General features: G+C 44.0%; 7 protein-coding genes and 2 pseudogenes across 11 annotated transcripts; 4 read left to right on the top strand and 5 right to left on the bottom strand.

The window, feature by feature from the left end:
• Nucleotides 1-23,239: 23,239 nt before the first annotated feature.
• On the bottom strand, nt 23,240-74,527 carry SPINT1 (serine peptidase inhibitor, Kunitz type 1). The gene is made up of 12 exons (XM_066636241.1): nt 74,168-74,527; nt 72,544-72,552; nt 53,156-53,174; nt 51,663-51,814; nt 46,218-46,353; nt 43,886-44,056; nt 42,914-42,940; nt 42,006-42,131; nt 38,652-38,702; nt 38,037-38,207; nt 36,662-36,712; nt 23,240-23,448 (listed from the first exon to the last, which is right to left on the bottom strand). Exons 1-12 carry the CDS (start codon nt 74,525-74,527, stop codon nt 23,240-23,242), a joined length of 1,482 nt encoding a protein of 493 aa, XP_066492338.1.
• Nucleotides 74,528-78,251: 3,724 nt separating this feature from the next.
• Nucleotides 78,252-78,368, top strand: LOC136637102 (5S ribosomal RNA; annotated as a pseudogene).
• Nucleotides 78,369-90,766: 12,398 nt separating this feature from the next.
• Nucleotides 90,767-97,072, top strand: PPP1R14D (protein phosphatase 1 regulatory inhibitor subunit 14D). The gene is made up of 4 exons (XM_066611699.1): nt 90,767-91,024; nt 92,895-92,987; nt 94,760-94,792; nt 97,004-97,072. Exons 1-4 carry the CDS (start codon nt 90,767-90,769, stop codon nt 97,070-97,072), a joined length of 453 nt encoding a protein of 150 aa, XP_066467796.1.
• Nucleotides 97,073-114,611: 17,539 nt separating this feature from the next.
• Nucleotides 114,612-134,420, bottom strand: ZFYVE19 (zinc finger FYVE-type containing 19). Of its 2 annotated transcripts, none has more exons than XM_066638346.1 (12): nt 134,399-134,420; nt 130,035-130,226; nt 128,967-129,088; nt 128,036-128,089; nt 126,785-126,945; nt 125,054-125,199; nt 123,148-123,262; nt 122,626-122,832; nt 120,320-120,399; nt 118,156-118,263; nt 116,024-116,178; nt 114,612-115,025 (listed from the first exon to the last, which is right to left on the bottom strand). In XM_066638346.1, the coding sequence occupies exons 2-12, from the start codon at nt 130,086-130,088 to the stop codon at nt 114,953-114,955; spliced, it is 1,275 nt and encodes a 424-aa protein (XP_066494443.1). In that variant the 5' UTR covers nt 130,089-130,226; nt 134,399-134,420; the 3' UTR covers nt 114,612-114,952. The 2 variants fall into 2 exon arrangements, with proteins under 2 accessions (XP_066494443.1, XP_066494433.1); XM_066638336.1 differs by lacking the exon at nt 134,399-134,420 and adding an exon at nt 134,358-134,395.
• A 285-nt stretch (nt 134,421-134,705) lies between these two features.
• DNAJC17 (DnaJ heat shock protein family (Hsp40) member C17) lies at nt 134,706-161,021 on the top strand. 4 transcript variants are annotated; one of them, XM_066638377.1, is made up of 12 exons: nt 134,706-134,830; nt 138,928-138,997; nt 140,539-140,597; nt 141,566-141,653; nt 142,318-142,400; nt 142,662-142,755; nt 143,315-143,364; nt 143,840-143,917; nt 145,024-145,104; nt 146,831-146,959; nt 157,660-157,713; nt 160,831-161,021. In XM_066638377.1, exons 1-11 carry the CDS (start codon nt 134,753-134,755, stop codon nt 157,675-157,677), a joined length of 828 nt encoding a protein of 275 aa, XP_066494474.1. In that variant the 5' UTR covers nt 134,706-134,752; the 3' UTR covers nt 157,678-157,713; nt 160,831-161,021. The 4 variants fall into 4 exon arrangements, with proteins under 4 accessions (XP_066494474.1, XP_066494464.1, XP_066494454.1 ...); XM_066638367.1 differs by lacking the exon at nt 157,660-157,713 and having other exon boundaries at nt 143,324-143,364; XM_066638357.1 differs by lacking the exon at nt 157,660-157,713.
• Nucleotides 153,975-154,508, bottom strand: C1H15orf62 (chromosome 1 C15orf62 homolog). Its single transcript, XM_066611941.1, has one exon. The coding sequence runs from the start codon at nt 154,506-154,508 to the stop codon at nt 153,975-153,977; it is 534 nt and encodes a 177-aa protein (XP_066468038.1).
• Nucleotides 161,022-161,992: 971 nt separating the features above from the next.
• Nucleotides 161,993-178,508, bottom strand: GCHFR (GTP cyclohydrolase I feedback regulator). The gene is made up of 3 exons (XM_066639391.1): nt 178,410-178,508; nt 169,896-169,990; nt 161,993-162,838 (listed from the first exon to the last, which is right to left on the bottom strand). The coding sequence occupies exons 1-3, from the start codon at nt 178,443-178,445 to the stop codon at nt 162,682-162,684; spliced, it is 288 nt and encodes a 95-aa protein (XP_066495488.1). The 5' UTR covers nt 178,446-178,508; the 3' UTR covers nt 161,993-162,681.
• A 16,766-nt stretch (nt 178,509-195,274) lies between these two features.
• RMDN3 (regulator of microtubule dynamics 3) lies at nt 195,275-254,967 on the top strand. The gene is made up of 13 exons (XM_066631259.1): nt 195,275-195,412; nt 198,768-198,976; nt 201,268-201,463; nt 202,361-202,507; nt 213,690-213,957; nt 217,470-217,572; nt 218,619-218,679; nt 233,968-234,043; nt 235,753-235,830; nt 239,868-239,966; nt 241,828-241,881; nt 246,139-246,219; nt 248,721-254,967. The coding sequence occupies exons 2-13, from the start codon at nt 198,775-198,777 to the stop codon at nt 248,772-248,774; spliced, it is 1,419 nt and encodes a 472-aa protein (XP_066487356.1). The 5' UTR covers nt 195,275-195,412; nt 198,768-198,774; the 3' UTR covers nt 248,775-254,967.
• A 10,230-nt stretch (nt 254,968-265,197) lies between these two features.
• LOC136636575 (cytochrome P450 1B1 pseudogene) lies at nt 265,198-266,775 on the bottom strand (annotated as a pseudogene).
• Nucleotides 266,776-288,358: the final 21,583 nt, after the last annotated feature.

The raw sequence follows: 288,358 nt of genomic DNA, 5'->3' as shown, positions 1-288,358 counted from the left end.
CCCTTCTGCTTCATTTCCTTGTTCACTGGCAAGGAAAATGACTGATTTTCCACTCCATAAGAAGGTGAGGTGAATGAATAGGACAGTGAAAAACACCATTTACGGTTGGGTGCACCACAGAACTGATGAAGGGGAAGAAGAGCAAATGATGGGTGGGCTAGAGATGGAGACAGTGCTAGTGACAGGAAAAGACCAGCCATTCAGAGATTTCGGGAAAAGGCACCAAAGGCCTTGTCCAGTGAGATGAAGAATGTGGGTCACCCAGAGGAAGGAGGCTAAAGATCGGGCTGAAGTTGGGGTGGGTGACAGGAGCTGATGCTGCAACTCCGTGGCTGAACAGGGACTGCAGCTCTGCGCATCATTATTATTATGCCACCGGACCACACAAATCCAGACCATGAAGTGCAGACTGCTTAGTCCGACTTTGTGAAAGTCCCAGAGTCAACATGCTTGTTCTGTACAATTTGTAGCATGGCTCTGATCCCAACAAGGATAAGGTGTGGATGTAAACAGCCACCTAGTCCTTCTTTCCTGGCCTCCTGAAAACTGCTTACTCATGTAAACTGCAGGTCCTTCTGTACTAGAGACAAAAGTTCCCAACAGGATGATAAGTGCTGTATTGTTCTGTTCCTGTGAAGGTCTATTGTGCAAGCTGGTGAAGAAAGGGGTGGGGGGTGGGGAAGAGGGAAATGGTTCAACTCAACAGGTATCATCTGCTGCATCATGTGATGTCAGTTCCCAGGCTGACATGATGCCCTTTACACGGTGAGAGCTGCAGTTCCCCGTGTCTAAACTGGTCTAACCAGCTCTGGATCAGCTGCGGGGCCCTGTCTTCCTTGCTTCCACCACCGCCTCCCCCTGAGACTGGGTTGTGAACCTGAAGCACTGCGTGTATTTTCGCTTCTGACTGAGGTGCATCGGGTGTGTGAAATTTGGCTCTCAAACGAGTTTCACTACATGTCACTGAGCCAGGATTTTCGTTCCCATGAGATAATCCTGGGCGGGGCAGACAATCTATTAAAATCGAAACACAATGAAAATGGATGGCTTCCCAGGGGTTAGCATAAATCTCACTTGCCTGGTTTTCTCAAGAAGAAGGCACAGGTGTATGAAACAGTTACCAGGTTTTTAGCAAAGTAGAAGATAGTATTTTATACAGTAAGTGAATTTAAATAAGAGCTGCTAAGAGTTCATTGATCTGGGGAGGGCTTGCTTCTCTTAAAAGAACACTTTTAATTTTGGAACTCTCCAGGTTAATGGCACATTGGGTAGAAACACCACTTCTGACACTGTGCAAGATGTTATTTATCAAAATATTGATGTAACCACTGGGTAATCTTAGCATTTGCAGCTAGGTAGCTTTTTTATCACTCATTTACTGTATCTACTGTGCCACCACCAGCGGAGGTGAGGGGGATGGCAGCAAGAAAGAGGGCCTTCTTGGTGGTGGCTCCCCATCTGTGGAACTGCCTCTCCCTGGAACTGAGAACAGCTCCCTCTTTAGAGTCCTTTTGGCAGGGAATCTTTTTATTCAGGGAAGCCTTTTTATGCTGACACCAGGGGGCATGGCACTTTTTGAACGCATTTTAATTCAGGATCCAAGTTTTATTGTTTATAAATGTCCTATTTTTATGTGTGTGTGTGTGTGTGTGTGTGTGTGTGTGTGTGTGTGTGTGTGTGTATGTATGTATGTATGTATGTATGTTTTTACTATGGATTTATCTGTGAGCCGCCTTGAGTGCCCTTTATTGGGATAGAAAGACAGCATATATACTACTACTACTACTACTACTATTCCTGACAATTAAGCAGTTGGAGCAGGAGTGCACGCACGGCAGCTGGCAGGGTGATTTCACCTGACCAGCTCCCAAGGGGGCGCATACCCTGTTGGGGAAGCAGTTGGAGTGTGAGCATGCACTCAGCAGCCAGTCGGGCAATTTCACCTGACCAGCTGCCAACAGGGCGCTTGCACTGCAACTGCTACCAGAAGGGAAAGCAATTAGCGCATGCTCTGGCGCCCCCTCGATGGCTCCCATGGCATGTACCATGTTACGCTGCAGGGTGGTATACCTCTGGCCCATACACAGAAGTCAGCCAGAACAGCATAGTCTCACACCTGTAAATTTGGTGAGTGTTTTATAAACTGAGAAAAAAGTGACTTCAGTGAACATCATCCACGTAATTGCAGATATTTAAAGTGCCTGGTTAAACTCTGGGTTACTTACTCCAGGTTCACATCATCTGCAGAAGGAGCCAGAGTTCAAGGACCTAGCGCATACTCTGCAAGTAGTAGGTCCAAGGTTCCATCGCTGCTATCCCCAGCTACTGCATCTCCAAAAGCCTGTCTGAGACCCAGAAGTGCTTGGGCCAATCAGTGTAGACAGTTGGGATGGGGAATTGCGCCACAAGTTGGAGGGGTTTGCCTGTGCTCCTTCATGCTCACCCAACACCACATTTGCCTGACTGTCTGTGTCCCACACTGAGAAAGGTTACAGAAATGTGTTGCAATTTGAAACTGCAGAAATACAAGCCTCATATGGTCAGGACTGCCTTCTCAATGGTGCTTTCACCTTCCCTTCCAGTGAGTCCATCGGTGCCTCAGGCACTGAAATGACGCACCACACACCTTAGATCATTGCTTTCATGGGAATATACTCATGAGAGAAGAGAAGAGAAAGAGTCAGTGAGACTCTCCCAGGACTTCAGTCACTGTCAGCACTCACAGAGCAGATTTCACAAGATAATCCACAAGCCTTTAATAACCACAAGGGATCTACCTTTAAACTCCTGCTAGCACAATGCCAGGAAATGCAGTCAATTCAGGGTCAAAAATCTCAGGTACTTGTGCAAGGTACTTGATTGCATTCAGAAATAAAAGTCGTCCTGAGTTATAAACCAAACCATTCCAGAGATTTATTGAAATCTAATAGTGTTTGGGTAAAGTGTTTGCTGCTGTACAATATAGGAACCATTGTAGAGATGGGGTTTAATTGTTATGCTAGGAATATTCTAGTTTCTCAACTTTGTCAATGTGTGTTCATACAGCAATTCTGATGGGGGGAAATGAACAACTAGAGCACACCCAACAGTCTTCATGCAGCTCTGCCTCCATTTTATGCTTCATAAGAACATAAGAACAGCCCCACTGGATCAGGCCATAGGCCCATCTAGTCCAGCTTCCTATATCTCACAGCGGCCCACAAAATGCTCCAGGAAGCACACCAGATAACAAGAGACCTCATTCTGGTGCCCTCCCTTGCATCTGGCATTCTGACATAGCCCATTTCTAAAATCAGGAAGTTGCACATACACATCATGGCTTGTAACCCATAATGGATTTTTCCTCCAGAAACTTGTCCAATCCCCTTTTAAAGGCATCCAGGCCAGATGCCATCACCACATCCTGTGGCAAGGAGTTCCACAGACCAACCACACGCTGAGTAAAGAAATATTTTCTTTTGTCTGTCCTAACTCTCCCAACACTCAATTTTAATGGATGTCCCCTGGTTCTGGTGTTATGTGAGAGTGTAAAGAGCATCTCCCTAACCACTCTGTCCATCCCCTGCATAATTTTGTATGTCTCAATCATGTCCCCCCTCAGGCGTCTCTTTTCTAGGCTGAAGAGGCCCAAACGCCGTAGCCTTTCCTCATAAGGAAGGTGCCCCAGCCCCGTAATTATCTTAGTCGCTCTCTTTTGCACCTTTTCCATTTCCACTATGTCTTTTTTGAGACGCGGCGACCAGAACTGGACACAATACTCTAGGTGTGGCCTTAGCATCGATTTGTACAACAGCATTATAATATTAGCTGTTTTGTTCTCAATACCTTTTCTAAAGATCCCAAGCATAAAACTGGCCTTCTTTATTGCCGCCGCACATTGAATCGACACTTTCATCGACCTGTCCACCACCACCCCAAGATCTCTCTCCTGATCTGTCACAGACAGCTCAGAACCCATCAGCCTATATGTGAAGTTTTGATTTTTTGCCCCAGTGTGCATGACTTTACACTTACTGACACTGAAGCGCATCTGCCATTTTGCTGCCCATTCTGCCAGTCTGGAGAGATCCTTCTGGAGCTCCTCACAATCACTTCACTTCACATGGCTCTGCATGATGGCCATTAGCTCTGATATCCAGCAGAAAGCTAATTCCGACAATTTGGGGGGGGGGGAAGGATTCTGTTATAAACATTTTTTCCAAAGCAAATTTGCTTGATCCTTCTTGTTTAGGACAGGTAACAATTTCTACTCATTATCCACTCAGAGACTCAGTCAGGAAGAAAGATGGTAATCCTAATTGTTGTGCTTCTTTTCATACTATTCCTTCTTTCCCGGTAAATATTTTGCATTTGTATTTTCACGTAAATTATTCAGGATGTAACTGCTCAGTTTTCACCAGTTTCACCCCTCCTGTACTCCAGAATGGCTGACCAACACTCCCTTGCAGACAGTAAGTGGAGATCCTGGCAATATTGGAAGTCCAGAGAAGTATGGGAAAGACAAACGGGTTATATATCTGTGTTATAGGGGGCAGCCACAGAGAAGGAATAAAGGCTGGTGGAAATATGAATGCCCTGAGCAGTAATTTACTAATGGCATTCTGAAATGGGTGACAACCTCAACCAGGAGGAAGAAGGAAGATCTAACAGAGCTTGGATCATACTGGATTTAAATGGGTAGATAGGGTCATGATAGAACCAGCTAGGATTTCAGATCATAAGTCCCTAAGTGGAAGGCAATAGGACTGGCTCATATCTGTTTGCCTGCATCAAGGATTTCACAGGGTTGTATGACACATCAAAGTTCTTTCTTTGCTGGCAAAGATGCATGCAAAGGGAAAGTGAGATATATGGAAAACAGAGTCCAGGGAAGGTGAAAAGTAGTAGCACAAAGTGCTGTGCTTTGAACAAGTACAGACATGTCTTTTCCTGAATATGTGGCTACTGCTCAATCTCCCCAGAAACTGCAATAAGAACTGGAGTGACCCAGGATTAGAACAAGGCTAGTTTGCTGAGCTATGCCATTGCAAGCTGAACTGGCTAACACAATGGTGTGATGAATGCATTAATCACCTAGCAAAGAAGTCCTGCCCTGGCAACAGACACAGTTGAATAAAGAACTGTTGACACTTGACTTTTATGTCACACAGTAGATGAGAATTTGAAATTACTGATCATGGGAAGGTGAGAAAGATAAATTCAGGATAGCTGCCTACAATTGATTGAAACTGTCCATCACAAGCACAGCCCTAAAACCACAGCAATGGATTTGTATACATGATGGGCAAATGCTACTCCAGGACTTGGGTTAAGTAAGTTTTACTGACTTTCTGTGTTAGTAACAAAAGCTGCCAGATCAAACTATCAAGAAATACAGATTTTATTATAGCTACTGTAATGGGGCTGCAGAGTTGTGGGTGGGGTGGGGAGTAGACTGTCAGGTACACTATGCTAAGACCTACTGACCTGCCCAAGGCCACCAAGAGGAACTTCAGGATTTTGAACCCAGGTCTCCCAGTCAGTCCATCTGCTACACACAGTGGTTCTAAAACTTTTAGCAGCGGGACCCATTTTTTAGAACGACAATCTGTCAGGACCCACCGGAAGTGATGTCATTAACCTGAAAGTGATGTCACGGCTGGAAGTTACATCATTAAGCCCAAAATTTTTTAACACCCTCCCATATGACAAAATCAAAGTGATTAAGTAAGCAAATTAAAAGTTAACCTGGAAGTGATGTCATGGCCAGAAGTCACATCAGCAAGTAAGAAAACTTCTAACACCCTCCCATATGACAAAATCAAAACAAATCAAGTAAGTAAGTAAATTAAAAGTTTACAATAAGTTTAAAGATTTATTTAAAATAAGGAAGAACCCTTCTAAACAGATGCTGATCTGCTTTAAAAAAATTCCCCAAACATCCCAAAGGCTGCAATCCCATCCACACTTACCCAGGAGTAAGCCCCATTGATTATCACTGTCACCATGGTATGTGACTGCATTTGGGGAAATGATACAGATCAGTACTTTTAACAGGCTACTATGTATATGTTGTTAAAAGCATATAAGTACTGATCTGTATCATTTCCCCAAATGCAGTCATATATCATGTCCAATATATTAAAAAATAAAATACACATTGAAATGAATGGGGACCCACCTGAAACTGGCTTGCAGTCCACCTGGTGGGTCCCAACCCACAGTTTAAGAAACACTGCACTACAGCAAATTTGCAGCACACTGAATTGACCAATCAAGGGTGACTGCAGTCCATTGAAACATAAAGGGTGGTGGGTTTATATACTGTATAACATTTTAGAATGTCTGAATATATGTAACAATCTTGCTCATTTTTTGCTTTTCATTTGGGGGCAAAATAAAGAACAGTATTCTGCTTATCAGTAACTGCTTATCGTAACTGTTTTCTGTATTACTGAATATGCTTACATTTACTTCACCCTTGCTTTGTATTGGGCCCTTGCTTCCAGGAGTTCAGGAAGTTAAACATGTATTTTCCCATTATGTCTTCATAACATCTTTATGAGGCTATCATTCCCCCAACCCCCATCAATGCAGCCAGGCCTAAAAGACACCAAGAAGCTGTATCTAGCGGGGGGGGGGGGGGGTGGAGGGGGTGGATCAGAAGACTTCCAGAGGAGAAAGGAAAATTATTTCCCTTTATCCAGGTATACACCTCTCACTGCACAATGGGTCTCCTCAGACCCACGCCAGCTCTGTAATTGGTTCAGGTTCAGGTCTGAGAAGAAAAGGGTGGGAAGGCTATTAAGAAGGGGATAGGATCTAGTACGCAACATCACTTCTAGATTCACCTTCTCCCCACAGACTCCCATCCCGTTCTTCCCCCTTTCCCACCCAGTTTTGATCTCTCTCCCTGCCACTACTGCTGCCTTACCTTGTCCAACAGGTGCAGCAAGGTCTGTGGCAGGGTTGGAGTGCTGCCATCTTTTGCAGCTCTTGTAGAGGTGGATCCATCTGTTGCACCTCTTGTGGAGTGCTGCCAAAAGACGTGGAGTGCTGAACCCTCTTTGCGGCAGTGCTTGGTCACTAATAAACACTAATATGGCCACTGTAAGACTCTCATGCTGTCATAAAGCCCTGTCCCGAACAGCCCAATCCTGGGTAGGTCTGGGATGTAAGAAACAGAGCATGGCTCGGGGTCATCCAGTGAACTTCATAGCTAAGTGAATTTTTGATCCCATATCTTCTTTGATCAAATCCAACACACTATCTAGTATGTCACACTAGCAGCACAATCATATGGTATCCCCCACCAATGCAACAATGCAAACATGGTTGTCACAGCTTCTGGGGGGGTTAGTCAGGGAGGTCTCCTCTGGGTAAGAAGCTTTCATTTCTTATAGCCCTGTAAAATGTCTTCAGTATAAGAAAGATGGAACTCCTGAACAGATGGATTTAACTCTTGGTTGTTAGGTAAATAGTCTGGGCAGGAGGTCTGATCTAGAGGGTAGAGCCTCCGTTTGCCTGAAGATAACATCCGAAGGTTGCCAGTTCGAGGCCACCAGCACCATGAACGGCGAGACCTTGAAGCAGCTGACAAGCCTAGCAGAGTTATGCTGAGTTATTCCACCTGCTCTTTGGCCGCTGTCAGCCTGTGTGGGAGGAAAATGGAGGCCAGAATGCGATACCAGATCATAAAAGATCCATCTGAAATGTTGTGGTTCTTGAAAGACAGAACCTTCTTCAATTGTAAAAATCCCTATTGGGATTTAGTATTGCCTGCCTATGCAAACCGCCTTGAATTAAAGTCTGAGGAGAAATCTGATGACCAAGAAAGGTGGTATATAAGTACCTGTATTATTTTTATTATTAGATGTTGTTGGGAAAAGGGCCATACACTTAGGCTGTAATCCTATATACACGTACCTGGCTATAAACCCCATTAAACTCAGAGTACACATTCATAGGATTGCACTGATAGAGAGGCAAATGAAATATAAGGAGTACATAGTTCAAGGACCTATAGACAAGTATTAGAAAGTAGGAAATGTTCTCTGGTACATCTCCAAAGATTGCCAAATGAAGAAAGTGGGATGGGGACTGATACTAAATAAAGAAATTGCAACCCCAAAAAACTTTGTGTTATACCCCAAAAAACTTTGTGTTATCAGTATACAAAGTTATACTGATAATATTCAAAAGAAGAACACTATGTAGCTAATGTCGCCCTGCAGTTGTGAAAGCGATTGTTAAATCTCAGTATCCAGGACGTTCTTTAGCCAATACCAGGTAACATTACGTTATGATCGCCTATGATCATAATTGAATTAGTGAGGTATTTCTCTGCTTTGAAGATGGTCAAGGCATTCTAAAGGAGAAACAGAGCATGTTGGCAACACTGTTGATCAGAGGAAATGCTTATTCAGAGCATTCTAACTGAAATAAAATTAAAGAAAAATATTGTATCTTTACAGGGGTACAGACATATACTCAAGTAAGAGCAAGAAAAAACTGAACAAAGAGATCCTTTAGAGTATGTGCCTGATAGAGAATGCCAACAGAAATCCTGAAGAAATATACAGTGTACAATTCCAGCTATCATAATATTATTATCTTGAATTTTTTGTGTTGTTTTAACAGGTTTTATTTTTATTGTTTAAAATAGTTTTTACTTTGCATAGCCTGCTTTGAGCATTGGAAAAGTGGGTTAGAAATGTACTAAATAAATAAGACTATCAAGTTTTTTGCAGTGCCACAAGTGAAACAGGTCAATCTTTTTCCCTAGCTATTTCCACACTCACATATCTTAACCCATTTTTGCCTGGCCCACAGGTGTACACATTTGGTCCCTGTTGCGTATATGCAACGTTGGGCAGAAATGGTCTTTAATAACAGGTTCCCACACAAGTTGCCTGTGTCATTCCACATATTAAAATACTATCAGACTGCATATGGGAAAAGGAAGCTCTGGGAATTCCCCATTTAGCCCAGATTTCATTAAAAGCTCAGGAGGATGTGAAGAAATGTATATTTACACAAGACTACTAGCTGGCCTAAACAGGAAGAATATTTAAAATAAATCAAACAGTGTTGCCAGCAATTTTCAGCTCCACTGCTCAATATCTTCCTTTGGATATCCTTTTGGATATAGTCCAACAAATGTATTTGCTGTGGTATGAGGAGAAGACCTGAAATGAATTTGCATTTGCAAATTCACAAAACAAATTATGGATATTTGGTCAAACAAATCAATTCCTGGATTCACATTTGCATGGTTTGAGAAGCTTGTCTCTTTAGTTATTTTGACAAGTTGTGTTTTACTGTTGAGATACAACCTAATTGGTAAGTGTATATTTTGAAAATATGATTTCCCCTTAGCAACCAGACATTAATAAACCATTGAATTAAAAAAAAATTATTATCAATATCAAAGCATGGCACATATTTTTTGATTTTCAGTTTGAAAACAGCAATTTCAGTGAGAGTGCAATATTTCCTGAAAAAACATTTTGACTAGGCAAATACAGTATTCACCTTTTTTCATCCTGGTGCCATTGTTACCCTTTCTCAGGCTTCTGTAACAGTATCATCATCCCCTTTGCTGTTGCTACATTTTCCTTACTGGATTAATAACATGGGTTATTTCATCCAATTACAGATTGTGTAAGGAATAGCATGACATCATTGCAGTACTTAACCAAACAGTTTTGCCACATGTAGTGTCACTAATGGCAAACAAGGGCAATTGAGAGTGAGGGTAACACTCCTGAATTAGTCATGCAAGTTTACACCATAAAAGTGTGACATTGCAGTGTTTCATTGCTAATGAATTTTGGCTATGTAATTATTGCAGGCAAGTGATGTCGGTTGAGAGAACAATGTTAATGAACAAGAAGGCATTTTTGCAAAGAGTGCCAAAAACAATAAAAAAGGAATTTTCCACACTGCCAAAAGTAATAGTGAGCAGTTAAAGAAAAAGCAGTAAGTATAAAACCTCAATCAAACTGTCATTCACTTATTTATTTTAAAGTAATTATGTGAAAATTCCGTCTAATCAAATTTCCTACTGTCTGATAATTATAGCAGAGTGCAATTTTGGTTTATTAAAATTTGATATTTTTCAACATAAATTATAGTCCTTAAACTTTTAAAAGAGGGGCTCCACCATTGCACGTGTTCGGAAGGAAACATGGATGTATATTTGCATGTGTAAGTGTGCATGAAGAAAATATACTAGGGCTAATCATGAGTTGATTGGTCTGAGAAACAAATTAAGAATGTGGAAAAACTATGTGAATGATGTGTATATGACAAGAGATTCTTAAATTTGTATTAGTTTATAAGGTCACAGCTTAGATTATTGTGTTAGATTTCACAAAGTGGTGAAAGGCAGAAGTTGGAGTAGCCAGAGTGGATTGAATGTGGGTTAACCACTCACATATCAAGAAATTAATCCTCCGGGGTTCAGGTGTAGGAGACAGAATGCTTCATATGTCTACCCCCTATCCTGCATCATCTCATTTGTGACTAGACTTGGATGCAATCCCATCATGGTGTGGTTGGTGAGAGTCTCACATTCTTTGTGCTTTGCCTAGCCAATCACCATTTCCTTGATCTTATGAAACTGACAAGATAGTGGGAAAGGCTTATCAATTTCACCAATGTATGAGTCTTGTTGGCATCCTTTAGTCTCGGAAGACTATGGTATCGCGCTCTGAATAGTGTTCTGGAACAGAGTGTCCTCTCCAGTGCGCGAAGCCTGGGTAAAGTAGATATGGAGGATAGACTGTTTCCCATGCAGTAAATCCCCCCTCGCCACGTCGCTGAAATGGTCCAATGGAAAGGCAGAGGCCAATACGGTTGGTTCCAGCGGCGTCGCAATAAATTATGCAATAAATTATGCATAACATAGTTTTAAATTTGATATTAAGGCACATAGTGTTTAAATTAACCACATTTTATACACCCACACATGCTTATACATGTGTATGCGTGAGTGTGGCTTAAATTAACCCTGTTTAGGCTGCAATCCCAACCTCACTTTCCTGGGAGTAAGTTATATTGAACACAATAGGACTTACTTCTGAGTAGATCTGGTTAGGATTGCGCCCTTACACACAACTTCAACTTCAGAAATATATGTATACATATACATACAAAAGTATATATACTTCTGTATGTGTATGTATATGTGTGGTTTAAATTAACCACATTTATGTGTGTGTGTGTGTGTGTGCGCGCACACACACACACACAGGGTGACCCAAAAGTAGGTGGACAGAAGGTGGAATAAATGTCATCATTCACCGTCCACCCACCCCTGGGTCACCGTGGCATGGACCACCATGGCCAGGTCTGCACGATCCAAGTACAGCCGCAGCTGGCACACCAGCCGAAGCTGAGCATAACAGCAGTAGCTGTTATGCTACTGATTGGATTCTGGATCATACAATTCCTGGAAGTGCTCTCAGCTCTGGTTATTCTTTTCTTTGTTATCATTCCTTCCACATGTATTCTGCTCATATGATGCCAAACCTGGTATCTGTGGTTCAAAAGGTGATGAGATAGTAATTTTCCATGATTAACCCATCTTTTTGCCACTAGAGCCACTCTTACTTTTAATATAATCCTACACATTTAAGACTGACATCATATGAGCTTCCTTCCTCCTTGCTTTCAGAACACAAGTGCAGGGTTGCAACATTTTAGAGCAGTGTTGGTTCCCAAATGTTTTTGCACTGGGACCCACTTTTTAAGAAGGCACTCTGTTGGGACTCAAACTAGCTTTACAAGATTTAAAAAAAAGATGTTTCACTTGACCAGCTAATTCAAGCCTCTATTTGTATCTTTTTCTTTTTTTTCTTTTTTTTATTGTGATGGGAAGAGGGGAACCACCTTCTGGAGTATTTGTTGAGCTCAAAGTTCATCAGATTGGGACCATTCTGGTGGCCTTCTGTTCACCTTCACCTGGCTTTCCATAAGAACTGAAGCATGGTACCTACTTGTGAGTAAATGTACACATGTGGTTCAGTTTCAGTTTCCATAGCGTTCAATACATTTATCTTATCTTGGGGGGGACGGGACTTCCTTCTCAAGAGTTTGTTGGGGCCTACATTCATCTGATTGGGACCATTGTGATTGGTGTTGCATTCACCTCGGCCTGCCCTTAAAGTGGATGAAGGCATGTTTGCCTACTCATGTGTAAATGCACATGTGCTGCATCTGCTTCATTTCCGTTTCCATAGAACTGAATAATTTTCCTTGTCAGCCATCAGCTTGTCAGTTTTGCGACCCACCAAAAATCAGGTCATGTTCCACTGGTGGGTCTCAACCCACTGTTTGGGAACCACTGTTTCAGAGGGATTTACTGGCAGCTCCTCTAGCCCAGGGGTGCCCAAACCCTGGCCCGGGGGCCACTTGCGGCCCTCAAGGCCTCTCAATGCGGCCCTCAGGGAGCCCCCAGTCTCCAATGAGCCTCTGGCCCTCCTGAGATTTGTTGAAGCCCACACTGGCCCAGCGCAACTTCTCTCAGCGTGAGGGCGACTGTTTGACCTCTTGTGTGAGCTGTGGGATGAGAGCTCCCTCCACTGCTTGCTGTTTCGCATCTGTGATGCAGCAGCGGCAGCAAAGGAAAGGCCAGCCTTGCTTTGTGCAAGGCCTTTTATAGGCCTTGAGCTATTGCAAGACCTTCATTCATTCATATAAGTTCATCTTTAATATATTCATTTATGTAAACTTATGTAAATTTATTCAAATTTTAAATGTAAAGTGATTCTTTTTTTGCCCCGGCCCCCGACACAGTGTCAGAGAGCTGATGTGGCCCTCCTGCCAAAAACTTTGGACACCCCTGCTCTAGCCTGAAGTTGCTGCAATTTAATGCTGGAGCAGTCAATAATAAAAACCATTATCATTCAGGATTTAATCCTGGATGAAAAGGCTGATCAGGATTGCATCACAGAAACTTGGTTGGATGTGGCAGGAGGGGTAAGTTTTGTCCTCCAGGTTTCAGAGTGTTGCAGCAACCAAAGCTTTAGAGGCAGGAAGAACAGGCTGCAGTAATAGATTATGATTCTATCCCCACGTCCAGATGTTCTGTCCAACAGTTGCCAAGTTTTGAGTGTCTATTTCTGACATACAAGACAGGACAGTGCTTCTTTTGGTATACTGTAAGCTTTGCTGTGGGTGACTGCATTGCCCCTCTGGTGCTCTCTCTGCGGGCAGAGGCAGTGCACAGTGATCCTGCCCCATATCTCCCTTTCTACTCTGTTTCCTTACTTGTCTTCTGTACAGATATTATTTAAAATGAACAGCAGTATGCTGAGTTCTTCCTCCTCCCTCTCATATCATCCCTTCCCTCTCCTTGGGGTTCAGTGAGGGGCAAGGTGGCTGGCAGCAGCAGAGGGTAACTGTAGCATTTACACCCCACCTCAAATGGCACTTGGGCTTGGGCCAGGCCTGCAGGTAGTGATGTGTATATGATAATGGAATTAATCTCCACTAATAAAGCACCAATAACCTGTCTAGAAATAAAAAGGGCCGCCTTGGGTGCCCTTTGGGGAGAAAGGCAGAATACAAATCTAATAAATAGAAATAAAAACCATTTAGGAGAGGTGGCAAAAACCTGTTTGTTTCATCAAACTTCCTATTAATTCCCTCGGTTTCTGCACTAGGATTATTGTATTGCCTCTTGGTTGGTTAAGAACATAAGAACAGCCCCACTGGATCAGGCCATAGGCCCATCTAGTCCAGCTTCCTGTATCTCACAGCGGCCCACCAAACGCCCCAGGGAGCACACCAGATAAAAAGAGACCTCATCCTGGTGCCCTCCCTTGCATCTGACATAGCCCATTTCTAAAATCAGGAGGTTGCACATACACATCGTGGCTTGTAACCCATAATGGATTTTTCCTCCAGAAACTTGTCCAATCCCCTTTTAAAGGCACCCAGGCCAGATGCCGTCACCACATCCTGTGGCAAGGAGTTCCACAGACCAACTACATGCTGAGTAAAGAAATATTTCTTTTGTCTGTCATAACTCTTCCAACACTCAATTTTAGTGGATGTCCCCTGGTTCTGGTGTTATGTGAGAGGGTAAAGAGCATCTCCCTATCCACTCTGTCCATCCCCTGCATAATTTTGTATGTCTCAATCATGTTCCTCCTCAGGCGTCTCTTTTCTAGGCTGAAGAGGCCTAAACGCCGTAGCCTTTCCTCATAAGGAAGGTGCCCCAGCACAGTAATCATCTTAGTTGCCCTCTTTTGCACCTTTTCCATTTCCACTATATCCTTTTTGAGATGCGGCGACCAGAACTGGACACAAAACTCCAGGTGTGGCCTTACCATCGATTTGTACAATGGCAATATAATATTAGCTGTTTTGTTCTCAATACCTTTTCTAATGATCCCAAGCATAGAATTGGCCTTCTTTACTGCCGCCGCACATTGGGTTGACACTTTCATCGACCTGTCCACCACCACCTCAAGATCTCTCTCCTGATCTGTCACAGACAGCTCAAAACCCATCAGCCTATATGTGAAGTTTTGATATTTTGCCCCAGTGTGCATGACTTTACACTTACTTACATTGAAACGCATCTGCCATTTTGCTGCCCATTCTGCCAGTTTGGAGAGATCCTTCTGAAGCTCCTCACAATCACTTCTGGTCTTCTCCACTCGGAAAAGTTTGGTGTCATCTGCAAACTTAGCCACCTCACTGCTCACCACTGCCTCCAGGTCATTTATGAAGAGGTTGAAGAGCATCGGTCCCAGGACAGATCCTTGGGGCACACCACTTTTCACCTTTCTCCATTGTGAAAATTGCCCATTGACACCCACTCTCTGTTTCCTGGTCTTCAACCAGGTCTCAATCCAGGAGAGGACCTGCCCTCTAATTCCCTGACTGTGGAGTTTTTTCAGTAGCTTTTGGTGAGGGACCGTGTCGAACGCCTTCTGAAAGTACAGATATATAATGTCCATGGGTTCTCCCGCATCTACATGCCTGTTGACCTTTTCAAATAATTCTATAAGATTCGTGAGGCAAGACTTACCCTTACAGAGGCCATGCTGATTCTCCCTCAACAAGGCCTGTTCATCTATGTCTTTTGAGATTCTTTGATGAGGCATTCCACCATTTAACCCGGTATAGATGTTAGGCTGACCAGCCTATAGTTTCCCTGGTCTCCCCTCTTTCCCTTTTTAAAGATCAGCGTGACATTTGCTATCCTCGTCTTCCGGCACCGTGGCCGTTTTAAGGGACAAGTTGCATATTTTAGTCAAGAGATCAGCAGCTTCATTCTTTAATTCCTTAATAACTCTTGGATGGATGCCATCAGGGCCCGGTGACTTATTGATCTTTAATTTATCAATGAGGTCTGAAACATCTTCTCTTTTAACCTCTATCTGACTTAATTCCTTGGTCAGGAGGGGCTGTTCAGGTGTTTCATCTTGAATTGATTTTTTATATTTTATGAGTTGCCTTTCAACTATATGAAAATCATTCGCCTACACCCAGTCCAAGTCTGCGACCAAGAGAATTGTGTAAACCATAATAGTACCATTTTGGGGGCTTACACATTTTCACCTTGTGGCTAACACCAATCTGGTGGAGGTGAATTGGTTCAGGAGTGAGGTCTAGAGGTAAAGGTTTAGACCTGCCCCCCTCCCCCCAACATGATGGCCAGTATCTAAACTGGGGGCCTCCTTTAACTGCTTTTCAAAAAAAAGTAGGAGTTTCAATCTTCCTAAATATTTTCCAAAATTCAGAATTCAGTGTTGTCAGTAGCTTTTAAACAAGAGTTATAAGTTAAAACCTGAAAAATTCAGTTTAGGAGAGAAAATCCTGTCTGGCATCATTAGAATATCATTGTTCAGCAGTACATGGTTCTTATAAGAATGGAACAATGATATAATGTCAGAGTTGCCACTGAGGTCTAAGTTGCCACTCTTTGCCCTTTATTTTTGATAGTTTTGATGTTGCGTATCAGGTCCAACAATCTTGTCAGAGCTTTAAGGTCATCAAGTTGCAGCTTTGTTGAATAATTAGGAGGAGGATAGGGCTCTGCTCCTCCAACCACTATGACTGTCCTGCTCAATCTGCTGTTTCAGTCTGTTGTTAATATGCAGTCCTGAAAAATCTTGTCTTCACATGAAAGGCCTTTTGAGGACAAGCAGTGCTTCTTATTTGTGTGCAAATTGGGGGGAAAGGACAGCTTTGGTCTTGCCCTTCCCACACCTGTGAGCTCCAGGGTTGGTGGATATGTGGACTGGGAGAGAACAGCATCCAGGGAGGGGAACTGAAAGGAAAAGCTATAGAAACTGTGTGTAATCTGATGTCCTGATATTCGCCTATGCTGAAGAAGGAAAAACCCTGGGGTGGGGGCAAAGGAAATGAGAGCAGATCAGGAATACTGTCTTTAAATTGTGGGGAAGGGGAGAGTGAGTGGATTGAAACTTCTTTCACTTACTGCCTTCATCCTGGTTGGGGAGGCAATTGTTATTTTAGAGCAATTAGAGTCCAAAAAAAGTATCAGAGAGACATGGGGTTGTGCATAAAGTTAGGTGGTGATTCCCCCCACCCCACCCCACCCAAAGGATTCCTGCATGTTATGAAACGTGGTCCTTGGAAAACTGAGGTAAGAAATCACATAGGATTTCACACAAAAAATGAGCAACAATTGCACATTTCTGCACTGTAAACTGATTGACTACTAGAGAGCATCCAAGAAATCCCTGAATCTCTCTCTTTTTTTCCCCCTCTGTGAACTAAGTGAGATCTATGAGGACATACATGAAGCAGAGAAAATGGCCAGCAGATCTTGGAGATACAAATTCTGTTAGGTAAACCAGAAATCTCGGGGTGGTGAAGTAAATAATAACCTACATGGGTACAACTGGTTCAGTTGGAAATTAGTGTGTCCAAGTGGTAGAACATTTTTTAAACAAGAGTTGGTGTCTTGGTTAAACAAATGTTTCCATCACACACACACACACACACACACACACACACACACACAATGTTATGAGTGCAGGTGCTCTTTAAAAATATAAAAACAAAGGACCTTGGTGTGCCAGAGTTGAAATTTTAACTGAAAAGTTCCCAGAGTTACTTCTATAGGGGGACCAAGAACAAAAATAATGCATAAACCTTCCAAGGATTATTGCATATAGGGCGACTGGAGGAAAAAAAAAATAAGTGGAAGGAATTACACTCTGTTGCAGTTGACATGTTTGCAGCCAAAGCCAACTAGTGACATCGTCTGGTTAATTTGGGAACTTCATCTCTTTGACACAGGCTGATGAATGTCAGGCCTGTCTGTTGCTGTAATCTCCTGATAAGGGTTTTTCACACCAGTTAAGCCTCATTTCAATCCAAACATTTTATGGCACTTTCAGCATGGACTCAGTCCTGTTTGTTTATTAACCTGTCAAAGGAAGACTGAAAAGGAGAGGGGCCTTGTGCATTTTGACACCTGAAGTAAGAAGGTAAAATGACTCTCTCATTTGTTTATCTTTGTTTAAAGTAAGGCTTAAAAAAAAATCACAGACAGCAGTAGAAAACTCGTGCCCTGTCTGTTCCATTAAGCAATTGCTTCCTGTCACTACCATAAGGCCAACCCATGAATGAGGGCAGGCTGTTTGGCCAGGTAGAAAATAACTGTACTTCCTTCATCAGTCATTGGCAGGAATGCATAACTAATCAGTACTCTGCATTATAATACCATCATCTTGTTGATGGAGCAGTCTCTTCTGCTGCACCAGCTGTTGCTGTTGTGGTGACTTTGTAATTGGCACAGAGTTATGACCATATGGTGATAAAGGACATAACCCACACATAATAGCTGCTTGAACAGCATGGAATGAGGGAAACCATAATGAACTTTGAACCCACACCAGATGCTCTTTCTGCTCTTCAATCGCTGTCTCAGTGAACTAGGGTCACAGGAAGAGGATTTAAAGCACATCAGGAAAAGTCAGAAGAGACACAAATGCTGAAAGTCCAGTTAGGAGGATGCTAAATGAAAGGCTCAAGTCGCAAAACAGTACCTTTATGATCACATAGATGTCAAAGACTCACAGAGGCCAATTCCCTCTCTTCATCTCTTCCGCCCCCCTGCCTATGGGCAAGTGGTTTTTCTCAACTGACACTTTCCATATGCCATGCCTGCTCCTCATTAGGCTGGTTGAATTTACAAGTTTATCCTGCATACCTAGGGAGTTCTCCTTTTGGGATCACCTCATTTTACATGACGAGCATTCAACCACCATTGGAGAACTGCTGCTCAGGTTCTTGGCCATGGAGTTCAACAACATTCTATTTTGGCCTGCATTTGACATCGACATGAAAATTCTGGAAGAGGTCATCCACAGTTTTGGAGCATGGTACTATCTGTATGCTCTGTCATCAACCAGGCCCAGAGAAGGCAAGCAGAGTGATTTACTCTGTAGTAAAACCCAGAATGTGGCGCTCCCTTCCCAGGGAGATTGGCTTATGGTAGAATTTGCCTAATTTTTGTGGTCTTCTGGAGACTTGGCCATTTCAGTAGGCTTTGAGTTGATTGCTACAGTTTTAATTGCTCTGTTTTGTATAACTTTTAATAATTTGTTTCAGAGGTAGACAATAGGGATTAAATGAGTACACTTGTGGGCTGGGCAGAAATGGGTCGACTTTTACATAAGCAGGAAGATGGAAAAGTAATTCCTTAATAAATCAACCAACCTTGTTAAAATCCGGAGATTCCTGCATTTTTTTTAAAGTACATGCTTCTAAAGAAAAATACATTAAATCGTTAGAAGCCAGCTATAGTTTAAGCATAGCTCCAGATAGGAAGAAGGCATTTTATGGAAGACTTTGAAAGATGAAGATTGTTATTTGGACATCTGAAGTTTATTTTCCTGGGTGACTCAGAATTACCACCTGCGTTTGCAGTGGCATTAACATTTGCATGTACCTCGCATGTTTTCAACTGTTCTGGGAAAGTCTCAGACTAGTCCAGCAAGAGCTGATCTGGAGGACATCTCATTCCAAGAATGTCCATAAGAACAGCCCCACTGGATCAGGCCATAGGCCCATCTAGTCCAGCTTCCTGTATCTCACAGCGGCCCACCAAATGCCCCAGGGAGCACACCAGATAACAAGAGACCTCATCCTGGTGCCCTCCCTTGCATCTGGCATTGTGACATAACCCATTTCTAAAATCAGGAGGTTTTCCTGATGAGGTTCTAATTCCCTTTAAAAGGAGAACCTCATTTTGCTGCAAAGTTCCCCACAATGACTAGGCACAATCTCTTAAGGAAATTTTTCTCTGTAAATCTCCTTAGATTGTGTAAAAAATGTGTAAAAATCTTATCTGTTATTGACTATATTTGCCACAAGGGATAAGGAAGGCAAAAAGGGGGGGAATGTTAGAGAAATAGTTGGATGATTCCTTTTTGTTTGTTTCTGATGAAATGTCTGATTGAGTTACCTCAGGAAAGCACTGGACAGAGGGATAGGCAGTTGGGAAAGGGTTGAACAGTTTCCCACCTTTTCTAACTTCCTCTGACCTGAGTGAAAACTGCAGTTCTGAGGTACATGCAGCATACATGGTAACAAGCTGCTAGAAACTTCCACAATCATGCTATAAAAAGAGGCAAGAGAATCTCATTTGGGACTCAGTTCTTTGGACTGATGCTGTTAAGGTGACAAGAGTCTGTTCTGGGCAGAGACGTGTAGTGGGTGGGGAGGTAAGTGAGGCACAGCCTCCCCACTGGAGTCCTTTGAAAAGCGCTGCCATGGGAGGTGTGCAAGCACTCCCAACCCACCTACAAAGCCCATGGGTTGGAAGTGCTTGCACACCTCCCACGGCCGTGTTTTTCGAAGGACTCCAGCAGGGAGGCTGTGCCTCACCTACCTCCCCACCCACCACACGTCCCTGGTTATGGGAGCAATCCAAAGGATTGCTACCCAGTCCTAAGTTATTGTGTTTATATCTAGTATGTTTATTCCATTGAAAGCTGGAACCACTTCTTTGCTCTTAATAAATCATTATATTACCTCCTATATCTGCCAGCTTTCTGTGTGGTGCATACCACACTGGCATCTGTGATCAAAGGGCCTCCAATTTTTGCAACAGCAGGTTGGGGCTTAGTTGTAGATGGGTTCCTTCATGAACAAGCACTTCAGCTGTCCTTCCACATGGCAGACCGGAGTTCTTCTTATGATGTTATGGACAGTCTAACAATTGTGCAAGATGAATCCTTCAGCTACTCAGATACTTCCAACTGTTGTTCCCACAGCATTAAATAGAAAAGTGCTTTTGTACGAGGACCCATTCATGAGTCTCCTTCATATTATGCTGCTCATCACCTTCACTATTTTTTCTTTGGAGCTTTAACTGCTTTGGGCCCTCTATGAGGTAAAAGGTGGCACAAAAACTTGAAATACAATTACTTGCATCATTCCACTTTTGTGCCTTCCTCATATTCTCACCACCTCTTTTATTTATCTCTATTGTCCCTTTTTCCCCCCTTTAAGAAAATCCATTCTCTAACCCTGTACCCAAAAGTCATCCTTAACCCTCACAGAGAACTACTTCAATGAAAAATAAAAACCCACCAATGTGCATTACTGAGGTAACTTAGCCTGGCTTTTGTTCAAATCCTGCACTGATCAGCATGATTTACATTACATTTGCCCACAGCATAAATGGCAGGTGAAATTTGCACAATAAATAACTTTGGAGGTTTCCTCTCCTACCAAAGCAGTCTGACTAGCCAGAGCTTGGTTTCAAGGCCCTTCTTTTGTTCATCATTGTGCATAGGAAGTGATCTCACAACCAATTTCAGTACACCCTAATTGTTACCTATTTAGGTTTAATCCTCCATTAGAAGTCAGCATATTAGGGGAGGTTCAGCCTCCTTTCCCTGAAGCACAACAGCAACACACTCTTTCCTCCTCTAGCCTCTTTCCAGTCAGCCAAACAGGCTGGAGAAACCAGAGAAATCAGGAGACACATTCTGGGACAGTAACAGAAGCAAGTAATTTAAAAACAAAAATACTTTATTATTAAAATCTACATTTACTGAGAGAGGGGAACAAACCAAACAGAATTTAAGGGCTCAGAAGGCACCAAATGTTTTCAGGAAGAAACAGAGGGTGGAACCAGCCAAAGTAGATGTGTAAGAACAAAGTGGAGTAATCTGACAACTGGAGGCAATGAGTTGTCTCCAGTTCTCTTCCTTAAAGGCACAATTAAGACTTGACATTATCTGCTCTATTTTGCCTTTCTCCAAGGAAATGGAACTGTTTTATGCCTAAGAAACCTGCCCCTTGGAACAGCTGCCACCTTCACTCTGTTCCAGAACCAACACTCTCCCACTCATTCTGCTGATGACTCCTGCCCCCAGCCAGCTGTGCATTGCATTTTTTTTTTTTAAAAAAAGTCCTTATATACATAACATACTTACACATACCACAGAATATCTAACAAAGGAAAGACTCATATATTCTCTGCTCCCTCAACTTCATAGGAAGCGTCATTCCCAAAGCAGCAGGCAGAATTACACACAACATGGTATTTTAGAGGACAGTTTCCCAGGAACCTATTGTCCTACAGTCTGAGAGACATGGCATTTGGATTGGTTCCAAAAGTCATACTGAGTTATGCTGCCCACTCTTTGGACAGTCAAAATAAGAGTTTGCTAGAATGAAAGCAACCAAGGGCCGGCCATTCTATAAACTACACTTGGCAGCGGACTGCTGAAAGCAGCTAGTGGCAGGGAATCACCCTGGATGGATGGGCAGTTTCCACACCACCAACAGGAATGTCAAGTAGTTACATGCAATCCCTCCACATGATGGGGATGATCTACATGGTGAGCCTGAAGCAGTGACCACAGTGTTTCAAGAAATCTCCAGCTGGTAGCTGTATAGAGCATCTCAAATCCTGGCAGTCGCATGGCGCTTCAAATTCCAGGGGGGGGGGGAAGCAGGAAAGATCCTAGTAATGACTAGCAGCAGAAAGGTTATGGCTTGACATGCAATCAGCCCCTTCAGAATATTAAGACTTAGTCCTATCTGATGTCCTGTCAGACACAGGATACATATAATTCTAGTTTGATATTCATCTCTCCCACTTCATCTCTGTCCATTTTAGGTGGAATGGACCTAAATTTCCCCCTATTTACCCCTTTGTGCCCTTCAAAACCAGTCTTCTTCAAGATGCATCTCTTTCCTGAAACTTTTGTGAAAAGTAGCAATGAAGAGTCAATAAGGGGAGGTAGCTTAGCAAAAGACAGCTTGTATTCTCATACTTGGGAAGCAGCAAAACGTTTCCTGCCATAGGATTCAAACACAAGCTAGAAAAGCAGGAACAGTATCCTTCAAGTCACATTTTGGCTCTAAAAATAAATAGCGTACATTAAAGTGATAGTCAAAACCTAGCTATTTAACATAAAAAGTAAAATGGCAACTCTGGAGGTAGGAATAGAGAAGGGAAAGACTGAGATTTTCAGCCAAGTTGGAATGTATTTCAGTTGCATTTTTTCTTGTTTTAAAACTAAATTTAAAACCAGTGGCCATAAAAATCAAACTATCATGTCTAATCCATGATGACATATGTTTTAGTATGTATGATGCATTGGTATGTGCTGACCACACTGTAGAGTGCAACACATCTGGAAAGATAAGGCCAGTTTCACTCCAGTGATCTGTCTTCTATTCTGTGTGGTGTCGACTGCCATGTGCATTCCTAAATTCACATTGATAACTCAGAGGTGTCATTGTGTTTGAACTATTTAGACCCTTGCTTCAGAATGGGTGGCTTTAAAGTGGCATGGTTTACAATGCAAATGGGGAGTTAATAGGCAAAACTTCTACAACACCAAAAGGTTTCAGGTTTCAGAATGTATGTTGATGAATGCCATACCATATCATATCATAGTTCCTTCAAAACACAGCATGTCCTTCAACTTAAAAAGGAAATCCCCTTAAAGAACTAAGTGAATCAGCAATACAATACAGCCATCGGTGTATTGCAAGGAAGCAGGGGGAAGAGAGGCAAAAGAGACACCAGTCTCCTTGTCATTCACCCTCCTCAGGAGCTGCCACTTATTCAGGACCACTACTAGGGGTAATAATTGTGAGATGGCTAGATATTTGACAGGCCCTTAGAAGGGAATGTGAAGGAGGGAGGATAATCCTTCAGCCTTAGGCCTTTGTTTCAAAAGCATCAACAGTAAGTAAAATGGTCCCACTCCCAGAAATGGAGTGCTGCTCTTCAAGTTCAAATGGGCTTTGTCGTACTGTTGTAAACTAGGTGCTCGGTGTCTTCAGTTGTGGAGAGAACAGAGGAGAGAGTAGAGTTGGCTGCAGTAGTTGGTTGGCGCCGACGGCGATAAGTCTTCCTGTTCTTCAAGAAGAAGTAGCCAAGGATTGCGAGTACTATCACTATGCAGATACAGAGGAGCACTGCAATAGCTGCTTCAAAAGAGCCTATAATAGATGGAGAAAACAGTTTACAAAAGCTGTTCCTTTTATCTCAAAGAAACATCGTAAAGAAGAAGGTGCTGTAAAAATAATGTGTTAATATACATATAGCATATATAATGTATTAATATACGTTAATATTAGTTAATATAAGGCACTGCCTTGGGTGCTCTTTGGGAGAAAGGCAGAGTATAAATCAAATAAATAAATAAATTCAGAAATAAACTACATCTAAAACTTGGAGGATGTACGTACATCATGGCTTATATAATCTGTGAGGGACTTTTCCTCCATAAACCTGTCCAACCCCCTTTCAGAGGCATCTAGGCCAGGTACCATCACAATATTCTGTGGCAAAGAGCACCACTGGATAAATGTTTCCTCTTGCCTGTTCTAACTCTCCCACCAGTCAATTTTCGTGGATTTTCCAATTCTGATGTACGAGAGAGGAAAGCACTTCCTTCTATCCACTCTGTCCATCCCTTCCATGCTTGTGATTTTATGTTTCAATCATGTATCCACTCAGACGCCTAGACCAAAGAGCCCCAAATGCGGTAGCCCTTCCTCATAAGGGAGGTGTCTCAGCCCTTTATAATGTTGGTCACTGCTTCTGCATCTTTTACTTATCAATGTTGCTTCTATCTCAATACTGAATGCATTCTTGATTTAGTAACTAATGAAAAGGTCTCTAGTCAAAGTTAACACAATAATCATTTTCTCCAAGTCTCTTTTCCTCAAAATGAAAGAGACCATATCAGCCTGATGACATAGCTAAAGCTGTTGCCTTTTCAGGCCTAGCCCAAGGAAGCAACACCTAAAGCAGTGCCCAACCTTTCAGCAGGCACATGCCCCAATCCACCTCCACCATCTTGCCTGCCCAGTCTGTTTTGCAGAAGTAGTCAGACAGGCAAAGAAAGTAAGAAGAAATGATCCCAGAGCACCCAGCTCCCTTTACCATCATTCCCCTGTCTACCTTTTCCACCCAGCCTCTTTTCCTGCTCCCAGTATGCTCCCATCCTGCCTGTTTTCAGGAAGGAGTGGTGGTGAGGGCAATCAGAGCTGGAACACAGTATCTGCCTGCTTTTCCCTCCAGCCGCATAGCTGCAACTACTTGCTCATAGCAGCAGCACTAGAGGAAGCAGTGAGTTGCTACTCCTGCTGCTGATGCAGGCTAACAGAAACCAGCCATTCATGTTACAACAGATCATTTAAACAGAGCAAGGGCTTAAATGTTCAATTAAACAAAGTAATAGTTTAAAACTCCATGTTCATATGCTTGGCAGCTATAGGGAGAATAAAATGGATTTCATTTTGTCTCTCTGTCTGCTACAAGCAGATCTGCAAATTGTAAGCTGGCTGTTATCTGAAGGAATGTGATAGCCTGCTTGAGAGATGTTTCCTCTGAAGGAATTAGGGAGAAAATACATTCCCTCCTGCTCTTTAAAAAGACAAAATTGCAGAAGAGCACCCAAGTCATTTATAAGTGAATTAGTTTAATTAACCAAATTATTAGAAATAGGGAAAATGTTTGTGGCTAGATATTCACAAACAAACAAAGGCAAAGAAATTACAGAGACGCATTCTTTGTAACTCCAAAACTTCAAGTGGGCAGCTTTTGCTAAGATTACAGGCAAGCTATAAATCAGGAAGGGCAAGCCTGCTGGAGAAGTCCCTTTGAAGACACCCTCTGCTGATAAGAGATTTATGGATTAACACACTCTCCCTCCTGCTGGCCCCAGTCTGCATATAAAGAAGTTCTCTTGATTCTTTTAGAACCTATAGCAAGAAAAGGCTTATAAATAATATACATTTTGGTTTCTTCTAGAGTCAAGATACACCAAAGCTCCATGTTAGATTAGTTAGGCTTATATGAATTAAGAAATAAGGTAAAATCATACGAACTCTACTTCACCCCTCTAAACAGAAGGCTGAAGGCAAAGTCATAAATTTGAGACCTAGTTGTCACAACATTAGATAAGAGAAGGCTAGAATTAGTATCCGTCAAGCCTAATTAATGGGACTATGCTGTAGCTTCAAAGAAGTTAGGAATGCACACCAAACCTGCATTTAAGCAAAAGGAAACACACAAAAGAAGGATTTTTTTGAACAAGGAATATGCTGAATTTTAAAGGAAGTTTCCTTTAGAGTCCCAAAATGTGCAAAGGTTTCATGTCTTATGTATGCAACACCATGGTGTGTGACTGCTACTGACAGGCTAATGATGCCTGATGAGTAGAGTCTTTAAAGGTGAGAATTAACACAAGACTGCTGTCATGCCAATTAGTAGAATGATGGATTAAAGTAGGCAAAACAGAAGCAGGATCTTCTAAAAGGACACTTTAAATTCCTGAATGAAGAACAATTTAGATTTAAACAGGCTTTCCAAAATAAAGACTGAGAAGAGTTATTACACCAGGGCATCACAGAAATGTCAAAGGAATACTAAGTTAGCATGCAAGTCAGATATTTTTAATGCTTAATAGTTACTGCTTAGAACTATAATCAAATTATATAAAGGCACAGTAAAGAGTTTAGCTGTTTGAAAGTGAGATTACAGAAATACACAGAAATAATTATTAAAAGATGCTTAAGCCTTGTAGTTCAGAATTGCAGGTCTAAGCAAAAGCAATTAAATTAGACCATTAAGGCTGCTTCCAGCCATAAATTAAGAGAATCTAACAGACACTCTACAGTCACTCCTCACAAGACAAAAACTCTGTATATCTCTGTAAGACTTCAAAGTGACAGACTCAGATATTTTAATTGGAACTTCTAAGTTGGGAATAAGGGAGTAAACTAGAAAATTTATATCTCTTTCTGTTGGCGCCAGGAGCAAGAGCATTATAATGAGAGAATAGTTAATCTTGGTTGACAGGACAGATATGAAGCTTGGTAAGAGACAAATCTTAGTTGACAAGAACCGATTAGCAAGGGCATCTGGAAAGCATCATCAGAGGCCCAGGTTGACAAAACATTCCAGAGACTCTGCCTGCATTCTGAAAATTAACAGAGAAAGCAGGGATTTTACAGAGAAAGAAATCATCTAAAAACCCTTGTTTTTAAGCAGAATTTGGATTGTTTAGTATCAAATTAAGGTTATATATATACTGAGGATCATAAAGAACTAAAGATTTAATTTATAGGAGGCTTATATTAATTAATAAGAGAGGAATATAAAATCAGCTTTGAATAAATGGGTAAAGAGTGCCATCTATTGATGATTGGAAAACCATGCTGTAACCTGAGACAAACCAATCAGATGTCTAAAGCCTGTGGCCAATCATAGGAAAAGCCCCATTTCTGACATCACCCACCCCTTAGCCAATGGCAGAGAGATTTTTCAGACAAAGGAACCAGAACTATTTAAGCAAGAGACACCCATTGAAACATTGCTATTCTCTGGAGGCACTGAGAGTTAACACAGCTCTCTGTGCTCCCCATTTTGAACAGAAGTTCTTGAGAGGCCATTGCTGGCAATGAATAAAGCTTGCAGATTATCGCCATTCTTGCTTACCAAGTCCAGTTTGAGGGTGTTTCCAACTTTAAGATTGCTGCAAACTTTGCATTTCACCTTGCAACATTTTGGTGCCGGGACGTCGGATCCAGGACCTGTCTTCGCTGATCGCCTGTTGCCAGGCTCCCGCTCCCTACTGAAGGCGCCACAAGGAAGGTGCAGCGTGGGACCTCATTTGCAGAAAAGGCAATTGTTGAAGCAGAAGCTCCAACAAGCTGGTGATTGTGTTCCAAGCAGAGAAGCTGTGCACAGGAGAGGTGGAACCCGGGAAGAAATACATCCTTTCGTAAAGTATAAATAGGATTGTCACCCCTCTGGTTTCTGAGGAAAGGGGGGGTTTGACCAACCTCCCAGAGGAGACTATGGGTGCCAGGTACAGCACCATATCATAGTTCTCTCTCAAGGCAGTAGGTAGTGCTGGGAGTTAGACTTGGGAGCGCAAATTGCATACCCAGAGCACCAGAAGTGTGCAGAACTCTACTCCTTCAGCCAGGCAAGAGATGGCAAGCTTGGGTTCTAACCCCTGTCTCTCTAGCCTAAGGTAGGATGTTTGTGTTGGTGTGAATGTGTGAGTGAAAGTTGTCTGTCCCGTTTGTCACAAGTTTACGTTGAATGATTGAATGACCCTTTGGTGCACTTCAGTTCCTGCATCTTCGCGAGAAGCCAGGTCGCCAAAGGGGAGGCAATTGTGTTGTATCACTTATCTGTTTTGCTTATCTGCTTGATCACTATGGGAGGGAACCAGTCTAGTAGAAGGCGTGGCAATAATCCATTGGATTGTATGCTTCATAACTTTAAAAAAGAGTTTAGCTTAGATTTTGGTTACAAGTTATCCCCAAAAGCTTTAAAAAGATTGTCAAATGCATTGGCCCATGATAGTAAAAGATTGCCCCCCCCAAGGTACCTTTCAGGTACAAATTGTTCAGAAAGTGTATGAAGAGGTCACAGGTGACCCCAGATTTCCTGAGGAAATTCCTTACATCTTAAGCTGGCTAGAAGCATGTCAGAAAAGACCATCTTGGCTACAGAAGTGTGACCCAAAACCCCAGAGCACTGTGGTGGCTCCTTTGAAGGCAGAAACAAAGAAAGAATGCAAGAAATGTGAGAGCCTCTACAGAGGTGTTCTACAGGGGGCAGAAGAAAGATTAATGCACCTTCCTCCCTATGTACCTGTAGCACCCCCTCAGGGTCTGCTACCCCAAGGAAACCCTCAAGCCCCAGAGAACCAACAAAGGGCTCAAGCGGTAGTCCAACCTTTGACAAACCCCACTGAAGGAGAAGAAGGGGAGGAGAGGATTGAATCAATGAGATCCCAGCACAGCCCCACTTCAGCTATCAAGTCTGAAATAAGTCCCCCAGTTACCAGAAGCCAAAGTGCCAGTCTTTTGAAGACCACAATAGTAGCCCCACTTCGGGTGGTACAAGCACCATCCCAAGAAGTTAATGAGAATCAACTGCCAGGGCCAGTAACATATTGCTATGTGCCCTTTACTTCAATTGATTTGATGAACTGGAAGGTTCAAACTACACCCTTTTCTGAGGATCCTGAACCAATGACTGAAGTAATAGGATCCACTCTAAGAGCCCACCTTCCCACTTGGACAGATATGAAACAGCTATTAAGAACTTTGTTAACAAGGGAAGAAAGAAGTAGGGTGTTTAAAGAAGCCAGGAAGTGGCTAATGACAGAAGCAAAGCAAAATTACAAGATGAACAAACTGAAACCAACACATTTTGCCCCAGTGTCGACCCCAATTGGGACGCACACAACGCAGAACACATGATAGCCCTACAAAGAATGAGGGATGCAATCATAGAAGGCATGAAGAGGGCAAGACAAAAGTCCACCAATTTAGCCAAGATCCCTCAAGTTCCCCTGGGAGAAAATGAAAGTTCAGGACAGTTTCTAGAGAGAATTGACTCAGCCTACAGAGACCCAGAAGCCCTGGAGAATGCAAGAACAATTAACCAGACATTCATCCAGCAGTCAACAAAAGACATTAGATGCAAGTTGCAGAAGCAGGAAGAATGTCTAGCCCAAAGCATTGATCTTATTGTAGTGACAGCAACCACATTCTATACAAATAGACCAAAAGAAAAGAAAAAGCGAGATGAAAAGAAGAAGGTTCAGAGAAAGGCCTTATTGTTGGCAGCAGCCATAACAGGAAGACCAATAGAAAACCTGAGTCGAGGCGAAGAAAGAGGAAGTGGAAGTAGTCAAGATGGCAAAGAAAGAGGTAGTGGAAGTAGACAAGATGGGAGAGAAAGAGGAAGAAAAAGAAAAAGACTAAAAGGTTTCCCAAGAGAAAAAAAGTTAGAAGCTCATGGCAGCCCTTATGAGCAAAGATTCACAGCCACAATGTGATCTTCCAGAAGATCTAAAAGCTCCATCCGGAGCATGGGCAAAAACCAACCCCCCCAGGGCTAGTAAAGAACCATCCACCCTTGGTAATAGCCCTGAAGGCTCAAGCCCAACCAGTAGCCATCAAGCAATACATGTTGCCCCAAGAAGTCCAGAAGGGAAAACAGGAACATGTAGCAAGGCTTTCAGAATATGGCATCTTGAAAGAATGTCACTCTCCTTGGAATACTCCATTTTTTCCAGTCCCTAAACCAGAGAATACAGGCCAGTACAGGACCTTATGGCAGTCAACCAAGCCACAGAGACAATTCATCCAGTAGTGGCCAAACCCTATGTGATCCTGAGCCTGCACCTTTCCCCAAAAAGTCAGCCTTTGTTTGCTTTCTCCTGGGAAGATCCTGACACGGGTGTCAAGCGTCAGTACACATGGACATGCCTAGGTCAAGGATTCAAGAACTCCCCTACACTCTTTGGAGAAGCCCTAGCCCAAGATCTCAAGGCCCTTCCATCTTGGGAAGGCACTGTGGTGTTGCAATACGTGGATGATATCCTCGTAGCCTCCCACACAGGGGAAGAATGTCTCCAAGCAACCCAAGTGTCTCCGCAGATACCCTGTGAAGCTGGTTACAAGGTGTCCCGAAAGAAGGCCCAGATCTGCAGACAATAGGTTACCTACTTGGGCTACATCATCTCCCATGGAACAAGAAGATTGGGTCCAGAAAGAACAGAAGCAGTATGTGGGATACCCCCTCCTAGGAACAGGAAAAAACTAAGAGGTTCCTTAAGAATGGCAAGCTTTTGCAAAGTGTGGATCGTCAACTTTTCCGATCTAGCAAAGCCTCTCTACCTTGCCACACAAGGGAAGGAAGCTGACCCCTTCCAGTGGGAAAAGGAACAGCAAGAAGCCTTTAACCAGGTGAGGAAGGCCCTCATGGAATCTCCAGCCTTGGGTTTGCCAGACCTAACAAAACCCTTTCAGTTGTATGTGTAAGAGAGCGATGGAACAGCAGCTGGAGTCCTAACCCAAGAGATTGGTACATGGAAGAGACCAGTAGCCTATCTGTCAAAGCAGTTGGACAAACCATCAAAGGAATGGCCCCCATGTTTGAGAGCAGTGGTAGCCACAGCTATGATTTTGGAAGAAGCTCAGAAATTAGCTCTCAGGCACCACATCATCACCTATGGACCCCACTGTATTGTTCCTGTCTTGAACGCTAAAGGCCATCAATGGATGAGCAATGCCAGGTTGGAAAGATACCAAACCCTTTTGTGTAAAAACCCTGAGGTAGAAATTGGCACCGCAACCACCTTGAACCCAGCCACTCTATTGCCAGCATCCACAGATCCCATCGAGCATGATTGCTTACAGGTGATGGAAGAGGTCTATGCATCCAGACCAGACCTGAGGGATAAACTCCTCCGAAATGCTGACCTCATCCTCTTCACAGAAGGCAGTTCTACTGTAGAAGAAGGAGTGAAAAGAGCTGGATATGCAGTGGTAACAGAACATGAAATAGTGGACTCACGTCCTTTGCCTGTGAGAACATCAGCCCAAAAGGCAGAACTGGTAGCCCTGATCAAAGCCTTGGAGCTCAACAAGGATCAGTCTGTTACGATCTATACAGACTTAAAATTTGCATTCCTCACGTTACATGTGCATGGAGTACTGCACAAGGAGAGAGGATTATTAGATGCCCAAGGAAAAGAGATCAAGCATATCCCAGAGATCATCAGGCTACTAGAAGTGTTGAACTTACCCAGAGAGGTAGCAGTTGTCCACTGCAGAGCTCACCAAAGGGGGGACTCCATGGTACACAAAGGCAACTGAAGGGCAGATCAGGAAGCGAAGAAAGCAGCCCGAATCCCTCTAGTTAGACCCCTTATCCCAGCTCTGGATATGGCAAATTGAAAGCTCAGCTATACAGTAGAAGATGAAAAATTTGCAGAAACAATAGGAGCTAAGCTACAAGGTAACTGGTACACCTTGCATGATGAGAGGCTCCTGATTCCCCAACAGATGGCACAGTCTCTATTGGAGAGAATACATGAAAGAACTCACATGAGAGGAGCAGCATTAGAAACCCTAGACAGAAGACATTTGTATGTCAAGAACTTGACTCCTCTAGTCAAAGAAATATCAGAGAAATGTGTAACCTGTGTAAAAACAAACCCCAGATATGTAGGAACAAGAACTCCTGGGAAATTGAAAGTAGGCTTCCACCCAATGGACGTCCTGCAAGTAGACTTCACTGAACTACCCTGAGTCCAAGGTTACAAGTACATGCTTGTGTATGTGGACACCTTAACAGGATGGCCCGAAGCCTGCCCTACTAAGACTGAAAAAGCCACAGAGGTTGTGAAGATGCTCCTGAAAGAAATCATACCATGCTATAGCCTCCCGAGTGAAACCAACTCAGATATTGAACCTGCATTTGTGAACAAAATAGTGGAAGCAGTGGCTAAAACACTGGGACTGCAGTGGAAATTACATGCAGCTTTCCATCCACAGAGTTCTGGAAAAAGTGGAAAGGAAAGATCAAACTCTGAAAGCCAGTCTTACTAAGATGGAGCAGGAAACCAGGTTATCCTGGATCACATTGTCGCCTATAGCCCTTTTCAAAGTATGTAACTCCCCCACACATAGTACTAAACTGACTCCTTTGAAATGCTGTATGGGAGACCACCTCCCATATGGAAAGCGATGGGTAAGAACACAATCCTTGGGAAAAGTCAAACAGAGATAGCATAGGGTACCATAGAAATAGGGAAACTCCTTAATGCCATCCACGGACACATAGAGAGAATAGACCCTATTCCCCTTGAAGAGCCTGTGCACAGCTTCCAGCCAAAAGATCAAGTTCGAGTCAAAGATTGGAGAGAAGAAGTCCTGAAACCTCAATGAACTGGACTCCACACTGTCTTGTTAACTTCTCTAACTGCACTGAAATGCTCAGGTATTTGCCCTGAGTACACCATACGCGAGCAAAACCAGCTGCAGCTGTAAGCACCTAAACTGTCTGTCGAGACAAAGACAACCCCCTCTGTCTGATGCTGAAAAGACATTAAAGACTCTGGCACACTTACAGCTGCTGACCAGCCCTGAACTGTCGCCTAGAAAAGACAATTTGTTCCACTTGATCTTGAAAGAGAGACTCAGAAGCAGAGATCATCAGTACCCTGCTCTGACCTCACCGGAAGCAGGTCAGTCTATGCACGGTAGAAGCTTGAGGATCGTCTGGAGACAACACCCTATGCTTCAGTCACACTCGGAAGCTGACTGATCTACACACGGGCAACATATGACATCCTTCGAGAGACTTTATCAACGACATTGGTCGCCCTACCTTTGCTTTCAGAACTTCGCGATTCCTTTATAGGCAAGAAGAAGCCAGGTTTTGTAAACACCAATAATTGTATAAAGTTTGTTTAGTATTCTTTTGTACTTTCTGTACCACAAATTGATGAGATATAAAAGGTTATAATGACTCTTGAACACCAACAATTGTATAAGAAAGTTGCAGCCCCACTATTTGATATATAGATAAAGCATTGTTCCTTTGAACTTCGTTGAAAAGACTACATTTGCCCTTTTGTCAAAGTGTATGCATATATCAAGGGAGTTATTTGGTTTGTGAACAATTAGGAAACAAAATGGGTAAAGAAAATACTCATAGCTGCACAAGGTACAAAAGTCAAAGTTTACACAGTCTGTTCCCCTTGTCTCAAAAAGAGAAGACAAGGAGCTTTAATTTCAGCTGACATTAGTCCTCTTGTCATAATAAGAGAAATTCTTGAAAAGGAGGACACTCTTAATCCACTCCTTAGTGTGCAGCAGGTGTAAAAATGAGTGATGAAGCAAATAGTGATAAGAACAAGGTAATGAAGTTTTTACCTAGGAAGCTGAACATTCTTAATTGGCTATTATATTGAATGTTGTACAACCAAGCAGAAGTAAAAGAAGCAATGACACTTAGAATTAAGTAACATCATAACTCCCAAACATAAGATAGTTGAAACAAGTCTTTGTTATAATGTTTTGCTTTATAGTTATAAGTATAATATATTGTTGAAGTAGTCAATGCATGCCTAATTGTATTCAAGTTTATGCTCACGCTCAAACTGTAGTTTCACAGTGAATGTATGAACTGTTTAGATAAGATAGACATGTAAGTCAGACTAGATTTCTCAGAATCTTCGAATTCAATCTGAAAGGGGGGAATGATGCAGGCTAACAGAAGCCAGCCATTCATGTTACAACAGATCATTTAAACAGAGCAAGGGCTTAAATGTTCAATTAAAGTAATAGTTTAAAACTCCATGTTCATATGCTTGGCAGCTACAGGGAGAATAAAATGGATTTCATTTTGTCTCACTGTCTGCTTCAAGCAGATCTGCAAATTGTAAGCTGGCTGTTATTTGAAGGAATGTGATAGCCTGCTTGAGAGATGTTTCCTCTGAAGGAATTAGGGAGAAAATACATTCCCTCCTGCTCTTTAAAAAGACAAAATTGCAGAAGAGCACCCAAGTCATTTATAAGTGAATTAGTTTAATTAACCAAATTATTAGAAATAGGGAAAATGTTTGTGGCTAGATATTCACAAACAAACAAAGGCAAAGAAAATTACAGAGACGCATTCTTTGTAACTCCAAAACTTCAAGTGGGCAACTTTTACTATGATTAAAGGCAAGCAATAAATCAGGAAGGACAAGCCTGCTGGAGAAGTCCCTTTGAAGACACCCTCTGCTGATAAGAGATTTATGGATTAACACACTCTCCCTCCTGCTGGCCCCAGTCTGCATATAAAGAAGTCCTCTTGATTCTTTACGAACCTATAGCAAAAAAAGGCTTATAAATAATATACATTTTGGTTTCTTCTAGAGTCAAGATACACCAAAGCTCCATGTTAGATTAGTTAGGCTTATATGAATTAAGAAATAAGGTAAAATCATACGAACTCTACTTCACCCCTCTAAACAGAAGGCTGAAGGCAAAAGTCATAAATTTGAGACCTAGTTGCCACAACATTAGATAAGAGAAGGCTAGAATTAGTATCCGTCAAGCCTAATTAATGGGACTATGCTGTAGCTTCAAAGAAGTTAGGAATGCACACCAAACCTGCATTTAAGCAAAAGGAAACACACAAAAGAAGGATTTTTTTGAACAAGGAATATGCTGAATTTTAAAGGAAGTTTTCTTTAGAGTCCCAAAATGTGCAAAGGTTTCATGTCTTATGTATGCAACACCATGGTGTGTGACTGCTACTGACAGGCTAATGATGCCTGATGAGAAGAGTCTTTAAAGGTGAGAATTAACACAAGACTGCTGTCATGCCAATTAGTAGAATGATGGATTAAGGTAGGCAAAACAGAAGCAGGATCTTCTAAAAGGACACTTTAAATTCCTGAATGAAGAACAATTTAGATTTAAACAGGCTTTCCAAAATAAAGACTGAGAAGAGTTATTACACCAGGGCATCACAGAAATGTCAAAGGAATACTAAGTTAGCATGCAAGTCAGATATTTTTAATGCTTAATAGTTATTGCTTAGAACTATAATCAAAATATATAAAGGCACAGTAAAGAGTTTAGCTGTTTGAAAGTGAGATTACAGAAATACACAGAAATAATTATTAAAAGATGCTTAAGCCTTGTAGTTCAGAATTGCAGGTCTAAGCAAAAGCAATTAAATTAGACCATTAAGGCTGCTTCCAGCCATAAATTAAGAGAATCTAACAGACACTCTACAGTCACTCCTCACAAGACAAAAACTCTGTATATCTCTGTAAGACTTCAAAGTGACAGACTTAGATATTTTAATTGGAACTTCTAAGATAGGCAATAAGGGAGTAAACAGAAAACTTATATCTCTTTCTGTTGGCGCCAGGAGCAAGAGCATTATAATGAGAGAATAGTTAATCTTGGTTGACAGGACAGATATGAAGCTTGGTAAGAGACAAATCTTAGTTGACAAGAACCGATTAGCAAGGGCATCTGGAAAGCATCATCAGAGGCCCAGGTTGACAAAACATTCCAGAGACTCTGCCTGCATTCTGAAAATTAACAGAGAAAGCAGGGATTTTACAGAGAAAGAAATCATCTAAAAACCCTTGTTTTTAAGCAGAATTTGGATTGTTTAGTATCAAATTAAGGTTATATATATACTGAGGATCATAAAGAACTAAAGATTTAATTTATAGGAGGCTTATATTAATTAATAAGAGAGGAATATAAAATCAGCTTTGAATAAATGGGTAAAGAGTGCCATCTATTGATGATTGGAAAACCATGCTGTAACCTGAGACAAACCAATCAGATGTCTAAAGCCTGTGGCCAATCATAGGAAAAGCCCCATTTCTGACATCACCCACCCCTTAGCCAATGGCAGAGAGATTTTTCAGACAAAGGAACCAGAACTATTTAAGCAAGAGACACCCATTGAAACATTGCTATTCTCTGGAGGCACTGAGAGTTAACACAGCTCTCTGTGCTCCCCATTTTGAACAGAAGTACTTGAGAGGCCGTTTCTGGCAATGAATAAAGCTTGCAGATTATCGCCATTCTTGCTTACCGAGTCCATTTTGAGTTTGTTTCCAACTTTAAGTTTGCTGCGAACTTTGCATTTCACCTCGCAACACTGCTCTGATACTCTCAGGCTCAGCATGGTGAAGCAGTTGGGTAGGTGGCAGGCTGGGAGAGATAGTGGTGTGGGGGGCAGGGCACCCCCACCAATTCATCACTTCCCTCAACCCACTGCTTGAAGTAGCCAGTTCCACAGCTTCATTGGTGGGCCAACGCTGGCCCTCTTTCACATTTTGGTACACGTTTCTGTCCCAAAACACTTTAGAGATAATAGCTTAATATTAGAAGAGTAAGCAAGTGAGTGGAATTTCGCTTTTAAAGCATCAAAGATCACAGTTGTAGTCATACCACTGTTAGGATCAACCAAAGCAAAATCTTAAGCAAGTTTGGAGTTTCCCAGAACTTTCCCCAGATTTTAAAAGTCAACGAGGCAGGAGGAGAAGTAGGGCACAGAGTAACAACCCTGAAAGCCTCCAATTTATTACAGACTTAAAGTGGAAAACAGTAAAGTTAAATAGACTTGGGTTGATTAGCCTAACTTGATGCTAGACATGGATTTTTATTTTAAAAAAAGTTTCTCATAGTAATTTATGACACAGCAAAGCATTTTCTGATATAGCATTTCATTTAGGCAGGATCCTAAGTGCAGGATCCCTCCTCCAGCCCCTTTTTCCTAGTGCGCAAGTCAAAATTGTAGGAGGTTGGAGAGAGAGAAGATAAAAAAAACAGACAGAGAAAAGGTGCAAGGGGCTTGGTTACATACTTAATCCTGCCTGTTGAGCATCATATCCTCTCTGGCCAATCACATCTGCCTCTGCAGAGAAATGAAAAGCAATTTCATATATTAGTTCTTGGAAATAACAGTAAAAACCCTTCAGAGGCACCATTTCACACACTGTTAGAATTAAGTGTTTATTGGTTTTAAGTTACACAATTTAAAATTAGTTCAGTGGTTATCTTTTTTTAAAAAAAATCTCACGTTATCTCATATTGCCTCCCCCCTCAATTGAATCAGAGAATTATAACCTCTCTCATTGCCCTTTCCTCCAACACAAATTACCTTTGTGTTGCCTTAACAGGCAAAACAGCTGTCTTTGGAATTGTGCCTCTAATTGGCAAAACTCCACTTGTGTGTTACTGCTTTTAAGTGCTTAGAATTGAGCACATTATAAAGCAGCTTTGATGTCCAATACTGGCTACCTTGCACAAATGCTGGAATCTACAAGTACAGAATAAGTAAACACTAGAATCCTCCTAGCAGTGTACCACTTTGGTACGTAGATGGGAGTATCATCTGAAAGAATGACTCATCTCCAGGCTAAAACTGTCTTGCCCACAAAAAGCTAACCCATTTGGGAGAAGGTTTCTAGCTTATATTTCTCCAAAGGATTTCTAGTTTTCGATGGAGAGTTGTTGTTTTTTTTAGTGTAAAAGGAACACACCAACATGCAATATCCAGCATAGATTCTAAAATATTCAGTCTCAGAAGAATATTACTGTACAATTGCTGAAAAGATAGATTGGTTCAGCTCTAACTCTCCCCATAATCACAGCTCATCTCATCACAGCTCAGTAGCAGAGGGCATATTTTGCATGTCTGGGCATCAGGTACAATTCCTATCATTTCTAATTATGGAATCCAAGTTAATACAGCTGGGAAAGATTTCCTTCAGAGACTCCAACTGAGCATTTCCTGTCAGCCAATGGTCAACAGTACTGAGCTAAACGGGTTATTGGTCTGACAAGTGCAAGGTAGCATCCCATAATGTTTAGATCAAATCCTAGGTCAATGCTTAGGTCCTGGGTCAAATCAAAAGCACATCTACCATAATAGTTTAAGCTAAGCGTTTCCTAATAGTGGCCAGATGGACACAACAGAGAAGTTCAGAAGCAAAGCTACAATAAGCACCATCATTTATTTGTTCTAAATGTCTGGTAATCTGAGGTACACTCTGTCCACACCAAACAAAGAGCCTGCACTTTTGGCTGTGATAGCTTCTGAACACTATTAAAAAATTTTAAAGACCTTTTGCCTTAGTAGAGACTCCACAGGATTCTGCAATAGTGCCAAGAAGTTATACTGAAGGGATTTTACTGGAGATGCCATATTTCTTCGACTCCCAATTTCTTCTACTTACTTGTGATACCTTCACATGATTTCATACATTCTTTCTCCTCCTCAAAATTATTCTTGTTGCCATGACAACCTCCATAAGTGAACCGATCACATCGCTCAGTGAACGGGTCATAGAACCAGCGAGGTATGCTTTCTTTACAGTCTCCAGTGTCTGGTGTATCCAGACAGTGGCCTGCCAAAGGAGAAAAGGGATGCCAATTAAGCCTACTCACAGATTGCCAAAGGCCTGCACTCTCCCTTCCCCACAACTTATCAGTAGTGGAGGATCCCTCCTAATCAGGAAAATCTTTCACGGCTAAGCAGCATTAATGGGGAGGGGGTCAATTTTCTCATGAATGTGGAAACTTAGAGAGTGCCTGACATGGCCTTCCCTTCTACAATCTACACAGTATAGCACTCAACCAAGATTTATTTTCAGGAAACTTTGTATATGGCTTATTTCTTAGCAAAACACCACAACTGCAACCCAATTCCAGTTTTGCTAGAATTCAGCCACCTTCTTCAGTTCCAGTAACATTTGTAGAGATGCAAAGGCAGTTAAACTGAAATAGTCCTAAGCATTAGTAACTCTGTCCCAAGATACAGCCTACTTCACATGCTTTCATGATCTACCTACTTTGGCTGAATGTAGCATTGATCTTCTGCAGTTTATTGAATCCTTTAATATCTGCAAGAGACAACAAAGGGGAGAAACTGTTCAAAGAATTGTTTTCATTTCACAGTTCACTGTGAGAGTGGGAAAATCTCCATCTGACAAACAAGTAGTTGTTTAGATCAGTGTTTTTCAAACTGAGGGTCACTAGGTGGGTCACAAGCCAATTTCAGGTGGGTCCCATTCATTTCAACATTTGATTTTTATATATTGATGCTATCATGGTATGCAACTGCATTTGAGGAAATGACATCTGTATTTTTAACAAGCTGCTATGTCTATGCTTTAAACAATGATAGTTAATGGGGCTTACTTCCAGGTAAGGGTGGATAGGACTGTAGTCTTTGGGGAATTAAAAAAAAATAGATCAGCAACTGCTTGGGAGGGTTATGGGGGGGTTCATTATTTTAAATAATTTTATTAACATACTTATTGTGAACTTTTTAATTTACTTAATTGATTTGATTTTGTTGTAAGGGGAATATAAAAAAATTTTCCTGCTTGATGATGTCACTTCTAGCCATGACATCACTCCCAAGTTAAATTTCGGGTGGGTCCCAACAGATTGTCATTCTAAAAAGTGTTAAAAAGTCTGAGAACCACTGGTTTAGGTCATTTGTTTCTGTGTTAGTTCCGCCTTTACCTCACTCACTCCCCCACCTGTTCCATTTTAGCTACATATTAGACAGCTGTAGTTGGGGCCAAAAGGAAAACGCTTATAATTTTGCACCCAAGCAAATCCAAATTCTGTACAAAGAAAAGAGATGGACATAAATTACGCAAAATCTACGTGTTTCTTATTTTTCAAGATGTATTCTGCAAATTACACTGTTTCACATAATTTTTTTTTATTTGCTAATCACGGGAAAGAGCTAAACAACGCACTGAAGCTCTACTACTAGAAATCTTGCTGGCCACATCCTTGGTTTCTAAAATTTCATCAGGCATCACCCGCACACATGCAGGCAGACTTTCACAGTCATAAGGACTAGAAGTCACTGGTGCTCTGGGAGGGTCAAGGGGGGGGGGGCAAATGCCTTAGGGTGCCATGACAGCAGCGCTGCCATCCACAGTCTCCTGCATCTCCCTCCAGAGGTGTTATGATGGCCAGAGAGGCCGCATGCAGCCTCCCTGACTCTCAGAAGGCCTCGCAAGGGCTCTGGAGGGCCTTAAAACATCTCTTCTGGTTTCTTGGGGAAACCGGAAATGATGCCAAGACCTTCCGGAGGGCTCAGAAGTTCTCAAGACGCAACCAGGAGGTGCAGCATTTTACAAAAGGGGGGTTGGCATCTTATGGTCCTGCCTTGGGCAGCAGAAGGGCCAAGACTGCCACTGCTTGAAGGCTAAATTCAAAATAAATGAATAAAAGCAGAGCTTTCCCAGGAAATGGAACTTGGCACCAATAGCACATTTTGTTCTCCTGTGGAATTGTATCATACCCACAGCAGCAGCTATAGCAAAGATTCTTCAATGTTAGATTGTAGAAAAATCTCATTAAAAAAACACTAAAGGTTCATAGAAACAGCCATACGCAAATATAAACTAGAACAGAAGGAAATTAGTAAAGAAAAATATTGAACTGTGTCAGTTCAAGGCCAGTGCATGCATTCGCACCTTCCTTGAAATGCCTCCAAACTCTATTCAAATAAGGCTCATGTACTGGTGTCCATGTACTGGAGAAATACTGGTGTCAGCCAAGCAGTGGCCTACAATGATTCCAGTAAAGAGAACAGCTAGAGACATATGGCTATTCCTGACTGCATCTATACTCATCCCTGTTTACAATGACATTCTTCACAGGAGATTCTGTATCCAGGATCAGATGGGAAGGATTGTATGGTGTGAAAGAAAGGGAGAACACTATATTTGGCATGCACATGCAAGCCAGTTTTCAGTGTCAAGTAGGCTTTGAAAGCTGTACAGGACAACTAAAAGAAAATTAAATATGGTTGGGAACAGTCCAGCAATAAGTGAGAAATAGTTATACAAAGCTAGCCCTAATTTTATGACTGGTGAAAATGGCCATTAGAAGAAAGATGCCCATTTGTTAGAGTGGCATTGATGGTCAGTCTGAAGGATGTGCAGGAAAAAGACTATGATCAGGTGTCCAAGCAGAATGCAAAAATAGCTTTCATAAGGATTTTCTTCCCATTTCAAAGGCTTCGATAGTATAAAACTTGATTTAAGAACGATTTGTGAGCTACTAACGAAGTACAGGCAGTTGATGCAATGAGATTGGCAAGTAGAACTCAAACATGGGAGAAGATCCTAGTGTTGCAATGCAAGGAACCAAGATATCAAAGCTCGAAAGATCAGGTCATTAGTCCATCTAGCCCACTCTCATCCATTCTAAGCAGTGGCACTTCAGAGTCTCAGGCAGAGGTTTCGCTTAGAACCTGTCAACTGAGATCGATTTTACTGATGATGCCAGACAGGGCTGGTCTAGCCATAAGGCTGACTGAAGCAACCACTTTGAGTGGGAAGTTGAGGAGAGATATAAATTGATAAAAAGGTGCCCAACTGCCTGCATCTGCCCACTGGCCCCCTCTGACCTACCACCCTTGAGTCATTTCAATTAGCTCTCTGATCCTATTCACGCTCACTGAGAGTGAATGGGAAGAGGATCAGGGAAGTGGCAGCCCCCCCAATGAGTGGAGCTGCAAAAAGCAGCAGAGTGAGCCCGTTTTGACGGCTCATTTTCACAAGCAATCAGAACAGGTCACTCAGTTCTGCATTCTTCTCTTTCTTGCCCACCAAGCGAGAAGGCCAGGAAGGCACAGTGGAGCTCTCTCACCTTCCACCCCAGCCTCCTTCCTTTTATCTGCAGCTTCGGTGTCAGCTCCGGCCAGCCCTGTTTGAAAGACATGCTCCCACCAGGCTCCTGTTTGTTTCAAACAGGGTCACAGCAGGAGGAAGAAGGATGAGGCGAAGCTGAACATAAGAGGAAGGGAGGCGTCACATCAGCCTCTTTGCCTCTCTCTCTCTCTCTCTTTGATCACCCAGCTTCTTTAAGCAGCTGGGCAGTGAGAAGGCGGCATCAACAGCAGTGGTAGGGTGTGAGTGTGCTAGACATTGGTGAGATTTTGTTTAAGTCTTTTACTAACTGGAGCAGCTGATTCATCCAATTCAAGCAGCAGATCTGGTTAGGCTGCTCCAGATGCCAGGGTTTGAACCTGGGATTTTCTGCACGCAAATCAAGTGCTTGGCCACTCATCTATGGCTTCTTGAGATAAAACTGGGCAAGAAATTTGTGGTACAAACACAAGACACTTTAAAAAAAAAAAAAAAGATATCCAAGTTTTAAGTTCATCCACTTACATATATCACAGAACTTCTCATCAGACCCATCTAAGCAATCCGAAGTTTCATCACATTCCAGGAAGCTATCAATACAGCAGCCATCTCCACATTTGAAATAGAATGGCAGACATTCTCCATTGCACACTGTATGAGAAATACAAATTAGTCCTTTTGGAATTTAGCAGAACGCATCTTCCTAGCATCCAAATGCTTCATGAGAGGATTTTCTTCTGATCAGTCTTCCTTAGGTAGAAGGCAACAGGACAAAATCCCAGGACAGTGGACTAACGACCGTTCTAAGGGAAGAAGGTAAGTGCTCCCTTGTGCCAGGAACACCACATCTTCCTGGCATCGAAATGCCTCATGAGAAGATTTTCTTCTGATCAGTCTTCCTTAGGTAGAAGGCAACAGGACAAAATCCCGGGACAGTGGACTAATGACCGTTCTAAGGGAAGAAGGCAAGTGCTCCCTTGTGCCAGGAACACCACATCTTCCTAGCATCCAAATGCTTCATGAGAGGATTTTCTTCAATCTTTCTTGGGTAGAACAGGACAAAATCCCAGGACAGTGGACTAGTGACTGTTCTAAGGGAAGAAGGCAAGCGCCTCCTGATGCTAGGAACATTACCTCTTTATAATGTTGCAAGAACAGGATAAGAGACTTACAACCCAATCCTATCCAGTTTTCCAGTGCTGGTGCTGCTGTACCCATGGGGTATGCACTGCTTCCTGTGTTGGGGGTGCAGTCACAGAGGCCTCCTTAAATTTTGGGAACATTTGTTCCTTTACCCAGGGCTGCATTGTGGTTGCACCAGTGCTGGAAAGTTGGATAGGATTGGGCTGTTATAGAGAGGTTTCCTATTCAGTCACACAAGAAAGGAAGGGAAAGGTAGGGTAGAATAACAAAAAGCAAGCAGAACTGAATACCTGGCACTTGCCGTTTTTCAACAGAACCTGAAAAAAGAGAAATGGGAAAAGTCAGGACTTTCTTGCCAACTACAGTAGTTGACAGTTTTTCAGTAATCATTGGGTTTAAATATCAGAATAGATCCAACCAATTTGCTATGTCAAGATTGTGTGTTTAAACACACACAGGAACATAAAACGTATCTATTTACAGATTTCAAAGAGCAAAGACAGTTGGTAGGGATGGCTGGGTTGTGGCTTTAGAATTTAGTTTATTTCTCATGTGTAAGCATCCTTGGGCATTTCTATTTAGAGAGGAAAGGTAGGATAAACATGTTTTAAAATAAATAAAAGAGACAGACATTTAGTGATATGAAGCTTGCCTACACATCTTCCTGGAATTTGTAAACAATTGCTAATAACCCACCATGGTGCCAGGTTTTTGATGTAGTGTAAGCTTAGTTACACATGAAGAGATTCGTGGAATGGATTGGATTTAAAACTTAAAACAGACTAGGCTGTGTTAATCCCACAGGATAGAAGTAAGGAAGAGAACACTTAATTTGTGTATTACAAGACCCAGCGTTTTGTGGTTACATCTTGAAAGGATTGTAGCAAGTTGGCTACAAAATTGGACTTAGCACCTTGTTCAGCTTTGCACTGAATGCACCCTTTGCATTTCATGATGAGCTATCACTAGGAAGGCAGAAAAAGCCACACACAATAGCAAGTTCTCATCAGAGTTTGTATGTTGCATAAAAATCTTCAAATTTGGGCTGACTTTATGATAAAAGATTTTTGAATCACACATTCCCTTAACAAATGGAAGACAGGAAAAAAAAGCAGCTCAAGAACTGCATTTCAAGGTCATGACACCTACATCACTTTGTAGACTGATCAAACCCCCTCAAAATCATAATCCCATCTACAAAGTCTCTTCATTTGAATCTCCAAAATCAAGCAATAGGGGATTGTCTGAAGCAACACACAAACCTTGGACATTCTTGCACGCAAGTTTACATTCCTCTTGTCGTAAATAATTGTTCTTGTTGGGATTGCAGCCGCCAAAGATGAAGAACTCACACTGCTCACTCACTGGATTGTAGTACCAGCGAGGGAAAGATCCCCGACACCGTCCCACTTTAGCAGGAGCCAAGCAGTGCTCTAGAACAAACAAGAAAAAGCTATGTGACCACATGCAATGTGGTAAACACAACACAGATTAGGAGCCCAATCCTAACCTTCCCCCCCCCCCCATACACACACCAATGCCAAAAAGGCTACTGCTGCATCCTGCAGGAGGGGAAGCTGTGGAAATATCCTCTGGGCAAGCAACCATGGCACAGGGAGGTATACCTGGACCTGCACAAGCAAAATAGCTGGTACAAGTCCAGATGGGCCCATACTATAGAATCAGGCTCAGAAAAGAGATTAGAATTCAGTGGATGTTGCTGCCACAAAACCCACACCCTTTCTGGACCCAATTTGGCCATCCCCTGCACCCGTCACCTTCCTGTTCTGGAAAAGCACAAGGAGGAGGAATTTGGAAAAGCTGTGCCTTAGGCATTGCCCATGTTTGGTTATAGCTATCTTTCACCATTTGATTTGTTTTTTTGCTACTGATTGTTATTGTTTGTGATTTAAAAAAATATAAGATTTATAAGTTTTGTGATTCAAAAAATAAAAACAGGTGTATATAATATAAGCTGCCCCAAGTCTGATGAGGATGGAGTATAACTTTCAAAATAAATGTTTGCTCTATCCTGTGAAGACTCTTAAACCAAGCACCATTCACCCTTCATTTTAAAACTGAGATACCCATGTGAGGGCATCTCAGTGGCCTATACAGAGTGGGAAGGAGAGGGAGGAGAGTATCAACAATCAATCCCACACCTCTATCCGGGGCACTGTTATACAGTCACCTCAAAGAGAGCCTCTAGGCATTTATCAGAGCCAGAACTGACAAATTGGCTTCACCCTGTAGATCGGGGGTGTCAAAGGTATGGCCCACGGGCTGAATCCAGTCCGCAGAGCCATTTGGGGCGGCCCCCGTGATCTGGGGGAGTTTTGGGGCTGCCCCACAACTGCTTGCTCCGACTATGACCAGAGCTCTGCTCTGGTCATGGCCGGAGGAAAATTCTGAGGGCTGGGAACGCCGCACGCAGCATCCCCAACCCTCAGAATGATGTTGGCGCCGTGTGCAGCGTCCCGGGCCCTGCAACTCCCTCTGGCCACGGCCAGAACTCTCCCAGGCTCCGGCCGCAGCCAGAGGGGGTCCAAGGGGAGGAGGCACCGTGGCGGCTTCCCCAGCCCTGCAACTCCCCCCCCCCCCGGTTGTGGCCAGAGCTCTCCTGGGCTCTGGCCACGGCCAGAGGGGGTTCGAGGGCAGGAGGCGCCGTGCACGGCATCACCTGCCCTGCAACTCCCTCTGACCACAACTGGAGCTCTCCCGAGCTCTGGCCGCGGCCAGAGGGGGTCTGAGGGTCGGAGGTGCCATGGAGTGGGGGGGAGGCAGGGGATGCTTTGTGGCAGAATGGGGTCTGGGGTGGGGGGAGGCAGGAAAGCGAGGGGGAAGCCTCAACTTTTTAAAGAAACAGGAAGTGATGTCACAAGTGACATCACTTCCTGTGATCAGGTCACTTGTAGTTGCCACATTTGGAATTCAGCCCTCAGCAGGTGCCATAAATCCAATGTGGCCCCCAGGATGAAATGAGTTTGACGCCCCTGCTGTAGATGGTAGCATTAGTTCTTGCCTGCGTATGGCTATCAAAGCATCAGACCCATGTGGCTTCCTTTTCAGTACCATTTAATGTTTAATAAGACACGATATGAAATGAGATGTCACTGCATTGTATGTTTCTCCACTCTTGCTCCAATTCACTGTATGATGTTTGCAAAGCAATAGCATCACATCACACATTTTACCTTTCTAAATTCTGCAAGGAATGTAAGAGTCTGAATTTTAACCTATAAAACTATTGAAAATGTGTGTTCAGACTACAGGCGTGTATCGCTTAACCACCTTCTGCTTAACAGACTGCATATACAATGGAGGTCAAAGCACAACAAAGAGGCTCTTAATGAGGCAGTCAGGACTCCCATAGCCTGCAGTAGAGTGTCTGTTCAACAACAAAGACACTCTTAAGGCAAAGAAGAGGCAATCTATTTCTAGCAGCCTGTGCGCAGCCAGATAGTTTCTGGCAAGGAGTGTCTGTTTACACAAAGGCACTAGATTGGGTTGAATGTTCACTTAACCTCATTGTTAAGTGATGCTCACCTTCTTGCCTTCACTGTAGTTGAAAAGGTGTATTTTGGAATGACTCACCTGCAGTCTGCTCAGCATTAAGTACAGTGACTGTGATGTTGGTCGAGTCCTGCTGTCCAGCAGCATCCGTCACAGTCAGTTGGAATATATAAATTCCTTCTTGCAGGTTGGTGAGCACTACATGATCCTCCTCTTTCTGAAAATGCAGAGTGGAAAGGAAAAGTGAAATGAAGACACAAACTACCAGAACTGCAGCATTCCCCCATCATATGAATCACTTCTCTTGAACAGAGTTACCGAAGAACTATGCCCAGAGTAATGTTTCAAGGCGAAGTTGGAGGTGTTTCTTCTGGCAAGTCATATGAATTCTGAAGAAAGAAGTTTCATTGGCAACATTTCTCAGTAGAGTTATATACATCCTTAGTTCTTTTATGCTATTCTGCTTGCTGCCAGTTCCAGCAAAAAGTGTCTTATCAAACCAGTTCTGACCACACTATGTCAGGAAAGTGCAGGTTAGATAGGAGAACACACCACTGGGAGTCACAGCCAAACAGAGTTCCTCACAGCACGTACTTGTGTTGCATACATACTATGCAATGCAAATTATAGAAGACAAGAGTCACATGTTTAGTTTGTATTATACAGTTACGTGTTAAAAGTTTTAGCATATGAAGCAACCCTGAAAGAGCTTTACAAAACTTACTGTTTTATACCACCCAGTGCTTACACTGCATCTAAAGCAGTACTTGAGTTTATTAGTTTTAAAAGCCATACATTTGTGCCAGGTTGCCCAAAGGCTCACACTGGCTTTGGAAAAGACACTCAGAGGCTGAAACACTAATTAGCACAATCAATGACCTGAACACTAGGATGGCACAACATCTGCCCAACATTCATTCTGTGTCATGAAATGGAGGTTGTAGCCCCTTCTGGAGCAAGTGGATGGCACTATACAACAATTTAGGATGGGAAAAAAACAAAATTGAACATAATAAGGTTGCCAGACTAGTCCCACAAGTTGGAATTTGCTCAGACATTGATGGCCATGTCAGCTCTGGCCTCACATGACCACAAGAGGAATTTGCCATCTTCTAGTCAGGTCAAAAGACCAACAATGGCATTTTGTTTTTCTGTCTACTGAGCCAATGATACAAGAAGTCTCATTTGATAGAGAGCTTGCTACCCAACAAGAGTTAAGAGAAACAATAATTCTCTAACAACCAATTTAGTAAAGGAATTTAGAAAATGCACTAACATGTCCATAGCTCAGTGTCCAACTGTGACACCAGGGCCAGCATCAAAAGTTATTCAGTGTGGGCACTGACCAAGGGTCTTGGGGACCTCAACCAGTTGACCCCCCCACACACACATTAGTGGCATCAGCCAGGGTTCAAGTCAGGAAAGGAGAACAGAGTGCTCTTGGACAGTGCTCCTTCCTCACTGCCAAAGAGGTGATGATGGAGTACTGTCTAATAGCTCTAGAGTAATCCTGTCCAGAGTAATCTTGGAGAACGCTGCTCCCACAGTACTACCAGGATGCTGAGAGAAGTCCCATCCAATTAGAGCACACACACATGAACTCCAAGCCCCCCCAGAACCTGACACCAGTACTGCCTGAAACAAAGTTAAATTTGCCTCTTCTCAATAACACAATTTACATAGCAGTACCATTAACATATGTTGTCTTTGTACATGATAATAATGTTCTTTCAGTATCAGAAGGGCATTTTGCACGAACGCAAATTGATATCTCAGCTTGTAGCAGTGGTAGTATGAAAACAATAGTAAACATAAAGTGGCAAAAATTATTAGTTTTCCATGAAAGGAAAGGGAAATTGTTAATACGATATTGTAAAATTTGATGTGAGAAAGGGGATCATTTCTTGACTCATTAGTCAATTCTGATTATTTTATAAAATAAAGACAATGAAAAAATACAAGTTAGAAACAGACTGAAATCTGCACTATGGTTTAAAGCAAAAGGTCAATCAAACATAAAGTTTGTTAATTCAGCACTGCATAAGAGCCCTGCAGGATCAGACCCAGGGCCCATCTAGTCCAGCTTCCAGTATCTCACACAGCCCACCAGTGCCTCAGGGAGCACACAAGACCACAAGATACTTGCATCTCGCTGCCACTCCCCTGCATCTGGTATTCTGTTTACCCTCACACCCCCCAATGAAGACACCAGAATACATCTGAGTTTAACTTGGGCCACTTTATTAAACACAAGTGACCAATTTTTAATACATGAAATCTACTGAACACATCTTCCCTCCTTTGCCAGTCTGGGGCAGGCAAAAAAAAACAACCTCCTAAATACTATTTAAAAGCATAGGACAGAGTTAAATAAGGTATTAGCTCAAGTCTTTCTCCACTAAAAGTTATGCATATATGGAATGCAAACATTTAAGTACTAATATAGCAGCGGTCATCCAAGAAGGCTTAGAGAACACAGATGGTTGAACACCAAACACTACCACACAGCTACTTAAAAGAATAAGGAAACTATTCAGTGCCCAGAAAAGACTTAACTTAAAAGACTGGGCACAGAAAAGTGCCCAGTTAAGCCATTTCTGTCAAATGTTGCATATACACAACAAAAATTAAATGGGTACACCTTTGGGCTGGGCAGAAATGGGTTAAGCTCACTAGGAAGGTGCGGGGTGGGGGTCTGATCCCTCAATAATTCCCACCCTTACCACCAGAAAAAGGCAGCTGAATATTAATATGCTGTGCTCAAATTATGATGTCTGACCTCTTTGTCCTTGATGAAATAGTGAATTTGTCCCTACAATTGCTGTCCATACTGTCTCTATCACATGCACACAGGAAAGCAACTGACGCAATCACACCCTCAATCTACCAAGCTGTTAATGTGCCTCAGTGTCCAGGACAGGCAAGTGCTCTGATTCTTCAGTGAGAAAGGCAGGATATAAATAACTTAAGATATACTATTAATTTTAACAGGTCACTGTGTCTTTCTCAAGGAAGGTAGGGCAGATAAGATCCTTGACCAAACACTGTGTGGCCTGAACGTCACTTACACTACAATCAGTATGAGGGTATCCATCCAGGCTGTTTCACAGTCAGGGACCAGCAATGGAGTCCCAGGACAGATCTTTTTGCTCTCCTTTTTCCTGGTTATTGTGAGAAAATGGTCTATTCAGGGCAATGACAGTGGACAGCAGATTTACAGATCATAACACTGGAGCCTCTACCTCTTGTTTTCAAAAGTGTTGCAAGTTGTTTAAAATCAGAATATTAAACAATGTTAAGCTCAGGCTCTCTTTGTATTGCTTTGCAGCCATTCTTGGAATCTGCCTAAACTGGATTTACCTAAGTGAGAGATTCCACTCAACAAATATGCAGAAATTCAAGTCAACCACCTTCAAATATGCAAATGAAGGAAGGTCAATTTTTAATTTGGCCAGGCTTTACATAATCCAACATGCATACAATGATTACTCCACTGAAATTTTCCTTGTCTTAAGAACAGCTTACATGAGAACTACCTGTGGTATCTTTATGCAGGCAGCAATGAGGTAAAGGCTTTCTTAGCTCTAACACTGCAACAGCATCATATGCCCTAAGACCATCCTCTATGTTGGGGTGGGGAACCTGCACTGAAGGCCTTATTCTGCGTTTTGGGATACCAGTTGTGACCTTGTATTTACAAATACTAAAACCACCTTTTATTTCATGACACAGTGGTAAATTCAAGTATTTTTTCAGTAACCTTTATGTAATCTTTCCTGTCACTTGCAACTCTGGTGACCTGTGACTACCCAGTGACTCACAACAGAGGCCTGAGAGCTTCTGAGGGATAGAACTGTAATGTGTTTATAGTGTATGTCTTTTATAGTCTGTCATATAATCCTTCCCACACTCTCAGGTCATGAGATGGGGCCCTTCTGACTGTGCCACCGCTAGCAGAGGGGAGGGGGATGGCAGCTAGAAATAGGGCCTTCTCTGTGGTGGCTCCTTGTCTGTGGAATTCCCTCCCTTTGGAATTAAGAACCATTCCCTCTCTGGAAACATTTCAGTGAGGCTGTAAGATTTTTTTTTTTTTAATTCAAAAAAGGATTTAACTACTGACATGATAGTCTGGCACTTTTTAACTGAATAATAAAGTGTGATCCATTGTTTTTCATTTTGTATGTTTTAATCTTTTCCTTTGTATTGTGCTTTTAAGTTGTAAGCCACCTTGGGTGCCCTAATATGCGGTAGAAAGGTGGAATAGACAGTCTTCAAATAAATAAAGAGTTAAGGAAAATAATAATGTATTGTATATAAAAGTAAAATAAATAAAATGTGGCCTTCCAATATAAAAACACTACTATTTCCTTCCCAAATGTACTCACCAATTGTACCTCTTTTCACTAAGTGTAAGGGAAAACCCCATCTGAATCACTCTGTGGCTATCAGACTGTCTAGAATGATCAAGCACAATGTTTCGCAACCAGTGGTACTTGAGGTGGTGTCTGGTGGTACTTGCAGGACTCCTGGACCCCTGCCAGCAAGACCAGGAACGCAACACAACAAACAGCTATAGGAGGCACAGCTTGGTGAGCAGAGCTCAAAAATGCCCTCCTGTGCACCCTGACCCTCTTACTGGTATTGATCATGTCACACCTGGTCTCCTAATCCAGAAATAGCTAGCAATGATGTAATCACCAGTTACTTCCAGTGGTACTTCAAATAGGTGGACCTTATGAAGTGGTACAGTAGAGGACAAATGTTGAGAAACACTGAAGTATATCTAAAACACCTCACTGACATCCTTCCTCCAAATCCAATAAAATATTTCTTCTACCCATCTACAAGCCCCTTTCACTGCATGGCCCACAACTTACCCTTCAACTTTTTAATTCCCACCTCTGCTACAGCCTTCCCTGAGAAACTGATTACTTTCATTCACAGCAAGAATGAATCTTCAACCAACTCTATTATCATTATCCATTACCACCTTTATACCCCAAACTCCTCAAAACAGTGTCCTTTCTATCAAATAACAATACCATGTCCTTTCCACATAGCCTCCTCCCATTTCCCTCCAAACCACATGTTACTGCATTTATTCATCATCTTGATGTTCAACCTTGGTCTTCCTTTGTTCAACATTGGATGGTAAGCACCTCAGGTCAAGGATCCATACCTTAACTCCATCTACTTTGTCATCATTTATTAAGAATACAAATAAACACCTCATAAAATAATAAGGAATGCACATTTTTCAAAAGTCTATTTCAGTGAGGAGATCAGAGGAACAAAATAATGTCAGATGCAAAGCTCTTAGTTCTTCTCATAGAGCTCTTTCCCTTGTATATCACTGCCAGTAAATTGCTTAAAGAAGGAAGAACATGCAGATCACCAACTTAACTGAAACTATATTGGACACAACATGACAAAATTATTTACTACAAGGTATTATAAGCTTATAATTCTCCTACACTAAGGCATCACAGGCAAGAAAATGGTGCTCTCAGTTTTGTTCAGTCTCACCTCCATCACCACTGAAGGATCACCATGGAGAAGTATCCATTCATAACTGACAATTCCATTGTCATCAGAACTTTCGGAACCCCTCAACGTCACTGGCTCATTAGGCTGCACTTTCATATCCATCCAAGCACGGGCAACAGGTGGACGATCACCTGGTGGGGGGAAAAGGCAAAAGATTAAGACAGAATATTTACTTCCAACTCTGAAAGACCAGTGCTTTTCAACCAGTGGTACCAATCACTGGTGGTACTGAGCCATGTAGATTGTTCTACACTGTGTGGGAAGTGCCATCACTGTCCAAGAGGAAGCACAGCCTGACCTGGACTGAAAGGGGATACAGTTGGGGTAGCAGTGTGGCAAAGTGTGGCACTCTGAACCCTGCCCTTCAGAAGAGGGCAGGTTGAGTAAGGATGACAAAGTGGTGGGGAAACCAAGAGGCGGCAGCAAATGGAGAAGCCTTGCCCTTGCTACAGGAATGACTGTGTGCTGAGCGACCCACTCACAAACATAAGAGAAGTAGCACTTGAACTAGACCACAAAGATACTTTGCTATTTTCAACATGATATTTGTAGCTGCAGTTAGAAGTAGCATCAATTACACTGTACCCAAGATACAATGATCTCAGGATACAACTCCTCATTGCTGACAGTGGGAGGCAAAAGTAACCATTGGACTTAACTGTGGATAGCCAAGGTGCCAATTCCTAGTCACACAGTTTTCTCATACAATCATCACTGGAGAGGCTTTCAGTGACGAATGTAACCAACTGGGAGGATAGCTAAAGATGACCTAATGTTCACTGAAGTTAGTTATATCCAAATCAGTGCTCAAATTATGAGGAGGAGGAGGCAGCCCTCTAGAATTCTGCAAGAGTCCCCTTAATTTCCATTTCTGAAAACGTAGAGCGGCCCATAATATGGCTAAAATCAGAGAAAACAGGGTGTGGGGCTTGTGGCTTTCATTGACCTTTCCCCCCCACATTTCCTTCCCAATTATCTGAGAATGGACCCAATGGAACACAAGTTCAAAGTCAGGGAATTAACTATAGTTCATATATACATAGGCTTCTTGAATCTTTTCTAGCCATTCCAATGTAGAATTATTTTCATGAGACGGTAGTTTGCTGTGGCTTGTGACACCTGCAAGAATACCACAGCGAAGTCATACAATGTGGATGTCTCCTTGGAGATCCAATATTTCTTGAATGGCTGTCATCATTCTTTTTGCAGACATTATCAATGGCCAAGATTGTTCACTGATTGGACAGTTGGTGTCACTTTCCACATATTCCAAATGCCCAGTCTTCTGTTCTCCAAATGTTACATCCTTGCCACACTTAATTACAGAAGGCAAAAATATTGGATTTCCCTTATCTGCAGGGACTTTCAGTTGTAAGGATTAGTCACTGTGTTTTCAGCAGTTGTGAAGGTTCAGTAGTCCAGCCAGGAAATACAAACATTTTATGAAGCATTTCCCCAACACAACTCAATACTGGAGTTTCCCAAGTTGACCTCATACAGTGTCAGACATTATAGGAATACCAGAATACCTTGTCAGTTACACTGCAGAATTTTACAGTGGGGAATTCATTTAGCAAGTTAGGAACTCCAAGTGTTATTCCACTTCCTCTATAGTTGAACTTTTGTAGAATCAAGTGTCAGCGTGCCTATATTTCTAACAGAAAAACTAAAGTCTAGTGACAACACTTATCCTGAACAGTAACACTTCTAGGTATATGTGTGGGATACACTTTGAATATACTGCCTAAACAACAAAAGCTTATCAGGTAAGACTAGGCTGAGCACACAGTGGACTCACCCAAAGCTGGTAGCAGGACACAGCAGCCACTCAGGATGCCAAATAAGTCAAGGGCAGTCACACAAAGAAAAATCCTATGTCTCACAACAGCTCCCACGAGCACCTACGATGATCCCAGTGTTCCTCCTTCACCTCTCCTGCTCCTATTTGGGTATCAAGAACTCACCTTGAAGCCCTGGGTCCCATAAAGGGAATACTACTACTACTACTACTACTACTACTAATAATAATAATAATAATAATAATAATAATAATACAGGAATTTATATACCGCCTTTCTTGGTCATCAGATTTCTCCTCAGACTTTAATTCAAGGTGGTTTACATAGGCAGGCTGTTCTAAATCCCTGTAGGGACTTTTACAATTGAAAGGTTCTATCTTTCAAGAACCGCACAACATTTCAGATGGATCTTTTATGGTCTGTTATCACTTTCTGGCCTCCAGATTCCTCCCACGCAGGCTGACAAGCAGCTCCTTCATCTCTTCAAGAGCAGGTGGAATAACTCAACTGGGCTTGTCAGCTGCTTCAAGGTCTCGGCATTCACAGTGCCGGTGGCCTTGAACTGGCGACCTTCGGATGTTATCTCCAGGCAAACGGAGGCTCAACCCTCTAGACCAGACCTCCTGCCCATATATTTTTAATGGAGGTGCACTGAAGTACTCATTCCCTTATCTATAGCCAGAATGGTACAGTCCAGAAGTAGCATTACCACTTGATTCTGATACAGTTGCTGACAAAGCTATGATACATTTGAAAGTTCATTGGAGGCTCTTCTGCTCAATACTTGAACTCTAAAAAGCACAAGTCTTTGGTCATGTGACAATGTGAAGTTTCGGGGAGGGGGAATCTAGCAGACTCAGTAGCAGGCAGCAGCAAAAGCGTTTGCCAACAACTTGAAAAAGGAAGTTTTTAAGTAACTTAAACCTGACTGCTTTTCTGCCAATTATTTCACCATAGCTTTTGTTATTCTACTGGAGCCTCAATACTGCGGTCAAATGAATGAGGCTGATCATGACAAGCCCAGGAAAGACAACATTATGTGCTACTGCTATAAACATGCACACCCACATACAGGATATCAACACAAAAATTACTTTTCATCATTTCCATAAGATTCTTGCATCATAGGAAATGCCAGTCCTTCTATTTGGTAGTGCATTAATGGCAATTTTTAGTTATGCCATGGCGTGGAATTTACTTCCCTTGGCTATGTAGCTCAGCTGTATGTGATAAAGGAACCACACAGATGGGGCAGTTCTCAGGTTTCTTACCATACCAGCTTGCATGGAAAGAATCATGTAGCTTGCCCTACACGCATGGTCCTTTTGTCAGAGTGTTAACAGGGCTATGTCAGAAGAGGCCAAAGAACACACTCATCCCCTTCAGTATCTGGAAGTGGCGTAGTTCAGAACATTTCATTAGTGCACAAATTAATTGCATGTGGCCTGTGTTTGTCTTAAAAATCACATCCATTGGGATAGGTAGATTTGGAGCAACTGGCCTGTACCTTGAGAAGCTTAGCCATTGTTTCCCCCTCATTTTCCTCCCTATCACCTCTGCCATTAAATATTTATTCATTCATTCATTCAATTATTTATTCTCCGCCTTTCTCCCCAAAGGGCACCCAAGGCTGCTAACAATCAATACATTAAAATACAATATAAAATTCAGATTAAAACATTATAAAAATAAAAAACATACAATATAAAATACACAGTAGTCAGCAATAAAACGCACAGTTAAAAAACATTGATTTGTAAAAGCAGCCATTATAAGGTCTCTAAGGCTTTCCTAAATAAAAAAATTAAGTGCACCCTCTTGACTTTTCTTTGTGCCTCAACATGGATAGGGACAGAGTGGATAGGGAGATGCTCTTTACACTCTCACATAATACCAGAACCAGGGGACATCCACTAAAATTGAGTGTTGGGCGGGTTAGGACAGACAAAAGAAAATATTTCTTTACTCAGCGTGTGGTCGGTCTGTGGAACTCCTTGCCACAGGATGTGGTGCTGGCGTCTAGCCTAGACGCCTTTAAAAGGGGATTGGACAAGTTTCTGGAGGAAAAATCCATTATGGGGTACAAGCCATGATGTGTATGCGCAACCTCCTGATTTTAGAAATGGGTTAAATCAGAATGCCAGATGTAGGGGAGGGCACCAGGATGAGGTCTCTTGTTATCTGGGTGCTCCCTGGGGCATTTGGTGGGCCGCTGTGAGATACAGGAAGCTGGACTAGATGGGCCTATGGCCTGATCCAGTGGGGCTGTTCTTATGTAACATGAGGAGCCTTTTAGTTCAGAAATAACTTTTTAAAACCTGTACTGTAAGCATTGTCATCCTGCCTCTTTTTTTGCATTAAGAAAAACTAAACCAAAGGATTAAGCCACAACACCCTTTCTTTGCATTCAGTGGGAGTGGATAATGTTTGGTTTCTCAGTGGACAGAACTTCAGTACAGTACTGTACATCCAAACAGCACTAGGCAGCAAATTGGGAAAAGGGGAGGGGTTGTAAGTTATTGTCACATGGCTGCTGAACAAATGGACTTACAGGTGCCTAATACTACTTATATGAGACCAATGAAAGATGCACCAGTTGTGAAATGGGCTCCAACAGTGCAATGCTCTGAGCAAACACAACTGTAGAAACAAATAGCTCCCTAGGTGCATTTACACCACTTCTCCCTGAAGCTCATTAGATCAGTTTCTCCATAGCAACAGACTGTGTTTGTGTCACAAAGAGAGAAATCTGAACACACAAAGCTGCTTTATATCAAAGCCCAAACCACATACCACACTGGGAGATCTGTGATCAGTCTCCCAGAATTCCTTTCCCCACAGGCATCTGGTATTTTCTCTCGCAGGAGGGAAGTAGTTCACAGAGGGGAAGGGTTTGATCATAAAAGTGGCGCATTAGGAGAGGTTTAACCACCTCCTCTCTCACTGGTGCAGCTGTTATTTCACAGGGGGTGGGATGAGGGAAATACGTCATGGCTCTTCTAGCACTGTGTGCAGTTTGAACCGGGGTACTGTCTTTTTCTGAGCCATCTAGCCCCGTTTGACCAGCAGCAAATCTCCAAAGTCTCAAAGAAAGGTTTCTTCCAGCCAGGAACTGACTCAGGGACCGTCTGTAGGCAAAGCATATGCTGCTGAGTGATTCTTAACTCCAGTTCCTCTGGAGCCAAACTTTGTACATAAGAAGAGCCCAAAAGGCTCAAGAAGGAGCTGATGTGAACATAAGAGCAGCCCTAATGAATCAAGCCAAAGGTCCATCTAATCCAGCTTCCTGTATCTCACAGTGGCCCACCAGATGCCTTGGGGAGCACTCACAACAGCATGATGCCTGTATTCTGTTGCCACTTCCTTGCATCTGGCATTCTGAGGTAGCCCACTTCAAAAACCAGGAGGTTGCATATAGTCATGAGCTGCAACCTGCAATTGATTGTACAGTCCTGTACAGACCTCCTTAAAAAGCATTTAGGCCAGGTGTCACTACCTGTCATCTAGGGCAAAGCATTCTACAGATAAATTATGTGCTGGGTAAAAAAAATTCTTTTGTCAGTTCTGACTCTCCCACCATCAATTTTAATGGATGTCCTCTGGTTTTGGTGTTGTGAGATAGGGAAAAGAACTTCCCTCTATTACATGCATAATTTTATGTGCCTCAATCAAGCCCCCCTCATCCACCTTAATTCTAGACTGAAGAGCCCAAACATTGTAGCCTTTTCTCATAAGGGGGGTGTTCCCGTCCACTAATTATTTCAGCCACTCTCTTCTGCGCCTTTTTCAGTTCCACTTTCCAGTTCCAGTTCCACTATCCTTTAAAATGGAGAAATCACAACTAGACACAATACCCCATTCATTAACACGCAATACTTAAAACATTCATTTGTACACTGGCATAATATCGGCAGTTTTATTTTCAATCCTTTTAAATTATTGCAAGCATGAAATTGGTCTTCTTCCCAGCTGCCATGCACTGAGTCAACACTTTCATCGAGCTGCCCATCACCACCCCAGCTTCACAGACAGCTCAGAACCCATCAGAGTCTCCTTCATGTACCCTGATCAGCAGTGAAGGTTAATGGAAAGTCCCATATCCATGATACTCTGCACTGAAAGCCTCAAAAATGCAATACCAAGCCGGTGTCTAAACACTGGGCACATTAAAACAGAAACACCTTTTTATGTATACATAAAACTGCTAATCACTTTAGTTGCAGACTAACCACAATAGGCTGTTTCTTGCTGGACTAAATACTGTGCAGATACTGAAAGAACCTGCAAAGAAAAAAAGTGTACAGGCAAGTTCTTTATCCAACCCATGATAATTAGAGGTCCAACTATAACCCCATAACAGTCCAATCACTACACAATGACATATAGTGAGGCAGGTCACTAGGCAAAACACCTGGCTCTACCAGTCCAGTAAAAGAACCAGGAAGAATTATTACTGTCACAGCATTCCGAAACCCTGGCAAGGATCCAGAAATGGATTCATCACAATGAAAACTTCAGTGGCTACCCCCCCCCCCATACCCCTAACCAGTTCTGTAAGATTATGGAAGGGGGTATTTTTCTTAATAAAATAGATCTGCCTGATGTGTGTAAAGTTCTCTCACTAGGCCATTATCTGCAACTTAAAAATTGGCACCAATAGAATTTCAAAGCACAGCCATAACCTGGATCCTAGCTATACCAGTTATTTTGGTGTAGTTAGAGCAGCCCTTATTCAACAAGAGTGTTTGTCATAGGTATTTCAGTATTACATATGTGCAAACCCACACCAGTGCACATTTATTAAAGAACTTCAGCCCAATCAGGGCTCCCAGGTAAACATACACCAGCATTATAACTGAAAAAACAAAACATGGAGCCAAGCTTATCAAATATGGATTTCAACAAGTAATCTTGGCCCTAATGGTAGTTTCTCAATCCTACTTATAAGAGTGTCTCATAATATAATAGTCCCCCAGGAACTTCCAAGAACAGCTTCAAATACTCCAAGGAGTACTTTGCTGTAAAACATACACATAAATCCTTCCAACAGCAACATCCTCATCTAAGACGAAATCATCCTACCATCATTCAAACCTTGAAGCTAAACTATTCCATTGTACTCTATACAATGCTGACCAAGATGGTTGTTGGAAGATTCACAGCCCAATCATATGCATGTCTACTGAGAAGTAATTCCATTCTAGCCAATGGTGCTTGCTCCCAAGTAGATGCACATAGGATAGCCTTAGCAGAAAATTTCATTTCATTCAGGGTGCTCACAATAGCCCCAAATCGTCTGGGGCCAGGATATATAAAACACTGCCTTATGTGCCTTTGCTTCTCCCATACACATCCGCCAGCCCAGTGCATTGATCATCAGAGGCCCTGATCCAATTCCCATTGCCAGAGGTCCAATATTTGGACTCGAGATAATTTCAGCTGTGGAGTCCAGACTGCAAAACTCTCTGCCACGTGAAGCCCACTTAGCCCTCTCCTTCACTAGCTTTCAGACATCTTTTCTGACCAGCCTGGAGTCGAGTAGTACTCTTGTTTGCGGCTGTGATTTGTTGGCCTTTTCTATTGTATTAGTTCCCTCCATTGATCTTCTTGTTTTATTGCTTATCTTAAGATGTATTGTTGCTAGCTGCCTAGAGCTGCCCTTGTACTGCCAAAAGGTGGGATACAAGTGCTTTCACTTAACATTTTACTCTTGCTCAGTATGCAATGTATGAGAGATCATCAGTCCAAGAGTGACAGGCGCCCTCTTTTTCCAGGTCATGTCCTCTTTTTTAAGCTCATATACTGGAAAAGAACTTAAATGTCCTCCTTTTCCCTGTGAACAGGCCCCTGCAGGCAGCGCATAACCTTCTGGTAATTAATAAATTACAAGTAAGAAATTATATATAATATAGTTTTAAATTTAATAAAAAGTAATATAGTGATTAAATTAACCATGGGAAATCAATATATGAGTCTTTAGCTTTTATTTTATCATGTCCTACATTTTTGGATGTCCTACATTTTGGAGTGCCTTGTCCTCTTTTATGGTTATGACATCTGGTCACCCTGATCAGTCCGCACAGCAGTCAGGACAAGCAGCATCATAGCATTGCCAGAACAGATCCATTGTTTGTTTGTCACCACCACCACACTGGGCCTGCTATGTTGTCTTTGCCTAGGGCAGGGGTGTCCAAAGTTTTTGGCAGGAGGGCCACATCATCTCTCTGACACTGTGTCTGGGGCCGGTGGAAAAAATAATTAACATGTAAATTTATTCAAATTTTAAATAAGTTTATATAAAAGAACATATTAAAGATGAACATATATGAATGAATGAAGGTCTTGCAATACTCAAGGCCTATAAAAGGCCTTGCACAAAGCAAGGCCGGCCTTTCCTTTGCTGCCACTGCTGCATCACAGACGTGAAACAGCAAGCAGTGGAGGGAGCCTTCATCCCACAGCTCACACGAGAGGTCAAGCAGTCACCCTCACACTGAGAGCAGTTGCATCGGGCCAGTGTGGGCTCCAACAAATCTCCAGAGGGCCAGAGGCTCATTGGAGACTGGGCCTCCCTGAGGGTCGCATTGAGAGACCTCAAGGGCCACAAGTGACCTCAGGACCAGGGTTTGGGCACCCCTGGCCTAGGACCAGGGCAGTGGCCAAAACAAGAGAATCTCTTTTTTTCAAACCATTCTTGCAACACTTCACTCTTCAAACTGTCAAACTCTGAAAGCCCAGCCTCTCATTATATTGGTTGGTGTAACAGTGCAAAGGGAAGAAACAATAATTAACAGTTTCATGAAAGTGAACTTTGATCTGAGCTTATGGTATGCAGACAGTGAAGTATCATCACCACTTGCAAAGGCCAGCAGCTGGTCCAGAACTGTGTATTATGGAATAATTTGTGTAGTTTAGGAGACTGTGGGTCAGAACCAAGCCAAACTGTGGTTGTGAGCCAATTTCAAGTGGGTTCCCAATTCATTTGAATTGAGAACAGCTTCCTCATTATTAACATTGAGGCGGGGCCTGAAGACTTTTTTTATTCAGGAAAGCCTTCTAGGCGCTATAAAGGTTGTTTTTATAAATTTATAAATTATGACTTCTACTGTGTGCTTTTAATCTGCTGCTATATGTTTTATCTTGTTTTAATTGTTTTTAAGTGTTTTGTATTTTTAATGTTTATTTTTATCTTTGTTTGTATTTTAACTTGATTGGTAGCCGCCTTGGGTGCCCTTTGGGCAGAAAGGCGGAATACAAATCTAATAAATAAATAAAATAAATAAATTTCAATATTTTATTTTTGATATATTAGATGATGCTACCATGATATGGACTGCATTTGGGGAACTGTTACAGTCCTGTACTTTTAACAAGCTACTATGTATATTCTTTTAACAATGATGGTCAATGGGATTTACTCCTGGGTAAGAGTGGGTAGGATTGCAGCCTAGGATTGTAAAAATTTTTCCAGCTTGATGATGTCACTTCCGGTCATGACATCACTTCTGGTGGGTCCTGACAGAGTCTCATTCTAAAAAGGGGGTCCTGGTACTAAGTGTGTGAGAACCACTGGTGTAGGCTACAGTAAATAGAAAACTATGCCCCTTGGTGAGAAGGGGTATTTCTCAATAGTACAGCACATGCTCATATATTAGGGCCTAGAGTTCAGTCCCTGTCACATCCAGAAGAATATCTGATAGCAGAACCAGGAAAGTGTCCAATATCTTCAAGGGTCACTACCAGTCAGCATAGATAACACTAGGCTAGAACCTGGGCTTAAGAAAGTTTATTTGCAACACCTTAGCAAAACTAATTGCACTGCATTTTAGACTCTAGCTGTTCCTAACACTGACTATTTTACAGACTGTTATTTTCCCCTTGGAGAGGCTGAAGAGCTTTCCATATGATCTGGTCTGAGATAGATGCCTTCTGTTGCGGTTCCAAAGGCCTGCTTCAGCAGAACAGCAAAGAAAATCCCAAACAAGGTTGGTGCAAGAACACAGCCCTGCTTCACGCCGCTTTGGATGTCAAAGGGGTCTGATGTGGAGCCATCGAAGACAACAGTGCCCTTCATGTCCTTGTGGAAGAATCTGATGATGCTGAGGAGCCTGGGTGGACATCCAGTCTTGGGGAGAATCTTGAAGAGGCCATCCCTGCTGACCAGGTCGAAGGCCTTCATGAGATCTATGAAGGCTATAAAGAGTGGCATCTATCTCCGGATCAGATCCGATGGAAAGCTCTTCAACCTCTCCAGACTGAGAGCAAATTCCAAGGTCCAGCTGAAATGTCTGCGTGACTTCCTCTTTGCCAACGATGCAGCTGTCACTACCCACTCTGCCAAAGATCTCCAGCAGCTCATGGATCGTTTCAGCAAGGCCTGCCAAGATTTTGGACTGACGATCAGCCTGAAGAAAACACAGGTCATGCTTCAGGATGTGGACTCACCTCCCTACACTACAATCTCTGCACATGAACTGGAGGTTGTCCATGACTTTGTGTACCTTGGCTCAACAATCTCCGACACTCTTTCTCTCGATACTGAGCTAAACAAGCATATCAGTAAAGCAGCTACCACGTTTTCCAGACTCACAAAGAGAGTCTGGTCCAACAAGAAGCTGATGGAACATACCAAGATCCAGGTCTACAGAGCTTGCATCCTGAGTACACTTCTGTACTGCAACGAGTCATGGACTCTTCACTCACAACAGGAGAGGAAACTGAATGCTTTCCACATGCGCTGCCTCTGATGCATTCTTGGCATCACCTGGCAGGACAAAGTTCCAAACAACACAGTCCTGGAACGTGCTGGAATCCCTAGCATGTATGCACTGCTGAAACAGAGACGCCTGCGTTGGCTCGGTCATGTCGTGAGAATGGATGATGGCCGGATCCCAAAGGATCTCCTCTATGGAGAACTCGTGCAAGGAAAGCGTCCTACAGGTAGACCACAGCTGCAATACAACGACATCTGCAAGAGGGATCTGAAGGCCTTAGGGATGGACCTCAACAAGTGGGAAACCCTGGCCTCTGAGCGGTCCGCTTGGAGGCAGGCTGTGCAGCATGGCCTTTTCCAGTTTGAAGAGAACTTGGCCAACAGTCTGAGGCAAAGAGGCAAAGAAGGAAGGCCCATAGCCAGGGAGACAGACCAGGGACAGACTGCACTTGCTCCCAGTGTGGAAGGGATTGTCACTCCTGAATTGGCCTTTTCAGCCACACTAGATGCTGTTCCAGAACCACCTTTCAGAGCGCGATACCAGAGTCTTTCGAGACTGAAGGATGCCAACATAATTTTCCCCTTCTAGACAAGCACCACAACCAAGATTTTGAGTTATATTCAGGGCTTTTTTTCTAATGGAACGCGGGGGGACGGAGTTCCGGCACCTTTTTGCAGGGGCCCCTCCCCTTCTGAGGCATTCTAGGAGGGGGGGAGCAAAACAGAGGCATTCGCTGGGTGGGTGCTGGGGGGTGCAGGGTGGGCAGGCGCCTGGCCCCTGCCTGACCACACAATGACCCCCTCCTGCCCCATCCCCAAGCTCTCGCCTGAGCCCAGCCTGCCTCCCCTCCCCCTGCGTTCTGCTTCCCTGCGCAGCTTCCAAGCCGGTGGAGGGCGCGTGGGACACGCGCCGAGGAGGAGGACAGCCAGCCAGCCAGCAAGCCAGCCAAGGAGACGGGCTGCGGCACCCACGGAATGCCCAGGTACTGGCCTGGCGGAGGAGGAGGGGAAGGAAGCTGGCTAGTGCAGCCCCCATGCCAATCTGCAGCATGAGCCTAGGCGTTTCTACTCAGAAGTAAGTCTTATTGTGCTCAATGGGGCTTGCTCCTGGGAAAGGGTGCATAGCCTTGCAGCCTGAGAGCCCAAGCCTAGGCATGTCTACTCAGAAGTAAGTTCCATTGTGCTCAATGGGGCTTACTCCCGGGAAAGTGTCATAGCCTTGCAGCCTGAGTAGACAGGCAGAGGAAGGGCTCTGAGGCTGCAGTCCTCTCCATACCTTCCTGGGAGGAAGCCCCACTGCCTCTAGTGGGACTGACTTCTGAGTAGACAGCCATAGGCTTTGGCTCTGAGGCTGCAGTCCTCTCCACACCTTCCTGGGAGGAAGCCCCATTGACTCTAATGGAACTGACTTCTGAGTAGACATGCATAGGATTAGGCTCTTAGGCTGTAATCCTAGGCACTTTCCTGGGAGTAAGCTCCATTGACTAGAATGAGACTTACTTCAGAGTAGACATACCTAGGATTGGGCTCTTAATCCTGCCAGAGATATGTATCTGCACACATTTTCACATGCTAAGGGCAGGTGAAAAGGGATTCTACATGTGTACAACGTGCTGTCCAGCCTTGCCAGAGATCCTCCTCATCCTTCCCCCACAAGCATGCCCTCCACCAGCCAGCGTTTGCAGCTCCTCTCCAGCAATGCACAGCAGCTGCTCAGGGCAGTAGAGAACATACATTTGCATGCCAAGTGCCTTCCCAAAGACAAAGAGTATTCTGATACCTGAATTAAACCATATTTAATCACTTGTTTGCAAAAGTAGCTGTTTCTATGTGCACCTAAGGACCCCTCTCGTGTAAGAATTCCTTTTTTGTTCTTACTCCCACAGTTGCTTAGTGTAATTTTACTACATAGAACTCATGTAAGCCATTTTTCGGAATCCATTCACTGCTTCTTCTCCTCGAAGTAGGCCACACCACATACTACATGCTACAAGTGCACCTGTACAGTATTTTTCCCCATGTGTAGAAAAAGTAGCTAGGGGGAAGGGGATGTGGAGATTGACAGCCCAATCCTATGCATGTCTACTCAGAAGTAAGTTCATCTTTAGGGGGAAGCACATAAAAAAAATATTTTATTTCTCCAATAAAAAATGGTTTAAATATAAATAAATAAATAAAAAGATTAACAAGTTGTAAGTTCCTGCACCTTTTCTTTTACAAAAAAAGCACTGGTTATATTTATAGCATTCGTATGCTCTTTGGTTCTTTTAATTCCTATATCACAAATAAATGCTCCTTATGGAGTCAAGCCTCAAGGTTAAAAAAAAAAGTTACAGTACTATATGTTCTTTCTTCCAATAAAGGCAAACGAACAAGGATAATGCATTTAAGTTCAGCGACATCCTATGTGAATTTATTTCTGTTAGGGTTAAATGTGTCCATTTTCAAAGACTAAATTTAAAGGCTTGAGTTGTGCTTGATTTTTTCCCCCTGGTATCTTGAATCTATCACTTGGAATAGAGGATATAAATAAAGTTTAGGCCGATTCCAAGAATAAAAAAGACCGATGAAGCAACAGGAAAAACAAAAGGTAGATCCAGCAGCTTCTAACACTGAACAGATGGCAAAATCATCCAGTTAGGTATGTGCATCTTGGTTCAAGTAAAAAGAGTGACTCTTAGTGCCCTTTCCATCTTAATTGCAGGCCCATCCCAATGCCAATCTCCAAAGCAGCAATCATTAAAATTAAATTAAAACAACATTTAAGAAGTTAATAGCACAGACACACAAAATAACAATTCAGGAAACAATATCTGTCTTAAGCAGCTTTTCTCATTCTTGAAGGGACGCTAATTTTCTGAGATTGTGAGATATCCACAATTCTTCAGGCATAACAGCAGAGGGAAAAAACCTAGCAGGATATGCTGAAATCATCCCCCCTTCCTTTTTTGCGACAAAGTGAGAGGGAGTCCTATTGTCAGAATAAAAATTGGCTATATTTATTCTGAAATCCAAAGCTCTTGATGCTGACTTTGCAGTCAGTTTTTAAAAAGTTTCCTTAACCTCAGATATGGTGCATACTTTCAAACCTAGGTTCTTACTAGGAAGCAAGTCCCACTGAATAAATTGTTATTCACAGAATGTTATGGAGATGAAGAGACAAAAACTGCAAACAAAGTATCCCAATGCTAAAACATTTATGTGGAAGTAAGTCCCATTGATTCCAAGTGTAAGTTCTTGGGTTCTTAGCCCAAAGTCCTCAACGGTTGCTTACAGGGTGGTGCCAGATTAGGGCACTTCTTCCCATGGCATGAACTCAGAACTAGAAATGAACTGCGCTCCCAAGAATTTCTCAATATTAAAAGAAGGTGTAGCCTAAAAACAGACAAAAGTTCAAAGAGGTTATTATTCTACTCCCACTGAACTGGTTTGTCTAGGTCTAGAATAAACCCATGAAATCATGATTTTAAAACAGCAGGCTGTACTATTGCCATTGAAATCCTTTGGGAGCTGCCCTTCAGCATAACCCTGACACAATTTTTCCATTTTATGGTGAAAACAACAGGTTGCCGTTTCCAATGTGCCAAACTATCACTAAAGATTTAAGATAGCAGTCCAATCAACACAAGAGATTGTGGTGAATGAATTTGTCAGCAGTATTCAAAAGGATGCTGGAGTTCATGGGCTCAGGAAAGAACCAAGAGAGAAGAGAGAACGCAGGTAATCAAAATATTTAGAAATTGTTATTAAAACTGTTAGGCGAGACACTTTTCAAGTACGCCTCGCTCTCTCCTGGACTCATTTCTACTTTAGAGTGTAGCAAAGCAATGCTTGTGCTTCTATTCTTACTTACAACACAACTTGCACCTCATTTAATTGAAAAATTGAAATAGCACAAACTGATAGTCTTTCAGGCACACGGGTTTCCCTACTGAGCAAAAGTGTTCTCTGCCCCCAGTAGTACATATGAGCACCTATTTTCACCTTTTATAGTTCTGTCTATTATATATAAATATTTTATATGTTCTTCCCATGTCATGAACTCAGAACTAGTAATGAACTGGTTGGCAACCTTCAGTCTCGAACTGCGCTCCCAAGAATTCCTAAGAACCATCATAGATATTTTGCTTGCATATGAAAGGCATTCATTTCAGTGAAGGAAGGAAGATCTACACCAGGGTGCTCAATAGGTGGATCGCGATCTACCGGTAGATCGCGAGGCAAAATGAGTAGATCACGGAGTGCCAACCCCCCCCTTCAGGTGCCTCTGGGAGGAAACGCCGGGAGTAAGGCCCATTGTACTCAATGGGGCTTACTCCCAGGTAAGTGTGGCTAGGATTGCAGCCTCACAGCCTAATCCTAGGCATGTCTACTCAGGAGTAAGTCCTGTTATACTCAGTGGGGCTCAAGGTACACCAACATACATTGTACACATAAATGTTATATGTTATGATAGCGCTAACATTGTAAAAAAAACTCTGGCAGATCTCCAGGCCTTGCTGGGTTTCAAAGTAGCTCTCGAGCCAAAAAAGTGTGAGCACCCCTGATCTACACAATGCATTTGAGACAATGGATTCCTTCACTGAAAATCACAGGTAGCCTTTATGGGCAAAACTATACCCCCCCCCCCCCAATCTGCCATATCTGGACCTGTTAGCTAGACCAAGACCACTGCAACCTGGATCATATGTGTGTTAAAGAGCAAAACCTAAATACAATGGATATGGAAATGTTGCAGTGCTTCACATATGATGCCACCCAAAGAAGACAGGACTCTGCAGTAGCCATAGTGGGCATAGCAGTTGGGGCAGTTGGTCCTTGGAAAAGGAAGTAACATCCCCACCCTCCCTTACAGGCCGTTTTGCCCATCCCCGTCCTGACATTACAAATGTGTCTGTTGCCAATACAGTTACAGCTTACACTAGATGTACAAGTGTAATGTTTTACTAGCCCAAACTTATCTGCCAGGTTTGCCCTCTTTCCCAAGTGACAAATACATACCCTCTGCCACAGCATTCCATTATTATCAATTCTCTGTAAAGGGCTGCTTAGTGCACTTTTACAGTCTAATCTGTTTATCTCAACACCAACCCTAGGAGTAGTCACAAAGGTTCTCATTTTACAGATGGGGAACCAAAGACAAAAGAAGTTTATTAGCAGAGTTCTGAACCCACTCTCCCAGGTTTGACTGTCCCACAATTATCCATGAAGTGCATAGTACCTTCTGGACAAATTCATGAAAGATAGCCATCATGGCTAGGAGATACTGATAGACCTACGTGCTATACACACATACCCCCAGCTCAGTGGCTGTCTGCCAGTTGTAGGGGAACAATAGCAGAAGAGAAGCATGCCTCTGTCTCCTGCTTGTTGGTTTTTCCCCAGAGGCAGTTTTGGGATCACTATGGAAAAAAAGAATGCTGGACTAGAAGGGTCTTTGTTCTGACCCAGCGGGGCTTTCCTGATGTTAACCTACCTCTTCTATACACAAACACATTCTTGCTTTGCATCTCATACCCATGTGCCTACTTGTCCTCTCCTGCAAGTCTTACAGACTTATTGCTCTTAGCATCTTTATACACAGAACAGATTTAGCATGTACCCACAGTACTCCCTAATGAGAGCATCCAGCATAATATGCTGATTTCCTCACGTACATACTGCAAAAGTCATATGGCAAAGAGCAGCAACTGGCAAATTGGCTCCACAACTTGTTTTTTGCCAAACCTTCCCTGCATATGTACCAATGGTGCTGCTGTATACCAAGTCAGATCACTGGTCCACGTATCTGTGAGAGAGCAAAACTTCTTTTACTGCTTCTACATGTTCCTTCTCACTGAGAACAAGCTAAACACACCTCCCTCCTTGCAAAGGAGAAGCATGATGGAACACAACAGGCACAGTCAATGTGGCTGTGTCAGAGCTTGTCCACTGGCTGAAGGTCATGCCCATCAGAGAACCCACTCAGCCTGGCCAACCCCCAGTATCAAGAGAACAGATCCGGGGGTTAAGAACATAAGAACAGCCCCACTGGATCAGGCCATAGGCCCATCTAGTCCAGCTTCCTGTATCTCACAGTGGCCCACCAAATGCCCCAGAAAGCACACAAGACAGCAAGAGACCTGCATCCTGGTGCCCTCCCTTGCATCTGGGTTGTGGGAAAGGAACAACTTGCCATTACTTTTGCCATGCAAATCACTTTGAGAATGTTTTTATTTTTGAAAAGTAGAATATAAATGTATTTTCCTCCTCCATTTGCTGACAAGGGGAATGGGAGGGGCTGTTAATCATTGCCAGTAAACTGCCAGAGAGGTTGGGCTTTGCCCCAGGATCTCCTGCAACCTGGTGCTGATGCTGGTGGCTGTTGTTTTTCCTAGTAACTTTGCCATCTAGTGCCGCTCTCAACATAATGTTACAATGAGCCCCATCACCAGTCCATAGTCCTCAGGAAGGCAATAAACTTGTGCCTGAGCTGAACCACATCTGGCTTCAACTAGGGACTCTCATGACTGCATGTTCCTCCACACAAAACAATTCCATGCACACAGAACACTAGTTATTGACAGAAAGGTATCCTAGAATATCTTTTCCAACATGCTAGTTTTCCATGTGCAGGGATTTTAACATGTGGATTCACATCCAGTCATTATTTGCAGTCTGCAGATCCAGGTTTGGCACCTCAGTGTGAGCAAGGCTGCCTGTTTTTCCATGAACCAGGGTTGTTGGCAAGCATCATCTGATGATTTTTTTGCAAGTGCTGGTCCGTAAAGATGGAGACAGGTGATATCTAGGCCATATCAGAGTGTAACACATTCTCAGCCATACTCAAATTTGCCAATAGCTAGAATTCTACTGTGCTAAGGAGGGGAAGGAACGCAGATCAATCAACTATGGTATACAAATCTTCAGTGGTTAAGTCACAACATTCAAATTAAGAGCCGATAGAGTCAATCATCTGCTCTTGCTACAACATTCAGCTGCCTTTACACATTGGGCACAGCCAACTTTTTGCCTTTGACTTCAAGCTCTTCCATACAGTTGCTTTGACTCTACCCCTCCCACCCCAGCACTTCACTTCCCTTTCGCAACCTCACAGATAGATTGGGGAACCAGCTTTTTAATGTACTTTGGGTCACTGGAACGTCCCTTGCAGCCTCTTTCAGCCACTGCAACTGAACCAGCAAAATATTAAAGCACACATTTCTAATGTGGTTCCCCTCCAAAGGTAGCAACTAATACAAAACGCACACAAATTCTTAGCATCCATTTGCTGGGTTTGTATACGCTGGACAGGAAAGGCCCAACCTACTGCATTGCACAAGACAACCATATCACCTTGCCCATCAAAACGAAGTTTTAACATAAGTGCAGACAGGAGGCAAATGTCTTAGCTTTGCCTCTTGCAGGCCTCACAAGTACTGCAGTGAACAAAGGTCCCAGAAAGGTCATGAAGAGAAAATGATGTAAACATCAAGCTATCTGCCTTCACAGGTGAAGTCATCACATCGCCCAGAGGCCTTATTAATCAGATCTCCTAAAAACACACCTAAGGAACCTCACTCTTTTGTGCCACTCATCGGAAATGATGCACTCACCTTTCCTGTTCAAACAAGGCCTGCTTTTTCTACAAAAACCTCCACCCCCTGAGCCAGTTTGCATGTCACAGTCATGGAATTAATTTATTGTCTGGCTCTGATCCAACTCTAATTCTCTTCTAAGTGTATTTAAGGTATTTCAATCCTGCCTTCCCACAATTCAGCCCCCAAGGCAGCCAACATAAAAATGCCAGTCAGCCTTAAAACACATTAACAACAAGAATTAAACCAGCAGATCAAGACAGCAGCAGGAACAAACAACTATGTTACTTATCTCTAAAAACCTGAGGCTGCAATCTTATACCATACACACTCTCCTGGGAGTAAACCCCACTGAACACAGGGTAGACATGCATAGCATCACACTGTAAGTAAATTAAATGCTTTATCTGGTACAAAAAAATTGACACCAAACACATATTTCAGGGACAGGCATTCCATAGTCAAGAAGGTTCCAGCTCCCAACAGCCAGACAGAGCTCAACATACAAGGAAAAGACAATTTAGATACCCTGATCCAAGCCCAAAAAGGTGTTATTGTGTAACATTATTGACCTATATACATTATGTGATCCAATTTCTTTATTTACCACTCTTCTCATTACTCAGCTGCACCATTTCATCAGTTTTAAAGAAAAATTCTAGAAATGGGTGCGGAGAGAATTCTTCAGAAATACCAGGCTTCATATTCAAAGAAGGTGAAAGTCATGCATTTTTCACTTCAATAGTCACATGGATGTACACAAGCACCTTTTCTGTTTCATTCATGGCCCAATCCTATCCAACTTTCCAGCACCAAGGCAGCCATGCCAGTGGGGCATGTGCCACTTCCTACGACGGGGGGCAGTCACAGAGGCCTCCTCAAGGTAAAGGAGCACTCCATCCTTTACCTTGGGGGCGCATAGGTGCTGAAATGTTGGATACGTTTGGGCACTAAAAGTATCTTGGGATAGTTCAGGTTTCCTCCTAAATTAGGTAATAAACTTGGTTTGGTTACCACTGAGAAATGCCACAGTAATTTTAGACACCCCAGGAAAATGTGTAAAGAGGACAGGACAAATTGCTCCAACATCCTTATGAAGTCATCTCTCCTTACCCACATCCCATTTCCTGCATGAAATGCAGGAAGGGGAAAACTGGTATTTTTAAAAACGGGGAAATAATAATTGAGGGTAATTATAGCATCCTCATACAATCAAGAAGCTAAAGGTGCTTCCACGAAAGTACACAAATACAATAACTTTGTAATAAAGGAAAGTGTGGACCCATTATTTTTGTGGGCACAGCAAAGAAAAAGAAGGCAGACTCTTTCTGATATCCCCCAATCATTCTCAGGGCACTCAGTAGGTTTCCAGGCTGTGACATCTTCCAGGCAGGCAAGCTAATCTCTAAAGAACTTCCCAATTTGTTTTTATCTCCAGCCGCACCGAAAGTCTTCCTGGCTCAAATGCAGATACTGCAATGCATTCCAGAATGGTTCAAAAGTGAGCCTCGAGACATTTCTGTTTAGATTTCTTCAAAGATTCTGGAATGAACTGTTGTCAAGCAAAGCATAGGGGCAAGTAGTTAGGAGCAGATGAGGATAAGATGGAGATATTGCCACGCAATGCTTGAAAAATGCGCTTTTAGAACTAAAAGTTCAATTATTTTGTACAGTGATACACAGAGAGATTTGATCCTTAGACTCTTATGGATAACGAGATCTGAAGAGATTACTTCTCTCCCACCACTAAAATGTTCAAATACATTTATAAAAAAAAAAGACTGAGTTTGAGTAACTTCATTACCAGATCCCGTTGAGATTCTTCAGCATGCTATCTGCTGATCACATTGTTTGATTTGGACCTGAAGCTTAGAACACTTGCTCCTCTGTTTCCAGAGACATCTACAAAAAGTTCCATGTCATTTGGCCAACCCACCTGGTTCCTTGTGACCAGAGGCATGTTGTATGGAACCTTAGGAAGAACCTTGCATGGAATTTCTAGTATAGGAACATGCTATCCTCACATTGTGGAATTCAAGGCATCCCATAGGACTATCACAGTTTATCATCACAACAAAGCAACCCAGTAAGTCACATGACTGAGCTGTGCCTGGAACCCAAGTCTCTCTAGTCCAGCTCTTTACTATAGTACATCATGCTATTTCTCTGGTCCCACAGTCACAAGGGAAAAGCTCTATCACATTTGCAGCATTCCTGTAAACCCCACCCAGCGAAAGATGGACAATATTCCATTAGAGGGGAAAGCCCTTGTTGAGCAACAGCCAGTTAGGCCATTTCCTTTTTTAGAAAAGGGGGGAATACACAGCCAACACATTTAACAAAGTGAGATTAGTTGTATAAATTGCTACTAAATTTACCACAAATATGTAGTTGCTCAAGATTCCTCTATAACACACAGTATTCACAATATATCATGAATGCATGGGGCAAGGGAGAGGTGTTTTCCTAAATACAAAACTGAGTTGCCAGAGACTTACTCCCACAACATAAGGCATACAGTATAGGACTGTAGTCCTTAGTGCCTGGAAGATGTTTCTTCCAAGGGAACACACTAGTGCAGTGGTTTCCAAACTTTTCAGCCCCTGGGCCCACTTTTTAAAATGACACTTATTGGGGCCCACTTTACCAGCCGCTCAAGCCTGTTTTTATCCTTTTTACGATAGTGGGGGGACTCTATCTTCTGGAGTGTTTTTTGAGCTCCATGTTCAGCAGATTGGGACCATTCTCGTGACACTGTGCTCCCATTAGACCAAGGTTGCCTGCTTTATTAATGCTAAGGGATGTGAAAATATTGGTGATAGGGCAGCAGTGTTCCCCTACCCCAAGTAGCAGCTTGTTTAACCATTTATGCACATAGCCTAATCTGCCTTGTGAGTTTCACGACCCATCCACTGGTGGGTCCCAACCCATAGTTTGGGAGCCACTGCACTAGTGCATTTGTTGGGTCAAGGGCTGGGTAACGCAGAAAACCCTTTACAGCACAGAAGGTGTAACTTGAGCATCTGTTTTGCACTCCATACACCTAAAGCAAAATTGGGTCACACTTGTATTGCTCCTTGTCAGCGAGAGTCCAGAGAACTATTAACTAATGACTATTAGTCATTCTGCCAGCCACTCCTCATCCTGGTTCAAGTCAGAATCGGTTTTACATATTTCCATGATCTTTGGGTAGGGGCAATGTACTGGCTGCTGGTTGTTGCATAGCAACAGAGTCACACACACACACACACACACACAAACACACACTTACTCTCTCTCTCTCTCTCTCTCTTTATGAGTTGGCAAACTAGGATCCCAAAGACGACATGTTGAAGGCACCTGTTCTTAGGCTCTCACCCTGGTAGACAGCAGGACCCTAGGCATCTTTACTAAGAAGTAAGTTCACTTATTCAGTGGGATTTACTCAGTGATAGGCATACACAAGATTTCTGCCTTTATGATCTAGTTGTCTCTAAACCTACTGCCATTGTAGAAGTTACAGATTTTAGATTTAAATTAAAAATATAGTTTGTAAATGCCCAAGTCTCACACAACTACATGCACCGGAACACAACTTACAAATTGTTGTGCCAGAACGGACCAAAGTCCAGCCAGCTACCATTTGGTTTCCCAGAGCAGCCAGATGGATGCCTCTAAGCCAGTGGTTCTCACACTTTTAGCACCAGGACTCACTTGTTTAGAATGAGAATCTGTCAGGACCCACGAGAAGTTATGTCAGGACCAGAAGTGACATCATCAAGCAGGGAAATTTTTAACAATCCTAGGCTGCAATCCTACCCATATTGAAATGAATGGGGACCCACCTGAAATTGGCTCACAACCCACCTTGTGGGTCCCAACCCACAGTTTGAGAAACACTGTTCTAAGCGCTTCTGAGCAAGGTGCAAAAGTGAAGCTCTTTCTCTGCCATTTGTCCCCAGTACCTGCTTGCTATTCAGTGGTATTCTGCTTCGGTACATGGAGGTCCTATTTAGCCATCAAAACCAATAGTTTTTGATGAACCAATCCCCCATTAATTCATCTTTTAAAAACCTGTCTCAGCTCCTGAAGTGTTTACTTTGCACCCACTGCCAGTTTGCTACACCAAACAAGTGCACACTGAACTAGCTGCCTTACACCAAGTCAGCCCACTGGTCCATCTAGGTCAGTATTATCAACACTGACTGGCAATGGCTCTCCAGGGTGTCAGCCCTAGTTGGAGGGGCCAGGGGTTTGTCCCTTGATATGCAAAGCATGCGCTCCCTACCACAGAGTGATGGGGGGAACATGTTCTCTCTTCCCACTCCACGCATCATTGCGCAAACTTTTGCACATCCCCAGAGAGCCCTACTTTCCTGTTTCCTTACCCTCATTGCGGCGTTCCCGCCCAGCCACATAGGCACCATAGGCCTCCCTCTCGACATAGTTGAGAAAGCCGGTCTTCTTGGCAAACTTGCAGACAAAGCTCTGGTCGTAGAGGCAGTTGAGGAGGAAGCAGTTCTGGATGCTGTCCTCTCCCCCTCCGGGGTCCTTCTCCACCAGAGCCAGGTTGCAGTCAGGTTGCTTGCAGCAAGCACGTACACAGTCCTTGCCTCTGTACAGGTGGGGCGAGGACAGGTAGGTGGCCCCATTGGCCACAGAGGCATCTGTGTCCAGCACAAACTCAGGCAGCCCCGTGGTGAACTGGGTCAGGCAGGTCTCTCCAAACTGGGCTCCTTCCTGCTTCTCTTCTTGCCCAAGCACCAGCATGGCCATCAGGAGCTGGATCAGCAGGGTCTGGTGGCTTCTTCTTGTGGCCATCTTGGCTGGGCAGGGGCCTCTGTGTCCAAGCAGGGCTTCTTCCCAGCTGCTGCTGCAACTACTTGAAAGCGGAATGATCTGAAAGAGAGCAGCAGGAGAGTGCAGGAGATGGAAAGGGCCAGCTGCTGAGCAGGATGCTGGCCAAGAGCCGCTTGGATTGCCTCTACAGCGTCCCTTTAACTCCAGCCCTCTGCTGGCGCAGTCTGTCCAGGCTGGGCCTGCCCGGGTGGCTCCTCCCCAAGAGGTACCCTGCGTAAGGGAAGTTCACGTCCCCAGGGGGAAGAGAAAAGTCTGGAGGGGCTCTGGATCCTCTGCCCAGAAGCTCCTCACCACATCGCCTCCAGCTGCCCCTTCCCCGCGAGCGACGGCTTTGCTGGCTGCGCTGCCTTCGCTACCTGGAAAGTTTCAGGTGAAACTGACTCACTCTGCAGCCGCGGAGGGCGCGGCCCTTCCTGCGAGCGGCTCTTCCTTTAACTCCTTCCTCGCCGCCTGATCTCTAGCCAGGTGTGCCCTGAACCGGCTCTCAGGAAGAGGCAAGAGCATCCAGGTGGCAGGAAGTGAAAGCCAAGCCTTGGCTATAGGCCTGCCTGCTCCCATTGACTTTACGAGGCCGGAGCAAGTTTGCCTGCGCAGGGGAGAAGGCAACGTCCCCATCTGAACACGCATGAAGACCTTTTGGGAATGGGAGCTCATAGAGCACCTCCTTTTTGACCCTATCCTATGGCAATCAGACCTGTGCTGGACTTCTCTTACTGGTTATGGTACAATCCTAACCAGGTCTACTCAGAAGTAAGTCCTATTTTGTTCAGTGGGGCTTACCCCATAACAGCAACTGTTACCCTGCGCATGCCCAATCTTGTCTGATCTCGGAAGCTAAGCAGGGTCAGGCCTGGTTAGTACTTGGATGGGAGACCACCTAGGAATATCAGGTGCTGTAGGCTTATACCATAGTCTTTCGAGACTGAAGGTTGCCAACCCCCAACCACCACTCTCAGGAAAGTGTGGTTAGGATTGCAGCCCTAGAGATTTTCTGTTGAAAGGCAATAGCCTTGGCCAGTGGCCATGAGTAGCTAGAGGGGGCACTAAATTTTGCAGGGAGCCTCACTGCAGGGTGCAAGCACCCCCCAGCTATTCTGAGCAGGGGGAGCAAAACGGAGGCAAATGCTTGCACCCTGCTAAGCTTAGTGCCTTGCCCCCCTTCTAGCTATGCCACTGGCCATGGCAAGGGAAGACCTGCAACAAAATGCTGCATCTCATGAATCCCAACTGACCAGTCTGCTCAAGCAAGACAATTCGCAATCTCTATTCCCCTCTAGCGGCTCCCCCCCCCCATTCTGTAGATCCTCAGGGCCACAGAGCATGTTCAGCCCACATCAGGCTGTTTGGGCCGGTGTGTGTTGTTTGTAAATTAGAAGAAAAAGTACTTCAATTTCTACATACAGCTTCTAACTTCTACATACAAAGGTACTGTATGTAGTTCTGCATACCCAGAGAGTTGCATACCCAACTATAAAGAAAATGCTAACTTGTCTGTGGGTGACCTTGTTTCACATGCAACTGATAGATGCTCAGCCACCTCGGATTGCTCTTGGTATATAGATAGATGCAGAAGCCAAGTAGTGAGGGCACCCACTTGCTCCCACTGCTGCTCCTCCTCCTGGCCCCCTTCCCCAATTGCAAAAGGAGGGGGTGGAGTGGAAGAGGGAGTGTGGAGAATAGGATAGTGGTGGGCTTAGCACTAGATGATCAGAGATATCCCTCCACGCTTCCTCTTCCACTCTGCCACCTCTTCCTTTTGCAATCCAGGGAGTGATTGGAACATCACCAGTAAGAGAAGGCAGCATTTGGCACATTGCTGAGGCCCTAGGAAGTGCTGGGCAGCTCTGTATAAGTGGCTATGTGGAACCTTGTCTAGGTTTAAGAAGCAATATGGTGGAAAGTAACAATGGGAGTATCTTCATGTTTGGCTTGTGGGCTTTATGGAAGGCTACTGTGGGAACCCAGATGCTGGATTAAATGGACACTTAGTTTTATGTTCTTGGGTAGATATACAGGTCCAGCCTATTTATACACAGATTTTTTATACACAGATTTGACTCAACATGAATGGCCACTGCAAATGAGAAGGAATGTGCTGATCCCTGGAGAAGGGGGAAAATGCATCCCTTTAAAATCAGTTTTAAAAACTGAAAAGTCCTTTAACAATAGCTTCCTTAATTGGGGGGGGGGGTGACTGGCTGACAATCCATCAATCCTTCTCTCCAGGTGACCCCTCCCTTCCCCCTGAGCATGTGAAAGAAGGTGATCACTTTGCATTGGTGAAGGGAGGGACTGAGTGAAGAGCCTTTTTAAGCTCTTGGAGCAGGACCGATTGATGGATTGTCTTCTTAATGACTCTTATCTTACATCACAAAGGTCAGCAAAGCTGTTTTTAAATCACTGGAGCAAAGAAACTTTGTAAATTGATTTGCTATAGTTTGGTTTTTTGCCATCCACTTGAGTGCTTGGAATGGAACCCAAGCGAATAATGAGGCTCAACCTGTATAACTGTTTTTTACATGAAAATCTTCACATCCTCCCAATTGTGAAATGTTTCATTTTTAGCAAGTGTATAATTAAAGTTGCTTAATTAAGAAATATATTTCTTGGGAAAGGCCCACAGCCATCATGTCTTGCATGCAGAAGGTCCTAAATACTTTCAGGCAGGAAGCACTTACTCAGAAGTAAGTCTAATTGTGTTTCAATGTAGCTTCCTTCCAGGATTGCAGCATCAATGGGACTTCCTATTGAAGGATACAGGCTTAATGTCAGTTCTTCTCACATGAAAGTGATTAAAAAAAAAGGCTTCTTCATATTTTTGCTGCTGAGGTGAAGGCTTAACAAACTACAGTTAATCTCACTTTCCTTCCATATAGTGCTTTCTGAGTCACTGCTAGCCAGCCATAGTGTCAAACGAGAAGGGGGACGCGCACAGCAGCCAGCACATGAGTACTACATACTGTAACAGTAAACATTACAGTATTTGAAAGACAAGGAGACGAAGAGAATCTCACTTTTATCGGTCATTAAACTATTTCAGAAAATGGGTGGTTAAAAGACAGGTACCTAATTTGTGTTACATCTAATAAGTGCCATTGATCTCTCTCTTACAAAAACCTGAAGAAAAGGAAAAGATAAACTGTAATCTGAAAACACATGCTTATGATAAAACAAAGTGAAGTATCATTTTTCCTTGGATATTTGTCAAGCTCTAGGAATTGAAGAGCTGTGTCATTCTTAGTTCTTTGCAATCCAATCCCGTGCATATCTACTCAGTTGTAAGCCCGACTGAGTTCAATGAGATGTACTTGCAATTCAGTGTGTTTAGGATTTCAGCGTAATCTGCTAGCTGAGAGTGACTCTCCAAAGCTTTAGGCTTTACAACTGCAATACATGAATTTTTTAACAGGTGATGCCAAGATGGAACAAGATGGAAGCATGCAATATACTACTGAGCTATGACCTGCATTAAACCCTATTTCAAACATTGTCAACATTGTCTGAAAATGTTGCCAACATGAGTTGCCAACATTGTCTGAAAATGTTCCTATACTTTAACTGCTACATGTCAGGTGAAATTTTACAGGTGTAGCTTCTCCTCAGCATTAAGATACAGCAATGGGGGAACTAAATATCTTCATTGTGCAGTTGTTACCCTGCACATGCCCGATCTTGTCTGATCTCGGAAGCTAAGCAGGGTCAGGCCTGGTTAGTACTTGGATGGGAGGCCGCCTGGGAATACCGGGTACTGTAGGCTTATACCATAGTCTTGCGAGATTGAAGGTTGCCAACCATAAAGGCAAAAGAGCTTTGTCAGGAAAAAAGCAGTCTGACTGTACGAGTGAGAGTGTGTAAACAGGCATGGCCATGCTTCTTCTTTTCCAAAGCACAGTTTGGACAACAGGATAAGGAGAGGAGATGCATTTTATTAACATGCTTCAGGAAAAATGCCATCTGGAATTCACCAGCTAAGTAGCATCCTTCTAGGTAAGCACAATCTAAGAGTTATATAGATATTTGATTTTCTGAAGTGTAGCAATCATTATTTCAGTCCCAGATAGGGAGAAGACTTCCTCAGTTTGACATGCTTCCTTTGAAAGACAGAATTCTGAATTGAGATATATCTAACATGCCTCCCAGATCCAAATGTGAGGGGAGGGGGGCCCTGCAGATACTATTTGGCAAAAAACAAAACACTCAGAGTGAAAAAATGTTTTTTAAAATCACAACTGGTTTGGCCCTGAGTTCATGGTAGATGCTGAAGTGGGACAGGAATCTCAGCTGATACTTTTAAACAACAAAACTACATTAGAGCTCCCCCCCCCCCCACATTTGATTAAGTTTTATGGGGCATTTTAAGTATCTTTAAAAAGACCCCTATTATAATAAATAATAACCAGGATTGGTCTTATCATTGGGTACTTCAGTTTGATGTGTTATTTTAACTATTGCAAAAGCAGCTGCATCCAGAACATAGCTTTTCAGAGGCATTATTGTGGTTTTCTGTGTTTTGCCATGGTCTCCTAATCAGGTCAGCAGGTTTTCCATAGTCTCTTCAGGCAGCATTCTGGAAAAACTGAAACTAGTCTCCAAAAGTAGGACCAGCACTTTCCCTTGCAGACAGATGGTTATTGTGGTGTGATTGTCCTTCCCTTAATTTGTGGTTTTGAAACTTGCTTTCAAAGTTTTAAAGTGATTCTTGTTTTAAAGTAGTTAAAGTATGCCTGCAAATATACATAAGCAATGATATAAAAAGAAAAATCAGTGCAACACTATCTCTTCCTTTCAGCAACAGCCTGCCATTCAAAAACACTTTATTTTCATCTTTTTTGAAGTTTCACTTAGAGGTGAAATCCACTAGTTCAAAAGCAGCTTGTGATTTGGCTATTACCTCTTTGGTTGATATGAGAACAGGGGAAACAGTCACATCAGTGGCATCGCTAGGAGAATGCGGTGCCTCACCAGGTGATGTGCACGGGGTGGGGGGTGACGCCACTACTGGCCAAAATTTTTAAAAACTTGGTATTTTCAAATAATACCATCATCTATATATATATTGCTGAATGCAATGAAACAAACTGCATTGAAATATCTCTGGGGTAGGGCGATGGTGCATCACCCTTCCCACTCTCCAGGCCATTGCCCCACCCACTGCATGGGAGGAGGTCCATCATGGTGGTGACATGCTGACCGGGTGACATAAATCCTAGTGACGCCACTGAGACACAATTAGATAAGTGGAGAGAACAGGCATCTTAAACTCTGCGAACAGGACAGAGCTGTCCAGCAAAGCCCTACAAGGCAGTTGTTGCAAAATGCTTTGGCTGGTAAGATAATCAGGACTACAAGAAAAACCAACTGAAGGTATCTGAAACATAAACTTCTGAATAAATGGTAATATAGGAGGCATTGGAATGTTTGCTACAGTAGCTTATCTCAGGTCAACTAATTTGTATGCATTTCTTTCTTTTAACTCTTTCTTTGTTTGCTGTGTTGTGTTCTTATCAAAAACAAACACTGGGCCTATTACATAGCCTGGCTTTCCATAGGAACTTTCTCCTCTGAAAAGGCAGTGGAGTGAAAATACTGCCTTTTTCTCATCCTCTCTATGCATGTCACAGGACTAGTGTTGATCAGTGGTTAGAGGGATTGCTCTGCAAGTTTCTTGCCTTATATCCCAATCCTATCTTTCCATCCCTCCCCCCCCCCGCCGATTCAGCTGCACCAAAAAGGCATGTGCTATAGTCAGTGGGGGGGGGGGGGAGAATCAGGAGGCTTGGAAAGGGAATAGGGAATTATTTTGTAGTAATATTATAATTAATAAGTGATAATATAATGATTTAATATTAATTAAATAATAACTGTCTGGGACCTGTCCTGGGACCGGTGCTTTTCAACCTCTTCATAAATGACCTGGAGACAGGGTTGAGCAGTGAGGTTGCAAAGTTTGCGGACGACACCAAACTTTTCCAAGTGGTGAAGACCAGAAGTGATTGTGAGGAGCTCCAGAAGGATCTCTCCAGACTGGCAGAATGGGCAGCAAAATGGCAGATGCGCTTCAATGTCAGTAAGTGTAAAGTCATGCACATTGGGGCAAAAAATCAAAACTTTAGTTATAGGCTGATGGGTTCTGAGCTGTCTGTGACAGATTGGGAGAGAGATCTTGGGGTGGTGGTGGACAGGTTGATGAAAGTGTCGACCCAATGTGCGGCGGCAGTGAAGAAGGCCAATTCTATGCTTGGGATCATTAGGAAGGGTATTGAGAACAAAACGGCTAGTATTATAATGCCGTTGTACAAATCTATGGTAAGGCTACACCTGGAGTATTGTGTCCAGTTCTGGTCACCGCATCTCAAAAAAGACATAGTGGAAATGGAAAAGGTGCAAAAGAGAGCGACTAAGATGATTACAGGGCTGTGGCACCTTCCTTATGAGGAAAGGCTACGGCGTTTGGGCCTCTTCAGCATAGAAAAGAGACGCCTGAGGGGGGACATGATTGAGACATACAAAATTATGCAGGGGATGGAGAGAGTGGATAGGGAGATGCTCTTTACACTCTCACATAACACCAGAACCAGGGGACATCCACTAAAATTGAGTGTTGGGAGAGTTAGAACAGACAAAAGAAAATATTTCTTTACTCAGCTTGTGGATGGTCTGTGGAACTCCTTGCCACAGGATGTGGTGATGGCGACTGGCCTGGACGCCTTTAAATGGTTAAATGACAACGTCTGCCAGTGGCCTCCATCTATCTCTCTGTCAAAATTAATAATGGTTACACACACTAAATAATTCAGGAGGCTTCCTGAATTACCACCACCATCACCATTCTAAAGGGAACCAGGTGATCACTATTTCCTCGCGTTCCCTAATATGGAGATCCACATTTCAAAACCCATGTGGACTAGCCTCATTATTCTGATTGCAGAGCTCAGAGCTGGCGGAGGAAGAGGGACAGACATTCATTACTAAAGACAGTTGCCCCTAGAAACAGAGCTGCAGAACCCAAAAGAGTATTCCGAAAGCTGGAAGTGACCTCAGAAGAGGCAAAGACCATACTGAACACAGTAGAGGTCAGCGTGTTGTGAGGAGAAAAACACTGAAAATTGCTGCTGTAGCTGGAGAAAAGGCTTGAATGATGGCTCAGTCCATTTCTGTATTCCATCACTGAATATATTCTGTATTCCACCCTGCTCCTGGATCAAGCAGGAACATCGCAACAACAGTCAGAATAGGTTCCGTGGTGTGCCTCCATCTCCCCTTCAGGAACCTGGGAAATGCGATGCATAGAATCCGTGTTTGTCACCCTATTGTCATAATCACAAATACCATAAACACACTGTGAAGTGCGAGCCTCTGGTAACACTGATAGCATGAACTTCAGGGATGTTTAATCAGAAAGAAACATCTTAAGGGATGTTTAATCCGAGCTTTTCTTTGTAGCCAATTTGCACAGTCTCATACACAGCTGAAAGGGGAACCCCGAAAAGTTGAGTGCTTGTCATTCCATCCTTCTGGTTGCTTCCAGCGTGGTCAGCCTACCAGACTCAAGGACTCCACGGAACCCTGGTAGGTCCTGAGTCACCATTTTGGAATTACTGTATTAAGGTTAAGAACAGAGGAAGCAGGATATTTGGGGATATGGCTCTTTTAACGCCCACAGGAGACACTCCAAGGATACCGCTGATTAGAAAGAAAATCTAGGGGGAAAATCAGAGAAACACATTGCAAAACAATATTAGCACAGTATTTCCTTGTGCAGTCAGAAGGCTGTCATTTGTTCCCGTGTCCCTTCTCACATTACTGCTTACCTGATTGTTAGTCATTACCTGCTGAACTCTAGATTCCCTCCTCAATCTCTTTCCTGCACCGCCTCTTTTCCTTTACTTCTGTTCACACCCCTTCCTTTTTTACCTTCTTGATTTCACACCCACTTCATTATAGGGTGGGTGGAGGGTGGGGACAAAGGAACAGAAAAACAAACAAACAAAGCAATAATTTTTCAGATGTCCTCTCTTAGTATATGTGCTGCCGAAGCAAGCACAATTTTTAGCTGTCCTTAAAGGAAACTTGAAGCTGTATGAAAACAGGGCAGAAGAGAGCCAGCAACAGAAAGAAATCAATACTATGTGACTTGCAGAGAACACTCAGAGCCCAAGACCAGGCCAACACTTTACCCAATTACATAACAGTTTACAGGTCAGAGGATGTCTTTCGATCGAGCTATGAAATACTTTTCTCTGCACAGCCTTAACTAGAACACAACCCAGTTACTACAGGCAATCTGTCAGTCTCACTTATGTGATTCAAGACCTAAATGTTTGGCAGCACACTCCTAAAGGAGTGGTTCCCAAACTGTGGGTTGGGATCCACTGGTGGGTCACAACCTGATTTCTGATGGGTCCCACAGCCATTGGTGGGTCCTCCAATGAAAACACAGGTGATGAAAGGATCAGATAACTAAGGCTCAGTAGCATAGCTAAGGAGGTGCAGGGGGTAGCAGTTGCACCAGGCAACAAGGTTTAGGGGGGCAACACGCTGAGCTTGACACTATTGTCCAAAATTGTGAAAAAATCTATATGTACGACTAATACCATCATGTTATATATCTTTGGGAAGGTAATTTAATCTGATTTTAATTAATCAGAATTATCAGATCAGAATTCAGAATCAGAATTCCCTGCATAGAGTTCCTTCAGTTTGCAAGCATCTGTAAATATAGGAAGATAAATGTTGGAGTATCTTTTTTTCTGGCTATTATTACGTTTAAATAAGTAAAAAATATTTTTTCTATATTTTTTTTAAGTCTTGTAAACCTAGATGGGTCCCAACAGTGTCATTTTAAAAAGTGGGTGCCAGCACTAAATAGTTTGGGGACCACTGTCCTAAAGGCACCCTCTGACTTGTACATTTTTATGTGGAAGGATGAAGTGTCGCTCTGCTACTTGGGTCATCATTCCACAGTTTGGTTGATTCTACTCTGTCTTGTTTTGTAATAGCAGAAATAGGAGTTAAAAGCTAAACAAACACAAATCATTTTACAATATACACAGCACAAACCCTAAGAACACACAAAATACCAGAGCACTAAAACATGGAAAAGACCATTCAATGTGTGGAAAGTGTGCCATGTAAACCAGGAGATTTTCACACCTAAGTTTGTGCATGGTGTAATTAAAAAAATCAAATTAGAAAATTAATATACATAAGTGTGCTGTGGTTTAGAATTGAACCATATTTAAGAAACCAGTTCTGAGCTAATCTGAACCTATTTCCTGGCAGAGAAAGCAAATGCTTGCCATTGGCAAATGCTGTATTTGTATAAGAACTGTTATTGTGGCTGACCTATGATCTATCCATGTGATTAATCATAAAGTGCTATAGTACTGAAAGCAGACACTTCTCTGGAGTCCAAAGATGGGTCTAGACTTGCTGAGTCAGTTTCTGATGCCAGGCTTCTGTGTGGGTGTTAAACTGGAACGACTGTCACACATTATTTCCCCTCAATTTCTGTGACTGGAATGTCCTGCATTCTGATTCATTCTTGTCTGGACAGCCACAGATCTGGGATTATGAATAATAATGTACACAGTATGTAAGAAGCAGCTTTGAAAAATATATCCCACTCCTAGCAAATTTTTTTATTCCGGGTCTCCCAACTTCCTACATTGAAATTTTTGTACACAGATCATATCACTGGATTGTTAAGTGACAGGTGATTCATAAACTCTTCTGAAGAAATAAGGGTAGTGAAACAAGGCTCAAGAATTTAGGTGTGAACTCAGTTCACATTGTCAGTTGCAGCTCTTGGGTGCAATCCTAGCCTTGAGGCTTCCAAGCCACCTGATGAGAACATCGACACAGATGCAAACTGACCTTCCATGTGGTCACTGTATGTGTGTGTACGTACACATGTGCACTCAGAGGGCTACTTCCATGATCACAATTCTTCTTTAAAAGTGCTATTTTTTGAGATTGCAAAAGTAGGTCATACAGGGATCACAGGAAGGTTTGATTCACACCAGATTGCCTCCTTGCAATCAACCAGCATGCACGAGTTACAAGAATGAGGTGTTGTTGCACAAATTGTACATACAGTTGCTGCCAATAGTGTGAATTGGCCCCACACCCTCCAACTTTTGTCAACTGAATATAGGTGCGCTTGTTGTTATGTATTACGTCAAACTTGTCATACTGGTGCAAACAAGGCAGGGGGATGGGTTGTTTGCATGCCCCATAAATGAAATCTGAAAGCATTAAAATGTACTAGTGTTTACTTTCCAAAAATACAGTACAATTATGCCCATTTAGGGCTCCTGCGTGCGGGATTGTGCTTGCAGTTATCACAATGTGGTCTGTTTTTCAGTGTGTGATTCTGTTTTGAAACACTACAATTTGCAGAATATTTTAAACTACAAACATACTAGCAATATTTTTTTCACCCTGTACTGGAGCGAAGTATCTGGTAGCCAGTTGGTAGAGGTTATGCTTCAGTTATAGCTACAGATTAGGTGCGCACTACACTTGTGGAGTATTTGTTTATTTCCATTTATTTTATCACATCTTTCATTCTCTAAAAGGACTCCCAAGGCAGCTAACAATGAACTCACAAAAGTAACTTAAGATAACAAATGGTCAAATCAATACAAATTAAAACAAATCCAAACACCACAACATTAAAATAAAGCATAGTAACTAAAACAGCAGGAACACACAGAGCAACCGGAATCAGGCACCTAACAAGGAAGGTTTATTTATTTATAAGATTTATATGCCACTTCTCGTCTTAAAGACTAATATGCTCAGAGTGGTTCACAAACAATAGATAAAACACAATAAATCAAATATAAAAACATATTTTAAATGTTTAAATAAAATTAAAATAGGATAACAGATAACAGAATAAAAATGGGAGAACAGTCTACTGTGGGTTGGAGAAAAAAAACACTAAAGGGTAAAGGCTAATTTACACAAAAAGGCATTCAACTGAAATGCCTAGACAAATTTAAAAAAGTCTTAACCAGGCATCAAGACAATGATGAAGGGGTTGAGTGGGCCTCCAGGGGCAGGGAATTGCACGAGCTGGGCTCTGCCCCATGTTACCCCCTGTAGGCTAAACATCTGAAAGTGAAGGAACATTGAGCAAAATCTCCAATGACAAATGAAGATGGCAGGGAGATTCATATAGAGAGCTAGTTCTTCAAGTGCTCTGGATATTATTTTAAAGAAGAAAGCCCTGTCGGATCAGGACAAAAGCCCTTCTACTGCAGCATTTTGTTTCCCACAGTTGTCTATCAGCTGGTTCTGGGAAGCCCCCAAGCAGGAGAGAACAGCATACTTCTTTCCCCTGCAACTGGTATTCAGAGGCATACTACCTCTGATGCTAAAGGTAGTACACAGCCATTATAGCTAGTAGCCATTGACGGACCTGTCCTCCATTAATTAATCTGTCCAATCCCTTTTAAAGCCTTTCCAACTCATGGCCATCATCACATCTTGTGGCTGCAAATTCCACAGATAAATTATGCTCTGTGTGAAGAATGCTCCAGAACATCTAGATTTTGTTATCAGATGGAACTAGATACATATCCTGCGTTTCCTTATAGGATAAATTGGTACATCATATGGGAAGTGTCCTTGTTTTTGAAAACTTGGTTTCTCAATCCTAGTGCACCCAAGCAGTTGGTACAAAGGGTGGTACAGAAGGTGATGTGGCTATTAAACAAGCATGGTTGAGCGTTTAAGTAGTGTGACCTTTCCAAGCTCTAGCTCAGGCAAATACCAGCCTGTTTATTTAAGACATTAATGTCTACAAGATTAATAACCTCATTCTACACACATACATTGCCTTTACTTCCCTGCTGGGTCATTCAAACAACCTGTTAGTTTAATCCAGAATGTTATACTGTAATAAGCAACTGGTTTTGCCTCTCTAATTCTTTCAGGGGTTTTCCCACACACTCCATTTTTCAGATGTGCTCATAAAATATTTTCCCTGCACATATAAAAGAAGTGTCGGGCAGCACACCCCAGGCAGCAGCTGCTGCCTCCTCAGGAGAAGGAACTTTCGTCCCCTTCCCCCGGGTAAGGCGAATAGCCTACAATGGGGCTACTCAATTCTACAGCGACCCAAGGGTCGATGTAGAAGTAAGAGTCTCTGTATTGGGTGGGTGGCCCAACACAGAGGCTCAGTATCCAGTGGAGCGATGCTTCATCAGTCCCGCCTCCCTCCTGCCCCACTCCTCCCCCAGAACACCTCCTCCCCTCCCTCTCTCCACCTCCCCCTGCCTCCCCCCTGCCTCCACCTACCTCTCCACTGCCCAGCAGGCTGCATGACCGCCAAGCAGAGGTGCTCCAGTCCTCCACCATGCTCCACCGGTGCAGTGAGCCGGCGTGCACTGAATGGGATTGGGCCCTAAGTGATATAAACAAGGCAAATGTGTTTGCAAGCGAAGTTTACAGAAGAACCCTTAGTGAAGAACTCTGTGAAAAGCGGCTTGAAAGTCCATGTCAGTTGGGTCTGCTCTACTCACTTTGCTGTTGAAATGCTAAAAAAATTCTACAGGGCTAGTGAGCCATGGTGGTTCTTTGTCCCCAAAGCCTGTTCTTCTGTATTCAGGGCTGGCCTAAGACCTCCCGATGCCTGAGAAGGCAAGCCAAATGCTGCCCGCTCATACTTGATGATGGGCTAGCTTCTGCTCCTTCCATTCTCTAGTGCGCCCACTCAGCACTCTCCCCCCTTCCACATTTCCTCTTCCTCTGTCCCATTCTTCCTTTTCCAGTCCAGGGAGGGAAAGGAGGAGGAGGAGCAATTGAAGCAAGAACAGAGGCAGACATGGGTGCTCCACCACCAAGCTGCTGCCTGAGGTGACTGCTTCAGATGGCCTCATGGCTGTGCTGGTCCTGTCATAAGAACATAAGAACAGCCCTGCTGGATCAGGCCATAGGCCCATCTAGTCCAGCTTCCTGCATCTCACAGTGGCCCACCAAATTTCCTTATTCTTATCATAGCTTATCCTTTTATCTTATCCATATTATTCTTAACCTTATAAGGATAAGGATATCTTATCCTTATCCTTTAATATTATTATTATTATTATTATTATTATTATTATTATGCCAATTTCCTTATTCTTATCTTTAATTGTACTGTCCACCAATTTATCTGGAATAGTCCTTAAACGGACCAGCCAGTAATATCCCAGATTCCCTTGGATCTCTTTTTAAATATGTTACATTGGCTACCTTCCAGTCCTCTGGCACAGAGATTGATATAAAGAACATTTTATTAGATAATTTCACATTAATGTTCCTTAAGAACTCTTGTGGATCTGGAACCAGTGATTTGTTAATTTGTCAATGCTCTCTGGATTTTTATCCCTTGTCACTTTTGTTTGATCAGGTTCTTCAGTCTTCCTCCCTGAAAAGGTCAGATTAGACCCTGCTATCTACCCTCTTTCTGTAATAAAGACAGAGGCTAAGAATTCACCCTTCTTATCTACCATCTCCATATCCTCCTTTTATTCTCTTGATAGCTAATGGTCCAACCATCTCCTTCCTGCTTCTGATGGGTTTAATTCTTTTATTGTTTGCCTTGGTGTTTTTATTTTCTTTTTCCCCCATCTCTAATTGTCTGCTTACATTCCTTTTGTCAGAGTTTTTGTTCCCTTTTGGGCAAGGCTTCCATTTTCCAAACAAAAGCCTTCTTGCTTTTCATAGCTTCCTTGACTTCACTGGTGAGCCACGCTGGCATCCTCCTTGACCTGGTGGTGCCTTTCCTACTGAATTGCATACATTCTAATTACGTTTCTGTTATTCAAATATTTATTTAGGTATGTAAAGAATTTATATCCTGCTTTTCCCATGTGGAAGCAAATGCCCAAGGCAGCCTAACTTTGGAGCATTTTGTAGAGAATTGACCCTCCTGACTTTCTCTTTTAGCTTCTTTTTTGGCTAGACCCCTCTTCTTCTTCTGTCTTTTTCTTTTGCAGTTAAATGCACCTGTGTTGGACTTCCTTGGAAACTTTCCAGTAACGTAGATGTTGAACTGGATAGTATTATGGTGACTGTTCCCTGTTGGTTCAATAACGTTTGCATCTCACACTAGGTCCTGGGCACCCTTGGCTGCCCCAGATGTGGTAGTTCAGATATTTGGTTTCTTGCCTGGTTTCCCAGTTCTGGTCACCATGGCAGGGTGGCTACCCACGTCCTTTTTCAGCCAGGCTTGGGACTACCCTGGAGGGTTCAACAGGCAGCACCAAAGAAAACATGGGACAAACACACTGAGAAAGAACTATGGAACCAGCAATTGATCACTGATGAGGCTAGAAACATTGCCAACAATCGCAAAGAGTGAAAGTGTGTCACGAATGACACATGGATTCCAACAGCACCTACAGCATCCTATTAGGTGAGAGGACAACTTGCTCCCCAAGCGCCAGCTAAAGAAAGTCCTGGGCACCACATAGCATTAAGCCTAGAATCATGTGGTGAGAAGCTGCAAAGAACAGTGTCCAGATGGGGCTTGTACATTCTTCGCCTGGTGATGACATCATCACTTGTGGAGAAACCTCACAATACAACCAGCACCACAGTGGGTGGCGATCTTGCTGATGGGGAGAAAGGCATGGAGTGGGGAGATTTAAAAGGTGAAGGCTCAGATGGGGAAGTGAAAGGGACGAGAAGAGAGATGAAGCAGAGTTGGAAGGATGTACGTAAACATCTATACATCATGTCCTTTTCCAGATGCTGCTGGTGTGTGCCTTTCCCCCTGAAATCTTTTCTCTGTCAACAACTGGACTTTCCTAACCTATGCTCACTAAATTGCACCTTTTCTCCTTCTGGATAATCTAAGGCAGAGCACTCCAAACTGCAGCCCACAGGTCAGATCTCACGCCATCGCTAATCCCTCCCCTGTGTGAACGGAGCTTACCGTTCCACAGGGGAAGCTGCCATTGTCACCACCGATCTCCCCACATGTTTGCTCTGCCATACTTCTTCTGCGTTCTGCCACCCCAGCAGGCTGTGCACTAGGATTTCCTGGCAGACGTGGAGGGGCAGAGCAAACATGGGGGGAGATCGGTGGCGACAGTGACAGCCTCCCAGGCAGAATGGTAAGCTCCAGGCATGCTAGGGAGGTTGTCAGCAGCTCACAGCAGCCTACAGTTTAGAGACTGCTGATCTAAAAAATGAGTATAATTGGCTGGACACAACCCCCTCCCCCATTGGCTGTATATTGGTATAGGTATTTCCCTTCTGTATGGCACCAGAGCTGCCTTCTGCTCATCATTGCCTGGGTTTCTGAGTTGTGAGTGGCAACAGCAAAGAGACCACCATTTTCTCTGTCAATCCCAGTCTCCCCATTGAAGACTGAACAGAGAATGGCAGGCCAGTTGCTAACTGCTCAGAATTTTCATTCACAACAAGGTTAGTAAACAACTCCAAATAGGAATTTGAATCCTGCTGGCATTTGAATGGTGTTATCTCTCTGGTTGTATAAATGATTGGCAACCTTCAGTCTCGAAAGACTATGGTACAAGCCTACAGCACCCGGTATTCCCAGGTGGTCTCCCATCCAAGTACTAACTAGGCCTGACCCTGCTTAGCTTCCAAGATCAGGCATGTGCAGGGTATATGAAAAAAGAAAAAGTATTAAGCATCCTATTTCAGCAAGAGATTCCCTGAAAGGTGATAACATAAAAAGGAAACGGTGATCTCTAAAACCCACCAGTTGTAATGGACTGATCAGAAGTGCACCAGAGGGATACATCTCTGCATATTTAGGGAAGTTGTAATTTAATCCTGCTTGCTTCCCCTCCCTCTGCTCTCAATTATCCCCACTTGAGCAATTCTTCTCAGGGAATGGATTGCATGAAACATTGATGAACTTTGTCCGCCAGTTCTATGATGTGCTCAGCCTCTTCTAACAACAGATGTTATTACAACTACTCTCCCTCCCACATTGCTTTTGTCAGTGTCGCTAACAATGAAACCAAAGAAGCTTTTTCCTATAACAGCTGATTGATTGCTTCTCCTGCTATAGTTCTTTCTTTCTCCTTCATTTGATGACCTGTTCTGGGACATCACAGGCAACTCATTCTGCTGCTTTGAAAAAATATCAATGGCAATTTTTTGAGGAAGAAGGAAAAAAGAAACATGTTTGAAGAGAGAGCAGTGTCACCTGACACTGCAGAGGACATGGAAAGCCTAGTGAGCATGGCCCAGGGGTCAAGTGCAATCCCTCGGGTCACTTTTAACACTCCAGAGAAGTCAGAGGAAGAACCGTCCCACAGAAAATTGGCTAAATTAACCACCAAGTATAACCGGAAAGATCTTCAAAGATGGCTTGACCTGGAGGAATGGATTGATGCCCAGTTGCAGGAACTGTATCAATACCAGGTAGGTAAATCGGAGGTGGTATAAGGGTCTTGGACAGGTGCATGGCAGCATAGAATCTTAGCTCTGCCAGGATTGTGAAACAATATTCATGTAATGGAGCAATGAGTGCTTTCCTGGTAAGGAGTTTTGTTCTTAGTTTTGCAGCCCAATCCTATGCATGTGTACTCAGAAGTAAGACTCATTGAGTTCAATGGGACTTACTCCCAGGTAGGTGTGTATAGGATTGCAACCTGAGTATCATTAATGTACTGAGCTAGCTCTCTCTCTCTCTCTCTCATTCTGCATGAATTTATTGCATGCAGTTAGCCTGGAGAGTACTGGTAAAATCAGGAGAAGAGAAGATGATTGCATAGTCATGTCCACTGTTTTCCTGAATGTTAAAAAAAAAATAAAAATCACATTTTGTTCAACTGTAGAACTGTGCTCACAGCCCGAAAAATTTTCTTCTTCATTCAGTTCAACCTACCTTAAACAAAATTTCTTGTCCTGCTTTCATTGGAAAGGGTGACTAAGTGCGTCCCTTCTTCTTTCTGAGATCTTTGTAAATATTTGGAATATCAGAATATCCCATCAACACCAATGGTAATTTTGTATCAGGGGCAAAAAGCAGCAGCAAGGAGAAGAGATCTAGATGGAGATGATGACAGGGGTGTAAGATCAGAACTCCCCCTTCCCCACACTACTAATCCAGATTGTGTCCCATTTCACACCTCCATTGGCTGCTATTTAGGGAAAATTAAATAGACATGTAGATTAAAGGCAGACACCAAACATCTCATCTAGTTTGGTTCTCAGTGTGGACAGACCTTGAGAATTTCAGATCCTTTCAGCCTCTCCTCACAGGTGTTTCCTTATTTCCCAGTTTCATACCCAACATTCTCATCATTACGTCCACATTTATTTTCTACATCTTTTGTCATATGTGTAGTCTCCTGTGGTTCCAACTTGTCAACACAAAGAACTATGATGCTCAGAACTAAACACAGTCATCTAATGGCCCAGTGCTATCCAGGATTGGGTCGGGGTGCAGATGGATTTATGACAGCGGAACACAGTTCCTCTATTGTTCCCCTGCTAACTGGGTAAGAGGCACTTTTTAAGTGGATGCTCTTCTTTTATTTAGCGAGGGGACAGTAACTGGCCCTCCTCACCCCAGCACTGTCTTTTCTAGTGGCTGTCTGATGGTATTCTTTTGCATCCTTTTAGATTATGAGCCCTTTTGGGACAGGGAGCCATTCGTTGTTTGTTTGATTTTCTCTGTAAACGGCTTTGTGAACTTTCTGCTGAAAAGCGGTATATAAATACTGTTAATAATAATAATATTGTAAAATGGTTTTTGATGGTGTACACAGTGTGCTGCCTGTACCCTTTTTAGGAGCACTACCACAAATGTGGTAGCGCAGGAGACACGCTGCCGAACCCAGAAAGGTAAGTCTGATGGTGGCAGGGGCGGGGCTGCGTGAAGTGGGGAGAAGACAGGGCAGCGAGGGGCCAAGAAGGGGGTGGGATCTGCATCCGCAGCACTGCCAATATCCTATCCCCCTTCCCATCCTTGATCTGCACCCCAAGTCCACCTGCACTATTAGCAGATAACAAGAACAGTCTCAAATAATGAGAAGTAGGTGGCAATTACTTTTAACAAGCTACTATGTATATTTTAACAATGATAGTAAATGGGACTTACTCCTGAATAAGTGTGGGTAGGATTGCAGTTTAGGATTCTTAAAAATTTTCTTGCTTGATTATGTCACTTCCAGTCATGACATCACTTCCAGTGGGTCCTGACAGTTTCTCATTCTAAAAAGTGGGTCCCGGTGCTAAAGCTGTGAGTACCGCTGAACTAGCCCCTGTAATTTGAGCACAGGTGATTCTACTCTAGTTGCAGGAGGAAAGAGAAGCAACAGCAGCTCCGGAGCCAGAAATTGACATTGAAGATCTTCTTGAAGTCTCTAATGAGGAACAGAAATCAAAACTACAGGTTGGTCAGAGGGACATTTTACTGCCTGTTTAGATTGTATAGGAGAGCAAAGAGCCTTTCTAGATCATGTGAGTCACTGCAGTGACATATTCTCCCATTCTGAACATGTTTTTAACTGTTTGTCTAAGTGAGGTGAAACCATCTGTCCCATTTGAGATGCCCCATTTTGAAAATGGGTCCTGCTACAGTTTAATAAGTGGAAGTACAGAGTGGGGTGGGGTGAGATGCAAAAGAGTTCTGGGTGTGGTCTTGGCATGAAATTGAATTTTGAAACAAGCTCTAAAGTTAGCAGACCATTTCTGGCCTGGGAGTGCGTGGACAACTACCCCATAAGCTCTTGCAAAATTGAAAGCATGCCAAAGTTATTTTAAATATGTAAAGTTACTGAGCCAACCTATTGGTCTGTCTAGCTTAGCACTGTTGATTACAACTGGCAGTGTCTCAAGCAAAGGTCTATTCCAGCCCTACTGCCTGAGAAGATTTATGTAACTGGAGATGCCTGGGATTGAAGTAGGAACTTTTTGCACAAAAAGCATATGATTCACCACTGAATTGTACTATTGTCCTTCCTTACGTCTAACCACTGCATCACAGTATCTTAGCACACACACCACAACCAAGTATACCTCACATCAGGACACTCCCAAGATACATTTTTAAGTATATCATAGTTTGTGCTGTGTATAAAGAACATGCTGTACTTAACAAAACTCTATGTGAAAATAAGATACAATAAGCATTGTTGTCCTTTTCAAAACTAAGACATGGGTGCAACATAAAGGAGAATTAGAGCAGAACAAGATTAAGGGCGCAATCCTAACTTCCCGTTAGGCCAGCGCAAATCCCTTGTGCCAGCCCAGGAGGGTTGCAAACGTGCGGTAAAGCACTTTTGTGCCTCCTCAGGAGTTGGCTGGGCCGGTTCAGGGACATGGGCCAGCCCACGGAGGATGCATCCAGCCTCCGGGCCAACTCGGGGAGAGAGGATTGCGTTGGCCAAGCTCAGCCAACGCAGGGGTCTGAAGAGGGCAGGGAGGAGGCGGGAGGGAGGCATTCTGGGCGAGCAGAGGACGTTCCAGGGGGCAGGCGGGCAGAGAGTAGGGGATGGGGCTGGAACTCAGTAGTTATGCCGGATCCCAACCCCGTTTCACAAGCAGTGCAGAGCAGCTCCAAGTCGCTCCATTCTCCTTGGACTTGCGCCACTACTGAGGTGGCACAAGTCCGAGGAGATCCATTGGGGCCATGGTGGCTTACCCAGCGGTAAGGGGAAGAGTTTCCTCTTGCCTCTGGCTGAGCCACTTCTGGCCCCAATCTTGCGCAGGATACAGCGCAGGCCTCCTGACCTGCCTGTTACAGCGCAAGACAAGATTGTGCTGCAGGTCGTTTAAACAATTATGTGCTCAAAAGGAATCATTATCAAGAATCTGCTGCCACCCAATAATGATGTATTAAATCTTTTTTTTTTTTTCCTGGAGAAGTAAACAGTATTGTGATATCACATTTCAGACAATATCCTGCTCCTGTGTCTCAACTTGTCACAATTTGCTAGCTGCCCCCTACCTCTCCTTGCTGCATGACATACTTTATGAATGACACTGATGTCATCTGTTCATTTTGGGCTACTGACTTCTGTAGTACAACCAAATTAGAATCTACATTCCTGCCGTTCTCATGTGGGAAAATATGTGTCTATTCCTATCCCATCAAGTAAGCAACAGCAAGTCTAGTATAAGGGGAACATGTGCATGTGTTTAATGTTTTGCCTTATCTTGTAGGAAATTCTTCATGAGTGTTCCCGACCAACAGAGGTGAGCAGAGTTTGTCATTGTTCAGTGTTGCACCTTGCTACCCTGATAATGTAATTCCAAGATGCAGTAGCTGACTCTATACTACAGGTGTTTTGAAGCTTGGAGCATCATTTCTGCTATATTTCCATGTCAGAGCATTTATAAACTTATATGTATAGTAAATTATTTTATCCAAATGGTTCCTGGACTAGCCAGCCTATTTAGATCACCCAGAAATTGAACAAACAGGATTTTCATCAAATAGCATGAAGCTGCATCAGTTTGGTTCACCAAAAGCTAAAAAAATCTAAAATATATCTATATTTTAAATGTATCTATGTTTGAATGCAGTAGAGTAGCTAAGAGAACTTTCTAATCCCCTGCCCCATCCTTCCTTTTCCTTCCCACATGTGGGAAGTTGCTCTATGCTTAGCAGTTCCCTATCATCTACTTCCCCATTTCCACGAGCAGCACCTCCCTCCTGGCAAGAGCTGCATAAGGGATATGCATGCACATTGCCACGTAGAGGGCACTAAATGGAATGTGCCCTATATTAATTTGAGGTGTGCATTTTGCATGGATTTTCTCCCCCCTCCCCCCCAAAAAAACACTACATAGTGCTAGGAGACAGGAAGCTATAATTAAATCAAGAAGCTAAACCAGGCAGGCACCAGTGGCGTAGCTAGAGGGGGTGAAAAAGCACTTTAACCGCACCTGGGGAGGAGGGAGTGCCAGCACTAGGCCTCAGCACTGGGAGGATGCCTTCAAAGAGCCAGGGAACCTCACACAATGTGGAAGTAGCCCCTCATTCCTCCCCTTTGGGGCCATTCTGGGCAGGGGGGAGCAAAATGAATGCCTCCATTTTGCTCCCCCAGCCCAGAATGGCTCCAAAGGGAAGGGGTCGCTTGCATGTTGTGGTGAAGCTCCCCACAGAACTTAGTACTTTGTACCCCCTCTACCTATGCCACTGCAGGCGATTTCTTGAGAAGTATACCTAACTGTCTTGTGTACTATGTCTGGAGAAGACAGAATTCCCCTCTCCACACTGTTTAGCGCTTTTCTATAGTCAATCGTGAGGCTGTTGACTCATAATCATATATCTCCATGGTTACTTGACCAAGTCTTATAAAAGAAGCGCAAAGGTGATTATACAACAAATAGACTAGTGAATGATTCACACATGAAAACTAGAATTGGACACAACCATCCTGTATGTCTGTTTGCAAAGAAACCCACCGACAATTGTGTTACCTAGTGGTTTTATAAGTATTTATGTAGGAGGTGCATTGCCCCTATCTAGCTAGGAGGCACATGTGTGAGGAAGCAAGCTTCCACATGTAAGCTCCTAGCTGAATGAAGAAGCACAAACGCAGGTGGATGCTGCTGTACGTCTCCAGTTCCTCTCTGATCCAGCTGCACCCAAGACACCATGCTAAAAAAATTGGCAATAGCAGCAACTGGCTGGTCAAGAGAGGCAGCAGGAGAGATGGGCAGGCCAATCCTAGCCTCCCTAGCACCACACCAAAATGGCTACCACTGCATCCAGCAGGGCCAGGGAGGCTGTGGGAGGTCTCCTCAGGGGAAGGGGACCTTTGTCCTCTTACCCCAAGGAAAGCTCCAGGACCCATAATGGGGATACTTGTCTGCGCTAGCTATTTTGCTGGCGCAGACTTGAGAAACCCATATTGGGATTTGCAGCCCAACACGGGGCATAGGATCCAGCAGAGGAGGCCTCTGCTGGTCCTGCCCCCCTCTTGGGCCGGTCCCTCCCCTGCTCCACCCTCCCCCTGCCCTGGAACGCCTCTCCCCACCCCAAAAAACCTCGCTGCTACCTGTCGGTGCTACTTACTGGCAGTGGCTCTTCAAGGGTTTCCTCCCAGCGCTGTGGTGTAGCGCCAGTGCTTCTCAGGTGCTGTAAAAGTGCTTTATGGCACATTTGCAACAGAGCCAGAATATCACCAGCGCTGTGAATAATAGGATTGGGCCCTTAGTGATTCCTCATCTAACTGAGCTGCTTCCTAAACTATGGCAAGCAGGAAATGAGAGCAGGCTGCCAAATCCCATTCCTGCTTCAAGCTGGTGAGGTGGAGGGTGGGGGTTCATTGCAAAATGAGCAGAAATAGAACACTATACCTCTACATTGGTGGGCCACTGTGGGAAACAGGTTTGTATCATGAACCATTTTAATGAATAATTCAATTAATCAATTCTTTTCAATGGATTTTGATTCAGGACTTTGTTGCAGAACTGCTTGATCGATTGAGAGGCCTCAGGAAAATTGCCAATCCTCAAAAGAAATGACTTCTAACAACAACACTGATTTTAAAAAATGCACCTTCCTGTCAAAATAAATGAGCAGAACTGATGTGGAATTGCAGTTCTGCCAGACATGGACACATTTCAAAACATCGGCCTTCCTTTCTGTCTGCAGACAGTGGCTGTTCTGTGGGGGCAGACCTTCGCTCAGGGTAGATCAGATGCTATGTTTCTCAAAGACCCCCAAACCTCCAGTTGAAAAATGCTCTGCAACAAGACTGGGAAAGAACTCTGCTTGAAGTCCTGGGCAGCTGCTGCAGTGAGCAGGCAGATAATACTGGCCTAGAAAGCACAGGTCTGACTCAGAGGGAGGGTTGAACTAGACAGGACAGCAGAAGCTTCAGGATTTAGAACACAGGCTACAGCAAAACAAAAAAAAGTCATGTAGAGAGGGGATGGATGGGAAGGGGGCTCTGAACCAATGTTCCCCCTAATTTGTGATGGGGATGCCAGACCTCAATGGTGCCTGTGCGGTGTGGCTATGGGGTGCTAGGTGATGACATCATTCTTGAGCTCTCGAGTGCTGAGAAAGAAGCTGCACAGGGTTTCAATTCCAGCCATGTGGCCATACAGCTTACAAGGAAGTTTGCTCTGTCTGAGCCCCTTTCATTTGCGCCTCCCCCCAGTTACCTTTATACTACTCCCAGCTATGCTCAGAGATTGCAAGCCCCAGAGTGAAAAACTGGCTCAAGAGAGGCATTTTGAGGCAATGGGGGGAAGCTGAGCTAGAGGAAAGGTTCAGAGCCTCCTTCTCACTCACTTCTCTGTGGTGAATCACCACACCGCCTGCTTTATACCAGTTTGGCATGAAAACTGTTCTAATACCTGGCTATTGCTACCATAACACCTACTCAGGCCAATAGGTTGTGCTTTGCATGTTCATGAGGCTACAACTTTGAACCATTTTATCTGCCTTTATCTAAAGAAACTTTATCTGAACTTGGCACTGAAGGTCTCTGGAAATCACCACAGCTTCTGATTCTCGATGACCAATATGAGAAAACAAAACCTTTTCCACTCAGATTGGTACATCTGAACTTTTCCACCTTCTGCTTCATTTATTTATATCACAAATATGTATGTATCTAGTATAGCACTTTTTAACAACATTGACATAATAGTAGAAGTAATGAGGTGATACCCAATCTCAATGGAGTGCACCATCTTTCAAAAAAAATTGTTATCAGCACCTGCTTCTCTTGCACCCTTCTGAGGTGGACCATAATATCGGGTGAGGGGGGAGGCCATTTCTAATGTCTGAAATAGACGCTGGGCCAAATCCTATCCAATTTTCCAGCTCCAATTCAGCCATGCCAACGGGGCAGTCGCAGAGGCCTCGTTAAGGTAAGGGAACATTTGTTCTTTACCTCAGGGCTGCATTGTGGTTGTATCAGTGCTGTGAAGTTGGTTAGGACTGTGCCCTTTGTAAAAGAAAGGCAAACTGTACAGCCTTTGAATTTCTGTCCACTGCACTGTTTCACGATATTAGGACCATAGTTAATGATGATCATATTTAATACAGCAGCCATTCGGACTACAGAAGGAGGAGCAGAACACATTTCCTATGGCTCTATTGCTAGAGGCACTGGACAGACCCCACAACTTGGCCCCCCAGTGGCTCTGCTTACCTCTTGTCTCCTCCGGCGAAGCTCTGCCACTCTGTTTTGAAGTAGAGCCATGCTTCCCCCCAAAAGTGGGGTCCTGTTTCTTCTGGCTTTCTTGTCCCAGCCCCACACTGTTTCTAAACACAGATTAGCGGAGTGGGGCTGGAGGAGGTCAGTAGATGCAAATGGAGGCAATTGTGGTGGTGCTTTAAGGATGCTGCAGCACCCGTTTCATCCCATTGATAGTCTGGCCTGGAATAAAATGCAATGCTATGTAATTTTATAGGCTGTGTATAGAAGGAAGTTCAGCTTATCTGGATTTTATATCATAAAGCTAACTGTTTGATTGGTGCTATGTGGATTCAAATGAACAGGGCAGACTGGAGTGCAACTTGGCTAAGATTTTGCTAAAAGGATTCTATTGTGGATTAATCCTAAAAATGTATTGGGTTTGTTACTATACTGTTATTATTAGCTTGAAACAAGCATTAAAACAAAGCTGCTATTGAAGATTCCCCTTTGCATCTGTCGTGGTTAATGAGGAATTCAATAAAAGACTGGGTTTGTGTCTGTTTGCAGAATGGGCAAAATTGGACAAGAAATTATATTGGGATTGGATTTCTGATAATCAGTTAGAAGATAGTGAGGATTGCCCTCCACTCTTATTTCAGTCCTTCCAAATAAGACACAATCTTAATAGTTGGATCTGCATAGCTGCTGGAATATTGAATACTTAAACTATGTAAGAAGATAATTGTGCTTACATTCAAGAGTACCCTGCAAGTAATCTGTCAAATTTTGCTTGATAGAATCAGATCAGAACCCAGGCATGTACTGTAAGTAAACATAGAAATTCCTCTTAAATCTGGAATTATTGTTAGGAGAATGAAAAGTAATCTAAACTGATCTTTACAGTTCAGTTCAGTAAGACATTTATTGGCATAAAATACAGAGAAAGAACAAAACAAAACAGAAATATACAAAGACAACACAACATAAGCATAAACATCAGTCACTGCCCAGAGTCCCAGGGCTCTGCCTGGCTGTTACCCCAGATAAAAAGGAAGCGACATTATCCACAGTCTCAGAATCAGGTGTGGAAAGGAGAGACTGAAGCATGATTGAATCCTCCCAGCCCTGCATCCTAGCTAACAATGGGCCTAGATATTTCTTGTGTGACGCATCATGTAGCGGGCAGTAAAAAAAGGTATGCATTAAAATCTCAACGCAATCCCCACCACACTTGCATTTCCTCTCTGAGTAGGAGATACCGCTGAACCTGCCCGTTAACAAGGCTGATGGAAGAGCGTTACATCTTGCAAGTGTGAAAGCTCTCCGAGCCTGCGGGCACACCAGGTGGTAAAAGAAGGAGGCCGGTTTCCCAAAACTGACTGGAATACGGAGATGGAGTGGAGAACATATGGTTCTGGCGGCACTAAACAGCTCTTGTTGTTCGATATCAAGAATTCTTCCTTTAACGATTCTGTAAGCTGCATCACAGCCAATCATACCTAACTCTGCAGTGTCCAGCCCTATTGACTTAATTTTAGTTAGAAGATCAGTGATCTCTATAGGCAGGACTGGGTCCAATAATAATTGGTGCATTAGATCAGAAAAGGTAGGGTTAAATAAAATCCTAAACCAAAATTTCAGAAGTCTTAACCATGCAGTAGTCCTTAATCGAATTAACCCCACCTCGAGACACAGAACCGAGTAGGGAACGCACCTGGGTAAGCCCAAAATCTTCCGTAAAAAGGAGGCTTGGATGCGTTTTAGTGGTTGGTTAATTACCTTATACCAGACAGGAGAGCCATAAAGAACCTGGGAAAGAACCTTTCCCTTAAACGCCTCCAGAGTGGCCGGAACATAACCATTGTCACAGGTGAAAAAGAAACGGGAAATGGCTGAGGAAGCTAGTTTGGATGCGTTCTGCACTGCACTGCACTGCCTTGCGATGAAAAGCCCAAGTGAGCCAATGGAAGTTGATACCCAGGTACTTGAAATGCTTAACCTGTTCCATTTTGTTGCCATTACAAGACCACTTAAAAGCTTTCCATCTGTTAGCAAATATCATTATCTTAGATTTAGCATAATTGATCTGCAATTTGTTGGACAAAAAATACTCTGTGGCGCGACTGAGCAGACGTTTCAGGCCAATCCTAGTAGGAGATACCAGTACTGCATCATCTGTGTACAGAAGTAGCAGCACTTGGCTTGCGCCAAGCTTTGGACAATGGCCATCTACTTCCTTCAGGGAAGGGGCAAGATCATTTAGAAATAGATTGAAAAGCATGGGGGCCAAGACACAGCCCTGTTTGACCCCTTTGTTAGTGATGATGGAGTGAGTTAGATTCCCCCTCCAGGAGCATCTAACTCTGCAGGAGGTATTTAAATGAAGGGACCTAATCAGCAGCAGTAATCTTTTATCAATCCCCATGTCTTCCAACTTGGCCCAAAAAAGCTCCCTATCCACAGAATCAAAGGCACCTTTCAAATCAAGGAAGGCCACATAAAGACGAGCCTTACATATCCTAACCTGCTTATAGACCAAATGAGACAGGATCAGGCAATTATCCAAAGTTGATTTGCCCCAACAGAAGCCAGATTGCTCGGGGCCTAAGATGCCTTGTGAAGTAACCCAGAGAGTATAGATCTTTGCATAGATCTATGCATAGATATTTAGCATAGATCTTATCTATTACAGAAAGCAAACTAAGAGGCCGAAAGTTTCCTGGTATGGTAGGGTCACCCTTTTTATAAATTGGTACGACTGTTGCTGTAAGCCAGGCCTTGGGCAAAAGGCCAGAGCTCTCGATTGTATCATTGTACAATCATTATAAAAATGTGGGCAAGTAACTGGGCCCACCATTCTGGGTCACCTTTTAAAAGCTTGGGTGGTATTTCATCTGGACCTGCGGCCTTCCCTGGCTTCAATTGCATAATTAGCTCTTTAATTTCATCAGGGGTCACAGGAGGCCAGATAGGCAGATCCACAGAGGTGAAGTCAGGGTAGGTGTCCGGGGATTTGCTCTTATCATAAAAAAGCTCTGTAAAGTGTTGAACCCATGTATCCGAAGGAATAATAGCAGGGTCGTATGTTTCTGATCTACATGAACCCGCTACAACTGCCCAAAATTGTTTATTAGTTTTTTGTTGAATCGCTTGATGCAGCTTGTTCCATTGAGTTAAAACAAACTTTTCCTTTTTCTCTATCAATAAGACTCTTAGTTTTTTGAGAATGAAGTGTTTAACTAAACAACTGGGGTCATTGTACTTTCTAAAATCTAAATAAGAAGCCCTGATACACACCTTAAGATCCCTACATTCACTGTCAAACCAATCCTTTTTGTCAAAAGCACTGCATGTTTTAACCAACATGGGTCTGGTACTCAGGACCGTAAAAATGTATCCAATAAAACCTTCAAAGGATTTGATTTGAACAAAGGGATCAGAGTCCTGTCGAATGGCCGATAAAAAATCTCTGCTTGCTGGTTCCGTACTTAAACGACGGAAGTTTGAGGAAAGGGCACTGTTAGCCACAATTTTATACCTACACTCTAGATTTGGCTCTACCTCAGCTTGTGATGGAACACTCCCAGAATGGAGGTCAAGGACCAAGATTAAAGGTAAATGGTCACTATAGGTTACGTTCCCAATGGCAAAATGTTTCACAAGATGCTTCATTTTAGTGGAAACCAAAATGTAATCCACAACGCTGGCGCCACAAGAGGATACAAAAGTAAATTCATCAGCATTGGGGAACTCTTTTAGACCGTTAAGCCAAATCATGTTAGTGGTAATGGAAAACTTAGCAAGGGCCATACCATTAGCATTATAGTATGCATCTTTGGACCGCCTACATAGTGCACAAATGGGGGGGAGGGAGCTGTCATCATCCACATCCCAGGCTCTGTGGAAGATTTCCGCTGAGTTCCCCACCCTGGCATTTAAATCACCCAGCAAAAGAATTTCAGCATGGGGTGGGCCCTCTTAAGCTCATTCATACATGTCAATAGATCATTCCAGAGCTGGGTCCTTTGTAAGCTGTTAAGCAAAGGAGGAATATAGGTGTTGACGCAGATTAAGTCAATGTCTGCAAAAGACACCCTCAGTGCTTGTATCTTACAACAACCTGGAAGGATGTCTAAGGGGCATGACTTAAACCGCTTCAGTACAAGGCTGGCTAAACCCACCGAAGGACGACCATTAGAGGTGGGTTTAGTTGCAGGTACTGCAAAAGACTTGTAGCCAGGGACGTACAGATGGTCCAAAACCCATGTCTCCTGCAACAGAATAATATCAAAGGTTCTAAGATAGCTTAAGAAACTGCTGTCATTTTTCTTATTCTTCCACCCTGCAATGTTCCAGGAAAGAATTCTTAGATGGGAAGAAGTAGTAGGGGCTGGAGAAGCATTAATTAGTCAATCTTTGCTTCCTGATGGACACTCAGCACCAGAAGGATGATGAGACACGCAGCTAATAAGGGCTAAGTTGGTCACAGGAGATGGTGTAAAATCCCTGGAATAAGGGACGGGAATTGCCTCGGTGGCTACTTCTAAAGCAGATTGATGAGCAGATACTGGCACTGGAAGGGTCAGAGGATAGATTTCATAGGTCAAAGTTTCCGTATTATAATTGAGAAGTTCTGCTTTAACCCAGTCCAGGGATCTGATAATATTGAATGAATGAATGAATGAACGAACCTTTATTAGGCATAAATAGAGAAATCATAAAAGCAAACATAATTAGTCCTAATCCCGTTTATCAAAAACGGAGTTAAGATACTAAATTACTAATAAAACATTTACAGTTCAACATAAAATATCAACATTTTTGACAAATTACATTAAGAAGGCTTAGAAATCACCAAAAGTAAAAATTTAGAAATTCCCTCTAGCACATCTGGTGAGCAGTCATTTAGGAGACACTTCAGTTTTGCCTCATCCGAAAGCCCATTCATTTTGCCGAGAAGTGGAGTCATGTAAGTGTGGCGGGATCTAGTGTGCCGAGGACAATAAAAAAGAATGTGTATGATTGATTCAACATTTCCCAAATTACAAGGGCAGAGGCGTTCTTTATATGGTATTTGCCTATATCTGCCTTCTGTGACCTTGGATGGAAGCACATTGAATCTTGCTGATAATATTTAGTTGTTCTGGTCTTGTGAGTTCCTTAAAGGCACTGATGGCACCCTCCACAATGTCATCCCCCTCCAGCTGTAATTCCATTATCAGATCTTTAGCCACCAATGCAGGAGGATCTGCCCTAGGGCCTTGTTCCGCTGACAAGGGGCCTTTGGGGGCTGGGAGCGCCCTTGCAATGAGTGAATGGTCATCAGCAGGTAAATGCATTGGGAGGTCAGTACTGATTTAGTTGAACCTGAATTTTGGCCATTCACTTCTATGTCCCCAAGGAACTTGGAGGGTAGGTGGGAGCCAGGAATCTCTGGCAAAGCTTTACAGGACTCAAGAGCTGATTCCAATTCCTCATCGCAGGGAACAACAGACGTTGCCCCTGATGGTACACCATCCAGGGCTTTAGATAAGGAGTTCATATTAGGCTGTGATGATCTTGGGAAAGATGACAAGACTTGGGCTGAGTCTCTAGGCAATTGTTGGATAGCCACAACATGATGCAAGACCTCCTCCGAGTTAGTCGAATGGCACAGCAAACGCACCCCATTGAGATAGTCCACCTCATTGGCCGATTCATTCATCAGCACAGGCTTAAAGGCTTCAGAAGGAGAGCTATCCATAGGCTCAGCTGCTCCAGTTAGGGGGGGTATGCAGACGGAGGGTGACTGAGCTCCCACCATCTCAGATATCAATGAAGAATGTGCCTGGTCTGGTACTTGAGGTTTGGTGCTAGCGCCAGAAGGCTGGACTTGCCATTCGCTATTAGAAGCTGCACTAGTTGAACAACCAATTGTTGAATTAACTGGCTGGGAGAAAGCAAAAGCTTGTGGCTTATGCAGTGAAGATTTCAACTGCATTTCCTAAAGAGTTAGTGGCAGCCTTTAACTCATTAGCATTAGGCGGCACCAAGGGGCTTGAATCAGGAGAAAAGCAATTGGCAACTCCCATGCTCTGGGTACGATTATCTCTCTTCCAGCAACTGGGCACAGAGCCAGCCTGCGCAGGCTTCAAGGCTGATGGAAGGAGAGGAGGGGGAGGCTGCATTCTGTGCCTTGGGAGCAGAGGTTTAATAATCATGTCGGCAAATACTCTCCGCAAGAAAATGCCAAAGGACTGAAGAAACAAACTCTTCCCATGCAGCTGGTCTGGGATCTGAGAGGTGCCAAACTTCAAAAGAAGCCGAGTCCAATTTGGAGACTGGGGAATCCAAAGGAGTTTTATGATTTCCTGCAGATCAACACAGTCAGCCTGAGATGGATCAAGGTATAATAATCTGCATAGAGAGTCTTTTGCCCTCAGTTTATTGGCCCCACACCCCTTATGAATGGGGGAGTCCTGGAATTCCAGCAGTATCTGATTTTTCAACAAACAATAAGCAGCTTCTCCACAATCCAGATTCTCACACAGTCCCAGCAGTTCAGCTTCCCCTAGCTTGTTAAAGTTCAAACCCGGGGCTGGGGCAGAGAGGGAAGGTAAAGACGGTTGAATGGCCTTGTGAAGTGAGTCCAGCTGGGCAAGAACAGTATTAAGCTGTTTACATACAAAAAGAAGTGTGTTTCCAATAATAATATTGTAATCACCCAACAAGGTCAAGAAACAGTTACTGAGACCGTTCTGCTGAGATAATGACTGCTTGTCCTGTGGAGAGGGAGCTGAAAGGGTGGGTGAAGGAGGGCAGGCTGACGCCGTGCCAGTATGACTGGAGGGAGACTGGTAGTTCCTCTCTGCCTCTGACTTGGAAACATGAAGAGCTTCATATCTGTTGGGAGAAGCGAGATTCATGAGCTCACCTACTGTGTCTGACCATGCTGGGAGATCCTCCAGACATAGCTGCTTGGCTGGCTTGGTAGGAGAGTTGCCCTGTCCAGGGGAGTGTTTATGCCTTCTCCTCTTCCCCATCGAAGCAGCTTTTTAGAATCCACTGTAATCCAAAGACAAGGGTGCAGACTGGAAGCAACTGGTAGTGTTGCTTTGCTCTACCAGGACTCAGGAAGCATCCAGAGGAGGAAAAAGAGTCAATGGATCCAACTAAAGAGAAATACCAGGGCATAAAACAGGAGCACAGTAGCAGGGATCCTACCAGGTGGCCATCTTGAATCCCTCCCATAACATGATCAACTGATCTTTACAAATCCACTCTCTCTTCAAACTTAAAGGAGAACTGTTATAAGTTTGTGGTTTTATGATACACTGCTGGATCTGATACTCCACTCACAGTGGGCAAACAGATGCCTCTGAACAGTCCGTAAGCCAGCAGTTATTGAGGAATATCCCACTCCTGCTGTTGCTCCCCTGCAACTTGTATACTCCTCATACTGTCACTGAACATGGAAGTTACTTGAAGCCATCATGATTGGTAACCATGGATAAACTGGTCCTCCATGAATTTGCCTAGGTTGTCTCCTTTTTAAAGCCCCTTTTTAAACCTGTCTCAGATGGCGCAGTCACCACACTGTGGTAGTGAATTCCACAGATGAACTGTGTATTGGGTAATTGTGTTTCCTGGTGCAAATCAAGGCAGTGTACATGGGGCTTCCAGGTAGTCTCCAACTAAAGCATTTACAGTTTTTTTGCAGCTTCAGTTGGGTGCATCATCCACTCCTTGATCCATGTCTAGGGATATCAGAGTCCAGAATTCAAAAGTAGCACAGTACAAGAAGCACAACTATCCTTTTTTAATGAAAAGCTTGGACTGCTATATATCTGTTAGTTATACATGTTCCTTCTTCACCTTGTAATCACAAGGTAGAGTTTCCTATCCCTCAGTTTCCTACCATGAGGAATAACCAGGTATTGATGACTCAGGGGGTGTACAGGTGATGATTTCCTTTGAACAATAGATGTGACTTAACTCAAGCATCATGCACTGTCTAGCTCCTGTCTAGTGAAGCATGAGATGCGCTCAAAAGCCATGCAGGTTTCCAGAGGTGGTTGTTTCAACCTCAACCCTTTGAACACATGATTATTCAAGATGCACTAAAACTAATCTGGCATTTCATTTCATTTACTGGACAAAACTTCATGTTTCATAATCACCAGAAGTACATTTTGTATGTCTTATGACAATGTTTCTCGAACTGTGGGTCATGAGTAAGTTTCAGGTGGGTCCCCATTCATTTCAATCCTTTATTTTTAATATATTTGACTTGATGCTACCATGATATGTGACTGCATTACAGATCTGTACTTTTAACAGGCTACTTTATAATATGCTTTTAACAATGATAGTAAATGGAACTTACTCCTAGGTAAGTGAGGGTAGGATTGCAGCCTAGGATTGTTAAAAATTTCCCTGCTTGATGATGTCACTTCCAGACATGACATCATTTCCAGTGGGTCCTGACAGATTCTTCTTCTAAAAAGCAGGTCCTGCTGCAAAATGTGTGAGAACCACTGCTATATGAGACAGAGTAGTCTTTTAAATGCCACCCACCAGACAAAGGAGTTGTTTCCAGTAAATAGCCCCATGTCTCAGTCTATTATATTTGGTACACAGAGTTAAGTCTAAACTCCTGTCTATTTCTCCAAGCGTTGTGCTGTTCCCGCATGCTCCCTGACTCAATAGACAGAGGTCAGAAATCACACCAAGGGTGAGTTGTACATGTACCACATATGTGCATAAGAGTCATGCTAGCAGGTGCCTTGAACTAGATGAGAGACCTAGGGCGCAATCCTAACCCCTGATGTCAGTGCTTTCCAGCACTGACTTAAGGGCAATGCAGCTCTGAGGTAAGGGAACAAACATTCTCTTACTTTGAGGAGGCCTCCATGAGTGACACCCAACTGCAGGATGCAGCACACGTCCCATTGGCACCGCTATGCCAGTGCTGGAAAGCACTGACATCAGGGGTTAGGATTGCGCCCACAGTTGCCCAAAACTTTATTTGCTGCTAACACCAGACGTGGCTACTTACAGCATTGCACGTCTATTCCACCTGCCACAATAAAATACATTTTATGACAACTCCATTGGATAATGAAGACTACTGTGGTAAATGGTCCCTGCACTCTTGAAGTTCAGTCAGCCTCTTATAGATTATCAGTTCTTGCATAGCTTCTATAATTTGCTAGTTGTAACGGAGGAACTGCTGTTTTTCACCTGCAAGATGTTTTTCCTCTTATTTCCCCTCCCAACCACCTGGGGAAGCATCTCACTTATTCCTGACTCATGGATGGGGAATGGGTGTTGACAGACAACTTCAAATGCAGCTGCTAGCCTTGGGAGTCGGGACAGAGGTGACTCACTCCTGTGACCAAGGCATGTTGTCATGCTGTGGCAGACCTTGCACAGTGGGTGGTAGAGCACAGACTTTGCATGGGGATCATCACCAGATCATCTCCCAATAAAATATCTCAGGTAGAAGGACAGGAAATAGACAGCCCTTACATGATATAATTAATTCTCTGAACCTGGCTTAATATAAGAGCATTTGTCTTGTGTTCTAGGAACATGACAAAGGTCACCCGGTACATCTTGTCCAAAATGTGGAACTTTTATCTCCAGCCACTAGAATACACTGTCTCATGTGTGACTGCATGTCTTGGACAAATTTTCTGTGTGTGTGTGTGTGTGTGCGTGCGTGTGTGGTTTCATGAAATTCATGACAGGAATTTTAAATGGAAAATTGGCCTTAATGAGATTTGCAGTTCCTACCCTGATTCCCCCCAATCTAAGCCACCCCCCTCACACACATCCATACCCACCCATGCACCCACCCATCCACATATTCTAAAAATAGTTGCTAACAGGGCCAGCACAAAAGTAAAGGAAGCAAACTCCATCTAGCCCCAGCCAAGCACTAGACCTTTACACTGAAATATATCATGAAAGTATAGGATGGCATTTGGCAGGCTGCTGTGGCATTTGGTGGGCCGCTGTGAGATACAGGAAGCTGGACTAGATGGGCCTATGGCCTGATCCAGTGCGGCTGTTCTTATGTTCTTATGATGGCAGGGTAGCTACATGTACTTCATTGAAATGCTAAAAATTACTAAATCATAGTGACAGGTGACATCACACTCTATGTGCTTGTGCTGTCAACTCACCCATATTACATACCCAAGAAAGAAACTTCTTGTTTTGCTGTTATTGAAACAGCCTAGCTAACAACCCTTGCTAACAAGCCAGCAGAAATGCACAGACATTGTCTGAGTTCTTATCTCCTTCCAAAATGCATTTTCTTGGCACTACTTGTTTTACAAGTTGCTCAAGGCTTTAAGCTACACAAGGACTTCAAACAAATTATGTGAAGGGTCAACCTGAGGTTGAAGTCAACATGTCAAATGCAAAGGAAGGCAGGGAGCAGCTGAATCACAACATGTAGGCGCCTGTAACTTCTCCATTCCCCTACAGCTTTTAGCAATGTGTCTTGTTCTGGCCACAGAAAACTTTGCAGATACAAACCCATCACTGAATTCTGATTTGAGAGGAATTGAAACTACTGTCGCTCTCTGTTTTACTTTCTTATGAAAAAGTCCAGCCAGGCGCAGATCTCACAATGGTTAAATATGAAACCTGGAAAACAGGTTTTCGAAGTCATTCAATAACAAATCTGCCTGGTGTCACAGAGTTCCTGCTCAGCAGGCAGGCTAACAACAGGGAGGAGCAACCCCCTTTCAGTCCAAGCGTACCAACCCACAAAGCAGCAACAAAAATGGTTGAAACCTCAGTACTAAGTTCACATAAGAATGAGACCATAGCTCAGGGGTAGGCAGCATGTGTTCAATATTTCTTGGTAGAGCTGGGAAAGAACTCTCTCTGAAATGCTGGAGAACCACTGCTAATTATGCACCAGAGGTGCATCGCTCAGTATATGGCAGGTGTATGCATTCCTCTGTGAGTGCATGACCTGCCACTACGTGCATCTTGAGGTCCAGCGATTTGTGATAGATGGATAATAGGTCTAATTTGAAAGTGTTTACTAGTTTAATCTTGCTCCTCTTCACGTCAGCCCTCTAAGGGTGCAATCCTAGCCAATTTTCCAATGCCTGTGCTGCTGTGCCAATGGCATATGCACTGCTTCCTGTGTTGGGGAGGCAATCACATGGCCCTCCTCAAGGTATGGAAATGCTTGTTCCCTTACCCTGGAACTGCATTGCGGCTGCACTGGTGCTAGAAAATTGGATAGGATTGGGCCCTAAATTGGTTGAACTGTTGCGGTGCTGTTCCAGCAAGATAATCCTGTTCCTGTAATGGAGGTGATAGCTGACACATCTCTCCCTCCATCATGAGATGCTGGTGCCTTTATGTTTAGCAGAAACATCATTGGAATTGAGCCTTCACAGGGATGCCCGTGTGAGCCCACAGGAGGACCCCCATCACACACTGTTTTCTGCTCAGTGTAAGTGTCATCTGTGTCTGCTCCTTGACTGCAAGGATTATTCAGGCTGATAAGCACATGGACTGGTCTCTGCTCTACATGGAAAACTGAAGAAGCTTTGGGAGACAGTCACATCTGATGATGCATGCATGAATGCAGCACTGTAGTTGTTCAGGTCTTACCAGATCTATTCACACACTAAATGACAATATAGAGCAAGATGGTATCTCTGCACCATTTTCTTGCCAAATTCCTGGCACCCCAGGCAGGCTGCCCTTCTGTTCACCCTACAAAACAAGTATTCAAAAACCATAATTAACTGTTGCACCTAAAGTCATGTTTGGCTTGCCAAACTAATTGTTAATATGCACAACTTTCTAAAATAAGTACTACAGCCATTTAAATTGGTTAGCACGGGGGTACCCAAACCCCGACCCAAGGGCCATTTGCGGCCCTTGGGGACCCACAATTCGGCCCACAAGGAGTCCCCAGTCTCCAATGAGTCTCTGGCCCTCTGGAGACTTGCTGGAGCCCGCACTGGCCTGAAGCGAATACTCTCAGCGCGAGGGCTGACTGTCTGACCTCTTGCGCAAGCTGTGGGCCGAGGGCTCCCTCCGCTGCTTGCCATTTCAGTCTGTGAAGCAGCAGCAATAGCAATGGAAAGGCCAACCTTGCTTTGGGCAAGGTCTTTTATAGACCTTGAATTATCGTGAGACCTTCATTCATTCATATAAGCTCTATCTCTAATATATTCATTTATGTAAATTTATTCAAATATTAAATGTAAATGTAATTCTATATGTAAATTAATTCTTTTTTCCAGCCCCCCAACACAGTGTCCAAGAAATGATGTGGTCCTCCTGCCAAAAAGTTTGGACACCCCTAGGTTAGAGCACTGTTGCTGCAGGAAGTCCCACTGCATAGCTGTCAGTATGGGAATAAAGAGGTCTGTTTCAGTCCCCCTACCGCCCTCAATTCACACACACTGTGCGGAAAATCCCCGATTGCCCCCTATTTCCTCACCTACAGAGGCTCCCTAGTCAGATCAACATCCTGAAGGAAATGTCATTTGAATGTAGGAGCCATTTCTGCGATATTGTTTTGGGGTTGTTGTCTTCTTACCCAGATGACTGATAAACAAAGGACATGGCCTTGAGCCAACTCACTGGACTGCAAAGCCAACTAATTCCCAAGTGTGGGTAAGTCCCGGGGCTCAGGTGAACCCAGTAATGAATCCAGCAGGAAAAAATGACTCAATGCCCAAAGTTTACAAAAAGCTCATTTTCCCAATCTCACACAGCACTGGATGCAGGAAGGGGGGTTATCCACCTGCTAGGCTAGGTGTGCGTGTAAGAACCAAGACCCCGGACTAGCATGAATAATTTGGCTAAGAAAGGCTTATTCTTCTGTTCTAGACAGACCATTACTTAAATCCACATAGGACAGCTTCTCAAGTTTATAAGAGGAAAAGTGAAACCATATATTTGGTGCACCATTAAAAGGCAATAAATACCTTAATTTATTATTATTTTACCTTGTGGTGGGGTAACTTTTTGGCTCTTTTCCCTCAGGTGCAACAGCATATTGGGTCAGCTCTGTAATGGGCAATAGGAACTAACAGCATTGCTTAAACAACTGGTCCACACACACACACCCCAATAGCCTGGAGGGGAAAGATCAGTACACGTGGAGATGAGCTGACACAAGCATGACCGAAACTAATAAAAGGCAGCAGTCAAACTTCTCTCAAACCACATTTCCCAAGCGGAAGAGTTCTACTAAAATTTCATGGTGGCAGGAGAAGTAACGCATACTTGAAACAAACAAAAAGGGGAAGTATTCCAGGATAGATTGTCTGATCTGTCTTAATCTCAGAATGATTTCCTGAGTGTCCAAAATTCAAAAACCATACCGATCCTATTTCAGCTGAAGACAGGCATGAACAAAAGGAAGAGCAAGATACACATAGCTGGAAGCTGAGGGTCTGCACTTGCACATGAAAGGGTTTTGGGACTAGCATAACAAGGCCACACCTTGCAGGCATCAAGCTGGCAAGGATGTATTTCCTATAAGCCATCAGCAACTTCTTTCAGGTAGTTCTTCAAGCAGGGCATGCTTTAAAAACATGAAGTCATTCTGACTTACAACCATGCACTGCAAGTATAACCTGCTGCACCAACAGTCACATGTGGTCCTTTGGGTAGAGCAGCCAGACAGAAGGCTCAGCTCAATGGTGCCTGGAGCAGAAACTTAACTCAGTGTAAACAATCCATTTTGGATACTCTGGGTTATCAAATGGGTTTTTTCCACTGCTGTGTTTTATTTCCTTTTATTATTCTCTCTTTTCCTTTTATTATGGATGCGATTAAAGCATTTAATCTGTTTTTATTTACATAAGCCACCTTCAGCACTTCCTTTCCTGAAGTAGAAATGCAGGGTATAAATCTGGTCTGGGCAGGAGGTCTGGTCTAGAGGGTAGAGCCTCCATTTGCCTGAAGATTAACATCCACAAGGTCGCCAGTTCGAGGCCACCGGCACCGTGCGACCTTGAAGCAGCTGGCAAGCTGCAGCTGAGCTGTTCCATATGCTCGGAGCGTGGGAGGATGGAGGCCAGAATGTTAAACCAGATCGGAGTGTAACACCTTGAATGTAGTGGTTCTTGAAAGAAAGAACCTTCTTTCAATTTGTAAAAATCCCTGCGTGGATTTAATAAGCCTGCCTATGTAAACCGCCTTGAATAAAGTCTTGAATAAAGACCAAGAAAGGCGGTATATAAATACTGTATATTATATTATTATTATTATTATTTAAACTCCCAGCGCTTGGTTATTGCACCACATGCTGTGGTCCTGGTGAAAATCATGCCCTCAAAGCCGCTAGGGTGAAGGATTCTGTCTGTTATACCAAAAAACTGATAAGAATCAGCTCAAACAGAACCCATGAGAAAGAAGAAAATAAGTCAAAACATTCTCATAGGAAGGGAAAAATGGTAGGAGTTCTGCACAGAAAAAAACAACTTGCTTTGATAAATGTGCCCTGACATTTTGGAAAGCAGAGATACAACTTGCTTATCAGCTTACACTCTGTCTCTCATTTGTAGCTACATTTTAAAGCAATAAAAATATCTAAACTCTCACCCTGTTGTGTTTTTGGCACCAGGTACAAACCACTTGTTAGGAGCACAGACTCACTAAATTTGAGCAACAGCATCACTAAAAGCTTCCCCCCACACCCCGGGGGCTAAAAGCAACTTTAAGGGAGCAATTTTATGGGGAACATGGACAAGGGGAGGATTAAATAACCTCTCCCCATGTGTTGTGGTCCTGATCTACTTGCCACTTCACCCTGCAGCTACAATTTAATTACGAACCAACCCCCCCCCCCCACAATTAACATAATTGGTCCTAAGACTTTTCCAGTGGAATTCCAGGAGGGTCACTTTACTCACATTAGTCCTCTGAAAGCATCTTTCCTGCCCTGGAAACACAAAAAATACTCCATGTTCTTTGGAATGGAGAAACAGCAAAGGATGTACTGGAATTTGGACAATGGAGATTCAAATCCCTACTCAGTCAGGATGTTTGTTGGGTGGCCTTCGCAAGCCTCGGTGTCACATACACCAGCAGGTTGTTGCCAGAAAATGACAACACGGTACCTTATTTTGAGAAGAGACGTAGAATCAGATGATAGCAACTGAGCCCTAAACCTAATTTCTTTGTACAGGAGAATCTGAGCAAACAGAACCACACCTGAAAGGAAAGGCTGGAATGAAGCCTTTCCTCCTGAAACCGGTCTCTGAAAAAGCAGGGATTACTTTCAAAGCCTCATTTAAATTACTGTAAAATTGGCCTGAGAAAGTTGCACAAAAGGCTTGGGGTGTCACAGGAATAAAAGACAATGCCTCCACACAAAGAAGCGGATTGAAGGATCCCCCATCATTTTACATTACGCAGATGCACCAACAGAGTGCATGCTGCATGCTATGGTGAGGGGCAACCAGACAGCCTAGGAGAGGCAAGTAAAAATATTTTTTAATATCTCTCCATAGGCCACCTATGGGTTTCCTCAAACCTACATCAGCTATGTTGCTGGTAGAAGTCTGAGAAGAGGCAGGGGGTGTGTCAGAAGAGATAGGATCCCCTGTGTGCTCCTGCCTCCACTGAGATCTACCTCTCCCTGCCTTACCCATTCCCCAGCCAGCACTTGCCAGCACCTTACCTGCTCGGACACAAGATAGACTTGTCTCTGGTGGGGAGATGGTTCCACTGGCTGTTTGCACCAGCAGCTCCAATGCACACAACAAGTGTCCCATTTATGGTGCTGTAAGGAGTTACAGCTGTGGATCAGAGGCATTGCTGTAGGCCTTCTATAAAGGACTGGCTTGTAAGTAACTTTTAAATCAGTCAGATGATACCGGATTATCTCATTCTAGGATGTAACAATGAAAAACAGCTACACCATGATCTCAGCAATCCTTAAGAAAAAATCACCATGCTCTACAAATAATTTATTCTCTTTGTGATCTCTTCACTGTATGCTTCATCCAATTATGGAGTCTCTATATGCAATATAATCCACTTTTTTCTGCTCCCTAGCAGTCACAAACCAACCCACCCTCAGACAGAGTAGATCCATAATCTCCACAGAGGCAGCCTTGAGTTTGTCAGGGACAACCCCATCAAACTTCTTAGTGTTCCACTGTCCAATAAGCTGCCCACTTTGGCTGCTATGGTAACCTGCACTGGGCATGTTCCACTGTGTCAGCTTCTCTTCCTGGACCACACCTCTTTTTCACCATTTACAGGCTCATTTCTGCTTGCGAGGAGGGCAATAGCTAGATGTCCGATGCTCCTTCCGATCAAATTCATCGTGGCCTTCTCTGAAAACCAAAACAGGAAGCACCACCAGTAGTTAGTGAAAGGAGATGGTGTTAGTCAGCACATTCAACAATAGCTGCAGGGACTCTCACTCAATCAAGGCACTGTAAAGGAACAAGAAGCTCTCTATTGATTTAAGTGCAAGGTCACAGCATCACAGTCGCAGTCTTTTCTCCATAAACTATTAGGAGGAAAAGAAGTTTGCCCTGAAGTGCACTGCTGGCAAACAGAAGGCCTACAGCTACTCTTTTTGGGCCCAGTTCTAAGACTGTATGACTATACAGCTAAAATACCTTCTCAGCTGGGTTGTGAGCTACAGAAAGCCCTGCTGAGATGAATGGAAGCTTTGCATTAACACTCATTGCAATCACGCCTCTGTTACAGGTAGGGCTGTCAGCACTTTGCAAATCCAAATGCTGCACCAAGGAAACCAAGATTCTGTGATCAGAGGTATGCACCACATTTTATAGTCACACATAGATAAACACACACACAAAATTGATATATGCATGCATGATTATTCTAATCTTGGAAGAAGCAGACTTTTTAAAACTGAGACCTGAAGGATGGAAAGAGTATATGAATAGTAGAAGAGCTGGGCAATAAGGGCAAGGAATAATGGAGCCCCACCTGATCCTTTATATACCATCTTCACCTTTTCTGCCATGATTGGAATGGTTTGATCTGTCTCCACCTGCAGCCCCCTATGCTGCATGACAGGATAGCTGACCCTCAGGAGTTTCCAAGGGCAGTAGAGCAAGATAAGAAAGGTGGGAGAATCCCTCCTTACAACCCAAGCAATAAAGCCTGTAGTTGCTATGCTACAGCTTCACACATGAGACTAGTCACTTTTCTCAGTGGCACCCTTGAAACCCATGGACTTTGTATCTGTCTCTCCTTTCAACAGCTCTTCCTGCACTTCGCCAATGCACAGCCGGAGCTCATCCTCAACAAAGAGCAAGGAAAGATGTGTATCATCCCAAGAGGCACTTGTCATTACCGGAAGCATCGCTGACAGTAGAGGTCATCATCACAGCCATGGCAGCGCAGGGTGGCATCTTCATTGCAGATACAACACCAAGGTAACTCTTCCTCATCACTATCTGCTGCTAGAGCAGGCAAGACAGGGCCTTTAGCAATGACTGGCGCTGGTGCCTAAAAGGAGAAGGAGAACATTCAACAAGATTGTTACTGGAGTGGAAGTAGCTTGTGCACAATGTGATTCATCTGCTTCTGGGGCAGGTGGAAAGAGGAAAGATGTGATTGGCAGTTGTAGTGCATGAAAAAGGAACATGATCGGGGGGGGGGGGGAGAGAGAGAATCAGGCAAGGCACCAAAACTATTCTCCAAAGTTCCAAATGTCTAACTACAAATGACATTGAATGTGTCAGTGTCCTTTCTTTCCTTCTTTCTTTAAAACAGCAGTTGGAGGAGGAGGGCAGTTTGTATTGTGCCCACAACAAGGGGGGTATTTTTACCCTTTCCCCTGAGCCCATTTCCCACTGAAAATTACTCCCCATTCCCCTGAGCCCATTTCCCACTGAAAATTACTCCCCAATTGCTACTGTTCCCCCAAGAGATAAGTCAACAACAGCTGTCCTCCCAGGGCAAATATCAGCTTTGCTGGGAGTGGAGGGGATTTTCATGGGGAAAAGAGTAACTTTCACTTCCCCTCAAACTGTGGTACTGATCCAGACCACAAACACATTTTGGCAGATTTTTAAGAAAAAAGACAAGACAAGACAGAACCATCGTCATGCATTTAATATCACTGTGTAACATTTTGACCCTGAAGCATTTTAAACATATGCTATGCGTGTTTTTAAATACGCAAGAAGGTGGAGTACAGTGCTTAACGGTGTGAATTAAGAAGTCACTGGTTCAAATCTCAGCTCACTTGGTGGCTTCAGGTAAGCCTCTCTCATTCGTCTTGGGCCCACTCACCTCCAATCTGTAATATGGACATAATAATACCAGACTACCTTACAGGGCTGTTGTAAGGATTACTGAGAATTTACATAAAGTGTTTTGGACACTTAAAATGTCTGTCAGCCCAATCCTACGCTGCCTGGAGCAGGGGCTGCCACGGCATCAATGCATTCTGAACACTAACCAGGCAGTGCTGGCGGTACCTCAGGAGAAGAGGACTTTCTTCCCCTTCCCCCAGGTATGGCGAGTAGCCCTGCAATGGGGCTACTGGATTCTATACCAACCCTTGGGTCGCCAAGGGAAGTGGACCCAATATGAAGGCTCAGGATCCGATGGAGCGGAGCTCTACCAGTCCCACCTCCCTCCCAACCACTCCCTCCCCCGGCACGCCTCCTACCTGCCCTCCCCTGCCTCCCCCAGTCCCGGAACGCCTCCTCCCCACTTCCCCCCACGCCCCCACCTATCTTTTCGCCGTCCAGCAGTCTGCGCGACCACCAAGCGGTGGTGCACCAGTGATCCACCGGCAGTAGCCCAGTGCTGGCCAGCACTCAAGCCTTGCAAACATGGTTTACAGCATGTTTGTGACAGTGTGCACTGGCAGAGTTTAGGATTGGGCCCTGTATAAACCCTAATAGACAAAATTCTACACTTGGGAAAAAGATAACAGAGCATGACAAACAGTCCAAGACTAAAATAACACAGAATTCTACTTACAGGAAGAAACAACTGAAGCAATGAAGACTTGCATGACTCGCCTAAGATCATACAGGAAGTACAGGGGCAGAACTGCTCATCGTTTCCTCTCTCAGCAAGTTATATTTTGATTGTTACTTCTTTTTAGGTGCACAAACTCTATTATTAGAGTGTTAAGACTCCATTCTTATTTGCCTTCCTTTGTTTATAGAGATGCCAAGCAGACCATCTTTAGAGGGTACCTACCAATTTTGCATTCAGCTGAAGGGCTTGGATTTGGTCAATGTGTTGTGGAATTGAACTGCAATTTGGGCTCAGAGTTACCAGACCTTTAAGAAGTTAGTTGTCCTCTGCCTTTCAATTTAACAGTTCAAATCACATATAACTCTGCTTGTTTGGCTAGTCCTGAAACACAATGTCAGCAGGCACTATGGAATCGCGTCCACGAGTATCAGAGTAACACTCGGCTGCACAGAATGCCACACACAGAGAGTCTGTCTGCCTACTCACCCGCTTGGTTTTCTTGGCTGGCTTCTGTTGTGCAGTTGCTGATGAGGTAGAGTGATCTGGAGAAATGTTGAAGCCACTTGCTTCATCCAGAGCTGCCTCTTCGGCGAGCTGACAGTAAACAAGCAAGAGCATTTGAAACAAAATTTCTTCCTGTGAAAGCCTATTAGAAGTGGCTTCCTTCCACTCCCTTAATCTTCTGTTTAGCAAAACAACAAACACACACCAGCTGAAACATTAGTCAAGAGATTGCCTTTTCACAGGGTATGCTTTTGTATGTGTTGAGATATGACCACCTGTCACCTGGGAGCCTCACCGATGACCGGTACTTACCTGGGAGGAAGGGAGGAGGAGCAGCGCAGCAGCCCAGCGTCTCTGGCCCCCATTGCCAGCAGGGCACAGCAAGTGGCTGTGCCAGGGATGGGGGAAAATGTGGGGGCCAAGAGCTGGGGGGAGGAAGACCAGGCAGCAGGAGCCTCATGGGCAGAGGTAGGCTGATGCCTGGGAGGTCGCGGGCAGAGCTGTGACTTGGAGTGCGCTCCTGGGGCAGCTGAGCTGCACTTTCCCGAGGGCAAGGGCTCGGCCAGGGAGCTGAGCACATACCTGCAGCCGAGCCACCAGATAGTTGGATTGTGGCTTCAGGCCAGCCCGAGATCTCGGGCTAAGCATGAGATTCAAAGGGGCGGACCCGCTAACCGGCCATGGAGTTCATAAGGAGTCCAGCCACTGGAGGAGAAGGTGGTTCCTCCCTGGGTTCCTTCCAAAGGTGGCGAAGGCCATCCCAGAACTTGCCCTAACCCCTGTCCTGGTCAAGGACAAACCAGAGGTTGCTGGCAGGACCCTGCAGAGCTCTCCAACCTACAGAGTGGGTGCTGGGCACCAAGAGGCAGGGCATAAAGCGGGACCTCCAGGGCCCTGAGGGGTCAGATGCCTGGAGTGATGCAAACCCCTGGTGAGATCCAAGATCAAGACCCCTCCTTAAAGGATCAAAGGACCACTCCAGAACCCATGAAAGGGAGCCCCTCACCACTGGACATCCCTCCCTGGTTACCCTTTAGAGGGTGCTACCTCCAACAAGGCACCCCTGGGACCCAAGTGCAGCTTTGTATTCACCCCCCTGTGACGTGGAACATGCGGGGCTCCTTCTAAAGACTGACCGCCTCCTGGCCCTGTGATGTAACAGGGCCAGATGAATGTTAAGAATTCTAACCAGAATAAATTGTTGGTGTCAACCTCGACCAAAGCCTCCTCGCTTCCTTCATGAAGCTGGTAGGTCCCGCCTTTCTCTCCTCGTACCTGCAACCAGCTCCTCCCTGGATCCATATCCCATGGATATGACACCACCTCACACGCACAGATTCACACAGAGGATGTTTTCTGCTTTCATTAGTTACAGATCATCTAAGGTGTGCCATTCATCCAATTCTGGAGTTATGTGCATTGGCCCAACTCCCACACTTGTGCCAATGAATATTAAAACAGAATTATCCACAATAATTCCATAGTTCACCCTCCCTCCCACATGTAAACATAAAGCTGAAATGCAAAATCTTAGGGTTGCAATGTTTAACTGAACAACTGACTATATCAACTAACTAAAATTACTTGTGATTGACTAAGAAAGCATCCCCAATTAAATGGGCAGCAGATTTAAATGGGTGTGGATTTTAACACACACAGAATAGACAGTAATTACCATCTTAGAAAGAAGCATTCTCCTTTCTCTCTCTTAGAAGAGAATGCCTCTTCTCAGGCCCTGCCAAAATATACAGGAATGATCTAAGTGTGCTTTCTGTTTCAGCACCATTGCTTTTATATAAGTGCATATTTAACTGAATATATGAATCAGTACATCAACTAAATACAAATGTATTGGATTATGTTTCTTTGATTATGTGACAGCCCTACAAAAATAGTCTGAGGATATATCTGAGAAGAAACACTGAGAATAAGTATACAGATAGAGAGTTGGACACAATGAAACTCTTGCCTAGGTAGCAAAACACAATAACACAATCCTATGTATTTTTACTCAAAAGTAGAGTCCCTTTGAGTTCAGTGGGATTTACTCCCGGATAAGTGTATTTAGGATTGTGGTCCAAGTGCATTAAAAAGAAAGCAAAAACAACAATTGACAATGCAAAAGTTAACTGTAACAACTCCAGACCTGTTTCAAAACTCTTTGAATGGCTTCTTCCTCTTCAATTTCGTCATCGCTACTGGGAAGCTTGTAGGCATCCAAACTAACTGCAAAGAAATGGAAAAACAGACTATTTATTTATTTATTTATTTGCTTTCTCTCAAAAGGGCACCCATGGTAGCTAACAACAATAATTCATAATATATAAAAAACAAAATACAGTTGAAAGCTATATATAAATAAGCAATAAAAACAGACAATATAGAACAAGCAGCCAGCAGTAAGAAATCAATAAAAATATGAAATAAATTTCTAAAAGCAGCCATTATAGGGCCTCAAAGGCTTTCCTAAATAAAAATGTCTTCTGACATACACCAAAGTTATGATATATGATAAATTACAATTTATGATAAATATGATACGATTATATACACTGATATACACTGATATACACTGATACACGGCATCACCTGGCAGGACAAAGTTCCAAACAACACAGTCCTGGAACGTGCTGGAATCCCTAGCATGTATTCACTGCTGAAACAGAGACGCCTGCGTTGGCTTGGTCATGTCGTGAGAATGGATGATGGCCGGATCCCAAAGGATCTCCTCTATGGAGAACTCGTGCAAGGAAAGCGCCCTACAGGTAGACCACAGCTGCGATACAAGGACATCTGCAAGAGGGATCTGAAGGCCTTAGGGATGGACCTCAACAAGTGGGAAACCCTGGCCTCTGAGCGGCCCGCTTGGAGGCAGACTGTGCAGCATGGCCTTTCCCAGTTTGAAGAGACACTTTGCCAACAGTCTGAGGCTAAGAGGCAAAGAAGGAAGGCCCATAGCCAGGGAGACAGACCAGGGACAGACTGCACTTGCTCCCGGTGTGGAAGGGATTGTCACTCTCGGATTGGCCTTTTCAGCCACACTAGACGCTGTGCCAGAACCACCTTTCAGAGCGCGATACCATAGTCTTTCGAGACTGAAGGTTGCCAATACAATATACACTGAAATTATGATATACCCTGAAACAGCCTCTCATGTTTCTGCACAAATGATGGATTCGCCCTACATGCACTAAGATGTATTTTGGTTCACAATCCTTAGCTTTCCCCTAAAAAACTGAAGAGAGTAAGAGACATTTGGTGGCAACATGGGTTAAAACCCATCACACCTAGAAGAATACAGGTGAGTTCCTATATCAGTGGCGGTTCTGTTCCACCACCCCCCAGCAGGTACAGAAACTGTGGATATGGGTAATGCCTGTATGTATAGCACGCACACACACACACCCAAATACTCATTATCGTACCTTTGTTAAACAAGAAACACTAGCGCTGCAAGCACTTCTACATAAAACAAAGGTAAAATAATAGATACATGGGGGGGCCATGGGGAGGTAGATAACAGAATCAGATAACAGATTCCATAGATATGGGGCCTGCCTGTGTTGTTCCCTTAGTTTCATTCCTTTACAAAGCAGACGGGTTTGCACTGGCCCTTGAGATCACAGAAGCTGGCAGTCCACCATTTTCCTTGTTCTCTTGGGTCCATCCAACAGGCTATCCTGTTTTTCCAGCAGCCAATCCTTTCTTCTTGTTCAGCCAGGATTTTCTAGGATGAGTCCTCTCGCAGACAGGAGGAGTGTGTTACTTCCTGGGCCAGTATGTAATACAATTATAATAGCCAATGTAATTTTTCAGGGCATTAGAAATTACTAAGTGGTAGTGTGAGCAAGGTCTATTCTAGCTGTAATCACTTGGGTTGCCAACTTCTCAGCAGCTGCTTAATGTGCAGACATTAGCAGGCAATAATATTTGCTTCACATGCTGATTACAGTATATCAAGCTCCTACTAAAGGCAAAATGCCAAGTCAGGTCAGGCTGTGTCTGTGTTCTTTTTCTCTCCCCCCTGGTCAATCATCTACCATGGTGGTCAGCATGAGAATAAAAGTGGCAATGACACAAGTGGCCTGGGACTAGTGTTCAACTGGTATAGTAACACAGACTGCCATATTTCCGGGTATTGTGAATATTTTCAGAACACAGTATCTTAGAGCAAATAAAAACTATTAAGTAAGAAGAGATACAACTATGTATTGAATTTGTCTTCAGACAGATAAAAAAAGGCCTTTGTCTTCACAATTTTGATTGTGAAACATAAGAGTTCTTTTTTTTCAGAACTATTCACCCATGCTAACTAGCTCCTAACAATTATTCTATTACAATCCTAGCACCAGGAAACAGTTTTCTTGAGAATCATGGCTTGGACTTATTCCCAGGAGTCAAATAAAGATTAAGTTCTTCCAAGCGGTTGTTCTGTTAGCATATGTTTGTTACCTTTCTCAGGGTCTTCACCTCTTAGCACTGCCAATCGCCTGGCCACTTCTAGAATCTTCTCCTGCCTGGTGTTTTCCTCTTGCAGCGCAGCAGCAGCCTCTACCAGAAGTCTATTCTTTTCCTCCTCCAACTGTTTGGGATCCAGATTTGCAATACCAGTAACACCATCAGTTTGATTTAAGTCATTCAAAGCTGGTGCATTAACTTCTGGAAAGCAGAGACCTAGCGTGAGTATTCATATGCATTCATCATTCAATGAGTGCAGTACTAAATGTTGACTGGAGGCCAGAGTTTAAAATCACCTTACTCCTGGTGTCACTACGATCATTGTGTCCTTTTGGTTAATAACAAACCAAGGTATTGCTAGATGTGGCTTTCGAATTTTTTCTAATGGACTTAAATTTCAATATGTTGAAATACAACAGTAGTGCTTTGTGGGGCATGATAGTTTTGGTTGTGCCTACTTCCACCCTGACATTATATGGACTTTGAAAAACAGGTAGAACGAAAACAAATAGTAACCTCGAGGTAGAACTCCTGAGCCCCCACTCTCATCAATGGCAACTTCCTCTGCCATCTGATTCAGTAGATCATCTGACTGCTCAGCTTGTGTCCTGGTATCAGGGAGCTGGTGTACCTAACAAGAGCGGGAGACACAAGCAGTCAGACACACAAGCCTTATAGGAGCAAGCAAAAGAGCTCAGAGGGTCAACACTGGAAGACAAAGAACAAGGCCACCGCTGCAATTCTCAAAAGTTTCAAACAGCCTGGAGCATTGCCAATTTGTTGTGCCAACCCAAGACATTGTAGGCTCACCTCTAGATAGCCTGGCTCACAGGTAGCCCTGAAGTTAGAGAAATGAAAACAAAGATCAAGGGAACCTATGACATATTTCCCAATTTAGTATAATTGAAATGAAAACTATTTTTTTACACTACATGGCTTTTTGGAAACAATCTTTTATCCCATCCATTTGCTTATTTGATATTCCGAGAATATCACATTCCCAGAATATCACGCTTTCCACATGCGCTGCCTCCGACGCATTCTCGGCATCACCTGGCAGGACAAAGTTCCTAACAACACAGTCCTGGAACATGCTGGAATCCCTAGCATGTATTCACTGCTGAAACAGAGACGCCTGCATTGGCTCGGTCATGTCGTGAGAATGGATGATCCCAAAGGATCTCCTCTATGGTGAACTCGTGCAAAGAAAGTGCCCTACAGGTAGACCACAGCTGCGATACAAGGGCATCTGCAAGAGGGATCTGAATGCCTTAGGATTGGACCTCAACAAGTGGGAAACCCTGGCCTCTGAGCGGCCTGCTTGGAGGCAGGCTGTGCAGCATGGCCTTTCCCAGTTTGAAGAGACACTTGGCCAACAGTCTGAGGCAAAGAGGCAAAGATGGAAGGCCCATAGCCAGGCAGACAGACCAGGGACAGACTGCACTTGCTTCCAGTGTGGAAGGGATTGTCACTCCCGGATTGGCCTTTTCAGCCACACTAGACGCTGTGCCAGAACCACCTTTCAGAGCGCGATACCATAGTCTTTCGAGACTGAAGGTTGCCAATACAAGATTCCCAGAAGAACTTCCAGTGGCACTTGGTAAATTACACAGGCCAACACACATTTTGCTTCCTTAAACATTATACCAATTCCAGGGTATATTTGGGGTGCTGATTCCAAAAATGGTATCCGTTTTGCCCTATCACGTCTTGTTTTGGAGATGGCTTCCTCATGAGGAAGCTGCTTGAACCATTCACTAAAGAGGCTATACTATATCTCCAAAACGAGATGTGATAGGGCAAAAGGGATGCCATTTTTGGAATCGGCATCCCAAATTCATATCAAACCACCATAAAGCTTAGGAAAAATTTTCTGACCCCCAATTTTGTAGGCCTGTGTTATCAATCCACCTGCCTCCACCTCTGAAGAATCAAGTAATTTGGCCACAAGGGGGAGGCCTTCTCTGTAGTGGTGCAGCAACTTTGGAATTTCCTCCCTTCAGATCTGCTCCTCCATGATACCCTTCTGGCAACTGGGGGGATAAAGATCTTCTTTCATGCCCTCCCTAAGCCTCTCTTGCTGTTTTAGCTGTCACTCAGTTAATGTTAATTGTTAAATGAATAAATTTTAATGTTAAGTGGTGGCTATAATTTTTATCATTGGCTGCTGGTTTTTATTGCTTTGATGTTTTTTATTGCTTTATTATTTATTAAGAATATTTACTACTTTATTTAAAACAATATGAATGTATATTGCATATAATATATTATAAATTACTTATAACTTTTTTTTAAAGATGGTTGGAACCATTGTGATTTTTGTGTGTGTTTTATTGTCATGCATTTTAACCTTTGCTGTTAGCCTCTTTCAGCATTCCATTTTATGGGAGGAAAGGTGGGATACAAATATGCTAAACATTACCATCCTGGGAGCTGTGGAAGGAGGTGCTCTGCCCTGCAAGGCCGCCAGACGGTCTTCCATTTCCCGGGTGGATGGAATAGGTTTTGCAGGGTCATCTTTCAGTGCTGCTAGTCTCAACTCTATCTCTGCCTGAGATGGAATGGACTCTGCAGCAAAGAACAAGCTTATTTACTAACAGCATCCACAAGGCTTTTGTGGTTTATTTCATTACATCAAATTTCCCTTATAGGAGTGATCTGTCAGATAACCAGGTATATTTTCCTCCTCTCATCATAACTGATAGAGCCAGAAGATACCAAGAGCTATATGCAATATTCAATGAAAACTTGTATTTTCCCCTTTCCTGGGGCTATTTGCCTTCAGCGTCTCAAAAGCAAAATTCTATTCTTTGAATAAAGCCTAAGAATTGGGTAACAATATACCCACTGTCTGTTATTTGGGGAGAGGCAGAACAATGCGTACTTATTCAGCATACTGAAACTCCACCTACTGACTGCTGGAGGTACTGCCCATCCACTTCCCATCTAGTTTCGGAGGTTTCAGCAGACACTGCCCACACATCAAGCAAAGCTGCCTTTGAAGTCAAGGCCTAGAAACTGGTTTTGAAATCTTAAGGCCTAAAAACTAGTTTTACAAAATATATATTATGTAAAACTAGGCCTACAAAAGAAAATAGAAACCGTATATGCACATGTGTGTAATGAACCCAACACATGCAAGGGAATGTCTACTATATCTACATAGCAGCGATGTTCAACCACTGTGCCGCAGCACACCAGTTTGCTGAGAATGGTCTGCTGGTGAGCCATTGGAGTTTGGGGGAGGGCCATATATTAGTTGGGCACTGGGGATGCGAGTCCCTGACTGGCAGTGCAGTGTGCCTTGTCAATTGTCAAAAAACCGACGATGTGTTTTGACAATTTTAGCGCTTTCTCAGTTTGCCATGAGATGAAAAAGGTTGAAAATCGATGCTATGTAGTACAATATCTAAACAAAATTTTTTTTTTTGGTGTACAAAAAAAAAATGCAAAACCAATACAGTATTTTAGATTATAAACTCAGTGGGGACAGATTTGTCTGGATTTTTTTGGTTTATAAAACTCTAGAGCAGCAGGTGCCAAACCCCGGCCCACAGGCTGGAACCAGCACCCGGAAAAGCCTCTCAGTCCTGCATAGTGCTTACCATTCTGTGCTGCTGCCTCTTATTGTGTCAGAGAGTCATGCCAGGCAGCAGCTTTTGCTGCCCATTGCGCAAGCATCCTGCACTCCAGCTGTAGGATGGGGAAGGTTTTTTCGCTACACAGCGGCGTGCAGTTTGGAGACTGCTGGTCTAGAGAATTACGTACATGGACACTACTGGGCAAATAAACAAGAAAGCCCCCACTATCATAAATCAGATACATTGGTTCAATGTGCACTGTTACTGTAAAGAGTATGCACAACGAATCAATCCCAAACAGAAAGAGCTCCCAAAGCTATGCTCAAGAGGTTGTATAATTGTGTACACAACCATGTGTGATTGAGTGCACTAGTGAACAAAGAAGGTTTCATTCTCAGTCTTGCCATTTTCGGCTTTTCAGTGCTGTCCCAGGAACATGCACATGGCTCAAGTGAGGCCAATATCTCCCCCCCGCACACACACACTTGCATGCATGGTTGGCAACTCATTTTTTAATTCCCTTTCAAGGTATGCCTCAAGCAGCTAGAGGAACTATATCACACAAAACTCACTGGGCTTTACTTCCTTCTTGAGCCTCTCCAGTCTCTCTGCTATTGCTCGATCCTCCTTGGAAAGCCCCCGATATTGGGTATCTGTTTGGTTTTGGAGTTTCATTGAACCCTTTTGAAAACCTGGTGTTTGGTTCTGCTTGGCCTCAAGGGATGCTACACGCCTTTAAAAAAGCAAAATCAGCATAAATTAAAGCTGAACATTTGAATCCTAAAAACATATTCAATAAGTCCTTCCATGGGCAGGTACACACACACATTCAAATACACCTATTTGACAATGAGTACAGCCTATTTACACATGGATTTTTTATACACGGATTTGATTCAACACAAATGGCCCCTGCAAATGAGAAGGAATGTGCTGATCCCTGGAGAAGGGGAAAAATGCATCCCTTTAAAATCGGTTTTAAAAACTGAACAGTCCTTTAACAACAGCCTCCTTAATATGAGAGAGAGAGAGAGAGAGAGAGAGGGCAGCTGGCTGACAATCCATCAATCCTTCTCTCTCCTGCAGACCCTTCCCTTCCCCCAGTACATGAAAGAAAGGTGATCATTTTGCATTGGTGCTGAGTGAAGTGCAGATGGATTGTCTTCTTAATTACTCTTATCTTAGAGTCAAAAGGTCAGCAAGACTGTTTTTCAATCACAGGAGCAAAGAAACTTTGTTTTTTAAATTGATTTGTTATAGTGTGTTTTTTGTTATCCAAGTGAGTACTTGGAATGGAACCCACACAAATAATTAGTCTCAACCTGTAATAAGCATCATGTAAAGGCTCATATGGGCAAATGGGTGAACCACCACAAATCAAACACCACAGACACAACATTCATGTTACTTTACATCATGTAAAACACAATCGAGCCCTACAAGTCAGTTCACATGTTCAGCTGCAGCCATGGCAATCGAACAGTTAAATAATATATATGCATGTGTAAACCATTCCTAAAAGACAAGTAATTCAGGGGCATATAGAATAATAAGCTATGAAAAACTACTTTCTCTCACCATACAGGATTATTTGCACAGATCAGCGCAGTTACCCCTTTAAGAAATTACAGGTGCTACTTTGGTGGTAATGCTGTTCAAGTTTTAAACATAGTTCGACATTTATTCCCTCTACATGAGGGTTTCAAATCCTGCTGCAAACCAGAAAATTGTATAGATGGCTAAATAAGGATCTATTTATCTCAAACTGTTATACTCAAACATACATACACACATATCCAGATCAAGCAACATTAAAGACTCACTTTTTGTAGTTTTCTGGTGGGGACCATTTAGCTGCATTTGGCTTAGGAGAGTCACTGAAAAGCAAAACACAAACATCCTTAATTAGGATGGCAGGAAATATGCAAAACGGCTGGCAAAAGAGGAGTATCACTGAAGAGGAGCTGTGGAGCAAACCTGTTGGGTGGTGGTGGTGGTCCTGGATTGAGTGAAAGAAAAACTGGGAGGCCCCGCTCCAACACACTTTGTGCACGAAAGGAGGTGGGAGGGATATGGGGTGAGGCTCTCAGGCATGGCTGGATCTAGCACTGGCTAACCAAGGTATGGGAGCAGGCCTGGAGGACTGGGCCAATTTCTTGGAATTACAGTTTAATGACTGTTTATTACCACTAACTGCCTCTTATACACTTTTTATCTGCAGAGTACTTGGCTTTCTGTGTCATATTCATCTTTGCCACTGGTCTGAGAGACCAATTGTCAATTACGTTTTGCAGAAGGAGAAAACGGGAGTCTACTGGTCCAAGACACACATAATTCATTCTCGGCAGAGATAGGACACAAACTCCAGTTCTCCAGGTCCATATCGTATGTTGTTACTGGATCACACTGACTCAGAGAACTAGAAATGTAATTGTCCCTGAAGACCTATGAATGTTAGTGGCTTTTCTATCCAAGCCCTCAGAGACTAGTGGGCGGGTTTCTGTGTGCCTCTTGGACATAGCTACTGAATCTTAATGTTGTTCCAAACAATTGCAGTAGTGTATGGAAAATGCACAGTCATTACTAAGATCTTTCAGATGGCGTGGGTTGCTGCATCTTTTCCCCAGCTAGCATGTATGCATATCAAAGCAGCAATTCATTGTAGATCCAGTTCTGCACCTTAATAAAGGAAGCTGAGGGAAAAAAAAGATAACTGAACAAATGTATCTGTCAGAACCACAACTCTGGCCTTACCTGGTTAAATCCCCATGACACTGTTTGCACACCTTCTGTTGAGTATTTCCACAACGAGGAACAAGGGCTTTGAATCCAAGGCATCCTGAGCAGAATGCTCGGCCACAATTTTTGCAGCCACACTGAGACAGGGGGAAAACAAGAAGTAAGCACTCTTAGTTCCTAAATAATTGTGCTACCCCCATTAACCCATTAAAATTGAAATATTAGTAATGTCAAGTGCTTTATAAGGGTGTATAATGTAATGTATATAAACGTGTTAGTAATGTTGTGCTTTAAATAGGAACAAATGTTCATCTTACCCCGAGGAGACTTCAGCGACTGCCCTGGCCCCATAGGATACAGTGTCAGCCATTTTGGTGCCGCTGCTCCTTATGGTGGCCCTGGGGCATAGGCTAGGGCTGTAAGAGTGAATATTAACTTCTGGTTTGCTCTTAGTCTCCCATTTAGACTGCAGGCTGCCTGCCTGTTAGTCTTTCTATAAGCTTTCTGCTTATAATGTTTGTTAAAGCAAAACACATTCTAGATCTGCTGATATTGGGGGACGCCTATAATCTTTACTCAAATGGGTTTAGATACTACTTCTCTATAAAGTTTAAATCAATTTTTGTGTGGTTCCAATGAAATCACTAGTCATGTCTTGACTTCTTAAGTTTCAGAGAGGAATATATCATTTCCTGAGTTTCAATAAGCCATGATAATTACAGTTATACGAACAGGAGGCTGGAAGGCAGTGATTTGCTCAAGAAAGACAGACCCCTCAGGAACTTAATGGGGGAATAATACATCATGAAAATAATTAAAGCTGATCAAATGCCCTTCTAAGGAAAAAGCATCAATCAGAAAATGATCTGAGGTCTGGACTGCAGTGGACCATTTTGGAAAAGAATTCTGATTTCCACTGTTCAATACTTCATTTCTTAAGACAAAGAAGTCAATTTTGATGCAGTTGCGTAGCTGAGAGGGGGTCGCAGAAATGCTGTGACCCCGGCTGGCACTATGTGGAGGGCAGGAATGGAACCCCAGTGGATAACAAGTCACAGCCTGTAGTTAAAAAAAAAATCTTGCCTGTTTCCTGAAGACAGTAAACTTTGATGCACAGCCATAACACCTGCTATCCATTGTGTCCGACAAGGTAAGTCTGCAAAAGTGTCTGCAAAAGTAGATTGAAGCACTTGATTGTTTCAGCCTGTGCACAGTTTATCCCAAGTTTTCTTCCTCTTTCAGAGAAAGGATGAATGATAAGAGAGTTGTACAGGCCTGTAATGATAAATATGACATATTAAGGAAACTGTGTTCTTAGGCTCATTCAGCCAAGAGAAGGTGAGAATCTGGCCCTTGATTCATATTTGGAAGTACTGAAGTAATAGCAATCATTTTAATAACTTGCATTGATTATTAATTGTGAATTAATAACTTGCAGCACTTCAGGAGAGTGTAAACCAAGTAATCCCCTGGGGGCTGGGGATAAGAATAGGCCCTCAGTTTGGCTGTACTTGTCCTAAGAGGCGACTAAACAGCCACTGGGTAGATGGGACTCATTAGCCTGCGAAGGCAGCTCATCTGAGAGAAGGAAAACTCTGATCCCAAACCTCCACTGCCTTGTGGCTACATCCAGTTATGGAAAAGGCTTCAGGAGTCAAACTCGAGGCAAAATCCGGAGTCCTTGAGGCAGTTCATGGCTGAACACAGTCACGTTCTAGCAACTCCTGCGACGCCGTTGGAACCAACCGTATTGGCTTCTGCCTTTCCATTGGACCATTTCAGCGACATGGAGAGGGGGGATTTGCTGCATGGGTCTATCCTCCATATCTACTCTACCCAGGCTTCGCGCACTGGAGAGGACACTCTGTTCTAGAACTGCTATTCAGAGCGCGATACCATAGTCTTCTGAGACTGAAGGATGCCAACACTAAAGCCAAGTAACTTATAAAAATAATCACTCGGGAACTTAACTATCACCCTCGTTCAAAGAAGAAGGGTTGGAGCTTCCCCAAAGACAAATTGTTATGTTCCATTGACTTGTTTTTGAATGGGAGAAGTCTCTCAGACCTGGTCTAAACTATATAAATAACAAGCTATAAAAGAATAAGATTTAATCATGGATGAATGAAGCGGATTCCTGAGGCAGAAAGGCAATCATAAATGATAACAAAGTCAAACAATTCAAAATAGCACATTAATTTAACCTAACCATAAGGAAAGCATATCGTTTAGACCAGGGCTTAGAAGGGTATAACAGGTTGCCCCATTAGCTTTCATCAACAAAAACTGCAAATCAACAGCAAATATATTGACCTGCAATGCACTAATCACAAGAGGAAGGCAAATTAGGCCTAAGAAGGTACAGCAGATGGCAACAGAGTCATCATCTTCCCAACCTACTCATACATAACCATCCATCTGTAGCACCATCTGGAAGCAAAACTTTTACTTTTTTTTAAACCACTTTCCTACTCTATATAAGGCAGCGGTTCTCAAATGTTTTAGCACCAGGACCCACTTTTCAGAATGACATTCTGTCAGGACCCACCAGAAATGTTGTCATTAACCTGAAAGTGATGTCATGGCTAAAAGTGACACCATCAAGCTGGAAAATTTTTAACACTCCCATATGACAAAATCAAATCAATAAATCAACTAATTTATTTAAAAGAAAGAAGAACCTTTTTAACTCTCCCAAACAGTTGCTGATCTGTTTAAAAATTCCCCAAACATCTCAAAGGTTGGAATCCTATCCACTTTTACCCAGGAATAAGCCCCACTGACTATCGTTGTTAAAATCATATATATTGTAGCCTGTTAAAAGAACAGATCTGTAACATTTATTCAAATGCAGTCACATACCATGGTAGCATCAAGGCTAATACATTAAAAATAAAATACACTTTGAAATGAATGAGGACCCACCTAAAAATTGGCTTACGACCACCTAGTGGGTCCCATCCCATAGTCTGAGAACAATGTTTTAAGGGTATGTACATAATTATAGTATGTCCACATATAATTTATCAGCATATTTTATCTAAGCTCACCTGACACAGTCATTTGACAAGTAATGTCCAACAGCAGGGATCTAAACTTGAGCTTCCCACCTTTAAATGAATGAATATTTACTATCAACCTTTCAAGAGCTGAGACCCTAACCACAACCTGCAACAAGGGGCCTAGTCTTGTTTTACTACCATATACAGTATATGCCAGTGTTTCTCAATGTTTGTCCCCTGCTGTACCACTCTGTATGGGCAAACCTATTGGAAGTACCACCAGTAGTAACAGGTGATGATGTCATTGCCAGTTGCTTCCAGATTGGGAGGCCAAACATGACAAACACCAGTAAAAAGCTCAAGGCAGATGGGAGGGCTTTTTTGAGCACACGAAAAGTGCATGCTGGTGCTCTGCCCATCACACACTCTAGAAATCAAAGATCCAACTAGACACGCATGCACACAAATGTTGAGCTTTGCAACCCTCCAAGACTGGACAGCAGGGATGTGTGATGGGTGGGAGGGGGGCAGGTGAGGCAAAGGTTCCCAGCCGGAGTCCTTCTAAGAGTACCGCCACCATGTGAGGCATCCTACCACTGCTTGTTGCATTGCTGGTCTCATTGCCAGGTGGCAGAGGGTCCTGTGGGTGCCACCAGACACCACCTCAAGTACCACTGGAGTTACGAGTACCACTGGTTGAGAAACACTGCTATATACTCCTCTGAAGGAGCAGGTCCGCAGCTTGGGGGTCCACCTGGACTCGCAGCTGCTCCTGGATTCCCAGGTGGCAGCTGTGGCTAGGGGGGCCTTCGCTCAGCTTCGGCTGGTGCGCCAGCTGCGGCCGTACTTGGATCGTGCAGACCTGGCCACGGTGATCCATGCCTCAGTGACATCGAGATTAGATTACTGTAACGCACTCTATGTGGGGCTGCCCTTGAAGACGGTTCGGAAACTGCAACTAGTGCAGAATGTGGCGGCCCGTGTGGTTACTGGAGGTAGGCGGTTCGACCCTGTCAGTCCGCTTCTCCAGCGGCTGCACTGGCTGCCCATTCGTTTCCGGGCCCAATTCAAGATGCTGGTATTGACCTTTAAAGCCCTATACTGCTCTGGACCAGGGTATCTTAGAGATCGCCTGCTCCCGTACAATCCGGCTCGCCCTCTCAGGTCATCAGAGAAGGCCTTTTTACAAGTGCCGCCGCCTAGGGAGGTACGTGGGGCGGCTGCAAGAAATAGGGCCTTCTCAGTAGTGGCACCAACGCTATGGAACTCCCTTCCCCTTGACTTAAGAATGGCTCCCTCTCTTGAGACCTTTCGGCAAGGCCTGAAGACCCTTCTGTTTAAACAGGCCTTCTGAGTTCTTGGCCTTTTAACATCTTTTTAACATCTTTTAATATTTTTTTTTACAGGCCTGATTCTTTTATGACTTGCTGCTGCTCTATGCACTTTTTACCTATTTTTACTCTGACTGCTGTTTTTAGTATGTGTTAATATGTTTTTATTTGTTTTTAAATTGTTTTTAATATGTTGTAAGCCGCCTTGAGTCCCTTCGGGGAGAAAGGCGGGGTAGAAATAAAGTTATTATTATTATTATTATTATTATTATTACTTTTCTTCTCCTTGAGTCTTCCTCCTCCGCATATTTCTTTCTTGCTTGAAAGAAACACACCTGACAAGGCTGGCGATGGTGACCCACTGAAGGCCACGCACCTTTGGTTATTATTATTATTATTTATATACCGCTTTTCAACTAAAGTTCACAAAGCGGTTTGCAGAGAAAAAAATCAAATAAGTAATGGCTCCCTGACCCCAAAGGGCTCACAATCTAAAAAGATGCAAAAGAACACCAGCAGATAGCCACTAAAACAGACAGTGCTGGGGTGAGGTGGGCTAGTTACTCTCCCCTTGCTAAGAAGAAGAGCACCCACTTGAAAGAGTGCCTCTTACCCAGTTAGCAGGGATTAGGAGGGTGTCATTTGACCTGCCCAGCAACCCAGGAGTCAGAGACCAACAAGCAACACCTGCACTGAGAGAAAAGCAAAGCAGTGACAAACACACACCATTGACTATTCAGACACCACACTCTGGAAACCAAAGGTTCAACTAGACACGCACACAGAGCACGAATCTGAGCACATAGATGTTGAGCTTTGCAACTGAGTCAGCACCTGTCAAGACTGGACAGCAGGGACGAGTGGTGAGGCAGGGGAGGGCAGAGCCTCCCCACCTGAGTCCTTCGAAAAGCGCCGCCGCCGTGTGAAGCACCCAAACACACACAACCCATGCGCAGAGCCCTCCCCTGCCCTGGTGGGGAGGCTCTGCCCTTCCCTGCCTCTCCACGTCCTTGCTAGACACACAACACAACACACACCCCAGCACGAGGAAAGGCTCTGGCTGGGAAACCCACCAACAACATGAAGAAGTCTGTCAGCGAGCAACTTCACTTACCACAGGGTAATTCTCTCTGCCCTAAGAAACCGCGGGGCACGACGGGAACTGTAGTTCCAACGCTCTCCACCACACCGCCTTCTTTAAAAATGGCGTCACCTATAAAAACTACAAGCCCCATAAGAGCGTTGGAAACTGCCTTTCTTGATGCCTGCTGGGAGTTCTTGTTGCAAGAGAGCTCCCGGCGTCGATTCGCAAGGCACACTGGGAGGTGTAGTTCAGGTTGCGCTGAGCCTCTGCGTGAGGGAAATTCTGAAAAGACTACGCTTCCCAGCAGCCAAGGGGCGGGGCGTAGTGTTGGCGGCGGGGGTTGGGGTTTGGTGGCTCCCGGCGGGTGGTCCGTGAGGGAACGCAATGGCGGTGGACCGAGAGCTGCTGGCGCTGGACTTGTACGCGTTGCTGGGCGTCGGCGAGAAGGCGGCGGACAAGGAGGTCAGCGGGGAGCGCCCGGGGAGGGGAGGCTCTCGGCGGCTAGGCGAGGAGGCTCCCTGGAGGCTTCGAGGCCCTCCGCGGTCAGAACCCGGGAGGATGAGGGCCGCCCCCCCCGCGCCTCCCTGGGAGCATGCCCCATTGGCTGTCATGGGCTTGCTTCTGAGGAGACCTGCCTCGGCTTGGCTCTCAGGCAGCTTCACCGGCCTGGCAGGGGCAGATCGCGGGCCCCTCCCGCACAGCACCAGGGCCAGGGGACAGCCCCAGCAGCGACTGGGGAAGGGTCTGGACAGGCAGGAGGGAATAGTTCCTCACCCAGAGTGTGACGGGCCTGTGGAACTTCCTGCCACAGGGTGTGGTGATGGACAAAGGGATCCCCTTTCTCCTCCCACTCAACCCCAGAGCCAGGGGACAGCCACTAACATTGAGTGTGGGAGAGTTAGGACAGACAAAAGGAAATATTTCTTTACCCAGCGTGTGGTTCGTCTGTGAAACTCCCTGCCACAGGATGTGGTGAAGGCTTCTGGCCTGGATGCCTTTAAAAATGTTCATCACAGGTTACAAGCCGTGATAGGCAGGTGCAGCCACCTGGTTTTAGAAGTAGTCTGTGGAACTACTTTAAAAGGGGATTGAACAGTTTTCTGGAGGAAAAGTCCATAACAGGTTACAAGCCATGATGGGTCTGTGCAACCTCCTTGTTTTAGAAGTAGGCTCCCTCAGAATGCCAGATTCAAGGGAGGGCACCAGGATACAGGTCTCTTGTTGTCTTGTGTGTACCCTGAGGCACCTGGTGGGCCACTGTGAGATGCGGGAAGCTGGACTAGATGGGTCCCCTTTGGCCTGATTCAGTGGGGCTCTTCTTAGGTTCTTACAAGTGAGTCCTTTTGACCTCAGCCAGGTTCACTTCTGAACTGGCATTCTTAAGATTGTGGTGCAAGAGTGAAAAGGCCTGGGCACAAAACTGCATGACAGCAGAGCGTCCCCTGCTATAATAATAATACAGTAATAATAATAGATCTTCAGTACTAGGGGCTCTAGAAAAAAGCCATTTCCTAACATTGTGTCATGCTCTTGCAGTATTCTTGCCATTGTCAAGTGAGCAAGAAGGAGGACCCAAAATGGAGGGTCAGAGGGAGGTGTGATTATTGATTCTTATTCCCAGAGCTTGAGCTCAGGATGCATGATACATTAGATCTGGTCAAGGTCTGGCTGGGTGTCCTCCTGGAAACGCCACATGTTTTCATATGCTTTGTGAACTATTTTATGTCGGAAAGCAGGCTGTTGTTATTTATGTGCCTTGCCTTGGGTCTTATGATGAAAAAAATGGGATATACAGTACATGAATTAAATTAATGATGGGTCACCAGGGGAAGGGGTCAGGGAACAGATCAAGTCCCCACTCTCAAGATGTCCAGGAGTGCATTCCTGTACTTCCTCCCCCTTAAGTGAGTAGGTTGCACATGCTCCAATGAGGTATAAATAATTGTGCTTGGTGGCACTATTGTGGTGAGGGCAAAATTTACCCAAGACTTGCTTTGAACATAGCACTAGGGTCAAATCCTATTCACACTTACCTGGGAGTAAGCCCTGTTGACTATAATGGACTTCTGGGTAGACATGCATAGGATTGGGGTCCAAATTATGGTCCAAGAGCTTAGAAAGAACATAAGAACAGCCCCACTGGATCAGGCCATAGGCCAATCTAGTCCAGCTTCCTGTATCTCACAGCAGCCCACCAAATGCCCCAGGGACCACACCAGATAACAAGAGACCAACATCCTGTTCGTCCCTTGCATCTGGCATTCTGACATAGCCCATTTCTAAAATCAGAAGTTTGCACATACACATCATGGCTTGTAACCCATAATGGATTTTTCCTCCAGAAACTTGTGCAATCCCCTTTTAAAGGCATCCAGGCCAGATGCCGTCACCACATCCTGTGGCAAGGAGTTCCACAGACCAACCACACGCTGAGTAAAGAAATATTTTCTTTTGTCTGTCCTAACTCTCCCAACACTCAATTTTAGTGGATGTCCCCTGGTTCTGGTGTTATGTGAGAGTGTAAAGAGCATCTCTCTATCCACTTTATCCTTCCCATGCATAATTTTGTATGTCTCAATCATGTTCCCCCTCAGGCGCCTCTTTTCTAGGCTGAAGAGGCCCAAACACCATAGCCTTTCCTCATAAGGAAGGTACCCCAGCCCAGTAATCATCTTAGTTGCTCTCTCTTGCACCTTTTCCATTTCCACTATATCCTTTTTGAGATGCGGCAACCAGAACTGGACACAGTACTCCAGGTGTGGCCTTACCATAGATTTGTACAACAGCATTATAATATCATGATCTTTTATATCATTAATATTATAAAGCTATTTGTGCCCAATGCTGCATATATGCAACAGGGATCAAATGTATACACCTGTGGGCTGGGCAAAAATGGATTAACACACCCACCTCAGTGGGTCACAAGATTGAGAGAAAAACTGCGTTTAGTGTTATGGTCAAAAATGTTTGGGACACACTGCCTTGGACCATGTATCTTGTTTAGAGTGGTTTGTACCTTGATTAATGATAACATGTAATTGATGAGTAAGTAAAAAAAATTGACAGAACTGATCTGCATGAATGAACAGTGATTTGAGATGTCTTTGGATTTGTTGTTCATTGAATCTGGTTTAGCATAGTGATAAAAGAATAAGCCAGGAATGACTTGGTTTGAATCTTGCCTCTGCTTGGAACTTCCAAGGTGACCTTGGGCAAGACACTATCATTTCTGCCTGATTCCTCAGAGGTATAATACTGACCTATTGGCAGCCTTGCAAGGAAGTCCTCAAAAATCAGTAGCCTAAACAATAATTTACTAGCCTGCCTGTCTACACCTACTGAGTTTGTTATTTGAAGCATAAAAGAAAAGTGAACCAAATTTGGAAAAACTTCCCTGCCTAGTTGTCTGGATGCAATTTGTGCTAACCCTAGGAACCAGATGAATGTTTTTTTAACAGCCATTTCTAAGGATTACTAAAACATTCTAAATGACACGGTTTGAATAGATTTTTGCTTAAAGAACTTGTCTGAAGAGATCCATCTTTTAGTGATTGTTTTGCCCACTAGATGGAGCCCGTGTATTACCCTATATATCTAACCAATGGGGCCTGCATAAATACTGCATATTTCTAGCCAGTGTATTGGCAGAATGGTTTAACATGCATCTCAGAATTAGACACTTGTCTTATTTCTTTCTATATAGGAGACTTTTTAGAATAACATATGTTAATTTTACAAATGTTAATTTAAGAGATTTCATGTTAAACACTCTCCTGAAATTATTATATCTATATATAACCTGGTAATGATTGTGGAAGGGTAATTGGTCTTCTTCATCCCAGCTCAGTGTCTTTTCTAGGGGCTGTTTGCTGGTGTTCTGCATCTCTAGATTATGCAGGCACCCCTTCCGCTCCACTCTCTTTGCCAGTCTTCACAAGCATGTACAGGTTGAGCCTCATTATTTGCGTGGGTTCCCTTCCAAGCACTCACCTGGATGGCGAAAAAAAACACACTATAGCAAATCAATTTAAAAAACAAAGTTTCTTTGCTCTGGTGATTTAAAAAAACAGCCTTTCTGACCTTTGTGATGTAAGATAAGAGTCATTAAGAAGACAAATCATCAGTCCTCCTCCAAGAGCTTAGAAAGGCACTTCACTCAGTCCCTCCCTTCACCAATGCAAAGTGATCACCTTTCTTTCACATGCTCAGGAGGAAGGGAGGGGTCGCCTGGAGAGAGAAGGATTGTTGGATTGTCAGCCAGCTGCCTCCCCTCTCATTAAGGAGGCTATTGTTAAAGGACTGTTTAGTTTTTTAAACTGATTTTAAAGGGGTGCATTTTTCCGCTTCTCCAGGGATGAGCACATTCCTTCTCATTTGCAGTGGCCATTCCTGTTGAGTCAAATCTGTGTATAAAAAAAATCTGTGTATAAATAGGCTGGACCTGTATTGAATTTTAAAGCCTTTTCTATTACTTTTCAGTAGGTTGTTTTCTGCTATACTTTGTCGCCTCTGTCTGCTAGTCACATTGTTCATTGTGTTTCTTTTATCTCCCACAGATTAAGAAAGCCTACAGACAAAAGGCCCTGACTTGCCATCCAGATAAAAATCCAGACAATCCCAAAGCAGGTATGAACAGTCTTGATGTAAGCAGCCTTTTGTTATTGCTGCTTTCATCCCCTGTGGCCATCAGGAATAACTCGATTTTTCCAGAATAGCGTAATTGTGTGTTATTGTGAGTGACATGATTTTTTGGCATAGCAGTTTTTGTAAACATAAAATGGATAGTTATAAAGGGAGTACATAAGTTATGGAGAACATTTCGAAAACCCTGGCAGCATTTAGGACCTGCGCGCTGGAACTTACTCACCTCAGGCACTTGCCTATAAGTCGACCCCACAGATAAGTCGAGGGCAGATTTTGAGCCAACAATCATGGAATTTTCTATGACCCTCAGATACGTCGGGGGGGGGGGTTTAAACTTAGAGGGGTGTCTGACTATAGTTTTGTCTGATTTTACCCCAGGCCAGATCCTGAAAAATAACCTACCACTAATTGTTACCTAAGAACTGTAGCTTCTAATTTATTAAAAACATAGTAAAAGATCATAAGATACATTTTTATTCTTTTTAAATTCTGGTCTTCACCACCTTTTTGTAAACACTATCAGAGTAAGTGCACTGTAAACAACATACCAGTAAATCAGTGGTTCCCAACCTGGTATTCATGTACTCCCAGGGACACTCAACAGGACCTTTAGGGGTACTTGAAAAAGAATGGAATAATGGTAGAAAAAGGCAGGTCATGCTCCAGAATGCCTTGGAAGGACCAGCAAGGCAGGAAGGGAGGTAGCTAGTTGGCTTTGAAAGCCCCACCAACAGCTAGTTTTTGGTCATCAATTCATGTATGAACCAGTGATTGAAAACCAGCACAGTAAAAAAGCTGAAACATAATATGTAAAGTGATCAATCATCCAGAATTTCTCAGCACACTTCTGGTGCAAAACAGTGCAAAGGCAGAGTCTTCTGTTCCTCAAACAGATAAAAAGAGAAAACACTGTGATGAATACATGAAGTCTGGGTTTTCATAGACAGGAGATGAGGGCTTGTATTATTACAAACATTTTGCTACGAGTAAGGGTACAATTTATTATTGCCAACGGATATGCAAGTGAAAAAGGTTGGTAACCACTGCAGGAGAACCATGAATCAAATCCACCTTTAAGGTGTCTGGTGTGTTAAGCCAGAAGCTCTACATACAACATACAACCCATAACACATAACTGAGAGTGTGCAATTCAATTCACAGCAGAGAGATGCAGCTGCATATATTTGCAATCCTTTTTATTCAGAAGTAGACCCACTGCTTTCCATGGGTGTTATTCTTAAGTAATGCTGTTTGGTCCCTGTTTGGTCCTTACTGGAGATTAAGTGGTCCCTGTTTGGTCCTTACTGGAGATTAAGTGGTGAAAGCTTCAGTTCTGAAGTACATCTTTATGATAGGTGGTGATTTTTTTCCTCATCCTGGCAGAGAGAGGGGCTTCCAAGTGTTATAGAAAATGTTGTCCTCATGGAGAGAGTTTCTTGTTTCAGCTCGATAGCCAGGGATTGTATGAACTTTTCTACACTGTTGTTCCTGACTTTTTTCATGGTTTTTTTTTTGCTCCTCAGCTGAACTCTTCCATCAGTTGTCTCAAGCATTAGCAGTCCTAACAGATGCAGCAGCAAGAGTGAGTTGTTTTAATGTTATGTCACAACAGCAAATATTTTCTGCTTCCGCCATTGTTCATTTGTGCTTGGAGAAGGCACTTTGTTTTCCAGCTACTGATCTACAGATCCGTTCAGATTCAGAGCTGCTCCTGACTGGTCTGTGGCAAGGCTGTTACCTGGTTGTATGTAGACTTTCCTTTATTCACAGTGAAGCCCCATCCTAAACCATGAAGGACTGAGGCTGAGTCTCATTTGCACAGAGTGTGACCTCTGTCCCGAAGCATGTCACCACAGATTCTTAAGTTCTGGCTCTTTTTGAAATTTGTTGACAGAATGCACCTGTATAATATTGGGACTACCGTAGTCCATATGGGAAAGAACCAGTCCCTTCCTACTTATTTATATGACATATTTCTTTTTCTGCATCTGTGTTTGCTAATGAGTGAAACAAGTTGCTTTCTCAATGGCTTGTCTCTTCAGTAGTGGGAGTTGTTGCTACTAAAACAGCAAACGGAGCACTGGCACTTCTATGTGTGCATGTCGATTCATTGGTTGTCAGTTATAAGTTGTTTTTTAAGCAAAACCAGGTACTTGATGCCAATAGCTATGATGAAAGTTACTCAGCATCTCTCAAACAATACCTATGGTATTAAACTCATCCAGAAAGACAAAATGGTTTTTGAATGGGAAATTTGAACCATGTTGCTAATTTCTGTTTCACTGTTCAGTGTACAAAATACTTCTTGTTTCATGTAATATTTCCTTTCCCTTATTTTTGTATTTTACCAGTGCTAGATACTGGCTGAGATTCTTGTGACTGTCACAAATGCAAACTGATGTCTCCTTAATGTTAAATAGAGATTTTGAAAGCCAAACTCTTAGCTGTTCTGCCTTGCTTGATCTGAGTAGTTCTAGGCACAGGACTGAAACTTTGCTTCCACTTCTATTTTCTCTTGATGTATTATTTCTTCTTATTCTATTACTACAGGCAGCATATGATAAAGTAAGAAAAGCCAAGAAACAAGCAGCAGAAAGGACTCAGAAACTTGATGAAAGGAGGAAAAAAGTCAAGCTTGGTATGTAAATTGAGTATCTTTTCAGATGGAATAAAGACCAAAAAACTGGTGTCTATTATCTGTTCATGTTGGCAATTCATTTGTTTTATGGCTAGTGACATAGAGATGCAACATGGGAACAAGGGGTGCCGTGGAATACTGCAATTAGCAGAAGTTCATTGTGTTAGAAAGGGGTGGGCAACCTTCTTCTGTATAGGGGTCAGAGCGCACGAGGGGAGTGGCGTGCACAAGGCAGGTCTGATGGTGCTCGACTGTCACCCAGGGACTTGCAACAGACATCACTAGCTGAGACCCCTGTGCTCTCCCTTGTTGCCGTGGCTACTGCCTATCTAGACCACAGCTGTTTTACTGCTATTCCAAGCACCTTAAGCAAAGATTTGTTGGTGCCTCACCTTCTCCTTTCCTCCTCCATCCCTACCATGCTCTTCAAGCCCAGCCTGCCTAGGTTTCTCTTCCTTCCACCAGTTTGCAGGGAGGGTGAGACAGCCAAGCCAGAGAGGAAGAAAGTCCAAGGTAGCCAGATCCTTCCTCCACCTACTCTCTCTCCTGTCGTCTGGCCATAGGTCTGATGTTTTCAGGTAGTGGGCCTGATTCAGCCTGCGGGCTGTAGGTTGCCTTCCCCTGATTTAGAGTTTTGCTGACTTTGTGAACATTTTTATTGCAGACCTTGAAGCCCGAGAAAGAGAAGCCCAGGCCCAAGTTAGCAAAGAGGAAGAGATCCAGATTACCAGGACATTAGAGCAAGAGGTAAGGATGGCATGCCAAACAGAAATGTAGTGAGAGGCATTTCTTTGGACAGCTGTGAGAACCAAGAGCAAGCAACAGTAACAGAATAAACAGACGTGTGGAATAAATCATTCTGGGATCCTGTGGGGAAAAGCAGTAACTTCAGGTTGTTTGACAAGGTAGCATAATGTGGTTGAGTTCTTGCCTCAGAATTAGAGGATCAATGGATACATTTTTATTGGCAATAGGATCAGCATTTTTGCCTTCTTCCTCTCTTCCCAGATCCTGCGGCTACGGGAAGAAGGATCCCGCCAGCTGGAGGAACAGCAGAAACTTATCCAGGAACAAATTCGACTTGAGAAAGAACGAGTACGAGGTAAGGCCAGGCAAGGTCAGAGCCTCAGAATGCCATCTTTCTGTGCTTGGCATACGTTCTCTTCAGATTACTGTCTCCTGCTGCTCAGAACCAGTTTAATCTTGTTGTTGTTAAGCTGTAAACATCAGAAGAAAAATTGCCCTTTCTCCCTGTTCCGCTGTAAAACTTCAGTGGCAGAATATTCACTTACTCATTCTATCAGTAAAGCGGGGTCAAATTAGAAGATATATAACCCAGTCCTATGTGTGTCAACTGAGAAGGAAATCCCAATGTGTCCAATGTGGCTTCTTCCCAGGAAAGTGTGTGCAGTTTTGCACCCTAGTTTCTTTTCTAGGCTGCGTGCTTATTTCCTGTGCGATCTCAGGTGACCGACTTACATTTCCTGAATCTGTTCATCACCATCTTACAAATGAGGAGGGTGTTTCAGATTAATTTAATGAATGTAAGAACCTGTGTAGAGTTTGCACAAATGGTTTCATTTAATAAATGGAAAGGTGGTAATTTATTCTCAGAACGATTGTAATGGTGGTTTTCATTTTCTTTTCTTTCCTTCCTCGAGGCACACAAGATGGGTATGGAGAGGAGGGCAAAGGAACACCCAAGCTCAAAGTAAGACATTCCGAAAAATGTGAACTGTGAAGAGAGATGAGCAACTAACTTATCATTCCACCAGTAGAAGCCACATGGATCTCCTCCAGCCTCACAGAAAGCTGGACTGCCTCTGGCATCCTCGCTGCTTACTGGAATTGTCACTTACTGCACCTTAATGTGTTCCTTGCACTTTAATCTAGAATCTAGGCGCAATAAAGGTAATTAGGAGTTAAATCTCTGTGACTTGGTATATTGACAGGTTGCCAGATGCTGCTTGATGTATGTAGTAATTTTCAGTTCTGAATGTGAACTCTTCCCTGTGCATGGACTATTTGTATATGTTTGTCTATAACATAGGCATTTCCTTTAGTTTACAAATGCTGATATTTGAATCTGTTGCTTTTATACCATGTCAAATCTAAGGGCAAATTGTGCTATGTTGCTCCTGGTGCACTGTGCTGAGTGATACTCACTTGTAACTTTTTCCCATCAGCTACGATGGAAATGCAAGAAAGAAGATGAGACTAAAGGAGGCTACTCAAAAGAAATTCTCCTGCAAATCCTAGAAAAGGTCCTGTTCCAATCTACCCTTTCTTTGATGTTCTGTAAGAATAAACACAGATGGTTCATGGCTTCAGCTTCAGTCACTTCATATAAGCTGATATAGCTGTATCCCACCTTTTCATTGTTAGTAAGAGTAACACTAGGAATTCGTTAACATGTGACTTACGTTGCAATTGTAATACATGTAATTCCTAGTGGAGCCTGATCTCACTTTTCTTCTGCAAGCGCTAGGCTGATCTGATTGGCTAGAGCAGTGTTTCTCAAACTGTGGGTCAGGACCCACTAGGTGGGTCGCGAGCCGATTACAGGTTTGTCCCCATTCATTTCAATATTTTATTTTTAATAGATTTGATGCTACCATGATATGTGACTGTGTTTGAGGAAATTACAGACCTGTACTTTTAACAAGCTACTATGTATATTTTTTAAAACAATAATAGTAAATGGGACTTACTTCTGGGAAAGTGTGGCTAGGATTGCAATCTAGGATTGTTAAAATTTTTCTTGCTTGATGATGTCACTTCTGGTCATAACATCATTTCCGGTGAGTCCTGACAGATTCTCATTCTAAAAACTGGGTCCCTTTGCTAAATGTGTGAGAACCACTGGGCTAAAGCTTTCTGCAGTGCTGATATAAATTTTTTTTTTTTTGGCTGAAAAATAATCATAGCTAAGTTGAAAGCTATCCATTCATTAGATCACATGATCTTAATGTTCTAAATTTTTGAAATGGATTTTGATCAATTCCATATAAAAGTGTATACAACTCTGTTGACATATTATTGATTTATAAATAGTTATATAAGTGTTTCCTTTTCATTGATTTCTGAATATTGTCTTATCCTTTTGTCCATAATATTTAAATTTCCTGAGAACTTCAGTTGAAAACATGTACTTCAGTACATAATAAGACTATAAATTAGCATGGTTCTGTATAGCACATAATATGTTCAGTATCCCACATCAAATATTATCTTGATGCCACTACTGCATCTTTTACCATTTGTGCTTCATGAAGACTTTAGTGAAACATTTTATGTTTCAGAGTTCTTAGCATATTGTTTCTTACCTAGAGCTGTTCTTGATTTTTCTGTTTCTTCTTGATTTTGACAGTATGGAGAGGTCCTGAATTTGGTGATCTCTAGCAAGAAAACCGGGAGTGCAGTTGTGGAATTTGCTACAGTGAAAGCTGCTGTAAGTTTTTTGACTAAGGAATTTTGATTGCAAACTGTGTTGGTGGGATGGGATCTTTAATACTGCCATCCAAAGTAGCTCCTGGTAGTAATCAAACTGCTTCATCTTTGAACTGATTCAGCCTGTGAGAGATGTGATATCTTAGCCCAGTGATTTTCAACCTTTTTCATCTCGCGGCACAGTGGCAAGGCACTAAAATGGTCAAGGCACTCCATCAGCTTTTTGACAACTGACAAGGCGCACTGTGGTGTCAATGGGGGCTCACATCCCCTGATGGTCCTATTGATAAATGACCCTCTCCCAAATTCCTGCGGCACACCTGGGGACCATTCATGGCACACCAGTGTGCCACGGCACAGTGGTTGAAAATGACTGCCTTAGCCTTTGCAAAGCAGTTGAAAGCCCCTTGCGTGACACTTCTGTACCAAGTTGGAGCGCTTCCTCAAGGCTAACATAAAAGCTAGGGATGAACAGAAAAATATATAGGACTGGGTTCTGTGAGTGACTTCACTGAAGGAGACAAGAGTTAACAACAGTGTTGACAGGACTGGGTTCTGTGAGTGACTTCACTGAAGGAGACGAGTTAACAACAGTGTTGACAGCACCACTACTCATCCTCTTACTTGTGGCCAAAAGAGCGCAGGAAGCTAAGTGGAAACCAGCTCTGGTTCCTACTCACAGGAACTACAGTAGATTGATAAAGTTTGAAAGCTAGTCATTGTATCTAAACTCACTTGTCAGTTACGTGAAAACGCAGGTCATGATGAATTGGATAGCTTTTATGAGGGATGGCATCCATTTTCTAGGCCCTTAGAATCTCTGAAGAGAGAGAGAGAGAATTAAAATCAGACCAGTACAAATTCATTTTTATTTGCTAATGATGGTGAACGTGTAATTTTATTGTTTGTGTAATGAATGCATTTCTGCTAAATCAGCACTCGCCAAACCACAGCCCACGAGCAGTGCTGCATCCCTCCCCCCATGTGACCAGTACTTACCATTCCACTGCGCTGCTCACACAAAGCCCACCTGATTTCTGTAACGGAACATTCTAGGCAGTTGCATCTGCTCGGAACTGTAGGCGCAAAGCCTGTGGGCTACAGATGCAACTGCCTGGAATATCGCATTACAGCGGTTGAGTGGGCTTCTTCCACACTGTGCAGCAGAACAGTAAGAGGGGTCTGAATGGGGGCAGCTTTTTCCTTTTACAGTGGTGACCGCTGTGCTAAATGATTGATGTGCATTATGGAATTGCTACATTTGTAAAACACAAAATGCTACACTTAAATTAATTTTTTTTCATTTGATAACAGAAGGCTTTCATCCATGTTATTGTGAGCTGAAGATGTGGAGGCAAATGGAATTTTCTTCCTATATGAGATTATGTAGTGATTTTATTTTTCACCTTTCTGCTTAGCATTTGGCATAGCTTGCTTGCTTTAAGCAATCTGGTATTGCTTTTTACATATCTTGTTCCTTATCCTACAAGCTATCAGGTATCGCATACAATATTCTTGTTCCTTCTACTGAAACAAGTGACACAAACACATTAATCAGAACGATATGAGCTAATTTGGGAGTTTGAAAGGAAAGCCCTCAATAAGTTTAGATTAGTTTTTAGATTTCATCTGGCACTACAGTTTGTTTCCTTGGTCTGTCTGTGTGTGTTCTGCTGTGGATCAATGAAATGAAGGTGATTACTGCAGCAGATTGTCTTTATTGGTAGGAGATGGCAGTGAAGAATGAAGTTGGTCTGATACAAAATCCTCTAAAAATCTCCTGGCTAGAAGGCCAACCACAGAGCAATCCTAGCACAGTGTTTCCCGACAGCAGTAGCCAGCCACGAATATCCCAGGTACGATCAAAGCAAATTTTTGCTTTCAGATGTTGTTTTGCAACTCTCCATATACTCAATATAGGCACAAACAAAATGTTCTTGTTCTATGTCTTGTACTAGGAGGACATTGACTAAAGAAATGAAAATGTTTTCAGTGTGAACTTGTTCTAATTAAAATAACTTTAAATCAGGCTTGATGTTGGGGATTATTAGGTGAGGGGACCTGGGAAGAAGGCAGGCTGACTGAGGGGGGTAGTGCCTAGTTGTTAGTGTGCATGCATCTACACCTTTCTGTTCCCATTTTCCCTATACTGGATCAGCAGCTGAACAGGGAGAACCTTCATTATTTTCATCTGTTGCCACAATCCCAGGCTACAGAGACCCAGACACAGGGGGCCCATCTGGGAAAAACACCCCTCCCAGGAAAGAACTGATTCACAGAGGTTCTTATTAAAAATCGAACCCCTGTGACAGCCCACCAAATTATCTGTGAACATGGACTAGATAGGCAAAAAGTCAAATTATAACATCCAGAACAAAAAGGAGATAAAAGGGTAAGTGGGAAAGTACAAGCATGCTGATGGAAAATGTCTGCACTGGGCTGGGGGGCACACAACAGAAACTTGATCAAATGGATATAGTAACCAGTAATGCCCAGCAGATGGAGCCGTGATGCTATTCAAAACCACAGCCCACAAACCCCCCATGCAACTCTGCATTAAACCCAGTGAAGTTGGTAGCCTGAGCTTTGAGTGAAAATAGCCAACAAAGGAAAAGAAAATTAATTCTCTGGTTGCCTGTAGCTAGAAATGGCCCCTCGTCCTAGCAACTTACATTTGTCCCAAGAATCCTTGGCCCTTGCTGGAGAGCAACTTGAGTGTTTTCTGCATCCCGGCTTTAGGGCTCACACTGTAGACCAGCAAAAATAAAAAACTTACAGGAAAAAACAAAGAGCTTTCTGGTGCTAGAACCTAAATAACTTTGGGTTTGATGATGCCATCAGGTTACCTGGGAAGAATGGAACCCACTTGACCACTCCCATTCCCTCGAACCTCTTTACCTAGACAGACAGGTTTGACTGCCCCATGGCAAGGCAGCTCTTATTGCTAGGCAAAATAGCTACTCTAGATAGTCAAGCATTTTTCTGAATCCACAAAACCATGTGCTCACTAGTAATGTGATTTCAAACAAATGGCAAAGGCTCTGTGCTGCTCCAGCTTTTTAGCTGCTGAACCTGCACAGGAACTTCTGGGGAGTTAGGAGTGTCCATAAAAATGGAAAAAAGAACAGTGGAGAAAAACAGGACATTCATTTCAGACATTCTACGCTAGGTTACTAATCGGGCTATTGCTAATTAAAATGAGTGGAGAGGAACCTGTCCAGTGTCTGTCTAGTTAGAGTTGCATCACAGCAACTGATGAAACGTGAGTCTTGGAAACAGATGTATATTAGGATCTTTGCCGAGAGAAAAGACTGGGTGGATTATTCTTCCATAGAAGGGTAGGGTCATTTCACTGATGAATTTAGGATTAGGAATATAGGTTGTGCTTTTCTTCTGTTCATTGGAAACTTCCACCATTTTAGGGGGCTCACGAGTTGTATGTTCTTTGCTGTACAAAATAAACCTATAGTCTCTGAGAACTCAGGTCACTTAAAAGAGAGAGGCTTTTTAAAGGAGGATCATAGCTACCTCTTTCTTGTGCTCCTGAGTGGGTTTGATCTGGCTTGTGACAACTTTTGAAATTGCATTTGTAAAACAGGAAGACAATTTGTTCAAGTGTTGTAGCAGGGGAATTGTCCCAGTTCTGTTAATGGTGCACAGAGGGGCTTGTGGAGAGTTAGAGTTATGGTGGGGAGGGAGTGGGGAGCAGGTAAATACAACTTGACTATGTCTTTGGACAATAATTATTGTGCATGTGTAGGATGGGGAATTATCTTCCCCTTCCCCATTTACAGTTTGTTCTTGGCCTCTGCTGTTCATTCAGAAATAAAAAAAGCAAAACCCAAACCATACCATAGGCTATCTCAGTGCATATGGCCTCTCAGTGCACGTGACCTGGATTCTTCTTCCAACAGTGCAGAGGTGAGCACATAGCAGTTGTGTACTTAATGAGTAGGTGTTTGGGCAGCTTCTCGGGAGAGGCTGTTGTTTGTTTGTTCTTTTGTTTTGCTAGCAGGTTTTTCAGCACTTAATTCCAAGTGGCAGTTCTTGAGAAACTGCCTCTTCACTCCCTGGAGATTTTGTTTGGGCCTAGGCAGTTCCATCTGAGTTGCGCTTACAGCACTCTACAAAAGGTGCCTTTCCTGTCTGACTCTACAAGTCTGGGTGTTTACAGCCATAGGTGTTTACTGCCCAGGGTGCAGTAGGGAACAGTCCTTTTAATAAATTGGGTGGAAGCGGCAAGTTGTCCGAGGCCAAGATTTTTTTTTCCCATCACAAAATAGGCAAAGCTGTCACAAGCAGGCCATGTAATGGTTGGTGTCTTTCTTAAATACAGAAAAACAAACAGCTGACTCCAACCAGAAGCTCCGTCTTGGCAGGAGAGTGTTGGCTTCGAGTGCTGTTTCTTGTGAAATCTCTGGCTTGTGACTGGGTTTGTCTTGGCTTGACTCCATAACACATGCTTCCTGCTGGGAAGCCATAGTCTCTGCCTCTTGCAAAGGATTAACATGTCTGAGCTGAGGGGTAGAAGAGACTGGAAGCTATGTTTGGGACCAGCGCTTGTTGGAGAGGAGAGAGTTGCTCTCATCTCATCAGTCACTTTGAGTTACTAGCTAGATTATTTTAACTGCTCTTTTAGTGTTATTTAAAACTGTGGTTGCTTTTTATTTTGACTGTGTTTTCATTATTTAATTGTATGCCACATTGCATATTTTTAACAGAAAAGCAGCCTACAATCTCTGTTATAACTAGGCAGAGAGGCACTTCTTCAGCTAGATTAACTAAATAGGGCAGCAGTTCTCAAACTCGCAGGGAGTTTGAGCTCCCCAGTAAGTTCTTGTGGGGGAGGAGGGAGGCAGTGATGCGATTGCCAGGATCACGTCACTTTGAAGGGGTGCAGTGGCCTTGGCTGGACTTACCACAGCCTGCTGCAGTCTCCCGAAAGTGCAGGGAGCACCACACCAGTCTCCGCAGGGCTCCCCAACATGGGAGACAAGGCAAAATAACAATTATGACCCACTTCTGGTTTTGCTATTGTGAAACTGGAAGTGGGTCATGATTGTTAGTTTTACATTCTTCACATGTTGGGGAGCCCTACAGAGGCTGGTGCTGGGCTTCTGGCACCCCTGGGAGGCTGCAGCAGGTTATGGTAAGTCCAGCCAAGCCCCTGCACCCCTTCAAAGTGATGGGATTCTGGTGATTGTGTCATTACCTCCCCCCTCCCCACCCCTTAAGGGGGCAGACTCCAAGGCTCACTGGCTGGGACATCGCGATGCCCCAGTTTGAGTACCACTGAAGTAGGGGTTGGAAAGCCCTGCAGGTTGTTTATTTTTAAAGATTCTGAAGATCCTGTCATTCATTCTCCTTCCTGCAGAAGGAACCAATTCAGCCTATAAGTTTAATAAACACTGCTAATACAATCTATATAAATATATAAAGAGTATTAAAATGCAAGACAATAAAACAGTCATAAACAAGCAGCAGAAATTATAATTGCCATGACAATGCCATTGTTGCTTTGTCCTTCCAGAATGGCTACCCTTTTGTCAATACAGTTAGTTAATCAGAATGGCTGCTACTCTTGTGAGGTCTTCCCCGCACATATGTTGGGTTTCAGGCCTTACTTGGCCAGTTGGAAGAGAGATGACTTATAGTAGTGCCCTCAAAAGGGGGATAGTTGAGTGAGCCCAAAAGGAAGAGAAACTGGGTGAAATGGAATCCCCCTCCCCTCTGAAGACTGAGATATCAGGTTGAGTAGACTCCAAAGATGTACAAATAAGAAAGAAAGGGGGGGGAATCATACAGATACAGGATAGTAGACAAAAACAGATGCAGATTTTGCATTTCAGACAAGTTCACATATTCAACTCTGGTGTTGTCAGGGTTCCTGCCTAGAGAGGATAAAATAGGTGCAGTATTCAGGGTGCTGACAACAGAAGCAAATATTTTTTCTTTTTCTGGAAGGAATAATTTGCACCAAATCACATACATGGTGAAACTAAGCCGCCTGGCATCATAGAGAGACCTAGTGCTGTCAGCATCAAAAGTAGCTAAGTGTAAAATTAGATACCTAAAATTATTTTAAAACCCCAGGACTTCTTGAAGAAAAACAAAAATAGAAGAAAAAAAAGCTATCAAACTCTTCTCTAAAATGACATGAAATTCTGCACTGTTTCCTAAATATAATTCTGTGAAATTACAGCCCTGCCTGTATGACGCCAACTACAAGCAGATTCTCAGTCCCAAGACTAGAAAATAAACTATCAGAGACACCTTGTGGACTTTTTCTTTTACATCCTTTGTCTATGAGCTGTAACTTGCCCAAAAAGTTAATACTACAAAAACAACGGCTTTCCCATTGTTACACCATGCCTGTGATAGTACATCACCACCTTTCCTATTTCTGTATTACCCCTTAGATGATGTCATTAATTCCTTCCATCTAGGAGTGCCTTTCTTTCCCACGAAACATTGCAAAGCTCAAAGCTGCCAGAACTCAATTGTAATTTGATTTCCTGGTTCTCCTTTCTATCAAACCCTTCCTCTCTAGTCTTTTGAAAGCCACATCTCTTGTTTTATTACCTCTTCTTATTTTAGTGTCCAACTCCAAATCTTGCTGTATTTACAAACTAGGTAAAGGCCCTAACATTGACTTCTGGAATTATCTTATGACTTCCTTCTGCCTTGGGGATGTTTTATTTTTAATCCTTGTCATGGCAAAATATGTGCCTGTTAGTCTCCCAATTAATATATGTTTACCGGCCCTCCTTCTGAAATCTTGAAAAATTACGTAATTAAGTGTGCTGCCTTTCACGCAAGCCTTTTGTTTTGTCTCTGCTACTGCTTCTAGGAGGTAACCTCTGGTGTGTGGTCCAAATTGGTTGGTATGTTCCAGCAAAAGTGTGTAATGCTGTGTGTTCAGTGGAGTTTTTGATGTCAGAGAAGAGAACCAATTTCTGCATAGATCATCCATATTAAGCAAAGGCAGCAACCTGGCATTGAAAGTTAGGCAAATTGCTGTCATTTGTTTGCACTAGAGTGGGACTTGTCTAATATGCTCTCTGTTAGTTGGACTGCTATACACTGCTGCAGATTCCATTTCTGAAAGGCTGTTTGCTCAATCTGTTCATCTGCAAAAATAAATCCTGAACTTGTTTCTTATTCTGGCTTGTTTACACTTTTCAACTAGATCAAGCATCCCTTCTTAATTAGGAACTCTTGCTGCACTTCAGTTTTATCTTGATGGCATGGTATGCAGAAACGGGTGGAGTTCATAATTCAGTGCATGTATTCATTTTGTTGAGGCGTATGTGAGGTTGTAAGGAAACATGACCAGGATTCCCATGAATTGGTTGCTTGATTCAGGCTGCAAGCCTATCCACACTTACCTATTGACTGTAATGGAACTTACTTCTGAGTAGACATGCATAGGATTGGGCTCTCAGAGTAGTAACTCTAAACCAGTAACTCCTAATCCAACTCAAGATTCCATAACAAGTTTTAGGATATGCCAATGATTTTACGGCGGGGGGGGGGGGTGTGGTCTTGTGCTGCTATGATTTGGGGTCTGCCTACTAGCTATTTTTAGGAGAGTGGAGCAGTCGTAGGAAGATGTCTTATATTGAGTCAGACCATTGGTCCATCTAGATCAGTATTGTCAACACAGACTTGCCGTAGCTCTCCAAGGTTTCAGACGGGAATTTTTCTCTGTCCTCCCTGGAAGATGCTGGGGATCAAGAACAGGTTTTACCCCGGGCTGTTTTTTCTTTTCTTCTAAGCACATCTTTCACACAGTATCCACAGTTGATGCAATCAAGATTTTCCTACACATGCTGCTTGGCAGATGCTTACCAATTGAGATTAACGGAAAGCAAAGGAAGGACCATAACTTATTTTTAATAACTACTAAAATATACATTGCCTTTGCTACTGTTTATTCATAGTGCTTTGTGGAAGCAGTTGTGGTGAATTTTAAAAAAGTTGCCTTACAGTTGTGACAGTTCAGTAGCTTAAAAATGCCCATTAATTAGAATTAATGAGGAAAAATACACACTGGCAAAACAAAGTTATCTTTATATTCATATGCAGTGCCTGGGCTTGATTCCTAGTTCAAGGTTCTTACTTCTTCCTCTTAACTCACCTTCCATGCAACAGCTCTGGCTTTGAGATATTAGACAACATATAATTGAGACTATTTAGATGTGACCCAGATAAACCCCTGTGTTCCTTAAGGTATTGAACCTTGTGCCCAAACCACCCACCCATTGGCACATGCACTTTTCGATATGCTTCAGAAGTTCCAAGTGTCTTACCTGCCCCAGCAGAATGAGGTAGACTGGCACAGTGGCTAAATCCTTGGAAGTTATTCTTCTCCCTCACAGCTCTTTCTATCTCTTCCCCCCTTTCCCTTCTTCTCCCTCACCAGCGCTCTCTCACCTTTTCACATCCTTCTACTCCATTTATCTCACTCTAGCTATTTCTCACCTCTGTGCTTCTTTCTACTCCACTTTACTTTCTCACAGTCTCTCACTTCCAAAACTCTTTCCTCTTCACTTCACTTGCTCTCACTGTTTCCCATATCCTCACCTCTTTTTTGTCCATGCTTCTTCCTCTTTCCTTGCTCTTCCTTATACACCCCCCTCCTGGGTTACTTCACCCCTCCTTGCCCACGGTGGCTGACCAGGCCAGTCCCCAGCAACTCCCAGACACCAGCGCTTGGCTCTGATGCCACCGCTGCAAAGCTCCAACCTGGCCCAGCATCTCCAGCTGCGACGGGCAGTGATAGCAGGCCCCAAGTTGCGTACAGATGGTGAAGACAGGCTAACAGTCCAGCATGATTAATTCTTCTATTTTACTTGGAGAAGGGGATGATTAATTTAAAAATAAATTCTGCTTTTTGAGTGCCTGCAGAACATCCTCAAAGAGTGAGGGCCCCAAGTCCAGATTGAAGGCGAAGAAAGGGTCTGATGGATCCAGAAGAGGCTTGCTATACTGGCAGGCTGTTTCAGAGGAGCACCAGTCCATGCTTGGGCAAAAAAGGTCTGGGTGTGTTTGAGTAGCTTTATGAGAGAGGCATGCAGTGCTTGGGAAAGAGAGGTGTGTTGAAGGAGAGTCTCTGTGGACTGTTATGTTGGGGCAGCTGGCACTGTCCAGGTACAGCCGAGGTGGCTTGGGAGGTGCCTGTGGCTTGGTGACCAGGTTGTCCTCACTCTGGTATGTCAGGTAGTCTGACTTCCCTTTCAGGTCTCTGGAGTGCTCTCTCTTGCCATATTGTCCAGTGGTGTCTATTGTGTTGCTGTTCTGATTCAAGACCATGACTTGACTGCCAGTCTTTTTATGCCTCCTAAATGAGAGGCGCTTGAAGAAACCCGAGGACCTGAATGATCCTCTCCGCCAAGTATCCATAATGAGAGAAGCGGTAAAAATCTAGCAGTGGTTACCAACTGCACAGTGAAGGAGGCCACAGGTCTTGTTTTGAAGGTCTTTGAGTCAGGGGCAGCACCTTTCTTCTAATTCCTAGAACAGAAGAAAAAAAAATGCAACAAGCTGGCTTCCCCAAAAAGGTGCTTTTAGCATTCACATGTATGAAAAGAGCCAGTAGGAGAAGGGTGCACCTATATGGCTTTCGGGACAATCTTCCTAGCCCAGGAGGTCAGGGTAGAATTGTCACACTGCTGCCTTCCAGGATTTCAGCAACAGTTGTTTGCAGCAGTTGCTCCGAAGCCCAGGTGCAAGAAGGGAGTTGTATGCATTTTAAAGCCAGTCATGATTCTTAGGGTGTGATAAATAAATCTTTTTTTTAAAGCATTTACAGTTAGTCTCAGCAGCTGAAATGAAGCAGAATAAGCTGCTGTTCTGCACAGAAGGAGGCTTAAGGTTGAGCCACTCATTGCCAATGCCTCAGTCTTCTTTCAAGTTACCTGCTGCCACATCAGCCATAGTATTCTTGGTGAGGGAGTTTGTGGCTAGTCCCCATCCTGTGCCGTGTCTGTAGGCCTCTTTTTTTCCACTGCCTCAGACCATCTTCCCTTAAGGTAGTTCCCTTCATACTCTTAAGTTTCCACCACTGTAGCCCCCACTTATGTAATTTCTTCCACACCTGTTTGTTACACACACACAGATTATTTCCTCTTTTTCTGTCTTGCTGAAATGAACCTTTTGGCTTGTATCTGAAGAAAGTCAATCATGACTAATGGCCATTGAAATGAATGTGACAGGTTAGTTGTGACTCTGTAATGTCCCACTAATTTCAATGAGGATTCTTAACATCCTTAGGATACAGCTGTATACCTGGAACAGCCTTGCTCTCTGCTCATCAGGCCACTCCCTTGTTGTGTTCTCAGTGGCATAGCTAAGGGGGGCAGGGGTTACGTTGCCTGGGTACCATGAAGGGGTGCCAACCCACACCCCCGACGGCAGAGATGGAGCTAGCCATATCTCCCTGCCCATGGTACGGGGGGGGGGATGCACCAAAGAAGGTATTGCAGCGATGAGAGCACAGGCACTTGGAACAGTTCACAAAAAGAGTGGTCCGTCGCTCAGAGTGGCTTCAACTGCTCTGAACACCATAACCCAGAAGTAATTGTTAGTTATGTCACCATGTCACTGCAGTTACTTTGGGTCAGGCACTTCCAGGGAGTGATGTGGAGAGTCATGGCCACAGGTGCCAGAGGGGACACCTGTACTTCTGTGTGTCTTTCAGATTTCTCCTTTATACCACATGCTTTGGCAAAGTCTTTTCTGATCTGATAAGACCTTGCCTCCCCTCACCTGTGTATCTGCTGCCTCCCAACTTTCCTCATTCAAGTCTGTCCTTGACCTCCCCTCCTATGCATCTTATCCGCCTAATGAAAACAAGCAGCACTGTGGCAGTTTACAAGTATGTACAGGTTCTGCCAATTGACTTAATTGGGTCATATCTGTGCTCTGCCAGAAAGCTGGGTGACTTTCATTTGCCTTCTGCTACCTCGTAGCTGTTCATCTCTACACAGGCCACTTTACAGGGGCTGTCATCTTTACTCCGGAAAGGAATCCCACTCAACTGCCAATATCAAGATTAACTGAAGATAAAGGCCAAATCAAGATTAGCTGAAGGTTGATTTTGGCATCTCGTTGTGTGAATCAATTTACCCAGATTCCAGGGCACAAAACATTAATACTGTATAGCAGAGGTTCTCACACTTTTAGCACTGGGACCCACTTTTTAGAATGAGAATATGTCAGGACCCACTGGAAGTGATGACATGACCAGCAGTGACATCATCAACCAGGAAAATTTTTTAACAATCCCAGGCTGCAATCCTACCAGCACATACCCAGCAGTAAGCCCCTTTGTCAATCATTGTTAAAAGCATATACAAAGTAGTCTGTTAAAAGTACAGATCTGTAACATTTCCCCAAATGCAGTCATATACTAGCATCAAGTCTAATATATTAAAAATAAAATATTGAAATGAGTGGGGACCCACCTGAAATTGGTTCGCGACCCACCTAGTGGGTCTCAACCCACAGTTTGAGAAACACTGCTGTATAGTGATAAAATTCAGGATATTATGATAAAAGATAGTAGACCCCTTATGAGTTACTAACAGAAAGGCACTCGAGCATTTATACATTACATATTAGGAGAGCTTTGTATTACTACTTACTGTGTATGGGAGCAGCCGGAAGAAAGGGAACACAACCATCACAGTGTGAAGGACACACAGTCCTCACATGGCATTCATCAAGTCTGGGTCGGGGGTTCCTGCCATGAACAGTGGCAAAAAGTACAGTGTCTCTTGGATGCTGTTTTTCCTCAACACTTCCTTCAGTGTTGCTGTTTGCTCTTCATTTCTTTCTTCTCACTCAACCACTCGGTTGTTTTGCAGGCGCCGATTCTCGTGTGTGTGTGTGTGTGTGTATGCTGTGCCAAGCCCTTGCTGACTCAGTCATGTCAGAAACTGGGATTTACACGATTAGTTAATTACCAAGATTGCAGGAAGTAGGTGTGTAGTGCTGGGAAGCACCAGCCCACATGCAGTGCCTCGGGAAACTGCAGGACCTCAACAGGATATTCAAACCACTTTCTTAATACAATTCTTCAGTATGGGGGATGATAGGGATGTATAATAGCAACAAATAAGGCAAGTTCTGTCGAGCTCCAGGTTCAAGGGATCTCATGTATCTATAGATGGAAATGTGAAACTTCTTCTCCCCCCCCCCCCATTTTGAAACAAGAAATGTCAGAAAAAACATAGACCTACAGCACTAGTGGCTCAAGTATGAAGCATGGCAACTAAGTAGTAAAGTGAATGGCTCTTCAGGAGCCATCACTGGGTCAGGTTTGTGTTGGATGCTGCTGCTTTAATGTAGCTGACTTGCCAGAGAACTTTAGATACCATAAAAAGATGTAAAGCCAGGAGAGATTCAGATTCAGTAACAATGAATTCATTTGCTACGTTAAAGATTGTTTTGGGTCTGGGTATTTCCTTGTTTTATGTATCAATCTATCCCTTATCTAAAAGAACCATGCTAGCTGACGTTCTTATTGGTGATTTGCTCTTTCTCTTATCAGACATATCTATTGAAATGAGCCTTGCATAAATATTATTGAACACCAGCAGGGAAGGTGAGCCCTGATTTCTGCTCCTGTTCTGACACTATTTCCAAATGGACTTACGCAAATAATTTTTCATTCACCACCCTCTCTGTCGCTCTCTGCCTAATCTACCTCACTAAACGTATGGACTTACGTTCTTTTGAGTCAGAGCTTTGTATTATCTCCACTGATTGGTTGGAATTCTCCAGAGCCTTAGATAGGGACCTTTCTCAGCCTTCACTGGAGATGCCAAGGATTGAACATGCAATCTTCTGCATGCAAACCACATACTCTGCCACTGGGTGATTGTGGGGAGAAGGGGGGTGGCTACATTGTCCTGAATTCCTTTAGAGAATGGGGGGATCTTAAAAACATTTTCTCCTTTTCTGATATAATAGCTGTATCAGTACAATTCTTAATTGTTCTAATTACAGGAGAATCAGATCACTTTTGTTTAGTTTGGATAAAACACCTATTGCTAAAATTCTTCTGTACAAAGTATAATAGGTTTTTTTCCCCATCAGAGACTCCAAGTAAAGAACAGAATAACTTCCTAAAACTGAACACATACTCTTGGAAATGTAACTTTTTACTTTTAATGAACTAAGATTTGTATTCTGGAGGTTGCATTATTTTCCATTTTTCAGGACTAGAGTAGACATTAATTATGTCATCTGGCCATTTATATTTGGATTTTCTTAATGCAAATATCAGCCGTGGAGGCCCCAGTCCAGTTCAGGACTGCAGCGTGTGTTATAAATGTCCTCTTTTTCCTTCATCTTGGTTTCTGGCTGGCAATCCTGAGAGCCAAGCAGGACTTAGTGCTCTGTAAGGGCTGAGGTCAGGCTAAACATTTAGGAGAGACCATGCTTATTAAGGAAAGGAGCCTGTAGGATGCCTGTGTCTGTCCTTTCATCTAAGGTCTTGCCAATTTGGTTGCTCCATTCTGACAAATTGCTGCAAGCGTATGTTCTGCTGCATAATAAAGTATCAAATTGCTCAGTGGCCAGGCTACCTGGACAAGCTTCTCAGATTCCTGTGGCAAGAGGTCTCTCCCCATCAATGACTGGAGACTGGGTGCAGCACACACCTGCTATGCCTTGTTGTCCCTCAGGAACTTCTCTGATTGCAGAGCAATCAAGCCTTTGTGTGTTCCTGGAAGGACACACACAAGCCCTGGTCAATCTCAGGAAACCTGTGCTACGTACCCAAAGAGAAGCACCAAAGTCCTTTGTCCACCCAGAAATGCTTTTGTTTCCTTTGTGAAAAGTCCTAGAACTGCCCAGTCCTCCGAAAGCAGAACTTTCTCACTTCCCCATCCCTTGGAGGTGTCTACACTGAGCGGTTTCGTCACTTCCAAACCCTTTAAAAGTGTCCATGCTGCTGACCGTTTTCTTCTACTGGCCTTGCCAAGATGCCCATCCTGCTGTGCATTTTGAGGATCTCTTCCCCATAAAGAACCCCTCCACTTTTCTCTCTTGGAACCTGGAATCGTGCATCCCTGCCATTGCTGCTTAGACAGACTTCATACTCAGAACCTGCCCAGCAGAATAGGATTGATAATCCCTCCCCTCCATTTTGATCCTCATAACTGTTCCTTCTCTCTCTCGCTCTCCCCCCCCAAGTATTTCTTCTGCTTGCAACCATTAAGCAAAATAATTTAAACGTGCCTTATATCCTTGTTTGCCTTTATTCTTTAATAAATTCTTGTCTGTTTGAGAAGCTCAATCTGTTATCGCTAGTCTAATTTTGAGGCACTTTGAGGTTGTTTGCACCACTCAGTCAACAATTCCAGAACCGTCAGACATGGTTGAATTTGACCTCTTGCTGTAGAAGTATTACTAATTCCCCCAATTTGGTTTGAGTTATTGTGTGTGCGTGCATGACTTATGTTGGAACACACATGTGCATGTGAATGAGCAAGGTTGGTAACGCATGGGGGAGGGAGGCTTTAATTCTGTCCCTCCTGCCATGAACCTGATCCAGATGGGATGCCCATCAGCTGCTGCTAAAGAAAACTCAACACACAGGGTCCATGGATACAATTAATGCCATCTGCTCTGGCGCTTGGACTATTCTATAGTAAGGCTTCTATAATTAACATTTTATGATAGTTGACTCATGAGTGGTTGGGTACTAACATAATTGTCAGGGTACTTGGGGGGGGGACAGGACTGGGACTACTGCCCCCCCTATTGGATTCTCACCTTTTGGAGCTTGCTGCCTGCTTAGATTGCCTGCTTGGTGGCTATTCTCCATTTCCTTTTATGGACCTCAGAGCAGAGGTGGGAAGAGGGTTCTTGTAACTTGTAGGCTTATTGTCCTTCATCTTGGTTTTCAGTTGCACCAGTTTGGAAGTACACAGATGGGTACTACTTCTTTTCTTCCAGACATCTTTTCCCTATCAGTTGGTTCACTTGACATTGGACCAGCCCCCAGCTTCCCCCCCCCCACACAACTGTTTCAGAAATCTCAAAAGATATGTCAAGCTGAAAAACATACACAGCAGTCACCAACAGAAACTGTTAAAGGTCATGCTTTATTTTGTGCATTATATTTTCAGTACAACTGTGCTTCCAGCTGCTCTCCAGAATCTTTCGAAAATCTTTATTCTGGAATTCAAGATTATTTAACTGAATTGGGGCTTCCCTGTACTTAAACATGTTGGGAAATATTTATGGCTATTGCAGGTCAATGTGATTTAATTTGTATTATTTATAATGAACTGTTTGGCTTTTTAACACCATACATTTTAATTAGGAACAGAGAACCAAATGCACAGCAATGATAAGATCTGTGCTTGATGAATACTGGTTACACAAAGTGAAGTTTTTAGCTCTGCTTGCTTGTATATTGAGGAACTACTAAGACTTGTTAAGGCTTTGAACTGAAGAGAAAAAATGTTGAAAAGTATTCACACAAAGCAGTTAGCTTGCTGTGCCCACAGCTACTACTTTATTGCCAGTGGATGCTGATTAGTACTAAGTATTCCAGCTACCTTTAAGAGATTCTGCATACTGCTGTGGGATACTTGCCATGTGCCATTGTGGCAGGCGTTATCTTTTTAATTTCAGTAGGGCCCAAAGGACTTCTGAAAGCGCTGGCAACGATTGCACCTAATGCTTATTGCTGTCATGTTCTCCTTAGGGTTCTGTCGTCTCTGAGCGAGATTACGAAAGCCTGGTGATGATGCGGATGCGACAGGCTGCTGAGAGGCAAAAGCTCATTGAACAGATGCAACGGGAGGATGAGGAAGAATCTTGAACCAGAATATGAAGAAAAATAGCGTTCTCTTGAGCTTTCACATATTCTTAAATTAATAAATATTTTTTAAAACAGCTGCAGTTTTCTTGAAAAAAATAACAGGCAATCCTGGATAGAGGGCACACCTAGTAGGAGTCTATTGTGGCATGAGCCAGTTTGCTCCAAACTCATCATGTGGCAACCACCAGAAGATGGTAGTGGCAGCTTCATGCAGGAGCATAACTTATAGAAGCACTTGGTATGCTCAGGTGGAGGATGTTCACACCAGCACCTTGTAAAGGTTCACAACCAGTAGTATTTGGGTTTAAATGAGAATTCAAGAAGCTTTGAAAAGGACGATTTGATTATTGAAAATAAGTGTGGAATACAAAAGAATGGAAGAGGATTTGTTTCTGTGGTACATACGTTGAGAAATGGAATTCAACAGGACTACATCATGGGAGTAGTCTACACTATAGATTACACCTACTTCTGGCACTAGCGTGAATGCCTTTTGAAAGGGTCGAGATGGACGTAATGCATCTCCAGAACCTGCAGGATGACCACAAAGTCCCTCTGCAGTCTTAAATCACTTTAATCTCAAAGCCCCACCCTCTCATGCATTGGGACTTTGTGGCCATTCTGTACCATGGCAGTAGTGCCCTCATTCTCCTGTCCATGTCACAGAAGGGGCTGACATGCATGTCAGTGTGGACCATTCAATCTACACCACCATCTTCTCAATTGTACATGGGGAGTAATAGGAACCCTTTTTTACACGAGTCTTCCTGTGCCTTTTTGGCATTTCTAGTTTAGCACTCTCATGCCCCAAGTCTATAGAACAGAATGCTCTGACCTGGGGGTCAGCTGGGGGGTGGGGAAAAGGATACATCAGGTATATCTTGGAGCCATGGGCCATCTTGATCTGCTTTTTGATAAGATAGTGGCTGCCCTAAATCAAAGGGCACAGAAATGCTTGTAAGATTTCTAGAGAACTCTTAGATTTTGGTTAGAATTATAAATGGTTGTCCACTGATACATCAAAGAAATTAAGCGGTAGACAAACTGTTTTCTGAAGTTTTTATTTTGCCAACTAATTTAGAAATGGTTCAGGACACAAAGTCCCAAATAATCCCAGCAACAAAAGGGCAACGGGCACAATTACAGAGCTGATGATGAAATATTTACAGGACCTTTCCTCTCCACTTTGCTGTACACTTATGAATGGATCATTGAAAAGCCACAGCCTTATGATTCCATTCATGCTCTTCATTTGAAAGAGAACAGTTCAGCGTATTTCCAATTCAAAGGATGGTTACGCTTCATGGTTGAGTCACTCCACTGTTCTGCAGCAGCCTGTATTTTTATCCTCTCCAGAAAAGTAACGGGCAACTTATGCTTGCTCCCTTCCCCCTGCCCCAACCTGGACTGGAATGGTTTCTAGCATGGTGGACTTAGCGGCAAGTTTATTTCAACAGTAACGAATGGAGGGGAGTCACACTGAAAAACTAGCATTTCCAGATCTGACAGTCAAATTAATGCTCCAGAAGGCTCTTCCTCTAGTAAAAGTATAGCCTGAAGCTAATTAACCACCTGTCCCTCCTATAATGATCATATAATACTATACATCCTTCATAATGTATACTATACATAATGTGCTATACATTCTTCATAATTAGAATTTTGACACAGTCTTACATCATAATGTCTGAAAACAAAAACACATAATTGCTCATTGGGGAAGCAATACCAGTCCTATGCTGGAAGGTTCACGGAAATCTCTGAGGTTGGCTCTTTGTGGAGACACCACACCAGCGTCTGCCCCACTCCTGTCATGCTGATCACACGATAGCCACACTTCTCCAGCTTGTTCAAAACGATCCGGGGGGCATCCTGCACATAGTACTCCCAGCTGTAGTAAACAGGATGTAGAATAGATGAGAAAAGGTACAATTTCCCCAGAGAGATTCAAATGAACCAGATCCACACAGACAAGGAGCCCATGCATGATGAATTCTGAGTCTAACAATATAAGTCATAGAACTTGAAGAAAGTAATGGAGGCATTGTAAACAAATTTAAGCCATTTGGATCTGGATTATTAGAAACCATCCTAACCCAATGATGCCCAGCTTCAGGGGGATAATATAGGGAAATAACTTACTTCAGAAGCAGGCTGAAATATCAGATTTATATAAACATGTGGAAAGTAGTAAAGTGACAACCAAGAGCCAGCATTAACTAATCTGAGATTCTGTTTCAAGTGAAACATCCCAACTATATTACAAGAAGCTGGATCTTAACAGTAAGCAAGTGGATCTTATATACGAAAGGGAAAGAGACTTAAAATCATGCTGTCTTCTGTTCGTGCTTCAAAAAGAGGGGCAAAACTGCCAGCAGCCTTTCTTGATGCTCAAAAAGCATCCTTTGCAAGATCTTAAATAAGAACCATCACAACTCATGGAGCTTTAAACAAGAATCTAAGCAAAAAACAAATGAGAACTTTTTTCCTCTTGAAGTTTACATGATAATTTTAATAGTAGAAAAGATCACACCAAGAGAAAATGCAGAAGGATAACAAGTGATGAGCATATGTACTTGTGCTTAGCTAGAAATGAGAACTCAGGCATTATATAAGTTTGCATAGAATGCAAACTGTATTTATTATATGGGAGATCATAACCATTGCTCAAACTCTAGTTTTACTTAATGCAAACTAATTCAGTGTCTACAGCGTAACCCTTGTGGGCTCAACTACACAGGAGACTGATTACATCTACAGGCAAAAAATTAAAATAATAATAATAATAATAATAATAATAATAATAATAATAATAATAATAATAATAATAATACAGGTATTTATATACCGCCTTTCTTGGTCTTTATTCAAGGCGGTTTACATAGGCAGGCTAATTTTAAATCCCCGTAGGGATTTTTACAATTGAAAGAAGCCACAACAATTCAGATGTTTCATTCCGATCTGGTCGCACATTCTGGCCTCCATCCTCCCACGCTCAGAGCAGATGGAAATAGCTCGGCTCAGCTTGTCAGCTGCTTCAAGGTCGCATGGTGCCGGTGGCCTCGAACTGGCAACCTTGTGGATGTTAATCTTCAGGCAAATGGAGGCTCTACCCTCTAGACCAGACCTCCTGCCCCCACTCCTCTGTTTTGAGAGGAGGAGAGGGGATGTTTAACCACACTATTTTACTGACTAAAGTTGCCCTTCCTAAGTTGGGTGATATGGTGGTAAAAAATACACAGGCCCTTTTGTGTCCCGTGGGAGTAATAGCAGTTGTGGGGAGGGGGAATTTTGGAAATTGATACATAGGAAAAGAAGTAAACACAACCCTTGCTGCTGCATACAAATTGACAATCTGAAGAATGAGTCATGACTGGCTGTGTTACTTGTGATCTGGCTATATAGAATAGGACTGGATACCAAAACAGTGCTGGATAAAACTGAGATCTTACTATCTGTCTCGGTCACATGAGACCATAGAGATGATTCACCTGATGGTAATATATAAAAATATTCCTCTAAGTCATAAACTTGTTAGCTAACTTTTTCTACAGAACAGAGCTTACATCATCTTATTCATGTCCTTACATGACTATTATAGGGCACTGTTGTACAAAAAATTTAAAAAAACACACCAACATTTCTACTTATAGGCTTCCATGGGAAATGTAGAAAACACATGACTACATGGTTATGGTAGAAGAGCTCATTGTTGTCTCCTCTTGGAGATCAGACCAATACAGGCCAATTATAAAAATCAATACTATGTGTAAGCTTGTGTGCTGTGTGGCACAATGAAGCCAACCCTACTTGGAAACACAAGATTGGTATTGAACTCAGCTGCAAAGCCTTTGTGTACATTTTTTTTTAACAGCATGGGAAGCAAGTACAGAGGAACAAAATGAGCTCACTGAGCAATGATAAAACTAAATCACAGCATCCAATAGCTTAGCAGCCTAAGGGCCCAATCCTATCCAACTTTCCAGTGCCAATGCAGCCTCAATGCAGCCCTGAGATAAGTGAACGAACATTCCCACACCTTGAGGAGGTCTCCATGACTGTCCCCCCACAGCAGAATGCAGCACCCCTCCCATTAGCACAGCTATATCAGTGCTGGAAAGTTGGATAGGATATGGCCCTAAGGCTACAATCCTATACGCACCTTCCTGGGAGTAAGTCCCACTGAACACAACAGGACTTCTGAGTATAGGCTGCAATCCTATACACACTTATCTGGGAGTAAATCCCATTGATTTCAGTGAGACTTACTTTTGAGCAGACATGCATAAGATTGAACTGTAACTGATTAAAAAACCAAAAATATTAAAAATAAAATACTTTTTACTAAAATATTAGTACTGAAAATATGAAAGTAAAAAACGAAATCCAGACTGACTCTCATTCCTGGTTCCAATACCCCCTTCCTTCCATCAAAATGATAAAAGAACATTCATTGTTGTGAAACATTTCTGACATTGCTGTTGACTTTGCCACACAATCTTTGTAAAAAGGGAGGACACACTCAGTGGCAGAGCATGTTGAAGGGACAAGTTCCACTCAAGGTGGGGATTCCTTAACATTTATATTTATTTTCATATGTTTATACTGCCCTTTGTCCAATGAGCTCAGGGTGGTGTACATTGTTGCTCCCCTCCTTCTGTCCTCACAACAACCCTGTGAGGTAGGCAAGACTGATAGTGACTGGCCCAAGGTCACACAGGAAGCTGTATGGCTGAGCAAAAATTTGAACTTGGATCTTTCAGGTCTAAGTCCAGCTCCTGAATCACACACACAAGGAGTCCCCCCCCACACACACACACTTTCACTTTGTTTGAACTAAGGATGGCTTTTTCTGATGCAGTGCCTAGTCATGACTAGGAACATAATCCAACAGACATGACGCAAAAGCAAATAATGGAACAATACTAGTCTCAGTCTTTAAGCTGTCTGTAACATGAGAAAGAATGACGTTTCTAAAATGGAGGAAGTCAGCTATCAACACATCTACTAGAGCATGTCAGGCATTTATTTAGAATGTTTATTTCCTTCTTTGGGTCTCAAAAATACTCCCTCAGCGGAAGCTTGTGCAATTCTGATTAATGCAGGAAAAGTACCTGTGTCTTCATGATACTTCAGCGTGATATATCATTTGCAGGACAAGGCACACCTCCACCACGTGACCCAGTCTGAACATGGAATTTAAACTATTGTCAGTAGAACAGCCTGTGTAACAAAATAGAGGCAGATGTTCGCTCTCAGGTGAGCTACTATATTTACACGGTGAACAGCCTGAGGCAGAAGCTGAAATGCAGCACAACTATGTACTCACTAGCCATGGGCAAGCCATAGTCTTTCTGCTCCAACTGCCACCATGCTTTGAGCACCTGTCACTTTTTCTAACTCCAGTGTACTAAGGATGCACTCCTAAGGACTTACTTTGGAGTCAGCCCCACTGAACATTGTGGAACTGACTTCTGAACAAACACAAAACCGGCTGTCTTGTATCCATTTTAGGGCCAAATCCCATTCAATTTTCCAGTACTGATTTAGCTGTGCCAACTGAGTACACACAGCATCGTGTGGTGGTGGTGGCAGCCCTGGAGTCCACAAGAGGACGTTTATTCCTTTACCTCAGGGCTACGTTATGGCTGCATTAGTGCTGGAAAGTTGGATAGGATTGGGCTTTAAACGACTGCCATTGTTATCTAAAAACTTGATGGATGCATCAGTTTTCCTTTGTCCATCTTATCCAAGCAGAAAGGAAGAAAGAAGCCCCAGGAGACATGCCATGGACTGCCAGCTGATGAATCTCAGACCACAGTTTGAGTAGCACTGCATTAGGATAGACTGTATCCTAAGTGCACAAAAGGAAAGCAGTTTTAATCAAAGGGGTGATTTTCACCCATCTTCCATTACCCTGCAGTCCTCCACATTCCACACAATTTTGTTCTAGAGCAGCCATTTTCAACCACTGTGCCATGGCACACTGGTGTGCCGTAAATGGTCCCCAGCTGTGCCGCAGGAGTTTGGTGGAGGGTCACTTATTAATAGGACCATTGGGGGATATGAGCCACCCACCAACAGCATGGTGTGCCTTGTAAATTGTCCAAAAACTGACAGTGTGCCTTGACAATTTTCGTACTTTCTCAGTGTGCCATGAGACGAAAAAGGTTGAAAATCACTGTTCTAGAGGATTCTCCCTCCTCGACCTTCAGGAGCAGCTATTGGAGAAGTGCAAGAGGCTAATGGGGGAGAAGGAAAAGTCTGCTTGCACATGCTCCTTGGGATCTAATTACTACTCTACACTTTAAAAGCTGTCATCACTGGCTAGGAAAGGAGTCAGTTAATGCCAGAGAGGATGCTACATTTTATAGTAATTGAGTGTAATGACACAGGTCTCCCTTTGTTGTGCTTACTGCTGCCACTTTGGTCTCTGAACTGATTCCTCCTTATTAATCTTGGTGGAATGCAGGACTTCATGTCCACAAGAAAGAGGCCAAGCCAAGTAGCACATGCCAGGAGGCTGTTTTGTTGCCCTCATTTTCCTCCTCCTCTTGGTGATTTGTAAAAGGAGGAAGATTACTGGCAGTCAGGAAAGAAAAGCACCTGCTAATCCTCCCATTCTAGCAAATAGATGGGGCAAAGACATATCAGCAAAAAGAGACAAGTGCAAAAGTTGACATGGGTTAGTAACATCTCTGAATTCTTAGGTGTAGATCCTGCTGGAAAGTCTCAGAGACCCAAGACTTTTCTAGTTAGCAGACAGAACACAAAGCACAAAGGTGTTGGCAGCATGATCCAGCTAATCACACACTTAAATGGAGCTGTCAAAACATTTTGATGTTTTCCATAAAGTTCAGTGTCCAATCATGCCACACAACACTTTTGCTATCTTCAGCCACTCATTTAGATTTAAGGGGCTTGGAAAGAGGTAGCTGGTTGACTGGGACTTTATGACTTTCTGAAAAGCTGAGGAAACAGAGATGAACTTCAGGAATTTAGGCTGCAATCCTAACCAACTTTCCAGCACTGACATAAGGGCAATACAGCTCCGAGGTAAGGGATCAAACATTGCTTTACCTTGAGGAGGCCTCTGTGACTGTCCCCCAACTGCAGGATGAAGCACATACCCCACTGGCACAGCTATGCCAGTGCTGGAAAGTGGGTTAGGATTGTCCTGTTGGCAACCTTCAGTCTTGAAAGACTATGGCAGGGGTGCTCAATACGTCGATCGCGATTGACTGGTAGATCGCGAGGCAAAATGAGTCGATCGCAGGCTTCTCTCCCATCCACGCATTCCTGGGAGTGAGCCCCTTTGACTCTACTGGGGCTGACTCATGAGTAGACCTGGAGAGGAGCCGCTCGCAGGCTTCTCTCCTGTCCACGCATCCCTGGGAGTGAGCCCCTGGCAGGCTTGTGAGCCCAGGGAGTGAGTCCAGGGAGCCCAGGGAGTGAGCCCCTGGCAGGCTCCTCCCTGGGAGAGGAGCTGCTGGCAGGCTTCTCTCCTGTCCACGCATCCCTGGGAGTGAGCCCCATTGACTCTACTGGGACTGACTTACCTTTCCCCTGTGTTTGCACTGGTATGTATGGAGATCTGCCCCCCCCCCAACTTCCATCTGTTAGTTCTGTGTGCAAGGGGTTTTGCACTGGTCTTGCTGTGATGTCTATATAGAGATCTTCCCTCCCTCACCCCTTTCCCCTGTTTTTGCACTGGTATGTATGGAGATCTGCCCCCCCCCCCAACTTCCATCTGTTGGTTCTGTGTGCAAGGGGTTTTGCACTGGTCTTGCTGTGATGTCTATATAGAGATCCTCCCCACACCTTTCCCCTGTTTTTGCACTGGTCTGTATAGAGATCTGCTCCCCCCCCCCCACTTGTATTGGAATCGAGGAAGATCTGGTGAGGAGGTAGATGTGGTGTCAGCAGTTGCGCCTTTAAGGGTAAGGCCTGGGCATCCAGCAGAGTGTGCTGCACAGCTGCAGCCACTTGAAGGCAATAGGGCCCTCAGGGATATAAGAGCACCTGAGGCAGGAAGGGCTCCACTTATTTATGTGAGTCAGCCTTTTCCTACATGAAGATCATTAAGTTCCACCATGACTGATGAACATTTGGAAGTGTGCTTGAGGCTGGCTGTCAGCAGCTACTGTCCCGACTATGCATCCTTGGCTGATTCACTTCAGTGCAAGTCATCAAAGTAAACTCAAGTAATTACAAAAATGTTTATAGTTAATTATGTTGTGTTGTGCAATATTGGCTCATGCGGTTATGCAAGGTACACCAACATACATTGTACACATAAATGTTATATGTTATGATGGCATGAACATTGTAAAAAAACTCTGGTAGATCTCCGGGCCTTGCTGGGTTTCAAAGTAGCTCTTGAGTCAAAAAAGTGTGAGCACCCCTGGACTATGGTATCGCGCTCTGAATGGTGGTTCTGGAACAGCATCTAGTGTGGCTGAAAAGGCCAATTCGGGAGTGACAATCCCTTCCACACTGGGAGCAAGTGCAGTCTGTCCCTGGTCTGTCTCCCTGGCTATTGCACCCTTAGTTAACTCTTACAGCACAATCCTAAGCAGCACATTCGCCAGCATGTCATGCGCTGCACCAGTGCTAGCTACTGTTAAAGTGCCATAAAGAAAACTGACACAGGACTGCAGCATTGAAGGGAGGAAAGCAGGTCAATTGCACTTTTCAAAAATTAAAATTATATAGGGGCCACAAAGCCTTGTTCTAACACTGATGTGCACTTCACTGCTTTTGAAATTGCATTCACCAAAGGATGAGCATGCCTGTGAATGTGTCATATGTCTGATGTTCGCAAATGCATGCATTTAAATTAAAACAGTAGGAGTGTACTGTCAACAAGCATGACTAGTTAACATAAGGAGAAAGTGCACAATGGTAGAAGCTCAAAGGGGATCAAGGATCCCCACAGATATACTTACAAATGATTCCCCAGCATGTTCCTCTTAATGGCTCCTAGATAGTTCATCAAATTTGGATCAGAATGCTCATCACCAACCATTGTGGGCCCAACCTCCTGCAGAGAGAAATGCACATTTCCATTATGGACAATCAGGTTAGCATCAACACATTCTTTAATTTCACCTCCTTACAGACTTAACTGAAATTGCAATATAAATACTTACTTGGCAACCCTTCAGTCTCGAAAGACTATGGTATCACGCTCTGAATGGTGGTTCTGGCACTGCGTCTAGTGTGGCTGAAAAGGCCGATTCGGGAGTGACAATTTCTTCCGTGCTGGGAGCAAGTGCAGTCTGTCCCTGGTCTGTCTCCCTCGCTACGGGACTTCCTTCTTTGCATCAGTCTGTTGGCCAAGTGTCTCTTCAAACTGGGAAGGGCCATGCTGCACAGCCTGCCTCCAAGCAGAACGTTCAGAGGACAAGGTTTCCCATCTGTTGAGGTTCACTCCTAAGGCTTTCAGATCCCTCTTGCAGATAACCTTGTAGCACAGCTGTGGTCTACCCGTAGGGCACTTTCCCTGCACAAGTTCTCCATAAAGGAGATCCTTTGGGATCCGACCATTGCCCATTCTCATGACATGACCAAGCCAATGCAGGCGTCTCTGTTTCAGCAGTGTATACACACTGGGGATTCCAGCTCGTTCCAGGACTGTGTTGTTTGGAACTTTCTCCTCCAGGTGATGCCGAGGATGCGTCAGAGGCAAAGCATGTGGAAAGTGTTCAGTTTCCTCTCCTGTTGTGAGCGAAGAGTCCATGACTCACTGCAGTACAGAAGTGTACTCAAGACGCAAGCTCTGTAGACCTGGATCTTGGGATATTCCATCAGCTTCTTGTTGGACCAGACTCTCTTTGCGATTCTGGAAAACGTGGTAGCTGCTTTGCCGATGCGTCTGTTTAGCTTGGTATTGAGAAAAAGAGTGTCGGAGATCGTTGAGCCAAGGTACACAAAGTCATGGGCAACCTCCAGTTCATGCGCAGAGAGTGTAATGCAGCGAGGTGAGTTCACATCCTGAACCATGACCTGTGTTTTCTTCAGGTTGATTGTCAGTCCAAAGTCTTGGCAGGCCTTGCTAAAACAGTTCATGAGCTGCTGGAGATCTTTGGCAGAGTGGGCGGTGACAGCTGCATTGTCGGCATAGAGGAAGTCACGCAGACATTTCAGCTGGACTTTGCTCTCAGTCTGAAGAAGTTGAAGAGCTTTCTGTCTGATCTGGTCCGGACATAGATGCCTTCTGTTGCAGTTCCGAATGCCTGCTTCAGCAGGATAGCAAAGAAAATCCCAAACAGGGTCGGCACGAGAACACAGCCCTGCTTCACTCTGCTTCGGATGTCAAAGCGGTCTGATGTTGAGCCGTCAAAGACTACAGTGCCCTTCATGTCCTCGTGGAAGGACCTGATGATGCTGAGTAGCCTGGGTGGACATTCAATCTTGGGGAGAATCTTGCAGAGGCCGCCCCTGCTGACCTGGTCGAAAGCCTTTGTGAGATCTATGAAGGCTATAAAGAGTGGCTGTCGTTCTCTGCATTTCTCCTGCAGCTGTCTAAGGGAGAATACCATATCGGTGGTGGACCTGCTGGCTCGGAATCCGCACTGCGATTTTGGATAGACGCTCTCTGCAAGTACCTGGAGCCTCTTCAGTGCAACTCAGGCAAACAGCTTTCCTACAACGCTAAGGAGAGAGATGCCGCAGTAGTTATTGCAGCACCCATGACGCCTTTGTTCTTGTACAGCGTGACGATGTTTGCATCCCTCTGTCCTGTGGTACTCCACCTTCTCTTCAGCAGAGGCAGAGGATTTCATGCAGCTCAGTGGCGTGATCTCTTTACAGCACTTTAGGACTTCAGCAGGGATGCTGTCTTTCCCAGGTGCCTTGCCAAAGGCAAGGGAGTCCAGGGCCATGTGAAGTTCTGCTAGGGTTGGTTCACTGTCAAGCTCCTCCAACACAGGCAGGCACTCGATGTTGTTCAGTGCTTCCTCGGTTACTGCATTTTCTCGGGAATACAGCTCAGAGTAGTGCTGCACCCAGCGTTCCATCTGCTGCACCCGGTCCTGGATGACCTTGCCTGTGGCAGACTTCATAGGGGCAGTTTTCTTATGTATTGGACCTAGGGCCTGCTTGATACCATCATACATTCCCTTGATGTTGCCCGTGTCAGCTGCTATCTGTAGCTGGGAACACAGATGGAGCCAGTAGTCGTTAGCACATCTCCTGGCAGTTTGCTGGACTTTGCTGTGAGCAGCTCGGAGGACTTGCAGGTTGCACTCACTGGGACAGGCTTTGTATGCTGCTAGAGCACTCCTCTTTTCCTCAATTACTGGTGTCAACTCCTCAGAGTGGGCTTCAAACCAGTCTGCTGTCTTGTTGGTCTTCTTGCCGAATATGGACAAGGTGGTGTTGTAAATGGCATTCTTGAAATGTTCCCATCTGTTGGATTCATCTGCATCGGCCGGGCCTGGAAAAGATTCCTCAAGCGCTCATGCAAATTCCTCCACTTTTCCCTGATCCCGGGTCTTGCTGGTGTCAATACGAGGTCTTCCTTCCTTTTTCATGTGATACAGTCGCTTAGTTTGCAGTTTCACTCTGCTGCACACCAGGGAGTGGTCAGTGTCGCAGGCAGCACCCTGATAACTGCGTGTGATCTTGATGCTGGGAAGGCTGGAGCGTCTGGTGAGAATCAGGTCGAGCTGGTGCCCGTGCTTTGATCTTGGGTGTCTCCAAGAGACTCTATGTTGGGGCTTCGTGTTGAAGAAGGTGTTGCTGACGCAGAGACCGTGATGGCAGCAAAGCTCTAGCAGGCGTTGGCCATTTTCGTTCATCTTCCCAGTGCCGAACCGGCCTAAGCAAGTGGGCCACGAACTGTGATCAGCACCAACTCTAGCATTGAAATCGCTAAATTGAAATATAAATACTGGCTTGTATTCAAACCCTTTTTTTGCACAAGTGCTGTTTACTCTGGCTTATGCGGGGGGGGGGGGTGACTTTAGGCCATTCCCCCTTTGTGCTCCAGCCCTCTGTACCCTCCCACAGATCTGCGGCCAAGAGTCCCCCAACATCCAGCAGCAGATTTTCAGGAAGTCAGGGGTCTAGAGAGTGAAGTAGGAAGCATCAAAAATCATACCCCTCCCCCTCCTGAGTGAGTGGAAGCTCTGGACACAGCCCAATAATAGTTAAAGAAAGATTATAAGTGACAACTGAAGTACTGATATGCTCACAAAAGAGCAGTATAGGCCAGGGACATGCAGTGGGTGGGGGGGCAGGTGAGGCAGAACCTCCCCACCGGAATCCTTTGAAAAGCACCACCACATGTGGTGTGCAAACACTCACAACCCATGTGATCTGTGTGTGGGTAGTCTGTGCTTGCATACCTCACATGCGGTGCCACTTTTCAAAGGACTCTGATGGGGATGCTCTGCCTCACCTGCCTCCCCACCCACCACATGTCCCTGTTATAGGCTGACTTAGGCTGATGTGCCAACTGCAGCAACCCCTGAACAGAGGTGGCTTTGGTTATCCGTGCTCTGATAACCTCCATGCCAGACTTCTCAAGTGTGCTATATGTGGGACTGCTTCGGCACACTATCTGGAAACTTTCATTGGTCCAGATTGGAACATGGCAGCAAGGTTGCTAACAGAGATTCACTGGTTTGAACAGTTTATTTTTTTAGAACAGAACTGAAAAATCTGTATGGACTTCCAGTTTCCTTCTGGGTACAAGTCATACTGCGGGTTTAAACTTGTGGCATCAGCTATTTGCAAGACTTTTTTCCCATATAAACCTGCTCACACCATAAGATCAACTTCAGAGGTCCTGCTCCAGGTGCCTCTGTCTTCAGAGGGTAAGTGGGTGGCAAATGGATACAGAGCATTTTCCGTGATGGTTCCCCATTTCTGTAAAACTTTCCCAGAGAGAATCACATGGCATCGACTTCATTGTTAGTGCCTCTAATGCGAGCCTGTAGTGGGCTGATTTGACGGCTGCTGTTTCTGCTTTATTTCAAGGCATTTGTGCTCAACATTGCATATACGCAACAGGGACCAAACATGTATACCTGTAGACCAGGTAAAAATGGGTTTACTACTCAGAAGTAACTCCCACTATGTTCAATGGGGTTTACTTCCAGGTAAGTGTGCATAGGATTGCAGTCCTGATTTGTTTGAGGTTGATATTGTATTGGATTTTCTGGTTGTTCTAACAGCTTGTTAGCCATTTTGGTCACTTTTATTTAACAACAAGGTTGTTATAAATGTTATAAATGCTTATAAATGCTTGTTTTATGTGTTTTTTTTTAAGAATTGCAAGCTGTAAATGGTCATAGATTCCAAATGTACTTGGGCAGCAGTACTCTGCCCCTGCCAACTTCGAGAGCCATGCAGTAAGGGCAAGTACAAGAAGAAAGCAAGCATCTGGGATGAAACACTCTGTAAGAGTGCCTCCTACAGGCTGAACAGAGGATATTGAAGATTCTGAAAGCACCCATAATCTTATCTACTATTATTAATTTCAGATATACTAGAAAGAGGAAACACAAAGTGAAGAATTAGAAGCGGAATCATAAATCAGTTAAATGGATCAGAGGCTAAAATTACCTTACAAAACCAGCCTGAATTGCCACTAAGGTCACTGGTCACATTTTTCTATTTACTAGCACATCTGTCTGCAACATAAGCCATTTGTGCCATGTTAAAAATCCGGGGATGGGGGGAACTCTCTTTCAATTTACAAAGTATTCCCCAGTTGATTGTCAAGAGTCACTTCTCATCACAGATGATGAGCTATTTCCAAAGCTGATGCTTTAAATCAGTGTTCCTCAACCAGTGGTATGAGTACCACTGGTGGTACTTGAGGTGGTGTCCAGTGGCACTCATGGAACCTCCAGACCCCTCAACCTGGCAGCAATGCAATGAGACAAGCAACAGTAGGTGGCTTGGTTCAACAGGTAGAGTTCCAGCACTCACTTCTCACATACTCAAAAAAGTCCCCGTCTGCCCTGAGCCTCTTACCGGTGTTTGCCATGTTGCATCTGGCCTCCCAATCCCAAAGTAACTGGTGATGACAACATCACCAGTTACTTCCAGTGGTACTTCCAGTAGGTAGACCATACGAAGAGGTACAGTGGGGGACAAACATAGAGAAACACTGCTTTAAATGTTTGCAAAAATCCCTTATGTAGCACCCAAGAGCCAGTTTATAATTTCAAACATATTGTTTAAAAATATGGAGCACACAGTATATGAAGCAAGTGCTCTTGACCCCAAGGTTCAAGATGAAGCAATGCTTGCCAGACAGTATGAGGAGCCTGTACGGATGCATCCCATGAACAGTGATGATGTTCTGGAGCAGAAGGAAGAAGACAGTGACTGGACTATACTATAGCAAAAAACTGTTTCTCCATTTTGCAATTCCAGATTTACAGCCAGTGAAGAAACTGCTGAAACTTCTGCTGCAACAAAGTGAGAGGATGAGAAGTAGTGGAGGGAAGTGACCAGGCAGAGATGGGCATCTTCCACCAATTTGCTGCCTGGGGCTACTGATGCAGTCATCCTCCTCATGGAAGGTCCTGCGCTGCCAGAGCTCAGTGATGCCTTTCTCTGGTGGAACATCAATTCAGTGCAACCGAGTCTATTTAGCAGTGACACTTGGTATAGTGATTACATGGAACCTTCGGATCCAGAGGTAGTTCAGGAAGGACCCCATTCATTTCAATATTTTATTTTTAATATATTACTTGATGTTCCCATGGTATGTGATTGCATTTGGGGAAATGTCACAGACCTGTACTTTTAACAGGCTACTATGTATATTCTTTTAACAATGATAGTTAATGGGACTTCCTCCTGGGTAAGTGTGGGTAGAATTGCAATTTAGGATTGTTAAAAAATTTTCCTGCTTGATGATGGCACTTCTGGTCATGACATCACTTCCAGTGGGTCCTGACAGATTCTCATTCTAAAAAGTGGGTCCTGATGCTAAATGTGTGAGAACCACTGTGGTAGATCATTGATACAGATAAGGGGAGAAATACATTTGCAACATTTTAAAAAATAGTTTCAGCTTTCAAGTTTTGCTCTACGGAATAATAGACAAGAACACAATTATGCTCTCATGTCATAGGCATCAACATCAAGAGCAGCTATGGACAACATAGCTATCCAAGCACTAGCTCCATACTGAAAGTACAGCTTGAGAAAAAAAAAAAACCAATGTACCCAGACTGGCATCCATACAGTTTAAGAAGAGGAATATTAGGAAGAGGAGTATGGGAAAAGGCACAGTCTGCACACAGCACCACAACCAATTTGCAATGCTAACAACATCATTTCTTTATGCTATGCTATGCAAGATATAGTCAGTCTGCTGTATCCCAGGGACTATCTTCTCCCGCATGAGCCCCTTGCCCCACACTCAAATGCACACTGAGATCTGTGCCAGGCAGGCCCTGTACAGTTTCATCTTTTAGTGATGTCAGACTGGTGTCTGTTAGGATCCGGGCCTTCTCAATAGTCACTGAGATAATGAGGAATCTTTATTTATATTCTGCCCTTTGGTCTTTCCCCTCCCAGGGCTGCTCATGATTAAGACTGTTTACCAGGAGAAACAAAGCAACTGATCAAATTTGTCCTCCTTCGAGAAATGCACTCAGACCCATCTTACAACACCAGCTAGTCCAGTGACTCTGCATGCCAAAGAATTCAGTTCTGAGGAAGTTCCTGGTTTGAATTCCACCTGTGCCACCCACTCACAAGAGGGCAATAGACAAGGCATTCTCCCACAGCTTCTGTCTTCCACCTTTAATACTACCCTACTTTGCAGATTTGTGGCAAGGCTCTCAAGGAGATAACATACCTGAAGTGCTTTGAACATTCAAAAGTGCCATATGAATGCTAAATATTATCTCTCACTCTCTAAGTCAGCGATTTTCAACCTTTTTCATCTCATGGCACACTGAAAAGGCACTAAAATGGTCAAGGCACACCACCAGGTTTTTGACAATTGACAAGGCACACCATGCTGCCAGTGGGGTTCACATCTCCCATTGGTCCTATTAATAAATGACCTTCCCCCCCAAATTCCTGTGGCACACCTGTGGACCACTCGTGGCACACCAGTGTGCCATGGCACGGTGATTGAAAATGGCTGCTCTAAGCAGAACTCCTGGAAATTTTTGGTCTATATATGCCAAGTCCAAGTTCTTTGTCAACAAAAGCCACATCCTCAGATACTGGCCTTCGGTTAAAGTTTCCTTAAAAAAGGAAAGAAAAACAAAGCACTATCTGTTTAGAACCCAAAAACAGCCTTGCAATGCACTTGTACTCCAAAAGCACTTGTTGCTTCCCAAGACTGAAACACCATAATTTATCACATCATATTACAGTCAACACCCTCCAGCTATTCCTCAAGGCATGGAGATCCACTTGTCAGAGCTGGCTCAAGCACATGCACGAAACACCCCTGAAATGATGCTTGGGAGTGGCTGGTGAACAGAAGCACTAAGAGCCCAAGTCTATGGATGTCTATTCAGAAGTAAGTCCCATAGGAGTAAACAGGGGTTACTCCCAGGGAAGTGTGGATAGCCAAACTTTCCTGGGAGTAAGCCCCATTGCTTGCTTCTGAGTAGACCAGCATAGGCAATCCTAGCCACACTTTGGTGGAAGAAACCCTACTGACTCCAATGGGGCTCGCTTCTGAGAAGACATGCATAGGCTGCAATCCTATCCACACTTTCCTGAGAGAAAGTCCCATTGACTCCTATGGGACTTGCTTCTGAGTAGACATCCATAGGCTTCAATCCCAGCCACACTTCCCTGGGAGAAAGCCCCACTGAACAAAGTGCAACTTACTTTTAAGTAGATATGCATAGGCTGCAACTTTATTCACACTTTCCTAAGAATAAGCCCCATTGACTCCAATGGGGCTTGCTTCTGAGTAGACACGCCTAGGCTGCAATCCTATGCACACTTTCCTGGGAAGCTCCACCGAACACAATGCAACTTACTTTTAAGTAGACATGCACAGGATTGCAACTTAAGTGACCCACAGGATTGCAACTTAAGTGACCTGCAGAGCTGAGCAGCTGGACTCTGCAGTCCTGAAAAGGGAGGGCGGTGGCGCAACAGCCAGCTGTGTGAGAATGCAAGCAAACAATAAAACCCACAAGTGCCAACGTCACCAAACCTTCAGCAGGCACCGAAGGGCGGCCAAGCCAAGCAGGGTCAGAAACCCTCGTGCATGCAGGCGGGACAGTACAACCATCAGACTGATTCAGCACTTGTGCAGAGCGGCCAAGGGTGTGCAAGAGGCATTTGCACAGGGCGTGCAAGCGGTTGCACCACCGTCGTGAGCACAGCTACTCTCCAAGCCCGCAAATGCACCCCTGCAAGCCAGGCACAGCTCAGCCTTCCCCGGGGCCGGGGATCCACAGGTGGCTGGTGCGCACGGGCCCCTTTGCACGGTCTCCCCTCCCCAGCGCGCTCACCATGCGGATCTGGGTGCTGATGAGGACGTAGGGCATCTTCCCACTGCGCCACCCGCTCCCCGAGGTGGCCTCCGCTGGCTCTGCCTCCGAGCGCAGTCCGCCCGTCATCTGCGGCCACCCCCAGCACGCCCCCTCCTGGGGCAGCCAACCGACGCTGGAGGGCGGAGATGTTGGCCCTGAAGGTAACGGCGCACCACTGCAGCCACGAAGCTGAATTGAGTGTGAGATGCTGCTCTTTCGCAGCCCAATCCTAGCCACACTTTCCTGGGAGTAAGCCCCATTGATTCTAATGGGACTTACTTCTGAGTAGACATGCATAGGATTGGGCTGTGAGTCAGGCTGCAGTTCCATTCTGTGCATACTCTCCTGTGTGCCCCTGTGGCTTTGCAGAGTTGCATGACAAACAGTGGCCCAGTTGGTGCACCCACCTCCACTGGCACCTGTTTCCTTGGATGTCTGCAGGGTAACTTGTAATGGTACAACCACTCTTTGAGGTGGTGTCTGGTGGCACTTTCAGGACCCCTGCCGCCCAGCAGCAAGGCCAGCAGCACGACAGGGAAGATTGGACCAAGTCTAAATCAGACACGGTGGGTAGGGAGGCAGGCGAGGCAGAGCCTCCCCACTAGAGTCCTTTGGAAAGTGCCACCGCCATGTGAGGCATCCAAGTACCCACAACCCAGGCACTATGCATGTGGGTTGTGGGTGCTTGGGGGCCTCACATGGTGGCAGTGCTTTTCGAAGGACTCCGGTGGGGAGGCTCTGCCTCACCTGCCTCCCTACCCACGTCCCTGTCTGATTTAGACTTGGTCAAATCTCCCCGCCTGTAGAATGCTAGTTCTAGAGGGTTTCCTGGCATTTCCCTGAGAGACCAGTTTTCTACATGCAGGGAGGTTTCAGTTATTTTTTTAAACCTAAGGAGACATCCAAATGCAGAACTCCCCGCCTGCCTGTCCATCTGAGACGTGCAGTCCCCTCCCGTCCCAGGAATCGGGCTGGCTGAGGCGCCCAGAGGCTCCCCTGCAAGGCCAGAGCGAGGACTACAAGACCCAGAATGCCATGCGAGGAGGCTCGCTGCCTGTCGCCACAGCTCATTTGCATGTGCGGAGGATCCGGCCAATGGACGGACAGAGAGTCCGCCCCAGGAAGAGGGCCGGCTGCAGGCGCCCAGAGGCCAGAGCGACGACTACAAGACCCAGAACTCCGCGAGAGCTCATCTGCATGCGGGAGGTGCCGGCCAATGGACGGACAGACGGAGCGAGCCAAAGTGCCGCCTCTCCGGGCGTAGCCATAGCTCTGGGTTCAGGCTCCACGGGGCTCTCGGGAGGCACCTGGGCGTCGTCCAGGGCGCCCGCTGCGGAGCCTCCGGGAGCTTCCCTGGGCGGCTCTGCGGGGCTCGGCGCGTGTATGTGCTGGCACGAGCCGCGCCCGGCCTGCGTCGTGCCTCGCCTGAGCCGTGCCTGCGCCAGTGTGTGTCAGTGAGTGAGTGGCGCTGGGTTACGGGGGCCGTCACTGGAAGCTCGTGCTGAGCCTCCTCCCTGGCAGCTCCGGGGGCGCGATGGCGTCGCTGCCGGGGTGGACGCCAGAGTGCCTCCCGGTGGAGCGCTGCCGCCTCTACTTTTTGTCAGGAAGACTCCCAAATGCAGGAAGACGCCTGTGCATGGCAAGAGTGCCAGTGCCAGTGTGGAGAGTGCAAGGGGTGACTCTGTGTGCCTCTGTGCATGGCAGGAGTTCCAGTGTGTTAACTGCGTGTGGAGAATGCAAAAGGTGGTTGTGTGCGCCTCTGTGCATGGCAAGAGTGCCAGTGCCAGTGTGTTAACTGCGTGTGGAGAGTGCAAGAGGTGGTTGTGTGAGATACAGGAGGCTAGACTACATGGGCTTTTGGCCTGATCCAGCTGGGGTTTTCTTATGTTCTAATGACTATCTGCCTTTTGTGACTATGTAGACTGTCCTCCAGACTTATGGGGAAAGGATCAGTTTAATTTTCCAGAGGTAGCCCATTGAAGTCAGAAGGGGCATTATTGCCTTTTCTTCCCATCCTTGGTGCTCTTGGGAATTTCACAGCTCAAGGCATCAGCCAGAGCCCTTAGGCTGCACCAGCAGCTTGCATGAATGTGCACTGAAGAATGCAGCAGTCCCTCCCTTGTGGCTGAGAATTGCATGGAAAAGCTGAGGGTAGCAGGAAAGCTTACTGGGAAGATGAGCTCTTGTGACTGATCTTCTGCTAGAGATTCCGCTGGAGAATTTTTTAAAGAAGTTTTTCTTTAAAAAAAACAAAAACACCCAAGGTTGCTTCTGAACCTCATTTGAAAAGCCCAGGTCAAGGCTAATCTCTAGATGACTAGCCTATGGAGTCCTGGCTTGCAAGAGGCAGTTGGCATTTAGGTCACCTGTTTTGTATTGCCTCTTCAAGAGGCAAGCCTAAAAAGCCTCATGCTGAGACAGTCCATGTAAGAGAACAGCATCCATTATGTAGTTGAACCTTGTGTGAATGGTTGGGCTTGCATGATCTCTTCCAGATTTTGAACAGGGCTAGATCAGAAGCATCGCCTAGAAACTAGAGCCAGTCCGCGAATATGCTGTGTTGAAGCACAAGGCATTTCTGATTATTACTAGCAATAAATAGTTTGCTGCTGGTCCCACATATTCAGTGTGACCTTTTGGTATGGTTCAGCTTCTGCGGTTTTCTGAACTCAGCCAGCCGTAGCCACAAGCCCACAATAGGTAAGAGCTCCAGGCACTGTCCCTTGTCCAGGTGGGATAACGAATTAGTCAGGAACAGGGATATCAGCCACCTATTTCAGCTAGCTGCACAGTGTTGGAGAGTGGCAGGACTCCATGAAGCAATGGGAGTTCAAGCATACAATAGAGCACCCAGTGCCAATTCAGTGGTTGCCATGGAAACCTGCCACCGCTTTGGTCCCTCTCATTCTCTCTGTAGTGATTATGCATAGTAACATTGTGCCTTAGCAAATGTGGCAACCTGGCAGGCACGCCTGCCCCCCCCCCACTCTAGGCAAACCTTGAGCGGGCCCCTGCCTCTGCTAAGGCATAAGACCTTAAGACCTTAAGGCATAAGACCTTATGGTAAACAGGATGAGATAGTATTTTAGAATGGAGAATCGTTCATATCTTAGGAATGTGTTGCCATGGATGCTGTTACCAGTAACCATTAGTAACCTCTGGATTGCACTGGATTGCTTCATGTGAGAAGCCAATAAAAGCAGGCTGCCAGCTTGTAAGAAAGAGCCTTGCTCCCTGCCTCTACCTTTGAAACCTGACTTCCGTCTCTTCATTTTGCCCCTCCAACCCCTCACTGCTACATCTGTCATTGATACACTCTCCTTCCCCTTTCTTTATTGTCAAACTTCAGAGGCGTCAACGAGGCCTGTTTCATCCACTGGTCGCTTTGCAGCCACTCTTTTTCATGTGAGGCCCTCCAGATGTGGGCTTCTAAATGACAGGATGTGATCAAGGCGAGTGCTTTATGCCAAAAAATCAAATTTTAAAAAATCTCACAAATTGCTAATTATTGTGGTCATTTTCACAGCAGGGAAACATGCTGTTTATTCTGACCAGCCTAATTACGCATTTAAGCCCTTAACTGTTTACTTTAAAAAAAAATGTTGTTTAAGCACTGGAAGAATGGAGAAAGGAAGTGGGTGGAATTGCCTGGGGGGGAAAAGAGGGATTGGTAGTGATCCAGGGGCAGAAAGACAAGGTCTGGGAACCAGAATGATGGCTTGGGAGCTGTGCGCAGCTCTGAAGACCTAATGCACAAGTATAGTGTACTAGCTTTAGGAGACCAGTTCTCCAGTGGGATCTCCATGTTCCGTTCAGTCCTCTGAGTGGGGGGACTGACCTGGACATAGAGTGAGAAGGGGGATTCAGAGTAAGTACAAAGAGTAAGTACAAAGGGGGAGTACAAATCTCCCGTTTGCAGCTGTGCTGAGGTGTAACATTCATGGGTGGAAGAGAGCTTGGTCAAGGCACTCAGGTTCAATCAATTTAGCCAGCATCAGGAGAGCTAGAGTGGCTGAGGCCAAACCAGATGTTATTTTATATGTGTTGTTTGGTGCTACGTTAGGGATTCATAGAATCATAAAGTTGGAAGGGACCTAATAGGTCATCTTGTCCAGCCCCCTGCTTTAGGCAGGAAATCCTCTTAGAGCATCTCCAACAGGTGCTTGTTGAGCCTCTGCTTGAATATCTCTAGTGAGGGAGAGTCCACCACCTCTCGGCAATCTGTTACACTGCCGAACTGCCCTTACCGTCAGGAATGTTTTCCTGATCTCTAATCGAAATCTCTCTTGCAGTTTGTACTCATTGGTTCTAGTTCTACTTTCAGAGACAGTTGAGAATAAATTATTCCCTTCTTCCATATGATAGCCCTTTAGGTATTTGAAGAGAGCTATCATATCCCCTCTCAGCCTTCTCTTCTCCAGGCTGAACATGCCAAGTTCCCTCAACCTTTCCTCATAGGGCTTGTCCTCCAGCCCCCAATCATCCTTGTCACTCTCCTCTGAATGTGCTCCAGTTTGGCTGCCTCTTTCTTAAAGTGGGGTGCCCAGAATTGGACACAATACTCTAGGTGAGGTCTAAACAGTGCAGAGTAAAGCAGAACCACAACTTCTTGTGACTTGGAAGCTACGGTTCTGTTAATGCAGGATAAAATTGCATTCGCCTTCTTTGCAGCTGCATCACACTGCTGACTCATGTTCATCCTGTGATCCACCTAAGATCCTGTTCACATGTATCTCCCATTTTATACCTGCATCTTTGGCTGTTTTTGCCCAAGTGCAGAGCTTTGCATTTATCCCTGATGAACTTCATTTATTCATTTCAGCCTAGTGTTCCACTTTGTCTAGGTCTTCCTGAAGGCTTCTACTGTCTTCTGTTGTGATTGCTACTCCTCCCAGTTTGGTATCATCTGCAAATTTGACGAGGCTCCCTTGTATCCCCTCATCCAAGTCATTGATTAAGATATTAAAGAGAACCAGGCCCAAGACAGAGCCCTGGGGTACCCCACTCAAACCGCCTTCCAGGTTGATGTGAAACCATTGACAAACACCCTCTGTGTATGGTCGTCCAGCCAGTTTTGAATCCATCTAACAATTGTATCATTGAACCCGTATTTTACCAACTTGCTGATCAGGATGTCATGCAGGACCTTGTCAAATGCTTTACTGAAGTCAAGATATATTACGAGCATCTACCGCATTCCCACAGTCCAGTAAGTGAGTATTCTTGCTTTGGTTTAGAGCTTTTCTGGCCAGTGGCTCCCTTGACCCCCCCCTCCCCGTGGCTGTTGGCCATGACTCCCCATCATGTTCCTGATGGCTGGAAGTGACATCATTAAACAGGAAGTGGCCAGAAATATTAACTATATTAATATTATATTAATCATATCATTAATTAAATGCAGATCTTAAAAATATATTATTAATACACAGCAATATACATGCTTTATAAATGATCAGCTGCTGATCACTGTTGGAGACAGGATGCTGGAGTAGGTAGATTTTGTCTGGTCCAGGAAGACTCATTTTTTTAACTTTGTAAGCATACCAGTAGAATTGTTTTATCAATTGAACTTTGTGAACAACCAGTCTGACCAACATTACATACACCCACCCCTGTGGACCCCAATCCAACTAGTCATTTCTCCCATTCTCCTTGGATAAGATTGAACCCTTTAATTAAATTAAATTTCCCCCCCACAGCTGGTGGGGAAAACAAAAATAGACCATGAAAATATATCAGAGCTGGTAAGGGTTTGGTTAGGAAGCTGATTTGTCTCCTATCCTAGGAGAAGCACAGCCCAATCCTATGCATGCCTACTCAGAAGTAAGTCCCATTAGAGTCAATGGGGCTTACTCCCAGGAAAGTGTGGATGGGATTGGGCTGGCAATCACTTAATCAATGACTGATAAGTATTCCCTTCAAATAGCAAGATTCATCACTTTAAAAATACAGCCTCTCCTCTTCAGTCAAACAACAAGATTAATAAATCACTTTAAAAACAGTACCCTTTTTCTGCTCCTGGCCAAGTAAAGTGTGTGCTTCTCCCTGCCCCCCTCCCACCCTTTGTCAACTGCATGGAAACAACTTTAAGACCCCTGGTGCCCCCTGGTAAAATAGGAAACGTTTTATTTGGGGAGGGGGAGGAAAGTGGGAAGGTTTGGAGATCAAAAGGGGGGAGTGGAAGAGGGAGGGGGTTGAAAAGAGAGATTTCACTTTGATGAGAATTGATCCCAGGCTGGGAACTAGGAACCAACCAGACAAGGATCAAGGAGGGTTTCTTTCTGATGGTCAGCAAGGACAAGGACTGCAAAATGAGCATGCTTGGTATTTGCCAGATGGGGGTTGAAGAGCTTTGGAAACAACATGCAGGGAACACAGAAGGCGTGGAGGCCCTCCAGCCTCGAGTGGAGGGAGGGCAGGGTGGCAGCAGAAGAGGGTGGGGTGGGGCAGAAAAGGAGGGAGCAGCTGAGCAACTCCAGTTTCTTCTGCTTTAAAAAAAGCACAGAAGACTCCTCACAGAAGGGCTCCTGTTCTGCCCAGGGTTGTGACTGTATCACACTGTGTGACTGCTAGAGGACATCCTGTGCCTCCCCTTTGAGTTCCTGGTGCCTCCCTAAGGAGCCAAGCCTCACAGTTTGAATAACACTGGTTTAGAGGTAAATATAAAAAAGGGTGTAGATCCAAACTACGGGCAAAGTTTTAAATGCCGCCTCTGCAGTCCAATCCTGGATTGCCTGGTTGCTATTTATATGCAGAACAAAAACAGTGGGGCAAAACAGGAGTCATGTCTAGATGGGCATTAAGAGATTGACTCAGGAAGCTTTGGATTTGAACTTGCCTCTGGCATGAGCTCACTGGCTGACCAACAAACCACACCATTTCAGCCTCTATCTGCCCCCCCCTGCCCAGCAAAATGGGGGTAATAATACTGGCCTGTCTTACACAGTTGTTGTAGAGAGAGAACAATAATGCTTGTGCCTTGAGCACGACAGAGATACAGCTGTTGCACTAATCTAACACTGGAGAGCTTAATGGAAGTGCTCATTATTTCTTCAGCTGTTGTGAATAATAAAATGGTTCTTGTGATAGTTTTTATGTTGCTGATTTTAACATGAAGGTTTTTATCCTGCTGCTTTATTGTTGATTTTATCTGCCCTGGGGGGAGGGGTTACGTTTTAGGTTGTGGGTTGCTTTTCACTTTGCTATATGTGTTATTCAGTGTTATAATTTTTACTATGTTATAATTTTATAATTTTGTAAATGTGATGTCTTTTTGTATTTACGCCACTGTTCCTCAATTAGTGGTACAGGTACTGCCAGTGGTACTTGAGGGAGGGAGGCGTTCTGGCCTGGGCAGTCCTGGGAGCATTTGCTAAGGCAGGAAGGGCTGCGCAACAGGAATGCCTCCCACCCGGGGCAGCCTCTGCTCCTGTGCATTGCACTGAATGGCACTTTATACAACTCAGGCTGCAAGCCTGACCACACTTACCTGGGAGTAAATCCCATTGATTGGAATGGGACTTACTTCTGAGTAGGCATGCCTAGGATTGGGCTCTCAGGCTGCAAGCCTGTCCACACTTCCTTGGGAGTAAGCCCCATTTATTGTCATGGGACTTACTTCTGAGTAGATATGCACAGTACTGGGCTCCAAAATGACTTCATAGCTTAAGTGCTATGGAAGTATCATGCCTCATTGACATAAATATATAACTTCTGAGCAGTTTGCTCAGTGAGATGCTGGAAGAGATAGAAGGCAATCCTTTTTTTCCTGAGACCTCGCAGACCACTTCTCAGATCCTTACTGTACTTCTCAGCCAAGAGTGTGGATAGATGGATAGATCCATGCCCTCCTGTTCAGCCACAAGACTCATTAAGTTTCCCAAAGTAGCTTACAGTTTAAATGAATGCAAAGGTACAATATAATGATGGCAGGCTTGATTCAGTACATGTGTGGCAGCATGTTCCGGTTCCTGGAGGTCAGTGATAAAAATCTATCGTTGCATCAGGCCATAGGCCCATCTAGTCCAGCTTCCTGTATCTCATAGTGGCCCACCAAATGCCCCAGGGAGCACACATGACAACAAGAGACCTGCATCCTGCTGCCCTTCCTTGTACCTGGCATTCTGAGATAACCCACTTCTAAAATCAGGAGGTTGCATGTATCCCCTGGTTCTGGTGTTATGTGAGAGGGAAAAGAGCATCTCCCTATCGACTCTATCCATCCCCTGCATAATTTTGTATGTCTCAATCATGTCCCCTCTCAGGTGCCTTTTTTCCAGACTGAAGAGCCCCAAATGCTGTAGCCTTTCCTTGTAAGGGAGGTGCCCAAGCCCAGTAATCATTTTGGTTGCTCTCTTCTGTGCCTTTTCCATTTCCAAGATATCCTTTTTGAGGTGTGGTGACCAAAACTGGATGCAATAGTCTAGGTGTGGCCTTACCATTGATTTGTACAGTTAGTTGGCAACCTTCAGTCTCGAAAGACTATGGTATCGCGCTCTGAAAGGTGGTTCTGGAACAGCGTCTAGTGTGGCTGAAAAGGCCGATTCGGGAGTGACAATCCCTTCCACACTGGGAGCAAGTGCAGTCTGTCCCTGGCCTGTCTCCCTGGCTATGGGCCTTCCTTCTTTGCCTCTTAGCCTCAGACTGTTGGCCAAGTGTCTCTTCAAACTGGGAAAGGCCATGTTGCACAGCCTGCCTCCAAGCGGGCCGCTCAGAGGCCGGGGTTTCCCACTTGTTGAGGTCCACTTCTAAGGCCTTCAGATCCCTCTTGCAGATGTCCTTGTATCGCAGCTGTGGTCTACCTGTAGGGCGCTTTCCTTGCACGAGTTCTCCATAGAGGAGATCCTTTGGGATCCGGCCATCATCCATTCTCACGACATGACCGAGCCAATGCAGGCGTCTCTGTTTCAGATTTGTACAATGGTATTATAATAATACCATTATTATGCCTCCTCTTCCACGCACTGACTACACACAGGTTTGTTGTCTGAATGAGGCAAAAGCTTTGGGGAGTCATTATGTCTCTAATTTTCACTGACAAATATATTTTCTGTAATTAATCTGCAGTACGTTTCAAGAAAGACACACTGCTTGGCATGAAGATGCATCCTTTATCCTAGTATGCAGGGGTTAGGGTTGCCGACTTAGGGCCCAATCCTGTCCAACTTTCTAGTACTGGTGCAGCTGCAATGCAGCCCTGAGGTAAGGGAATAAATGTTCCCATAGCCAAAGGCGGCATTAGCTGCTGCAAGGGAGAGGCACGCCAGCCAGCCTGCCACACACCCCTGGACCTGCTGGTGCCTCTTTGCCTGGCTCTGGTTCAGAAAATGGGAGCGATGCCTGGGTGTGGAGAAGGTGACTGAGATCTGAACCCTAGATGTGTCTACTCAGGAGTAAGCCCATGATAGTCAGTGGGACTTACTCCCAAAGTGCCTAGGATTGCAGCCTGACACTGATCCTAGCCACACTTACCTGGGAGTAAGCCCTTGACTATAATGGGGCTGACTTCTGAGTAGGCGTACATAGGATTGGGCTGTAAGGCTGCAATCCTAGCCACACTTACCAGGGGTAAGCCCCATTGTCTATAATGGGGCTTACTTTTGAGTAGATGTTCATAGGATTGGGTTCTGACCTGCCAAGTGACACCTAGGGCCTAGTCCTCTCCAACTCTCCAGCCCTGATGCAGCCATGCCAATGGGGTGTGTGTTGCCTCCTATGCTAGGAGGGCAGTCCTGGAGGCCCCTTTTGTTCCCCAGTCTCAGGGCTGCCTTGCAGCTGCACCTGCACTGGAAAGTTGGATAGGATTGGCCCCACAAAAGTCTTGAGAGTGAAGCAAAGCAGTCTTGAGGTGCTAGAAGCAGCTTAATTTTGTCCCAGCTCAATGGGTTGGTCTGACCATGTGGTAGGGGAACAGCCTGTCTTCACTTTATACAGGGTAGTGGATGTGCATTCCAGACAGGAGAGGGATAAATATCAATGAGGAATGATAGTCACAAAACTGTGGGGGCATTATTGTCAGAGGTAGTCTCAGCAGTGTTCATTGGGGTTTGGGAGTAGAGTGGAAAAGCAGACATTGGAAGTGAAATGGTGTCATACAACACTTGAGTGGTGTGCATGTGTGTATACAGTATACATGTGAAAAACAAAGAAAAAAAACACTTTTCCTCTACTTTTTTCCATGGTATCCTCCTTAGTTGTTGTTTTCCAGTGATGTTTGTCCATCGTTTTCAAAGACCTTGACATCTAATGGGTTGTAGACTGTCCACGGTGTGCCTGCAGGTGACTAATAAGGCCGATACGAGCATGGAATGTTCTGCCACATGTTGGGCAGACATGTGTAGGCACCACTATTGCAGCATTTGCAGCTCAAATGCTTTCCAGTTTTCCAGTACAAAGTCACAGTGGTTTGTAAAGACGTTTCATGTCCTGATTACTTGGATTACCTCCTTTTTTCTGTACCTTCTCGAGGTCTGTAGTGTTCTGATTGAGTTCCCATAGCTCTGCCCACACAGCTGTCCTTGGGCAAGAAACAGGAATCATTCAAAAAACAATACCCTGAAGGCCCTGGACGTCAGACCTGTACCTATCAACATAACTTTGGATTAATAATAATAATAATAATAATAATAATAATAATAATAGGTATTTATATAGCACCTTTCTTGGTCTTTATTCAAGACTTTATTCAAGGCGGTTTACATAGGCAGGCTTATTAAATCCCTTATTAAATAGGGATTTTTACAATTGAAAGAAGGTTCTTTCTTTCAAGAACCACTACATTCAGGTGTTTCATTCCGATCTGGTCGCACATTCTGGCCTCCATCCTCCCATGCTCAGAGCAGATGGAATAGCTCGGCTTCAGCTTGTCAGCTGCTTCAAGGTCGCATGGTGCCGGTGGCCTCGAACTGGTGACCTTGTGGATGTTATCTTCAGGCAGACCGAGGCTCTACCCTCTAGACCAGACCTCCTGCCCAGGACTTCTTGATTTCATATACTGTGTCCTGTTGTATTCGATGGGGTTTACTTACTCTCAGGAAAGTGCATTTAGGATTGCAGCCTTAGGGTCCAATCCTATTGAGCCCAGTGCCAGTGGTACACTTTCCCGGTGTTGTACCACTAGCGCTTGTCATGTAGCACCGGCGCTGAGGCCAGTGCCTGTCAGCAGTATTCACCAAGGGAGCAGCTGGTGGCTTCTTCACTGGCTGGTGAAGTGGCTTTTGGGTGCAGGGGACAGGCCAGGAGAAGGTGGAACTAGGTGGGAGGAGGGTGGGCTGGCGGAAGGATTGGGCTTGGGAGAGGGGTGGAGATGTTAGCAGACTCTGCCACCGAATCCTATGCCTCCTCCCTGGCCAGAAAGCCCAGAATGGGCCTCCTTGGGTCTGCGCCAACAAAATAGTTGACTCAGATCTGAGGACACCAATTAGAGCTGCAGCGCCTTTACCTGGGGTTAGGGAACAGCTGTTTCTTTACTCCAAGATGACTCAGGTGGCTGCCCCAGTCCCATAGGATGCAGCAGTGGCCACTTTGGTGCCGCTACTCCTCTGGGTACCGGGGCAGCTTATGATTAGGCTGCCCATCACCTATATTTCAAATGACTGAGGGCCCAGTCCAGCCCAATTTTCCTGCACCAGTGCAGCTGCAGTACAGCCCTGAGGTAAGGGAACAAATGTTCCCATACCTTTAGGAGGCCTCTGGGACTCAATGCATGCCCAATTGGCACAGCTGCACAGGCACAGAAAAAGTGGATAGGACTGGGCCCTGAATCTCCCATTTCAAACCAAATATTGTTTATAACAAATTGCAAAAGGCACTTAAAATTTTTTTTTTGGCTCTTTAACCAGGAGATGGGGCTGTATACAATAGAATAATTGGTGAAACAACAAATGAAGGATAATTCTCTCCCTCTCTCTCTGTATGTGTAAGTGCACATGCATTTGTATGTAGTGACAGAAGTTAAATTTATAATTGCTGCTGTACGCACACTTCTTATTTGCTTACTGATTATCTGTCTTTAAAAGTAGATGATCCTTCGTATGATAGAAAGTTTGCTTTTTCAGTCTCACTGATGCATCTGCTGAATTTTTGTTTCCCTTTTTGTTGCAGTACTGCTGCTGGCAGGGACAAGAATTACTTTTGGGGGGAGGGGGGCTGGTGAAAAGCGTTACAACTACAACAAAGCACTGCAGAGCCCGGGGGTATTTTCTCTACTTTTGGAAAACAAATCTCTAATGCTCAAAGGTCCATCTAGTCCGGCATCCTGTTTCTAACAGAGACTAGGCAGATGCCCCAGGGAGTTTAGCAGGTGTACTTGAAGACAATAGATGTCCCGTTTGAATATAAGAATTCAAAGGCATAATACCTCTGAAGCTCTCCATTTAGCTATTACAGCTAATTCCCACTGACACACCTGCTATCATGAATCTTCTTTTAAAGCCATCTAAGCCAATGGCCATCATCTCCTGTACTGTTAATTGTTTGCTTTGTGAAGTCCATCCAGGCACAGGTCTGGTGCTGCTAGGCCAGTGCATGTCCTTGCACTAGCCTAGCCTGCTCCTGAGTAGCTGCAAACATGCTTTATGGCACATTCACAACATTTGGAAGCCAGTGCAAGGGCTCCAAAGGGACTTGCACTGGCTCAGGGATAAGTCTGGTTTGCACTGCCCATGTTTTATTGTCTTAATACAGATGTTGGGCTGGGAGTCTGAAGGACAGCTTAAGTCTGTTAAATAAATAAAAAGTTATTTGCAATTTGTATATCATGTTTATTAAACAATTATTTGAACATCTTGTATTTTTCCACTAGTTACTCCCATGGGTTCATTCCTTTGTTTCTTGGCTCATGTGGGGTAACTTCCTTTGTACTTGTGCAAACTTTCAGTGATGGCAGTTGCATGGAATCCAAATTTCTTATCATGAGATTAAAAGTCCAACAATGTGTTGGAGCATCAGTGAAAAGACATGAGCAAGTATGTATATAATCAGCTCTTGCCACATAAAAGCCATAGTTATTTCAAAACACAAGATTTTACAAAAAAAAAGTAATTACATTTCCTTTCTACTATTCTCAATTACTTTATATCCTTAATTGGAATATTACCTTGCCCCTACTTACTTCCTTTGATCCTGCTCCATGCAATGAAGTCATGGGTTTGTTTTTATGATGGAACCATGGTTTCCTTTTTGATGTCATGAGTAAAAAATTAAGGACCTTCCTTGTTAGCATGAAGAAATAAAATTTAAAATAAGAACCGTCTGGGATCTAGGTAGACTGCTGGTGAAGAGAACATTTTCTATTAACCTAATTACTAAACTCAAATTAAGCCCTGACCATTCCACTCTCTGGCTTCAAGATGGGCTGACTGACCCATTAGGAGTTTCTCATCTCTAACATGTATTACTCCTTTGGCTTTAAAGTACCAAAGAGAAGACTGTTAATACAAAAGAGCAAAAAGAAAAGGGGGATGGGACACTAAAGAACCATTTCATCTGAAGGATGCAGAATAGCTCAATAATAGAAAGGGCCTCAGGCTTTCCCTGAAACATTTTCTCCACTGCACCCCCAGCACACTGCCTGTCAAGGAAAGAGGCCCAGAGAAGACCAGCTGAACAAGGGGCATAATATCTAGTGGTCACTCTCATGCACCCCTTCCTGCTCCCCATTTTCTGTTTTTGAAGGGACATGGGGGTGGGAGGAGATAGCTAAGCTACTGAAGAGTGGGAGGCGCAGAGGCTGGCACACCACAGGGAAAGGAGGGGCACATTTGACCTCAGGCATCAGATCTTGGCCCAGCCTTGGTCCTAATCATACTAACTTGTGAGTTATGGTGCAAATTTATGCATGTTTACTCAAAACTATGTCCTACTATGTTCAATAAGGCTTAACCCCAAGAAAGTGTCCATAGGATTGCAGCCCTCGTCACACTGAATTGAGTAAGAAATCATTTGTAAATATGCATAGACACTGACTGCATGTGTCTTGTGTGAAACCACTGCAGAAGCTGACCATAAGTGTGCTGCATTACTTCAGTGAGATTACTCTGAAATAAGCAATCTGGATATTGTGGCCATGATGGGTTTAATTTAAGGAGAGCCTTTTACATTCATAAAAGCTGACATTGGAACACTAGCCAAGCACCAGTATTACTTTCTAAGCTATGATCTATAATACTATCCAGATAGGATCTTTAATATCCGTGAAGACCTAGCTTCAAACTCCCACTGCCTTGAGCTGTTTTTAGTCCTTCAGTGATAACAAAAGGACATCAAATAATAAGCTGAAGCCCTGCAGCAACAGCATTTCCTCTTTCTGCTCAGGCATAGGGATTTATCAGATGAAACTTGCTTTCACCAAAAGGTCCTACATCAGCAGCGCGCCCCAATAGACCAAGAGAAAATTTTTAGCAGTGCCAGATAGTTAGCCAGAGCCTTAAGGAGCAGCCTTACCTCATGATCTGATATTATCTGAGTGGGATGCAAAGCCAAATATTGTTTTCTGGAGAGAACCAAACCAGGAGATACAAGTACGCGTGTGCACATCTGTGTGTGAACAAACAGTGGGAGCTGTTGGGCTAAGAAATCTTGCTTCAATGGGTGTCCCATTATTCAGTGCTTATTTACCGCTTACCAGGAGCCAAATGCTTTACAGAACATAAACAATATACAGTGTATTACAGGGCCCAATCCTATCCAACTTTCCAGCAGCCTTGCGGCCACAATGCAACCCCAAAGTAAGGGAACAAATGTTCCCTTACCTTGAGAAGGCCTCCGTGACTCCCCCCCCCCCCCGCAGGATGCAGCACACGCCCTGTTGGCAAGGCTGCATTTGCGCTGGAAGGTTGGATAGGATTGGGCCCACAGTCCCCTTCTTAGCTAGAAGCACTGCAATCATTTGATGAGACAGAATTGGGGGACTTTTTTGGTATGGCTTCTACAAAGAATGCCCTACCTAATAAACCTTTTGGAGCTCTCTGACAGTAGTAAGTATAAAGACTGAGGCAACAGGACAGATATTATTTTAATCACCAGCCAGGACTAGGTAGCCACTATGCTATGAAAGACTGGAAGAAAGATCAGATAATGGTCCTGTGCACAGCTTGGCTGGAACTCTGGTTAGAGGCTAGAAAGCAACCAAAGTCTTGTTTAGAGTGTGAAATGCACTTTAAGGCTTATATTGAATGGAGTTTATATACTTACCGTTGCTAGCTGGTTAAAGAGGCACTTCTTCAAGTGGGTGCTCCTCTTTTATTTAGCAGGGGGAGAGTAACTGGCCCACCTCACCCCAGCAGTGTCTTTTCTAGTGGCTGTCTGCTGGTGTTCTTTTGCATCTTTTTAAGATTGTGAGCCCTCTTGGAACAGGGAGCCAGTTATTTGATTTTTCTGTAAACCGCTTTGTGAACTTTTTGTTGAGAAGTGGTATATAAATACTGTTGTTGCTGCTGCTGCTGCTGTTACTTCTTACACATTCTTCATTCTTAAATGATCTGTACACCGCATGCATACATAGGTATGGATATAAAAGAATAGACATATGTACTGTGTGCATGTCTTCTCCTTGGTAAGGGAGAACATGTTCCCATTTATTAAGAAGGCCCCAGTGACTGCCCCTCCACCACAGGATGCAGCTCACACCCCACTGGCAGAACTGCACCAGCAGTAGAAAATGGGATAGGATTATTATTATTAGTCAGGCTGGCAGAGGAGGATGCCTTCTTGTCAGCAGCAGAGTATTCCAGCAGCAGAGCAGTGGGGCAGCACAGCCCCAAACTAAGCAACAGACACAGGCTCGTTGAGTAGAGAAGCATGCATTGGTAAAAGGAGCAGACAGAAGAGTAGTCAGCCAAATGGTCCAGAAGTCAGGGATACAGCAAGGCGCAGTCAGAGTCAGAAACCAAACCAGCAGCACTTCACCTGGAACATCCTTCATAGCAACCCACATTTGGTGTCTGTTCTTGCCCCCTTATATACTGGGGCCAGCCAATCAGATTAGGGCAACCTCATAGTCTTGTGACAGTCTTGTGACCAATTCCAATTGGCTGCCAAGTGGCGCATTGCCCACATGACTCAGTATACGTCTCCCCAAGTCACATGGCTCCTACCTAACACAGGTGCAACTGATTACTGGCAACAGTGCTGCAGTTACATTGTTTACATTCAGGACATCAAGGCCCCCTGCCACATCCCAGCTGACAACAGTCAAGCCCTGAGAGACACCAAGGCCTGACATTACTATTATTATTATTTACATCCAAATGACAACACCGCTGTTAACAGTCATATCTCATCCACACAGACTTCACCCAGACTGTCAATTCCACACACAGGTTGCGGTGCTTGGATGCTTCCTCCTGTTCTTTCTCCAAATTCAGTCACCAGGCCCAGCTTCTGCAATGGCAATGTCTGGAGTGCCACCTCCTCACACCTGCCAGTCTCTACCCAAAAGTCCCCCAGGATTCCAACCTCTTAATTTTCTACCACCCTTTCTACAGCAGCACTTTTTGAAGGGCTCTGCCCCCCCCCCCCGTGCTTGCTCAGGCACCAGACTGGCCTCCTCCTTCCCTGGAGGCTCATCCCCTTAAAGCCTATGGGGCCTTCAACCACTGGCCCTGAGGAGAAGGCAGGAAGCACTACCTCACAGAGACACAAGCAACTTCTCTCCCTCACCTCTTCTCTTCCCGCCAATTTTTAAACAGGCGGGGACAGTTGGAGGGGCGGAGCCTAGAGGCACGCGCTCCTTCTCTCCCTCAAGTCTTCCCGCCAGTTTTTTAATCGGGGGAGGGACAGTGGAAGGGGGCCGAGCTTAGACGCGACCGAGCGTTAGCGCGTCATCAATATGCGCTTCAGGCAGCACGGCTCTGTGGTAAGCGAGGCGAATAGAGCAGAGCAGGTGAGCGGTGGCCGCGCGGGGACAGATCCAGTGGGAAGCGCATCGCTGAACGAAGCCATGCCGGTGGTGTGGTAGACAGTGACGCGCTCTCCGTCGCTAGGTAAAAACAGTTACGTGCCCCCTCAGCCCCCATCCGTGTCTCCGGGCTTCCGTTGATGTCTTGTAAGCGACCAGCGGTGCAGTGAACCGTCGGCGCTTGCCCCTTCAGTGTGGGTTGTCTCGGAGGTCTCACGCCGCAGCTCCCTCTCCCATTTTCCGTTGGGGAAAGCTCGCCTCAGGGCTACGACAGTTAACTGTCAATCACCCTGGGGCGGTGGGCGAGGAGGGACAGAAAGATTTAAATGCGTAGGGATTCTTGTGCGCCCCAACTCCCTCTCGGTCTTGCCGTTGGGTAAAGGTCCCCTCAGTGTCTGACAGTTAACTGTCAGTCGCTCAGCACCGGACGGTGTCCGGAGAGGGTCACAAACGCTTAAATACATGACTGACTGCGGAGCCGGCCATTCCTGAGGTACCCGAGCCCCCGTTTCGGGCTGCAGACGACCAGTCCTGCGGCTCCCCCAAAGGCTCGGTCCTCTCCACGCACGCGCCGAGAGCGAGCGGCGCGCGCACCCCGCCTGCCTTTTGGTGGCCCGTCAAGCTGCCCTCTGCTGATCCTCAGTCGGAGCGCGCCGCGGGGCGTCTCTCCTGCTCCAGCCCTGGTCTCCCGCCATGTCCTTGGAAGCTTCGTGGCTGCACTGCCGTGGCCTCTGCCCCGCTGAGCTGTGGCAGAGTTTGGGGCTGCAGTCCTGGGCACACTTTCCTGGGAGAAGGCCCATTGACTTTAATGGGACTTCCTTCTGAGTAGACACGCATGGCTTGGGCTGTGACACCCCGTCCTATCCACATTTACCTGGGGCTAAGCCCCATTGACTTTAATGGAACTTCCTTCTGAGTAGACACGCATGGCTTGGGCTGTGACACCCGTCCTATCCACATTTACCTGGGAGTAAGCCCCATTGAAATTAATGGGACTTCCTTCTGCGTAGACACGCATAGGCTTGGGCTCTGACAGCTCAGTTCTATCCACATTTACCTGGGAGTAAACCCCATTGACTATAATGGAGCTTACTCCTGAGCAGACATGCATTGGATTGGGCTCTAAGTCCTCTGTCAGATTTCCTTGGGGTTGTTCTGCAAGTCACTGCTTTTCAGCCTCCTTACCTTCCTTGACTCTCTCCCCCTTCTTAGAATGGTAATAATATAAAAATATTCTGTCACAGGAAATAATATTGAGGACTAACAGTAATGAACAGCAAATTGACTTCACTGGTGTAGCTAAAGGGGGTGCAAAACACTAAGGCTGCAATCCTAACCACAGTGTAAACCCCATCGAACACAATAGGACATACTTCTGAGTAGATATATAATAGGGTTGCACCCTTTGCAAGGGCGCCTCAGTGCATCATGCAAGCATCCCCTCCCCCTCCACTTTGAAGCTATTCCCAGTGGGGGGAGCAAAACAGAGGCGAATGCACTGAGGCACTCTGCAAAACTTAGGGCTTTGCACCCCCTCTAGTTATTCCACTGATTGAATTATTTACATATAAGTGGGTACAGTTGCATTAGTTTCTGTTATAAGTGTGTATTAATGTGTGTCAGTGTTGTAGTTAACTTCTGAAAATTTGGTCTGGAATGAACAGCATGTGGCTGCCACTATCTGAAATTGCTGTCACCATTCTGTATCCTGTTGTTGCAGTAAAAAATATTTAGGCTTATGGACCTTGGTCTATGAAGATTTTTGTTTCCTAACATTTCAGCCACAACTGTGGTGGGCATTTTCAAAGGACTAGTGGTGACAACCACAGGCTGTTCATCTTACCCCAGAGCAACTGACAATAACTGTCCACTAATATTGTTCTCTGTGTGTTCCTTAAAGACCTTTGCACTTTCTTTCCACAATCCAGTTCTTTTCCTGTTCCAAATTTCTGGATCCTAGCATTTCTAAGGTAGCCAAGCATTGCTGACGCTCAAAGTCTCCTCCTTCCCGTTCGTATCGTTGCAGTGTTTTTGTATATCACTTTCCTGTAAATTTGAGTGTGGTATTGGGTGGTCATAGATAAGACTCGTGCGCATTGGAAATCCATCCTATGGACTGTCTTTGCTTTATCCACTGCTTTATCACCACTGCTTTATCACCACTGTTTTATCAACCTGTAGCAACTGACAGTGCCTCTCATGTTCCTTTACCCTGGTGTTCATGTTCCTTCTTGCAATACCTATGTACACAATTACATGGGACCACAACTGCATGGGTTTCTATAAAACTCTGCCAAGGAAAGGGGGTCCTTTATGTCTTTTGCTAATCATAATTTCTGCTGTATTTTCTGAGTGGGCTTAAAGATTTGTCTCAAATTTGCTTTCTGCAGAATCCTGCTTTGAAATGGGAGTGTGTCACTGACGCTGCTTAGTTAGTGCAGGATTCTTGGGGATCCTGATCCTGATTCTTGAGGTCAGGATCCCAATGGGGTTGTGAAACCTCAGTTGTGGGGTCACAGCAACTTATGGGAATGAAAAAGGTTGAAGACCTGTGGACTAGAGCACCACCAAATCAAGGGGGAGGCATCCAGTGTACTACTTTAGAGACAGGAAATGGTGTCCCAGTTCTGCTCAGGTTCTTAGCAATTGTGTTTCATTAGCAAAAGCTTTCATTAGTAACTTCTGCTCTCTCTAATACAGTATTTAGTTACAGTGAACAGTGCTAGGAGAGTGCAACTGGGGCAGGGAGTGGGTGGATAGGGTCCCAGGCAGCAGCAGAACAAATGGTGGGTCCCCAGGTTCTTATTTTATTTATTAGGGTCTAATTATTTATTATTATAGGTTCTGCCCTTCATCTTAGCTATTCAGGATACACTGAAGACCACCAATCTTCAGTGCATCATGGCCTTCTGAGCGTCTAAGCTACTCAGAGTGGCACACATGGAGTGGGTAGACTATCCAGGCATCACAAGGCCCACATTTGTATAGCTGCAGCAATGGAACTATGTCATATATCTGCAGTGGCTGAGATTTCATTTTTAATCACCTTTCATATTTGTGACACTGGCTGATAGTTTCTTAGAATTAAGCCTGCTTCAGCTGAAGTTGGGCAAGATTTTTCAGTTCAGACCAGCAAAGCCTAAATCCTTTCCCATGCAGCCAATGTGTTGGTGCTTAACTTTGTTTAGCATATTCCTAGAAGCAATTTGCTGCCCCATCAGTCATGGGAAAGAATTGAAAATGTGCTGCTATGTGCTACTTTCAAAAATATTTTTAAATAACCTTTTATGTGTGTTGCAATGGCTGATAGTTTCTTAGAATTAAGCCTGTTACCATGCTTTAGGTTTGCAGCAATTACTTATAAAATATGAGAAAGCCCTTCTTCCTTCATGTGGTACCTATTCCATTATTGCAAATAATGGCAATATGATTTGTTTCAGATGCATCATGTCTAAACTGGAGGCCAGTCGAGTGGGATTTGGTGTGATTTTGGGAGCGGCCACAGGAATAGGGCTCCTCTACTACTTTTACAAACAAAAAAGGAAAAAACCCTGGCTGAGGGGGAGCTCCAGGTCTCCAAATTTTCAGAGTCTTCAAAATGCTCTAAACCCACAGGAATATACAGAAATTATACGGCCTCATAATCAGGGTATGGTTCTAATTTATATACATGCATGTATGTTTTCTCCTCCAATACTACAGTTAATCTAATTGATAAGAAATTTAGTGGTGGTATTTGTCATCTTTTCTAATGAAATTTGGAATTCACATGCCAGTATTCTTAAACAATTGTGTTTGCTTAATTTGTGGTCTGATGCAATCATACATTATATCTTCATAAATGGAACTGGGAATTCTGCTAATCCGCTAGGAGCCCAATCTTGAGCTCGGCTCGCCGGCTCACCACCAGCATGCATAGCAGGGGGAGAGTAACTGGCCCACCTCACCCCAGCAGTGTCTGTTCTAGTGGCTGTCTGCTGGTATTCATTTGCATCTTTTAGATTGTGAGCCCTTTTGGGACAGGGAGCCATTTAGTTATTTGATTTTTCTCTGTAAACCGCTTTGTGAACTTGTAGTTGAAAAGCAGTATATAAATACTGTTAATAATAATAATAATAATTGTTACAAACGTGCCGTAAGGCATGTTTGCAGGCCCTAGTGCCACTGCTTCAGCACTGGGCTAGTGCCAGTGGAGCACTGGAGCTCCGCCGCTCAGCGCTGGCATGGACCACCAAGTTGGGGGGAGGCAGGGAGGAGGCGTTCTGGGGAGAGGGGAGGCAGGGTGGGGAGAGGGCAGGGAGGACAATCATTCTGCATGCAGTGTTATGGAAATTGTCTTCATGGAAGCATTTTTCCTGAGCTCTTCTCCTGGAAAGTTTCTGGATTCTCCATGCAGGCTACCTATGTATCTCTTTGTATCTCTTTCTAACTGTCTGATTGTGGATTGTGTGTTGGATGACATCATGGAATCATTTTGCAATCGCTATGTGTTGCTTCTATGCACAGGTATTTGGATCTTGGTGAATGATGGTATGACTGGTAGGTGCTGGCAGAGTAGTCAGAGATGTTGTGGGAGTACTAGTGTTGCTTTTGTTATTTCAACAATGGTACTGCTAAGTTTGCTACTGGGTATACATAAGATTGTAACATGTCATGCCAGTAACATATTTGGCATAATGGGACCACAGATTTGAACTGTAAGGTGCTTCATTGAAAGTTGAGCTCCTCTGATGTTGCAAGGTTCAAAAGCAAGACTCAGTAGTCAGGGTGATCGTCTGCAAGCCTTATTACGTTGCCAGCAACAGATGTCTCAAGGGACGAAAGGGCTGAAAGTCCCCTTCTCCCACGGTGCAGCTATTGCTACCTGGTTAGTGCTCGGGTGCTGCAGCCATTTTTGGCACAGCGGCAGCCCCGCACAGCATAGAATTGGGCTATAAAGCAAGTATGAACAACAGATATTGAATTCATTATATGTTCACAGTGAATAGAATGTGGAAAAAAATATCCTGATAACAAAATCAAGTTCTAAGGCTATTTAGTCAAATTTCTGTATGCACTTCTAATTGTGGTACTGTATGTCTAGGCTTCCAGAAATGAGCACAGAACAACAATCTTGTGTGGGAAAGATGAAGCAATTAATTTTTATTTTAAAAAGCTTGTATGCTGCCCTTCTGTTATAAGACCAAGAGTACTTCACAACAAAAAATATTAACAATCGATTATATAAATCAGCAATAATGGAATCATGATAAAACAAATTCCAAAATAGCAACTAAACCAACAAAAAGAAGAAACGATCATTAGAAAGTAACTTAGGATGACTCGATGAGCCTCAAAGGCATAGGTTCCCAAACTGGATGTTGTGATGCTCCAGTTAGGGAAGGCCTGTAGCTGCCCCCTTCAGGGACAGGGCAACAATGGTGACAGGACCTCCACGATTGTGCCAGCTCTGGAGAAAAAAGGGCTTTTTAAATACTTAGTGGGAGTAGTGCTGGCCCACCAGAGCCTGTGGGGAGCCTGCAGCCCCCTCTGTGGGCTTCCCTGCGCCTCAGAACTGCTCCAAAATGCAGTCATGGCCCACTTGTGGTTTCATGACAAAACCTGGAAATGGGTTGCAATGCATTTTGAAGAGTTCTGAGGCACAGGGAGGCCTGCAGAGGTGGCTGTGGGTTCCTCGCACCCTCTGGAGGGCTGGCACTGCTCCCTATAAGTTTAAAAAAACCTTTATTTTCCTAGCAGTAGTGTAACTTTGGAGGTCCTGTCACCCCTCCTCCACAAGGACTTACAGCAGCCCAACTCTATCAGAGAGTTTGGGAACCACTGCCCAAAGGCCTTCTTGCAAAGTTACTTCTTAGCCAAATGCTTAAAGGTTTATAATCTAGGTGCCTATCTGGTCTGTAGGGGGTTAGGGCAATCTTAAAACAATTTCATCTTATCTAGTTCCACAGATGAGACCAAACCCAGTGGAGGGAGGCGATAGTCTCCCATATACATCTTTTCTAACACGTGAAGAACAGGCCGAAGTATTGAATCGTCTGGATTTTGTGCTTAAAAGCCTTGCAGAGCTCCGACATGAAGTGGAAGAGTTGCGGAATAGCCTTCAGGGTTTAGCTGGCGAGATTGCTGGAGAAGTCAGGTTGGTATAAAAAGAACTCACAAATAGCCTCTTGGCTTACTAGCCAAACACTGATCTGTGCCCCAAGACCTCCAAAACAGACCCTCACAGTTTTCCAAACCACCTTCCAACACACGCATGCCAAACTGTTTCCAAACCACTGTTCCACCATCCTTTCCAGGGTCTAGTGAATTGTTTGAATGGGAATGACCTAAAAATGCCTCTGAGCACATGAAGAATGTTGTTCCCTTTCCATTGAGCAAGTGCAGCCTGTTCCTTCTTTACACAGAATCAAAGGAAAGGGCCTGTAGGACAGATGGTAATGCTCTTTGACAATCCCAAGTTCCAGCGCAGTAAAATTTGGTTCTAATTTTTCCCATCTTATCTGGGCAAATGCTGCTCCCCACCCCACCTCTCTAATTCTACTAGGCTGGTTCTTTCGTTTTTGTACTCACAGGACTTTATTTTATGCAATAGTACAGTCCAATAGGAATCTCATCACTAAAAAGCCTAGTTAGCACAATCTTTCCCTCCTCAGAAGTCCACTCTAGTTTTGGGTCAGCTGAGCTTGTTCTAATTCTATCCTTTTTTTCCATCATCCTTGGAAAGACAACATGGAAGGAGTTGTTGCAACATCTGAGACTTATCCTCTTTTCTTTGATGGGCAGTTTTACTGCACAGACAAGTCATACAGCAACAGAGAAATTCACATGTTTCTATTGAGGAAAATCTTGTAATTGTACTCAGTTAAGTTAGACTTTCTGTGAAGAGATTTGAATTGCCTACAGTAGGACTCATTCTGACTTGGGTTGAGCAGGATGGAATAACCATTTTGTTGGTTGATAGGGATATTTGGTGAAAAAGAAGAGAAAACAATAAAATGGCATAAACATCTCACACAAGTCTTTTTACTTTCAGGTCCTATCTCGAAGAAAGTCAGAAAGTAACTCGGCGGAGGCGTTTTGTATTTTCTAGAGAAAGGAGTGATTCCACAGGATCCAGCTCCATATATTTCACAGCCAGTTCAGGAACAGTCACTGCAGATGATGCTGAAAGTGAGGGCGGGTAAGGAAGCACTTGTTCTAATACATATTATCCTCTCTAAAATTGCTTAATGTATTTGGATATGGTTAAGCAGTAGGTTTCCTTACTCTGAAAGAAGTGGGTCACCCAAGAGAACTGACCAGTAATAAAATATCTAATTTGCATTCAGTACTTCTGAGTGGAAATTTGGAATATGATTTTTTTTAATCTGATATATTTTCAAATAGGATGCAGTCTTCTTATGTCCTCTGTATGGCAGCAGATCTTGCAAAAGTATTTAAGACTACACTCTTGGTGATCCCATATATAGCAGGGAAATTATGGTTATTGCATTTGCTTGGAGTTCCCTTACTAACATTTTCTTTCTTTAGAAACAGTTGTTTACAGCTTTCACCAAAATGTTTATTCTGCCTTTCTTGTCGCACAACAGACATTCAAGAAATGTACAAAAGTAAAGTGCTAAAAATAAATGTAGGGTTGTATTCTAAGACAGTCACAACTAAACACCATTGAAATCAGTAAGACAAGTTAGTCATGACTAACCTAAATTCCAATCATTTCAGTGGGAAATTCAAACTTTCTTAGCATGTAACCCATAAGAGAGAAGATTTCTGCAAATAAAATGATCCATGAAAATAAAAAGAGAAAATTTTTTCTCTTGTTTGTGGAATATATAAGGCAGTGGTTCCCAAAGTGGTGGGTCGTGACCCACCATGGGAACTGGAAGCAGGGCTTTCCCCCTTAAGGGGAGTGGCCCTGCTTCTATGGCGGCGACAGTGCAGTAGTATCTGAGTTCTGTTGCTACCAGGGGGCTTGTTTTTCACCTGACGGGCAGAACTAGCCTCTTGCAGGACCATGGAGGCTTGTTGCCCCCTTCAATGTTCTCCATGGTTGTGTAAACAATTTTTATCTCCGATCAACAGCTACTTCCATTTTCCTGGGAAAACTGGAAGTAACTGCTGATCAGAGATAAGGGCTGCTCACACAGCAACGGAGGACATTGGAGGGGGCTGTGAGCTTCCAGGAACCTGCAAGAGGCCAGCTGTTTCCCTCAGGCAAAAAACAAGCCCCTTGGTAGTGATGGAGCTGTGATTGCTGCAGTACCACCACTGCTCCCTTCCCCATCCCACCTCCCACCCTGCCTATGCAAACACTTACCTGGTTCCCAACTCCCCTTTTGGGATTTGGGAACCACTGATTTAAGACTTTCTCATATCTTCACTGGGTTTAATACAAATGACAAATTGCTGCTTAAGGAGCAGAACAGTGTTTTGTCTGGAGTCCCTGTCAACTCTGCTTTCGGGTGAGTTGCCACCTTGTCAGTCAGCATTTGATGAGGAGTGGGTGGTGATGAAGATTAAATCTGGCTCTGCTTTTCCTCCTTATCAGTACTGTTACCAGTCAGGGCTACATGTGTACTGTCTTGGTGAGTGAAACTGGTCTAGATCCTAGTGCGTCATGTATGCAGCATCCGTTGGATGAAGAAATTCATCTAACGATGCATACATGAACGCCTGCCTCTGTGCACTCATGGCTTTTAGCTGGCTGAAGGCACACTGTGTATGTGTGTGTGCGCGCACATGCGCTTAATGGGTAAAACCAGTTTTCCCATGCTACTTGTATAGAGAAGAATTCCATTATATGCACTCAGCTCCAGATAGTGCTCATATACAGTAGGTAGCAGGTTTCTATATACTGGCTGATACATTGGCTGGGTGGACAAGTGAATGGGTGCTGCACATACAGTTCTCTTTCCAGAGCTAAGCACAGGGGTTGCATACCCACAATGCAGCTTAAATAAATCCAAAATTCCGCTGATCAGCAGTTTGGGAGGGGTGGCTTGGGGCTGGCATTGGTGTCTTCCTATGCATTGCTGAGCAAACAGATGATTTGCTGAGATGCTACAATTGGCCCTTGATATCCATGGGGGATTCGTTCCCAGACCCACTGTGGATACCAAAACTTTTGGATAACGAAATCTGCAGGGAGGTTCTTCTACCCACATCGGGACCAACCTCTACCTTCCAGAAGAAATCTTGTAGTCACGTCCTGACAGGACTCAGTGAATGATGGACCTCAGTTCTAAAGTCTCATGCAACCCACAGAACATGTTAGCATTATTGAAGGGCAACCTGTTTGTACTGATGGAAGACTGAAACCAATCTTTGAGCTGAGCACGCTCCATTTCTAGCAGGTCATGTGAGGAAGTACTTTGAGACAATGGGAATTAAAATGATACTGGCAATTTAATTTTGGGGGGAACCAAAGCGTTCAGGCCACACAGGTTTATTGAATAATCTGTCTGGTAGATATTCCATAATGAGTTAGAAAATACACATTTCCCCTTGTTTAGTACAGCCTCAAAGCAACTAATGGCATGAAAACAAAACAACTTGTTATATGAGTAACTCCAGCATAAGACACTCAGAAAGAAGAAAAAATGACCTAGACTGGTGTTTCTCAAACTGTGGGTTGGGACCCACTAGGTGGGTTGTGAGCCAATTTCAGGTGGGTCCCCATTCATTTCAGTATTTTAGTTTTAATATACTAAACTTGATGCTACCATGGTATGTAACTGCATGAGAACTGTTTGGGGAACTGTCATAGATCTATACTTTTAACAGGCTACTATTTATATGCTTTTAACAATGATAGTAAATGGAACTGATTCCTGGGTAAGTGTGCATAGGATTGCAGTCTAGGATTGTTAAAAAATTTTCTCCTTGATGATGTCACTTCTGGTCATGACATCACTTCCAGTGGGTCCTGACAGATTCTCATTCTAAAAAGTGGGTCCCGGTGCTAAAGGAGTGAGAACCACTGACCTAGACAATATCAAAATAGTAACTGGCTCTTGTATAAAACAATATTATTTATGAGGAAACTTTTTATTATATGTGGTGGATATGCGAAAAAGCAAAGAAATATTGGGAAATGATATTTAAACTGTTACAAGAGATATTGAATTGTGTATTACCATTCAAACTGGAAATATTCCTCTTAAATGTGACATCAGAAATTAAGATCCAAGATAAGAAATATTTTATTGTAAATATTAGTTTAGTGGCAAGAATATTGTATGAGTAAAATTTGAAGCCTTTTTATGACTGGATAGATAATTTTAGTTAAATAATATTGATTTTTTAGCTAAATCATTAATTAGTAGATTAACAAATATGATAATTTTTGCTTTGTTGAATAATTTTCTTTTTACTCATTATTGATTTCTTTTTTGAAATAATGCATGTTGTAATCGATGACCAATACCCTCATGTGTAACCTGTGTAGTACCAGCCCTAAGTCTAACCCATTTTCCTTACCTGTATCTGTAATAAATAAATAAACTTTGTTGCAAAAAAAACCCCAATATTATTTATGATATATAAAAATAATGTATCTTACTGAATGCATGTGCATTTTGTTCTCATTTGCTTCCTGAAAGTCTGTACTGTGTCAAAAAAATCCACTACTGTTTCAAGAGTGTACCATTATTGTATTATGCCTTTGTGAGATTTCCATTCGCTATAGTTAAGAATGTTGACTTTGCAAGTTCTCTGTTTTGCAAGGCTCATTAAAATACCTGCTTGCATAGTAGAAAAGTTTAATTATTACAATATGTATAGACCACTAATAAACTTCTTTTGGCTTCATAAAGGCACTTGTTCATTGCTTGCTAAACCTAATACAGTGTACTATAGTCTTAAGACAGTGGGAGCTACAGATCTGTGCACCCTTAGCTGGGAGTAAGCCCACTGGATTTGGATTTACTTCAGAGTAGATATACACGTTTGGGTATTTTTAAGGGATAAGGAATAGTATGAAAAGGTCAGGGTAGTATATAAGGAAATGACTTTCATTGTAGATGTTTCTGGGCAAGGTAATTGAGCGGGTGGTGGTGTCCCAACTCCAGAGGGTCTTGGATGAAGCGGATTATCTGGATCCTTTTCAATCTGGTTTCAGGCCGGGCTTTGGGACGGAAACTGCCTTGGTCGCCTTGGTGGATGACCTACGCCAGGGACTGGACAGGGGGAGTGTGTCCCTGTTGGTCCTGCTGGACCTCTCAGTGGCTTTCGATACCATTGACCATGGTATCCTTCTGGGCCGATTGGCTGAGTTGGGAGTTGGAGGCACTGTTTTGCGGTGGTTCCACTCCTACTTGGAGGATCAGTCCCAGATGGTGGTGCTGGGGGATGCTTGTTCGACACCCTGGCCCTTGAGGTGCGGGGTGCCACAGGGCTCAGTTCTGTCCCCCATGCTATTTAACATCTACATGAAACCGCTGGGAGAGGTCATCCGGGGGTTTGGAGTGGGGTGCCATCAATATGCCGATGACACCCAGCTCTATCTCTCCTTTCCTCCAGACTCCAGGGTGGCGGTTGAGGGCCTGGAACGCTGTCTGGAGGCAGTGAGGATCTGGATGGGGGCTAACAAGCTGAAATTAAATCCGGATAAGACAGAGGCTCTCCTGGTTCGGAAGTCCTCAATGCTGGTGCTGGACTATCAGCTTGCGCTGAATGAGGTTGCACTCCCCCTGAAGGAGCAGGTCCGCAGCTTGGGGGTCCACCTGGACTCGCAGCTGCTCCTGGATTCCGAGGTGGCGGCTGTGGCTAGGGGAGGCCTTCGCTCAGCTTCGGCTGGAGCGCCAGCTGCAGCCGTACTTGGATCGTGCAGACCTGGCCACGGTGATCCATGCCTCGGTGACATCGAGGTTAGATTACTGTAACACGCTCTATGTGGGGCTGCCCTTGAAGACAGTTCGAAAACTGCAACTAGTGCAGAATGCGGCGGCCTGTGTGGTTACTGGAGGTAGGTGGTTCAACCCTGTCAGTGTGCTTCTCCAGCAGCTGCATTGGCTGCCCATTCATTTCCGGGCCGAATTCAAGGTGCTGGTTTTGACCTTTAAAGCCCTATACCGATCTGGGTCAGGGTATCTTAGAGATCGCCTACTCCCATACAATCCGGCTCGTCCTCTTAGGTCATCAGAGAAGGCCTTTTTACAAGTGCCGCCATCTAGGGAGGTACGTGGGGCGGCAGCAAGAAATAGGACCTTCTCAGTAGTGGTACCAATGCTATGGAATTCCCTTCCCCTTGACTTAAGAATGGCTCCCTCTCTTGAGACTTTTCGGCCAGGCCTGAAAACCCTTCTGTTTAAACAAGCCTTCTGAGTTCTCGGCCTTTTTAACATCTTTTATATTTTTTACAGGCCTGATTCTTTTATGATTTGCTGCTGCTCTATGCTCTTTTTACCGGACTATTTTTTATCCGACTGCTGTTTTTATGATATGTGTTAATATGTTTTTATTTGTTTTAAATTATGTTTTTAATCTGTTTTAACCTGTTGTAAGCAGCCTTGAGTCCCTTCGGGGAGAAAGGCGGGGTAAAAATAAAATTATTATTATTATTTTATTAGATGTTTCTTGAAAAAATAAAATGTAATTTGTTTGAATTATTGGACTGATTTTCATTGTGGAACCACTGGAGAGATGTCTGCAACATTGGATTTCGCATGCAATGCATATATTTGGAAAATAAGTGTTAGCAGTGGTATGTATAATGTTCTAATAAGGACAAATATTTACCACCGTGTTCATTACACGGTCATTCAGCTTTCATTTTAATTTGGAACAAAGGTTTTTAACATCTGTTTGAACCAGTGTAGTTATTTGCAGCTAAATTCCTGATGTTTTAAAAATATCCAGATGTGGCTTGTGTTTCTTGCTAATGTTTAAGTGACTGCTTGTATGCACCATTAAGTAGCTTGTCTATGCACCTACAGCCTTCAGTGGCAGTCAAGGACTTTATATACTAAATATCTTGGAGGACATACTCAAAACTGCTTAATATGGATCAGTTATCTGTTAACACTCTTTAACAGCCCTGACTGTGAATAGAAATAGGCAGTTAAAGAGGTAACTAATACGCATTAGTGATTCCTGTAGTATGAAATCAAGGGGGTAAATCCAGGCTAATGCCTACTAAAGGCATTTTATATACGTGTAGTGCAGGGTTTCTCAATCTTCTCAGGAGTAAAACTCCCAGGTGAGTTTGTGCAGGGGGCGGGGGAAAAGGCAGTGACCTCTACTGAGAAAGAGAAAACTTTTCTCAGTGGGATTTGCTGGTCAGATGCATTCATTTGGTCTCTCTGGTTTTTGTTGGCACCCTTCCATAGTATCTGCACAAATGCTGACTTATTAAGTCTCAGTTGATCCTTCTCTGGAAAGATGGATGCTAGTCTAATAATATGAGAAAAGCATATTACACTAAATTTTATCTTGTGAGTGGGATAAGAAAAACTTGTTCATGTAGCAGTACTAGAAATGCCTTTGTGAATAAATGAGGACTGCAGAAAGGAGAAACTTCTCATTGTTACACTTGAAACCTTAGTAATCCCATAGCAGAGAAAAACACTAGCATCATATTCTAAGGCAGGGGTGCCCAAACCCCGGCCCTGGGGCCATTTGCAGCCCTCAAGGACTCCTAGTGTGGCCCTCAGGGAGCTTCCAATCTCCAATGAGTCTCTGGCCCTCTGGAGACTTGCTGGAGCCCGCACTGGCCCGACGCAACTGCTCTCAGCATTGGGGCGACTGTTTGACCTCTCACATGAGCTGTGGGATGAGGGCTCCCTCCACTGCTTGCTGTTTCACGTCTGTGATGCAGTAGCAGCAGCAAAGGAAAGGCTAGCCTTGCTTTGTGCAAGGCCTTTTATGGGCCTTGAGCTATTGCAAGACCTTCATTCAATCATATAAGTTCATCTTTAATATATTCATTTCTGTAAATTTATTCAAATTTTAAATGTAAATTCTTTTTTCCCTGGCCCCCGACACAGTGTCAGAGAGATGTGACCCTCCTGCCAAAAACTTTGGACACCCCTGTTCTAAGGGATATACTCAATTATTTACACTCTTGTTTCAAGTCGTTTTCAGTGATTTCATTGAGTTCCAGTTATTTAGGAAGTAATCAAATGGATTGGGCATATGCAGCCCAATCCTAATTTTGTTTTTCTGAAAGTAAAAGTCATCAATTTCAGTCAGATTTATTTGGGAGCAAGTGTAGAAAGCATTGCAACCCTAAATTGCATTTCAGCCCAACCAACGGTTTAGGACCCTGCTGCCCTGGGTCAAACCTGCTGCCCACCCAGAAGTAATTGCGGTGACAGGATAACATCACCACATTTACTTCCAGTTCCCACACTCTTGCACCATTCAGATGGAGCAAGTGACTGCGGGGGAGGGGTGTGTGGCCGCCTGCTTCATTCACCTTTTTTCTAAAACTGACAAAGTGCCCTCTTGGAGTGGCTTGCAGCTGCCCTGAGTGGCTGTGGCCCTTGCAGTTGTGCATCATTCTGAGCAGCCCACCTGCTTTACCAACCTTTTTTCCAAGTGGATGAAGCAGCTGGCTTCTTGTAGTGGTGTGCAACCTCCCTAAGTGGCTGTGAGGTCCTCTGAGCAACTGGTCATTTTGTCCACTCTGGGGGAAAAAGCAACTGAAGTAGGCAGCCTCACTGCCGCCCACGGAGTTCCACCCAGGGTCACAGGGTCCCTGTGATCCTGGCCTAGCTACACAACTGCCAACCACTGAATTTGTAAGGAAGGTTGTTAGACAAAAGATGTTTCTCTTGTGTGAATTTGTAGAGTGGTTTTACAACCAGCTGCTTTTATTTAAAAAAGGTTATTAAAGGAAAAGTTATGAATAACATAAATAAATACCTCCAAACGGCTTTGGCACCTTGGCTGTGACCATTCTTCCCCTTCCTAACGGGGGAGGGGGGGTGGATGGGTTAGTGCAATTAGCTGTTTTCTTATGAGGTGATGTGCATGTTCTTTGGTCAGGAGACCATAAATGTGCTTGTCTGATGTAAATGCATTTTTAATTTTCCAGAGTCTGGGGCTCTCTTTGATCTTAGGCTGACTTTACAGAAACTTGAAAAGCAGCAAAATGTTTATTTCCAAGATTTGCTGAGGCTTCATACAACAGAGACGAGTCTCGGCCCCCTCTTGCTAGGTGTAGGTGAAGAGTGTGTGACTTACCCCTTCAGTTGGACTCTACCTCAGTAGTACTTGAAGCACTTGGAGGAGTACTTAGAGTATTCTTTTTTTTTTTAGAACCCATGAGACTCTTTGGTTTGGCTTTGTCTTGCCTGGTGTCATTGGCACTGTAACTGCAGTCTCTTAGGGCAGTTGACACTTGTTAAAGTAGAACTAGTGCTTGGAACTTGACTTTGTAGATATCTATCATTTTAAACAATTAGAATGACTAAAATCACCTGCTATTTTTACACCTCTCACCAATCTCAGAATGAACACTGTTTCTTATTTAATGCCTAGACACTCCTGGGAAGCAAGAAAAACTTTTCAGTTTTTGGTAAGGAAACAATTATGTGTCTGTCTGGAATAGGCTTGGAAATCTAATATGTGTCCTGTCCAGAGTAATATTTTAAGATCAGTTGTGATGTCTCTGAAGTAAGCCGGCCAGGTAACTCTTGTCTACTCCTTGTGTTGCATGTGTATCCTTTTTTGGTTCCATAAATTACCTTTGTGGTTTGGAGTAGAAATCCATCATTATGATAGCCACGTAGTGGTAGAGAACCTCTCTGATGATACTGTATCTGTCTGATATGGCTGTTGTAACTTCATACTGCCCAAAACTCCTTTTCGAGCAAAGCAATCAGTGCTCCTAACTGGAATGTGCACATGTTTAATTCCTTTGTTTAGTCCCATCTGTCATGTATAGGAAGGAAGCTTTTGTATTGTCTGTCTGCTTGCCCTCCTGGGATTCAGAGTTTAAATGTTAATCAGTGTGGTACTACCCAAAGGTGTGGCTAACTCGTTCTGGTGCATGATGTCATTGTTGCTTTTGCCAGGTCCTCTTAGTCAAGGGATTCAGAAGTGTGGAATCATTATATTTTGTTACCAAAAAAGGATATCTTTAGGCTTTAAAAAGAAGGATGCCACCAGTCCCACCTACTTCTTATATTCAGTTTTATCTTTGGGAGGGATTTCTGGAGTTGCTCCAAGTCCGGGGGCACACTCAAGCCATGTGGATTTTATAAAAGGACACAAATAAAAACCATTCAGAATATGTATGTTTGGGCCCTGTTTGGTAATCCAAACCAAGCCATGAAGAAAGGTGCCTGCCTAAGCAGTCTTTAGGGCAGCTTCCTATTCTGAGCAGAAGGAGCATTTTGCTCACACAAGGGCTCCTCCAAGGACCCTTTGAGCAAGTGAAATGTTCCCTCCATTTGAGAAGGAGCTCTCAACAGCAGTGAAGAGGATCCTATGCATGAGTGGAATGCTCCTTCGGCTCCCAGAGGGAACTCGTGGTAGCCTAAGTGCTAGTTAGATGCTGCCCCTAGCATTGTTGCTGTTTGCTGGTTATCTGTTACAAAATACCAATATTTAAGAAGATTCTTTGAGGTTTTTCTTAGAAAACAAAAGGTAGGGTGTAAATTTTTAAAATAAGAATTGTGTAAAGAGGTGTATACCCATATTTTGTGCAACAGATTGTCTAGGGTGTTTTGTTATGTACTTCCCTGAAGGTGGGTTTTATACCCACATTTGCTTGTGGGAACCCAGAAGTAGTTCCTCACAATGGCTTGATAGGGAAGATTAGATTCCCATAAGTCTTTGGTGGAGACAATTAATAGAGAAAGATAGCCTTTGCTAATAGAATAAATTACTACATTTTTTAGGCTTTCTTTGGACTGAAAGTTTTTATACTTGTGCAGAGTTTAAATTTGTGTACTTGGGAGTTTAAAATTGTTGGGGGGGAAAAACACCATACAACATCTATTCTTGACCTTCTCTTTACAAAAAGGAAACAAAAAGAATACATGCATTCTTATAACTAAGTACAACATCAAATTATCATTGAATCTGTGCAATGGACATCCCAGCTACTGGCTTTTGTATAGCCTGACATTGCCTCAAAAGATATTCAGCATTGCCAACAAACCTGCAAGATCATGTCAACATTGTGATCTGAGATGCTTTAAAATAGTTGCACATATTCTAAATCGGGGGGGGGGACATTTTTGCAGGAGGGCCACATCAGCTCTCTGACACTATGTTGGGAGCCGTGAAAAAAAGAATTTAAAGTTCAAATTTGAATAAATTTACATAAATGAATACATTAGGGATGGAATTCGTATGAATGAATGAATTTTACTGAGCTTATTTATAATATACATGAGAACTATAATATAGGCATGTAGAACCATATGAGAACTATGAACTGTTTGCCACACACCTTGCACAGTGAAAACATACAGACTAAGCCAGACCAAGCAAGAAACACATGGAGGCATAAGTTGTTCAGAGGCAATGGGGTGGGGGTTAAAATAATACCCAGGGAAAAGCAGAAAACACATGGAGACTATAGAAGGCCTTATATAACTTGGCCCGCAGCTTGTGTCTGGTGGTCACAACCAGCAGTTGCGGGCCAGCGTGGTCTCCAACAGTCTCTGACAGGGCAGAGGCTCATTGGAGACTGGGGACTTCCTGCAAACCGGATTGGGCGGTCTCTGACCACAAATGGCCCGCAGGCCAGTATTTGCCCACCACTCTTCTAGATGATCCACTTTGTTCCACTCTGAAATGACATGACAAATTGTGTACAGAAAACAAACATTTAGAGGATAATGTTGTAGTAGAAGGTAAAAAGAATAGTGAAGAATTGGAAGTGCACTGAAATACCATCTGTGGAGGAATGGTTTAGGAAGGAGTGAAAGGTTATTATACACTAACAATGTCAGCATTATTGTCATGAATTTTTCTAACTAAAAAATCCTCTAATGGAATAGGAAGCATCTGCAAGAGAATATATGCATACAAATATTGTCAATATTGGTAAGTATATTACAAGCACAGTAGCTTATTGTGTTTTTTTTTAATTCTGAACTTTAATTGCATATTAGGAACATTGGTTGAACACTTCCGTTTGAGAGTTGCTGAGTGCTGGACATGGGTCACTTAGTTCTAAAGGAAAGTCAAAAGTATTGCCCCTTGGAGAGTTCCAGTCCAGACTTGGAGGCAAAAATCTCACTAGTCCGTTGTGCTGCTTCATCTGCTTTACTCCCTGCTGATCTAGGAAGCTATTTGGCAATGGCAGGCATTTAAGAGTTGTTTGACTTATATTAACATTTAAGACTGTTCTGAATACACTTGGCATCACAATATAAATGCTATGCTCTTTTGTGTCCTTACAGCTATATGACAGCCAATGCTGAGTCTGATTATGATCGAGAGTCTGAAAAAGAGAGTGAGGAAGCGGAAGATGAAACCAGTTGTGAGACAGTGAGATTGGCAAGGAAGGATTCCATGGATCTTGTCAGTGAAGATGAAGTGACATTGGCCTTTGACATTGCTGCAGAAGAAGAGCTTAATCAGTTGCTGCAACAAGCAGATCGCTTGCACAGTGGGAATGACCAGGAGAAGAAAGAAGGATTCCAACTGCTACTTAACAATAAACTAGTGGTAAAGTTCACTATCGCTGTTTCCCAGGAAAAACTGAGTTGAGCTAACTAACAGCAGAGACCAGGACAGGATATTGTGCAAGGCTGTGTCTATACCACAACTGTAAATGGAGCCAGGCACCTAACTTACCAAATTAAAACCTTAGGCTCTCGTGAGACTTGGCCTATTTTAAGAGGATTAAATTATGGTTTGTCTGTTGTAATACTGAAAGGCACAGTAACTTGATCACCTAATGTGGTTAAAAAGTGAAAATATTGATAGCAAAACTGTCTTCAGACAGTGCAGTGATTATCTAGGCAGAATTGTCTAATGCAGTGGTTCCCAAACTGGTCGGTCACGACCCACCAGGGGAACTGAGAAATTGGCAGCAGCATGATCATGGCAACTGTGTTGTTGCCCCCACCCAGACAAAGACTTACAGGGTCTTTGGTCCCACTGGTCTTTGGGAACCACTGGTCTAATGAACTACTAATGAAACATGAATGGATTGGATTCAGAATTGCTTTGGCTTGCACACCAGGATTTTCCCACCCTCAGCAGCCCCTTGCACCCTCCTTACCCCTTCAAGCCTCTCGTGAGGGTCAGAGGACCATCCTGAAGGGGATAAAATGGATTGCAGATATGGAATTTCTTAAAATGGGGAAGGTGGCATCCTTGGGATGAAGGAATGAGTACAAGTGGTTGGGTGAGCAGACTTCTGCTTATGCAACTCTATATCAACCAGTGTCATCAAGCAAACTGGCTGTTATAACAATGATTCCCAAACCTGGGGGGGGGGGGGAGTGCTACCATCTAAAATTTGAGTCTCTGTGCGAGTTTCCTTTCTTGAATCAAAAAGAAATTTCTTCCTTAGCACTTTCTGATGCTGTACTGTCTCAGCAGCCTACTGTTCCTTCTCCAAAGTTGCTCAGTCCAACTGCTTCTGTTTACTATAATAGGATCCACTCTTAGATACTTGCAAATCTACCGTATTTGCCCTAAGTGTTCAGGATTCAAGAGTCAGTCTTTCCCTACCCCCATGGCAAGTTTAGGTTAACAAGTATGTTATTTAAAGTATATTGCAGTGCTGAAGTCACTCAACTTGGAGTAAGTCTCATTGAACTGATTGGGACATACTTCTGAGTAGGATTGCACTGTTGGTGTCAACAGCTTGATTTCCATTTGTATGTTACTTTTTATGGTCCACCTGTTCTGACTACTGAAGTTTCAGATAACAAAGGAAGAATCTCTGCACTCATGTGAATCCAACTGAGATTTGATGAAAATGTTACAAGAAGTTGGCCAAAAAAATTCTTTGTTTAAAGCTTTGTGTGTTAACTTGGTATTGGTGGATTTCACCCAATATTAAGTGTGTAGTGTTGCAGTATGGATTGTATGTATACAGGTTGAGTCTCATTATTCCCATGGGTTCAGTTCCCAAAACTTACGTGAATGGCAAAAATCGCACTATAGCAAATCAATTTAAAAAACAAAGGACGCAATCCTAACCCCTTATGTCAGTACTTTCCAGCACTGGTATAGCGGTGCCAGTGGGACATGTGCTGCATCCTGCAGTTGGGTGTCACTCACGGAGGCCTCCTCAAAGTAACGGAATGTATGTTCCCTTACCTCAGAGCTGCATTGCCCTTATGTCAGTGCTGGGAAGTGCTGGGAAAGCACTGACATAAGGGCTTAGGATTGCACCCAAAGTCTCTTTGCTCTGGTGATTTAAAAGCCTTGCTGACCTTTATGATGTTAAGATAGAGTCATTAAGAGACAGTCCAACAATCAGTTTCTGTCCAGACACTTAGAAAGGTTTGTCTTTCTTTTACTGTTCAGGGGGAAGGGAGGGGGGTCTCTTGGAGAGAGAATGATTGATGGATTGTCAACTGGCTGCCCTCTAACTGTTGTAAAGGACTGTTTTCCTTTAATTTCAAGGGCACTTCTCATCATGTTGAGATAAAAATCTCTACAACAGTAAGAAAAGCATTTTAAAGAGATGCATTTTTCCCCTTCTCCAGGGGATCAGCACATTCCTTCTCATTTGCAGTGGCCATTTGTGTTGAGTCAAATCACTGTATAACAAAGTTGAACATTTAATTATTTTTGGAACAAAGGACAGTACAATTTAAATGAATGGTGCCTGACAAAGTATAATGAAGGATCAATAATATGTACCATATTTTTCAGCTTTTAAGGCAAGACTTTTTAAAATTCTGACACTGATGCCTCAGTCTTAAGGTCTGCATTATTTGTACATGAAACACAGAAGTATTGTGCTTGAGGATCTGCAGCAGCCTGTTCACCATCTCCCATTGCAAAAAAATCTCCAGCTCTGGCAGTGTCGGATGGGGAGGGAGGAAAAGGTTGTTGTGCAAGTGGAGATGGGCAGTACTACTATGAGTATGCAACAAAGGGGTCACTCATACAATATTTGTTCACTCAATATCTCCCTTTTTCCATCTGGCTCCCAGCTCCTTTCTGCTGCCATACTGGTCCCTGCAGGGGATTGGCCAACCTCATTTGCAACTTGCAAGAAAGCATGGAATATCACTGCTCTGTGGTGGCTGACTTGTGCCATAGTTATTGTGAATGATAAATTACAAAGTATGAAAGTCAGTGTGTGATTGAGTGACCCACCTTCATCTAGCCTCTTCTTGCAATTGCCACTGCATTATCTAGCCCCTTCTAACTGTGTCTCACCTTATCCTGTACTTGGGGTCAGCTTATCTATGGATGTTTGAAAACCCATCCTATTTGTCTTATATGCCCATTGACTTATAATCCCCCAAATACAGTGCTTCACACCTTTTTGCACCTTTTTTGCTTGATATAGCATTGGTAAATATATCTTAACAGGCCTTTATGAATCAGCATAACTCAGGAGTCTCAAGTCCTGTTCCCACCAGGGGCACTCTGTTCATTTCTCTCCTGTGCATATTGTGTATGGTGCTGATGCATCACATCTGGTAGAGGTTGCTGTTGCTGGCATTACTGCTACAGTGTGGGCTACTCAAGCATGACATCTGGGTGTACTTGCAAAGCAAGCACAGCTCTGACAGGTGTGCAGTCAGAGCTGTGCAGTTGTGCAAAAGTTCATCTTTCTCTCCTAAATGTTTATTTGCTACTCAGATACTCCTGGGATTGTTTACAAGATTAGCAGCAAGAGAATATTTGAAGCCTTGGAAAGCTGCTACCTGTTTCTTTTACTTGACATAAACTTTTAACTATTTGATCTGATTCTACTAAAGATATAAAAGATTTACTAAGGTATAAAAGGTTTAATACAGTCTGATTCTACAGACAAGTAAATAGATTTAAGAGAACTATGGATTTGACTTGAGAATCTACTCTAGGACACTCCAGCACTGATCATGAGACTGCTTGTCAGTACACACATTGACAATTTTGTTTAATTTAAAATTAAAATTAGTCAGTACCTGCTAAATGGTGTATTTGGAAATCTTTTTTTTGCCTATAACTTTTAATGAATGAAAGGCAAACAGCTGAACTAACCTTTCTTCTATCTGCAGTATGGCAACAAGCAGGACTTTCTTTGGCGCCTGGCCCGAGCATATAGTGACATGTATGAAATCACGGAAGAGGCAGAGGAGAAGAAGTCCTATGCATCTGATGGTAAGGAGACATCTTGAGAACACTGTGGGTGTTCACCAGTTGAATGACAGCCCAATCCTGAGCTACCTGTTACAACGGGACTGCTGCGACGTCAAAAAGGCTGCCACTGCATCCTGTGAGCAACAGGGCAGCAGCCGGTGGCTTCCCAGGGGAAGAGACGTAGCCCCGCAATGGGGCTACTTGATTCTGTGGCAGTCCTTGGGCTGCTGACAAATCAAGAGCCTCCATGTTGAGCCGCGCAGCCCAACACAGAGCTCAAGATCCCACCAGTCCCTCCTCCCTCCCCCTGGAACGCCGCCTCCCTGCCTCCCTCCACGCTCCCACCTATCTCTCTGCCATCTGGCGGTCCTCATAACTGCTGAGCGACGGAGCATTGGTGCTCAGCTGGCACTAAGCCTTGCAAGCATGCCTTACAGCATGTTTGCAACAGCGCATGCCGGCAGTAAGCCAACGCGCACTGTTTAGGATTGGGCCCTGAGTTGTTTTTTTTTTTGTTCAGGAGCTTGTACTTCCCTCCTGTTTATACTAGTAGAATCATTTCTACTGTAATACTAGAACTGTCCACTTTTCTACAGACTATACCCTGTCCATATATTGCTGGAGAAGGTGGGAAGCTAAGAGGTCTAAAGCTATACTTAAACCCATCTGTGTTGCCTTGTTTGCATTGTCTCTTATTATTTAATTCACCTACAGACTTGTCGATTTCCTTTTTTCCCCCTATATGACATCTCTACACATGCTAAAGGCAAGGATGAATGCTGAGGACTTAAATGGAATGTGGCAGGAGCCTTGCAGTTTAGCCTTCTGCGAAGGACTTTGAGCCAAAAAATGTAGGCTGTAGTTGCAGGACTGGCAAGACAGTAGGATGTAGCTCTTTTGCCCCCCCCCCCCGTCCCCCTGTATTGTCATCCCAGTATTAGGTGGCTTTTTTCTAAATAATATATTTAGTGAATGTGTGAAATTCTTTCATACACTTCTAAAAACTCCATTTGGCAAGCATTTGTTCAAAATGTGATGTGTAATTAAGTTATTAATTCATTTTGTAGGGAAAGAGGAGGCAGAAAGAGCTCTGCAGATGGGAGATCAAAGTGCTGAGTGTCACCAGTGGTATGTATTTGGTTTGTAAAGGAGAGGCTTACTTCTCATTTTTAGAGACAGGATGTCTTCGCAACAGCCCACATAAAAATGTAACAATTCTCTAGTGTACAAGTTTGAGTTATCATCCTACAGAAACTTCTTTAGTTGGCAGAAGAGCTTATGAGTTCAGGAACAGTTCTGGTTGCAATTAATCAAGAGGGCTTTTTTCCCCCTTTAGCTCTTGTCAACTAATTACAAACTGGCTCAGAGCAACTGAGAATTTTTTTTAAGCAACTAGAATATGTTTCTCTTGAGAGTGTGATTTATATAGTCTCTTACCAGCCCTTATCTAGTAATTCACTGCTGCTCTCTAGAGCAGGGGTGTCCAAAGTTTTTGGCAGGAGGGCTACATCATCTCTCTGACACTGTGTTGGGGGCTGGGGGGGAAAAAGAATTAATTTACATTTAAAATTTACATAAGTTTACATAAATGAATTTATTAAAGATGATCTTATATGAATTAATGAAGGTCTTGCAATAGCTCAAGGCCTATAAAAGGCCTTGCACAAAGCAAGGCTGGCCTTTCCTTTGCTGCTGCTACTGCATCACAGACGTGAAACAGCAAGCAGTGGAGGGAGCCCTCATCCCACAGCTCACGTGAGAGGTCAAACAGTCGCCCTCACACTGAAAGCAGTTGTGTCAGGCCAGTGTGGGCTCCAGCAAATCTCCGGATGGCCAGAGGCTCATTGAGAGGCATTGAGGGCTGCAAGTGGCCCCAGGGCTGGGGTTTGGGCACCCCGCTCTAGAGTTTAGACTTTGACTTTAAAATTTTTATATCTTCAAGATGGCAACTATGATGCAAGAGAAACTGGTAAAAAAGAACTAGGTTGTTTTTCCTTTGCTTACTCCCAAACTTCGGTATTCCAGCAACTTGCAATTCAGTACAATCTAGCTGTGACTTTTAAATCTTAGATTGACATGACATAGCATAAAGTTATATAGCAGATATCAACTAGAGATAATCATAGATCACTGATACAGATAAAGCAGCAGTTTAACTGAACCCCATAAGTATCTGGAAATGTCCCCCTTTGTAGCAACCGGCAGACAGAATGCTGATAATGTTCCCCTTTGTTCATATCATATCAATAGTTCGTAGTTTTAACAGAGTAGAATATTTTACTTCATTAGTTCAATATTTATGTTAGAACTGTATTTGTATTTGGGTTCACAGGATAATTCTTAAATGGGAATGTTTTTCAGTGAGTTTAAACTTCTAAATTTTAAGAAATTGGAAGATTTTGAATCTTTAGGTCAGCTATGCTGAGTAAACATTTCTAGTAGCACAACCCTTTAATGTTCCCATACATCTAGTACTGTAGTGTTTCTGTTTTCCCTGTTGAAATATACAAATGGTCCATTTTTATATTATGCTGTCTTAGCACAAATACTTTTGTCATTTATGAATGGTGCTGTTGTAAAACCTTCACGAAGAGGCAAACTGCATTGATTGCTTTGTTTTTTAAGGGAGTGGGGATGGAGAAAGGACAACCGTATCTGGCTAAACCATTTTGGTAGTTAGTTAAGACCTGAGTTCAACAACTTGTCACTGTGATACATGGTTGTTGGGCATGATGGCTATATAGAATAGTCAGGTATAAAACTGAATTTTATTTGCTGGGAGGCAGTAGTGGCAGAGGGCTACTGCTTTCATGCCCTGCTTTCCTAAGGCATCTGTTTGGCCCCTGGTGAAAACAAGATATTAGACTAGATCAGGGCTGCTTGAACTTCGGCTCAGGGCCGGATCCGGGATTCAGGTGGACCTTACTGTTTTGAATGGGCACTGCGTAAAGTACTCCACGTTCAGGGGACAGAGATGTTCTGGGCAATTGCGTCTGCCTGGACGTCCTGTTGCATGGCCTTCTGGGATGCCAGGCAGTAGACGTGACTGCCCAGAGTGTCCCTGCCCGCTGAATGTGGAGGACAATGTGTGGTGCCCAGGCAGAATGGTAAGATGCGATCTGAGCAGGGACCACTAGGGACTTGGTGGGCCGCTGTGAGATACAGGAAGCTGGACTAGATGGGGCTATGGCCTGATCCAGTGGGGCTGTTCTTATGTTCTTATGTTGACCACATTTTTGTAACGTAGTTGTCACAACTTTGAACACCAATGGGCTAGATCGACCTTTGGTCTGCTTTAGCAGATCTCTTCTTACGAAAACTAGCTCAGATGTGAATGAAGTTGCATATGTTTTCTTTGTCATTTTCTTTTGGCCCTTCTTTAATATAGTTAGCATGTCCTTGCTAGACAGCTGTACAAGGCTGAAGAATAGAGCTGGATAATATTGACATGTTGTTCTCATTTTCCCTCTATTTCCCAATATTTTCTTGGCTCTACAACCAAGAAAAGTGGGAGTTCTATCCTCAAGTAGGATAATTAGCTGGAGCTTGGGCAAAAGTGGATCAGTATTTCAGCTGTCACCAAATATTGAACGATTCTTCCCTTATATGTTGAAAATAAAATATACTTCTGCTACAATGTATTTCTTTTTAACTAGAAACCAGCTAGACTTGATTTTTTTAAAAAAATTTCTACATATTATAACAACTTAAATGCAAACAATTCCTCTGCAAGCAATTCTTCTCAGTCTTGTTTTTGAATTTATTGTGGTTTTGGATGCTTGGCACAGATTCAAAAATCCAGTTGCCTGCTTACCAATAGTGACTCGGGGCCCAATCCGATCCAGTTTTCCAATGCCAGTGCTGCAGTGCCAATGGGGCATGCACTGCTTCCTGTGGTGGGGAGGCAGTTCCAGAGGCCTCCTCAAGGTAATGGAATGTTTGTTCTGTTATCTCGGGGCTGCATTTTCGTTGCACCAGTGCTGGAAAGTTGGATAGGATTGGGCGCTCAGGTGAGCCAAGATTTTTGCAAAAATCCCAACTTTAAAAGCTGTATTGCTAACTGTTAACTATTGCAGTTGTGTACAGTGATGAAGAGAAGGGAACTCTTGTGGTTAGAGAGTTTGACTCAATTTCTAGACTGAGTTGGCATCCTTCAGTATTGGAAGACTACAGTGTCACGCTCTGAATGGTGGTTCTGGAACAGAGTGTCCTCTCCAGTGCGCGAAGCCTGGGTAAAGTAGGTATGGAGGATAGGCTGTTACCCATGCAGCAAATCCCCCCTATCCACGTCGCTGAAATGGTCCAATGGAAAGGCAGAGGCCAATACGGTTGGTTCCAGCGGCGTCGCAGGAGTTGCCAGAACGTGACTGTGTTTAGCCATGAACTGCCTCAGGGACTCCGGCTCCGGATTTTGCCTCGTGGTTGACTTTGCAAATTCAACCATTGGGAACATTCCTCAGATGATGAATTGGAAGTGGTTGCCTGTAGAAGCAAAAGTATGAAGAAGACTGTAAAGGGATCTGAGGCTGGGAGCACGATTAGTTTCTGAAAGTTCAGAAGAGTTTTTTTTTCTTGAAAGACAAATTTAAAAGTACTTCACAAATGAAAATCTGCAATAGAAAAGTGATAAATACTCTTCAGTGATACTGCAGTTCTCAACCCCTTCTGGCCACTTTTAATTATGTGCAGTAGAAAGAACTACTATAGTCTTCCTATCCATGCATGAGCATTCATTGGAAGTATTCTTTTTGGGGCTTTCTGCTGAGTAGAGTTATTGAGCCTGGCTGCAGAACAATGGAATTAATTCTTTATTGATTTTTTTCTTCTATCAACTGGTCCCTCATTGTCCTGTGGGTGCCTTTTTGTGTGTGAGAGAGAAACCGATGACAGCACTGGAATCTGAAATCAACCTTCTCTTATATTATGAGGTTAATTGGTGACACAATTTGGCTGTACTTGTCGTAAGAGGTGACTAAACAGCCACCAGGTAGATGGGACTCGTTAGCCTGGGAAGGCAGCTCATCTGAGAGAAGGAAAACTCTGATCCCAAACTTCCACTGTCTTGTGGCTACATCCAATTGTGGAAAAGTCTTCAGGAGTCAACCTCGAGGCCAAATCCGGAGCCGGAGTCCCTGAGGCAGTTCATGGCTGAACACAGTCACGTTCTGGCAACTCCTGCGACGCCACTGGAACGAACCGTATTGGCCTCTGCCTTTCCATTGGAACATTTCAGCAACATGGAGAGGGGGGATTTGCTGCATGGGAAACAGTCTATCCTCCATATCTACTTTACCCAGGCTTTGCGCACTGGAGAGGACACTGTTCCAGAACCACCATTCAAAGCACGATACCATAGTCTTCTGAGACTGAAGGATGCCAACAGGGTGACACAATTTCTATCCATCTGTGAAAGGGACTCCTTTTTCTACTAGAAGGAGGAGAAAATTAAACTTTCCTACCAAGCAGCTATAAAAGACTGGGTTTCATATTGGCACCAGGCATTGCGCTTGGTAAAAGAACAATGTGAGATGTGTATCTTCAACAAAATAAGGTCGGTTGCTTATATAAGCTCTGTTCAGGTGTCCCCTCTCTTGTGGACCGTACACATATGAGGGAGTTTCTGGGAATGAGCATGGTAGCCCCTCCCAACTGATGATGCACTGATTAGTCTTCCTCACATTTAGGCTTTGGCATCTCTCAGGCCTTAAATTGTTGTTAGCCAGGATGTGGCAGAGGGGCCTTGATGTTCAGGCCGGTGTAATGTAAACAAATGTAACTGCAGCACTGTTGATGTAATTAAATGCACCTGTGTAAGGTGGGAGCCATGTGACTCAGGGAGATGTGATGTGAGTCATGTAGCCCATGGTGGAGTGGTGCAATGCACCACTCGGCAGCCAGTCAGAGTTGGTCACAAGACTATGAGGTCTCCCTACTCTGATTGGCTTGCCCCAGTATATAAGGCGGCAAGAACAGACTCCAAATGTGGGTTGCTGTGGAGGATGTTCCAGGTGAAGTGCTGCTGGTTTGTTTTCTGGCTCGGACTGCTTATCGTGACTGTGCCTTGCTGTATCCCTGACTGCTGGACCATTTGACTGACTACTCCTCTGCCTGTTCCTTATCAATACATGCTTCTTCTTTTCTTTTTTTTGGAATACTTTATTTATTTATTACAGATACAGGTAAGGAAGATTGGATAAACTTAGGGCTGGGACTACACAGGTTACACATGAGGGTATTGGCCATCGATTACAACATACATTGGTCCAAACTAAATTATTCATTAATACAAAAATTATCCTATTTATTAATCTACCAATTAATAGTTTAACTAAACAATCAATACTTTCTGTAAAATTATCTATCCAATCATAAGAGGACTTCAAACTTTTACTTATACAGTCTTCTTGCCACTAAGCTAATATTTAAAATAAGGTTTTTCTTATCTGATTCTTAGTTTCTAATATCGCATTTAAGAGGAATGTCTCCAATTGAAATGGTAATACAGACTTCAGTATCTCTTATAACATGTTATATATCACTTTCCAAAATTTCTTTACCTTTTCGCCATTCCACCATTCCACCACACATAATAAAAAATTCCCTCAATTCTTTACTGATCCAACATGTTTGATGATCCAGGGTACACTTTTACTATTTCCTCTAGAATAAAATACCATCTGTAGATTATCTTATATAACTTCTCTTTTAAAAAATAACCCTTATTTATCTTAATATCACTTAATTTTCGCAATATTTATATTTCAAATTTTCATTTACATCTATTTTAATTTAATATGGTTAAAAAAATTTCTACTTGTTGTTCAGCCATTTTAACTTTCTGTCTTAGTGCTTGCTTTGTTCTCTGTCTTATCAGTGTTCCTTCTTACTCCTCCCACTGCTTCTTCCACTTCTTCTTTTTCTTCTTAAATCTCTCAAATTTCTTGGCCCCTCTCTGTTTTTCTTTCTTCTTCATTCTGTTGTTTTTGGATTTAATCCATAAATTCTTCCTCTTCTTGAGACAGCTTACTCCCTGAACGTTTCCTCTTTTTTCTTCCTTAAGATTCTTAATTGTTATAGTGACAATTGCTTCTTCCATCTCCTGTCTCATTTCAAAATACTCCACTTCTTTAATTTCACCCGACGTTTGATCCATTTTTTTTCCTTGTCTATTGTTTGTAATCTGTTCCTGCGTGCTAACGAGGGAGGAGCTTGTTTGCTTCATTTGTTCAGATAATTTTCTGAGCTGTTGTTCCATTTCTCTTCTAAAATCCATCAAGAAATCCATTAATAAGGTCTGGCTTCTACTAACATCCTTTACATTTTTAAATGCCATTTTTATCAAAATCAAATCCAGCCACTTCTTGTAGGGCTACTTTCCAATTTTTGTATAAAAAAGTATAAGTCAATATTCCACGTCCAGTCAATATCGATGTCAAATCAGTCAAACCATTAAAGAGTCATCCAAATCTTTATCTTGCATCCCTTCTTCCAAAAAATCAATACATGCTTCTATACTCAGCAAGCCTGTGTCTGGGACTGGTTGCTTCCTGCGCTGCCCCACTACACTACCGCTCTACTCTGCTACTGAGAAGGCAAGGGCCATCCTCCTCTGCCAGCCCTACATTTAGCATTTGTCTGCATAGACCAGGGGTTCCCAAACCCCGGCCCTGGGGCCACTTGCGGCCCTCAAGGACTCTCAATGCGGCCCTCAGGGAGCCCCCAGTCTCCAAAGAGCCTTTGGCCCTCTGGAGACTTGCTGGAGCCCGCACTGGCCCGATGCAACTGCTTTCAGCGTGAGGGCGACTGTTTGACCTCTCGCGTGAGCTGTGGGATGAGGGCTCCCTCCACTGCTTGCTGTTTCATGTCTGTGATGCAGTAGCAGCAGCAAAGGAAAGGCCAGTCTTGCTTTGTGCAAGGCCTTTTATAGGCCTTGAGCTATTGCAAGACTTCATTCATTCATATAAGTTCATCTTTAATATATTCATTTATGTAAACTTATGTAAATTTATTCAAATTCAAAATGTAAATTAATTATTTTTTTCCCTGGCCTCCAACACAGTGTCAGAGAGATGATGTGGCCCTCCTGCCAAAAACTTTGGACACCCCTGGCATAGACAAGGAGAAAGTTTCTTCTTGTGAATAGAACCCTGGAAAGCAGAGATAAACACTGAATGCAAGAAAAGCAGAAGCAGGACTAACTGGTATGTCAGGATAGGGCTACCACATGTAGTCCTGAGAAACCTCACTGAGAGAGAATGCACAATGGGAGGGACTGTCTGCATTGGGCCTCACATATAGGGTACATCTAACACCATTACTTCCAAATCTGTTTCTTATAGCACAGTCTTATGCTTGTCTACTTGAAAGTAAGTCCTGTTGCGTTCAGTGGTGCTTACTCCCAGGAAAGCGTGTGTAGGATTGCAGCCTATGCAGCTGTGTGTTCTCTACAGGAACTGTCTGATCTCTGCAGCAGTGATATGTGGATTCCTAAAGATCTAATGAAAGCAAACAGTTGAATTCCCTTTCCACTCCAGTGTATCTGTATCCCCTGCCTCCTTAAGAACTTGCTTTCTGAATTAAGAATCAAGAGGGGGGGAGTTGGGTGTTTGCCTTGGCTTCACCATTTGCTATTTTAAAAAATGTTGGAAGAATAACAAGAGCAGTAGGGGATTTCAAAGCTTCCTCTGGGAAGGAGGCTATGCAGGTGCAACGTTATCATCTCCTTACATAGTTAGATTAGTTCTGAAAATATTTAGTGATGACTTATGAAGTTGAAGTATGTTATTTGTCTTCTGGGACTGAACATACAGAGTCAATAACAAGAAATGAAGATGGCGCTGAATGGGGTTGCACTCCCTCTGAAGAAGCAGGTCCGCAGCTTGGGGGTCCACCTGGACTCGCAGCTGCTCCTGGATTCCCAGGTGGCGGCTGTGGCAAGGGGGGCCTTCGCTCAGCTTCGGCTGGTGCGCCAGCTGCGGCCGTACTTGGATCGTGCAGACCTGGCCACGGTGATCCATGCCTCGGTGACATCGAGATTAGATTACTGTAACGCACTCTATGTGGGGCTGCCCTTGAAGACGGTTCGGAAACTGCAACTAGTGCGGCAGCCCGTGTGGTTACTGGAGGTAGGCGGTTCGACCCTGTCAGTCCGCTTCTCCAGCGGCTGCATTGGCTGCCCATTCGTTTCCGGGCCCAATTCAAGGTGCTGGTATTGACCTTTAAAGCCCTATACTGCTCTGGACCAGGGTATCTTAGAGATCGCCTGCTCCCGTACAATCCGGCTCGCCCTCTCAGGTCATCAGAGAAGGCCTTTTTACAAGTGCCGCCGCCTAGGGAGGTACGTGGGGCGGCTGCAAGAAATAGGGCCTTCTCAGTAGTGGCACCAACGCTATGGAACTCCCTTCCCCTTGACTTAAGAATGGCTCCCTCTCTTGAGACCTTTCGGCAAGGCCTGAAGACCCTTCTGTTTAAACAGGCCTTCTGAGTTCTTGGCCTTTTAACATCTTTTTAACATCTTTTAATATTTTTTTACAGGCCTGATTCTTTTATGACTTGCTGCTGCTCTATGCTCTTTTTACCTATTTTTACTCTGACTGCTGTTTTTAGTATGTGTTAATATGTTTTTATTTGTTTTTTAAATTGTTTTTAATATGTTGTAAGCCGCCTTGAGTCCCTTCGGGGAGAAAGGCGGGGTAGAAATAAAGTTATTATTATTATTATTATGGTCACCAGACCAAAGTGGAATTCTGGCACTTGGAGTGTCTTGCTGTAAAAAAAGGACACACTTTAATGTTCAGAAACTACAGCACTGTGGAAACTTCCAGAAACAAATCATTTTAAAATTTTACCTTGTATTCTAATAAACTGAATACATAGCCAAACATGTTAACATAATATTTCACAACTTCTTGTTATCTTTGTCTTATGCCTCTCCCTCTTTTTTGCTGATTGCTAAGGTGATCAACAGGATGTGCAAATACAACACAAACTGTATCCAATAACACTATGGTGGCTGAGTATATCTAATTTTACTTCCACTCAAGATAGTGAGAAAACTCTCCTCCTGCGTGAACTTCCTGTTTTGGGAATGAGATCAAATCCTATACAAAGACCTCAAAATATTGAAGCTGACAGCATGAAGAATCCAACCTCAGTTATCTTTGAGGGGGAGCTAAAGGACATCTTCAGTCCATGCAAGAAAATCCTCAACTCCCAATACTTATTCAGCCAAGTCGAAATGCTTCTGTGTCTACACAAGATCGAACAATTGTCAACCAAGGGTGCCTATGTCCAGGATATCATACCTTAAAGTTCACAAGTTCAGCAACTCTTCTCTGAGAATTCACTTTACTCCCGTCTCTGCATTCCATCCAGCAATAGACAACTCCTCTGTTTTTCTCAGGTTTTTCAAGGGTCTGGCTGACCTGCATCTATTTATTGAACTTCCAATTGCATTGTGAAGTTTAGCCCTGGTCTTGTCCCAGCATAAGAACAAAGCTTTCTTTGACTATGGAGGACTTGTGCCTGCCCACCTCAAGGCACTTCTCTGTGAGGGAGCAGAAAAATAACATGAGCCTGACCCCCCACTCCCAAACTTGCTGTCCATAGAGGTGAAGGGCACTATTGCCTTTTTCAATTTTAAGCCAGTTTTTACTAGGAGAATTGATTGCCTGTAACTGTAAATGGTTCACAAACCAGCAAAGCTAAATGTATTACTTCTGGTACTTGTCATTGGTTCCTCTTAACTTTCTCCAAATGGGAATCTTTTGCTCTTCCTCAGTGCTACTTTTCTATAATGCAAGCCCTGCTGCTCAATCACTTCTAAAGTAGTTTTTAAAATAAGAACTTTCAAAATTCACAGAATAGTAGGAGCTACAGGAAAACTCTAATGTAGATGTCAAAATAGCTGATGAAACTTACCACATTGGCTAAATTATTTCTTTTGTGGTGTGCTAACTATCTTGAAAAAGTGTTTTGAGAATTGAAGAAGTTGGAAAATAAAAACGTAATAGAAGTAGCACTGTCATGAAAAAGGGTTGGGAAGGAAAAAATGGCTAAACATATCACGAGCTCTGGTTTTTCAGTCCAGATAGTAATCAGTTCCAGTAAATCTTTACCGTGGTCTGTGGAAAAACTGATCTTCATGAAACTGAATGTGTGTAGTGGTTCACAAAGTCCTACTTGGACTTTGGGAGCCCTTAAGTATTTTCAGGGGAGAGGAGAACAGCAACATGATCCTGCTCTCATGATGAGCAGAAACAACAATTCTGCTGCTGCTGGGGAGGGAAGGCTTGTTTGTACTTACCTTGGGGGGGGGGGTTGCTAAGGCTCTCCGGGGGTCTGGGAGCCTGCAACCCCCTTTGCATCCCTCCCAGCAGCATTGGTTTCATCATGAAACCAAAAGTGATTTTTTTTCCTTTTGACAGAAAATTGAGGCTGCCAGGAGGGCTGCAGAGGGGATCGCAGGCTCCCTGGACTCTCCAGAGAGCCATAGCGACCCCCAGGTAAGTGGAAAAACCCATTCCTGCCCTGCAGCAGTGCTATCCTAGTTATTTTGTTGCTGCCTATTTCTTGACTGTTTCCCCTGGTGGATTGCAGCCCACCAGTTTGGGAAACACTGGGATAGGGTATTAATCTTTATTGATCTTGATTATATGAAATTCTTCTAAATGTTTTTCTTTGTGTAGAGTTTTTTAAAATGGAAACCCTTAGGCAAAATTATGAAGGACAAAATAATGACTGCTAACTTTCAAGATGGAATGAAATTTAAAACCTGAATTGGTCTTGAAAATGAGAGTTGGCTGTGTATGGTTCCTCTGCTCTTCTCATCTTCACCCTTCCTCCACACAAGTATTCTCAACTTTTACTTCCCACAGGCACCCAAATAAGTCCCTAATTGTTAGGGTGGTCTAAAATCAGTGGTTCCCAAACTGTGAGCTTTGGATCCCTGGGGAGCCATGGAATCCTTGCAAAAAACCTGTTGCCCTATGCAATGTATAAAATTGTAGCCCTAATGGGGCACTGCGACCAATGGCCCAGTAGGTCAAGGGAGCTGCCAGTTGAAAGAGTTTGAGAACCACTGGTCTAAAAGAATAGCAACTTCACAATGACTGGCTAGTTTCTAAATCCTCTGGGACACAGAAGCTGTGTAAAAGCTTACTAGTGCCCATGTGATTGCATGTTTGAAACCACTGACTCTTCCTTTGACCACACAGTTTTAAGTCCACTGTGATGGTTTAGTGGTTAGCATGTCCAACTGGAACTGAAGAGACCAGGTTCATTTCTCCACTCAGTTGTGAAGCTTGCTTGGGCCAACTGCATGCACTCAACCTCCCTACCTCAGGTACCCTACCCAACCTACCTGTTGGGTATGTTTCTCATTTTCAGTAGAGGCATGGGCGTTCAAGAACCATATATGCCATCCACAACTGGATAAAAATTAATTTGTAAAAAAGCAATAATTTCCCATGGATAAATTGGGCAGTCATCTTGGTATAAGCAAAGTTTTAAGTAGCCCCTGGTAGTCTAAACTCTTATATAGTAAATTCAGCATTTCCTTGGAAATTGTGCTTAGCTTTTTGCTGGAAGTTACTAAGAACAAGGCATATAAATGCGCTGCAGGGTCTGAAGTAGACCTGTATGTATCCCCTTACAGTCCTTGGTGGCTGACTCTGTTTTCTCAGCTGGCCAAGGTCATGAGAATCTGTTCAGCTTTGAGATATGTGGCATAGCTCCATGATATGAGCCATTAGTGCTGACAGTCTTTGAATTGTCGGATAGCAGCAGGGGTGATAGAAGACAAACAGAATTCTGAAAATGGCCCCCATTTATTTTCCAAGGAAAGACCTCCATCAGACCCTGTAGGACAATTGTGCCATATCCAGTTTCTTAGCCTGATTCATTTTCTTGTGTCTGATATTTCTTGCTGTTGCTCAAGAGTGAGTCTCTGCGCTGCTTGACATTTCCTGACTGCCTTGCTTGACCCACTATACAGTAGTAAATAGGAGAGAGAGGGGAAAGAAAAAGGAAAGTTATTTGCTGATCCTTCGTAAATTTGCTTGAAAATAAACCTGTGTTCAGTGGCATTTACAAATAAGAGAATCTAGGATTGCAGCCCAATTGTTCTTGGAGCTAACAGCAGATTCCCCATAATTACTACAGCTGCCAAGCTCTTGTTAAACTTAAGCTATTCAAATTCTGCCTGCTACCACTGCACTAGAAAGTGCTGTTTGCTGAGTATGGTGAAGTTTACAAGCAGTTATTCCCTCTATTATTGGGAATAGCGTTTCCTAGTGCCTGGCTTCCTGACTGTGGATGTAATTAACTGTGTTTATTTGAAGGTTTATGCGTTTGCATAAGGTTTATATGGCTTTCTCTTGTTTAAACAACTTGTGAAATGGCATTTTAAAGATCATACTAACCGTTATACAGCTCTAATAACCTTCATTATATCAGCCTAATGTTTTATAGCATTCCTGAGTATGATGAATTAGAATCTGATGTTAACCCTCAAATGTTCAGACCTTGCTCTCAGACCTGTAATTATCAACGCCTCTTTTGGGGAGCTTCTCATCACTTACTTAGCATAAATACTTCCCATTATTGCAGCTTCCAAAAAAGCAAGCTAGTGCTTGTCTTATTGAAGCATGTAACACACCCCAGTATTCCTTTGCCTTTACAGCCTCAGAAGTTGGCATCCATTCCTTCCTAAATGAAGTCTCTAGCCATTGACCATATTAAGCTTACAGACAAAAGCTGTATCTTACTATTCATAGTAAGGACTAATAGAACTCAGTCGTTCAGCCTCAGAGTGTAGATGACTGTGCTTCAAAGAATTTGCTGAACAACCAGATATATTGATGCTTAGAATAGTGAATTGATAGGATTTCTAGCCCACTGTATTTTGAACTCTCAGGATAGATATCACTACATTGTACTCCAGCAACAAAATAATCTCTAAAAATATTGCTGTCAAACCCACTGAAATAGAACAAATCCCAAATATGTACTAACTCTCTGCTCCTATATTTGGGCTTTGTGAAATCTAGTCATGCTGCATAGAAATACAAATTGTATTTGGTATAGAATACAGCATATAGAGAATCTGCATGGGTTTCTTTGTTCATTTTTTATAATAGGGTACTTTCGATTCTCTGGCTGTGCTGACAATGTATAGACAATACCAAGTTCAATTCTGTACTTCAAATACTGTTCAGTTATATGCTGTTCAGTTTCATTTATACTGTATGAATCTTGAACGACTTGCATATGGTTCCCACGTAGTCTTTCATCTAGATATGCTACAGGACAAGAACCGCTGAGTTTCAGCAGTAGAAGTGCATTCTGTTTCTCCAGCCCATTCTTTGGACCTTGTAAGGAAATCTACCCTGCAAGGTCTCATCAGACGTCCAAACACTCGCAGCCCAATCCTATCCTGTGCAGTGGTGCTGATGCGGCTTCTTCTGTATTCTGTGCAGGATTTTTGGGTGCTGGAGTTCTCCTCGGTCTAAGGTGACATTTGTCCCCTTACCCTGGGGTAAGTTCCAGCAGGTGCTATGTGACAACTTGGACCTGCCCCAGCTCAATTGCTGGCACAAGTCCATGTTGTTCCATGAAGGTTGAACAGACCAGGAAAAGGATTGGGATTTGGCGACCACCACCAATCCTGTCCCCCTCCTGGGCCTGATCCATTCCTGTCACCGCCCCATTCCACACACCTTCTCCCTGCCCTGTTCAACCCCTGTGCCAGCTCACCTCTGGTAAGTGTCTGGCATCTGTCCCCTGTGCAGAGCTGGCTCCTTGTCACTTGCAGCGGCCAGCCTGTGCACTGGTCTGCTCGCATTTGTGATGGCCATAAAAGAGGTTATGCCGGCAGAACACATTATGTCTGTGTAATCCTTCAATTGGATTGGGCCATTAGGCAGTGAATAATTCTGCCATTTTACTGAGCAATTTTATGCTGTCTAGTTAGATACAAGTCCCACTGTCTTCAACAAAGCTTACTCCCAGGAATGGGTTTATAGGATTGCAGCCCCAGTATACTTTTCCTTTTATAATCTCTTTGGCACTTACTAAGGTAGTCTAGCAGGTCCCTGCTCCATGTTCCTTCAATTTGGCATTTGGATTGAGGAATAGGCATTTATAGCCATAGCACCAAAGTTATGGAACAAGTTATTTGATAAAACCAGGCACTTAGCACTTCTCCTAACTTTTAGAAAGAAATACAAGATCTACCTATCAAAGGCTTTGGGGACATACTGGGTGTCTAAGAGTCCAATCCTGTGGTCCGCGCTGCGCCTCTGTGGCGCAGACCACAGTTGCAAACATGCCATAAGGCATGTTTGCGGGACTTGCTGCCTGTCTCCCACCGGAGCTGGCTCAGCTCTGGCCAGTGCTGAGCCAGCGCGCAGCAGGCAACCATGTTCTACAGCTCAGCGGTCTCTGTGACCACCGGGCTGCGGAATGGGAAATGGGGGCGTGGTCAGGGGTGTGGGGGAGGCGTTCCGGGGAGGGGGGAGGCATGGTCAAGGGCGTGGGGGGTCGTTCCCGGAGGCAGGGGAGAGGCTGGTCCGCGGAGCCGAGCTCTGCAGGATCCAGGGTGCTCGGGCAGGGCTGCTCACCCTACACGAGTGCCTTCACTTTAGCGGCAACCAGTCACCGCTAAAGTGAGTAGTCCCATTGCGGAACTGCTTTCCTTACTCGGGGGAAGGGGACAAATGTCCCTTTCTCCCAAGGAGCCTCCCGCAGTAGCGTGGGAGGCTCTGGATCCGGCGGTAGCCCTTTGTGGAGCCGCCCAGTCCCGCAGCTCTGGGCAGTTCAGGATTGGGCTGTTAGTCTGCTGTTAAGTTCTGCAGTATAACTTAATTTTATTTGTGCTTAATTTCTCTGTTAACTCTTGTGTTGAGGGGTTGCAAGCTTGCTTGGTAAAAAGTAATCTAGGAATATGTTCAAATGTGATCCTGGCCAGTTTGTATTCAATAGTCAGAACCTGTCCTGTACTTTTCTTCCCTGTCATCCTTGCTGGTGCATAAAATTTTTCCTTTGTCAATGCTGAAACATCTTCAATGACTTGTAGTTTGTTTTGGGGTCTGTTTTTAAGTGCTGGTTTTGACCTAGGAAGCCCTGAGTGACCTGAGTCCAGGATCTCTCAAAATACAAAATGGTGGTCCAACTTTAACTTACAACCTCTGCATTGTTTCTGTACCATTTGATGTTATCGCATATAGAAATTGCTGCAACTCTATATTGTAGTCTTTCCATCCATAAAATGATATGGTGCATCTGTTTCCCTGGAGCAAATAATAAGTTTAGGTTAATATTTTGGAGATCTCTAGAAGGAAAATTACTGAAAAGTCATACTGTATTTGTGAATTATAGCAAGAATGCACAAATGTTTAGGCTCGTTGTTGTTTTCAGGTATGCTGTTCTTTGTGGCCAGTTCTCAGAACATGAAAGTATACAAAAACGCATTCAAGCTGGACATGTTTTTAAGGTGAGTGGGAGTACTTGTATTTATCTTACAAAGAAGAGAGATAGGATGTTGTGTTGACAAGACCTGGGAGCATAGTAGGAAGGACTCCAAAAGTAGGAGAAGACTGAACTGCAAAGACTATTGCCCAACAATTACAGTAATGAAACCAAGCTATCAGTATGCTTTAATGACCGAGATGGGTCTGGCTCATACTCAAAGCCCCAGTTTTGCAGCAGATCTCTCAAACATGTATGTAGACAGCTACTTCACCGTGCTCAGGTCCTGCGTGGGTGCACACATGGAGGACTTCTCCATTCCCTCCCCTTCTCAAATCAGCCTATCGATTTGGGACATTCTGCAGTTGCTGTATTCTCATACACTCTTTGGCAGTATGGGATCCTACAGTGGGAAGCAGTTCCTAATCCCTGTACATGTGATAGAAAAGGGGACATTTAAAAATCTTAAATAGGAAAATATTTTCCTTGCCTAGGAAATGTTTATATGCAACTTCCAGAGTAATCAGAAGGTAACTTGTGCTTCATTTTGCTTTACTGTAGACTCTGATATTAGCAAGTACAGTCCAACTTTGTTATACATGGATTTGATTCAACACGAATGGCCCCTGCATATGAGAAGGAATGTGCTGATCCCTGGAGAAGGGGAAAAAATCCATCCCTTTAAAATCACAGTTCAAAAAACTGCTTTTTACTGTTATAGAGAGACAGTAAATCATGCAAGTGATTACAGGAATAACCTAATTATCCACAGATTTTTCATCCAGTTGAAAAATTCACAGATTTTTCTATCCCAACGCTGATGAGAAGTACCCTTTAAATCAAGGGTCTCCAAACTTTTTGGCCAGAGGGCAGCATCAAATATCTGGCGTGGTGTGGAGGACCAGAAAAAAAATTTAAATATAAAATTTAAATAAATAATTTAGAGATGGAACTTAGATGAGTGAATAAATGAACGGGCTCATTCATTCCACCTCTTTTGCCCTCAGAACACCCTCCAGTCACAATCAGAGCACAGTTCTGGTCATGTTCATTTGAGTGGGCCAGAGGCTTTCAGGGGACAAGAGGTTGACTGCAGGCTGGAAAGTGGATTGCTGCAGGCCACATCTGGCCCCCGGGCTGGGGTTTGGAGGTCCTGCTTTAAATTAAAGGAAAACAGTCATTTAAAAATAGCCTCATTAATGTGAGAGATGTTAGCCGGCTGACAATCCATCAATCATTCTCTCTCCAGGCTTCACTTCTCCCTTTCCTCTGAGCATGTGAAAAAGGCAGTAATTACTATCACCTCCTCCATTCTCCCCCCCCCCCCCCGCACTGTAGCTCCTGGTGAAGGGAGGGATTGCTGTCTCCTAATGAAGCCTAAGCGCCTGGAGAGAGACTGATTGCCTCTGTGTGCATTTCAAAAGGTTAGCAAGGCTGTTTTTAAATCACCGGAACAAAGGGACTTTGTTTTTTAAATTGATTTGCTTTAGTGCATTTTTTGCCATCTCTGAAAGGAACCCTGACAAATAATGAGACTCAACCTGTACTGCATTATTAGCCCTTGGTTTAGTTCTTTGACTGAAATAAGTAGAATTGTTGCATGTAAGACTTGTACCCTATAGTGCTAGATGGATCACAGGCTTACCTCAAAATATAGCCTTCTGAGCATAATTATTTGCTTGTGCTTTGGGGCTTAATGAATAAAGCATTTTACTGTATTTTACATCTCTTTAGCAACATGTAGAAAAAGCAATTGCTTTGAAACCCGATGACCCCAAATCTTATTATCTGCTTGGCCGGTGGTGCTACCAGGTAAATGATTTTCTTCCATTTGTATTTTTGGACCCATACGATATCATACTAAATTATCCATCTAAATAAAGTATGTATTTTAAGGTTGAGTGCTTTCTGTTTTACTGTCTGGATACCTTTATATGATGCTCAGTTATTGATAATCCTTATGGATTATGCTATTGACAAGAACTGTCAGCTTCGTTGGTTGGTTCATTCAGGGACATGCATTTTCATGTTCGTCATGCTGCAGAAGGCAGTGAGCCAATCTTGTTCATGCCAACTGGCACTGGGCTCTCTGCCAGCTCTGGGTATGTCCCTTGTGGCATTTTTGCAACACTCAGTGCCAGCTCTGGTCAGCATAGGGTTAGGCTGCCCATGATCCAAAGAAATCTGCAGTGTTCAAAGCATCACAAATCTAGTGGTTGACAAAACAGGGTTCCCCCTCAATAATAGGGGGGTGCTGATTTAGGGAGTTAATAAAAACATTTTAGTATGTAATGCTGGGGCCCAAATCCAGCACTAATAAGGACAAAAAAACCTGCTTCCCCCCCCCCCCAATAGATTCTTTTTTTCCCCTTAGGGCAAACCATTCAGGATAAGAATTGCTTGTGGCTGATGTTATAGCATGATTGCCCATTTCTGCTGATCATCCCAATTGTTGTGGTTTGTGTTCTGGGTCAAAATATGCTGTCAGATATTGCTCACATTGTGGCTCATTATAACTGATTTGGCCACATGCAGTTATCCAGAATATGTGTGCATAGTTTTTTGTGCTGTAAATGCGTGATGAAAAACCATAATTTGCAAAATAACCCTTTCTTAATCAAAGTAGAATTATATAACATTTGTGTAAAGCCCATGGTTCCCTCTCTTGAAACATAACTGTGCATCAGAAGATGACTAAATTACTTGCTGTACCTCCACTTGCTGAGGAATATATGACTATTTTCCTCAAATTTGTAATGTGGTCGTGATCTATCATTTTTGGCCCAGTTTGTGTCCTGTCCCCCCATCACCAGACTGGGGAAAAAAATGTTGTTTTGCTACAAGCTGGCTTTTCAACTTGTGAGAAATCCAAGATCCTGGGTAGTTCTAAACTCCTGATTTAGTTTGTTAGTAACTGTGGAGGGCAGGGGAAGTGGACACAAAGTGATTATGAAAACAAAGTATTAGTTGCAGGCTAACTTCATGCTTTCACTTTCCCCATATTTTTGCTCCAGTTAAAACAATCATGCTGTATTCTTTTGAACACACATGGATATGATTAAGGATATTTTGGAGCTCTTTAGGGCTCCTGCATGCAGTGTATCAGTATAATACCTTGCATGTGTGTACTGAAAATGGTTGCAGGTATTGGGAGAAGTGTGCCATATGCTTTATATTTCTCAATGTAGTAAACAATGGAAGCCAGTAGTATCCATCTCAGATTGGTAAATCTCTTTAAAAGACAGAAATTTGGGGGTGATCATTTACTACTTCTGTGAAAAAGTTCTGGAAAAATGAAACTGTTACAGTATATGCCCCATACAGTAAGGCAATTTGGTGGCTGGATAAGGAAGGCCTACCAGACTGCTGATGTTTGTGCTAAGTGGTAGCATACCTGTCAGACAATGGGTCAAGGACCAATCAGGGCAAAGTGCTGAGTCATTGCACAGAACAAGGAGAGATGGGAAAAGCTGATGCAATCCCTGCCCAGGATGATGCAATGACATTCCTCAGTGATAAGGTCATGGTGTTTCCCATTGGCTGACAGGAGTATAAATGTCCAGCAAGCGCACTCCACTGTGTGGGTTGTGGGAGTGAGTTGCTGCACGAATTGCTGCTGGACTGGCACCTGATTTGCTGACTCCTTGGACTGTTTGCTGGACTGCCTCTGCTTGCCGATTTCTGGAACTGCCTTCTACTTGTAAATACTGCCTGTAAATAGACTCTGGTGCTGGTACTTCCCTGGGTCTTGCCTCCTTTTTTTTGGTGTTCTTCCCTGTGCTCTGAGCACCACATGCTGCAGCTGCCGGTTTGCGCTTCTGCTATCTCTGTGTTTTGCCCATTATCTCTAACAGAAACCTCTAGCACAGTGTTTATCAAACTGTGGGTTGGGACCCCCTAGGTGGATCTCGAGCCAATTTCAGGTGGATCCCCATTCATTTCAATGTTTTTAATAGGCTTGATGCTACCATGGTATGCGATTGCATTTGGGGAAATGTTATAGATTTGTATTTTTAACAGGCTACTATGTATGTTTTTAACAATGATAGTCAATTGGACTTACTCCTGGGTAAGTGTGGATAGGATTGTAGCCTAGGGTTGTTAAAAATTTTCCTGCTTGATGATGTCACTTCTGACCATGACATCACTTCCGGTGGGTCCTGACAGATTTTAGTTCGAAAAAGTGGGTCCCAGTACTAAAAAGTTTGAGAACCACTGCTCTAGCATATTAGAGGATTGGATTGTGGTTTTCATGCTTATGTTTCACGCGTGCACAGAAACATGTGTGTCAAAAGCACATGGAATGAACTAATTAGGAACACCTCATATTAAAGCCTAGGCTGACAATAAAAATATCAACTGTCAGGAACCAGCAAACTTTGCAGTTCAACAGGGGGAAGATTTTTCTGTAAGCTACAAGTTTACCATCAGTAGCCTGAGTCCATCTGTAGTACATTCTCTCTTGCTGGAGAAAAGAAGCTGGACTTATCACCTACCAGGCATGAGGAGACTCAGCTCTGTGTACCTCTCATTATAAATTCTTGTTTTATTCAGGGTAGAAGTCCTCATTTTATTCCACCCAATGTCAGTGGCTTCCCAAAATCTACTTTCAGTGTGCAAGCATGTTAGATCCAATCAATCAAGTTTCTTATTTTAGAGTACTCTTGCCTAAAGTTACTCTAATTAAAAAGTTAATTTTCACCTACTGGACGTTTAGGACAGAAGCATTTCACCATTCTATTTTTCAACTATCAATAATAGTTTAGAGCAGTGGTTCTCACACATTTAGCACCGGGACCCACTTTTTAGAATGAGAATCTCTCAGGGCCCACCGGAAGTGATGTCATGACAAGAAGTGACATCATCGAGCAGGAACATTTTTAACAATCCTAGGCTGAAATCCCACCCACACTTACCCAGGAGTAAGTACCATTGACTCTCATTGTTAAAAGAATATACACAGTAGCTTGTTAAAAGTACAGGTCTGTAACATTTCCCTAAATGCAGTCACATACTTTGGTAGCATCAAGTCTAATATATTAAAAAATAAAATATTGAAATGAATGGGGACCCACCTAGTGGGTCCCGACCCACAGTTTGAGAAACACTGGTTTAGAGCACATAATTGGCACTTCTGTCGGAGTAGTTAATTCACCAATACAACAAACATGAAAAGAAATAAGGATATTGTATAAAAGAGACATATCCAGGAAATGGAATTTTTATTGCCGCGCCCTAACTCCTAGCATAACCGAATATGGCAGCAGTTTGGTTTACCAATATTTGATCACGAACAAATCAAAATATCAAATGATGTAATGATAACCATGCGTTTATTACATCATTGCTATATGGAGTGGCAGTGGAAGAACAGCAACCTCTTACTCTCCAGTGCTTCAACTCTAGAACAAAGGCATACTGGTAGGAACAGAAACTGGGCTGTTTTTACATATTTAAAAGTTTATCATCCTCTTTGCTAGTTAGAGGAGTGGGTGCCCCACAATACACTTGGCACTCCACAGGTAACAGACATGAATGTTACTCCATATGCACTCCACATGAATGTATTCTGTACAGTATATGTTAATAAGCCTGACTGTGTGCTTAAGAACATAAGAACATAAGATTCTTGCTTCCCCTATACATGCACACAGGTGTGTTCTGCATCTTTGTATGTGGAGGAGAACCTCATAAATTAGTCACTTGCGTATGAGTCTCTATTTGGAGTGCCTATTACCTGCTCCTTCACCGCTTGAAGAGAACTGCTAGCGAGGTAAGGATGTGAACCAGGTTGTCATGTTTAGGCTGGTGAGGTTTAATAGTCTGGTCATATTTCTTTTTGCCTCCAGGTCTCTCACCTGGGATGGCTGGAAAGGAAAACTGCCTCTGCTTTATACGAAGAACCTCCTACAGCGAGTGTCCAAGATGCCCTGCAGAATTTCTTAAAGGTACTTGTTCAATGGCACTGAGCTACTAACAGAAGTAATAAAATGTATGAACCAACAATTGCAGCTTTGTGTACCTCAAAACCTGGTTCAGAGCTGTTTGCATAATCAACAGAAGATCTATTATAATATGCCTTTTTATGCGCTTGCTCTTTTTTGTTCTAGTATTTAGTAAATGTTAATAAAAGCTATAAAATTAGCAAAAACTAGGTAACTGTCCATTCTTCCATAGCTTTAATTATACTTAATATTTCTATACCACTTTGAATAAAAAGTATTTTACATGTGTTATCTTGATGTTGAATCCTTATAACAACACTTTAAGGCAGCAGTTTCCAAATTTACCATGGACATGGTGCCCTTCTTTCATGGCGGCCTCCTCCCAGCTCTCCTGGGTGCCCCCATCTTGCAATAATTGTGTGAGAGCCAGAAAGAAGAGGCCACTGGGGCATCCCGTGGTGCCCCTGTGAGTTGGCTGCAGCAACCTCAGGCACTGTGGCGCACAGTTTAGGAACTACTGCTGTAAGGGAAGTAAGTAGTATTATCTCTAAATTGCAGTCTGGGAACTGCAGCTCAGAGGGAGTGGCTTGCCTAAGGCTACTTTAAGGGCTTATGATAAGAGGCAAGATTCAAATTGGGGAAGTCCTGATTCACAGCTACAGCCCAGTCCTGCCCAGCACCCAGAGGACCAGTGGCACAAAATGGCAACCGCTGCATCCTGAGTGCACCAGGCAGCCGCTAGCAGCTCCTTGGAGGAAGGTGGCATTTGTTTGCTTCTCCCCCTGGGTAAGGGAGTAGGCTCCATGATGAGGCTACTCAAGACTGCACCAGCTATTTAGCAGGCGCAGAGTTGAAAGTCTCTGTGTCGGACTGGGAGGCCCGGCATGGGGTTCTGGATCTGATAGAGCTCTGTCCCACCTTCCCATCCTGCTCTGTTCCCTCCCCCCACCCCACCTTTCCCCTGCCCCTGAACACCTCCCACCAGTCCCAATTCACCTCTCTGCCATCCGTAGCTGAGCCCTTGCTCTGGCTGGTGTGCAGCAGGCCTCTGACCGGCGCTGGCTCAGCGTGCACTTGTGCTAAGCTACAGCAGCACTGACCCAGCACTGAGTATCACAAACATGCCATAGGGCACATTTGTGACACTCAGTGCCGGCGGAGGGCTGGCTCTGCGGGTTCAGGATTGGGCCATTAGTCTGTTAGCCACTACAGTGCACTAGCCATCTGTGTAATTCTGAAACCCAAGAAATAAGCCATTTTAATTTCATATTTTTGTTACATCTGCATCCTCCTGAAAAGCTAAAGTGGTTTTCTAGCTGTATGCTTATACGGGAAAGAATTAGTGAATTGGTTAAAACCGTGAAGTAATCATGAAGATGGATCTCTTGCATTCCATCTTCAACATTGTACTGTACCATGTGCTTGAGCTGTAGAATCCAGTAAACAGCCATAAATACAGCTGGCAGTTAAAAGTCCTTTCAGAATGAAATCTGTGGATCTTGAAGCCTTAAAACTGAGTTAACGTGGTGTGGCCCTCAGGCATTGCCTGTAGCTTCTAGTCTACTAGATGTTTCTACTTATTGTTTGTTAGGGGCGCTTATCAGGTCAGATGCACTGATGGGTGCAAGAAGCTGGGGGGGGACTGTAAAGGCTGCGCGTGGAAGTATTTGAAATCTTTTTTTAAAAAACAGATTTGAGTGTAGCAGAAATGTGTCTCTGCTTAATAGGATTTTCTTTCCCCAGTTTTCTGTTCATAAATAAGAGCGTAGGCCATTTCTGTTTAAATGTGCAGTGTACCATGTGTCAGCTGAGTCAAACAATTTGGTGTGGATCTCTTTACTTATGTTCTTGCCTGTCTTTCTAGGCTGAAGACCTGAGCTCCAGTTCTTCAAAAGCAAGACGGGTATACATTGCCAAAGTAGGTATATGTTTACTGGATCATGAACCATTCTAATAATGTGTGGTTGTGTGCATCAAAGTGTGTTTTTATATTTAGACTCCCTGGTAGTAACATATGAAACTGCCTGATAAAGAATCAGACGGCTAGGCCATCAACTTCAGTATTCCTTACTCTAGATACTAGCAGTAGCATTCCAGTTTCTTAGGCAAACCTGTTCTTTAATCTTCCAATGCCAGGATAGTGTAGATGTTTTGGAATTGGACTTAGACTGGGAAGATCCAGATTCAAATCCCTGCTCAGCTTCCTGAGTGACCTTGGGCCAGTCACTGTCTCTCAGCCTAACCTACCTCACAGGGTTGTTGTGAAGAAAAGAAGAGGAAAAATTATGTACACTGCTCCTGAGCTCCTTGGAGGAAGGATAGTATAAAAATGTGAAAATAGATACATAAAATAAGTAAGATAGGTTTAACTAAGGTTTGAATGTTGCACATTCAGTGTGTAAAACACATGCCCTGCCACTGACCTGTGCTCCCAATCCCATGATATAAAATATGATTACCAAGTGCAAACTGTTCAAACCAAAGATTAATATTATGTTCAAAGCAACTTTGCAAATGAGTAAACTGGTCTAGAGATGCTTTCTCCTCTAGAGAGAAAACTGGCCATTGTCAGTTTGTGTGTGCTATTCAAATATATACAGATTATATTTCCCCATAGTTTACTATGGAGAGTGAACTGTGGAAGAAAAAGGTCAAGCCAATTCAAAGCTGATCAGACAGCAACTCAGGCTGCAATCCCATATACACTTCCCTGGGAATAAGTTCCAGGGATGGGAACATCCAGTGTGGCATGGCTCGAGTCGAGTAATGAGTGATCACCCCCTGTGACTTGACTCGAAAACAAGTCATAATGGGGGCACTTGAGTCACCCTTTTCATGACTCGATAGGACTCGAATCAATATGCCCACTTTAAAAAGTCTGCTGCTGCTCTGCAGAAACAGGGAAATGGGGCTGCTGCCCGGCTGTGTGTGTGCATTGGGATTCCCTTTCAACTCTCCTCCGCCGTCCCTGCCCACCCCAGTGTCCAGTAGCAGCACAGAATGCATTGACCCCTCCTCTTCCCCCATGCGATCTCATCCCAGAAGTGACTAAGGCAACCGCCTTACTTCACAGGCATGGCAGGGAGTGAGGGTGCATCACAGTTTGGCCAGGTGGGAGGGTGTGGGGCGGAGGTAGCGCAAGCTGAACAAGCGAGGAAAAGCCCACCGCGGCTCTGTGGAGGAAAACAGGGCTGCGCTGGGCTGTAGGCATGACTTGGTGTTCCCTTTAAACGTTCCCCCCACTGTCCCCCCTCCATCCCACCTGTGAGGCAGCAGTGCAGAACGCTCGCACCCCTTCTGCAACATAAAATGCAGCTGAAAAAACAGCAGGAGGACAACAAGGAAACTGCCAAGAGAGACTTGGAGAACAGTGTAGGTGATATAAATCACTCCCCCACTGGCCCCACTGCCTACCACCCTGCCTTCTCCGTGCAAAACCCACTTGTTCCCATGGGGGAAAAATGGCTCCTCCTGCCCTCCTCCCTCTCCCGGAGACACATCCTCTGTCCAATGGATGCAGAGAAGGCTGCTGCAGGCGTTGTTTCCAGCATCCAGCTCAAATGGATACATTTTGCAGAAACCGTAACAGGTGCTACATCATGAGAACCCAACCAATTTTTTTTGGAGCAAAAACAAAATAACCCTTTCACTCCACGCCCCCAACCCATCTCTGAACATAGTGCACCCTGCTGGTGCTGGAGATTGCGTGCTACCTGGATGAACAAAAGAGGATTTTCCTGCAAGAGGGAGGCGGTGCAACCCATGTCTGTTGGCACGCGACTTGAGTCATTGGAGTGGAATGCGAGTCACAAGCCAAGGGACCCTTGACTCAAGTGGTTTTCTGAGTCTTGCACTTGCGCAACTCATGAATCCATGAGTCAGCAAAAAACGTGCATTTTCGTGACTCAAGTCCAAGTCACCTGACTTGAGTTCTCATCTCTGGTAATTCCCATTGAACACGATGGAATTTACTTCTGTGTAGACATGCAGAGGATTGTGCTGTCAACCTGATAATCAATTATGAACTTTTTTCCTCCGAAAATACTAATCTCAAGCCTTTTGGTTTTTCAGGAAAACTGTTCCCATATGTACTGCATGGGTGTGAATTTATGTCGAGAGGCCGTTTTTCATTAGATAATATATAGCTAGCTTGTTCATATGCATAGGAAAAAAGGAGCAAGAAAATGTAAGAGAACAAAGCAAGATGTCCACTTAGTCTTCTGCCAACACACGTGCTGGTGTAAAGCTGTAGTTATTTGCTCCACAAATTCGCTGGCTGTGCACAAAAGATTCTGAAAATGTTCTTTGCATAAACTAAGTAATGGTTTGCAAGTGCTACAACTCCTGTGTGTACTGTTCCTGTGACCTCCACTTGGAGTCCACATAAGTTTAAAGCCAAATTGCTTTTGTAACAACAGTCAGAGGAGAGGTCAAGCAGAGTGTAGCTGAACTTGCTCTCTATTCCCCAAGTCCCAAGAATCACATTTTGTTTTGAGCAATGCACATGCTTAAGATTCTGTTCTTGGCTTGAAATTTATTAGAATTTGACCTAAGTGATTATTTTACTTGTTGGGACAGTTTGTTGTAAAAATCAGAATAAGATATAAAACTAGTTTTTTAAAATGCAGGGCACTCTGCACTTGACAATTATTTTGTATAACTATACAATGTGAACCTTGTGTCTGCAGATCCGGCACTTGTGGATTTGACTCACTGTGGATGCCATGGATACTGGGGGAAAGCTGATTTGCTTTTCAATCAAGAAATGACTTTCTGAGGCCTGTGAAGGCTTCCGCAGGCCTCCGGAAACCTCAGAAAGTCACATCTGGTTTGCTTTTCAAACTGGAAGTGGCCAGGATTTGTGTATCCACGGGAGGTCCTGGAATGGTTTCCCCATGGATAAAAAAAGTCAGATTGTATTACTAGTGGTTTTGCATTGGGCATGAATGTTTGTAGTTCTTATTTCCCATGCATCAACTGTCATTTATAAGTCATCCTGGTACATACTATAGTTTTTCTGTCATTGTTGAATGTTTGTTTGGGGTTTTTTTTTGGGGGGGGGGCGTATAGTGAAACCCTCTAAGTCCACAATTATTCATATTTCTGTATCTTCCATGTTAAGAAAGATGTGCAATATAGTAGGAAAATAGCTTATTTATGAATTCAGATTCAACCATAATTAAACTGCTTCATGACAACATGCATTTAAATCGCTCTTAAATTATGAGTAATTTTAGCACATTACTTGGATTTTAGAAAAATAAATTCCATAGAACTATGCCTCTTAGCAAAATGTTTTTTTTAAGTTTCTTGAAAATTCCATACACTGCCCAAATGTGTGTCTTTTCAATGACATCTGGTTATTATTTTAATGGCTTTTGGATAAAGTGATCATAAAAGAAATTTTTGTTTTCATACTACAAATTATTAACCAAGACACTCTGCTGCCACTGAGGATATGGTGAAAGCAAGTGGTATATGTTCCTGAGGATTAGACAAGCTGAACTCTCTTCGACTGATGTCTGCTCAACAGGGGAGTCTAAGCAGAGTCAACATATGCACACCTAGCAGCATGAGAACCCCTTCAACATGATACAGTCCCATGCATCAGGAATCACATGAGACTATCATTACTGCCTAAGTGAAATTAATTGCATCAATCTTCAAAGTTGTTCCTATAGTTCATATGTGCATCCTTTCAACCTGAGACTGTACCATGTTGCTGGATATGCTTTTTCTTTGCCAAAGTGTGCTGATCAGTTGTACCCATGTTCAGCTCAATCGTTTGTGAAATAGATACATGTTTGTGATAGACGTGGTTATGCCCTTTCTAAGAGAGCTGATCTAAAAAGAAAGAATGAATCTCAAACCTCCCCATGCCAAAAATGAACTCTCAGAGCAACCTTTGCCATGTTCACTCAGAAGTAAGTCCTATTATGTTCTTACTCTCAGGTAAGTGTGCCTAGGTTGAAGCCTCTTGGGGATGATCTGTGGTATTGTAAAATGTATTCTTGCCAAGGAGCTACTCTGAGAGGAGACAACAAATAGTTAGATTGCTGGTGTTCAAAAGATTAGGAAGATACCTTTTATTGGTGGAATGACAGCTCCATGAGATCCTATTGAAAAGCTTTTCTACTTTCTTGTTTTAATGTTTGTCTTATTTCCACTCTTTCAGTGCTACAGGGAACTGGGGAATAATTCTGCAGCTGCACACTGGCTGAGTTTGGCTTCAGAGCTGCCAGTTATAACAAAAGAGGTAAAGTTTTTGTATCTTACCCTTTTAATATCTCGACTGTTATTCCCTCCACTACCTTCTTGTGCAACTCCACTTGGAATTGGCTCCTCTGTTCATTAAGACATCTCTCTCTAAACTAGCTTCTTTTAATCAAGTCAACTCAAGCTTGCTCTCACAATTAACTGTGAATCAATCAGTGAACAATGAGAGGGGCGTTTTGGAGCGCTACACTATTTTTGTTTTATTTTAAACAAAGTACAGAGCTGAACAAAGAGTATTTCTGATCATAATAATTTTGTGAAAACTAAGCTATTTAACTGAACTTGAGACTACAAATATCCAGTGAGTTTAGGCCCACTGTCTGGTATTATGCAGACCAGGCACTTTGGCCACCTCCACAATGGTATCAGTCTTGCATTAAGAGCTCTGCTACTGCATGCTGCCAACTCTAGAGAAACCAGATGTCAAACTAAAGAATTCCAGTCTTTGAACAGGAAATTTCAGAGATCAGGCACAGGTGAGCTTCATCAATTGAAGCAGCTTTCAAAAACCTGCCAAATGTGGTGAGGAAGGAACATTTTGTTAACTGGCATTTTGGGGAATAGACTTGCACTTGAAGGAATAACTTGTTTAAAAGGAAAGTAGGCAGAGGGTGTCAAAGTGGAGGTAGGATATCTAATAGGGTAGCTGCTATTTTAAATTTTGAGGTATGTGTAATCTTTGTATTTGCAAATTGCAAAATAGCACACTTTTGCCATTGTGTGACTAGAACAAGCAGAGTTGTAAAGGAGGCAGTTATAAGAACAGCCCCACTGGATCAGGCCATAGGCCCATCTAGTCCAGCTTCCTGTATCTCACAGCGGCCCACCAAATGCCCCAGGGAGCACACCAGATAACAAGAGACCTGCATCCTGGTGCCCTCCCTTGCACCTGGCATTCTGACATAACCCATTTCTAAAATCCGGAGGTTGCACATAAACATCATGGCTTATAACCCCTAATGGATTTTTCCTCCAGAAACTTGTCCAATCCCCTTTTAAAGGCATCTAGGCCAGATGCCATCACCACATCCTGTGGCAAGGAGTCCCACAGACCAAACACACACTGAGTAAAGAAATATTTTCTTTTGTCTGTCCTAACTCTCCCAACACTCAATTTTAGTGGACGTCCCCTGGTTCTGGTGTTATGTGAGAGTTTAAAGAGCATCTCTCTATCCACTTTATCCTTCCCGTGCATAATTTTGTATGTCTCAATCATGTCCCCCCTGAGGCGTCTCTTTTCTAGGCTGAAGAGGCCCAAACGCCGTAGCCTTTCCTCATAAGGAAGGTGCCCCAGCCCAGTAATCATCTTAGTCGCTCTCTTTTGCACCTTTTCCATTTCCACCATGTCCTTTTTGAGATGTGGCGACCAGAACTGGACATAATACTCCAGGTGTGGCCTTACCATTGATTTGTACAATGGCATTATAATATTAGCCGTTTTGTTCTCAATACCTTTTCTAATGATCCCAAGCATAGAATTGGCCTTCTTCACTGGCACCGCACATTGGGTCGACACTTTCATCGACCTGTCCACCACCACCTCAAGATCTTTCTCCTGATCTGTCACTGACAGCTCCGAACCCATTAGTCTATGTGTGAAGCTTTGATTTTTTGCTCCAATGTACACGACTTTACACTTACTTACATTGAAACGCATCTGCCATTTTGCTGCCCACTCTGCCAGTTTGGAGAGATCCTTCTGGAGCTCCTCACAATCACTTCTGGTCTTCACCACTTGGAAAAGTTTGGTGTCGTCTGCAAACTTAGCAACCTCACTGCTCAACCCTGTCTCCAGATCATTTATGAAGATGTTGAAGAGCACCAGTCCCAGGACAGATCCTTGGGGCACACCGCTTTTCACCTCTCTCCATTGTGAAAATTGCCCATTGACACCCACTCTCTGTTTCCTGGTCTTCAACCAGTTCTCAATCCATGAGAGGACCTGCCCTCTAATTCCCTGACTGTGGAGTTTTTTCAGTAGCCTTTGGTGAGGGACCATGTCAAACACCTTCTGAAAGTCCAGATATATAATGTCCACGGGTTCTCCCGCATCCCCATGCCTGTTGACCTTTTCAAAGAATTCTATAAGGTTCGTGAGGCAAGACTTACCCTTACAGAAGCCATGTAAGACTTGTTCTCACTCAGCAAGGCTTGTTCATCTTTGTGTTTTGAGATTCTATCTTTGATGAGGCATTCCACCATCTTACCCAGTATAGTTGTGACTGGTTTCACTGCTCGCTAGTACACCAAAGTTAAAATGTTTAATGACTCTTAGCACAATACTTAGAATAGAAATATGGTGAGATAAAAGGAAATGGAGTTCTTTTTTAACAGTATTACGACAGTTTGGGAAGGCAAGTAGGAGACCATTGGAGGGGTTCTTTGCCATTGCAAGGCTCATGAAGAAGAGAGTGCTGATCATCAGGATCATATAATTTAAATCAGATAATAATTTTACTTTACTTTTGTTTATTTATTCAGGATGCGGAAAGTAACAGAGAACTTGAAGAGATGCCAGCAGTTTTAGAAGATTAGCCAAGTTTAAAGTCATCACATGTATAATTATACATGAGCAGTGAAAGTTACAGTGTGAAAGGTTTCATAATCATGATTATTCTGACTAGGACAAGATCTGTTCCAGGACATAAACCACAGAATACAAAAAGAAAAACCAACCTCCCATTTTTAGCAGACCTTCAGAAATTTAGATGGGCACAGATATGTAACTGGAAGGGAAAGTCACTGAATAACATTAGATTCTCTAGTTAGAAGTTCCATGCCTGACTATTCTTAAAACGGAAGCTACCAAGCAAATGAGCGTTTTTTACTTTTATGTCTGGATGTTCACCTTTTTTGGGGGGAGCATATTCACAAATTAGACATTTCCACTTCATTACCACACCATAAGGAGGTGGACTCAGCATCTTGCATTGTGTTAATACTGTTTTCATAAGACACTAGAGATTAGTTTAGGAAATAAGGACCAAACTAGACATGGCATGGAGATTCAAGGTTCCCTATGATTTTTCTTTTAAAGTAAAATCTTTAAAAGTTTGTTTTGCAGATTTAAATCCTGCCCTGAGACTGTTGTTTGCCTTCTGGGATGAAACCTACAGAATCAGTGTGTTTTTTCCCACAGAGCAAATTGCATCTTTTTCAGTGAGAGGAATTAAATATCACAGGGGGAAAGCATTAAATTTGTTTCCTCCAGCTCCATGACTTGGATATGAGTCTCCATTCTTGTGGACACACTGTTCATGAATCTCCCATGTTGCATCTGGTTTAGCCCCAACTTATACAATCCTGGCTGCTTTAGCAAAGTACTGCTTCGTCAGTGTGACACCCTGTTTTCTGACTTGATTTAACTGTTTTCCTTGGCTGTGAGTATATTGTGAAATTGTACCATGACTAATATTTGTGAACAGTCCAAAGAAGGGAATGGTAAAATATTGTTCGCTGACTAATTGTTCTTATTCAAATTGGTGAGGTGGTGTCGCTTTCCATTACATCTATGTTGAATATTCAGGTGGAGATTTATAGTACAGCACTGACAGCAAAACTGTCACCAGCAAATGGTACCATTCCCAAAACTAGGGTTCTGCTTGACGCGACCCCCCCCTTTACAAATCACTGAAAATATTCCTTGTGTACAGAGCAAAACCTGTTAATCTTTTTGTATATTTATCTAGCTATTCATGGGCTTTGTGTTGCTACTTAGGGCTCTCCATTGCTTGAGCACTGTTTGTCCTCTAAAGATATTTGCGAAGGCAGAGCAGAGCGTTTTCTCGCTGCACTGCTCTTTATCAAAGTAATTAGGAGCGCCCATCAGCAAAACTTGGAAAACCTTCATGTTGGAACAAAGTCACTTTTACACTCGTTTAAAAAAAAACACATCGCTGTCAGAAAAGGTAATTAAAATCTGTTAAATTTTAGGAACAACAACGAAAGATTTTTTCATCTGTTCTAGATGACAATATATTCTAAGAATATGTTTTAAAATACATTCCTTCTGTGCAAATCTTGTCTGCTCCAGAATAGAATGTGGTAGCTGCAAGGGAGAAAATGCTTACTTTAGAAGAAGAGGAACAACATGTATTTTTCAGATAAATGATGACTTAATAGACATGGACCACAGTGTGTAGTACAAATAACATTGGTGAATATGAGGTGGAATTAAATTATCATTTAATCTTTAGCTTGTTGTAGACACAATAATCTTATGACTCTCAGAGTATAGTATGATCCAGTTTTCTGTGTGCACTATTAATTTTTCAGGAACCCATAGGCTTTCTCAGTGTTTGAGGTTATTTCATTGTGGTTGGATTATTAAACTGAGATTTAATATACACTACCATAGTCTTATATGCATAAAATGAGATTATACAAACTCTGGTTTTCTATAATCAGAATCAGACTAATTCTAAAAATAGGTGTAATGTCACCCCAGGATTGCTTTTTTAACATTCTGAAAACAAAGTTCAGGGGGAGAGAAACGCCTTCAGTCCGAAGATTTTTCTATTGCATCCTTTCCTGTTTGATTTGTTTTTCTATCCAAAACTTTTAGCTTTTCACCTTGATCTTAAGCACATTTCCAATAAAGCAGTTTTAGGATTATACTTTTACTGAGCTCACAAAGAAGTACAACTCCCTTAAGATTTTATAATTAAAACCTGAAAGTAGACAGTACAGTAAGAGGTATTGTATATGCCAGGATGCTGCTACCTGCTAAAGCAGGTTAACATCTTGCATACCAAAATAATTGACCATAGAGGTTCCCTTGAGTTAATTCAATGTGAAATGAAAGTTGCCTAGTTCTTAAAGGTTTATGTAAACACGTTAATGCCTGAAGTAATCATGGTGGTTCTTAAAAAGTCCTCAGATTCTCTCACAATCCACCAGGATGCTTGCTTGTGCAGGTTCCAGTACGTGCCATTGCTGGTGGATTATTCTTCCATACTAGACACTCATCTGTTTGTACCCAAGCTAAGTGTGAAGTGTCTTCAGTTTTGAGTCTCAGAAAACAAATGTCTGGTTAGTTTCAAAGGCAAATAAATTGATGGGGTCTTTAATTGTTGCCCTTTCATTATTTGTATGTCTGCTACTAATACTAAATGCAAAATAGCAATTAAGAAACGAATAACGTTTGGGGGGGAGGGGTCTCACTCTAGCACTGTGCCATTCTTCCCTAAAGAGTGCACAGTGAAATTTGTGAATGGGCTTGCAAAGAAGTTTTAAAAATTGGCTAGCTTTGCTAGTATCTTTTGGGGGGGGGGGGGATTCTAATTGCAAATCTTCAATAATCTTGAAATACAACTTTTAAAAAACAGCTTAACAATTCAGTTTTGGGGCCATGATCTTGCCAGTGTTCTCTTTAGAATATGAGCCCTGCTGGATCAGGCCAAGGACCCATCTAGTCCAGGTTCCTGTATCTCACAGTGGCCCAACAAATGCCACAGGAAGAACTCAAGACAACAAGATACCTGTATCCTGTTGCTGCTCCCTTGCACCTGGCATTCAGAGAGATCCTACTTCTTGTGGCCTGTAACCTGTGATGGACTTTTCATCCATAAATCTGTCCAATCACCTTTTAAAGGCATCTAGGCCAGATGCCATCACCACAACCTGTGGTAGGGAGTTCCAAAGATTAATTGCATGCTGGGTAAAGAAATATTTTCTTTGTCTGATCTAACTTTCTACCACTCAGTTTTAGTGGATGTCCCCTGGTTCTGGTGTTGCACAAGAGGGAAGAGAACATCCCTCTATCCACCCCCTGCATAATTTTATATGTCTCAGTCATGTTCCCCTTCAGGTGGCTTTTTTTCTAGAAAAGCCCAAACACTATAGCCTTTCCTTGTAAGGTGCCCTGGCCCAGTAATTATTTTGGTCACTCTCTTCTGCACCTTTTCAAAATCCACTATATCCTTTTGAGGCATCAACCTGAACTAGACACAATGCTCCAGATGTGGCCTTACCATTAATTGGGACAATGGCATAATAATATTAGCCATTTTATTCTCAAATCCTTTTTTAATGATCACAAGCATGGAAGTGGCCTTCTTTGCTGCCACCGCACACTGGGTTGACACTTTCATTGAGCTGTCCACCAGCACCCCATCTTTCTTCTGATCTGTCACAGACAGCTCTGAACCCATTCATGTATATATGAGATTTTGATTTCTTGCTCCATTGTGCATTATTTTACACTTACTTAAATTGAAGTGCATCTGCCATTTTACTGCTCATTCTCCCAATTTAGAGACATCCTTTTGGAGCTCTTGACAATCCCTTCTAAACTTCACCAACCAGAAAACTTTAGTGTCATTCACAAACTTGGCCATCCTGCTGCTTATCCCTGACTTCAGGTCTTTTATGAACAAGCTGAAAAGCACCTGTCCCAAAGACCAATCTTGGGACATAAAACTTTTCACTTTCCTGGTCTTAGCAGAGCCCTTCCTCCTTTGTAGTTTACACAAAATATATACTATTTGCATTTCTGAAATGCATTTCCAGAGAATATTTTTCTGTTGTGATCATAGATACTCATTTTGCATGTTGTGTGTACCTTTGAAATTTGATAGCTGACTGTTCTGTTATGTGGTTTTGATTGACTGTTCTTTTCTATATTCTAATGCCTAATTACTCTAATGACTCTACCCAATTGATCTATCTAATATCTTCCCATTCAGAAGTGCAGTACTTGCATATTTGGTATAGATATGTAAAGCACTTCTCCAAGTGCTCTCCAGTATCTACACTAAATTTTGGCCCTTTATGAGACCAAGTACTGAAGTGGCATCACTTATTAGCAAATTCCCAAGTTGATTCTCTAGTAATCAAGAAGGGACAAGCTCCCAGAGTGCCCTTGTGAGTTGTCCTAGTTCATGAAAGGAAACCCTCATATACTAAAGTTTGAGAAAATTCCTCACATGCAAAGCAGAAGGAATTAAATGAAATGCTTGAGAGAGCTGTAAATTATTAGGCATTGACCAAAGCTTCTTCTGTGGGTAAGTGCTTTTTAAAACTAAAAGCATTTGTAGGGGAAAGGTAAATGAGCTACACTGTGCACGATGATAGTCTATACAAATTCTTATTGAAGGCAGTCTTGAGTGATACAGTATTTATGGTCATTGCTCCTTTACTAATGTATTAAGATTTTAATCTTGCACGTTTGATACTATAGTACATCTATAATATTCTTTGACCACATAGAGGAAAGCTGCATCACCAGCCCAGATATTTTAGTGAGTGGATGTTGCCACTGAGGAGTTGATCCAATCATGTTTCTGCATATAAATCTGACTAAAATAGCACAGAGTATATGAAGAAAGGGATCCTTCAACAACCTTACATAATATCAATCTTTGATTCAGAGGCAGACCATGTATGTTCTCCTACTTGATCATGCTGCACTGTATATGTAAAATTGCACTGTGAAGTCAATTTGTGGACCTAGTGAGCACAAGAGAGTGATGATGCGTTTCTGCATGACCAAAGCAAGGTCCTCACTTTGACATGGTTCAAGGCAGGTGGAGGCACTGGCATACCTGAGGGTCAGGGGGCAGATGCCCTGGACAGCACCCTGAGGGGGAGGTGGCACTATAACCTGCCATATTTTTTTTCTTTTTGCAAGACTTTTAAGGGTCGGAGAGGCTGCTCACTGTCTCCCTGGCCCCTAGAAGGCCTTTTAAGGCCTTCAGAATGCTGAAAAACAGCGTTTCTGGTTTTCATAGGAAACCAGAAGTGTCGTTTTTTGGGCAAGGGGCATTTTGCGGTCCTGTGTCCTGGGTTGCACTGGGGCCAGGTACACAATTGGATGAAGGCAATGAACGGTTGCACAATCTGCATTCTGCATCCCTTAAGACCCTTATCCAGCAACATTTTCTCCCATAACCAGCTGTGCCATAGGTATATCACAAGAGAGGATTGTTGTTGCAAACTGGGAGGAAAAAGGCTTGATAGGCTGCATGGCAGTCCAGGGTGTGCATTGCTTCCACCGGATTTAAGGAATTGGGGAGGAACAACTTTGTCTTGAGTCAACCCCCTTCCTTTTTTCTACTTCAGATGGTTCTTATTCAGAAGATCACTGTTAATACTATAGAGTCAAGTTCTGAAAAATACCTTATTCTGAAATTTGTATAAGTAATCAAGGGAATATAGTAGTGACTGAGGAACATGGTAAATCCTAGTCCATATTATCAAGAAGACTAATCTTTTGAGTAAGGGTGATTCAAGAAACAAGGATGCTTTGCGAAGAAGTGGATGCACGTTAGCAGCCTTAGTTATAAATAAGTGTCAGTTGTGTTCAATTGCACTTGATTTTTACTAGCTGTGAATTTAAAGGGGAAAACCCTTCATAGATGCACTGTAACCCTCTCATAGAGAGGCCATTGGGCACTGAAGAATTATATGGGTGGGTAGTAGTTGAAAAATGCACATTGAATTCCTGACATCAGAAGATTGACTTCCAATGTCTATTTAAGTAAACAAGAAATAATTATACATTCCTGCAACTGAAATCTTTGAGGATATTTTTACTTTTGAAAACAAAACTAATATAAAAGTTAATTGTATAACTGCATAAGTGACTTTAATTCAGTTTTACTTGAAATAAAAATGCCTAAAGCAAAAGCACTGCCTAATGCCTGGTTTGTAAAAGTTACAAAATTCAAATATCTAAATCTTTATGTACAATTGTATTATACGTACTTCTACATGTTGGCATGTAGCACTTAATTCTGTGAGGATAATAATGTGGGTTGTACATGTAAGTAGTTACTTGTATAAGGTTTAAAATGGGCACCTAGTTAGCCCATTTCTGCCCACCTGCCCACAAGTGAAGACATTTGATCCCTGTTGAGTCTATGCAACGTTGGGCAGCAGTGGCTTAAGAATATAAGAAAAGGCCTGCTGGATCAGACCAAAGGCCCATTTAGTAGTTCAGCATTCAAGTCCTAGCTGCGTCTGGGAAACCTACAAGCAGGAGAAAAAGATATATCTATTACCTGAAATTAGTATTCAGATGAATACTGCTGCTGAACCCAGAGATGGTACCTAGCCATCATGACCAGTAGCCATTGATGGGCCTGTTCTCCATGAATTTGCCCAAATGCTTTGAAAAGATTCAAAGCCATCCAAGCCATTGCATCCTATGGCAACAAATTCTACAGACTACTTAAGTGTTATGTTGAAATACTTTTTGTCTGTCTCAAATCCTCTTATTCCATAACTCTTGTTTACTCAAGAGGTTGTGGTGCAGAACTCCTGCTAATTTACCTGCTGCTAATTTACCCCTGTTAATTGGGCAAGAGGCACTTTTTCAAGTGGTACTCCTCTTTTTAGCAGGGGGAAAGTAACTGGCCCATCTCACCCCAGCAGTGTCTTTTCTAGTGGCTGTCTGCTGGTGTTCTTTTTGCATCTTTTTAGATTATGAGCCCTTTTGGGACAGGGAGCCATTAGTTGTTTGATTTTTCTCTGTAAACTGCTTTGTGAACTTTTAGTTGAAAAGCGGTATATAAATACTGTTAATAATAATAATAATAATATAATAACTTTGTCAAAAGATTTTTGTAAGTTCAAGTGCACAGAGTCATCTAGATCACCTCTATCTACTTGTTGCTCAAAGAACTACCTCACTAGAAGGTTAGTCAGGCAGGACTTGCCTTTGCAGAAATGATGCTGATTATCCTTCAGCAAGGCTTGTTCTTCTATAGCTGCCTAATATTATGCTTTCATCAGTTTACTGAAACAGTTCTATAATTTCCTGGATGCTTTAAGTATCAATGTTACATTGGCTACCTCTGGCATGGAGGTGGAGCTGATTACATATCTTTCATTAGATTAGCCATTTCACATTTTAATTCCTGAAAATGCTGGACTTATGTCATCTGGACCCAATTCTACCCTTTCTAGGTAGGGCTGCAGTTGGTGAACCATTGCCTCTGATTACAGGTGCTCCTAGTTACTGTCAACACTTTAGCATTTTGGCGCTGTGTCCAGGAGCCACCACCAAACTATATGATTGATCTTTTATGTTGCCTCTTTTAAGAACAGTAGAGACAGATAAAGCAGGGGAGTCAAACATAAGGCCCTGGGCCCAGATGCAACCTGTATAAGCATTTTATCTGGCTCTTGGGCTCTCAGCTGCTGAGCAATACTGAAGTGTCACTGCTGAAAGGCTCTCCCACAGTTTGATATATGATCAATATTTCTGTATTTTCTTTTCTGTCATTTGCAGCTAATGAGTTCCTACATGAGAACAAAGTCCTTGTTTCTGTTTTTGACCTGTTTAATGACATCCCTTACTGCTTAATGACACCACTTCCGGCCCTCAGCAGGCATCATGAATGCTATTCAGCCCACTGTATGAAATGAGTTTGGCACCCCTGCTCCAAAGGATGCCTTTCTCTAGCACATGAAATAGAAATTGCACACTTCTCAGCTGTGAAAAGGGCACAGATGTTCTCCCCAGAGTTGCTATGAAGAGTTGGTTCAGCTATAGCATATGGGAACTGGTTACACCCATGAGAGAGATTGATGTCTTTCCCCAGTAACTTCCTAGTGACTGAATAGGAGCACTGCCAGGCTCCTTCCAGATTTAGTCATAGGTGATTATGTAGATAATTGTTGCTGGATTGGCTCTGGGAACCAACTAAAGCAAAATGGTTACAGCATTCCTATTAGAATCTTAGTGATGCTTTGTGTGGAGCTGTGCTAACTGGAATTAGTTTGTCTTCCCAAGGCAGAAGCTCTCAAGTTGCATAAATGTTTCTGACTGTTTTGAGAAACCACCCCCACAATGCATGGTTTTGCACATGGAATTGTAAAGGAACACCAGTGTGTCTAGGTGCTGATGCTACCGTTTGTAAAGGAAAAGTAACAAGCAGCGTAATCTGACTTTATGTGACTGGTGGCTTTTTTAAGGCCAATTATTAATTCCCTGGAAGTTTTTATATGCCCGAAGTAAGATATATAACTCTTGTTATTTAATCACCACAAATGGTATTTGGTTGTGTAAACTAGGTCACTGAGTGGATCATTGTTAAGTGAACATTCAGCCCAATCTAGTGCGTTTGATGTGTAAATAGACACTCTCTGCCAGACACTAGCTGGCTTCACAGGCTACTGGAAATAGATGTCTCTTCTTTACATTAACAGCCCCTTTGTTGTGTTAATACACACTCTGCTACAGGCTATGGGAGACCTGACTGACTCATTAAGAGTCTCTGATGTGCTTTGACCCAATTGTATATGCTGTCCATCATTAAGTGGTACATGGCAGGGTCAGTCCTTGTCATCTGGGAAGCTCCTCTCAAGCGGGCAGGTCAGGTAAGTCTTCCTGAGGGGATGGACTCCCCCAATTCCCCAGACTGACCTTGCCTCTAGGCACAGTATGTTGGGTTTTTCCTTGGTCAGCTTATCTGACCTTCAAAACTGTTTTTGGGCCCTTCTTTTAAACAAGCTGTGAGGGAAAGGATCAGGGCTGTTCTGCCTGAGCTCCCCTGACTGCCGTCCTTGTTGGGGCAAAAAACAGAGTTGCTTCTTGCCCCCCTAAGCAGCCAGACAACTATAGGGTTCAGCTCTCCTCCAGTGTTGGGGAGAGCATAGGGAACTGGCTGCAGGGCGATTCTCAGCAGTGGCGGACAGCTCAAGCCTTTTCCTGCCAAAACTGCAGACGGCATCACAGTTGCAGGCTGCTACCCAAAAACTGGAAAAGGCAAAGCTACTCTTCCAATTCCCACTCAAATGGCGGTGCTGACAGACAAACCTCCTTCCCACCAAAACACCACACAGCGGCCGAGGATGCTGTGAGGGCATGGCAGAGCAGTGACGCAGTCCTTCCGAAGTCCCGATTTCTGGGCGAGGCTTTTTCGATTCAATAAAGGGGCGATTTGTGCACGATGGCAAGCCCCTCTAGAGAGGCGTCTTAAGACCCCCAGTCCAAGCGCTCTGCTCCCTGCCCCTGTCAACTGGGGAGGAATTCAAGGCCACAATTCAGAGCATGGTTCAGACCATTGTCCCCTCCAGCATGGCCACCCTCCATAGATCGCTGGCCCCTAATGCAGTTCTGAAATAATCCACACCAGGGCTAGGCTGAGCTAGACGTTGAGCTTTCCCCCCATAAAACACAAGCGTCTAGTGGGCAAAACAGTGTCCATGGCAAGTCTCCCAGTGCCCTAGATCTAGACATTGAGGAGGAGGAAGCCTCAGGTGTTTCATCAGTTGAGGAAGGGGGAGTCTTGACCAAAGAAAGGTCCTCTCCTCTCTCCCCCCATATCCTTATTTAGGTGTTAAGACCCTCAATGTCAGGAGGGAGAATTTTCACTCATAAGCTGCTGCTGCAGTTAGAGGACAGTTAAGCTTGTGCCTGGGCACATTCTCCTCTCAGTGTCTCAGCTGAGGGGGGTTTCAGCCTGTCCCATCAGGCATGGAGGCAGCGGTCCTGAGACATCATGAGGTTGCCAACCCAACCACCCTTAACTGACACACCAAACCCCAGCTGGGACTGTGTTATCCCTTCATGTCTCAACACAGTGAGGCGGAGGGTTCAGGGGATCACAGGCCTCCTATTGGCCATACTTCTTGCTTTGGCACGTGGAGGGCCAGGCAGGCTTCAAAGAAATCTCACACCCAGCCTATCCCACGTGCCCAAGCTTTCCTTCACAGCATTTGCTGAGGTGTACCTTAAGGGCACCATTTTATGAGTCGTGATTCCCTTGAGGTTTCCAGGGATGCTACAGTCAGCATGCCTAAAGTCTGCTTTTCTGTATACAGGGGCAAGTTCCCTTTCTCTAGGGCAGGGGTGTCCAAAGTTTTTGGCAGGAGGGCCGCATCAGCTCTCTGACACTATGTTGGGGGCCGGGGGAAAAAATAATTAATTTACATTTAAAATTTGAATAAATTTACATAAGTTTACATAAATGAATATATTAAAGATGAACTTATATGAATGAATGACGGTCTTGCAATAGCTCAAGGCCTATAAAAGTCCTTGCACAAAGCAAGACCAGCCTTTCCTTTGCTGCTGCTACTGCATCACAGACATGAAACAGCAAGCAGAGGTGGGAGCCCTCAGCCCACACAGCTCACGTGAGAGGCCAAACAGCTGCCCCCACGCTGAGAGCAGTTGCGTCAGGCCAGTGTGGGCTCCAACAAATCTCCGGAGGGCCAGAGGCTCATTGGAGACTGGGGGCTCCCTGAGGGCCGCATTGAGAGGCCTCGAGGGTCACAAGTGGCCCCAGGGCCAGGGTTTGGGCAACCCTGCTCTAGGGCATTGGGAGAAAGTGCTGGTTCAGCTGGAGGTCCTTTGTGGAACTTAGGCCTGGTTTTCAAAGCATTAACATGGCCTCATGTTCTCAGGTGAGAACATGGCTACCTGTTCTTTACAGATTCTTTCCCAGAAAACTGCCTTTTTAGTGGGAATAACATGAGCTGGATGGGTGTCTGAAATGGCTGGTTTTTCTATAGCTAGGACCTGTGTCTGTTTCAGGAGGACAGGATTCTTCTCCACACCAATCCCACCTTCCTCCCCAAGATTAATTCTGTGTTCCACAGATCCGAAGAGGCTGTCTTTCTACCCAAACCCTTCTTATCCTGGGGAGCAGGATTGGTACCCTTTGGCTGTGTACAGGGTGGTGAGTTTTTTATATCTCCAGAATCTCTACCTTCAGACACACGGAAGCTACATTTGTGTCATACAAGGCAATCAGGGACTTTTTGCGATCCACCATCTCCAGATGGGTAAGCGAGGCAAGGTGAAAGTAGAGGCCTTCAGGGCTTGTAGGATGGAGCCGCCTTGGGCATAGCTGCTAATAAGAACATAAGAATCAGGCCATAGGCCCATCTAGTCCAGCTTCCTGTATCTCACAGTGACCCATCAAATGCTCATTCACTAAGGAGTGCTGCTACCTCTGCAACATTCAGGGCATTTCCATCCTTGGAGGTGGGGTGTGGAGTGGACACCTGAAGTTCCCCCCATACTTTCATAAAGCACTACAAGGTAGATTCCTACATTCCAGGGATGCTGCCTTTGCTGGCTGCGTGCTACTAAGCATAGTTTAAGATACTTCGGGCAGCTCCCACCCTTGAGGAGGCATGGCTTGGGCATTTCCCTGATGAGAAGCGCTAATCCTGCCATGGAGATCCCCCCAGAGAATGGGGAAATTTGAACTTAGCAGTGAATCCCTCTTCTCTGTGGTCTCCTTGGCAGGGTCAGTCCACCAACCCACACAGTATGAAGCATATGAAAAAAATAAAAACAAACTCCAAACAATGGGGTGGTAGAAGATCAGGACAAAAAATCCCTGAAAGGTCCTCCTTAGGTCCCTGAACTGGGGTACAGTATGGTCCTAGTCTTTCTTGGTCCAGAATGGTTTTAGATTTAAGTTGTCAGAGTCCAGCTGGATGGCCTTTCAACACACTGGAACTCAAAGACAGAAATCTACCTTAGCAAGTCCAAGACAGAACTGATCTGGAGAGGGGCAATTGAGGTTTAAGTAGTCGGGGGAATCAAGGGAGTTCCTCCCCACACTTTGTAACCTGACCTGCCAGGTTACAAGGGAGGAGTTTCCCAGATGACAAGGACTGACCCTTCCATGGAGACCACCAAGAAGTGGAATTCACAGGTAAGCTCAAATCTCCCCATTTCTGACTGTTTTGACAAACTACCCCCACAATGTATGGTTTTGCACGAGGAATTGTAAAGGAACACCAGTGTCTGTTGGTACTGATGCTACCATTTGCAAAGGGATAGTAACCAGAAGCAGCATAATCTGACTTTATGTGACTGCTGGTTTTTTAAAGTGCCAAGTACTTAATCCCTGGGAGTTTTTATATGCCCAAAGTAAGATATATAACTTGCTATTTCATCACCACAACTGGTGTTTGGTTGTGTAAACTAGGCCACTGAGTGGATGTTTAGATCACATCAAAATGCTGGAGTCCAATTAATGCAGTGCAGGTTCTCTAGGAAGTATGGATGTTGGAGTGTATGTGTGTGGTAATGATCACCCAACTTGTATGCAATTGTACAATTCTATGTTTGTTTTGTGTAATCTTAAAACTCAGTTTTGACTTTTTAGACCAGCAAAAAAAGGGCAAATTGAAAAAAAACAAACATGCACACTTTTGTGGGACCAGATTCCTCAGAGGCAATAGGTTTATTTCTACAATTGAGATGAATCAAGTTGGTTAGCATTTGGCCTGTATTTTAGGAACAATTTATCTGGTTCCTAAAATATGTAGAGGATTTGCAGTCTGCCTCTTGTGGGCCCAATCCAATCCAACTTTCCAGCACTGGTGCAACTGCAATGCAACCCCAAGGTAAGGGAACAAATGTTCCCATACCTTGATGAGGCCTCCAAGACTGCCTCCCTACCACAGGATGCAGTGCACACCCCATTGGCATAGCTGTACCAGCCCTGCAAAATTGGATAGGATTGGGCCCTAAATTTGCACACACCCTTTAGGTAAGAGACTCTTCCAATATTAGTCATTGAAAACATTTATAGCCTGCCTTTTGCCTCTGAAGGGGCTACCTAGATAAGTTTACAACAAGATAATTAAAACAAACATGACCTAAACCTCGTTTTTGCTGTTATATTCCAGTTTAGGTCATGCTTGTTTTAATTATCAAACAAGCTAAAGACAGCGAAGAAATAAATAAAACCCCTGCTAATTGGGTAAGAGGCACTTTTTCAAGTGGGTGCTCCTTTTTTTAGCAGGGGGAGAGTAACTGGCCCACCTCACCCCAGCAGTGTCTGTTCTAGTGGCTGTCTGCTGGGATTCTTTTGCATCTTTTTAGATTGTGAGCCCTTTTGGGACAGGGAGCCATTTAGTTATTTGATTTTTCTTGGTAAACCGCTTTGTGAACTTAGTTGAAAAGCGGTATATAAATACTGTTTATAAATAATAATAATAATAATAATAATAATAATAATAATAATAATAATAATAATAATAATAATAATAATAAAATGCCAGCTGAAAGAGGCGGGTCTTCCATGCTTTCCTAAAAACCAACAATGATTGGACCAGGCACCTTCACCCCTATGCGTGCTATGTGACCTGAGGAAAAAGCTCTCATAGGTGCTAGTTGGAACTTTCTCCACAAGTCAAATATGGGGGGGGGGGGGAAGGACTATGGTGGAGGCAAAGGGTTAAAAAAAAACCACTGTCCCAATCTCAATCAATCCCCCATGCTATATTACAAAACAAAACAGGCATGCTTTTAAGGTAATGTCTAATCTCTCTCACTCACGCAGGCACGCATGCACACACACGTGCACGTAACAAGTTTACAGGGAGAGCATCCCCTTCAGATGGTCCAAACAGTTACACCACTATAGTTTCACTGTATAGGATGTTATCATTTTAAATGCTTTGCCTGGCTTCCCAGGTCTCCTCTGCAACTCTGAAAATTCTATTCTGTGTCTGGGTTGCACCCTTTTTCCCTCCTCACTCCTGCAGGAATGCAAACAATTGACTCAAAATCTTTATTCAGAGAAAACAGACACATGAAGAAACGCGGAAATAATACTTATTACAATAGCATACAAAAAAGAAGATAAAAATACCATCTATGGAACAGAGATCTTCATCCAATCGTGGCAATAGAGAAATACCAAATTCTTTATTCACAAATATACTTGATTATTCAGGCTAAAACCACCTCTCTAAATATGCAGCATATTAGATGGATATAAAGAATGCATGGAAGCTGTGGCACCAGTTAAATTCTTCTGACTGGTGCAGTCTCAGTAAGGGAAAAGTAGGCAGCTATAGAGCTGAGATTGCCTAGCATTACTTTCTCTCACTGCAAACAGTCCTAAACTTCCCCCTCCCCGCTCCAAAGTGCTTGTTCACACTGTATTCTTTCCACCTACAGATCTGGTATGTGGGGAGGTCTGAGAATGATTTGGGCTGCCCTCCTCATTTCCCCTCCATATGCAAAACTATGTATATATGTGCTATATCTGATACCCAAAAAGGGTGGGCTGATCATAAGGTCTACCCATAACAGTGGACTGACCATAATGTGATATTTGGGAGATGGGCATCACTCCCATGCCCCGCTATATGTGAAGACTTCATGCCAGGTAGGGGATGGTGGGATATTTTGTAAATATAGAAAGCCTGTAACTGCTGATTAAAGGACAGTGCACTCCTAGGTGCACCTACTCAGAAATAAGTCCTGTTGTATTCAGAGAGGCTTACTTCCCAGATGCCACACACCAAACTCCTTACTCCACAGGAGTCCATAGTTATTCTACAACTGGCTTTGAATATTGAAGCTCTGTCTACTGTGATAACTACAACCCTATGACAGCCTCTCTGTGAGCAGTTTTAACAGTGCAATCCTATGCATGTCTACTCTGAACTAAGTCCCATTGGATTAAATGTCTGTTTAGGAATGTAGCCCAAGTGTCTAAATTCTATATGATGCTTCATGTAAAAACACAGTAGTCTTTTGGATGCCATTTCTAACTACTCACTTGGTAAAATTTTATTGAACATTTGCTACTACTGGGTTGCACTTTGAAGTAGGAACCACTGATTCAAAATAGGAGGAAGACAACTTCTCTACAAGTCAATGCCAGGAATACAGCCAAAAATATTTCTGGCTCCCTGATTAGGAACGGCAACAAGATCCCAAATCCATTCACTGATCAAGCACATCGGCATTTACATTTCTACTTTAATGAGAAATGACAAAATTTACTAAGACTAGTCAGTGGCTACTGTGCTTGATGAAAGATGATGACAGAAGATGGCTGCTATATGAGCGCATCTTCATAGGGAGGTCCAAGCCAGCTTTTCTCTGAGCAGCTCTTAGAAAAGCAGGCTTAGCCCTCCCTATGAATATGCCCATATAGCAACTGTCTTCTGTCATCAGCAGGATGGTGCTGCATTGCACAATTATGGGTTGCAAACCCCCTTAAGGCTGCTGTTTTTAAGAAAAAGCTGCTTTTGGTGGGCTGGTTTGAAGCAGACAAACAGCAAGGAATGGGGACTTAACTAGTCCCTCCTGGGCACTTTCCCACTATCATCCCTCCCCCCCCCATCACCCATCCTGGAGCTTTCCAGGTTTCAGACAGTTTATGTGTGTGAAACCCCAGGGATAGTGAGGCAGGTGGAGGAGTTATGGCAGAAAGGAGGGGAAAGAGGGTAAGCATCCATCCACAACTGCTCCTCTCCAAACACCCTCTCCCAAAGCTGCTTTTCCTTAGGAACTGTGTGTGTTTTATATGTGTAGTTTGAGCTGTCAAAGAAATATTAACAAAACAGGCATTTCTCACACAGTATGGCCCCAAATTCCTCTTTCAGAAGGAGCAGCAGCAAAGATGATTAGCAACAGTGGTGTAGCTGGAGGGGGGGTGGAGCAGCCAGTCCGGTGGGGAGGGTCAGTGGCAAGCGACCCTTCCCTTTGGAGCCATTCCCGGCATGGCTCTGTATATGGTCCCCACACCGGGAATGGCTCCTAAGGGAAGGGTTGCTTGCCCGCCCTGCTGAGCCTCCCTCTCTGCCTGACTGCTCCGCCCCCCTCCAGCTACGCCACCGACCAGCAAACTCCTGAACAAAAATAACGTGGAAGAAAGGAGAGCCTGGAAAAGAGCTTTTTTTTTCTGGCAAGCAAACACAATCCTACGCATGTCTGCTCAGAAGTAAGCCCCATTCGAGTCAATGGGGCTTACTCCCAGGAAAGCGTGGATAGTCATTTCAAAAATGTGCTTGTTTCAAAGAGTCATCTCAGGACGTCACCGCCCCAGAGGAGGCTGCAGGCGCAGCGGTTCATCTGCAGGGATGGCGATGCTGTGGATGTCCTTAAAGCAAGTCCCTGGGGTGGGGAGGGAGCGGCCGCCCCTTTTCCTGGGGCTGCAGCTGCCGCGGTGAGGCCACGAGGGGCAGGGCCGGATCCCGTCCCAGCCTCCGGCGCAGGTGCTGCAGCGTGGACCGGCCCGGGCTAGAGGGCGTCTGCAGCGGGGGCGGCCTCCGCGAGCGCGTCCGGACGGCGGGTGGCGCACAGGGTGTAGGGCAGGGGCCGGAGGGCCAGGCCGTGCTTGCAGTCCATGCTGAGCCGCTCGGCGGGGTTGGCGCGCAGGTCGCACTGGTGCAGCAGGATGGCGGTGAAGAGGAAGAGCTGCAGGCGCGCCAGCTGGTCGCCGATGCAGCGCCGGCGGCCCACCGAGAAGACCATGACGCGCGCGGCCTGGTCGCGGTCGAGGCCCTGCCGGGCGTCGAGGAAGCGCGCGGGGTCGAAGACGTGCGGGTCCTTCCAGCGCAGCGGGTCGTGGTTGGCCGACCACTGGTTGACGAAGACGGCGGTGCCGGCGGGGATGTGGAAGCCGTCGAGGACCGTGTCGGCGGTGGTGGCGTGCGGGATGGTGAGCGGCACGAAGCTGCTGAAGCGCAGCGCCTCGCACAGGAAGGCCTCCAGGCGCGGCAGCGCGGCCCGGTCCTCGCCCGCGGGCAGCCGGCCGCGCCCCACCACGCGGTCCAGGTCGCGCTGCAGCTGGCGGCGCAGCGGCGCGTGCTGCAGCAGCAGCAGCAGCACCCAGGCCAGCGCGGCCGAGGTGGTGTCCTGGCCGGCGCCGAAGAGGTCGGTGAGCGTCCCGTCGGCGCAGTCGCCCAGCAGCGCCCGCGGCGCGCCCGCGCCCAGCTCCATGCGCTCCAGCACGGCGTCGCTGGCGTGGCGCGGGGGCGCGCCGGGCCGGAAGGAGGCGCGGCTGCGGGCCACCTGGGCGCGCACGAAGGCGTGCAGCTCGCGGTTGAGCGCCTGGAAGTCGCGGAAGAGGCGGCGCACGGGGTTGGGGAAGGCGCGCAGCCAGGGCAGCACGTCCACCAGGCTGCCCGCCGCCACCGCCGCGCCGAAGCGGTCGTTGCGCGCCAGCAGCGCGCGCAGCTCGGCGTCGTGGCCGTGGCGCCGCCCGAAGCACAGCGCGCTCAGCACGTTGGCGCTCGCCGCCAGCAGCAGCGGCGCCGGGTCCGCGAAGGCGCCGCCCGCGCAGCGCCGCGCCAACTCCGCCGCCAGCGCCTGCGCCTCGCCCGCCACGTGCGCCTCGAACAGCCGCCGGCCCGGCGCGCCCGCCGCGCAGAAGGCGCGCAGCGTGGCCTGCGCCGCCCGCCGCTGCGCGCGCCAGCGCTCCGAGTACGCGCCGAAGGCCACGCTGCGCCCGCCCGACACCAGCGCGAAGGACGGGAAGTCGGGCCGGCCCGCGAAGCGCGCGCCCTGCCCCACCAGCGCGCGCCGGATCGCCGCCTCGCCGTTCAGCACCACCACGCGGCGCCGCCCCAGCCGCAGCCCGAACACGTCCCCGTAGCGCCGCGCCAGCGCGCAGAACGTGCGGTGCGGCAGGCGGCCCAGCTGCAGCGCGTGGCCCAGCAGGGGCCAGCCCGGCGGGCCCGGCAGCGGCCGCCCCGCCGGCGCCGCGCCCCGCCGCCGCCGCCACAGGCACAGCAGCAGCGCCGCGCACGCCAGCAGCAGCGCCGGCCCCGCCGCGCCCCCGCGGGGCTCCCCCGACGGGCCCCGCTCCGCGCCCATCGCCGCCCTGCTCGGCGAGCGCCTGCCCGGGGCCGCTCTGGGCGGGGGAGGAGGAGGCGAGCCTTCCTCGGGGCCCTGGCTGGAAGGCGGGAGCGGGACGGCGCGCCCCTCCACTGCCTGCCTGCAGGCGCCGCTCTGAGCTGCCGGCAGTGCCGTCCCGCTTTATAACCGTCGGGAAGGGGCCGAGCGTCGTCCTCCCTCTGGTGGTCCCGGAGCCCCCCGCCCCGCGCAGTCCTGCCGCGCCTCCGGGGATGCAGGCAGCAGAGGTCCCTCGCGCCCGCCACTTGCCAAAGTCTTCCTCCTCCTGCCGTCACGGACAGCCCCAGCCCCGCAGCACGCGCGGAGAACTCCGAGAGCGACCGGTCTCCGGCCACAGTCTTAGCCTGTTGACTGTAACGGGACACTTCTGAGTAGACAGGCGTAGGATGGGGCTCTGAGGATACAATTCTATCCACACTTTCCTGGGAGTAAGCCCCACTGGCTAGAATGGGACTTACCTCAGTAGACACGCCTAGGATGGGGCTCTGAGCCGGGCACCTTTGGCTGCCTGAACTGCCGCCGCCGCTTTCCTGACTGGAAAGAATCTGCTTTGTACCTGGCCCGGGACTGGGGAGATTTGGAGCCCCAGCCTAGGCATGTCTACTCAGAAGAAAGTCCCGTTATACTCAATGGGGCTTACTCCCAGGGAAGTGTGGATAGGATTGTGCCCAGTCTAGTGCATGTCTACTCAGAAGTAAGTTGCATTATTGTCAGTGGGGCTTACTCCTTAGAAAGTGTAGATAGGATTGCAGCCTTGGAGCCCAATCCAAAGCTTGTCTATTCAGAAGTCCCATTGTAGTCAATGGGACTTACTCCCAGGAAAGTGTGGATAGGATTGCAGCCTGAGTGAGAAGGTGCTGCAAGGCTCACTGTGAGCACTAGGACTGTGCATGGGTATGTGCTGCTACCCACCACACTTCATCAGTCCTGAGTCGTTCTCCCCCCTTTCGAGACTGGCACTTAATACCTGCAGTTGCTGACTGGTGCTGTGGCTCTCCCTGCCTGTGCAGTGGGTGAGAGGGTCATCTTTGCAACCTCATTCAGGGGGCCATACAGGTGACAGGGCTTGATGGAGCACTATTGTGAGGCTCCTCTGGTGATCTGGGAAAGACTTTGAGGATGGAAGCCATTTGGAGAAGAGTTTGGCTGGCTGCCTGGCTGGAACAGCAGATGAGGTGGCTACTCTGGGCCACTAATCTAGATGTCCTCGCAGGACCCTTCACTCCTTGAAAAGATTCCAGTGCCAGATGATGAATTATAACCTCATTGTTCTGCTCTTGCAAAACCGAAAGGGTTGCCTTGTCTTCTCTGAAAGGTACAGTACAGCGCTGTAGTTTATCAGCAGGACAGTTTCTAGGGAGTCCCCCTAGTTTCTAGAGATTGCATTGCTGTCTGGGCTGCATGCAAGCCCCACAAAAAGGAAGTGGAGGATCTCCTCCCACTAAGCATGCTCAGTTCCTCCTCCTCTTCACAAAGCTTTTGATAGATGTATTTGTCAGCAAATAAAGTGTATTAGGTGAGCACACGGCTGTGAGTTGTGAAGTCACCAGTTCATTTCTCACCTCAGTTATGAATTTACTATAGGTGAGCTCAGAAAAGTCACAGTTTCTCCCTTGACCACCACTGTCTTCTGTTGCATTATTGGGATGATAATACAAGCCTATTTATTTCTACGTAAACTACTTTGTGAACTACTCTTGTTGAAAAGCAGTATATAAGTATCCTTAACAACAACAACAACAACAATTGCTGGTTTTACAAGACTGTCTTTACAGGTCTCTCTATGGTTCGGTTCCATTGGCTGCCTTTTAAAAAAAATTAGCTATTCAAGCATTGCTTGCAAGTTTATTTGATTTAAAGTTGCTCAGAAAGTTGAAAAGCTATTCTTGGAGCTTGGTTCATGATCTTGCAAGCCCCAACCAATCAGATCAGTGCTCAGACAGCTTCTGCAGCTAACAGAAATAACCAGCTCCCCCCCAAAACCTGAAGGAGGCTGCCCTTGGGAAACCTCACTCCAAGAAAAATGGAGACCCCCCCCCCATGCCTGGAGGTCATTGGTGTCCAAAAATGAACACTTAAGCACTTAAGGAAGCATGAAATGACAAAGAACAGTAGTTGTGATTGGCATAACAATTCCAAATAAAATTAAGTTGAAAGTAAAACAAAGGCTGCAATCCTGTACACACTTTCCTGGAGTAAGCCCCAGGACAGCCTATCCATGAAGTGATTCAAATTCTATCAAAGGTGGATTGCAGGAGCAGGGAGAGAGTAGCGGAGTCTGGGTGCCCTGCAACCCAAATCTGCCCCCATTGCCTCCCTCCAGCCTGCCACGGATATGATCCATGTTTCCACTAAAAGCAAGCAGAAAGTGGATAATCTGCTTCTTTGCCTTGCTCCTGTCGTGCTTTCTTCAACCACAGAAGTGCAGGACTTCCAGTTTGTTTTACAGGGACCATGCAAATAAAGGAGTGGTCCCTTTAATTCTCCCTTTAATTCAAACACAAAAGTCTTATACTTCTGTCCTTAAAGTATATATTGTGCCAGGAGCAAAGCGAGGGGCTTTTCTCTTAATGGGCAAAGGGCAGCAGTTGTTCTGAGGTGGTATCAGGTGCCTTGGTAAGTCCCATTGAATACAGTTGGTCTTACTTCTGAGTAGACAAGTATAGGAGTGTGCTTCAAGGATTACAAGCTCTTGCGGGGATCCATACTTTGAGGAATAGTCTCTAATGCAGGAGTTTTCAACCTTTTTTGTGCCACAACCCCAATAAATAAAGGCCCCCCCATCCTGCTCCCCTGCCAGGACCCAATCTACCCACTCTTGCCCCCACCTCTGCCTGTCCCTTTGCTCCCTACCTCTTGTGTCTTCACAACAATCCTGAGAGACAGCAGCCTGAACAGGGCCAGCCTTAGAAGCCGTAGGGCAAGATAGCAAGAAGAGACTACAGGATTATATGAAGAACTTAGTTTTGATAAAGCAGTTCCATTATTATCCATCCATTATTATTATCCATCCATTATGGATTGACTCATTGACTCTAATAGGACTTACTTCTGAGTAGGCAGGCATAGGATTGGGCTGTAGGGCTGCAATCCAATGCACATTTACCTGAGAGTGAGCCCCATTGAATACAGTGGAACTTACTTCTAAGTAGATATGTATAGGCTTGTTCTGTAAGAAACAAAAAAGGTTAAATGATTAAAATATATATGTGATGTACCATGTTAAAAGAGACATGGAATGAAATATAATGACATTGGATCTCTGGGGGAGAATGGTGGAATAGAAATACAATAATAAAATTAAAGGTGTGATTTCCTTCTGTCGTGAGCCTGTGCGGTCTGAAGGTTCATGGACCACAGTTCAAAGACACACCTTTTTCTCCTACTTGCCACAACTTAACAGGAGAGGAGGACTTAAAAAAATGGGTTAATCCATTTTTGCCCAGCCCACAGGTGTACACATTTGGTCTCTGTTGTGTATATGCAAAGTTGGGCAGAAATGGCTTAAAGCCAAAAACAAGGAGAGGAGTTGCTTTGGTCAAGAAGGGCTCTCCAAGAGGACAGTCTAGAACTCCATGTCACTTACCAAACTCCAAGATACCGAGAACCATGTGGTTTGTGCAACCATATGTTCAAAAACCTGCATGGAAGACTCCAAACTTGCAGGTTAATAGCTTAATCCAAACTGCACTGTGAGCTGGTGCAGCTGTCCCTGTACCACCTCCAGGTGTTGCAAATGTGTCATAAGGCATGTTTGTGCCTACTTGGGAGGTGGCTGAATTGGTGCAGAGACCCACATTAGCTCAACAGTGCTGGCCCCTGTATGCATCAGCCCAGGTAAGTATGTGCTGAGCGGTGTGGGGGCTGGGAGAGGTTGGTGGTAGAGAGAACAGAGGCAGGGAGGGGGTGTGTTTGGGTGGTGGAGGGTGGAATGGGAGTGAATTGGGCCCAGGAGGGTGCAATTGGCAGCAGCCTATGCATTGTAACCTCTGCCTATGTAGCCCCTAGAGTTGTTATTGAGTCTAAGAAAAAAGGGGATTTAGGTCACTGAGCCAGCAGCTTTGCTGATGTTTGTCCCCAAGTCTCTTAGGTGCAAGTCCCCCATCTTCACTGCGAGGCCTTACTGATGCTTACCAGTTCTATTTGTATAGACCACGTTGACTCCTAGGCACAAATGTTCATTGTGTTATTGTGGTGTTGCATGTGCAGCTGTGCCCAAACAATATCTAGAAATGGAAGGACACATGAAAATACATAAAATCAAAGGGAAAAGGACAACATGTTAAGCGATATATTGGGCCCCTGTTTAAGCAATAAGTGGATGCCGGACATCAGTTACTAGGAACGGGCAGTGGTGCTCCAACTTTACCTTGGCCCTATTGTTGTGGTCTCAGAGTCAGAGAATGCGCTTAATGGGGTGGCGCTGAGTAATTGTAGCTGTTGGCACAGAGTGTGGAAGAGGGAGCATCTGCAGGTCATGTTTCAGTGGAGGGGAGAACTGCTGCTCGCTCTTGGGACAGCAGGACTGGAGCCAAAACTTTCTGCAAACCTCTTGCTCTGAAATGAGATTAAGCTTTATCGTTGGCTGTCTGAGACAAACTGATGTCACTTAGTGCTATACCACTTCAAACGTTATCCGGTGTATCCCCCCCCCCCCAACATTCCTGCGAGAGAAGGATATGCTGTCACTTAAATTGACAGCCTGTACTATCAACATATCACTCTCAGCTGTTGTCACCAATAATGGAGCCTGCCTGTTGCTCAAGTTGTCTGCAAGAAACTTTTCCAGCACAGAATAGTTGCAGCCAAACTGAGAATTTGTATGGATTTCTGAGAATTCCTTTTATCTGTGGTTTTGCTTTTGCTTTTGCTTTTTTTCAGTTAGTACAAAACCAAAAGGGAAAATTGAAGATAACAAAGTGTATGATCTCTCATTTCTTTCTTGTAGTTCATCTAAAAATGTAAGCTCTTCATTTTTCATGATTAAAAATACTGTTTGATACTTGAAATAATGCCCCTCCTTTTCCTCAAATATGATTTCTTAAAAGAACATAGCATTCTGTTTGACAGATTCCAGAGGGGTAGCCTTGTTACAGCCCAATCCTATCCACATTTTCTTAGGAGTAAGCCCCACTGACTCTAATGAGACTTACTTCTGAGTAGACATGCATAAGATTGGGCTGTCAGTCTCTTCCACCAAAAACAAGAGTCAAATGGCAACAGTGAACAGATACTTTTTGCAGCAGAAGCTTTTGTGTACATATGGGCTCTTGGTCGCTGCAAAAGCACAATAAGCCTCTGAGATTTCAATGCACGCTTTCCTGGGAGTATATTCCATTGAACACAATGAGACTTACTCCAGAGTAGAGCATCTAGGGTTGTACTGTTAGACTTTAAGGTGCTATAGGATTCTGTTGTTCAGGGTAGGATAAATTCCATGCTAGGTAGGGACACAATGGCAGGAGAGGTATCCTGAGATTGAGAAGATAGTCCTATAAAAAACCTTTTAAAGGGAATTTCCTGTTGGGCAACAGAAGCAGAGGGAGAAGGGATGGGATGAAGAGGGAATGTCTTGACTGACAGGGTTGGGAGTGATGCTTCTCAGTGGCAAGTAGAAGAACACTATGTGAGTAACAGCTCCACAATACTGTGGAGAAACCTGGAGTATTGTGTCCAGTTCTGGTCGCCGCATCTCAAAAAAGACATAGTGGAAATGGAAAAGGTGCAAAAGAGAGCGACTAAGATGATTACGGGGCTGGGGCACCTTCCTTATGAGGAAAGGCTAGGCGTTTGGGCCTCTTCAGCCCAGAAAAGATGCCTGAGGGGGGACATGATTGAGACATACAAAATTATGCAGGGGATGGACAGAGTGGATAGGGAGATGCTGTTTACACTCTCACATAACACCAGAACCAGGGGACATCCACTAAAATTGAGTGTTGGGAGAGTTAGAACAGACAAAAGAAAATATTTCTTTACTCAGCGTGTGGTTGGTCTGTGGAACTCCTTGCCACAGGATGTGGTGATGGCGACTGGCCTGGACGCCTTTAAAAGGGGATTGGACAAGCTTCTGGAGGAAAAATCCATTATGGGGTACAAGCCATGATGTGTATGCGCAACCTCCTGATTTTAGAAATGGGCTATGTCAGAATGCCAGATGCAAGGGAGGGCACCAGGATGAGGTCTCTTGTTATCTGGTGTGCTCCCTGGGGCATTTGGTGGGCCGCTGTGAGATACAGGAAGCTGGACCAAATGGGCCTATGGCCTGATCCAGTGGGGCTGTTCTTATGTTCTTATGTTCACAGAAACAACAAAACTTTAGTAGCAAAAAACCCCAAAGAGTTCTGGTGTACAGTTGAGATTATTTAAATACAAAAAAGAAAATAAGCCTGCACTGAGGCTGGAATGATCTTCCCCCATTGTCAAGAAGCTTAGCCAGAGAGAGAGAGAGAGAGAGAGAGAGAGAGAGAGTACCAGGGATCTAGAGTTCAGTAAAGTTAAGAGAGAACCTCCCTGATAACCAGTGCATATGCTGAAAATTAAAAAAAAGTTTGTATTCAGGAATTGACATTAGTGAGTGGAAAAGAAATGGTGTACTTTAAAACAGTGACTTGATGTATACCTCAGCAAGCCTGACATGCAGTATCCTTTTACTTAATAGTTGACAGGTAACTCTACAGACTTACCTTTGTTTTAAGATAAGTCTTAAAGCTTGCCGCACCATGAAGTTGAAGAGGAGAAGAAATAATTTTATTGCAGGTGTTTTGACGCTCAGATTGTCCTAACCTGATATCTTACACCTAACATATACTTGTTGTTCCGGTATACATCTATTGGGAAACTGAGGCTGCAATCCTAACCACACTTTCCTGAGAGTAAGACCCATTGAACTTACTTCTGAGTAGACCGGGTTAGGATTGTGCCCTGAGTCACAAAGAGATGGATCAACAGTGCATTCTTCAAATTGCCTCTCCGTTGCTTGTGCTGCTGGATTGAATGTCTGGGGAAGGTAAGCACAACCTGTGGATTAGGTTTCTTCTTTTTCCATAAGGTTTATTTTTAGTGGGTATTTGTCTCTTTCAAAAGGAGAAATGAGCTGGAGATGTTTGCAGAAGGCACCAAGTTAGGAGATACGAATTCCTCACTTCTTATTGCAGTAGCGTAGCTATAGGGGGTGATACGGTAAGTATTGCAGGTGCTGCAATGTGCTGTGTAAGCGGCCTCCCCCACTCGCTGTTGGAGTCGTTCTGGGCAGTGACAGCAGTGCGCCCTGCGCTGCCCAGAACAAATGGTGAGTGGGAGGTGCTGCTTACATAGAGCGTTGTGGAACTGCAATACTTACTGCACCACCCCCCTGTAGCTGTGCTACTGTCTAACTGAAGTGAAGTTTCCGAGTAACTCCTCTTGCAAGTGCTCACTCCTTATTATCCTTTGCCTGTCTTCTCCCCTCCTTCTTTTGCCTTCTCCACATCAACATTTAAGATTATAAAATACTTCAAACAGAGATCTATCTTTTGGCTTAAGTAACTCTGGAAAGCATTACGCATTGATGTAATATGATAATATTAATTAATAGTAGACAATACAGGGTGAGATTGGAAAGTTAAACATAGTGAAAAAGATGTCCTCATGACCTGGAGTGATAAGTACTGCGTGTAAGATTAGGCAGTTGAGTCAGACAGTACGCATTTCAGTAATTGACTTGGTACAGATTATCTGGCAGAGGAAGATGCCTTGGGATGCTGGCCAAGGGTTGGGTTGAATGATTCCTGTAATAACTGATTTTATGATCAGGGTATAAATTACCAGCGAGTCATGGACTCTTCACTCACAACAGGAGAGGAAACTGAACACATTCCACATGCGCTGCCTCCGACGCATCCTCGGTATCACCTGGCAGAACAAAGTTCCAAACAACACAGTCCTGGAAAGAGCTGGAATCCCTAGCATGTATGCACTGCTGAAACAGAGACGCCTGCGTTGGCTCGGTCATGTTGTGAGAATGGATGGTGGCCGGATCCCAAAGGATCTCCTCTATGGAGAACTCGTGCAAGGAAAGTGCCCTACAGGTAGACCACAGCTGCGATACAAGGACATCTGCAAGAGGGATCTGAAGGCCTTGGGAGTGGACCTCAACAAGTGGGAAACCCTGGCTTCTGAGCGGCCCGCTTGGAGGCAGTCTGTGCAGCATGGCCTTTCCCAGTTTGAAGAGACACTTGGCCAACAGACTGAGGCAAAGAAGGAAGGCCCATAAACCAGGGAGACAGACCAGGGACAGACTGCACTTGCTTCCAGCGTGGAAGGGATTGTCACTCCCGAATCAGCCTTTTCAGCCACAGTAGACACTGTTCCAGAACCACCATTCAGAGCGCGATACCATAGTCTCTCGAGACTGAAGGTTGCCAACTACTACCCTGAAAATAAGACCTAGTTGTGAGAAGGGCCAGGACGGGGGGGGGGGGGCGGGGCAGAAGGGGTCCTCAGGCGGGTGGAGGCGGGCGGGCGTACAACATGGCCAGGAATGCTGCACTCCCGCGCCTGCCACCTAGAAAGCTCCTGTTGTGCTGCCTTGGGCAGAGGACGCTGAGGAGGAGCTGAGGCGGGAAGCAGCAAGCGAGGCAACCCTGCCTACTGGGCTCTGAGGCTATCCACAGCTTCCAGGGAGTAAGTCCCATTAACTATGAAGGGACTGACTTCTGAGTAGACAGGCAGGCAGGCATCCTCCTGGGTGCTGAGGGGATATTTTTGTAAGGTATATATTTGTACATGAATGACTGGATTGTTGTACACTAAAAAAAAATAACACTTACCCCAAAAATAAGACCTAGTTGTTTTTTTGAGCCAAAAAAAATATGACAGTGTCTTATTTTTGGGGAAACTGTACTTAGCATGCCACTCCCCCTCTGGTTACAGCACTGCGTTTTCAAACCTTGTAATTGGTACTGAATGTTCAGAGCAATCCACCCAGCTAAACGAAACAAGTGAAGGATCAGCAGCTTCAACCAGGAAGCTGTTTGTCTGCACAAGTTGTCAGTTTAAAGCTGGTAAAGTTTTTATTGTCAAGAGATTTTGTGCTACTGTTGCAAAGATGATCTGTGGGCGTGTCAGATAACTGCTTCAGTTCTAAACAGATTCTTAAGCCACACAGCTGCTTCCAAACATATGCAATTAAAGAGTACATGCTTTGAACATACTTGTGCCATTCAGATACACCATACTATGGTATGGCATTACAAGAGTGAGCAGATGATTCTTGGGCTCACACCCTCGTTTCTCCATTTGTGCACCAATAGGAACTTCCTAGAAATTATCAGCCACAGGGGGCCCAAAACAGAACAGAATCACAGTGCAAGGAAAGGCACTCCCTCCATCACTGTCCACACCAAGGCCCCAGTCTGCATTGGGTCCTCCAGCAGTTGACTTTTAACAAAACACAAAACAAGCCCAGATACACAAGAGCCAAACCATTAATTGTTCAGCCCAGCACAGTGTTATTTTCCAGTGGTTGTTTGCTGGCGTTTCTTCTGCATTTTTTTTAGATTGCAAGTCCTTTGGGGGAAAAGGAACCATTTATTTAATGACTTCGCTATGTCAGCATTTTCGTTGAAGAATGTATATAAACAATCATATGATTGATAATAATATTTATTATCATTATTTAATGTAACGTACAATTTTGCCCTAATTCATGGGTCTGGCCTGAGCCAAAATAGTGCCCAAAGTGGCATCCAAATTCTCCCCCCCCCTTTGCTTTTTGGTGTGCGTGCTCCCACACTGCCAGAGCCTCTTCCTCCACCCACCACCTCTTCAAAACTGGTCATCCCAAAACATCCTCTGCACTTGGCCAGTGAGGACATGAAGAAAAGGGAGGAGGAGGTGGGAGTCCTCTTCCCAGTCACTGAAGAATGATTGGAAACAAGACCTCAGAAGCTGCCCCTACTCCACTAGCTCTACCGCTGGATTCTTTGGCAGCAGTGCTGTAGGAGGAAGTAAGCCCTACCCCATTCTCCTGGACAAGAAGAGCGAATGACAAGAGTAGATGGCACAGCAGAGAGATGGAGCAGCAGGCAAGTTGAGGGAGGCAGTGGTGGGCACAGGGCACTTCTGCCAGCTTACCAGCTCATTATCAAAGCAGGTGCTTCAGTTTGGCTCATAGGTAGTCAGCCTTGGTCTCCTCTTGGTATCTGCTGCTTCTCACTTTGGGGGTGGGGCAGGGTTGTCTGATAAAAAGCACAAAAGTTCCATGAGGCAGCCAAATGAACAGTCATCTTCCCAAATGTGAGCTGGACAACTAACAATACAACAAAGGTTTGTTGGCAATCTTCAGTCTCGAGAGACTATGGTATCGCGCTCTGAATGGTGGTTCTGGAACAGTGTCTACTGTGGCTGAAAAGGCCAATTCGGGAGTGACAATCCCTTCCACACCGGAAGCAAGTGCAGTCTGTCCCTGGTCTGTCTCCCTGGCTATGGGCCTTCCTTCGTTGCCTCAGTCTGTTGGCCAAGTGTCTCTTCAAACTGGGAAAGGCCATGCTGCACAGACTGCCTCCAAGCGGGCCGCTCAGAGGCCAGGGTTTCCCACTTGTTGAGGTCCACTCCTAAGGCCTTCAGATCCCTCTTGCAGATGTCCTTGTATCGCAGCTGTGGTCTACCTGTAGGGCACTTTCCTTGCACGAGTTCTCCATAGAGGAGATCCTTTGGGATCCGGCCACCATCCATTCTCACAACATGACCGAGCCAACGCAGGCATCTCTGTTTCAGCAGTGAATACATGCTAGGGATTCCAGCTCGTTCCAGGACTGTGTTGTTTAGAACTTTGTCCTGCCAGGTGTTACTGAGGATACGTTGGAGGCAGCGCATGTGGAAAGCGCTCAGTTTCCTCTCCTGTTGTGAGCGAAGAGTCCATGACTTGCTACAGTACAGAAGTGTACTCAGGACGCAAGCTCTGTAGACCTGGATCTTGGTATGTTCCGTCAGCTTCTTGTTGGACCAGACTCTCTTTGTGAGTCTGGAAAATGTGGTAGCTGCTTTACCGATGTGTTGTTTAGCTCGGTATCGAGGGAAAGAGTGTCGGAGATCGTTGAGCCAAGGTACACAAAGTCATGGACAACCTCCAGTTCATGCGCAGAGATTGTAATTCAGGGAGGTGAGTCCACATCCTGAAACATGACCTGCGTTTTCTTAAGGCTGATCGTCAGTCCAAAATCTTGGCAGGCCTTGCTAAAACGATCCATGAGCTGCTGGAGATCTTTGGCAGAGTGGGTAGTGACAGCTGCATCGTCGGCAAAGAGGAAGTCACGCAGACATTTCAGCAAGACTTTGGACTTTGCTCTCAGTCTGGAGAGGTTGAAGAGCTTTCCTTCTGATCTGGTCCGGAGATAGATGCCTTCTGTTGCGGTTCCAAAGGCCTGCTTCAGCAGGACAGCAAAGAAAATCCCAAACAAGGTTGGCGCAAGAACACAGCCCTGCTTCACTCCGCTTCGGATGTCAAAGGGGTCTGATGTGGAGCCATTGAAGGCAACAGTGCCCTTCACGTCCTTGTGGAAAGATCTAATGATGCTGAGGAGCCTGGGTGGACATCCGATCTTGGGGAGAATCTTGAAGAGGCCGTCCCTGCTGACCAGGTCGAAAGCCTTCGTGAGATCTATGAAGGCTATAAAGAGTGGCTGTCGTTGTTCCCTGCATTTCTCCTGCAGTTGTCTAAGGGAGAATACCATATCAGTGTTGGACCTGTTGGCTCGGAATCCGCACTGCGATTCTGGATAGATGCTCTCTGCAAGTACCTGGAGCCTCTTTAGTGCAACTCGGGCAAACAGCTTTCCTACAACACTAAGGGGTTTTCAGGGTAGGTCTTATATTTCAGCAACTCTCAAAAAACACACTAGGACTTATTTTGGGGAAAACACGGTACTGCAGGTGCGGCAATGCACCATGTAAGTGGCCCCTCCCACTTGCCATTGGAGCCTGCACGTTACCATTGCTGCCCCAGAATGGCTTTGATGGCAAGTGGGTTAGGCACTTTTATGGTGTGTTGCGGCACCTGCAGTACTTACCGTGCCACTGTCCCCTCTGGCTACCCCCTGGAAAATGTATCTGATACACTTGTGAATCCTTTCAAAACCTCTATTCAGGTTACTGTTTGGAAATGAAGCACATTGGCCACTGGGGGAGGATTTCCTGCTCAAGGAAATTCATTCCTTGAATTCACTGAAATCCATTTTAATGAATGGACACCATGCTTTCATGGTCCTCTCTTTCTCTCCTTGTTTTTGTGCAGGAGAACTTCCCGAAGTAGGAAATTCCTTTATAAAATGTTCACTCAGGAATAATTTTATTTATTATTACTTATTTGATGTTCTTATATCCAAGGAGCAGGCAGCTTATTCTTCCCTCATTTTGTCCTCCCCACAACTGTGAGGTAGGTTAGATTAAGGAGTGATGGTTTCACTTTCACCCAGTGATCTGAATGGGGATTTAAACCTGTCTGATCCAAGTTCAAGGCCTGTTTCCCAGCTGACGAATAAACAAATGATTTGGCTTTGAGTTCACTCAAAGAGTGAGAAATTTAGGGTCTTGGGAACCCCTCCCCCACCCGCCCACACACACACTGCACCCAATCTCACAAGTCTGACATCAGGAGCATCTCTCTGAATCTCCATCTTTGGCAGCAAGTCCCTTCCCCTGTTCATTCTCAGTTTACCCAGTTAAAAGGGTAAAGTGCAGCAGGGAAATGATTGGGAGTTGCTAATTGCTTGGTACTGCACCCATCTTGCCCTCCATTTACTCTTCCAGCTGTTAAGAACAAGCTAAGGAAGTTCTGGAGAGACCATATGAGTGAACAACTTCAGTTAACAAACCCCAACAATGTTTGAACCTCTGTTGAAACATCCAAAGCTGGGATAGCACATATGCCAATAGCATTAAAAACTGCCACTTGGCTGGGGTACTCTCGCAGCAGAATGAATTGGTAGTGTGCTGAGTTAGCAGAGTAAATTGTATTATTCTACAGGTGGGAGGAGATACTGTTAATGAAAACTCTTGGACCAGTATTCATGCAGTCCATTCTTCTAGTTCAGCAGTCTACCATCACATTCCCCTGCATGTTAGACAAAACCTGAGTTAACTTTAGCTGCAATCCTATCCACACTTACCCATACGCACTTCGGAGTAAGCCCCATTGACTATATTGGAACTTGTTTCTAAGTAGGCTCTTAGGGCCCAGTTCTATCCAATTTTCCAATACTGGTGCAACCGCAATGCAGGCTCAAGGTAAGAGAACAAATGTTCCCACACCTTGAGGCCTCTGTGACTGCTTCTCCACCACAGGATGCAGTGCACGCCCCATTGGCACAGCTGCACCAGCACTGGAAAATTGGATAGGATTGGGCCCTAAGTCGCATAAGAAAACAAGCATGTTAAATTTTCCACTAATAATGCAAAGTCAAAAAATGCAAGTGTCTTTCTAGCCAAGATTTCTCTCTCTAAATGAAATCCTAATAAATGCATTTCCACTCTTTAATTTTGAAGAGGGACATTTCAAACCATGTGGCAAATTTCTGTATTCCATCAAACCTCCTCACCTCCCCCCTTAAATTTCTGGCTGGACTTGTTCCGTTTTTCTGCTACTGCCTTCAGATTTGTCAGGCTGTTTCCCCATCTTCATTAGTGCTAGGATTCTGTAGGAATTTTGTTTGCTGCCAGTTATAGGAAAGTGGGGGAGTGTAGCTGTCTAGTCTCTGCTGCTGCCTTCCTGGCTGATGAAAGTTCCAGATTACTGACATGAGGCTCTCTGACACAGATGTCTGAGCAGCAGCAAACACTTGCCAGCACATCATAAGTTGCAACATTACATATGCTTTCATTTATCCCTGCCTGCATCCCCCTCACCGCTCTCTTGTATCCAAATCTAGATTGTAAGCTTCAAGGGGCAGGGTTCTATCTATTGTTTGTTCTGATTGTTCTGAGAGCCAATCAGGTGTTATGATACAACATCAAACCAATAAGGTATTAGAACGAGTTCGCTCTGATTTCCATATATCATAATCCAGTTACCCTGCAAACTGGGTAAAGAGGCATTTCTCCAGTAATTCCAGGCAGGGTCAGTGTAGTACATCTGGGTATCTTTTCTAGTGGCTGTTTGCTGGTGTTCTTCTGTATCTTTTTAGACCGCGAGCCACTTTGGGACAGGGAGCCAATTAGTTATTTGATTTTGTCTGTAAACCGCTTTGAGAACTTTTTTTGTTGAAAAGCTGTGCATAAATAAATAATCAGAGTTAATACTACTCCTATTCAGTTGTGTGAGTGTCTTCAGGTTGGCCACTGTTTTTATTTTTTTGTTGCTGAAGGCCTGTCTGAGGCCTCTGAGGTGCACTTCCAAAAAGATGCACTTTTTTCAGAATCCAGAAGTGCCACAGACAGGCCCTCTAAAATGCGAGGAGGCTTCCTCACGTCTTAGAGGGCCTGCTGGATGCCTCTAAGATGCACTTATAGTCTTTCAAAAAACCAGATGTGCTTCTCAGAAAGCTTCCCAGACGTGACCAGAACATTTTTCTGGTTGCATCCAGGAGGTCAGGTTGATCCTACACTGTGGGTTTATAACACACAGTGAGTCCAATCTGTGGGTTCCAAACCCACGGGTAAAAAAGGCTGACCTGTATTTCTGGTTTTTGTCACATTGGGGGGGGGGGTGTTTTTGTACTTCTGGGTGCCAGGTGCCTTAGCTATACCACTGATTTCCAGGGTTTGGGGTGGAAGTAGAGGGGAAACTAGCTCTTGTCAGGTGCACCCCACCTATGCGCAGGCTTTCTGAGTTATTCCCTTTTTTGCTCTCCTTTTCTGCCCCTTTTCCACTTCTGTCCCCAGCCTCAGCTTTCTCTCTTCCCTCTCAGCGTCTGTTTTTCCTCCAGCTCCAGGCAACTCTGTTTCAGCTGGTACTTTAGCTGTTCCAAGGTCATCAGGCCTTCTTCTCTTCCAGGATGCCTGGGAAGCTGCTTTCTGCTGAATCAGACAATGTATCTGGCACTGTATTGGCCTGACAGCAGCTCTCTGGGGTATCAAACAGGTATTATTCTCTCCCTTCATATGGAGATGCTGGAAGCTGAACCTAGAATGTTCTGCTCGCAAAGCAGCTACACTGCTACTGAGCTACATCCTTGCACCCACTTCTGGCCAAACCCCCATGTAGCATCAGATGCTCTGACTGTCAGAGCTGGACAAGTGCACAGTGGGGGGGGGGGGTCACTTTTAAAAACCTGTGGGTGTTAGAGCCAGGTTTTACTTTGGGATGCCAAGGCATTACATTGATAGAAAGGCGATAGAAAGGTCCCATGCTGGCAAAACGGATTTTCAGCACTGCTGCAAATACCTTTAACATAAAGCTGAAAAACTTAATCTCTCCTTCTAGTACAAAATTCTCTGAGAATGTTCTGAATCCCATCCTGGAGATTCTAATCTGGTAATTCTCTCATCACTTTCAAACAATGTCTGGCTTAATTGATATTCCAGATAATGGTACTCTGTCTCTCTCTAGTTTTTAGTAATAGTAGCTTCTCATGCAGTAGCAGCTTTCTCTGAATAAACGAACAGATATTAACTTAGAACAATCTGTTATAAAAAGCCCCCAGAGAGCCTTTTTCAAGGCAGATGTTTAATTTAAACCTGACTGCTTCAATATGTGTTCTTCCATCTTCCTTAACTATATGTTTAAAAAGGGGGAAAGAGGAGAATAAAGATGGAAACCAACTGCCTTGTAACTTCTCAGTTGTTTGCTTGATGACAACAAGAGAACAAATGGCTACACAACTCTTGTATATAATTAACAATGTAAGAGGTCATTTACAAAGTGTAGAAACATAATTCTGGTTTCTTGGCCTGGAAATTCCCATTTCCAGAGTAGCAAAACATTGCTGAAGCAATAAACAGGGCAGCTCTATTTTTACCCCCTTTCAAATGTTATTGGCTTGGAGGTGAAAGAACTCCGCTGATTTTTAGAGGGAAAACTAGGGTCATCTAGAGGGTCATTAGAGGGTCATCTAATGCATTGCTAATCAGCTGAGGTTAGACTAGCTTGAATGGCTTTATGGAGGACAGATCTTCCAACAGTACAGTAATTTACCCTGCTAGCTAAATTAGATGAAACCAAACCAGAGTTTGAATTTTTTAGCCATTGTTGGAAATACTATAATAATGGGTTTGATTTACCTTTCTGTGATCCAGTGGATCTTACATATTCTTATGTGCCAATTTTCATGTAAAGCGTTTTGGATAACCATTATTATCTTATCAGAGCTAACCAGTGAGACATGGAGCCAAGCAGGTGGTAGATCTGTGGCAGCAGTCTTCATTTTGTAGGTATGCCTGGTGTTTGATGCCTTCAATACTGCTATGGGGAGGGTGCTCGTGGAAGAAAATTGTGAATCATATCCCTGAAAACCAGACACCTGAGAGATGTGTGCGCAAACACAGTCAGCCTGGTTTGGATTTTGGAGAACAGTGGGATGTCATCCTCTGTGGGTTTTTTATTTTTAATTTTATTGCAAAGTAGGGGGTCTCTACCTCTCTTGCTCTTTCTCTCCCAGTTTGTCAACTTTTATAGCCCTAGATTTGGGAGGGTAACAGATATGCACTGCATCAAGATTTTAGTCTTTGGAACATCAGATTGATCTTCAATTACAATTAATTTATATTAATTGAAAGTAAAGGTTTACTTTGTAGTTGTGTTGTGACCTATCTAGGGAAGTCTTGTAAGCAGGGGTGTACTTTTTTGGGGTGATTTTTTTCCCCCCAAACTTCTTGATTAAAATAAATTGTGGTGGTAGATTTTTATTCCAAGGGCACATTTTAATAAATTGTAATTATAATTGCTTTAAAAATGTACTAGGTAGGTCAGGGGTGCTCACACTTTTTTGGCCCGAGAGCTACTTTGAAACCCAGCAAGGCCCAGAGATCTACCAGAGTTTTTTTACAATGTTCGCGCCATCATAACATATAACATTTATGTGTACAATGTATGTTGGTGTACCTTGAGCCCCACTGAGTATAACAGGACTTACTCCTGACTAGACATGCCTAGGATTAGGCTGTGAGGCTGCAATCCTAGCCACACTTACCTGGGAGTAAGCCCCATTGAGTACAATGGGCCTTACTCCCGGCGTTTCCTCCCAGAGGCACCTGAAAAGGGGGGGGGGGTCGGCACTCTGCGATCTACTCATTTTGCCTCGCGATCTACCGGTAGATCGCGATCCACCTATTGAGCACCCCTGAGGTAGGTGATATTGGTGATATAGTGTCAGCAGATGCAGCCACAGTATTATTTCTAATGGGGGGAAAGTAATTTTTTAATTTCTGGAAAATATCTGGCAGCCCAATCCTATCTAACTTTCCAGCACTGGTGCAATTGCAGTGCTGCAGTCCCTGGGGTAAAGGAACAAATGTTCAAATACCTTAAGGAGGCCTCTGTGACTGCATCCCCAACATAGGAAGCAGTGCACACCCCATAGGCACAGCAGCACCGGCACTAGAAAATTGGTAGGATTGGGCCTTTAAACACCAAAATACAGTGTTTTGTGTTTTTGTTCAGATATTTTAACAACAAAAAGGCAGTGTTTTGTGTGTTCGTGTTTTTAACAAAAAAAAACAACAACACCTGCTTATAAGATACAGTCTATAAATTCAAAAGAGTTTTACTGTTTACTAGATGTGAACTACATAGAGTTTACCCCTCCCTATAAGAAGAACCAGCCACAGTCAAGCGTAGGCACATTGAGGACCATGCAAAGTAGCGTAGCAGTAAAGTCTTACGTGTCATATTTGCCATGCCCTGTAGTAGTTACTTCACAAACATGGCAAAATTTCAGCGACTTTATGTTTTATTAACTGGAGTGCACATCTGTCTGCAGGGAAATTCATGCCCATGTGTCAGAGGCATCACCAGGGTTTGCATCACCTCCATGATGGACCTCCTCACATACCAGACCATACAGAATGGTGAAACCTCCATCAACTTTATTTATATTAATACTTAGCAGTACAGGTCACCCAACAAATTAGTAAACAAACAACAGCAACACCAAAAAAGTGGCCAACTTGATGACATTCACAAAATTGAATAAGAGTTCTAGTATTAGTTCTGATACATGGAAATGCGAGCCAATTCATACTAACATTTTATTGGTTCCTTTCTGTGTCATAATATCTTATTGGCTCTCAGAACACTGTCTCATTGGTCAGTTTTGAGTTAAGAAAATCCAATTTTTGTTTCATAAGGCAGTTACGTTTTTTACGTTACGTTTTACGTTACGTTACGTTTTACGTTATTTCTTTACTCAGCGTGTGGTTGGTCTGTGGAACTCCTTGCCACAGGATATGGTGATGGCATCTGGCCTGGACGCCTTTAAAAGGGGATTGGACAAGTTTCTGGAGGAAAAATCCATTACGGGTTACAAGCCATGATGTGTATGTGCAACCTCCTGAGTTTAGAAATGGGCTATGTCAGATGCAAGGGCGGGCACCAGGATGCAGGTCTCTTGTTATCTGGTGTGCTCCCTGAGGCATTTGGTGGGCCGCTGTGAGATACAGGAAGCTGGACTAGATGGGCCTATGGCCTGATCCAATGGGGCTGTTCTTATGTTCTTAGTGCAGGGCACCTGCCTCTACTCGTGCTCTTGGGACTTGAGAGGGTAGGTGTGCCATATTCTTGCCATTGTTAGTCTGTACAGGATGGGGACTTCATAAAGATGTTGGGGAAGGAGACGACAAGGCAAAGAGGTTGAAGCAGGAACACACCTTGACAGATTGTTTTCCCTTCCTTTTGACACCCATGTCTTGTGTGAAGTGGCCCTAATCATACCAGGGGAGTTATAAAAATAAATGAATGCCGGATTTTGTCAAGGCCTACACTTGCAAGGCAGCAGCTTGGTTTTGCAAACAGTGTTCTGCTTCCTAAGCATTTGTCAGTCTTCATGGAATTCAATCCAGTGAAGCCCGCAAACCATTGTTGTTCATGATTATTGCCAGCTCTGCTGGCAAAAGTGGAGGGGGATTGAGAGGGAGAGACTGTCTGTGTCTGTGTGTGTGTGTGTTTTGGAGCACAGCCTCCTGCTTCCCTGCCTTTCTCTTCAGACGGTGTGGGCATTTTCAGGAGCCGTTTTTCCCCCTCTCCAAACATTACATGCAGAGCTGGCTGTGAAAAGAGGACCTGACCTAAAGGCAACTCCAGCTGAAATTTGCATGTGAAAAATTTGGCCACTGAGGAGCCAAGTGGGGCCGCGGTCACGAAGACCAGAGCAGTAAATCCTGGAGCTGATCAGTGTTTACCACTTCCATTTCCTTTACCTCAAAGCTTCTGTCACGCACTTCCACAAGGGTGGCATGGCCCCGGGAGGGAGGGAGGGCGGGCAATCAAGTTTAGGTGGCAGAAAGCCTGTGCATGCACAAGACCTGCACTTTGCATCTTATCCGTGTGGCTTGGGAATTGAAAGGCAAATGGCCACAGGTATCGTTGCTCAGAACAGAAAAGCCTGCCTGCCTGCCTGCCTATTTATTTGGAATAGCTCTGCTGAGTTGAGAGTGGACATTTCCAGGGCTTGCATTCTGTGTCTCCAGTCCTGATCTTTTAACACCCAGTAATAATGATTTCTGACCTTGATGCTAAACCGCTAAGTTGTATTGGGTCACGTCCAGGGCTGGGAAGAAGCCATGCAAGATGCACTCTCTTCCAGCACAGATGGCTTTAATTTACCGTTTTTGTAAGGCCTTCCATGCCTCTCAAAACCCCCAGGTCTGAATCATTTTCTGAGAACTAAAAAGTTTTATAACGCTGTGAAATGATGACCTGGGTTTACTTCCTCCAAAGATATTCTTACCGGCTTTTCTGTAAATAAAATGTGGTGCTTCAGTTGCTCACTGCATGTAAAAAAAAAAAAAGTCAAATTAAGGTTAGACTCAACTGTAGGGGCAGCTGAGGTGCGTTTCAAGGGACAGACTCCTGTGTCAGCTTCGCTGCAAGCTCCGGGCCAGCCCAGGACATATTAGGCTGTTTATTGATTTGCATTGTGCCTGCACTGTTCCTCCTCCCCCCTCCTGCTTTTGTGTCAGCTACGCATTTTAAAAAGTAGATGTCGAGCCCAGGTCCAGTCCACATTTTAACAAAAGCTTTACTCACCTGTTTTCTGTAAGGCTTTGTTGCCCCATCTATGTGTTGGCATCCTTCAGTCTCGGAAGACTATGGTATCATGCCCTGAATGGTGGTTCTGGAACAGAGTGTCCTCTCCAGTGCGCGAAGCCTGGGTAAAGTAGATATGGAGGATAGACTGTTTCCCATGCAGCAAATCCCCCCTCTCCACGTCGCTGAAATGGTCCAATGGAAAGGCAGAGGCCAATACTGTTGGTTCCAGCGACGAACGTGACTGTGTTCAGCCATGAACTGCCTTAGGGACTCCGGCTCCGGATTTTGCCTCGAGGTTGACTCCTGAAGCCTTTTCCAGAACTGGATGTAGCCACAAGGCAGTGGAGGTTTGGGATCAGAGTTTTCCTTCTCTCAGATGAGCTGCCTTCCCAGGCTGACGAGTCCCATCTACCCGGTGGCTGTTTAGTCGCCTCTTACGACAAGTACAGTCAAACTGAGGGCCTATTCTTATCCCCAGGGGAAAGGGGATCTATGCACATGCACATCTATGGGGGGCGTGGCAAGTACTGCAGGCACTGCAATGCCGCATGTAAGCTGCCCCTCCCCCTCCCCACTGGAGCCATTGGAGGCATCAGTGGCAATGCACAGGCAGTACGGGTGGTGCCTGCAGTACTTACCATACCACTCCCCTGTAGATACAAGCCCTACATATATACATACATATCCTCATTCTCACCTAGTTCTCCCAGGGGTGTTAAACTTGAGCCTGGACCAGGCCACTTAAGGCTGTAGGTGAGGAATTTCATGGCTGAAATGAATGCTGCTCTGTGCAAAACACATTCTTTGCACTTTTCAAAACAACTAGAACTCTTCTTTCTGACATCTCACTTAGCTACGTTCAGGCTTTTTTTCTTTGTAGGGAAGAGCATTCAGACATGCAGTCTTGGATGGTACAACGCAGACCAGCGTTTACCCCACTCTTGAGAATTAGGTCTGAGTCTCTGCAGAGACCAGTCAGCTTGGGTGCTGGCCAAGGGCCCCCAGCTGGCCAACTCTTGACACCCACCAGTGCAGCAGACCACAGCTGTTGCTGCTTTCTCTTGCCCTCCCCTTCTGCAGTTGAGCTTCCTCAGAGGTCCTGTTGGATGCGCCTCCCACTGCACCAGCAATACTGAAGCCTCAGAGGTGGCTTCCCTTCCTGACCTGTCCAGGTCAGAGCAAAAGCATCTCCAGAGGACGATTCTCTGCATTGCTGGGTGCTGAGGGAGGAGTGTCCACGTGGCAAACAAGCACTGTGGGGAGGGTCTGTGGCATGTGCTCCACCACTCCCTCATTCCAAAGGGGCAGCTCCACAGGCTGAGCAAAGGATACCCCGTCTCCTTGCTTTCTGTCCCTCTTCTGCTCTCTGTCCTATTGCTGGTC

The sequence above is a fragment of the Tiliqua scincoides genome, chromosome 1, assembly GCF_035046505.1.
Source record: "Tiliqua scincoides isolate rTilSci1 chromosome 1, rTilSci1.hap2, whole genome shotgun sequence".
NCBI classification, from domain to species: domain Eukaryota; kingdom Metazoa; phylum Chordata; class Lepidosauria; order Squamata; family Scincidae; genus Tiliqua; species Tiliqua scincoides.
The sequence above is the reverse complement of the archived record's forward strand: the minus strand, read 5'-3'. Positions and strand labels throughout refer to the sequence as shown.

Excerpts from the sequence above, each read along its gene's own strand:
- SPINT1 (XM_066636241.1), bottom strand. The coding sequence starts at position 74,527 with ATGGCCATGCTGGTGCTTGGGCAAGAAGAGAAGCAGGAAGGAGCCCAG. Across the intron at positions 38,703-42,005 it reads TGAGAAGTTCTGTGATATAT|ATATTAAAGGATTCAATAAA; the intron begins GTAAGTGGATGA and ends TGTCTCTTGCAG. Across the intron at positions 36,713-38,036 it reads ATCATGTGAAGGTATCACAA|AGGCAGATGTGATTGGCCAG; the intron begins GTAAGTAGAAGA and ends ATTTCTCTGCAG.
- PPP1R14D (XM_066611699.1), top strand. The coding sequence starts at position 90,767 with ATGTTTGAAGAGAGAGCAGTGTCACCTGACACTGCAGAGGACATGGAA. Across the intron at positions 91,025-92,894 it reads ACCAGGTAGGTAAATCGGAG|GAGGAAAGAGAAGCAACAGC; the intron begins GTGGTATAAGGG and ends CTCTAGTTGCAG. Across the intron at positions 94,793-97,003 it reads AGTGTTCCCGACCAACAGAG|GACTTTGTTGCAGAACTGCT; the intron begins GTGAGCAGAGTT and ends ATTTTGATTCAG.
- ZFYVE19 (XM_066638346.1), bottom strand. The coding sequence starts at position 130,088 with ATGGATAGCAGGTGTTATGGCTGTGCATCAAAGTTTACTGTCTTCAGG. Across the intron at positions 128,090-128,966 it reads TGTCATGGGGATTTAACCAG|TGACTCTCCTAAGCCAAATG; the intron begins GTAAGGCCAGAG and ends TTTGCTTTTCAG. Across the intron at positions 116,179-118,155 it reads CAGCCAAGAAAACCAAGCGG|GCACCAGCGCCAGTCATTGC; the intron begins GTGAGTAGGCAG and ends TTCTCCTTTTAG.
- DNAJC17 (XM_066638357.1), top strand. The coding sequence starts at position 134,753 with ATGGCGGTGGACCGAGAGCTGCTGGCGCTGGACTTGTACGCGTTGCTG. Across the intron at positions 141,654-142,317 it reads GAGGAAAAAAGTCAAGCTTG|ACCTTGAAGCCCGAGAAAGA; the intron begins GTATGTAAATTG and ends TTTTTATTGCAG. Across the intron at positions 145,105-146,830 it reads TTGCTACAGTGAAAGCTGCT|GAGATGGCAGTGAAGAATGA; the intron begins GTAAGTTTTTTG and ends CTTTATTGGTAG.
- C1H15orf62 (XM_066611941.1), bottom strand. The coding sequence starts at position 154,508 with ATGGATACTTGGCGGAGAGGATCATTCAGGTCCTCGGGTTTCTTCAAG.
- GCHFR (XM_066639391.1), bottom strand. The coding sequence starts at position 178,445 with ATGCCCTACGTCCTCATCAGCACCCAGATCCGCATG. Across the intron at positions 169,991-178,409 it reads TCAGCACCCAGATCCGCATG|GAGGTTGGGCCCACAATGGT; the intron begins GTGAGCGCGCTG and ends TTCTCTCTGCAG. Across the intron at positions 162,839-169,895 it reads AACATGCTGGGGAATCATTT|CTGGGAGTACTATGTGCAGG; the intron begins GTAAGTATATCT and ends TGTTTACTACAG.
- RMDN3 (XM_066631259.1), top strand. The coding sequence starts at position 198,775 with ATGTCTAAACTGGAGGCCAGTCGAGTGGGATTTGGTGTGATTTTGGGA. Across the intron at positions 241,882-246,138 it reads GACGGGTATACATTGCCAAA|TGCTACAGGGAACTGGGGAA; the intron begins GTAGGTATATGT and ends CCACTCTTTCAG. Across the intron at positions 246,220-248,720 it reads TGCCAGTTATAACAAAAGAG|GATGCGGAAAGTAACAGAGA; the intron begins GTAAAGTTTTTG and ends TTATTTATTCAG.